At 42.2% G+C, this 288,358-nt stretch overlaps 1 protein-coding gene across 1 annotated transcript; it reads right to left on the bottom strand.

The window, feature by feature from the left end:
- Nucleotides 1-119,181: 119,181 nt before the first annotated feature.
- LOC126183564 (pancreatic lipase-related protein 2-like) lies at nt 119,182-263,495 on the bottom strand. Its single transcript, XM_049925642.1, has 9 exons — nt 263,341-263,495; nt 262,373-262,459; nt 232,994-233,253; nt 205,371-205,611; nt 201,298-201,531; nt 166,456-166,710; nt 146,109-146,223; nt 122,409-122,597; nt 119,182-121,901 (listed from the first exon to the last, which is right to left on the bottom strand). Exons 1-9 carry the CDS (start codon nt 263,426-263,428, stop codon nt 121,811-121,813), a joined length of 1,560 nt encoding a protein of 519 aa, XP_049781599.1. The 5' UTR covers nt 263,429-263,495; the 3' UTR covers nt 119,182-121,810.
- Between the last annotated feature and the right edge of the window lie 24,863 nt (nt 263,496-288,358).

Here is a 288,358-nt window from a genome sequence, read left to right as displayed (position 1 = left end):
CAATAATGAGCAAGAAGATAAAGCATTATGGAATTACAGTACCTCCAAAGTGCCAAAGAAGAGGCTGTACAGAAGTTTTGTGGAAAGCACCCTGTCATTTCAGGGAGGAGTGTGGATACTGACAAAGGAAATGAAAGAAAAACTCCACGTATGGAAATATTCTATCGGAAAGTTATTGCAAATACATCGTTGCTGTAGTGGATAGAAATGAAATAACTAGAACTGTTCGCCCATATAAGACCTATGGATGGTAGTAAATACCTCAGACTTGTAAAATATAGATTGCAGCAATCAGTCGACCTTGTTTAAATTTTATTATGCAGATCTAGATTTCAGCTAGGAGCTAGCCATTCTCAATGCTAAGAATACAAGAAGTACACAATCACATGATGTCATGAAAAGTCACACGTAATGGGCTTAACTCATACGGTTTGAATATTACATACCACTATTATTTTCGCTTAAAGCATGTAAGTCCCTGTTGATCGGGCTTCACCCACTGTTAATTGAATACTACTGTTTGCGGAAGGCCGGCTGTATGGAGAACACATCTACATGAATTACGTATATAAAACTAAAGGGAAATGAACCACTTCAAATTTGCATGAAAATTACATAAAATGAAGGGATAATGAGGTTAGTACCTTCTATATCTATAGCGGAATAGCCAAATGGCACCAATCATGCATCTGACTGACATTTGACGCCATCTGTGAACTACTCAGTAAATATGATGAACAATATACTTATTATGTTTTAATAAAGGGAGATATAATATAAAGATAAGATTATTTAAGCCATATCAACTAATAGGTGCATAGAGTACGTGTCTTGTTGTGTGTTATAAATTTTTTAAAATTTAAAAAGTTTTACCTCTCTGACGTAATTTAGATGTTTTAATAATAATAATAACGGACTCACAAGGAGTGAACATGGAAATTTTATTACTTGCCGGCAAATATGAAATAAGTCGGACTTCAATGTAAAGAATTTTGCTTACGTTTCATTTTATGTAATTCGCATGCAAATTGGGAGTGGTCTACTTCCCTTGAATTTTATATATGTATTTCATGTAGATGGCGCCATGTAACCAACCGATGTGTTCTCCATACAGCCTGCCTTCCGCAAATACTAGTATTCAATGAACTGTGTGTGAAGCCCGATCAACATGGACTTACATGCTTTCAGCGAAAACAATAGTGATATGTAATATACAATCCATATGAGTTAACCCCATTACTTGTAACTTTTTATGACATCATCTGACTATGTACTTCTTGTATTCTTAACATTGAGAATAGCTAGCTTCTAGCTGAAATCTAAATCTGCATAATAAAAATTAAACAAGGACAACTGATTGCTGCAGTTTATAATTTACAAGTCAATATAACATTCGCAGAGTGCAACCGCTTTCCAAATGCAATGTAACCCGATATCTCAGACAGTTTCGACATGGAGACATAGGAAGGAATGGAAACCGGGAATTGCAGATTCTGTTTACGAAAGACATTTGACAAAAGATACCTACACAAATACAGAGATATGTTTTTTTAAAGCTGCTTGTCCGCTACAGATCAGTGTGAGAGACAATGAGTAGCAATCTCAAGCAAATTACGTATTTTGCTGACAGAGACTTACTGTCCGCCCACACAACCGCGAGCATTAGCACTCATCTTCGGAGATTCAAAGAGATTTATTGGCCCCTAAGCGAATCAGCCCAGAGGTTTTAACGACGATAGGCTCGATGTGGTTCTTAGGCAATTCCTACATACGACTAAGTGAATACCGGCCTGGTACCACTTACCGCCGCAGTTACAAGATTCGCAAACATTTCTAACACGTTTTGACAATTTCACATGGGATAACACTAGGCACAGACAGACGGCAGAACTCAAATTCTGTCCCTTGCGCTGGAAGGGGGGGGGGGGGGGGGGCAACAGGAAGGGCATCCGGTCAACCTATACTATTAAATGTCAAATCTAGACTAAATTCTGTATCCTCTGAAGATACGGCGTAAGACCAGTAAAAATAAAGACTGACAGTGGTTTGCTCTGCTCTCTACTTGTGGATGGGCTTACGGACACTAATCTTCAGAGAGAGAGGGAGAGGGTCTGTGTGTGTGTGTGTGTGAGAGAGAGAGAGAGAGAGAGAGAGAGAGCTTCCGCCAAAATGGCTTAGCCTCAACCCAGTGAGTTACGACTGCGGTGTATATGTGCCTGCGTGCTTCTTTGCTGGCGCCTCGCCCCAGAAACGAGGGCCTGCCCCTCGCACGGGAAGTGCAAAAGCCAGTTTTGGGCCCACAAACAACGACGCGCGAAGGCGGCTCGACGAAAGTGAGGTGGTGTGGTCGTGCAGACCCCGGGGCAGCCGCCGCCAGCGCACGTGGCAGCTTGGTTTTCACAAAGCAAAATATACAGTTACATTCTCATGTGTGGGGTCACTAAATACTATAACATTACTCACAGATCAAATCCAACTTCAGGTATAAGTGTACAGCAACAATAGTTGCACTTGGTCCCGTAACTTTGATTTACACATTTTTAACGCTACTCGTTGTGTGCTACAAAGCATATGTTCACGCTACTTATCATCGTCTATGCTGTTTCCTAAATATATCGTTATTTATTTAGATGAAACCTTCGTTCCAACTATTCCTGGCAGATGTCATTCATACTTATAAAATAAACGTAAAAAATGTCTCTCTTCTGCAATACTCAACTGAGTTGCTATACATTATTGTGTGGAACTACATATGTCACACGAAAACTTAAGAGTGCTATGTTACTGTCTGTTGTAATTGTAAGATACGAAACCCATGTAATTCGAGTAAAGACGTAACAATCAGGATATACACTGATCATCCAGAACGGTAGGACTATCGATATAATCCTCTCCAGGCGATAGCAGGGCCACCTGGGGAGGAATGGCTGCTAGTCAGACACACGCACGGTGCATGCAGTGTCCGTGAGCGTGGTGTCCGGATGTAGAATGGGGAAGGCCGACGATCCGTCTGAGTTTGACTGAGGGCATATTGTGATTGCCTGGAGGCTCGACACGAACATTTCGGAAACTGCACGACTTGTTGCATGTTCGAAGTGTGCTGTGGTGAGTGTCTTCAACACGTGGCGAAACCAAGGTTAAACCTTGTACAGACGTCGTGGAGTTGGGTGGCCACTCCTCATTACAGATGTCGGACATCGTAAGCTGGTTAGACTGGTAAAACAAGACTGGCGGCGAACTGTGGCAGAAATAATATCAGACTTTAATGCTAGGTAGAGCACAAGTGTATCTGAACACACAGTGCACCAAACGATCCTAACGATTGGCCTCCGGACCGGCCGCTGTGGCCGAGCTGTTCTAGACGCTTCAGTCCGGGACCGCGCTGCTGCTACGGTCGCGGGTTCGAATCCTGCCTCGGGCATGGCTGTGTGTGATGTCCTTAGGTTAGTTAGGTTTAAGTAGTTCTAAGTCTAGGGGACTGATGACCTCAAATGGTAAGTCCCATAGTGCTTAGAGTCATTTGAACCATTTTTGATTGACCTTCGTATTCGACGACCCATGTATGTGCCAATGTTAACACCATGACATCGGCAACAGCTACTGAAATGGGCACTTGACCATTTATTTATTTATTTATTTACTCGTCAAGTTCCGTAGGACCAAATTGAGGAGCAAATCTCCAAGGTCATGGAACGTGTCAGTACATGAAATTACAACATAAACGTAATAACAGATAAAAATAAATGTTCATGAACCTTAAAAAAGTCAGTCCATAAGTTTAAGTAAACGCTATCAGCAATACAATAAAAATCAGCTTAATTTTTCAAGGAACTCTTCGACAGAATAGGAGGAGTGACCCATGAGGAAGCTCTTCAGATTCGATTTGAAAGCGCGTGGATTACTGCTAAGATTTTTGAATTCGAGTGGCAGCTTATTGAAAATGGATGCAGCAGTATACTGCACACCCTTTTGCACAAGAGTTAAGGAAGTCCGATCCAAATGCAGGTTTGATTTCTGCCGAGTATTAACCGAGTGAAAGCTGCTTATTCTTGGGAATAAACTAATATTGGTAACAAGAAACGACAATAAGGATTATACGTATTGAGAGGCCAATGTCAAAATACCCAGACTCGTGAACAGAGGTCGACAAGAGGTTCGTGAACTATCGCCACTTATTGCCCGAACCGCCCGTTTCTGAGCCAAATATATCCTTTTACAACGAGATGAGTTACCCCAAAAATATAATACCATACGACAATAGCGAATGAAAATAAACAAAGACATTGGTGTAGTGGCAGAGCGTTGCATTCTCTGGTGATTCCCGATACCTATTTCATCATGTCAATGGGAGGGCGCGAATCCGTCGTCGTCCAGGGGAACAGCCCTTTTGACACGTGTACCGCGGGACAGAGACAAGCTGGCGACTCCTCCATGACGGCCAAGGAGCATCGTACACTGGTTGCACGCCATGTACGCCGCTTCGTGACTATCATATTTCCTGACGGCAGTGGCACTTTTCAGCAAGATAATGCGCCATGCCGCAAGGCCAAGAGTGTGGTGCAGTGGTTCACATAACACAGTTGCGAGTTCCAATTGATGTGCTGCCCGCTCCCCCTCCCCCCCCCCCCCAACTCGGCAGATCTGAACCCGATCGAACACATCTGAGATGTGGTTGAACGTGGCGTCAGAGGTCTTCGCCGTCCTACACGGAATTTCCGGGAATTAGGTGACTTGTGTGTGCAGATGTGGTACTAACTCCCTCCAGCGACCTACCAAGGCCTCATTGCTTCCATGCCACGACGCGTCGCCGCCGTTATACGTACCAAAGGTGGAAAAAGGAGCTATTAGGTAGATGGTCATAATATCTTGGCTGATCAGTGTACGTGTGGATATTTTTTAGGAACGGCAGTTTTAATTTGACTTTAAGAACGGCACAGCACAGGACATGAAAACTTTGTCCTGGTAAGTAAAAAAGTAGAAGTAACTCTCCTCTCCTGAGCAAGGTACTATTAGGAACAGTTGGAAAATCATTTGGAGGATCTCGAATGAAAAACAGCGCACAGTTGCACTAAAATATGTTTATTTTAAACCTTCACCATGTTTTCTACTATAATAATACAGCCTTCTTCAGAAGTCATACACACTAATAAATGAAAAATGTCTGAGCCCAGCTGATGCATTAAGACCAATAAAATATCTTTAACAGACATAAGCCTGTTTCGAACATAAGTAAAATTACATATGGCACCGCATGTCCACCACCACTACCACTGTTATGTAGTGGCGGAGGACACACGGTGCCGTATGTAATTTTACTTATGTTCGAAACAGGCTTATGTCTGTTGGAAGTTATTTTATTGGTCTCGACGCAACCGGTTGGCTAAGACATTTTTCATTTAATAGTGTATATGGCTTCTGAAGAAGGCTATATTATTATAGCAGAAACCATGGTCATGGTTTAAAATAAACGTAATTATAGTGCAACTGTGGGCTCTTTTTCATTCGAGACAATTTGTAACGTTTGCTGTTGTCGCCGCCATGATGAAAATAATGAGATTTGGAGGATCATTAATTCAAAATTTTATTGAGAAGTACACAAGATGTATGCAAGAAACGGATACTTTATGTAATGAAAAAATTAAAATGTGCACCTTTTTCAAACATAATGAAGAAGCGTAGGTTATTGTTTCAATTTTCGATGATGTTGAATTCCGTGACGAACTGAAACTGTCGAAAATTTCTCATTTATCTACAATCATTTGTTTCAAAGCTTCAAATTTATTACTGTGATTCTTTACTTCCGTAAGTTGAATCGCTTGAAGGAAACAGCGATAATAGCCTTTGTGGGCAATGATGTTTTATTTTTAAGAATGTTAGAAGGGGTCTGTTCAATTGAATTCTCATTATGTCTTACTTAGGTTGCTCTTGATCTTAATATACCAAGGCAGACGAAAGCCCACAGTTGAGAGTCTCTTGCCTTAAGAGAATATTTTACAAACGCTATTTCTAAGAGTATTTGAACGAAAAATTTTGAGAAAAATATTTGGACCCATAAGAGATAGGATCAGTGATGAATGGAGATTGCTAAATAACAATGAAATTTACAAATTATATAAAGACTCCGATATAGTGGCCAAAATTAAAGCCAAAAGACTGAAATGGATAGGGCATGTCATCAGAGCACCACCAAACAGGACCATCAAGAAAGTGACTGAAGAGATTCCCACCGGAAGACGACCTCTTGGACGCCCACGCATGAGATACTTGGACAATATTCAAGACGATCTCAGAAAACTAGGACATGACAGACAGTGGCAAATTACTTGTAAAGACAGAGCAAAGTGGTTCAACATTGTCCATTCTGCAGCAAAAAGCCTTCATGGATTGTAATGCTTAATAATAATAATAATTTCTAACGATACAGGTAGAACGTAACTACAGTAGTGTACCTTGTGGAAATAATTTTCTTCCTATTCTCATTAATTATAAATTAAATTTAATCTCTTGTGCACATTTTTTGCTGTAATTTATTTATTTTGTCAGTTCAACTGTATGCTGTTTGCATGGTATCAGTTATGTTATTGTAATACTAAAAACTCCGAAAATTCATGGCGCTGTTGGTGCGTCTGAGGAGATGCAGTACCTTTGAAAGCAATATAATCGGATTAATAGCGCTGGATATGACTAAGCTAAATAGGACAGGAGAGCCATTTTCCGTGGTCTAAGGAAAACCGCAGACTGCAATATGGAAGTACACTGTAGAAGATACTAATCCCGGCGAAAAAAACCTGCTATTTCATGTTAACAGTATTTCCTTTGCGCGAGAAGTTCTCTGATGAACAGCCGAATTGTCGTGAGGGACATGCACAATATTTATACAATAGACTGAGCTTTCATCAGCAGACCCTGTTGTCAAGATGTGCTTATCGGACTCATCTTCTACAGTTCTTGAATAAATGTTTAGCCCGCTGGGCTGTTCCTTCAGAATTTCGGTGATCCAATTGTAGTGGATTTTGGTCTCGGCTGTCGATGTGAAACACACGAAATAAGTTACATTACCATGTTACAACGAGTATGTTATTCTGCCAGGTGATGTGGCGCTGTCGCACTGCACCCTGGTGTCCAGGTTGCAAAAATATCGGTTCCGTGGCTTCCTACATCTCTCATAAAAATTACCGGACAATTGCCTAACGCCTCCCAGAATTGCACTATTCTGGCTACCTGATGGAGTTTCGCCATCGAAAAATCCCGAGGTGCGTACAAAACGAGTCTGAGAACTCGATTTTGCAACGTCTCTAGTCGATCAGTACGTATCAGAAGTGTTTTCCCAGACAACAGGTGCATATTGCAAAACTGCATGCAGCAGTGTCTTGTACAGAAAGATTTCAGCGTCATGTGGGAGTGCTGACTGAAGGGTTATTAGCGGTGTACAAACACTTCCAAACAATCAAAAAGACACGGTCAGAGATCTGTGTAACTTTTTACACTTACTATCGGTGGGTATGTAGATGATCAGAGGTGCGACCCTCAGTGACATGTACACTACTGGCCATTAAAATTGCTACACCACGAATATGACGTGCTACAGACGCGAAATTTAACCGACAGGAAGAAGATGCTGCGATATGCAAATGATTAGCTTTCCAGACCATTCACACAAGGTTGGCGCCGGTGGCGACACCTACAACGTGCTGACATGAGGAAAGTTTCCAACCGATTTCTCATACACAAACAGCAGTTGACCGGCGTTGCCTGGCGAAACGTTGTTGTGGTGCCTCGTGTAAGGAGGAGAAATGAGTACTATCACGTTTCCGACTTTGATAAAGATCGGATTGTAGCCTATCGCGATTCCGGTTTATCGTATCGCGACATTGCTGCTCGCGTTGGTCCAGATCCAATGACTGTTAGCAGAATATGGAGTCGGTGGGTTCAGGAGGGTAATACGGAACGCCGTGCTCGATCCCAACGTCCTCGTATCACTAGCAGTCGAGATGACAGGCATTTCATCCGCATGGCTGTAACGGATCGTGCACCCACGTCTTGATCTTTGAGTCAGACGTTTGCAAGACAACAACCACCTGCGCGAACAGTTCGACGACGTTTGCAGCAGCATGGACTATCAGCTCGGAGACCATGGCTGCGGTTACCCTTGACGCTGCATCACAGACAGGAGCGCCTGCGATGGTGTACTCAGCGATGAACCTGGGTGCACGAATGTCAAAATGTCATTTCTTCGGATGAATCCCGGTTCTGTTTACAGCATCATGATGGTCGCATCTGAGTTTGGCGACATCGCGGTGAACGCACATTGGAAGCGTGTAATCGTCATCGCCATACTGGCGTATCATCCTGCGTGATGGTATGGGGTGCCATTGGTTACACGTCTCGGTCACCTCTTGTTCGCATTGACGGCACATTGAACAGTGGACGTTACATATGAGATGTGTTACGACCTGCGGCTCTACCCTTCATTCGATCCCTGCGAAACCCTACATTTCAGCAGGTAATGCACGACCGCATGTTGCAGGTCCTGTATAGGTCTTTCTGGATAAAGAAAATGTTCGACTCCTGCCCTGGCCAGCACATTCTCCAGATCTCTCACCAAATGAAAACGTCTGGTCCATGGTGGCCGAGCAACTGGCTCGCCACAGTACTCCAGTCACTACTCTTGATGATCTGTGGTATCGTGTTGAAGCTGTATGGGCAACTGTACCTGTACACGCCATCCAAGCTCTGTTTGACTCAATGCCCAGGCGTATCAAGACCGTTATCTTGGCCAGAAGTGGTTGTTCTAGGAACTGATTTCTCAGGATCTATGCACCCAAATTTCGTGAAAATGTAATCACACGTCAGTTCTAGTATAATATATTTGTCCAATGAACACCCATTTATCATCTGCATTTCTTCTTGGTGTAGCGATTTTAATGGCCAGTAGTGTATAACGACCATCAGACTGCATTAGTGTTGCTCGTGTTTAATCTTGTTATCAGGCCTGTTGGGCATATAAGAGGCGTGGACAGTGTCAGTTGCTGAATGATCACCTTGAAGGCTACGAAGATGCCACGTACTCGTGTGAGGCAGCGTTCTCAAGGCACGACAGAGATTGAAAGGGGCTTCACTGTGGGTCTCCATTTGGCCGGCTGGTCGGACTGGGCAATATCAAGATTTGCGGGGTATTCGGATATGACATAGGCCCGATGCTGGACTGCTTAGAAGAATTGAGGGCAGGCATACTCTTTGTTTAGCTTCCGGTCGACCATGCCTGACTAACACAAGGGAAGATCAATGTACTGTGCACCAAGCACACCGTAACAACTTGACATCTGCTCCAGCCATCCAAAACAAGGCATGGACTCCCTGCAACATTCAGTGTCATCACGCACCAGTGGTCGGAGATTCGCAGGAGCCAGATTAGGGAACTACTGTCCCATGCGTAGGCTGCCGTTAATACCACAATACAAACGGACCCGTTTGGAGTGGTGCCATTACCGAGAAACTAGGACTGTTGATGAATGTCGTCGAATTGTGATCAGTGATAAATCTCGTTTCTGAAATACCCTGGACGACCATCTTCGGTAAGTACCGCAGCGACCTGGGGAGAGGTCCTATTCTTACAATGGTTTGGAGAGGCACAGAAGCGTTACTCTTCGGTTCATGCACTGGGGAGCCTTCTGGTATGTATTCACGTCATGGTTGGAAGTGACTGAGGGATCTCTGATGGCACAATGGTACGTCACGGACCTCCTCCATTCTCATAAGTTATCTCTCATGCGGCTGTATGCTGGTGCCAATTCATCAACAGAACAGTGCTCTTCCACATATGATATCCTGTAACCAACTAGATCCCCAAATCTGTCCCCAATAGAACATAAGTGAGACCAACGTGGACTTCAGCTATGTTCCAGAACCAGTATCCAGTATATCAAGGACCAGTTATAGCTGTTGTGGGCCAGCTTGCCTCAGGAGGGGATACAATGGCTTCATGACACCATTCCCAACCGAATCGGTGTGAGGCAGCCAGCCAGATGGTGTGCAACATCATACCGATAATTGGGCTCATACCGTCAACTTCTTCGTAAATTTAACTCGATTTTATAATGACTGAAGTAACATTACATACCCTCTCAGCCCGTGAAATTTCAGTTTGTTTCTTATTCCTTTGTGGATATGTCACCTGTTTGTGGGGCAATATATTCTAACCAAGTATCTGTTCTAAGAGTCATCAGGCATATTTTCTCTGGTGTTACGACAGTTATTTGGAATTTCGTATACAAAGTGAGATACTTTTGTTGATTTACGGTTCATAATTTGCACATTCTGGAGTAATGTTCATGGTAAAAACAGGGGAAGCAGTAATTTTCTCGTTATATTGCTTGCAGTGTAAATGCCGCATTTTTAAAATTAAATGGTTGCTTTCAAGTTTCTGTGAACAAATATTTGGTTTACACATACAAAAGGTTAACAAATATTTGGTTTACATTTATAAAAGGTTCTCTGTCATGGCACAGTTTGGCAGAAAACGATGCGTAACCCGTCATTTCGCTAAATGTTGTCGAAAATAGCTGGTGATGTGCAGTGGAATGTATTTTGATGAAGTCTTCTCGAGATTTGACTTATTTTTCTCCGTCGACGAGATAAGTGCAGTTTTGAAGCTTTTTGATCAAATTCTTTAGCTGACAATAAAATTTGACGTCGCAGGGCTGTGCTAGCGGTGGGCATCTGAAGGGGTGAGGTCATGGGAGGATGCACATACGGTTTCACACATCAAATGCAATATACTGAATATCATCTAAGTTTATTTGCAGTGTAAGTACCGTAAAAATTGAAAATTAAAAAAAATTTCCGGGACTCGCTTCCACGACCTTCGAGTTACTGTTCTGTACCCTTTCCACTTGTCCGCAGCTCATGGTCGTGTGGTGGCGTTCTCGCTTCCCACGCCCGGGTTCCCGGGCTCGATTCCCGGCGGGGTCAGGGATTTTCTCTGCCTCGTGATGACTGGGTATTGTGTGATGTCCTTTGGTTACTTAGGTTTAAGTAGTTCTAAGTTCTAGGGGACTGATGACCATAGATGTTAAGTCCCATAGTGCTCAGGGCCATTTGAACCATTTGAACCTTTCCACTGCGCCAACTGCTGCCTGGGAGCTACGCTAACGTAAATGGCTCCCGTATCTGTTACTTTCATTCCTGGTAACCCTGTGTATACCATAAATTTGGACGCAATAGATGTTGACGAGCCAGTCCCCTTGTCAGTCGCTGCTAGAGTCGTATAAATTTGGTGATGGGTACTATTTGTTTGAGCCAATTCCGTCTGCACAAAGCAAAAACGAAATTGCTGATATGTACCGTAACACTAGGGAAAATGCACCTAATGGCTTAGGAGAGACTGCATGTATATAGACCAATATGATGAGAGGAAATGATATAGGTATTAGAAATTCTTAATCCCAAAAAGAATATCGGAAAACTGTCGCAGTATTCAAAACAGGAAAAACCATGGCTGACTAATCCCATGCCATAATTCATCTGAAAAATCAGCCATTGTAAGATGTCGTGGTCTCCTGACCTTCATTGCTTACATATTCCTCCCTCACAATCATATTCCGCACATCAAGACGCTTCATTCGAACCCAAACTCGATAAGATAAAGTCAATGTTGTATGAATTCATGTAAACGATATGCAAGTAACAAGTAAATCGCAAGTGCGCACCGAGGTTGAAATACTTGAGGCTGGTGTACACACACACATTCAAGACAGGACGGTCACAAAATGTTTTAGTTTGCGAGAGGCAAACCACACACCAGGAGGCCGGTCCCTTCAGAGGATGAGACAGCCTATCTACATCGGCCGGCGACTGCCCGTAGAGTAGACCGCGTTTGTCCGAGTGAAAGGGAGAACGACCCCGTGTTCGGCTTAAAAGCAAACTCCACTACACTGTGTGGGAGTGCCCAGCCTACAGAATTCTTTACAAACATAGCACGCAGTTTCAGAGGTTTTCACAGGGAGACAGCAAACGCCAAACGCCGATGCTACAGATTCCTGGATTGTTCGCCTTAAACGAAACGTCATTCTCCCGTCTTAGAAGAGCAATACTGATTGGCAGACGATATTCCTGACGCCTTGAGCTGAAGGAGGAATGGAAGAGACCGAAAGATATACCTCTTCATGTCTGGCGTGGAGAGGGGCCGTTCCGTTGTCGCTCTTGGAGCGAGAACACGTAACGAGAGCGTGTGAGCTCGTACGTGTACTCAAAGAGCTAGGAACAATTCTCTCCTCAGTACTTCACTGGGAGAGCACCTCTGTCGAGAGGAAATCGGAGTGCGACTCTACATTGAGTCCTTGCGATTAAACGTTGTTCACTGTGTTAGCCGCCACACTTATTGTGCGGTGTGAACGGACAGAGTTATAGTTAAACGCTGCGAAAGAATTTTGGAGTGGCATCGACGTGGACTGGTTATCTGACCGGTGTACCACGCCAATAGTTAGACTAGGGGCGAATAGGAGTCCTTGACTTCATCAAGGCGTAGGGAGAGTTTGATTGGCGAAGGTCAATCCAGATAGAACGAGAGTTATCTTATTTGTCAGCAGCGAGCAGGCGCAGACAGCAGTCATCGCAGCCTACGGTATTGTGCGCTGCATCTCTTGCGAGCCTCATATTTCCTCCACAACAGTACACCTTACTGCATTTCACATGCGACAGCCTCGACCATACCTAGCAACATTCTAACGGATAATTATTCAAGTTGAGTAAGTGTGGCTCTCAGCCATTCTGCCAAGTCAATAACAACCTTAAACTTTGTATAGAAATTTCATTAGCGAATCTTACTATCCTTGAGAGGTAACTTCACATTCCGAAAAGAACCCGGAAATAACTTGTTCAGTTCATAACTAAAAGTGCCATTGTGATTTCTCAGAATTTTTGCAAAAAAAAAATAGTTTTCTTTAGTTTCATGTTTTTCTTACACTAACTAGCACTACTCCAGTACCCAAGTATCCCACTAGATATGTAAGAAATTTTGTGAAGTTTTGTGTCATTTCCTTACAGTGGACGACTCCAGAAGATATTTATTGCTGAAAGTTTTTCAGGCATTTCTCTTTGGAACGTTAGGAGCGTCTGTCTGACTTGTGTAGTAGTTTGGGGGGGTGAAAATTGCATCTTGCAGGAGCCACAGGGTAAAGGGTACATCTCAGATTAATCCGTTGCGCAGAATGACAGAATAGCACCCACACGTCGCCCACACCATGTATATCAGTTGTGAACCTGGAAGAGAGTCCAGTGTCCAAAGGGTGCATTTATCGGACCGCGAAGACCATTATGCACTCGTGCATTTCGCACAGTGATTTCTGAATCAAAGTGGCCAAGGTGTGCATTTCCGAGCTCATTTGTTGATCACTGATGACGCCATTCTCTAGGAATGGCGTATTCAGTCACCGCAATGGGCATTTTGCGGGCATCAGATGGTCCTCACTGTGTGTAGTACCACACGGCATAACATCACTTCACAGTGAATGTGTGGGCGGATTTGGTAGACGATTCCTTAGTCGGGCCATATCTTTTATCATCTCGCCGCAAATTATCAGAAATTTCTGTAACATTTCCTTTGCGGCTTCCTTGAAGAAGTTTCAGCAAATGTGAGGCGCAGCATGTGGTTGCAACATGACGGGGTGCCTGCTAATTTTGTTCTGGCTATACGTAGGAATTTGAACATGTGAGTCCCGCATCCTTGGATTGGGCGTGATTGACCAGTTCCCTGACGCCACGCTCATCGGATTTATCAAATGGTTCAAATGGCTCTGAGCTCTATTGGACTTAACATCTGAGGTCATCAGTCCCCTAGAACTCAGAACTACTTACACCTAACTAACCTAAGGACATCACACACATCCATGCCCGAGGCAGGATTCGAACCTGCGACTGTAGCGGTCGCGCGGTTCCAGACTGTAGCGCCTAGAACCGCTCGACCACTCTCGACCTTGACAGTTAATGCAAGGTTCAAATGGCTCTGAGCACTATGGGACTTGACTTCTGATGTCATCAGTCCCCTAGAACTTAGAACTACTTAATCCTAACTAACCTAAGGACATCACACACATCCATGCCCGAGACAGGATTCGAACCGGCGACCGTAGCGGTCGCGCGGTTCCGGACTGTAGCGCCTACAACCGCTCGGCCATTCCGGCCGGCTCGGATTTATCGAACCTTGATTTCTTTGTGTGGAGAGCCATGAAATATCTCATGCATTATGATCCTGTGGAGTCTGAAATGGATCTCGTCAGAAGCATCGTCGGCACAGCTGATACAATCAAAGAAACTCCCAGTGTCTTCGAATGTGTCTGGCAGTCAGTGCTTCATAGGTGTCAGGCATGCGTGGCGTCTGAAGTGCAAACTCCGAGCATCTATTGTAGCATTAGAGCTGTAAGTGCAAATTCTGAAAGCTGATGATGTGCCCCACCTCCCCTGGATGTTTGTCGCAACATTTCTTGGACACCCTGTATATCGTCGACTGCAAAGATTAACGACGAAGGCAACTTTCGCATGATATACTACTGCTAAGCAAGGCAGCTTCTGGATGGTCGTTGGTGCTTTTGAACGTGCTGCAGTACGTCTACCCGATACATCCCACAGTTGCTCGATAGGATTTAAGTCGGTGAAACGCGCAGACTATTCCATTGACCGAATATCCTCTCGTGCCAAGAGCTCTTCCACCTGCACTATTGTATGTAGTCGCGCACTGTTATCCATAAATATGAAATCAGGGCTGAATGCACCCATGAGTAGACGCACATGGTGAAGGAGTCAATACAGTTGACTGGGGATTTGACCGTGCTTAAAGATATGCAGGGTAGTATGCCCATGCAATATTACGCCTCCCCACACCGTAACACCTGCACTATCAAAACGATAATGTTCGACAATGTTGGACATACCCTCTTATGACGAGTGGTGGGAACACATAACGCAGTCAAAAATATGGTCGAACACGATTGTTTTGGTGGTGTAGATGTTATGGTGTGGGGAGGTATAATTTTGCATGGGCGTACTGACCATTAGATCTTCGAACCCCACACCCGTGTTCCCGGATTCGATTCCCGGCGGGGTCAGGGATTTTCTCTGCCTCGTGATGGCTGGGTGTTGTGTGCTGTCCTTAGGTTAGTTAGGTTTAAGTGGTTCTAAGTTCTAGGGGACTGATGACCATAGATGTTAAGTCCCATAGTGCTCAGACCCATTTGAACCATTTTGAACCATCTTCGATCATGGTACAATCACCAGTCAGTGCTATTGTGACACTGTACTCCTTCCACATATGCGTCCTTTCTGGGGTGCATTCGGCGCTGACTTTTTTTATGAATGCAGTGGGCGACTGCATCGAATTGCGCAGGTAGAGGTGCTCCTGGAACGGGAGAATATTCGGTCAATGTACTGGCCTGTCCGTTACTCCGACTTTAATCCTATCGAGCAGCTTCGGGATATGTTGGGGAGACGTATTTCACCACGGCCAAATGCACCAACGACCATCCAGCAGTTTCCAGCAGCACTCCTGGAGGAATGGAAGACCCAACCACAATAACTCCTTACCAGACCTGTGGCCCGCATTGGAGCAAGTTGCAGAGCATTCACTGGCGTTCCTGGTGATCACTCACCCAATTAAGAACTATGTCCCGCCGTTTGTAACGTCCAGTGAACAATGATGAATAGCGCCGACTTCAGTTTAATCGTTATCCTTGAATAAAAGTGTCACTTCTCTACGGCTCACTGCCTATTTCTTTAAGTTGCCTTCTGTACTGTACTGTACTGTACTGTACTGGACTGTAACAGTTCTTTCTATATGTCGTCCAAATATCATCAAGCTAGGTTACTTGCCAATTACACGTCAAGCGGAAGTTACTTGCGCCCTTACGTTTTGGACAACAATGTATATAATTATGATAAACCGTAGCATCAAACGAACTAAGTGCAAAATCTCATATTTGTCAGGAGAATAAAAAACGTTGTATCTCTTTCTGAACATGTCTTTTTTCTATACAACGAATTGAGAAGGTATTCTATTACCACTTAATTATACTGCTCACGTCGTCACTCAAAAAGTAATGAGACAGATTAGACTTCTGTTTCTTGAACAACCCCATTCTTGGAATCAGATGCTGCAAAGTTCACTGTAGACATCTCAGTGCTGCTGAAGAAGTAATAGCAAATTCGTCAACAGGTCTTTCCCCGATTCACAACTGATACACATGGTGTGAGCGACGTGTGGGTGCTATTCTGTCATTCTGCGCAACGGATTAATCTGAGATGTACCCTTTACCCTGTGGCTCCTGCAAGATACAATTTCCACCCCCCCAAACTACTACACAAGTCAGACAGACGCTCCTAACGTTCTAAAGAGAAATGCCTGAAAAACTTTCAGCAATAAATATCTTCTGGAGTCGTCCACTGTAAGGAAATGACACAAAACTTCACAAAATTTCTTACATATCTAGTGGGATACTTGGGTACTGGAGTAGTGCTAGTTAGTGTAAGAAAAACATGAAACTAAAGAAAACTATTTTTTTTTTGCAAAAATTCTGAGAAATCACAATGGCACTTTTAGTTATGAACTGAACAAGTTATTTCCGGGTTCTTTTCGGAATGTGAAGTTACCTCTCAAGGATAGTAAGATTCGCTAATGAAATTTCTATACAAAGTTTAAGATTGTTATTGACTTGGCAGAATGGCTGAGAGCAACACTTACTCAACTTGAATAATTATCTGTTAGAATGTTGCTCGGTATGGTCGAGGCTGTCGCATGTGAAATGCAGTAAGGTGTACTGTTGTGGAGGAAATATGAGACTCGCAAGAGATGTAGCGCACAATACCGTAGGCTGCGATGACTGCTGTCTGCGCCTGCTCGCTGCTGACAAATAAGATAACTCTCGTTCTATCTGGATTGACCTTCGCCAATCAAACTCTCCCTACGCCTTGATGAAGTCAAGGACTCCTATTCGCCCCTAGTCTAACTATTGGCGTGGTACACCGGTCAGATAACCAGTCCACGGCGATGCCACTCAATAATTCTTTCGCAGGCGTTTAACTATAACTCTGTCCGTTCACACCGCACAATAAGTGTGGCGGCGAACACAGTGAACGACGTTTAATCGCAAGGACTCAATGTAGAGTCGCTCTCCGATTTGCTCTCGATAGACGTGCTCTCCCAGTGAAGTACTGAGGAGAGAATTGTTCCTAGCTCTTTGAGTACACGTACGAGCTCACACGCTCTCGTTACGTGTTCTCGCTCCACGAGCGACAACGGAACGGCCCCTCTCCACGCCAGACATGAAGGGGTATATCTTTCGGTCTCTTCCATTCCTCCTTCAGCTCAAGGCGCCAGGAATATCGTCTGCCAATCAGTATTGCTCTTCTAAAACTGGGGAGAATGACGTTTCGTTTAAGGCGAACAATCCAGGAATCTGTAGCATCGGCGTTTGGCGTTTGCTGTCTCCCTGTTAAAACCTCTGAAACTGCGTGCTATGTTTGTAAAGAATTCTGTAGGCTGGGCACTCCCACACAGTGTAGTGGAGTTTGCTTTTAAGCCGAACACGGGGTCGTTCTCCCTTTCACTCGGACAAACGCGGTCTACTCTACGGGCCGTCGCCGGCCGATGTAGATAGGCTGTCTCATCCTCTGAAGGGACCGGCCTCCTGGTGTGTGGTTTGCCTCTCGCAAACTAAAACCTTTTGTGACCGTTCTGTCTTGAATGTGTGTGTGTACACCAGCCTCAAGTATTTCAACCTCGGTGCGCACTTGCGATTTACTTGTTATTTGCATATCGTTTACATGAATTCATACAACATTGACTTTATCTTATCGAGTTTGGGTTAGAATGAAGCGTCTTGATGTGCGGAATATGATTGTGAGAGAGGAATATGTAAGCAATGAAGGTCAGGAGACCACGACATCTTACAATGGCTGATTTTTCAGATGAATTATGGCATGGGGTTAGTCAGCCATGGTTTTTCCTGTTTTGAATACGGCGACAGTTTTCCGATATTCTTTTTGGGCTTAAGAATTTCTAATACCTATATCATTTCCTCTCATCATATTGGTCTATATACATGCAGTCTCTCCTAAGCCATTAGGTGCATTTTCCCTAGTGTTACGGTACATATCAGCAATTTCGTTTTTGCGTTTTGCAGACGGAATTGGCTCAAACAAATAGTACCCATCATCAAAATCATGACCGAGTGAGGTGGCGCAGTGGTTAGCACACTGGACTCGCATTCGGGAGGACGACGGTTCAATCCAGCGTCCGGCCATCCTGATTTAGGTTATCCGTGATTTCCCTAAATCGCTCCAGGCAAATGCCGGGATGGTTCCTCTGAAAGGGCACGGCCGACTTCCTTCCCCCTCCTTCCCTAATCTGATGAGACCGATGACCTCGCAGTTTGGTCTCTTCCCCCAAACAACCAACCAACCAAATTCATACGACTCTAGCAGCGACTGACAAGGGGACCGCACCTGTTCGTCAACATCTATTGCGTCCAAATTTATGGTATACACAGGGTTACCAGGAATGAAAGTAACAGATACGGGAGCCATTTACGTTAGCGTAGCTCCCAGGCAGCAGTTGGCGCAGTGGAAAGGTTCAAATGGTTCAAATGGCTCTGAGCACTATGGGACTTAACATCTATGGTCATCAGTCCCCTAGAACTTAGAACTACTTAAACCTAACTAACCAAAGGACATCACACAACACCCAGTTATCACGAGGCAGAGAAAATCCCTGACCCCGCCGGGAATCTAACCCGGGAACCCGGGCGTGGGAAGCGATAACGCTACCACACGACCACGAGCTGCGGACACGTGGAAAGGGTACAGAACAGTAACCCGAAGGTCGTGGAAGCGAGTCCCGGAAATTTTCTTTAATTTTCATTTTTTACGCTACTTACACTGCAAATAAACTTAGATGATACTCAGTATATTGCATTTGACGTGTGGAACCGTATGTGCGTCCTTCCATCACCCCTCCCCTTCAGATGCCCACCGCTAGCACAGCCCTGCGACGTCAAATTTTATTGTCAGCTAAACTATTTGATCAAAAAGCTTCAAAACTGCACTTATCTCGTCGACGGAGAAAAATAAATCAAATCTCGAGAAGACTTCATCAAAATACATTCCACTGCACATCACCAGCTATTTTCGACAATATTTAGCGAAATGACGGGTTACGCATCGTTTTCTACCAAACTGTGCCATGACAGAGAACCTTTTATAAATGTAAACCAAATATTTGTTCACAGAAACTTGAAAGCAACCATTTAATTTTAAAAATGCGGCATTTTCACTGGAAGCAATATAACGAGATAATTACTGCTTCCCCTGTTTTTACCATGAACATTACTCCAGCATGTGCAAATTATGAACCGTAAATCAACAAAAGTATCTCACTTTGTATACGAAATTCCAAATAACTATCGTAACACCAGAGAAAATATGCCTGATGACTCTTAGAACAGATACTTGGTTAGATTATATTGCCCCACAAACAGGTGACACATCCACAAAGGAGTAAGAAACCAACTGAAACTTCACGGGCTGAGAAGGTATGTGATGTTATTTCAGTCATTATAAAATCGAGTTAAATTTACGAAGAACTTGACGGTATGAGCCCACTTACCGGTATGATGTTGCACACCATCTGGCTGGCTGGCTCACACCGATTCGGTTGGGAATGGTGTCATAAAGCCATTGTATCCCCTCCTGAGGTAAGCTGGCCCACAGCAGCTGTAACTGGTCCTTGATATACTGGATACTGGTTCTGGAACATAGTTGAAGTCCACGTTGGTCTCACTTATGTTCTATTGGGGACAGATTTGGGGATCTAGTTGGTTACAGGATATCATATGTGGAAGAGCACTGTTCTGTTGATGAATTGGCACCAGCATACAGCCGCATGAGAGATAACGTATGAGAATGGAGGACGTCCGTGACGTACCATTGTGCCATCAGAGATCCCTCAGTCACTTCCAACCATGACGTGAATTCATACCAGAAGGCTCCCCAGTGCATGAACCGAAGAGTAACGCTTCTGTGCCTCTCCAAACCATTGTAAGAATAGGACCCCTCCCCAGGTCACTGCGGAACTTATCGAAGATGGTCGTCCAGGGTATTTCAGAAACGAGATTTATCACTGATCACAATTCGACGACATTCATCAACAGTCCTAGTTTCTCGGTAATGGCACCACTCCAAACGGGACCTTTCGTATTGTGGTAATAACGGCAGCCTAAGCATGGGACAGTAGTTCCCTAATCTGGCTTCTGCGAATCTCCGACCAATGGTGTGTGATGACACTGATTGTTGCAGGCAGTCCATTCCTTGATTTGGATGGCTGGAGCAGATGTCAAAGTGTTACGGTGTGCTTGGTGCACAGTACATTGATCTTCCCTTGTGTTAGTCAGGCATGGTCGACCGGAAGCTAAACAAAGACTATGCCTGCCCTCAATTCTTCTAAGCAGTCCAGCATCGGGCCTATGTCATATCTGAATACCCCGCAAATCTTGATATTGCACAGTCCGACCAGCCGGCCAAATGGAGACCCACAGTGAAACCACTTTCAATCTCTGTCATACCTTGAGAAGGCTGCCTCACACGCGTACGTGGCATCTTCGTAGCCGTCAAGGTGATCATTCAGCACCTGACACTGTCCACGCCTCTTATATGCCCAACAGGCCTGATAACAAGATTAAACACGAGCAACACTAATGCAGTCTGATGGTCGTTATACACTACTGGCCATTATCATCGCTACACCACGAAGCAATGCAGATGATAAATGGGTATGCATTGGACAAATATATTATACTAGAACTGACATGTGATTACATTTTCACGAAATTTGGATGCATAGATCCTGAGAAATCAGTACCTAGAACAACCACCTCTGGCCAATATAACGGTCTTGATACGCCTGGGCATTGAGTCAAACAGAGCTTGGATGGCGTGTACAGGTACAGTTGCCCATACAGCTTCAACACGATACCACAGATCATCAAGAGTAGTGAATGGCGTATTGTGGCGAGCCAGTTGCTCGGCCACCATGGACCAGACTTTTTCAATTGGTGAGAGATCTGGAGAATGTGCTGGCCAGGGCAGCTGTCGAACATTTTCTTTATCCAGAGAGGCCTATACAGGACCTGCAACATGCGGTCGTGCATTACCTGCTGAAATGTAGGGTTTCGCAGGGATCGAATGAAGGGTAGAGCCGCAGGTCGTAACACATCTCAAATGTAACGTCCACTGTTCAATGTGCCGTCAATGCGAACAAGAGGTGACCGAGACGTGTAACCAATGGCACCCCATACCATCACGCAGGGTGATACGCCAGTATGGCGATGACGATTACACGCTTCCAATGTGCGTTCACCGCGATGTCGCCAAACACGGATGCGACCATCATTATGCTGTAAACAGAACCGGGATTCATCCGAAGAAATGACATTTTGCCATTCGTGCACCCAGGTTCATCGTTGAGTACACCATCGCAGGCGCTCCTGTCTGTGATGCAGCGTCAAGGGTAACCGCAGCCATGGTCTCCGAACTGATAGTCCATGCTGCTGCAAACGTCGTCGAACTGTTCGTGCAGAGGGTTGTTGTCTTGCAAACGTCCCCATCTGTTGACTCAGGGATCGATGCGTGGCTGCACGATCCGTTACAGCAATGCGGATAAGATGACTGTCATCTCGACTGCTAGTGATACGAGGCCGTTGGGATCGAGCACGGCGTTCCGTATTACCCTCCTGAACCCACCGACTCCATATTCTGCTAACAGTCATTGGATCTCGACCAACGCGAGCAGCAATGTCGCGATACGATAAACCGCAATCGCAATAGGCTACAATTCGATCTTTAAGTCGGAAACGTGATAGTACTCATTTCTCCTCCTTACACGAGGCACCACAACAACGTTTCACCAGGCAACGCCGGTCAACTGCCGTTTGTGTATGAGAAATCGGTTGGAAACTTTCCTCATGTCAGCACGTTGTAGGTGTCGCCACCGGCGCCAACCTTGTGTGAATGGTCTGAAAAGCTAATAATTTGCATATCGAAGCATCTTCTTCCCGTCGTTTAAATTTCGCGTCTGTCGCACGCCGTATTCGTGGTGTAGCAATTTTAATGGCCAGTAGTGTACGTGTCACTGAGGGTCGCACCTCTGATCATCTACATACCCACCGATAGTGTGTAAGTGTAAAAAGTTACACAGATCTCAGACCGTATCTTTTTGATTGTTTGGAAGTGTTTGTACACCGCTAATAACTCTTCAGTCAGCACTCACACATGACGCTGACATCTTTTTGTACAAGACACTGCTGCATGCAGTTTTGCAATATGCACCTGTTGTCTGGGAAAACACTTCTGACACGTACTGATCGGCTAGAGATGTTGCAAAATCGAGTTCTCAGACTCTTTTTGTACGCACCTCGGGATTTTTCGATGGCGGAACTCCATCAGGTAGCCAGAATACTACAATTCTGGGAGGCGTTAGGCAATTGTCCACGCACCAACAGCGCTATGAATTTTCGGAGTTTTTAGGATTACAATAACATAACTGATACCATGCAAACAGCATACAGTTGAACTGACAAGATAAATAAATTACTGCAAAAAATGTTTACAATAGATTAAAATTGATATATAATTAATAGGAAAAGGAAGAAAATTATTTCCACAAGGTACACTACTGTAGTTACGCTCTACCTGTATCGCCCGCATCTCGTGGTCGTGCGGTAGCGTTCTCGCTTCCCACGCCCGGGTTCCCGGGTTCGATTCCCGGCGGGGTCAGGGATTTTCTCTGCCTCGTGATGGCTGGGTGTTGTGTGCTGTCCTTAGGTTAGTTAGGTTTAAGTAGTTCTAAGTTCTAGGGGACTGATGACCATAGATGTTAAGTCCCATAGTGCCCAGAGCCATCTACCTGTATCGTTAGAAATAGCGTTTGTAAAATATTCTCTTAAGGCAAGTAACTCTCAACTGTGGGCTATCATCTGCCTTGGTATATTAAGATCAAGAGCATCCTAAGCAAGACATAATGAGAATTCAATTGAACAGACCCCTTCTAACATTCCTAAAAATAAAACATCATTGCCCACAAAGGCTATTATCGCTGTTTTCTTCAAGCGATTCAACTTACGGAAGTAAAGAATCGCAGAAATAAATTTGAAGCTTTGAAACAAATTATTGTAGATAAATGAGAAATTTTCGACAGTTTCAGTTCGTCACGGAATTCAACATCATCGAAAATTGAAACAATAACCTACGCTTCTTCATTATGTTTGAAAAAGGTGCACATTTTTTACTTTTTCATTACATAAAGTATCCGTTTCTTGCATACATCTTGTGTACTTCTCAATAAAATTTTAAATTAATGATCCTCCAAATCTCATTATTTTCATCATGGCGGCGACAACAGCAAACGTTACAAATTGTCTCGAATGAAAAAGAGCCCACAGTTGCACTATAATTACGTTTATTTTAAACCATGACCATGGTTTCTGCTATAATAATATAGCCTTCTTCAGAAGCCATATACACTATTAAATGAAAAATGTCTTAGCCAAGCGGTTGCGTCGAGACCAATAAAATAACTTCCAACAGACATAAGCCTGTTTCGAACATAAGTAAAATTACACATGGCACCGTATGTCCTCCGCCACTACATAACAGTGGTAGTTGTGGTGGACATGCGGTGCCATATGTAATTTTACTCATGTTCGAAACAGGCTTATGTCTGTTGAAAATATTTTATTGGTCTTAATGCATCAGCTGGGCTAAGACATCGCAGTACACGTGTCAAATGGGCTGTTCCCCTGGACGACGACGAATTCGCGCCCTCCCATCGACACGATGAAATAGGTGTCGGGAATCACCAGAGAATGCAAAGCTCTGCCACTACACAAATGTCTTTGTTTATTTTCATTCGCTTTTGTCGTATGGTATTATATTTTGGGGTAACTCATCTCGTTCTAAAAGGATATATTTGGCTCAGAAACGGGCGGTTCGGACAATAAGTGGTGATAGTTCACGAACCTCTTGTCGACCTCTGTTCACGAGTCTGGGTATTTTGACATTGGCCTCTCAATACGTATAATCCTTATTGTCGTTTCTTGTTACCAATATTAGTTTATTCCCAAGAATAAGCAGCTTTCACTCGGTTAATACTCGGCAGAAATCAAACCTGCATTTGGATCGGACTTCCTTAACTCTTGTGCAAAAAGGTGTGCAGTATACTGCTGCATCCATTTTCAATAAGCTGCCACTCGCATTAAAAAATCTTAGCAGTAATACACGCGCTTTCAAATCGAAACTGAAGAGTTTCCTCATGGGTCACTCCTCCTATTCTGTCGAGGAGTTCCTTGAAAAATTAAGCTGATTTTTATTGTATTGCTGATAGCGTTTACTTAAACTTATGGACTGACTTTTTTAAGGTTCATGAACATTTATTTTTATCTGTTATTACGTTTATGTTGTAATTTCATGTACTGACACGTTCCATGACCTTGGAGGTTTGCTCCTCAATTTGGTCCTACGGAACTTGACGAGTAAATAAATAAATAAATAAATGGTCAAGTGCCCATTTCAGTAGCTGTTGCCGATGTCATGGTGTTAACATTGGCACATACATGGGTCGTCGAATGCGAAGGTCAATCACAAATGGTTCAAATGACTCTAAGCACTATGGGACTTACCATCTGAGGTCATCAGTCCCCTAGACTTAGAACTACTTAAACCTAACTAACCTAAGGACATCACACACAGCCATGCCCGAGGTAGAATTCGAACCCGCGACCGTAGCAGCAGCGCAGTTCCGGATTGAAGCGTCTAGAACAGCTCGGCCACGGCGGCCGGCCCGGAGGCCAATAGTTAGGATCGTTCGGTGCATTGTGTGTTCAGATACACTTGTGCTCTACCTAGCATTAAAGTCTGATGTTATTTCCGCCACAGTTCGCCGCCAGTCTTGTTTTACCAGTCTAACCAGCTTACGATGTCCGACATCTGTAATGAGGAGTGGCCACCCAACTCCACGACGTCTGCACAAGGTTTGACCTCGGTTAAGCCACGTGTTGAAGACACTCACCACAGCACACTTCAAACATGCAACAAGTCGTGCAGTTTCCGATATGTTCGTGCCGAGCCTCCAGGCAATCACAATCTGCCCTCAGTCAAACTCAGATAGATCGCCCGCCTTCCCCATTCTACATCCGGACACCACGTTCACGGATACTACACGCACCGTGCGTGTGTCTGACTAGCAGCCATTCCTCCCCAGGTGGCCCTGCTATCGCCTGGAGGGGTTTATATCGATAGTCCTACCGTTCTGGATGATCAGTGTATATCCTGATTGTTACGTCTTTACTCGAATAACATGGTTTTCGTATCTTACAATTACAACAGACAATAACATAGCACTCTTAAGTTTTCGTGCGACATATGTAGTTCCACACAATAATGTATAGCAATCAGTTGAGTATTGCAGAAGAGAGGCACTCTTTACGTTTATTTTATAAGTCTGAATGACATCTGCCAGGAATAGTTGGAACGAAGGTTTCATCTAAATAAATAACGATATGTTTACGAAATAGCATAGACGATGATAAGTAGCGTGAACATATGCTTTGTAGCACACATCGAGTAGCGTTAAAAATGTGTAAATCAAAGTTACGGGACCAAGTGCAACTAATACTGCTATACACTTGTACCTGAAGTTGGATTTGATCTGTGAGTAATGTTATGGTAATTAGTGACCCCACACATGAGAATGTAACTGCATATTTTGCTTTGTGAAAACCAAGCTGCCACGTGCGCTGGCGGCGGCTGCCCCGGGGTCTGCACGGCCACACCACCTCACTTTCGTCGAGCCGCCTTCGCGCGTCGTTGTTTGTGAGCCCAAAACTGGCTTTTGCACTTCCCTTGCGAGGGGCAGGTCCTCGTTTCTGGGGGCGAGGCGCCAGCAAAGAAGCACGCAGGCACATATACACCGCAGTCGTAACTCACTGGGTTGAGGCTAAGCCATTTTGGCGCCAGCTCTCTCTCTCTCTCTCTCACTCTCTCTCTCTCTCTCTCTCTCTCACACACACACACACACACGCGCACACACACACACACACACACACACACACACACACACACACACAGACCCTCTCCCTCTCTCTCTGAAGATTTGTGTCCGCAAGCCCATCCACAAGTAGAGAGCAGAGCAAACCACTTTCAGTCTTTATTTTTACTGGTCTTACGCCGTATCTTCAGAGGATACAGAATTTAGTCTAGATTTGACATTTAATAGTATAGGTTGACCGGTTGCCCTTACTGTTGCCAGCCCCCCCCCCCTTTTCCTCCAGCGCAAGGGACAGAATTTGAGTTCTGCCGTCTGTATGTGCCTAGTGTTATCCCATGTGAAAGTGTGAAAACGTGTTTGCGAATCGTGTAACTGCGGCGGTAAGTGGTACCAGGCCGGTATTCACTTAGTCGTATGTAGGAATTGCCTAAGAACCACATCGAGATATCGTCGTTAAAACCTCTGGGCTGATTCGCTTAGGGGCCAATAAATCTCTCTGAATCTCCGAAGATGAGTGCTAATGCTCGCGGTTGTGTGGGCGGACAGTAAGTCTCTGTCAGCAAAATACGTAATTTGCCTGAGATTGCTACTCATTGTCTCTCACACTGATCTCTAGTGGACAAGCAACTTTAAAAAAACATATCTCTGTATTTGTGTAGGTATCTATTGTCAATTCTCCTTCGTAAACAGCATCTGCAATTCCCGGTTTCCATTCCCTCCTATGTCTCCATGCCCAAACTGTCTGAGGTATCGGGTTACATTCCATTTGGAAAGCGGTTGCACTCTGCGACTGTTATATAGACTTGTAAATTATAGACTGCAGCAATCAGTTGTCCTTGTTTAAATTTTATTATGCAGATTTAGATTTCAGCTAGAAGCTAGCCATTCTCAATGTTAAGAATACAAGAAGTACATAGTCAGATGATTTCATAAAAGGTTACAAGTAATGGGCTTAACTCATATGGTTTGTATATTTCATATCACTATTGTTTTCGCTGAAAGCATGTAAGTCCCTGTTGATCGGGCTACACACACAGTTCATTGACTACTACTATTTGCGGAAGGCAGGCTGTATGGAGAACCCATCGGTTGGTTACATGGCACCATCTACATGAAGTACATATATAAAATTCAAGGGAAGTGGACCACTTCCAATTTGCATGAGAATTACATAAAATGAAACATAAGTAAAATTCTGTACATTGAAGTCCGTTTTATTTCATATTTGCCGGCAAGTAATAAAATTTCCATATTCACTCCTTGTGAGTCCGTTATTATTATTATTAAAACATCTAAATTACGTCAGATACGTAAAACTTTTTAAATTTTTTACAAATTTATAAGACACAACAAGACACGTGCTCTATGCACCTATTAGTTGATATGGCTTAAATAATCTTATCTTTATATTATATCTCCCTTTATTAAAACATAATAAGTATATTGTTCATCATATTTACCAAGTAGTTCATAGATGGCGTCAAATGTCAGTCAGATGCATGATTGGTGCCATTTGCCTATTCCGCTATAGATATAGAAGGTACTAACCTCATTATCCCTTCATTTTATGTAATTCTCATGCAAATTTGAAGTGGTTCATTTCCCTTCAGTTTTATATACGTAGTTCATGTAGATGTCTTCTCCATACAGCCGGCCTTCCGCAAACAGTAGTATTCAATTAACAGTGGGTGAAGCCCGATCAACAGGGACTTACATGCTTTGGGCGAAAATAATAGTGGTATGTAATATACAAACCGTATGAGTTAAGCCCATTACTTGTAACTTTTTATGACATCATGTGATTGTGTACTTCTTGTATCCTTAGCATTGAGAATGGCTAGCTTCTAGCTGAAATCTAGATCTGCATAATGAAATTTAAACAAGGTCGACTGATTGCTGCAATCTATAATTTACATGTCTGAGGTATTTATTACCATCCATAGGTCTTATATGGGCGAACAGTTCTAGTTATTTCATTTCTATCCACTACAGCAACGATGTATTTGCAATAACTTTCCGATAGAACATTTCCATACGTGGAGTTTTTCTTTCATTTCCTTTGTCAGTATCCACACTCCTCCCTGAAATGGCAGGGTGCTTTCCACAAAACTTCTGTACAGGCTCTTCTTTGGCATTTTGGAGGTACTGTAATTCCATAATGCTTTATCTTCTTGCTCACTTATTGCCTTTGCTTTCCTTATTTTATTCTGCACGTCATTATGACCCCTTCCACCTGCTGTCAGAATGCTGCTCAGGTACTTACATGTGCTTATATTTCTAAAAATTCTATTCTCGGATTGTAGGCCGTGCGCTTCCGCTTCTATAACGCTATCCTAGACTTCTGAAACAATTACGACTGTACCCCACTCCTCATATTCCACCACTAACCTTCTAAACATGTAACTTCTCCATGCCCGCCTATAATCACTTGCTATTTCGAATTTAACAGACCATATCGACCCTTCTTTTGTAGTTCTAGACGCATTCGGGAGGAAGACGGTTGAAACCCGCGTCTGCTCATCCGGATTTAGGCTTTCCGTGGTTTCCATAAATCGCTTCATGCAGATGCCGGTATGGTTACTTTGAAAGGGCAAGCTAGATTTCCTTCCCCATTCTTCCCTAATCCTAGCTCGCCTAGCTCGTGCTAGTCCGTCTCTAATGACCTCGTTGTCGACGGAACGTTAAACGCTAATCTCCTCTTCCTTCTCGTAGATGCAGACTTCTGCATATTCACCTCCAGTTATAAAGCTGTTTTATTACATTAATATAAACTGTAGAAACTTTCTGGGTCTTCCATTGCTTCTCATAAATTTCTAATCGGCACACCGCCATAAGAATGGTTGCCTACTCTCTTTCAAGCTGGTACTAATAACACCAGATTTCATCGCCTGTAATGACGCTTTTCGTTTGAGTCGTTTTCTGCTCCCCTATTAATTTATATGGCACAGACTAGAAAAAAGACTTCCCTTTTACCCACATATAGTTGAATGATGTGGTGAACGCTGCTTCCAGCTAAATACCTAGGTATTACAATTACGAGCAGTTTAAATTGGAAGGAACACACAGAAAATGTTGTGGTGAAGGCTAACCAAAGACTGCATTTTATTGGCAGGACACTTAGAAAATGTAACAGACCTACTAAGGAGACTGCCTACACTACGCTTGTCCGTCCACTTTTAGAATACTGTTGCGCGGTGTGGGATCCTTACCAGATAGGACTGACTGAGTACATCAAAAAAGTTCAAAGAAAGACAGCACGTTTTGTATAAACGCGAAATATGGGAGAGAGTGTCACAGAAATGGGGTGGACATCATTAAAAGAAAGGCGTTTTTCGTTGCGACGGAATCTTCTTAGGAAATTCCAATCACCAACTTTATCCTCCGAATGCGAAAATATTTTGTTGACACCGACTTACATAAGGAGGAACCACAGTCTAATATAACAGTCGCGACACTTTCGCTGATATTTGTTATACACCGCGACAACAGTGCCCCAAGCGGTGGAGAAGCTACGCTGCTGAATACGGTATTCAGTAAATGTAACAGTATCGTTTATATTCATTTTTAACATGGTTTTTACGAAATGCAGCGTATGTAGCGCAATCAGTTGCAGTAATAATAGGAAGAAGACACCACATTTGTCATTCTTCAGGTTTCCTAAGGACCCTGAGAGGTATGAAACATCACATTAGAGCGCTCTTTATTTACGATTTTTTTCTAAACTGTCGCGAATTACTGCTTTGTTTTTCTTTTTTAGGAGCAAGAAGTGGTTAATAAAAGATGACATTTATTTGCACAATAACGTGAAGTTTTTTGCATTACATTTCCTGACACAGAAGAAACAGCTACGACAAGTGTTCCTACACGAGAGACACATATAAAATCACTACCAACGGAATCTGCAACACAGACGTCGTTTGAAGATGAAATGCTTAGATTACGTGAAATTATTCGCGTGTTGGAAAATCGTGTGAAATTTAAAAACGTGCAAATCATTAGACTTCGTACAAAATTACTACGTGACAAGGAAAGTGCCCATCGTAAGAATAAACTGCAACCACAACGTCACAGAACACAAGTACAAAAGGACAAGTTCATTTTAAAAGGTATTGGTTCCCAGTACTTGAAAAAAGATGCTCTCGATTTATTGATAAGCCAGATCAGTATATCATTGAATGGAAAACGTGGTGCGAGATGGAAAGATGAAACTAAATTATTTGCACTTAATTTATGGTATTATAGTACTCAGGCATACAGTTTTTTATCACACTGTTCTAGCCTTCCATCAGTACGTACCTTAAAATGTATGTGGAAGATATACAATTAAATTGTGGGATATATAATAACATAGTTCATCTTTTAATGCAGAAAGTGAAGCAGTTACCAGAAACTGATATAACTGTTAATTTGTCTATGGATGAGATGTCACTAATGGAAAATTTGATATATTACAGCTCTAGGGATCGTGTTCTGGATTTGAAGACATGAGTTTCATACGTACATCTGTAGTTGCCACTACTGTATTAGTTATAATGATTAACGGCATCTTCTCAAATTTTAAACAGCCATTAGTATATTGTTTCTCCAAAGCACCAGTAGGAGCCACCCATCTGACGCGCATATTTTTTGAAGTTGTCAAAAAACTCATAGAGGCTGGTTTAGTTGTAAAAACATGTGTGACTGACCAAGGCTTGAATTTTGTGGAGTGGAGGCACAGACTGGGTGTCACACCGGTTAATCCATGCTTAGTACACGAAGGGAGTGAGATCTACTTTTTCATGGCACCCCACACTTGATAAAAAGCATACGTAATAATTTATTCAGATATAACATTGTCCACACAACAGATGAAGGATGGATTGGCACTGCTTCATGGAAGGACATTTGTCAGTTGTACTCAAGTGATTGTGAAAGGAATTACAAGTTGGCCCCCAAGCTCACTAAAAGAGCTGTGCAGCTGCCAGCATTTTCAAAAATGAAGGTAAGCACTGCAGTTCGTGTGTTGAGTCATACAGTAGCAGCAGGAATTGAGACACTTGTTACTTGTGGCACCATATTATCATCTGCTTCTGCTACTGTAGATTTTTGATAAAAAGTAAACGATATTTTTCACGTATTTAATGAATATAGTGTTAAAGGGCCTGTATCCTTAAGGAACTGCATTACAAGTGGCTCAAGACATTTGGAAATATTAGAGACATTGAAGCCATGGATACAGTCATGAAAATTTGTAGATGTTGATGGGAAAGATTATTCATCTAGGATTAAGTGTCTTAAAGGACTTCTGGGTAACATAAGCGCTTTGAACATGTTTGTTGATGATGTTTTGGATGGAACCAAGTTATATTTATTAACACGCAAAATTAATCAAGATTCAATGGAAAACGTTTTCTCAGTGATAAGGCTTAACGTGGTTTTTGTAGCAACCCATCACCACGACCGTTTTGTGCTGCATTCAATAATTGTGCTTTAAGCAAATTAATGAACATACACAGTGTAGCTATCTCCAATTGTGAGGGGATCAACTGCGTTCAGACAATAGTTGATTTAAAAGCAGCGCCCAAATTACTTGTTTCACCACTATTGGACATCAGTGACACGAGTTCAGTGATCAGACTACCAAATGTGGAAGTCCAAACAGACTTCGGAGAGGCAAACAGCATGAGATAAGTGTCTGGTTATGTTTTAAAGAAATTGCATACAATTCATGACTGTTATAAATGTAGGACAGTACTTGTAGATGGCAGCCAAGACTCAGATGCAAATGACAAAGTTTATTGTCATTTTAAAAGTTATGAAGGCAATTTTGGAAGCCTATTTATTTGTACAAAAGACGTTAAAGAACTTTTAACAAGATGGAAATTGTAGTTTTGGAAACAGGCTTCCTGCAAAGCAGAACGTAATGGAAAGTGATGTGTCGCTTCATTTTTACACAAGGAAGAGCATCTATATGCTTCATATGTGGGATATACAGTGTATATTCTCTTACTTTCAGTGGAATAAGTGCGATTGTATGCTACTTCTTAATTATTTCTTCAAAAATATGTTGCAGTTTGTGTCACTTCATTCAGTAGTTCGCTCTGTTTACTTACATTTCACGATCATTTATGTCTCTCGCTGCTCACCTAACACCTGTGACGCAAAAAATATACTAACTATTTTGTAAATTACGTACAAAACGAATTAAAAACAAACATTATTTTTACGTCGCATCTCCCATCAGAGGAAGGCGAGCTTTCTGTTCGCTAGGGGCGATAGTGTCACTTGAACTGTCAAATGGTAACAACTTTCACAGCAGTGAGTGTCGCGACTGTATATATTAGACTGTGGAGGAACGATCACCAAGATAAAATATGGGAAATCAGAGCTCGTACGGAAAGATATAAGTGTTCGTTCTTCCCGCGCGCTATACGAGATAGGAATTATAGAGAATTGTGAAGGTGGTTCGATAAACCCTCTGCCGGGCACTTAAATGTGATTTGCAGAGTATCCACGTAGATGTAGATGTAGATATTACTACCACAAGTGAAATACTCCAGCTAGAATGGCTAAAACGGAATGAAAGTGCTATTAAAGTAATGTGACTTGTCTGTTCTACCACCCATCAGGGTAATTTATCTGTCAATATCTGCATTTGTATACAATATATGTACGAAGGAAGCTGAAGAAACAATACTCTGTAACAGTCTGCAGATTCACAACACTCATAAACCTAGTACTATTTGGCATAAGATGAAATGTCTGCTTGAAACAATATATGCAGCACTTGCAGTATATTTCCCAAAATATACACTTAAGTGACAAAAGTCGTGGGATGGTAATATGTACATATACAGACGGTGGTAGTATCGCGTACACAAGATATAAAAGGGCAGTACATCGGCGGAGCTGTCATTTGTACTCAGATGATTCGTGTGAAAAGGTGTCTGACGTCATTAAGTCCACACAACAGGAATTAACATACTTTGAAACCGGAATAGTAGGTGTAGCTACATGGGACATTCCACTTCGGAAATCGTTAGGGAATTCAATATTTCGAGATCCACAGTGTAAAGAGTTTACCGTAAATACCAAATTTCAGGGATTGCCTCTTACCATAGACAAACTCAGTGGCAGACTGCCTTCACTTAACGACCGACAGCAGCGGCGCTCGTGTAGAGTTGTCAGTGCTAACGGGCAAGCAACACTGCGTGAAACAAGCACAGAAATCAATGTGGGACGTACGACGAACGTATCCGTTAGGACAGTGTGGCGAAATTTGGCGTTAATGGGCTATGGCAGCAGACGACCGACGCGAGTGCCTTTACTAACAGCACGACACGACTGCAGCGCCTGTCTTGGAATCGACCATACCGGTTGAATCCTAGACGACTGGAAAACCGTGACCTGGTCAGATGAGTCCCGATTTCAGTTGGTAAGAGATGATGGTACGGTTCGAGTATGGGGTAGAACTCACGAAGCTATGGAACCAAGTGGCCAACAAAGCTCTGTGCAAGCTGGTGGTGTCTCCATAACGATGTGGACTGTGTTGATATGGAATGTACTGGTCCTCTGTTTCAAAGGAACCGATCGTTGACTATCAATAGTTATGTTCGGCTGCTTGGAGCCTATTTGCAGCGATTGATGGACTTCGTGTTCCCAAACATGTCACCGGGCCACAGTTACTTGCGATTGGTTTGAAGACCATTCCGCACAATTCGAGCGAATAATTTAGCCACCAACATCGCCTGAGATGAATCACATAGAACATGTGTGGGAACTCGTGCACAAAATCCTGCACTGCCAACACTTTTGCAATTGTGGACGGCTATAGACGGAGCATTGCTCAGTATTTCCACAGGGGACTTCCAACGAATTGCTGAGTCCATGTCACGTCGAGCTGCAGCATCATGCGGTTCAAAAGGTGGTCCGACACTAAATTAGGAGATATAGCATGACTTTTGTTCTAATCTGCTGTTTTCCTGTATCTAGTGCTCTTATTCGTCACCGAAGAGTAAGTGCAGAGGATCAATGAATCAATTAAAGCACAGTGGAATGGTACGGTATATTCACTTGAGAAGGGCCACTTCTTGAAATTCTATATCATTTCGTGTATCCACTCTGCAATATCAAAGACGAAGTAATCACATTATACAGTTTTTTATCATGACCTGTTCCATTTCGGCGTCTTTAAGTATTTCACTGAAATTTTACATTTGCACAGCGATGATGAATAATAGAAGAATGTACGACAGCACATAAATTTCTGTTTTGGAAAATATGATTTTCTAAGTACTGCATGTTTTAATACGCATCATTACAATCAAATGTTTTGCTATTTGACACACAACACGTCATTTAAGGTTATTGTGTATCTGCTTATGGTAACTGTCTGTTGCGAGGTTTCGTTTCTTTTATCAGTTTGCAAGAACCCCCCTCTGGTACTAAACTTCCAGAAATGTCTCAGTTTAGCCGGTGAGTCCATAGATGGTGGTATAAAGGGGTGAAGTATAGCTGGTCACGCTTTCCCACAAGAGTTTTGCGATAATTAAGCCAGTCCGACCTTGAACTGACTTAGCTGCCACATAGGTACTCTTGCTACCAGTTATGTGGAGATACTCTGGAAGTTCTATGTCCCCTTGTAGAGCCGTAGTAGCGCCGTCGGATTCTAAAGTTGCAATATTACTGTCTATGTTTTACGTAGTGAAGCGGGAAGAAGATTTTTGTGCAAATAATTTTCACACGGGATGCCATTATGATGCGTTTATTTAAGAAACACCGTTTATTCACATTGATTATAAGCTACTGTTAAACGGTATCCAGATCATGGTCTACCTGATGGCTAGATTGAAAATCATTCTGTCGACGACTGCCGACTATGGCGCCTAGTCTGTTACTTGAGCGTCCAATCAGTGCAGTTCGTATAGGATCGTTTATCTTCGGTTTTGCCAAAGTTATTCGTATTTTTATTTATATCAACGTTTCCTGGCCTTGTAAAATTACTGAAATGTAGTATTTATGGCCCGTGGACTACTCCTAACGCTTGAGTGGCAAAAGACAGTTTTTGTTAGCAAATATTTGTTAATAACAAATACTTTATTCGCACCAGAACAAATGTACTCTCCCTAGATATCCCTTTGCTGATGTCAAGAGCGATTTCCGTAGCCGCTCCTCATCTTACTGACTCTGAAAGCGCTAGTTGGCCAACCGCCTTTGCTAACCAGAGTGGGAACCTAGTGCTTGCTCCTTACTCCTTACGTACTGCAGCGCTGATATTTTCACGCCAAGTATGTGAAATAATGAAACTGGAAATAAAGTAAAATGCGCTTTTATCTGCAAACAAGGGGTACCGTAAATACCCCTCTTCGGTAATATCTTTCCCAAATTGTGATTTTCTCGTTCACACTAATTAGGAATTTTGGAAACACTAGAAATGTGGTTTCTCAGTTCTTAGGAGCACCCTTTACACCATAGATCATTTTATTTTATGCCAGTTACTTCCCATATTTTTTTCCTCTTCAAATACAATTTTATTAGTTTCACAGAAATCTTAAAATGAAAAATCTGATGGTTTATGAAATCTTATTACATTTTGCACCTAATGAAACAGTTTTCCTAGCTTATGATTATTAGTATTTGCATGATCTTTGTGTTTTGACTACCATGCTCTCCTGAATTTTAACTACCAGAATTCTTAGAAAATATCACATTAACATATATCAACATAACATATTATAGGAAACATTTCAAGTATATTCACGAAGACAAATAAACATTAGGGTTTGAAACATTTATCAAGCGTGTAAAATTTGTTCAGCAAATATCATAACAGGGCAAGTTGCTCAACTTTAACAGAAATCTAGAAAAATTATTTCAGAGTTTTCGCTCTCTTTTTCAAGCAGCTAGTTGTCTGTCCCACAGAAATCCCATGCAGCTTAATTTTCCAAAACTCTCCTAAATGCGCACGATATACGTAATACACAACACATTTCATAAAAACACACAGGATTTTTTTTTCTTTTAGACTTCTATGATGTTTCACTGTGTACCACTGAAATTTACAGAGCACTTGCGACTCAAGATCTTTCTCTGATAAATCATTGCACTGACACACTTATTTGGCGAGAAGCACCATTATTCGCCGATCGAAATTGTGTTTCCATTGCTTGATGATTGCAGCATATGCCAACAGCGTCTCTGGTTGCTGACGGGTCATCAAGCTTGGTTAATAGTGCACTTCATCTGGCTAGGTGTGTTCAAAATTACCCGTGTTCTCATCATCAAACCATCAAGTATGGATACATAAAACAAAGAGACGTATTTTAGAACCAACATAATAATATTAAATTACATTTCGTAAACACTGGATTGTTTCTTCTAACTACCTCTACTAGTTCTGCCCAAGTGGCCAAAATTCAAAACTTTTATCTACTACCTTCATGTCTTAGTGTATGCTTTTCAAGTAATTATTATGTACTAAACAATTCTAAAGTTAAGTAAGAGTCTATTAATTTCGTTATTTCTTGAAAAACTATCGTCTTTTATTTAGTTTATTCTTTACTTGATTCATTCTTTATTAACAACTGTCAACTCTTGGTACTAAATTATTTAGGTTAACAATGTTGGTTTCTCTACACTTCATAAAGGGTCACTATGTTTACTAATGTCGCAGTCGTGAAGTGTCTCTGCTAACGTCACGCTGGCCGCGTTATACAACCACCTGGCTCAGCTATTTCAACTGCCAGCTGCACTCTGCATATGTCATTAGCTTCTGACTGCCTGTGCAGTCCCTTTAATGGCGTTGCTAACATCACAATACTGCAGCACACCACGTCTTCTCGAGGTTCATTCAATCCCTGCCTTTTGTTTACAAATACAGAGACTGGACATAACGTAAGTTCAGAATACTTCCTCTCTCAGCAGTTTAATAGAACTGCTTTCTACAATGCATTTGATACTCATGTCTGTGTCTTTTACAACGTACATTCTTTATTATCTTACTAGAGAGATATTCTGGCTTGTAACTGATATTCAGGCACGTTAGAGATTGGAAGCTTTCCTTTAATTACTACAGATCTCTTAATATTGATTACATTGTATATACCCTTACTATGTGGGACTTTGGATGTGCTACAGCCACTATATTGGGGTATGGCACTCTGATAACAACATAAAATTTCGAAAAATATCTTTATGTCATCTAGTATCCCTGAACCAATCTTACATTGATTCTGATTTCCTTTTCTTTGTGGAATACCTTCCTCTTTATCTACTTCCCCCACCGCTCCTTATTTTTAGGTAGTACTTATCCTGCACTTCCCTCTTGGGACTATCCATGTTATCAAATTTAATTTATCTGTGAGTACCATTTACCATTAGGGTCATACTACCCTTTCCTAAATCCATAGTTGTTGTGTGGTCCACCAACAAATCTGTAACTGTTATCTATCCAATACAAAGATTTGGGACCACCATAGCACTAACCGCCAATAAAATTCCGTGGACGTTTACCTCTATAACAATTGATTCCCTATTTTCTGACTTTTTCCTCCTATTGCACCTATAACTGTCCCTCCTTGTAGTGGTAATACTGGTACCTCTCTTCTACCACTAATTTGGTCATAGAGCCTCTCTGGTACAGCACGTAACTCGCTACCTGTACGAATAACATCAGTTGCTTTAATTCCATTAATTTCCACATTTACAACTGGTTGATATTCCTCTTTACTATCTATTTCTTCTTCTTCAAAAAAGAACTTCTCTAATATCTCCAGGACTTTATCTTATCAGCCTCTTCATAGTCAATGGTCCTTCACTTACCTGAGTTTGTGTTCGGACCTCACACAAACTCCTTTCTAGTTTTCCCTTTCATGGTCTCCCATTTTGCTGGTATATTTCGATCCTGTCATCATTACGTCTCTCATTTTGTTCTTGATATCGCCTGTTAATGTGATTATTATTAACTCCTCAGTTCCAGCTTCCTCTTCCACACCTGTTGAACCCACTGCCATGCCTCTTGTCATCTCTCCCATTTCAATTTCTGTTATGTTCCCTCTTCTCATTATGGTTTCTCTTTTGTTCCCTCCAATTACTCCCCTCCAGCCATTACTGGGTGTTTCCTCCCCTGAAATTGCATCCAGCTGGTCTAAAGCTTGTAAAATATCTCTGCTGCCTTATTAGATATCCCCATTAAATTTCCCTGAACACAAAGTTAGTTTGACCAATACTACAGCCATAAGGTCTTTCTCAGTGAGTGTGTTATTTAAATACAAGTTCTTCTAGCAAAAACTTTGAAAATAATCTTTATAGCTATCATACCCACTGCCTAAGAAATTTCTCCCCTGGAAGATAGTGTTTCTAACATTGCATTGAATACTGTTAGACCAGTACATGTCTAAGAATTTTTTTAAAAATTCATCATACTTTGACATGGATCGCCACTGCTCATTCCCCATGAAAGAGTATCTCCTTCCATTCTGCTTGTAACACATCCTATTTTCCTCCTCTCGTCTCAGTTTTCTGGTAACAGACCTGGGAATTGTTTCACAAAAGATTTAGGATGTAGTTTCGCTTTTGCCGAAAAATTAGCTTAAGTACAAAGTTTCAAATGGTGGCTTCTATTTGTATTGATTTAAGTATTATTACAGCAAAATAATACCTTTTAATTTTGACCCTAATTTCTTTTCAACCCTTCCAGCACAGATATCAGTGCCTCTGTTAGTAAAATCACTGACCTCTTTCTGAATACTAGCTACATTTGTGAGAATCTCTTTTGTATATGTTTCTATTAAAGGTGTTCTATTAGATAAAGTAGTCTCTGTTTCACTTGCTTTTTTATTTATATTACAGCTCGACAAATTACATTTTTCAATCTCCTTACCAAAACTCTGATCTAAAATTTTAACATTCTGTTGTAATTCTTTAATAAATTTACTGTGATTTGCAATGGCTTCTTCCCCAGTAGCGACTCGTTTTTCTAAATTTTGAACCACTGTCCGCTGTTCCTCGATTATATCCACAATTTCTTCATCTACCACTTTGAAATTGTGGTTAGTATCCGTAATATACTTATCGAACCTATCAGCAGTTTTCCTGTCAATTCCTTTAATAATTTTTGTCAACTGTTATTTAATGTCTGTAGCACTTTCCTCTATTCTCTTATTAGCTGCACCAAGGTTTTAGTTATTTTCGTCCAGTGTCTTCTTAGTTTCCCTGGCAGTTTCTTCCGTTTTGTTCTTAGTCGTTTCCAGTTTTTGATTTCATTGTTTAGTTTCCCTAGCACTGTCCTCCAGTTAACTCATAATAGCTGAAAACATGGCTTGCGTATTAAAGAATTAATTTTGCTAGATTCAGTTTCTGTAGTCATACTTTCGTTAACCACTGTCTGAGTGTCTGACTCAGCAGCGTTTTCTGTGGTATCTAAAGCATTTAGTGGGACTTCCTGTCCCCCGTTACTTGCAACATAATTCCTGCTGACTACAGGAACTTCTTTTGGTTTTGCAAGTGGGAATACATTATGTGTCTCTGACAAGTCAAATGTCTCCTGAGCCATATCCTCGCTAATATTTGCTTCGCTCATTTTCCTTTTAGTTGTCGTGACGCTTCTAAGTATAATTAACTGTATACAGTACTACTCTATCACGTTAACTAACTCTTAAAATTCTCCCCTGCAAAGCCGAGCGTCGAACTCCGGACCTCAATTAGAGAACCTCTCTGCTTCCGTGCTGCGCTGAGTTGCTTTCCACGTGATGCCGCCGTGCCGTGTTGTGTCCTCCGGTTACGCGACTTGTCTAGCCATGATGGACGTCACTGTCTTCTTCTACGATTTCTTCTTGATTATCGTTCGCTTTTCTTCGCTCGCGAAATGTGCGCACTCCAGTGACGCGAATTGCATTTTTCGCTATGCGAAACTTATCACTTTATGTGATACACAATTTGCAATAAACAGTTATTCCCGTCGCAAGTTATTTCTCTGCAGTCGCATTTTACTCAGAAGGCACCAAGTACTAGATGCATCCACAGCAACGTATCCAAACTGCGACTGTATGCAAGAAGCATCCACTGTAATCTTATCCAAATTTGCAAGAAATTCATCTCACCACAAGGGATGCCAAATTCAAGAACCCCCCAAACGTACTAAACCTCCAAAAAAGTCTCAGTTTAGCTGGTGAGTCCATTGATGGTGGTATGAGGGGCATACACTATAACTGACCACGCTTTCCCAACAGAGTTTTGCAACAATTAAGCCACACGTCCTTGAACTGACTTAGTGAGTTCCTAATACCTATCTTTTTACGTAATGAAGCGGGAAGAAGTTTTTTGTGCAAATAATTTTTACCCAAGATATTATTATGGTGCGTTTATTTAAAAGAAAAACACCGTAAAATTAACTTGTTCACACTGGTTATAAGCTACCTGTTAACGGCATGAAAGTGTGGTCTACCGCATGACTAGGTCGTAAGGTATCCTATCGACGACTGCCGACAATGGCACACAGTTTGTAACTTGAGCGTCCAATCGGTATAGTTCGTATAAGATCGTACATCTTCGGTTATGCCAAAGTTATACATTTATTTATTAGTTTCAACGTTTCCTAGCATTGTAAAGTTACTGAAAGATAGTGTTTGTGACCCGTACGCTCTTATTAATGTCGGAGTGTCAAAAAGCAACTTTTGTTAGCAAATATTTATTAACAACAAATACTTAATCCGCGCCAGAATATATGTACTCTCCCTACTTATCTCTTTGCTGACGTCCGAGCGATTTCAGCATCGGCTCCGTAACACACCGGCTCTGAAAACGCCAGATGGCCATTCGCTTCTGCTGCCAGTTTTGGAACCTACCACACGCTCCTTACTCGGTACGTATTGCAGCGCTGATACATTCACTTCACGTATGTGAAGTAACAAAACTGGAAATAAGGCAAAATGTGCTGTTATCTGCAATTAAGGGGGACATTACAAACGGTGTTGCTGTAATCTTTATACTGTTTACCTTCAATCATCGATTGTACAGAATCTATGAACGCTTCAAATAATTCAATACCTTCTCTTGCTGACGGTACGGGTAATGTGATGGATGATAATAAACAGAAGGCCGAAATTCTAAACCTAGCTTTAAAAAATTCGTTTAGGGTAGAGGAATGCAGCACCATTCCTCCTTTCAATTATCGAACAAATGCTAGGATGGCTGACATAGTGTTTAGAGTATCTTGGATTGTAAAACAGTTAAGATCCTTAGACGTTAGGAAGGCATCTGGTCCAGACGGTATCCCTGTAAGATTTTATGCTGACTATGCTACAACTATAGAACCATTCTTATCCATCATCTATCAGAGCTCATTGGAACATCAGAAAGTTCCACGGGACTGGAAGATGGCCCAGGTTGTACACAATTACCGGCCAATTTCACTGACATCGATTTGTTGTAGAATCATGGAACATATTTTGTGTTCAGACATAATGACCTTACTTGACTCTGAGAAGCTCATCTGCAGAAACTAGCGCGGTTTTAGGAAACAGCGGTAATGCAAGATACAGCTGGCCCTCTTTGTGCATGATATACTACAGGCTGTAGATACCGGCTCCCAGGTTGATGCCATATTTCTCGTTTTTCGAAAGGCGTTCGACTCAGTTCCGCACTGTCGCTTGCTCCAAAAAGTGCTGATGAGGTATGCGGTTTGATAGAAAGTTTTCAAACAGACAGAGAGCAGTATGTCGTCCTCAATGGGGTGACTTCAACAGATACAAGAGAAACTTCAGGTGTACCCCAGGGCAAAATAATATGTCCGCTGGTTTTACGGTTTACATAAACGATCTGGTTGATGGTATTAACAGCGGTATTAGATTGTTTGCCGATGATGCTTTAGTCTGCAGGAAAGTAGTATCACACGAACGTTGTGAACAAATTAATGAGGATCTGCAGAAAATAAATGGGTGGTTTAATGACTGGCAGTTATCTCTCAATATTAGTAAGTGTAACCTACTACGTATAACAAGGCGAAAATCCCCATTCATATACGAGTACAAAATAAATGCCCAGTTTTTGGAAGCGGTAACATCCGTCAAGTATCTGGGTGTGACTATTCGAAATGATCTCAAATGGAATGATCAGATTACACAAGTAACGGGCAAGGCGAACTCTAGATTGCGGTTTATTGGTAGAATCCGGAAACGATGCAGTCCTTCAACAAAGAAAATTGCTTACAATACGTTAGTTCGTCCAGTCTTAGAATATTGTTCGTCTGTGTGGGACCCTTACCAGATGGGTCTCATCCAAGAGATTGAGATGGTCCAAAGAAGAGCAGAAAGATTCGTGACTGGTACATTTAGCCATCGCGAGAGTGTTACAAATCACATAGACAGTTTGAATTGGAATACACTTGCAGATAGACGCCGCGCTAAACGGAAGGGGCTGCTCACTAAATTCCGAAATCTCATCTTCACCGAGCATGTAGAGCATATATTATTACCAGCAACTTTCATATCGCGCAATGTTCACCATTCAAAGATAAGGGAAATTAGAGCTCGTACTGAAGCCTTCAGACAGTCGTTTTTCCCTCGCGTGATCCGCGAGAGGAACAGATGGGGGTAAATATAACTTTGGCGCATATTGTGCCCTCCGCCACACCGCTTGGTGGCTAGCAGAGTATATATGTAGATGTAGAATTTTGGCGATAAATGATCTTGGTAGGTGGTAGAACAGATATATTTCCGAATTTTAAAATCATTTTCATACAGTTTTAGCCGTTAAAGGAGGGTTATTTCCTTGTCAGAGACAGTGATCAGGACCAGCCACACTGGGCCGTTGTTGTTCGCAATTGTTCCTGCTGATCGTCGATCCGAACGTGTAGTATCATTTGTGGCTTTCTTTCCAACTCGTAATCGGTGTAGCCAGGCATAAACGCTGTTTGTGCTCACAGTTCCTGTCCCGTGCCCTTAGGTCTGAAGCCGAGAACGCATGCAGTCTTGTCTGTGATTCGTGTGATAATGTATTGAAACGTCCCCTTAGAAAAATTATACATGACTGTGCTTAAACTGACACACAATATTTTTTAGCGCAACGCAATCGGACTTTCAATAATCCCTACAAGAGAATGGCCCTGACTAAATTAACCTATACATTTCACAAATCACTTACCTCACAAAAATCTTCGTTACTCGAACTACTGCAATACAGCGAGCGCCACTACTGCCAGCTAAATAAAAGATTCAAACTACTGAAGGCACTAACTACGATTAGGCATAGTTAGCAAAAGAAAGATTTTGTTAGAGAACAAACAATGTATTTACCTTAATAGTGCTCAAAAGTCATAATATATATATCAGTCCATGATATCCAATATTATAAATTTACTCTTTCTGATGGACACACGTCCAGATCGTCCGCTCTCAAAATTCCACCAACTCTTTCCCCACATCCAGCACTGCTGGCGGCTCACCTCCAACTGCGCAACGCTACACGCTTACAAATTGTTTTGGGCAGTGGCCAATACAGATTTGAAAAAAAAGATTCATAATTACAATAACAAAGAAATCAAATGCACACACTTATTGATACACTGTTGGTCAAAAGTAAACATTTTTCTCATAAAGACAGTCCTGATCATTTATCATAATAGTAATTACAGTTTTTTTCACAAAGTCTCATTAGTAAAAGAAATTGCGCACGAAAGTAGTGGATTTCCATGCAGTCTTGAAGAAGTAGTGTTGTCCTTCCAACAGAAAGACAGTGCTGACTCTTCACATGCAGACAGGTAATGTGCCACAACATAGCAAAACCACAGCAGAGTTAGTCGAAGTTGAAGAATATTGGTAGGTAGGTCATCACAGAGCAGACCACTGTGGTCTTGTTAGAGATTACGGTATTGGTGGGCCACCAGGGGTGCAGACCCACTACAGTCCTTGTAGAGATGGTCAGCAGCCATCTGTTGCAACTGTTCAGGTGACCAATCACCATCGAAGGGTCTTGCGGACAATATAGCAAGTCCATAAGCACCACTTGTGTAGTCACAAAGTTTTTGGAATTGTCCTTAGAACCAGCAATGCAATTAACCACTCCCCTTTTTGAATTATTAACTCACGTGCAGGCACTAACAGTCCCTTTTTCACATATTGTGCATATACTACGACCAACAGAAACGTGTGCACTGAAATGATACTGAATTTGAAGAACTGGTGTCTATACAATTATAACTCTACAACATAAGAATACAATTACAAACGTACAAAATACATCATTAAAGAACATAACAGTACAGATAACATTTGTAGTAATAGAGGCTTTACAAAAGAATAGAAATAAACAGATACATCAGTGTTACAGGAATTATGACATAAGTAAATAAATAAAATAATGAGAATAGTTTTCGAAACATTAATTTCATATATGAGCATTGACACAGAACAGAATAAATAATGTCTAAACATCTTTACAAAATAAATAGCATATTATTAGAAAAATTCTACAACATAACTCTTATCAGATAGACATATAAAGACAGGAAGAACGCAAATACACAAGGGTACACAAACACATAGCGAAATAACACAAAGGAAAGGACAGGGTTTGTTTTCAGTGTAACATTTGGTACTGCAGTCCAACCCAAAACTTCATTTCACAGATGTTTCCTCTTATTTCACCCTTTTTTTTTTATACCTTGTCAATCCATTTCTTCCAATTCATCACAACTCATTCTCTTATATAGCCTACCCCATCTTAAGCTAACTTAAATCTACTGAGCTCAGATGCTAAACTAAGGGACGAGGCAATGCAGCAGCACAAAACAATTAACACAAACAGCAATGACAAGAAAATGGAAATTGGCAAAGCAAGCAGCAATATATCTAAATTAGCAAAGCAAATGCAACATTACAACTAATATAAGGCAATGTGGAGCAAATAAGAAAAATAAATCAGTAGTAAAACTGGTTTAACAGAGTAATACAGAGTGAAATTCAGTAGCACTATGCCTGGCAAACAGCAGCAGCAAATGCAATAACTTATGTCTGAACATGACAAAGCTCAAGCAAAAAAAAAAATTGTACACTGAAGACAACAATGCAGATAAGGGAAATGTATATTCACATCTTAATGTCTGTGTAATTAAAGTGGTGCACCACAACAAGTTATTCTATCAAAAAAATTACCAAGTAGTTGAAAAGAAAATTATGTATGCAGTTACTGTTATTAGTTCCTTCTTATTGTTCTTTCTTTTCCAAGTGCTCCTTTCTCGAAGAATGTGGATCATAAAATAGATCTGCTGACAGAAAGTGCTCACATTAGCAAATGCATTTAATTTTATTTTGTAAAACCAATGCTGTAACACAGCTGCAAACCAGATATCAAATGAAATAAGCAACTATGTAAAGCAAAGCATAAAAATATCATTCAATATTCATGTGCCATTTCATAAGTTAGTAGAAACTCTCTCAACTCTCGTAGAAAGACACTTGTCATAAACAGGTGTGCAGATGTAAGAATATTTCCCATCAGTTTATAAGCATTTCAGGAAGTAGCACAAAGTACGCACTCCACAATATAATCATATGTTTCCAAGTAATGAGCGTGTCGTATTTGTGATGCTTTCTGTAAAGGAATGTCAATAGCGATGTTAATGGTCTCTTTTTCTCCACCTGATGGCTTTTTCTCCAGGCAGGTGGCACAGCTGGGCGACCACGACGCATTACATGGAGGTCACTTAACTTTCTTACCGAAATATTTATGACAGCAATAACACTCTCATATAAAAAATTTCACAGGTCGAGAATTTGCTTTACAAATGTGTAGAAACAAAATCCAATAAATATAACAGTGTCCAAAAAATTTGCGCTGGCATTGTGATACAGTCATGCATTTACACACATTTCATAACTCTTAAAGTACGGTTCTTGGTTTCCAACATCCTTTTTCACAAGTCAGAGTCCCTAACCACTACTCATTATTCCTTACCTTATTACACATATACATATTCGTCGACACTTCTTCAATATTTCATCATAATAAATACGTAGCATAATCAAATTCCTCATATAGCATCAGCTTATTGATCATAAACATGCCTCAACAGCATAATAACATCATAACACCTCAGTCAAATTTCAAAAACGTCGTAGCTTTCTGCAATAACTACAAAACCTAAAAAAATTCTCTGCTCATTTAAATAGTTTCACCTACCTCAAACGTACTTTAAAAATCATGATCCCATACCAAATACATCATTCAAAGCTCTCATAGTATCACAATGGTCACGAAAAATTATAACAGTTCACAAAGTACAGACGAAATACAATTTCATAAGTATGAAGTTGTCCAACTGTGTAATTGCGTAAACATGTGTCACTGACGTAGTAAAAAAATGTTTGTTTCTATGTTGATAGCTGTGTAATTATGTGTTAGAGAAATATGGTACCGATGTTTAAAGTTGTATAAACAAGTACCATATTAGCAGGGCTCCTTGTGCTTGCCAAACACATGGTACACAAAGTAAGCGTGTACCCCCCTGAGGATTAATGTAATTATACCCTTAGGTGTTACAGATTACAGAAATGGAATGAAATGTATCACGGAAAACCTTAGTATCTTTGTAATTCAAAAATCTTAAAAATAAATGCTTTAAGTACAAAATTAATTACTCAGATATGTGTACTGTAGAGCTAAATTATGCGTTTTGTTGTAAGATAATCTCTGTCATTACTTGAGGGTAAAAAATGTGCCAAGTGTCGTAATTATCGTCGTCTGTAAGCAACGTTATGTAGAAGTCAATGCACTTAACTCGTAATAAACAAAAGTGAAATGCTTTGCCTATAGATATCATAGCTATTACGCTTACTGTTGTGATGAAGTAAGTACTGTACTGTAATGTATTGTTATGCTACGGAAAAGGCTGTCTCATTGTAGCTATACCACAAAGTTACTACTAACACATGTTTTACTTTCCAGAATAATACAGAAAAACTGTGCAGATATAAAACAGATACACCGCAAAAGCAACATTGTAAATTGTGTCACACATTAGTAACGTCGTTATACAATCGTGTAGCTGTTAAAGAAACCAAATGCTAAGTCATCTTTAATCTCACAGAATGTACTTCAAATAAAGAATATCTTTTCAAGTAAACCAAAATGTTGCATTAAAATCTCATTAGCAGTATATGTTCTAAGTATGTAAGCCTTATAGTCGTTACGTAATCGTGCAACAAACAAGCAAGAATGTACACACACAGTAACACTATGTCCTCTGTTCACTATAACAATGCATTTGTAATTACTTGTCTAAATAAGTTCCCTAGGCTCTTGACTGGATAGTCAACTTTGAAACATAGTTGCATGTTAACAGTTTCTAAGTCTGACAAAGAGCACTAGTAACATGAAGTGAAAAATTTTATAGCAAGACTAAGCTAAAAAGCAGATTATCTCTCAAGAAACATTTTTACATGTGAAATGTGGTGCAGTCCTTTACCCTTTCTAGTGCGCAGAGTTTCAACTTAAAAGTAATTATCATGTTGTATACGTCGGGAAGGATTGCTAAAATTTTTCGCAAGGGTAGCGTCTATGTTATTTTTCGCTGAGCCAGCCAGCGCACGTGGCTGTCTGTGGTGAGAGTCATTGTCTGTCTTTGTTGGCGCGCTTCGTTATTGGAATTAGGAGACCTAACTTCTACAAATTCACCTTGTCGAGAGGGCCCTGCCCTGTTTGAATCCCGCCAGTTCTGATGCAATTCAGGTCTGTCGTTACGGTTATATCGTCTGTCGTCATGTCATTAGATTCCATAATTTCTTTCTTGTCGGTCACGTGGTGGAGAATTTCTCCCCGAATCGTAACTGCGCGCTGAACTCTTGCGTCTGAAGTTGTTCTCTCTCCCTGTATAATAATTGTTTTGGTTCCCATATTGCTGTTTCTATGGTTATCTCTGTCTTATTCGTTACTATGGCAAAGCGATCTTTCTCTGTAACTACTCTTCTGCCAAAGGTTGGCATACGGGTGGTGTCTGTTTTGGTCACGATTTGCGTTGTAAGAATAGCCTTGTCGTGTCCAGGTATTATTTCTGTCGTCACGGAATTCTGACGGATATGACCTGTGACGAATGTGTTCCTGTTTTCGCGTCCCGTGATTGTCAGTGTCAATTTCCAGTTCTTGTAAGAGTCCCTGAAAAGCTTCAGTGTCGTCTTTGCAACGTCCTGCCAAAATAACGTGTCGTAAATGTTCAGGTAATTTGATTAAGCAAATGCGGATGAGTTCTGAGGGGCTGTATGGGTTTGACAGGTACTGATTCTTGTGCAACATGTCTTCAAAATATTTCACAAGACTGGAAAATTCAGATTGTTCGAAATGTTTCATCATCATGATGCTATGTTTTACTCGGTCTTGTGTAGCTTGAGACCAATATGCTGAGAGGAAGGCATGATAAAATTCTCCTTCACTGTGACAATTGTGAATGACCAATCGCATTCTTACGGCTATTTCATTCTCTAAGTAGCCACACATAAATTCTAATCTGTGTTCTAATGACCAGTTGGGAGGAAAACAATGAGAGAATTGATGAAGCCAGGCTTGTGGATGAATGTCGCTGCCAGAATTCTTAAATGTTTTGAATTTATGTGTAGTAATGAACAGCTTATAGTCAAAATCATCGTGTCGGCGAGTCGCATATCGGTCATTGTTACGTCGTGTCGGCGGTTCCATCTCAAAATTCGGTGCACCTTGCCAATTTCTTTCATAATTTCCGAAACGCCCTGTGTTGTTATTTTGTGCTTTTCTTTATCTCTAAGCCCCTCTTCCCGTGTTGGAGTGCGAGTCTCCTCTGAAATATGTAATTCTTGTATTACTTGTGCCAACTGATCTTGTACTTCCCGGATTTCTCTTTTGTGTTGCGTATTAATTTGATTCTGATTTTGTTTGAATGTCTTAATTTTTTCATACTCTTCTGTGTCAGTGAAGGCTACAGGTCTGGTGTCATTCAGATTCATTTGTAGATAAGTTAGTGAACTGATTCGAAAGTTCGGCTACTTTCTCCGATAGTGAACTTATTCATAGGACGTGGAGGACGCATAAATTGGCCAGCCCGTTCTCCTGATCTTACACCTTTGGACTTCTTTCTGTGGGGTACGTTAAAGGAGAATGTGTACCGTGATGTTCCTACAACCCCAGAGGATATGAAAGAAGGTATTGTGTCAGCCTGCAGCGACATTATAGCAGATGTACTGCGGCGTGTATGACATTCATTACGCCAGAGATTGCCATTGTGTGCAGCAAATGGTGGCCACCACATTGAACATCTATTGGCCTGACATGTCGGGACACACTCTATTCCACTCCGTAATTGAAAACGGAAACCACGTGTGTACGTGTACCTCACCCCTCATGGTATTGTACATGTGCATCAGTGAAAAAGACCAATAAAAAGGTGTTAGCATGTGGACGTGATGTGCTGTTCCAGTCTCTTCTGTACCTAAGGTCCATCACCGTTCCCTTTGGATCCCTACGTAATTCGGTGCTCTCCGATACACACGATCGAACAGCGGAGGAGTGGTACTCAAGCGTCAACTTCAGGTTACAATATCTCCGGATGTAATTAACATTTTACAATGCAACAAACGGCACTGATTACGTATTTGTTTATATGTTCAGATGTGCTAACAAAACTAACGGGGTTCCAGTTAATAAAACGTAGGTTTATGTTAAAAAACATACTTCCGTACAGTTTTTTATGGTTTGTATTAACCAATTATACTAGCCACTCTCCTCACGTTCGGTCTGTTGAATCGATTCGTCAGTATTTGATGTGGTTTACGAAATATATCCAGCGGTAATGTTAGGTGACTCACCCTGTATATATCAGTCCATGATATCCAATATCACAAATTTACTCTTTCTGACGGACACACGTCCGGATCGTCCTCTCTCAAAATTCCACCATCTCTCTCCCCACATCCACCACTGCTGGCGGCTCACCTCCAACTGCGCAACGCTACGCGCTGTTAACAGCCAACTGCCCAACATTACAATAGCGATTATTCCAACAATGCCACCCAGCCACAGACTGCACACAGCACAGTCAGTGATTTTCATACAGAGCGCTGCGTGGCGTTAAGAACATAAAAACCTAAACAGCCTACTTACAGTATTGTATCATGACTGTGCATGAGTGTTGTCTCCTGCAACACTGCTCGTGCTATCTCCCCTCCCCTTCGCCGGCCAGAGTGGCCGAGCGCTTCAGTCTGGAACCGTGCGACCGCTACGGTCGCAGGTTCGAATCCTGCCTCGGGCATCGATGTGTGATATGTCCCTAGCTTAGTTAGGTTTCAGTAGTTCTAAGTTCTAGAGGACTGATGACCTCAGATGTTAAGTCCCATAGTGCTCAGAGCTATTTGAACCATTTGGACCATCAACGCGGAAAGTAGCAATTAAATACAAATTATAAATAAAAATATTTGCATTAACATCACATTCAGTAACATTCAAAATCTGTAATAAAATTTTACGTTTATGTTTGGCTGCTTATACGAGTGTATTCGTGAGATCTGATACTAAAAACCATGAGAAGTTTCATAATTTATCTGGCTTATAATTGAAAAATAAAAGATTCGTGATGCAGCCTACAGTCCAAACTTAAATCTAAGTTACTGTGGGCACCACGGCCACACATTTGTTGAATGAAAACGACATTTTTCCCTTCTTCCATTTTTGCCTCTTCTTAGTTGTTAGTTACACAACTAATTTAACTAATTTCGTTTTCATATATATTTTCGAGTGATTACCCAGGGAAAGTTACCGCCGACAGAGAAATGTCAGTCAGCTCAAACGTTATGCTACAGTTCGTGATGGCTAATAAAGTGTAGTGATCCGACTGTTTGTAAACAATACGAACAGTAGCATTTCTACAAAAACTTGCAAAACCATCATGAACGGTAGTTACCATTTCCTTTTTTATGGTACCTTACTCTGTGTGTACATTCAAAATTGCTTCCTAAGCTGAAAATGAACTAAGAGAATGTCGTTGTAAATATTATAGCGTAAGTGGAAACAAGTCGCCTTCATCCACTTTTGCGGCAAAGGTCAACGTTCAGTCACGGTGATCCGATACCATAAATCAAGCTCTCATGCGGCGTATGCTCAAACCAACGCTGTCTCTGCTGTCAGAATGACGTGCTTTATCATGTCATTGTGATGTCACACCATACAGTACGCACATAAAACATGCGGCTGTCAAACACAGCTCTCAAAGTCTCTCCTGTGAGACATCTTCTACTGCACCAGCTAAACAATGATCCGCTTCAATCATACAACTCCACGAATCATAGTACTGATATTTTCAACCACATGACGAGTCATAGCATTGGTCTCAGCATCTATGTGCACACACGGCCACAAAATTTCATAGATGATAAATACTCGTTTATAGGTAATAACAAAAAGACTATTTCCACTGAACATCGAACCAGGGAATCTAAGGCGCTGCAGTCATGGACTGTGCGGCTGGTCCCGGCGGAGGTTCGAGTCCTCCCTCGGGCATGGGTGTGTGTGTGTGTTTGTCCTTTGGATAATTTAGGTTAAGTAGTGTGCAAGCTTAGGGACTGATGACCTTAGCAGTTAAGTCCCATAAGATTTCACACATATTTTTTTGAACCAGGGAATAGATGCACAAAAGCTTTATCTTTGTTTTTGTTAAATTCTTTCTGCTTGCCTTTTCCACCTCATTACTTCCAGGGTGATGAAAAGCGTTGGGTGCATCGACTGGTAATCATTTAACGAAGGAAAATAATTTTTTTATTCCCTTCTTTTTTCTCGTTCTTTCCACATTTAACCGTCCTTATAGCCTTTAAATTAACATGAGATGAATAACAGAGGCAATGAATTCCATGTTCAGCCGCCAAACAAAGATTCAGGAATCGATCTACCTTCACAGTCTATGCTGTCCTCTTACAGAGAACGAGACAAAACTTTTTCCCTTGTATCGACAAACCCGAATAAACTACAACTGATCAGCAGAGCCGATCTCACACTTACACATTAAACTACCGCTAAGTGTTTTGACCGAAGTCGAACAACACTGATTTTCCCAGCGAATCAAATAAAAAACAAACACTTTTATTTAAGTAACTGTACATACAGTCAATCACAATACTGCAGTTAGTGAATCATTTTTTGTTTTATCCACACAATGAATAGTTAATTAATCACTGACAGACTAAGTCAACTAGAAAGTTTAGCCGGCCGATGTGGGCGAGCGGTTCTAGGCGCTTCAGTCTGGAACCGCGTGACCGCTATGGTCGCAGGTTCGAATCCTGCCTCGGGCATGGATGTGTGTGATGTCCTCTGGTTAGTTTGGTTTAAGTAGCTCTAAGTTCTAGGGGACTGATGACAATAGATGTTAAGTCCCATAGTGCTCAGAGCAATTTGAACCATTTTTAGAAAGTTTATAACGTAAATTAAATCTAGAAAGTTCCTCATGGAGAGATCAAGTTCAGTTGTAAGTTTACTGTCCATTAGCAGCCGAGAGCAATTAGGCAATAATCGCTGGTGAAAGCGATGGCTTTACGCTTGTAGATGGTTTGTTTGCTTTCGGAACATACTGGAGCTGAGAGTATCTGGGACTGGCTGGTTAGGTACAGTGCAGCTGCTTAGATACTCGTTGATTGGAAGGTTACTTGTACCGTTCCCAGGTGAGCATGTGACAGATCTAGAGAAATAGCCCCGTGACTGTAGCACCACGGGCAGCAACGCGAGCCGGCGGCTGTGGCCGAGCGGTTCTAGGCGCTTCATCCCGGAACCGCGCTGCTGCTACGGTCGCAGGTTCGAATCCTGCCTCGGGCATGGATGTGTGTGATGTCCTTAGCTTAGTTAGGTTTAAGTAGTTCTAAGTCCAAGGGACTGATGACCTCAGATATTAAGTCCCATAGTGCACAGAGCTATTTGAACCATTTGAGCAGCAACACGAGCACCATGGGTGGCAAAACAGGTACCACACGTTCGTGCAGAGCTTTCTTCAGGCCAGGCGGTAGAAATGGTATTTACCGGCGGCCAACGCTGGTTCAAATGGCTCTGAGCACTATGGGACTTAACATCTGAGGTCATCAGTCCTCCAGACTTAGAACTACTTAAACCTTACTAACCTAAGGACATCACACACATCCATGCCCGAAGCAGGATGCGAACCTGCGACCGTAGCAGCAGTGCGGTTCCGGACTGAAGCGCCTAGAACCGCTCGGCCACAGCGGCCGGCGCCAGCGCTGGCTAGTGTTGTTATTTACTGGTGGTAGGTGCCGCCCCGTGTTGTTATTCAGTGGTGGCTGACTCCCGTTGGGGCGGCAATGCATCAGACTTGGCTGCGTTACAGAGTAGCTGAAGTTTTAGCACACTGTAGGAAGTATACAATGAGGTAATAAAAGTCATGGAATAGCGATATGCTCATATACAGATAACGGTAGTACCGTGTACACAAGGTATAAAGGGACAGTACGTTGGCGGAGCTGTCATTTTTCACCGCGACGAAGTCTGACTCAAGATTCCCAGTACAGGAAAGATATCGCGGAAAAGAGTCGTAATACTATCTGATGTTGTGAAGCATCGTGAAATATTCCAGATCGAGCGGCTCTATGACCTTGTAGTCACTGTTGAGAAACTACACTGCTGTAGAGGCCCCATTCAGTGTTACAAATGTCAGTGATTGTATCACACGGCACGTCTCTGCAAAATGCCACCTCGATGTTGAAGTGCGGTAAAGGACATGAAAGGGGAAAGTGCTTCTTACAGCGAGAGTCACAAGCAAGAGTCACCAGCGGTCTCCTGCCTCTGACATGGTAGCCATCCAGCCAGCTACAGGGGCTGCGTCCAGCACAAGAATGGTCCACGACTGCAATCTGGACTCCTGCCCCTCAACACCTAGGAAGCCGCCCAGAAGATTTCATCGACCTTCATCCACCACCCAAAGCTCGTTTCCGCCTCGCAGCGCCAATAAAATGAAGGAATACAGCCGCGAACCTCATTAATCTACTGACGATCTGCTAAAATCAGATAGATCCTGACAGTATGACAGTAGCAGAAGTAGTCAGTGGGATTTCTCCTGACCAGACCACACAGGAACCCTCGATTAGTCAGCATCCGCAGGAAGTATTCAGGCCTGCCGACGACACTACAGACCTTGCTGTGTTGATTCGTGCGCTAAGGCAGACTGTCACCGAACTTAAGTACATGCTGCTCGCTGTACTAGTACTCATTATCTCGGCTCTTCAAGAAGCCGTCAGAGGACTCTTCCATACTACCAGCGACACCATGTAGACTAGTCATGCCCAGGATATGCCGCATAGCGAATATCACCTTAGCAACTTGAGCGCTGCAAGCATCTTATATAAATTGAAATAGTCAGAACTTTCCCTGGGTGCCAAGGGTGTTGACATTTGTATTTTCAGTGAGCCTTCACCTGAAGCCGGGATTAACAGCCAATGTGGCTAACCATACGCGCTACCGTACAGAGAGGGCGGTGGGACGGCCGTCTCTGTACGGAATTCGCTCCGCAACTATGCAGCTCCCCACTTGCAGCTCCGCATTGTGGAATACACCTCTGTGGCGGTGGAAACCGGCCACGGCGTCGTGATATTTATGGCCGTCTACAGACAACTAAATGACCCTCTTCCAGAAGAAGACGCTGTCAATCTCATCCGGCAAGAAGAGAAGCATATTATTGCTGGCGACTTCAATGCTAAACACGTGACGTGGAATTTCTTTAAGATACATCGCAGTGGTCGTACCCCACGCCAAGTAGCTGACCGCTTCTGAGCCCCGGTCTGCAACCGCTTCCGAGCCCCGGTCTGCACTCCTAACGAGCGACCCAAAGAATAGTGGCCAGGCAGACGTTCTGGACCTCTGCATAACCAAGGGCATCCTGGGAGTCGTCACAACTGAAGCCGTGCGTGTGCTCTCCTCAGACCACATCCCGGCCGCTTTCTGTGCCGCGTGGCAGCTTATCCCCACCGCCAGCCCCTTTAGCACTGTCAAGGCGACAATCGTAACAGACTACAGAGTACTCTTACAACACATACGTTACCAGCCAACGCTAATGTTGACGAGACCGCTACCTACATCACAACGGCCGTCTCAGAAATCATCAGTATATCCACGCCTCAGCCACCCACGATGGATGCAGCCCGCCGTCCTGAAGAACTCACGCAAGGGATTCTTCTTCTTACACGAGGAGAAAACAGCTTGATCGAAGAGTGGCGTCTCACGAAACAACGTCACGTTAAGATGCGGGTCAGTCTTCTCCAGCGGCGCATTAAGGTAGCCCTCATCGAATATCGTAATAAACGGTGGGCAGACCAGCTGGTATCGATCTCACCGATCACTGGCCCCTGGGACCTAGTCCGAACTTACACGAAGAGACGTTCCAAGATACCTCCATGAGTGACTCCAAACGGGCACGCCTACACACCATATTACAAAGCTAATATGATCGCCGATATGTTCTAGCGCAACTTTACGCCTGTAGATACCATAAAATGGCTCTGAGCACTATGGGACTCAACTGCTGAGGTCATTAGTCCCCTAGAGCTTAGAACTAGTTAAACCTAACTAACCTAAGGACATCACAAACATCCATGCCTGAGGCAGGATTCGAACCTGCGACCGTAGCGGTCTTGCGGTTCCAGACTGCAGCGCCTTTAACCGCACGGCCACTTCGGCCGGCTTTAGATACCATAAATAAGACCAGTATTCAAATGGTTGAAGACAGGCTTCAGGTGTATCTCGCAGCAGGCCCTGAGGAGACATAATTCCAAGACCAGGGCGCTACCAGTGAAGAAGAGCTCCAGAGAACACTTCCATGTCTTCCCCGCTGGAAGGCGCCTGACTCGACCTCTTCGCTGCTCCTATGCTTCGAGAATTACCACCGACAGCCATTGTGCAAGCCGCCCGCTTGTTCAAAGCTGTCATGACACAGAAAATGTATTTGGAGATTTGGAAGAAAGCAGTCGTCGTTGCGGTGCCAAAAGTGGGAAAGAATCACGCGGAACCAACCACCTATCGGCCTATCAGCCTTCTCTCAACTCTCAGTGAAGCATCTGAGAGAGTTCTGCTGCCCCGACTACCTGCACACCTCACTACTGAAGCAGAATTGCCAGATGAACAATTTGGGTTTCGTAATGGCCATTCTACCTCTCTCCATCTCTTACGGGCGGTCGACGACGTCATCTCAGCTTACAACAATAGGAGGATCTGCAACATGATTCTCCTCGATGTCTCACGAGCTTTTGACAGCGTGTGGCACGGAGGATTTATTTACATGCTTTTCACGTATGGCTTGTCGAGCCACTTGGTACATCCGCTTGCTCATTATCTGGAGAGTAGGACCTTCGTTGTGCGAGTTGGAGATGCTACTTCCGCGAGTAGCCGTGTCCTTGCTCAAGTCCCTTAAGACTCGGTGTTGGGCCCTGTCCTGTACAGTGTTTATATTGCAGACTTACCTGCCTCACCTCGAGCTAAAACACATATCTACGCCGACGACACTGCTCTGATCTGTCCCCAGCAAAGTCCGGTAGCAGTTTATCGCCGCCTCAAGGTTGTCTGCCGTGATATCGAGGAATTAGCCTCTAACTGTAGAATTCAGTTTAATGCTGCTAAGAGCCAGGTACTACTACTTACGAGACGAAGGTGTGTGGTAGTGGTCAACATTACGTTAAGCGACACGCCCATTCCTTCGACACCGAAAGCCAAATACACTCCTGGAAATTGAAATAAGAACACCGTGAATTCATTGTCCCAGGAAGGGGAAACTTTATTGACACATTCCTGGGGTCAGATACATCACATGATCACACTGACAGAACCACAGGCACGTAGGACACAGGCAACAGAGCATGCACAATGTCGGCACTAGTACAGTGTATATCCACCTTTCGCAGCAATGCAGGCTGCTATTCTCCCATGGAGACGATCGTACAGATGCTGGATGTAGTCCTGTTGAACGGCTTGCCATGCCATTTCCACCTGGCGCCTCAGTTGGACCAGCGTTCGTGCTGGACGTGCAGACCGCGTGAGACGACGCTTCATCCAGTCCCAAACATGCTCAATGGGGGACAGATCCGGAGATCTTGCTGGCCAGGGTAGTTGACTTACACCTTCTAGAGCACGTTGGGTGGCACGGGATACATGCGGACGTGCATTGTCCTGTTGGAACAGCAAGTTCCCTTGCCGGTCTAGGAATGGTAGAACGATGGGATCGATGACGGTTTGGATGTACCGTGCACTATTCAGTGTCCCCTCGACGATCACCAGTGGTGTACGGCCAGTGTAGGAGATCGCTCCCCACACCATGATGCCGGGTGTTGGCCCTGTGTGCCTCGGTCGTATGCAGTCCTGATTGTGGCGCTCACCTGCACGGCGCCAAACACACATACGACTATCATTGGCACCAAGGCAGAAGCGACTCTCATCGCTGAAGACGACACGTCTCCATTCGTCCCTCCATTCACGCCTGTCGCGACACCACTGGAGGCGGGCTGCACGATGTTGGGGCGTGAGCGGAAGACGGCCTAACGGTGTGCGGGACCGTAGCCCAGCTTCATGGAGACGGTTGCGAATGGTCCTCGCCGATACCCCAGGAGCAACAGTGTCCCTAATTTGCTGGGAAGTGGCGGTGCGGTCCCCTACGGCACTGCGTAGGATCCTACGGTCTTGGCGTGCATCCGTGCGTCGCTGCGGTCCGGTCCCAGGTCGACGGGCACGTGCACCTTCCGCCGACCACTGGCGACAACATCGATGTACTGTGGAGACCTCACGCCCCACGTGTTGAGCAATTCGGCGGTACGTCCACCCGGCCTCCCGCATGCCCACTATACGCCCTCGCTCAAAGTCTGTCAACTGCACATACGGTTCACGTCCACGCTGTCGCGGCATGCTACCAGTGTTAAAGACTGCGATGGAGCTCCGTATGCCACGGCAAACTGGCTGACACTGACGGCGGCGGTGCACAAATGCTGCGCAGCTAGCGCCATTCGACGGCCAACACCGCGGTTCCTGGTGTGTCCGCTGTGCCGTGCATGTGATCATTGCTTGTACAGCCCTCTCGCAGTGTCCGGAGCAAGTATGGTGGGTCTGACACACCGGTGTCAATGTGTTCTTTTTTCCATTTCCAGGAGTGTATCTGGGAGTCACCCTTGACCGGCACCAGACCTGGGAGCATCATGTCGATAACAGTTATAAGACGGCTTCAACTGCGCTCGGAGTTCTTTATCCCCTGCTGAATCAACGGTCCACATTGTCGGTGCAGTGCGGCCTTCCAATATACATATGAGCATCCATCCAGACTATCATAGGCTATGGCTGCCCAGTGTGGGGGGAAAGCCGCCAACACAGAGTCGTCCATTGATAGTGACCGGGCCAAATACCTCACGAAATAAGCTTCAAACTAAAAAACTACAAAGAACGAAACTCGTCTAGCTTGAAGTGGGAAACCAGATGGCGCTATGGTTGGCCCGCTAGATGGCGCTGACATAGGTCAAACGGATATCAACTGCGTTTTTTTAAAATAGGAACCCCCATTTTTATTACATATTCGTGTAGTACGTAAAGAAATGTGAATGTCGTAGTTGGACCACTTTTTTCGTTTTGTGATAGATGGCGCTGTAATAGTCACAAATGGGTAAGTACGTGGCATAACGTAACATTCCGCCAGTGCGGACGGTATTTGCTTCGTGATACATTACCCGTGTTAAAATGGACCGTTTACCAACTGCGGAAAAGGTCGATATCGTGTTGATGTATGGCTACTGTGGTCAAAATGTCCAACGGGCGTGTGCTATGTATGCTGCTCGGTATCCTGGACGACATCATCCAAGTGTACGGACCGTTCGCCGGATAGTTACGTTATTTAAGGAAACACGAAGTGTTCAGCCACATGTGAAACGTCAACCACGACCTGCAACAAATAATGGTGTCCAAGTAGGTGTTTTAGCTGCTGTCTCGGCTAATCCGCACATCAGTAGCAGACAAATTGCAAGAGTATCGGGAATCTCAAAAACGTCTGTGTTGCAAATGCTACATCAACATCGATTGCGCCCGTACCATATTTCTATGCTCAAGAAATTGCATGCAGACGACTCTGAACGTCGTGTACAGTTCTGTCACTGGGCACAAGAGAAATTACGGAACGATGACAGTTTTTTTGCACGCGTTCTATTTAGCGACGAAGCGTCATTCACCAACAGCGGTAACATAAAGCGGCATAATATGCACTATTTGGCAATGGAAAATCCACGATGGCTGCGACAAGTGGAGCATCAGCGACCTTGGAGGGTTAATGTATGGTGCGGCATTATGGGAGGAAGGATGATTGGCCGCCATTTTATCGGTGGCAATCTAAATGGTGCAATGTATGCCGATTTCCTACGTAATGTTCTACCGATTTTACTACAAGATGTTTCGCTGCATGACAGAATGGCGATGTACTTCTAACATGATGGATGTCCGGCACATAGGTCGCGTGCTGTTGAAGCGGTATTGAATAGCATATTTCATGACATGTGGATTGGTCGTCGAAGCACCATACCATGGCCCGCACGTTCACCGGATCTGACGTCCCCGGATTTCTTTCTGTGAGGAAAGTTGAAGGATATTTGGTATCGTGATCCACCGACGACGCCTGACAACATGCGTCAGCGCATTGTCAATGCATGTGCGAACATTACGGAAGGCGAACTACTCGCTGTTGAGAGAAATGTCGTTACACGTATTGCCAAATGTATTGAGGTTGACGGACATCATTTTGAGCATTTATCGCATTAATGTGGTATTTACAGGTAATCACGCTGTAACAGCATGCGTTCTCAGAAATGATGAGTTCACAAAGGTACATGTATCACATTGGAAGAACCGAAATAAAATGTCCTGTATTTTAATTTAAAAAACCTACATGTTACCAACTGGTCGTCTAAAATTGTGAACCATGTGTTTGTGACTATTACAGAGCCAGCTGTCACAAAGCGAAAAAAGTGGTCCAACTAAAACATTCATATTTCTTTACGTACTACACGAATATGTAATAAAGAATGGGGGTTACTATTAAAAAAAAACGCAGTTGATATACGTTTGACCTATGGCAGCGCCATCTAGCGGGCCAACCATAGCGCCATCTGGTTTCCCCCTTGAAGCTAGACAAGTTTCGTTCTTTGTAGCTTTTTCGTTTGACGTTTATTTCGTGAGATATTTGGCCCGGTCACGATCAATGGAACACCCTGTATAATGGAATTGCAGTGCCTCCAGAATGAAGGGCTTCGGCGCATGTTTCACGTACCACATTGTGGTGTCACCGTCAGACACCACACTTGCTAGGTGGTAGCCTTTAAATCGGCCGCGGTCCGCTAGTATACGTCGGACCCGCGTGTCGCCACTGTCAGTGATTGCAGACCGAGCGCCGCCACACGGCAGGTCTAGAGAGACGTCCTAGCACTCGCCCCAGTTGTACAGCCGACTTTGCTAGCGATGCTACACTGACAAATAGCGCTCTCATTTGCCGAGACGATAGTTAGGATAGCCTTCAGCTACGTCAATTGCTACGATCTAGCAAGGCGCCAGTATCATTTAATATTTATCTATGGATGCCTGTACCGTCAGACCGATGTTCTCCAATTGTGGATTAAAGTTAAGTATTCCAAGAGCTTCGTACTTTATTTATTAGACTCAACTACTTTACATTGTTCCAGACCTCACGCCAGTCTGCGTGAGCTTAAACGCGTGCATTTCGGCCTCCTCTAGCAACACGGTGTTGGCTCTTCTGCCAACACATCACACATAATTTCCCAGTTTCTTATCTTCAAGAAGTAGCGAAGGAACCAAATGTACTCGGGCGATTTCAGGACACATGCAGCGAACACAAATATCACCAAACGCCCTCACACGAAGATCAGGGCGGCGTAATGAGGCAGGTGACCGTTTTAAGCAGCTTGTGGCCCTACGTAATAGACAGTAGGCCTAAGTGAGTTTATTATTACTATATTACTATCAATATCTCTTTAAGACAGCCGTGAAGGAAACCAATACGCCTAGAAGTCCTTACTACTTTCCATCACAGATCAGACACGGGAGACAATACCTTTGGATAACATCCTGCACTCAAACAGAGCACCGTGTTCAGAAGAAGCCTTCGAGCCAGAGCTGTCATTTGTAACTCAAATGACTGATGTGAAAAAGACTAGTGACACTATTATGGCCACACGACGACAATTAACAGTCTTTGTACGTGGAATTATAGTTGGAGCTAGACACATGGGACATTCCATTGCGAAAATCGTTAGGGAATTCAGTACTCCGAGATCCATAGTGTCAAGAGTGTGCCGAGGCTACCAAATTTCAGACATTACTTCTCACCAAGGACAAACGCAGTGGCTGACGGCCTTCACCTAACGACCGACAGCTGAGAAATTTGCTGCTGATAGGCTATAGCAGCAGGCGACCGACGCGAGAGCCTTTGCTAAAAGGACGACATCGCCTCCAGTGCCTCTCCTGGGCTCGTGACCATACCGGTTGGACCCTATACGACTGGAAAAACGTGACCTGGTCATATGAGTCCCGATTTCAGTTGATAAGAGCTGATGATAGGGTTGGAGTGTGGTGCAGAGCCCACGGAGCCATGAGCCCAAGTTGCCAACAACGCTCTGTGCAAGCTGGTTGTGGCTCCATAATGGTGTGAGCTGTGTTTACATGAAATGGACTGAGTCCCCTGGTCCAGCTGAACCGATCGTTGGCTGGAAATGGTTATATTTGGCTGCTTGGAGACCACTTACAGCCATTCATGGACTTCATGTTCTTAGACATGTCAGCGGGCCACAGTAGTTCGCGATTGGTTTGAAGAACATTCTGGATAGTTCGAGCGAATGATAAGACCACCCACATAGCTCGACATGAATCCTATCGTACATGTATGGGAGTTCGTGCTCGAACTCCTGCACCGGCAACACTTCCGAAATTATTGACGGCTATAGAGGGAGCTTGGTTCAATATATCTACAGGGGACTTCCAACGACTTGTTGAGTCCATGTCACTTCGAACTGCAGTGCAACGCCGGGCAAAAGGAGTCCGACACGATATTAGGAGCTATACAATGACTTCTGGCACCTCAGTGTACCTCAGACACAGCTGTTAGGTCGAAAGACGGACGACTGGCCAAGTTGTCATTCGGAATGTAGTCGGGAGGATAATGTAATTCACATGCGGTAAATGGTTGTGTTTTCTCAAATCTCAGTGCTCGTCTGAAAACTACCTCGGTGCTTCGCAGTGAAAAATTTTAGTATACAGAATGCAAAAACTCTACCGCTGTAGGAGATGGATACAATTTCTCACCAAGCTAAAAACGTAATACAAAATAGTGAATTTCCACCTTTTGGTGGCGCTTTTTTTTTTTGTCTGTGTCTGCTTCCTGGTATAGAATTATGGGAACATCGTTCTGTCCTGAGAAAACACAATTTTCCCTGTTTAACTTGCAAACATCTTTCAGTGAAGTCTCATGATCGTAAGTGGGTTCATTCATTGTCTGTCAAATAAGATGTGAGAAAGTTTTGTATGACAATGAATATAGTTTTGAGATTATCGTGTCTACACTTACAAAATTATTAACGGAAAAAGTATATTACGAAGTATACGTGGCTGTCAGATATTTGCAGTAAAGCTGCTATTTTGATTCAGTTTGTCATTTGATATTGTTAGATCTAAAATGAAACTATTCGTTTTTTGCATCACTAATCTTAGATTATTTAAGAAGATGGTACCCGTGTAAGATGAACAAAGAGAGGCCATCGAAAGTTTCAGATGGAGCATTAGGCAACGTTTCACAAGCACAAGAGAAAGGAATACAGCAGAAAAGATATTGATAATTTTGAGAGAGGAAATAGTGAAGGCAACAGAGTCAAATAGGTAAGAAGACAAGACTTAGTAGAAATCCCCGAATAACACGGGAGATACTGAATTTAATAGATGATACGAGAAAATACAAAAATGCAGCAAATCAAACAAGCGAAAGAGAATACATACGTCTAAAAAATGAGTTTGACAGGAAGTACAGAATGACTTAACAGGAACGGCTGGAGAACAAATTTAATAATTTAAAAGCATATATAACTAGGGAAAGATAGATGCCTACTACATGCAGGAAAATTAGAAGCCTTTGGGGAAAAGAGAGGCCGTTGTATGAATATCAAGATCTCAGATGGAAAACTTGTCCTAAGCAAAGAACCGAGAGCTGCAAGGTGGAAGCAGTATGTTGAGGGCTATAGAAGGGAGATGAATTTGAAGGCAGTATTGTAGAAATGAAAGACGACGTAGATGATGACGAGATAGGAGAAATGATACTGCCAGAATAATTTGATAGAAGACTGAAAAACGTAAGTCGAAACAAGGCCCCTGGAGTAGACGACATCAGAGCTACTGATAGCGTTGACAGAGCCTACCAGGACAAAACTCTTCCACCTGGTGTGCAAGATGTATGAGGCAAGCGAAATACGCATGGACTTAAAGAAAAATATACTAATTCCAATTCTAAAGAAAGCAGATGCTGACACGTGTGAATATTACCAAACTATCAGTTTAATAAGTCATGGTTGCAAAAACCTCACACAAATTCTTTAGAGCAGAATAGAAACATTGGTAGAAATCGACCTTGGAGAAGATCAGTTTGGATTCCAGAGAAATGTAGGAACACCCTAGGCAATACTGACCCCTACGATATCTCTTAGAAGATAGGTTAAGAAAAGGCAAACCTATGTTTACTGCATTTGCGTACCTAAAGAAAGCTTTTGACAATGTTGACTAGAATAGTCTCTTTCAAATTCTGAAGGTGGGAGGGGTAAAAGACACGCTGTTTATAACTTGTACAGAAACGAGACGGCAATTATAAGAGTCGTGGAGCATGAAAGGGAAGCAGTGCTTGAGAAGAGAGTCAGGTAGGGTTGTACCTCTGCCCGGTGTTATTTAATCTGTAGCAGTAAGGAAATCAGAAGAAAAATTTATTAAAGTCCAGGGAGATGATATAAAAACTATGAGGCTTTCCGATGACCTTGTAATTCTATCAGAGACAGCAAAGGAATTGGAAAAGCAAGTGAACGGAATGGGCACTGTCTTCAAAGGAGGCTACAGCATGAATATCAACAAAAGCAAAACAGAGATAGTGGAATGAAGTCGAATTAAATCAGGTAATGCTGACTGAATAATATTACGGAACGAGACACTTACAGTAGTAGATAAGTTTTGCTGCTTGTGCAGCAAAATAACTGATGCTGGCCGAAGAAGAGAGTATATAATATAGATTGGCAATGGCAAGGAAAGCGTTTCTTAACAAGACAAATTTGTTAACATGGAATATAGATTTAAGTCTTAGGAAGTCTTTTCCGAAATTACTTTTATGGAGTGTAACAATATATGCAAGTGAAACATGGACGATAAACAGTTTAGCCGGCCGAAGTGGCCGAGCGGTTAAAGGCGCTACAGTATGGAACCGCACGACCGCTACGGTCGCAGGTTCGAATCCTGCCTCGGGCATGGATGTCTGTGATGTCCTTAGGTTAGTTAGGTTTAAGTAGTTCCAAGTTCTAGGGGACTTATGACCACAGCAGTTGAGTCCCATAGTGCTCAGAGCCATTTGAACCATTTGAATTTTGATAAACAGTTTAGACAAGAAGCGAATCGAAGTTTTTGAAATGTCGTGCTATAGAGGAATGCTGAAGATTAGACAGGTAGAGCACTTGCCCTCGAAAGGCAAAGGTCCCGAGTTCGAGTCTCGGTCCGGCACAAAGTTTTAATATGTCAGGAAGTTGCATATCAGCGCACACTACGTTGCAGAGTGAAAATCTCATTCTGGACATGTTTTGACTTCTTTGTCTTCATTAATATTGCATGCATGTTAGTAGCACGGTCTGTAATAAGTCGAAGCGTTTCCATGCCACTACTCCGCCTGCTCATCAGTTACTTTTGTGGTGTCTTCGGACAGTGGAATTTATATTTAGGGAACTGGAGAGCACGTTCGGCTTGAGCCAGGTGTCAACGTTCGTTAGGAGGAAGACATGGATGTCGATACTCTGAAATATATGGCGGAGTTCGTCGAAATGAGTTGAAAGTGACGGCCAACTATGTTCTACGGTAATAACACAGACACACTGGTGGAATTAGTGGGTGCGTGAGTAGACAAGTTGGAAGCACCTAAACCACAGGCTTTAGAGTTCATTTGCACTGCTTTTGTCCAGCCTTTACCCGCACCATTATCCCGCCATCTCTTGTTCTTGCGCTGTGTAGCCCAAATTCGGATATCACATTATTCAAAATTTGTATATTTCTGCAGTGAAATCTTCACATATTATCAGGCTTGTCTTCTCGAGTTTCTTAATCACTATGACTATCTCAGACCTTTTCATATATGATACAAACTCCACGATTAAGGTCTAGAATCACAACGTTCTACATCCTACGCTACAACTTCTGATTACAGAACTTGCTACATGTATATTTGCTTTCAGCTTTCACAATTCAAAATGGCTGTGTTAATAGTAAATATTTTAATTTTACCAGTGTACTTTTCAGTGCTGCACAACAATGTGTCATCCACATTGCCTTTAACTAGAAGAATTACGAGCCATGTTCGGTACCATTTCACCTAAATGGAAGAAACAGGAAAATGCCGCTACTGTCAGCAGATAATTGCCACGGCTTCTGGCTCATCATTAAATCTCAAGAGATGTCTAAAATCGAAGCATTGTGCGGTACCTCTAGAACGAAGTGGGTCAGGAAACAGATCAAGATCACCATCAGTCGATGGAGAATTTCGAGAAATCATTTCTCATGAACAGTCCTCACTGAGGTCTGCTTCTGCCTTGAGTGAAGATATCCTCTCAGAAAGCCGAACTGAGTCTCAAACTGTATCCAGACCAACCACAAGTATCGTCAAGTTCTGGACCAAGTCCTGATGTATTTCCTTTTGTGGTGCCTTCATCCCTAACTGCTTTTTCATTTACAGCAACCAACAAATAATTTCTTTAATATTATTAATCCGCTCACATTAAATAAAAGTATGGCATTAGATGTACAGCTTTTAAAAGTGATTTACAGAGAATACCATCTTTTCTCTATAGTTGAAGAGACAGAATTATATATACTACCGCTCATTAATTTCAGTACACCCTGGTATTTCAGATTTAAAACACAAATCAAACATTATTTCTCAAAAAATATAATTATATTAACTTCCACATATATAATACAATTGCAGTCAAATTTTACTCTCATCGAAGTATCCTCCTTTGGATTTAGTGACTGCCTCGCAAACTAGAGGTATATGTCAATCAGTTTTTGTAGGTATCGTGAATCTGTATGATTCCACACATCCGTAACAGTATTCCAAAGATGTTCCTTGCTGGATATATTAACCTCTCTGATACGGCTGACCACTTCATCCCAGACCATTTCAATGGGATTACACTCGGGGCTTTGGGGCGGCCATACCATATCATTCAGTACTTTCTGTTTTTCCATTGACGCAGCGTAGTTCGTACAGTATGCCGACCTATGTTTTGGGTCATTATCCTGTTGCAAGGTGAACCCTTTCCCTATTAACCTCATAATACTGAAGTATGCAGTGGTACTGCTGATCCATCCTTCTATTTTCACAATGTCGCCAAATCTATCTCCAGCAAAACATCCCCAAACCATAATAGAACCTCCAACGTGTTTAACTGCAGGTAGAACACACTGCAGGATTACCCTTTCCCCTACAAATCAGCGAACAAATATTCTCCTTCTGGTTCCAAAAATCTCGAATTTAGAGTCATCGGTCAATAACACCTTCGTCCACTACTCCGATGTCCAATTACAATGTTTTCTGCCCCATTCAAGTTTCTTCTGTTTATTTATGGGCCTTAGAAGGGGTTTTCTTGCTGTGACACATCCTTTCAAGCTGGCTTCAGTCAGTCTCTTGCAACAGATATTGTTGCCGCGTTCATTTCTACCAACTCTGCACAATTTGGGGCGCTGTTTTGAATCTATTTCTCTTAGTGGTAATTCTGATACATTTATCATCACTTTTTGTTGTTTTACAAGGTCGTCCTGCTCGTGGTATGTCCTTATTGCTACCTTTTGTATTCTGGCGGTGACGGTCGTATGGCACTCTCCCTATAGGCACACTACACTGTTTCGCAATTTGGCGAATAGATAAACCTGCTTGGCTAAGTGCTGCAATTGCAGCACTTATATATATATATATATATATATATATATATATATATATATATATATATATATATATATATATATATATATCCTTTGCCCACATTTTAATTAAGCAAGTGGAAAAACGTGGTCAAACTCTCTAACGCACAGTCAGCATCATGAGTTATTTGATAAAATTAAAAATGATTTGACCACCACAAAAGCAGTCGGTCTTTTATCTGATGCGTAAATAACAATAGTTTCTATACACTGACGGCACATTTCATAGATTAGGAGAGTGAATTATGTCATACCTTTCAGAATGTCCCCATTTTAAGACAGACACATTGCAGAAAACATCTCAAACTGGGTAAATTCTCTTATCCCAAATACAATATCAATTTTAAAATGACTTCCATAACAACAAAAAATGCGTAAAATATAAAATTAACTGCCATGCTTCTGCATCTTCCACATATCCCGCGCTTTGCACATTCTTTAAACCTCACTGCGCAACACGCAATTCAGAAGTCCATACAGAAAAGCGCTGACGATGTCAAGGACAGATCTTTTGCTTCATGCAAACTTACTGAAATGCAAAACATTAAAAAAAAAAACGCCGACTGAAAGTGAAACAAGATGTCCCAGCCAGATGGAACTCTACTTACGAAATGCTGCAAACATTTACTTTAAGTAACGATCCTATAATTTCTTGCCGCAGTATTTTAGGTTTAAAATCAATCACCTTAAAGTTAAAAGGAACAGACTGGGGGATAATGCAACAGGCTTTACAGATTTTGAAAGTTTTCGACAAGGTAACCAAAGCAGTGACCTTAGAGGAAACAGTCTCACTTTCAAAAATGAAAATCTTGGCGAGGTTAATTGAATGGCGACTAAAATGATTTAAAGAAAAAAATAAAGAATGTCCTCAAGAAATAGAGTCATTGGTTGGCAATATGCTAAAAGTGTTATCAGAATGGTTTGGGATTATCTCCAGCAACGAACTGATTAGTCAGGCAACGTTACTGGATCCCCGATCCAAAGCCAATGATTTTCAGACGACAAAACATTTCAAAACATTTCAGGACTGCTATGCAGGCTATTGCAGAAATGAAAGCGTTGGTTGTTCAAAACAGAGCTCATTTCTCAACCAGTTACCACTGTGACACATGAGACGTCTTCAGTCTGGGAGGAGTTCAATGAAACTATTAGTCAACTTCAAGCAAGTTACGACCCAGAAAGTGCAGCAGTTGTCAAACTGGACAAATTTTTAGTGGAGGGAGATTTGCCTAGAAACAGCAATTCCTTAAATGGCAGGGAAACAAGAAAATTTCAGTGGGCAATTAGTTCTAAAAGTATTACGTATCACAGCAACATCAGTGACCCGTGAACGAATATTTACATCAACTGGACAAATGTGCTCTAAGAAGAGAAAGACACTTATATCAACTAAAATGGGTCAAATTTTATTTGTAAATGACAATACTGATTAATTTTTCCTTTATGGGAACATATATGGGTACACTAACTGTGAACGATGGCTACAGTTGTAATGATTTTTATACTTTTCTTCAATAAAAGTATCAAGATATAACACTCATCAGTTTTAATTCTTCAAATTTTTCTACTTGATAAAAAATATTTAAGATTTTGTTGTAATATTTATAATTTTTACAGCAGATGTAATTTAAAACTTTTGTATCTGAAAGTTACTACGGCCATAACACAAAATTATTACTCCTCTTTATATGTTCATTAAAAATAGGACCAAATTAGATAAAAAGACAAGTTTAAAGACCTTAATTAAGACGGCAATGTACCTTCCCCTTACTTATTTTTGTGAGTTAATGGTGAGTGCTAAGTCATGAACAAGAGTTGAGTTCATTCCAGTGAATGGCCAGGTCTGATCCGATCTCTGAAAAGAACAGTTTTTCCCATATCTACTTTACATACAGAGGGTCCCCCTCCCGTAAACCATTAGTAAAGTTCATTCATAATCAACATTTCGCCACAAAATTTTCGAAAAGTAAAGATTATAAAAAAATTAAAACAACAAATCTGTATTGACAGTGATTATCATATAATGACAGTACAATAATTTAGCATTAGCAACGACGAAAGAAGCAAAAATCTGTATTGACAGTGATTATCATATAATGACAGTACAATAATTCAGCATTAGCAACGACGAAAGAAGCAATTGTCGCATTTTATACCTAACAATTTGATAAATATATGTAATATAATACTGAAAAATCTTCATAAGTAGCAGATGAATAACTGACGCAAAATATCAGCTGCACTGCAAATGTCTGACAGCTACATGAACACTATGTGATACTAAGGTATATATTTTTACTGTTAATGACTTTATAAATGTAAATACTATAGTCTTAAAGGTATATACTCGTTATTCTCATGCAAAATTTCCTTACATGGTGTTTGACAGAGAATAAATGCGCCCACTGACGATAGTGAAACTTCACTGAAACAAGAAAAAATTATGTTTTCAAAAGGCAGAACCGTGTTTCCATAATCATACAGGGCAATTATAATTAAAGTTCGAGTTTCAAAGCACTGTAAAAAAAAGAACCGCTGTTCATAACAACGGAAAATTTGAACGGAATATTATCCACGAAGGGGGAAAATTTCATAGACACATGGTTGATACTTTAATAAATATATATCACGAAATATCTTCCCTTGGTACGTGAATTCGTGTTTAGGTGTGCAGAGTAACACTATGCATACAAAAAACATATGCATGTTGCTTGTCGTTGCTGGATTAACCCCCTTACTCTACCCTTGACCCTGGGATATCGGTGTCGCAGCACACACAAAATATTGTTACTGGGCTAGGAGTTTACTAATGGATTGCAAGTAGAATACAATTTAGAAGGTACGAGACGAAGACCAAGTGACCGGACGTGTTATCATCTTGGTTATTAACCAACAGTTTTTGCTACTGGTATGAATAATCGTCATCGTCAAAAATCGTTTTCTACTGTAGATATTCTGATCATATTACTATGCAAAATGCATTCCAGTGTTTACACTACACATACACAAATACTATAACAGGCTGATGTGGGATCGAAAACAGCATCTTCTTGAGAATTAAAGTAAATATAGGTTACTTGTGTGGAAGTACGCATGTTCCAGTTAGTGAGGACCGATAATGAGTTACAAACTGTGAACTGAATGTCTATAGTGTTAATTATTTAACTTGGAAATCGATTACACAAATTACAAAACAGGGGTACTGACCATAATATTAGGACTATCTGTTGGTGGAATTCAATGTTCCTCCACTCGATTGTTGCCTATTCATGGTAAGCAAACTAAATTTCTAAAGCATTATGGGATGTATATGTATTACAAGCATGAAGTTTTAGCAGATCCTTTGCTAATGGCAGAAGAAAGTGAAAAACTGGCTGTTCAGCTAATCAATTCGTCATCCGTATTACTGACGGATGAATAGTTCCCATAGGACCAAGACTGGGAAACATTTTTTATCATTTATGATTACGGTGCCTGGCAAACAACGCCTTCCAAGGGGTTTTTCTGATTCGTTACTTTTTATCGAGGCAGTGTCCGTATTCTCCACGTATTCTGTCTCAAGATTCACCAGGCAAAATTTCTCCCTGCATTGTCAAATAGTTCATCGACTACTTAGAACAATATGTAGTACTAATGTCAGTATCTAGTCGTAAAATACCCATGATTACCCATCGTATTCGGTCTAATCTATAATTTTTTTTTATCAAATGGTTCAAATGGCTCTGAGCACTATGGGACTTAACTGCTGAGGTCATCAGACCCCTAGAACTTAGAACTACTTAAACCTAACTAACCTAAGGACGTCACACACATCCATGCCCGATGCAGGATTCGAACCTGCGACCGTAGCGGCAGCGCGGTTCCAGACTGTAGCGTCTAGAACCGCTCGACCACTCCGGCCGGCTTTTTTTATCACTTGTGTAACGTGTTTGGGATTTTCGTGGTGTTTCACCCAATAAAAAAGGTACGGGATCTGCTTAAAAGCCCGAGACACTTACCAGGTTGGGTCAATAGATGCAGGTTATAGTTATTGGGAGAACTATGTTGTCATTCTTCGGTAGAACCCTATATTGTTGTGAAGATGAGAAGCCAGTCAAGTGTTTACATTTTTATATTTCCAAGCTAATGTCAGACGAACACTCGCACTTACATGTGCCTCCGATTCTTGTGTTATTTCATGTTGGTCCACACTCTAGCTCGCATTATGTTTATAAGTTGATCACGTGATCGTGATATCTTTCTTGTTTACGACTCCTAAATGTATACAACACACATATTCCGCAAACAACCATATAGTGCCTGCTCGAGGAAACGTTGTGCCACTCGCAAAAATAGTTTGATAGAAACCACTGTCTTTATACTTGCGTACGTGACGTAATTTTCTTATCATCACGGCCATTGCGTGAAATGTACGTTGGCAGTAGTAATGTTGTTCTGTTTTCAGTTAAAAATGCCTGTTTTCTCAATTTTCTAAGTAGCGTTTTCGCGAAATGAACGTCGCCTTCTCTCCACGGATTCTGGTTTAAGATCACACGCTGATCGAACCTACCGGTAGCAAACCTAGTATTGCGTGATTTATTTACAGAAAGCCTCCTACATTAATGCCTAAACTGTGTATTACTGGATTTTCACACTTGCATGTTGTGTCAGAAGTAGGTGGCGGCGCCGGCTGAAACTCCTGCAGCTCGTTGCACGCAATTGTTCAGTTCAGTATTTTACATGTGCGTCTCTGGAATGTTATTGAGAATTGACAAAATTGTTTTGAGATTCAGATTATCGACAGATGGTGTGTGAAACTTGCTGCTCTCTACTACCGCATTTATCGTGTAGCGGCAAGACTGGAGAACGCGTCTGTGGCCTCGGAGACTCGGTGACTTGATAAGTAGAAATATTTTATTTTGACTGCACTGTAGTCATTGCTCAGTCTCTTTTGAGTGGCGGGGACATGCATATACTTAGGATTTATATGTATTTATTTACGAGTCTAAGAGTGATGTCACACACTCATAACGCATGGTTTATTTGTTTAATATATTGTGTTGTGGTAGATTATTGTCTTCTTATTCTCTTTCATTCCGTCTGGAAGCGCTGGCTGACCAAGAGTAATGTTATCCATGCGGTTTCTCCACTATCAAAAGCAGTATTGTTGGGGAAGTTCGTTTCTTTTACACCTAGAAAGAAAAGGGGAGGGGATGGGAGTGCTTGGAGATTATCTGCAGAGCTCTCCACATATTTTCGCTTGTGCACCAGGACCTCTTCGTCAGCATCTATGTCGGTAGGATGGCCCTCCCTGAGTTCTACTTTCTTAGTTTTTTTACCAGTGTCTTTTCCCCCAGTAATTTGGTCAGTTGCGCCAGGGACTACTAGCATACATTGTTAAAAGATTACAAATTCCTGGGGGGGATGGGCTGGGGCAGTGTGTTCGCTGTCTGTTGTGGCCAAGACTATACATCAGTGGTTGAAATGTTGCATATCTTACAGGCAGCTCACTTTTATCGTTTGATCCGCATTCATACAGTAAGTTCCTAGTAACCTATGTGTGTATTTTCAGTAGTGCAGTATTAGTTATACATACTGTATTTACATGCGTCTTGGGAATCGGTAAATTTCGTAATTTTCACTATAATATCATGAATGAATGAATACAATATCATGAATTATTTACTGAGATTTTACCATGACCTCATTACTTTCACCAAGAGAAGCACGCATACACTATGACGTAACACACACACTAGTAACGTAGAGATGACAGAACGAGAGTTCATTTTGTTTATCTATCACACTGTGTTATTTGTTTGACATTTAAAGTCTCTGCAAGAGAGTCTTTGTTGTTACATATTATGTAATTAGTTTATAAATCGAAGTGTGGTGTTTGACGTTTAAAATCTTTCTAACAGTGTATTTGTTATTCCGTAATGTGCTACAATAAGAGCACATATTCTTCTACATTTACGTACCTATATAGACCATGGAAAATATAGAAAAATGAGGAAAAATATGTAAAAATGTTTAAATTGTGGAAAACATGAAAAGAGGTAAAATGATAAAATAGGGAAAAAACATGGAAAAATCTTAAAATTACGGAAAATATGTAAAATGTGGAAAAAAATAGAAAATGTCTGCCTGGGGATGGTGGTTGATCTCTGCTGACACCTCTAATAACGAAATTCGCGTAACTGTAATAATGTTAAATTTAATTTGTTATTAACAAATAATCACACACTGGTCCTTTTCCTAGACCTTGAAGGGTGTAACTTATTTAATTACAGCAATAACAAAGACAATTTATAACAAATGCCCACACCCTTACCCTCTCCCTAGACTTTAAATCACAGGACTTATGTAATTATGATAATAATAAAGATAATTTATAACAAATACCAACACCCTGATCCCAAATAAACTTGATAGTCCTCTCGCTATGGAGAATCCCACGAAAGTGCTTTAGTAACAAAAGGGGTAGGGAGGTGGAGCTTTAATGTCATTGGTTCAGTGGGAGGGTGTGCGGGAAGGATATGTGGACAGGATGTGAAATGTGATGCTCAGAGTCAAGGCTATTTAGGACCAGCACTGTCTGAGGTACGTGGGCTGGCCTGGGGTGGAGATGGGTGACCTTGAATATAAGTCATGCAGTTGCCACACATCCAACTTGATGGGCACTCTCTGTGTCAAGTGTAATCTGACACTGGAAATCCTTACCAAGTGGTTTGGCAGGCAGCAGCGGAAGGGGTGACCTTGATTATGTTGTTGTTGTTGTTGTGGTCTTCAGTCCTGAGACTGGTTTGATGCAGCTCTCCATGCTACTCTATCCTGTGCAAGCTTCTTCATCTCCCAGTACCTACTGCAACCTACATCCTTCTGAATCTGCTTAGTGTATTCATCTCTTGGTCTCCCCCTACGATTTTTACCCTCCACGCTGCCCTCCAAAACTAAATTGGTGATCCCTTGATGCCTCAGAACATGTCCTACCAACCGATCCCTTCTTCTGGTCAAGTTGTGCCACAAACTTCTCTTCTCACCAATCCTATTCAATACTTCCTCATTAGTTATGTGATCTACCCATCTAATCTTCAGCATTCTTCTGTAGCACCACATTTCGAAAGCTTCTATTCTCTTCTTGTCCAAACTATTTACCGTCCATGTTTCACTTCCATACATGGCTACACTCCATACAAATACTTTCAGAAATGACTTCCTGACACTTAAATCTATACTCGATGTTAACAAATTTCTCTTCTTCAGAAACGATTTCCTTGCCATTGCCAGTCTACATTTTATATCCTCTCTACTTCGACCATCATCAGTTATTTTGCTCCCCAAATAGCAAAACTCCTTTACTACTTTAACTGCCTCATTTCCTAATCTAATTCCCTCAGCATCACCCGACTTAATTCGACTACATTCCATTATCCTCGTTTTGCTTTTGTTGATGTTCATCTTATATCCTCCTTTTAAGATACTGTCCATTCGGTTCAACTGCTCTTCCAGGTCCTTTGCTGTCTCTGACAGAATTACAATGTCATCGGCAAACCTCAAGGTTTTTATTTCTTCTCCATGGATTTTAATACCTACTCCGAATTTTTCTTTTGTTTCCTTTACTGCTTGCTCAATATACAGATTGAATAACATCGGGGAGAGGCTACAACCCTGCCTTACTCCCTTCCCAACCACTGCTTCCCTTTCATGTCCCTCGACTCTTATAACTGCCATCTGGTTTCTGTACAAGTTGTAAATAGCCTTTCGCTCCCTGTATTTTACCCCTGCCACCTTTAGAATTTGAAAGAGAGTATTCCAGTCAACATTATCAAAAGCTTTCTCTAAGTCTACAAATGCTAGAAACGTAGGTTTGCCTTTCCTTAATCTTTCTTCTAAGATAAGTCGTAAGGTCAGTATTGCCTCACGTGTTCCAGTATTTCTACGGAATCCAAACTGATCTTCCCCGAGGTCGGCTTCTACCAGTTTTTCCATTCGTCTGTAAAGAATTCGTGTTAGTACTTTGCAGCTGTGGCTTATTAAACTGATTGTTCGGTAATTTTCACATCTGTCAACACCTGCTTTCTTTGGGATTGGAATTATTATATTCTTCTTGAAGTCTGAGGGTATTTCGCCTGTTTCATACATCTTGCTCACCAGGTGGTAGAGTTTTGTCAGGACTGGCTCTCCCGAGGCCGTCAGTAGTTCCAATGGAATGTTGTCTACTCCGGGGGCCTTGTTTCGACTCAGATCTTTCAGTGCTCTGTCAAACTCTTCACGCAGTATCATATCTCCCATTTCATCTTCATCTACATCCTCTTCCATTCCCATAATATTGTCCTCAAGTACCTCGCCTTTGTATAGACCCTCTATATACTCCTTCCACCTTTCTGCTTTCCCTTCTTTGCTTAGAACTAGGTTTCCATCTGAGCTCTTGATGTTCATACATGTGGTTCTCTTATCTCCAAAGGTCTCTTTAATTTTCCTGTAGGCAGTATCTATCTTACCCCTAGTGAGATAAGCCTCTACATCCTTACATTTGTCCTCTAGCCATCCCTGCTTAGCCATTTTGCACTTCCTGTCGATCTCATTTTTGAGACGTTTGTATTCCTTTTTGCCTGCTTCATTTACTGCATTTTTATATTTTCTCCTTTCATCAATTAAATTCAATATTTCTTCTGTTACCCAAGGATTTCTACTAACCCTCTTCTTTTTACCTACTTGATCCTCTGCTGCCTTCACTACTTCATCCCTCAGAGCTACCCATTCTTCTTCTACTGTATTTCTTTCCCCCATTCCTTTCAATTGTTCCCTTATGCTCTCCCTGAAACTCTGTACAACCTCTGGTTCTTTCAGTTTATCCAGGTCCCATCTCCTTAAATTCCCAGCTTTTTGCAGTTTCTTCAGTTTTACTCTACAGGTCATAACCAATAGATTGTGGTCAGAGTCCACATCTGCCCCTGGAAATGTCTTACAATTTAAAACCTGGTTCCTAAATCTCTGTCTTACCATTATATAATCTATCTGATACCTTTTAGTATCCCCAGGGTTCTTCCATGTATACAACCTTCTATCATGATTCTTAACTGATTATAACTGGTCAAATTGCGCAATGTGACATTGGAAGCTACACCATCAAACAGGTTATGAGCTATTGTAACTGGATTGTGGTTTGAACTCCCACTGAATAACTACATATGTGAACATCATTGCAGACCACCTGTATCCTTTGATGTTTGATACCTTCCTGGACGGCGATGAGATCTTCCAGCAGGATAACTTTGTCTGCCAGAAGACTGGAATCGTGCTAATCTGGTTTGAGTAGCATGACAGTGAACTCACGTTGATGTCTTGGCCACTAAATTCGTCTGCTCTGAGTCAGATGTAATACGTCTGTGAAGCTACCAAGCGCCAGCTCCTTGACCAAAACCCACTGGCCTGTAACTTATGACAATGTGTAACCTGGTGCCACATACTTCCAGAAACCTACCAAGCACTCGTCGAATCCATGTCACGCAGAATCGCTGCTGCATTGCGTTCGAGAGGTGGGCCAACAAGTTATTAAGCATGTGGTCATAATGTTTGGCTCATGAGTATAAGTTACATTGACTAGGCATTGCGAAATGTTTATGCGATTGTGGCGTAAGGAAATAAAGGAAGAACATATTTTTAGCTCCTGTTGATTTACGAACACTCTTTCCCTAATTTTTCTGAGTTAAACAACTACGCATACACAAATTTACACAATTAAATTTTAAAGTTGCAGGAAATTAATATTAGAATCATTAGTATTTGTACTACAGAAGTAAAGAGAATTTTGTATTCCACATAAACCTGATTGTTTTCATCATTAATGTATCTATGATATTGTGTTGAGGAAATAATAAACAAACATTTTTGTTAACGCTTGGTCGGGGTTCAGTCATCTACAGTTTTTTAAAGGACATCATTTTCGCCGTCGACTGTAGAAATTATTTATTTCGCTGTTGCAATTTCCGCCTTTGGGCCGTTTTCAAGTGGTACTGCAAAAGATTTTGCTACAGCGCAAGTCAGACTTTCAAATCCTCTGACAAGTATACACATGTCATCGTCAAAAATAGATCCTTTCACTATAGGAATACAGTAACACCAAACGAATGTGAAGCTTTATACGTCGTGAAACGAAGTAAATTACGTGAAATGTTACAATTAATAACACCATTTACGTAAATCATTACAAATCTATGTTCTCGCACACTTTTTACATGTAAACCAACGCCGCTGGCGCGATGCGAACATACCATAATTAACGAACCACAATCGGATGTGAACTTCGTAAACGGAGGCGCGATGCATCTCCGCAAACCTCTAGAGTGTATGTGTCAAAAAAAAAATCTATGTTTTCTTTGGTGTACAAGGTATTAGTTTTATCATCTTAAAGTTTGTTGCCGGCCGGAGTGGCCGAGCGGTTAAAGGCGCTACAGTCTGGAACCGCACGACCGCTACGGTCGCAGGTTCGAATCCTGCCTCGGGCATGGATGTGTGTGATGTCCTTAGGTTAGTTAGGTTTAAGTAGTTCTAAGTTCTAGGGGACTTATGACCACAGCAGTTGAGTCCCATAGTGCTCAGAGCCATTTGAACCATTTTTTTAAAGTTTGTCACCATACTGTGTGGTATTCTGTATGAGAGAAACTTGCGGGGTGAATGTATGTCAGGCTCTGGAAGCGTATTTCCTATACTGGAATATTAACAGCGTTGCATTCCACACGACTAAGATGTCAGAAACCATGCAGCTCTAACGTTATAGTGTGTTTGAGTGCAGAACCGTATAGCCTTAGCGATGAGTTTATGTTCTAAAATTCTGTTATCATTTCTCTCTTACATTTTCGTATGGGGTTGTTTTGAGCTATTAAGATCCTAGCAGCATGTCTCTGAATTCAATATCTGTTATCATAACTTCTTGGTATGGACTCCAAACACTGGAACAATACTCTAAAACTGATAGCTCAAGTATTCTGTATGTGATTTACATTAAAATGTTTCAGACTCCTTCCGTCTGGAGCTCCATCACTCATAAACAACATTTTTCTCCTTAACCGTCTGTTGTATTAGCGGGCGGCCGCTGTGGCCGAGCGGTTCTAGGTGCTTCAGTCCGGAATCGCGCTGCTGCTACGGTCGCAGGTTCGAATCCTGCCTCGGGCATGGATGTGTGTGATGTCCTTAGGTTAGTTAGGTTTAAGTAGTTCTAAGTTATAGGGGACTGATGACCTCAAATGTTAAGTCCCATAGTTCTTAGAGGCATCTGAACCATTTTTTTGTTGTATTACCACATCACTCTCAAATCTTACAATCTTATAGCTACTACACACCTGTAAGAAGTGCACTTCCTCGTAAGTAATAACAGCACAGTACTCACGCATCTGCATCTAGAGATATCGTGTATGTTCTCATCTCTTTGTGGTGTTTACTTGGATGGATGCCACGAGTAAGATTGGTATGAAATATTCTTCACTGCAGAGGTTGAGAAATGCTTCCGTAATGTGTTGATGGGCTTTGACATAGTGGTTGTCCTGTTACAAAATTAGGATGCTGAGGTCTGCCGCATTCCAACCTGATAACTTGGCACATGCCTGTTCCATATTCGTATCATAGAGTGTGCTTCTGATTAAGACGGCATAGGCGCTGGAGATAGTTGGACACCGTCTACTTCTATATCAAATTTCGATCATACTAAGGCAGACCTACGGCGAAAAATCAGTGTTAGTTAAAAAATAAAATCTCCATCCATCAAAAAGTGTGCAGACGGTGCGATATCGCTGGATGAGAATCTAAGGTTATGATCTGGGGACCTATTGGAATCTCTTACTGAATTCGCCCTGGGACATACTATTTGAATATATAGAATGAATCTATTTCTAGTACTCTATCCAAGGGACCACACCGACCACACGATTTTAAGCACTACTATAACGTATTTTCCTGCACAAACACCCTTGTAACAGACTTTCGTTTGTGTAGTGCTCGTGTTGATGTCTTAACCATCGAAATCATTTGATCTGAATGCATCTGGAACTCTGTTGGATGTCAGGTCTAGCCGTGTAATTTACGGGAGCTGTGTCTAAGCATACGACTTCAGATACCACAGGATAAGACCTCTGTAGAACTATCTCGTCTAGATGCCCCCATCACAACCGATATAAATCGCAACCTTGACATTCTTTTGTGATATTTCCGAATGGATTTACTACGCTACACTTGTCACCAAACTTGGCTCTTAGAAGCAGTGAGTAACGGGAAATCACGGACAGCATACCTGAATCTCAATGCATCCAATGTATTAAGCAGGACAACAGCGAGACTTTCCGATCCACTGTATAGCACTTCCTAGGACACTTGTTGTCTGTACTGGGAGCTACTTTTCGCAGAACGAAAGTTACGACACTGAAATGAGAATACAGTGCGCTTTACACCTATGTTCATCTTCCTTACGATGGCGATGAGCTCAATATAAAAGGTCTACCCATAAGTTATTAATCAGATCCTCGTTCTGATTCTAAGCCAGTGACATGAGGGTGAGAAGTCCTGCCTGATCTACGCATGCGTTTACTTGACAGTTGTTGCGTGTGTGTGTGTGTGTGTGTGTGTGTTTGTGTGTGTGTGAGAGAGAGAGAGAGAGAGAGAGAGAGAGAGGAGAGAGAGAGAGAGAGAGAGCGAGAGAGAGAGAGAGAGAGAAAGGGAGAGGGAGAGAGAGACAGAGAGAGAGAGAGAGAGAGAGAGAGAGAGAGAGATTGTGGTGACCTAATGTCACCACAACCATCATAGGATCACAACAGCTCCTCCACGATGCGATAGTCAAGACATCGCCGTAAAGTACTGTAGGGAAGCAGCCTACTCACGCCGTATAAAATTCACATCAGTCTTTACATTGTGTGCCAGCCTAGTCCGCTGTAACTAGCTCTGACGTCATAAATGGTGCGCAATACTTTAAAAATCACTTAAATAACCTGAAAGGTGTCTAGCATGTCAGGAGTAATACTGAATCAATATGTGCTGAATATCAGTTCAATAACTTTAACCATTTTCGAAATTTGGACGCTTTTCTGTAAAAATTATTTGCGCAACAGAAAAGAGCTAGAAACCTAAAAATTTATATTTAGATTCCTTTTGCATAATAATTTAGTAGAAACAGTATTCTGGATCTCACAAATTAAAATTTTAGTTGAAATTCATGATTTTCTGGTTTTTGTCTTAGAAATTAAGGAAGCAAGATAGATTAAGTAGGCGAATAAATAAGGCTAGGATGTTTAAATTTAAGTAGAAGGGAGATCCGCTATAATCATAAAGATGTGAGAAGTTTCAATTGAATGACTATAAAACCATAGCAATAGCGTATCTCCGAAGGGCAAGTTCAGAGCTCGTCTACTGCGTGTAGTGTAATTAAATTAATTCTCTCGCCCAAAATATTTGACTTAGCCACGTCAGACTTTTATTATGATTACTTACCTGTGTGCTGAATGCACATTTAAATTGAGAGCTTCATCGGCCATCCGCAAAGGAAGCAATGATTTATTCGATAACTTAAAGTGGTGCATTACTAGCCCAACGGCTAGTCGGGAGAGCAGAATTGATCAGGCGTTCCCTTAGCCGTCCGCACCGCGGCTTTATATATAAGAACGCGGCGCGAGAGAAAAAGGCCCCAGTTCTCTCCAGACGCTGAATAGCACACCACCTGTGCCGGGAGTCGCGTCGCGTCGGTATCATTGCTATAAACAGCCTCAGATGCCGTAATAAGTTACTCGGGATACGCGTAACCATGAAATCATTTTCGAGTGAAGTGTTAATTCTGGGATGACTTTAATGATTTATCTTCAGTTTGCGTACGTCGTATTTTCACGTGCCGTCGCGGGACAGACATTCTACCATTATATAGCGTGGCATTTGATGAACATTATCATCAAATTATGGCGAGCATTCACTTAAACATTTAATTTGAACAATTATAGTTGCATCTGCGCATTAGACTCTGAACTGCTCTGTTAGTTGGAATGTGTGGATTCTTTTTGGTCTGTGACTTCCAGAATATAGTGAGCATTTTTAGAGAATCATTTTTGATTATGAATCCCAGACAATCTCCTAATACCTCAGAGCTATAAGCGGTAGCTATTAATGTATTTCTCAGATGAAGTGGGCACTAGGAATTCTAATTACAGGCTTCACGTTTTGTTAATCACTTTCTGGTTGCCAATATTGTAGTTAGAGAGCCAGTTTGAGAACGGCAAACAACAGCATTAAATAAATAATAGGAACATTTATACAACAATTAATTCCACCCGCTGCCCCACATATGGTTAATAGGCCGGGAAATGCATCTGCCACCCGAAGTAGTCGAGCGGCTCTAGGCGCTACAGTCTGGAATCGCGCGACCGCGACGGTCACAGGTTCGAATCCTGCCTCGGGCATGGATGTGTGTGATGTCCTTAGGTTAGTTAGGTTTAAGTAGTTCTAAGTTCTAGGGGACTGATGACCTGAGAAGTTAAGTCCCATAGTGCTCAGAGCCATTTGAAATGCATCTTTTCTACTTTACATTCTACATTTATAAACCAATTTATTCCACCCGCCGCCCCACAGTACCATGTTCACCTTCCTTCTTCCTTATGATGAGCATGAGCTCAATGTAATAAAAAAAAAGAAGAGTCTACACAGAACGATAGACACGGCACTGGAACGTGAATTTGGTGCAATGTCGTTTGATGAACATTCGTACTGATGTGTTAACAATCGATTTCGACTGATCTGAATGCATGTGGGAGTTGTCTGTGAACATGCCGTGCCAGATATCATCGTAAACCTATAAGAATCCATTGTGGGTTGTTTGGTTCGCCGGTAATCATAAGGTTGCATATCGTAATACACTACATCTACATCGTGGCGGAGGGTACCCTGGACGACGACTAAACTTCCTTCCCTGTTCCACTCGCAAATAGAGCGAGTATCAGTATAAAGATGGCCGCCCCACTTGCGACTTGCACCAGGGAAGAACAGCGTTCTGTGATTCGGTTTTTGCGTAGTGGAAGTGTGAAACCTATTGAAATGCATCGACGAATGAAGGTTCAGTACGGTGATGCATGTTTGTCACAGCACCAAGTCTACGAATGGAGTTGAAAGTTTGCAAATGGTGTGACTACAGTGGAAGACGCTCCTCGTCCAGGTCAGGCACAACGGGTTGTGACTCCACAGAACATTGCAGCAGTTGAAGCCATAGTCAAGGAAAACCACCGAGTGACACTGAATGACGTTGCAGCATTGTTACAGATTGGTCATGGGTCAGCACACCACATAGTGCATGATGTGCTCCAGTTTCACAAAGTGTCTGCAAGATGGGTGCCAAGGCAGCTGACTCCTGAAATGAGAGAACGACATGTTGATGCTTGTGAAGAACTTCTTCGGCGCTTTAAACGATAAGGTGATGGCTTCCTTGCAGGAATCATTACTGGGGACGAAACCTGGGTTCACTTCCACTAACCGGAAACGAAGAGAGCGAGAAAGGAATGGTGCCATTCCTCATCACCAAAACCAAAGAAGTTTCGAACAGAACCATCAGCAGGGAAGGTTATACTGACTCCCTTTTGGGACGAACAAGGCGTCATTTTGGAGCATTACATGCCTAAACGGGCCACTGTCACCAGTACATCATACACAGATCTCCTAAAAATCATCTACGGCCTGCAATCAAATCAAAGCGACGTGGATTGCTGTTAGCAGGTGTCCTTTTGCAACATGACAATGGAAGGCCCCACGCTGCCCGTACAACAGTTGCAACAATCACAGACCTGCATTTTGAGTGTCTCCCTCATCCACGATACTCACCAGACCTTGCCCCAAGTGATTTCCATATGTTTGGACCACTCAAAGACGCAATGGGAGGAAAGAAGTTCCGTTCTGATGAAGAGGTACGCCACGCGGTGCACGAGTGGTTGCACGGACTAACAAAAGAAATTTTTTCTAAAGGAATTTACGCACTTTGTAAGCGCTGGAGGACTTTCATTGAGCGTTGGGGAGATTATGTTGAAAAGTGATTCAGCTTTGTACCACTTCTGCACAATAAATAATATTTTAAAAAATATTTAAGGTTTTCATTTGACTCACCCTCGTATGTTGGCGGCAGTAGAATCATGTGGCAGTTAGCTTCAAATGCCGGTTCTCTAAATTTTCTCAATAGTGTTTCTCGAAAAGAACGTCGCCTTCCCTCAAGTGACATTTGAGATCCCTAAGCATCTCCGTAACATTTATGTGTTGTGCGAACTTTCTGATAACAAATCTAGCAGCCCGCCTTTGAATTGTTTCAATGTCTTCCTTCAGTCCCCCCTGGTACGGATCCCAAACACTCGAGCTCTAGAATAGGTCGCACCAGCGTCCTATATGCGGTCTCCTATACGGGTGAACCACTCCTTCCTTAAATTCTCCCAATAATCCGAAGTCGACCATTCGCCTTCCCTATCACAGTTCTCACATGCTAGTTTCATTTCATATCGCTTTGCAACGTTACGTCCAGATATTTAAACGACTTGACTGTGTAATACCTTATCCCAACATTACAGGTTTGTTCTTCCTACACATCAGCATTAACTTATATTTTTCCATATTTAGAGCTAGCTGCCATTCATCACACCACCTAGAAAATTTGTCTCAATCGTCGTCACTCAACTTCGACATCACCACAGCATCATCAGTGAACAACAGCAGATTACTGCCCACCCTGTCCACCAAATCATTTATGTATATAGAGAGCAGCAGTGGTTTATCACACTTCCCTGGGGCACTCCTGACGATCCCTTGCCTCTGATGAATATTCGCCATCCGGGACAACATACTGAGTTCTGTTACTTAAGATGTCTTCGCTTCGAGCCACCCACATATATGTAAACTTATTCCATACGCACGTACCTTCGTTAACAGCCTGCAGTGGGGCACCATGTCAAATGTTTTCCGAAAATCTAGAAATATGAAATCTGTCTGTTCCCCTTCATCTACAGTTCGCAGTATATCACGAGAAAAATGGGCAAGCTGATTTTCGAATGAGCGATGCTTTCTAAAACCATAGATCTCTGTGTCATGAACATCCACTACACTGACTAGCAAAAGTCTTCGAATACTAGTGTGCTCTTGACGGACTCGCACCCACGTTCATCAGAAATGATTTAGAATTCTTGTGGAAGCGTTTGATATCTATGCCTGCCGTTTATGTAGATTATAATGTGGTACATTTGCAGTCCAGTATAAAGAATTGTGTTCTGTCTTCCATCAGGATGGATACCTGTGGTACATATACTTACAGTCAGTCCGGAGATAAACAGAATCGTTAAGTTTCATAACTACATCGATTATGAATCAGTGTCAGGAACAGGGGAGATTCTACTGCGGAGATTGCACACATTTCTCTAACCATGTCCTTGACAGTTATTGTGTGTGAAAGGGAGGGAGAGAAAGATATTAGGGTTACTCTTTCATGTGTACTGAGCATAGGATATTTGCAGTCCAGATCAAAGAGGCTACTCTGTCACGTCTACAACTATTTACAGCACTTTTAAGCACAAGACTCTCAAGCCACTTCTACTAAGCTGAAAAGCGACTGAAGACTGAGGGTTTGTGTGTGTGTGTGTGTGTGTGTGTGTGTGTGTGTGTGCTCAAGACCACTGCATTACTGCTCTGTGGATTTTTACTTTTACATAAGAACCTTAGCACTGTTGGATGGTGTTGAATCATCAGCAGCCCATTTGCACACGGAACGTACTACTATAATAAATCCTCTAGATATGTTGAGATTGTGTACCTACCATACTACGCACATGACGAAACATCTCAATGGAAGACTTAGATTTACAGCGAGGGGTGGTTTCTTAGAAAGTGACATGTTCTCTAAAGAGTTTCATCTTCCGACTTTATCCTCTGAATGTGAAAAAAGTTTTTTGATGGCCAGCTATATTTGGAGAAATGACCATCAAAAGAATATCAGAGCTTGTATGGAGAGATTTAAGTGTTCATTTCTTTCTTGCGCGCTATTCGAGTGGAGAATGGTCGTGAACTAGTGTGAAAATGTTTCGATGATCCCTCTGCCTTACACTTAATTGTGAATTGCAGAGTAGTCATGCAGATGTAAATTAACAGATCTTGGGAAATATCACGTTTTCCTTAATTTTGGGTGCTAAATTCAGTTATTTCAGTATTATATTCTCCGTTTATTAGATTAAATTCAATTTTGTGGGAAGAATATTCGATTTAAAAAAGCTTAAGGTCACATCTTGAGACTGACTTTTCACATCTTCAGATATAAATTGCTCTGTCTTCGAGTATATTCTGGCAGTTTCATAGGGCTACCGACATGCCCCCTTCTACATTTAAGTTCTCAGAGCGTCTCTGTTAACTTTCATATGGGCGTATTGGCCTGTTGTGATCACTTAAAATGCAATGCTAGCTTGGATATTAGATTGAGGTCATAAGAAATGGTAGATTACACATACAAAATCCTGTGACCGAGTGACCAATACTATAGCTTTCCGAGCTACGGTGTGTTGCTTTCTAGCAGAAATGTTGTCTGATGGTACTGTCTGTGCCTTTGAATCAAGTCTTTCAGGGCGGTTTGGTAGATGTGGTTAATTCAACCACACACATGCGTCATATCCTGTGGAGACATCTAATGCTATGTGTGTGCAAGCATGCCAATTGCAGAGGCGTGGCCGTATAGAAGGAAAGGCTGTGTATGTGAGGGCACGACAGCTCCGGCCAGCTTGCTACGGCACGGTGTGGTCCTGTCCACACGTGAATCCCAACTTTCTCTGTGAGAGCCTCAGATCCTGTTAGATGTTTTCAGGCAGCTAACTAGTATGTTCTATCTCTCCTAAATGGCGTTGTATGTTAGCAGTTCTGCTACAATATATTTTTGATGGTCAGTAAAAGCGCGGACACTGAGGTATTGTAACTAGAGCAAAATGAGGATGACTGTGCGAGGAAATTGGGTGTTTTATATGCTCGAGCTCCACCCACTAATTTGACAAGAACCAATAGCAATGCTTCTACAATATGGTATCTTGGGGAAAACCCAGGTCTGAAGCTCAGACACGTTTAGGATGGTCCCGTCTCCGGCCATCCTGATTTAGGTTTTCCGTGATTTCCCTAAATCGCTTCAGGCAAATGCCGGGATGGTTCCTTTGAAAGGGCACGGCCGATTTCCTTCCCCATCCTTCCCTCACCCGAGCTTGCGCTCCGTCTCTAATGACCTCGTTGTCGACGGGACGTTAAACACTAATATCCTCCTCCCCCCCACGTTTAGGATGGGGTGGTCTATAGACAGGTATTTTCCTATTGTTCACAGGACAAGAGCATCCTCCGACCTTTCCAGACATGTCTTGAAAACACATCGTAAGGACCTCACACAGAACGTTTTGTTCTGGGAAATACGTTTGATGATTTGCAGGTGGGAAGGCTGGAAGTATACTGTTTAGCCAGTGAAACGTTCTGCTATTTAGCCAGTTCTGGTGTTTGGTGCCATTTAAATGCTTGGCAATTCGCAACTCCTTCCGAGAAGACTGGACAAACTGAGGAATGCCTCTGAACCACCCTCAAAGCACTCTCTTGTGTGTGCAGACAGGAAGCGCAACAGCTACAAATCCACTGACAGACAGAATGTTTCATTCTGGGGAATACACTTAACGATTTGCAGGTGGTTTTTGTGTGAAGTCGGGAAACACTTCGTTCTTTGTCAGCGTTTCAGGCAGTCAGTGGCACCTGTCCTTCCAGGAATCACATCATTTGTTGTCAGTGAAACTTAGAGTTTCAGGCGGTTGGCGATTGACGTCACAAGAGCATTATAAGCTACCTGTGCAAGGCCCTTGAGAGTTACAAGCTGCAGTTACAAAGATCAACAACGCAGGCCGTTGGGGTGGCCCAGAGGACAGTGCAGCACAAAGCAAGCTGCTGAAAGCATGCATCTCCAGAGGATTGCAGCACTCAGCGTGGTCCACAGCGTGCTGTCGGAGTGGCACGGGGTGAGGCACAACCAGCTGCCACTAGATGGCTTGAGTGTGGAGTGTCACGTGACATCCAACACAATAGTTCACCTAACCACCACGTGGCACACACGCATCAGTTCCGAGGCAGCACCTGCACCATTAGGCTACTGGCACCAGCAGCAACTGGACCGGTGGGCTATATGCTCTGCTCCCTCGTCTCCCACACAAGTTACAAACGTTCTGCAATCTATTTGTATATGTATTTCAGTAGTGTAATTATTTTTTCCGAAACTTTGACTTGTTGTTGCGGGTCTATTAGTTTTTCGAAGTATAGAGAGATTTTTTCGGAATTTTGATACATTATTTACCGCAAAATTTTCCAACACCTGCATTATGGTGTTATTGGAGCTTTAAATGATTTGTAGGTGAAATTTAGAATTGCCTAGGTGAGGTTTCTTACGATGGATAGCTGTATTGGGGAACCATTTTTTGCAGTATTTCAAGATCTTTCCAATATGTTTAGCACTGTGTATTGGACCTTTATATGATATAGATGTTTATGATTCTTTTAGCTGATCTAGTTGGGTTACTATTGATGATCTACAGTAGGGCTTAGCAGTGTAATTACATAATTAGGACATGTAATTGTTGCCTGACAGGATGTCTTCTGACAGGGTAATATTTGCGCCTTCCAAAAATAAACCCTACATCCATCCACACCAACAGCTCAGTACAGACTGAGCTTATCCTGCCAGTTCCCAGGCTGGAGAGGGCAGGGGAGAGGGAAGTGGTGGTGGAATGGGAGGGGAGGGGAGGTGAGGGTAGATTTTCCAGAGGGGAGGGGATGAGAAATTAATTAATCAGTCTAATTAATTGCAGTCAATTTGATATCAGAAGTGTCCTCAATCTCTCTCTGCCCCACTACTTGCAGTATCTGTTCCTAACCACTGAGGCTCTTCATCTACAGATAGTGCATAGTCCCATGACACATGGCTCTCTCTTATGGCGAGCTGTTTCTGCAACATACGTTGCTCATAGTACAGAGATATTTGTGTGCTACATATTAAATTATTTCATTTTAGACTCACATAAGAGAGCTATGTATAGTTTACCAAATCTTAAATTTTACACATGACTGACCTGCTCTCTAAATTGTTAGGGGGATCTGCATTTAACCTAAACTCAGAGTGCTTACTGGGACTGTAACCACACATTTTTATGTAGATGGAGTTATCTATTCAGGTTGGTTAATGGAAGACTGGAAGCTTTACTAAAGTTTAATCTTGCGGATTTCTTTTTGTTGTAGTCATTTGAACGAGATTTGTGCTTAACATATTATGTAATAATGCCGGTAGGAGTCAGTCTTGGATCGTCCTCTTGCACATACCATTTTTATGCCTATGACCTTGAGCTTTACTTACCTGACGATATCAATTCTGCAGTAGTTGAAATTAATGACGACCAGTCCTAAGGGGCTCTGACCTTAAATGCAAACAAGTTCCAATTAATTTTATTCGACCAGTCCTAAGGGGGCCTGACCTTAAATGCAAACAAGTTACAATTAATTTTATTCGACCAGTCCTAAGGGGGCCTGATCTTAAATGCAAACAAGTTCCAATTAATTTTATTAACTCTTCAGAAGATAGTATACTTTCCTATCTTTCAATTACGCTTGTTTTTTTTCGGTATCAGTCACTCACGTCATCTCGTATTTTTTGTTTCTCCTTTCTTCATTACGTATATTCTATCATTACCTCACATCATTTTATCTCTCCCTCTAGTATCTGTTTCCTCACGTACATTGCTGCCACAGACCACAGTCCAAAATTACCTAGCTACGACTGCGTGCTAAAAAGTAATATCTCCCATTTACTTTTATGTGAAAACTCTTAGAGCTTGTTAAATAAAACGAAACATTATATATCTTTATTTTTCATGTGTACATATTTGTTTCTCAACATAGTAACCCTGGCGATGAACACATTTCTCCCCACGAGAGATCACTTTTTTATATCATTACTGTAGAAAGTTTGACTTTTTTGACTCGATCACAGCCTCACCTCTGCCTACACCGCTTCATCACTATGAAGGTGAAGAGTTGGCTGCGTGCATTTGCAGCTTCAGAACCGGTTAATACCGACAAAGAAGTAACTTTAACAGCTATCCACGGCAGTTCACAACTGAACCACAAAGCTGAGTTTTGGAGACAGATGAAAATCGGATGGGGCCAAGTACGGACTGCATGGAGGATGACACTGGACCCACGGCGTCGGATTGTTACATATTTCGCAGCGCTCGTGTGTGGTCTGGTATTGTCTTGTTGAAGGAGAGGGTGCTCCACATGTGAAAAAACTCTTCAGACTCGTGCTTACAGTTTTTCTGAGGGATTTCAGCTCGTTGTTTCTCATGCACCGACGTATTCACATTACAGGCCGCCGTGTTACATGCTACAGTTCGGAGCCCTTTAGCGATCCAGGGTTGCATCTTGCGTCACCTGAGTAGGAAAGTCGACCAAGTAATATGCGTGACATGTAACACCTCTATCGATAATGAGAACAGAATAAAAAATTCGCAATCTTTTCTTTTCACCACACCGTAGTATACATAAGTTATCGTTCAGTTATCTCCATTCTAGCTCTTCAGAACCAAATATAAAGTGAAGTTGTTGTATTCTATACCTATAGCTGTTTTTTTAATATTTATGTAGTTACCAAGTGTAAGTGTTGGATTCTATTCTAAATATAAGACCTGTTGTAACCAATGTGTCGCAATGCATGCAATGATCAAATATGGAAAATGCCTGGTTACACGTACTGTAAGAAAGGGCATAAGGCCGCTAGCTTACCAAGAACCAAACATGAAGGACATTGAAAATTTTTGGAAATTTGTGGTAAGTTTCTATGGGACCAAACTGCTAAGGTCATCGGTTCCTAGACTTACACACTACTTACGCTAAGGACAACACACATTCCCATTCCCGAGGGAGGACTCGAACCTCCGACGGTGAACAGCCTCGCGAACACTGGCAAGGTGGCCCGCGTGGCAAGGACTTTGAAACTTAAAAACGTGTGGATGCACGAAGTAAGACAGGAGTAAAGTGAAAGGATGAGCAAGTTTTGGCAAGATAAGAAGAACAAGAAAGCCCGTACTAAGTAATCGTTCCACGTACTCGTTAAAGGGCTGTTTTATGCTCTTGATTCCTGTCAGTACATAGATAACAGTTCATTCTTTTAGAAACTACAGTGTATTGTGGGAGAGAGCTCGAAAGCTGGACTCGACAACTGCAGGTGTCGACATCAAAGTCACATCAAAGGTCGCCTCTGTGATGTTATGGGTAAAGTCGAATTCATTTTGCTGGACTTCAGAGAATTGCGGCCGCCTTCGTTTTAGGATTAAGATTAAGTGGCTGGGTAGGCTGGTTGGGTGGAGTTTTGTGATCGTCTGTTGTTAACCAGGTAAGTTTAGCTGCTGAACTGGATCTGTCAGAAACAGTGAATTTCGAGATATTTCGTGTCATTCAACAGTGACTGTACTTAACTCATCTTTGGGACTTCCATTTGTTATTGAGAATCAAAGTTTTGTCATCAATTAAATGAGGTCATCACGTACGTGCTATGCTAACAGAGCCGATACTTAAGAAACTCTGAGCCACAAAAGAGAGATCAGACAGACAGTTTTAAACGCATAAGTCGTAGTTGCTTCATGTTTTTGAAATTATCCACATTTTTATTGTTGATAAACTTGTATTAAAACTGGAATGTTTAGTACCACAGACAATTTACTTAATGATGTATGACTAATTTGAATCAAGAACACTATATGGAGAATTTCCGTCTGTTTTGTAGTCACCGTCGACGACAAGAAAACCCAGTTATGTCATACTAGTGCGCCGTACTTGATCTGGGTAAACTACTGTTTATTTTTTATTAATCGGGTTCCTTGGTACCCTGAAAGACAGCTACCTGGTAAAAGAAGGAGTAAGTACACAGTCCACTCACATTAGTGTGACTACTGCCTATGTTCGACGTCAACGTGCAACAGCCACTCACAGTCGGGCGTGTAGGGGGGACGCGGAAAACAGTGCAGTCGTTGTAATGCGAAAGCTGAGCGATTTATCTGACGTCCAAAAGGGCGTGGACATTGCCTTTCGAGACAAGATTGGAAGCAGTTGCGAAATGGCTAAGTTTGTAAAATGTTCGAGTGCCGCCGTGGTTAAAGTATACTGTTCATCGCAAAATGGGGCTATCCAAAATTCGCACCGAGGCAACCGTGGTGCACAACGGGCCATAGGTGCCAGGGGTGAACGACGGCTGCGGATATGTGTACGGGCGAACAGACGTGCAGCTGCTGAGCAGCTGACCTCCCAGACGAAACAAGGGGCTACCAACCGTGTGTCGTCAACGACAGTTCAGCGAATGTTTCTGCTTATGGGTCTCCGCAGCAGGCGCCTGTTTGATGCACCCCCATGCTGACTGCTGTTCATCAGAAACGAAGGCTGGAATTTGCACGCGTATACAGCAACTGGACGTTTCTGATGACTCACGTTTTACGCTCTATCGGGCAGATGACCGTTGGCGTGTACGGTCCTACAATAACTGTCAGAAGGGTCCATATTGGAGGAGGGAGCATTATGGTCTGGGGAATGTTTTCATGGCATTGCCCGGGTGATCTCGTCATTCTCGAAGGCACAATGGGTCAACACAAGTACTCATCTATCCTTGGGGACGATGTCCATCCCTACATGCAGTCTGTTTTTCCTCAGAACGATGGTATCTACCAGTGGGGCAATGCAATGTGTTACGTAGCTCGCAGTGTACGTTCGTGGTTCTAAGAGTACCAGGGTGAGTTTACCGTACTCCCCCGGCAGCCAAATTTCCCGTATTTTAGCCCAATCGAGAATCTGTGGGACCACATCCATCAGGCTGCTCGCGCTAGGGAGCCTCTACCGAGAGACCTAGCGCAGATTGCCATGACACTGGAATCTGCGTGGCTCCATATCAGTGTCCATACCTTCCAGAAAATCAATTACTCTCTTCCTGCATGTAAGCTCTGCAGAAGGTGGTTATTAAAGCCGACAGGTGGTCACATTAATGTGATTTGGCCTTGTGCATAGTTTACAGGGCGCTGACTAGAAAATTTATAAACAAAGAATTAATAAACACGAAAAACAAAGTATACGAATAAATAACACCTCACAGAGAAAAGTTCTTATCTACCCTGAGGCTCTCCTGCCCAGAATAGAGGGAGTTTCCCACTAGGAGACCTTTCAACTTGGACTGAATACATGAGATTTATCAATCAGTTTTTATTTCAGCTGTGCCAGAAGCCTGTTGACAATGAATTTTATTGAATACAGCATCTCTTTCTATATAATTTTTAAGGAATTATTTTCTAAGCTTGGGTATAGAGAGAATTTCCGTCTAGTATTCACTGTATGGATTAAATATCCTCAGCAACAAACCCTATGATGGAATATCTGTACCTGCATGGCAGAGTTAGAATTTAGAAACACCTAAGCAATGGCCTACAAGACGTTCACGAACTGGCAACGCAGATCAGTCTGGACCTCCGTTTATGGACTAGGATTATTCCTGGTGAGTGTGCAGAGTTACTCCAAGATACGAAACCATAAGAGACAACGGAGTGAAAATAAGCAAAATAGAGACTTCTTCGTGTTTGATTGTCAGTGACAGTGGAGATTATTGTTATAGCAATGGCAGCAACGTTCAGTTTATGTACAGTATCTCGAACGTGATACTTCCATGAAAGCCTTACATATACCCGCACTCTTAGGAACTTATAACGGTCAGCTTCACACACTGTTACATCACCTTCGGACGACAAAATTTCACTTGTACAAGAAATCTGTGTCTGAAACTATATGGATTCCGTTTTGTTTCAGTTAAGCGTTAATCTGTTCTCTGAAGCCACACGCCAATAGCACCGACTACCCTGTTAGCTACATCATTTTATGGCGTTGAAAATATACAGGACACACTTCCCAGATACGAAGGAAGATCATTTACATACATCAAGAAAAGCTGTGGACCCAGAACAGAACCCCCCCCCCCCCCCCCACACACACACACACCACACATTTTAAGTGATCCATACAGATTAAAACCGCTTCCCTGCTTGTCCACATCCTTCTGCTTCCTATTTACCAGATATGAAATGAAACATTGTTGAGCTTTTTCCCTAATTCCATAACGTTCCGGCATATGCAGAAGTATTGTATGATGCGCATAACCCACCCCACAGCAGTGGACAGGTGTTGAGTCGCTTCTTTGGCAGTTTTAATCAGTCATCAGGTTGCAAGTGTACGCAGGGCACAGCACCAATAGGAATTATCCAGTAGAGTGGACTGCGTGCATTTGCAGCCTCAGGACTGATTAAAACAGCCAGAGAAGTGACATTTACCGCTGTTCACCGCAGTGGAAAATTGTACCACAAACAAAGAAAGGACTCACTATCCTTAACCTGTTGTTTAGCTCACACACAAAAGAATAAAGAGCATTTTCTGTGGATACTCCCTTCCTGAAGCAAAGTTGAGAGGCTGACAGGAAACTGCATTTTCTGAGGTGTACCACTATTCTCCTATATATTGCTTCCTCAAACACTTTTAGAAACGCTGGTAATAAAGATACAGACCCATATCTGTCTACGTTATCTCTTTGAGCTTATTTATAAAGTGCTGTCGGTAACGAGTATTTCAATCTGTCAGGAAACTGATCACGCCCGAAAGACACATTGCACAAGACAATGAGTAGAGAAAAAATGTATGGTGCACCGTATTTCATAACGCTACTTGAAATTTCATCATACACTTAAGAATACTTACTTTTAATGATGTAAAAGTTCATTCAATTTCATCTTAGGTTGCTTCTTGTAGCTACGCATGATGTAGTTTTCTCTCAACACCAGCTTTTACGAGTTCTACCTGTTTACCTGTATCAATAAAATTTTTATTTAACTTGTCGACTATTGAAAAGAAGTACTTATTAAATATTTTGCATAAAATGGCTCAGAAACAGTTTCATTGTCACACAAGAGAGGTGTAAGATGTCGAACAGCCACATTCTGCCGGGATACCTCTTACAAATTGACCACATAGTTTTAATTTTGTTCTGAGAGGTTTCTGCTTTCTTGGTATAGTGCATGTTTTAACCGGTCTGATCACATTCCTCAGTACTTTGCAACATTGTCTGCAGTAAAATTCTGTCACGGGTCTTTAATTGTCGTACTTTCAGCATTGCAGCCCAGTCAGCAATCGTGATAATCTAATATATAAGAAACTACCAGTCTCGATTGCGGTAATGAAACCAACCTTCAGTTTTATTTCTACACCATGCTTTCTTAGACAAATTATAGATTCAGGTATATCTTCTGAAGAAGGCTCAATTATTTGGGCGGAAACTTAGGTAAAGGTTGGTTTCATTACCGCAATCGAGGCTGATAGTTTCTTATTTATCTTTGATTGTCCTTCATATTATGATACAGTTCCCATTTCCTACTACGTGATATTCTAATGCCATTAGTAATCCAAACCGGTTGTTTACCAGTAATAGTAATGTAAATGTGCCTGTATATTAATAGAAAAGAGCTACTATATAAAGTGATAAAAACTTGAAGAAATTTGTTGCATTTGTCGTTCAAGTGGTCTTTATTGTAGCGCTCTAGCCAAGATAGCTCTTTGAGACCGGCTGTAAATGAAAGCACTGCAACTGGACTCGTATTTCTAAATTTTTTTTTTACTATTTTGGGATTGATTCTGCCTTCCTTTCAATATTAGCATCTGTGCGTCATGGTCTGACAGGCCGTGACTAATTTTTCCCACAATGCGTCCATCAAATATAGAACAATCTGTGAAGATTTTTCTATGATAGTGCTCCTGCTTCCCTGACTCTAGTTGGAAAGTATACTATCTCTAGCAGGTTATGAGATTCAGTTAATTCCATTAACTTTCTTTTCTCCAGAGAATCAGTGAGAAAGTTTATATTGAATCGCCACACAAAATCAACCTCACATCTTTTTTTAAGAACCGAGTCTAGCATACCGTCCCGTCTGAGGAAGAAAACCTTTTAGTCTGAACTGGGGGATGTGAAGAGGCATGTAATAATTGCATCTCCCTCAGATGTATGCCTGCAATAGCTAGTGGCAGCTTCATATGTAGATTTTTTTCCGGAGTATGTTTCTTCCTGATGGATTCAAACTGTGCGCCAGACCAGGACTCGAACCCGTGACTTTTGCCTTTCGCAGGCAAGTTCTCTACCGAGTGAGCTATCAAAGCACGACTCACGACCCGCATTCAGTTTTATTTCCGCCAGTAACTCCACGGACGTTCTCCTGTACGCAGCAGCTTGGAATGTTGGAGACGAGGTGACGAGGTGCTGGCAGGAGTAAAGCTGTAAGGACAGGTAGTGAGTCGTGCTTGGATAGCTCAGTCGGTAGATCACTTGCTCGTGAAAAGAAAACGTCCTAGTAGGAGTCCTGGTCGGGCACACAATGTTAATTTGGCAAGACGTTTTAAATCAACACACACACCGCTGCAGTGAGAAAATTCATTCTGACGGGCAAAGAATATATGAAAGCTGTTCTCTTGTATGTCTGCGATTATGTATAACTGTGAAGACTTACATTATAATGTAAAATCACATCGAAGTACTGTGTAAGCTATTTCAAGATATCTTCATAAACGGAATGCTAGGCTATCTGGAACATCAATTGTTATTAACACCTCTAATCGCCGCAACAAATGAAAAATCAAGGTAATGCTGAGAATTTCTTCTTTCGCTACTTACATTGTGTTCTAGAACTTCTTTTGTAACAGAGTACTGTTTGACGCTTGTGAAAAATGACAATATTTTAGTATGTGTAGTGCACATCCACTTACGACTATCACTGCAAGTTCGAATAAATCATAAAATATGGCGTCTGCAGTACATGACATCGTAATGATGTATGAAAATAAGACTTCGCTTTCAGCAAGAATATACCCAACAGAAGAACTGGAATCAAGAGTTTCCCTAAATATCAGAGCAGCTAAAAATTATTTGTTTTGAATTCCAAGCAAGGTGACACATACGCAGATACGCGCAAACGAAATAATATCTGACAAACCTGGAGACACAGTTCTCAAGTAAGTAAACAAGTTGAAAATATTAATTCGTATTAAAACTGATAGGGATGTGATACGGCACATTTACATAACTCAAATTCGCTCTAAAATAGTATTCCAAGTGCACTCCATGTAGAGAGACGGGTACTCGGACCGCTGACAGGAGTCAGAATGACCCCAGCCGAGCCCTGGTGGGGGCCGACCCGATCCACGGCGGCAGCTACTGTATACAAGAAGGGAGAGGTCGTCACATCGAAACCTGGACACCTTCTGCCGGGGCGTGCGCAATCTCGCTCGTTAGTCCACCAGGGAGAGATACTACACTCCTTCTTTCCAACGACCTGGCGGACAAGTCTTCCCATTGAGGAGGAGGTGGAACTAATGGCCAGAACACTTGCAACGTCCTTCATGCTGAATGCGAGCCCGCCAGACGCAGCGTTCACACTTGAATAGGACCGGGAGGTCACACTACTTACATACCAGCAAGCGCAAGATATTATGAGATGTGTCAGAATAATAATGAAAGTGGCAACGCTTTTCATGAGCCAACAACACTATAGTTTCCTCTTTACGTGTCAATTAAGTTAAACTGAACCCATGACTCAACATCAGTAACAAATTGCAGAAATTGTTACACAAGTATTGAGAGCGTCTGAAGTGAAGTTATTTCTGTCACGTAAGGTAAAAAAAATGTACTGGAAAAAGTATGAGCAACGCGACGCTACTAGAGTTTGTGTCAAGCTTGGCGAAACCGCTACTGCTACTTAAGAAAAGTTACACAAAGTTCATAGGGAACAATCCCTTTCTAGCGCACAAGTGTTTAAATGGCACAGGACCTTCTTAGCACACCAAGAAGATGTGGAACATGAAGGTTTGGAGGGAAGACCATCGAACTCAAGAACACATGAATAAGTTGTGGAAGACGAAGCTTTGGTGGAAAGACCATTAAACTCAAGAACCGATGGAACTGTGGAAAGAGTGAGTATCTTGTATGGTCAGAGATAACAAGAATGACCACTAGTGAGTAAAATTTGTACAATGTTAAGATAGGATTAGGCCAAACGAAAAGTGTGCACAATGATAGTTGAAAATACTTCACATCTCAGCAAAGGAACAATTGGAAGGAACCAGAATTGAGATTTTCACTCTGCAGCGGAGTGTGCGCTGATATGAAACTCCCTGGCAGATTAAACCTGTGTGCCGGTTCAAATGGTTCAAATGGCTCTGAGCACTATGGGACTTCTAAGGTCATCAGTCCTCTAGAACTTAGAACCACTTAAATCTAATTAACCTAAGGACATCATACACATCCATGCTCCAGGCAGGATTCGAACCTGCGACGGTAGCGGTCGCGCGGTTCCAGACTGTAGCGCCTAGAACCGCTCGGCTACCCCGGCCGGCCTGTGTGCCGGACCGTGACTCCAACTCAGGACCTTTGCACTTGCCCGCGAAGGCTAAAGTCCTGAATTCGAGTCTCGGTCCGGCACACAGTTTTAATCTGCCAGGAAGTTTCAATCGGAAGGATGTTTATCTTGATCTTCTGGGTCTGCTTCAGATGGAGCCAGGATACTTCAGTGGCACTGCCACAGGTGACGAGTCACGGGCTTTCCAGCAGGATCCCGAGACAAAACGCCAAAGTTGGGAGTTGCACACTTCAGAGTTTGCCCTTCGCAAGAAAGTAAGAACGAGCAATTTGATGCTCACTTTCTTTCTTTGCAGTTGGTGAATCGACCACAAACATCTTGTGTCTCCAGGACATTTGTCAATCAAACTTTTTATCGGGAATCCCTTTAAAAACTCAGGAAAATGGTGGTAGGCATGTAAGTAGGAACTGAACACACTTGGATCATGAATCTCGACAATGCTACCTGTCACCTGACAGTCTCCATTAATGAATTTTTGACATTAACCAGCATTCCTGCGACTCTCCATCGCCCTACTCGCCCAGTGTCAGTCCCTATGATAGTTCCCACTCCCCTGGTTTCCCTGCTTCAAAAATCACCTCAAATATCGTCCTTTGTTACTTTGCATAATATTTTGAAGAGCATAACTGACGATCTTAAAAGTTATTGCACGAAAAAGTTTCCATATTTGTAAATTTGCGGCAGAGAATGGAAACAACGTTTCCGTCGTTGCGTGACTGCCTAACGGAACTGCTCAAGGAAACAACCTTGATTTGTAAAGGTATTAAAGTTCATGAAAATAAGAATAAATATATCTCTGGCAAGTGAATTTCTATTTTGGTTTGAACCAGTCCTGTTTCACCTTTATATAGTTGCCATCGTCATTGGTTTTCATTTTGCTGTTCTTTGCACGTGCAAATTGGTACTTCTGTAGGCACTAAATGCACACAGTACACTTTTCCAACTGATAATACGTCACATTTATTCATATCACTACAAACAAATTTTCCTGATGTACACTTCACATCGCCTTGCTTACTTGCTATCAAATGAGCAAAGCTGTGTGCTATGCGCAACGGGAAAGGTTATGTGTAGTGTAACGCCGAATAGGTGGAACATGTTTGGCCAGAAGCAAAATAAACATTAACTTCCCAAAGACGGATTTATTCTTATCTACATAACAAACATAACTGAAGCAGCAACTGAGGAATAATGGCTGGAAATATTAACAATAACAAAATTTATGTTTGCGAAGAAGTCCGGTCTCATTGCTTTTCTAAATCAGCAAATAGCACACACCAGATACTCCTGACCAGAATAGGATTTCAAACCGTCTTCTCAAAAGTGCACATGAAGCAATAAAATACGTAGCACATACTATTTATTCCATCCTCCTCTGCCATCACTATTCTATATGTGGTGTAACCGGTAAAAGTGCAGATATTTCTATTGGTGACTGAGGACGGTGTATGGAACAACATTACACCAGTATTTACGTCATTTGCAGACTAATAACTATAGACATTACAAGTAGTATGTTTTTAGGTTGGTTAATGTCTCCAAGAACACGTGGCATCATAGCGACGATGGTTAATAAATCTGTCAAGAAGGCCAGGAGATAGTTTACGCTATAAAAGCAGATAATCAGTTGTTAGCGTCCTACTTACACAATGAATGGACATAATTTAGCTCCAGTATGGCGGACATAGTGGCATTATGGACAAAGTTGAACTGAATGCAAATCTCTGGAGACGTATGTGCCAGCTAAGTGGATTAAGGGTTGAAAGGACCCCGTGATTAAATAATCAAATTTGGGAGGTGCTGAGGAAACAGAGATGGTTGCACTCTCGGTTCACAAAAAAAAAGTAAAAAAAAGTGGGCGCAAATGTTGACAGGCAAAAGTTAGTAGTAATTCGTACGTCCATAAGAAGAGCATTGCGTGAAGCATAAAACAACTTCCGCCGTCATACCTTAGCGAGAGATCTTGCAGAGGAACCGAAAACATTCTGTCTATACGTAAAATTACCAAGCGGATCAAAGGCTGCTACCAGTCACTCGTCAACCCGTGTAGGATGGCAGTAGAAGACAGCAAAATAAAAGCTGAAGTTTTAAATTTCATGTTTAAGAAATCATTCACACAAGAGGAGAGTACAAACATGCCGTCGTTTGATTGTCGTACAGAGACTCCCGCTTAGAGGAATTATAAAGTGGCATCTGTGGCGCAGAGAAGCAAATGAAAGAGTTGAAAACAAATAAGTCTGGTCCAGATGGAACACACTTCGGTTTTACAGAGAGTACTCTGCGCCTTTGGCCCCTTAGTTAGACGGAAAACTTAAGCGAATGGAAAAAATCCGCATGCGCTCCTACATAAAAGAAAGATAGAAGAACTGGTCCGCAGAATTACAGAGCAATATCCTTAACACTGGTTTACTGCTGAATTCTTGAACATTTCGAGTTAGAATACAATAAATTTCCTTGAGGCGGGAAAGATTCCCCCACAAATCAGCACGGATTTAGAAAGCATCGCTCGCGAGAAACTCAGCTTCCCTTTTCTCACACGATATCCTACACACCATGGATGGAGGGAAAAAGGCATACTCCTAGATTTCAAGAAAACGTTTGACACGATGTCGCACTGCAGATTGTTGGCGAAGGTCCGAACATACGGTTTAGGTTCCAGATACGTGAATCGCACGAAGATTTCCAGTGCGTGGTCGTCGACGGCGATTGTTCGTCAGAGACGAGGGTATCGTCAGGAGTGGCCCAGGTAAGTCTGATAGGACCGCTTTCATTCTTTACAGGGTGTTTCTCCTAAGGGTAGTCAGGTGCAATTTCTCTGCTGCTTTGACATATATTTTCAATTTAGTTCAGCAACGTGTAGCTGGAGTCGGCCCGAACAGATCCAGATCATCATGTCTCACGAAGGATGTCCAGCGTCGACGGAAAACGTCGGTTTCTTTCCCAGTGCTAGCCAAATAATTATCAAAGTTGAATTTTATGTGACCATCGGATAGAGTGGTCCCAAATTAGTCTCTTGCGTTACTCGTTTTATTGATATGCATTAACAGGTAGAGTAAAACACGAAAAAGAATCATTACTGCTGTAGCGACTGAGCAGAGCTTCTGCATGGCGGTAGCTGCCAGGGCGATGCTGTCGGTGCTGGAGTACTGGATATTCTTCGTGTTTTACTGTCCTTGTTGGCATACAACGATGAAAATAATATCGCACTAGACTGTTTTGTGAACGCTCTGTCGAATAGGTATTTAAAATTCCACTTTAAAAATAATTTGGTTTGTAACTAAAAACAGTGCGGTGCTTTCCTTTGACGCTGGCTGTCGCATGAGAGACGTCATGAGCACTATTCGTGTGGGCTGTCTCTAGCTACAGGCTGCAAAAGCTAAATTGCAAATATCTGCCGAAAAAAAAATCGGATCTCTCTTAGCAGAGACACCCAGTATATTCATAAATGACCTGACGGACAAGGTGAGCAGCAATTTACGGCTATTTGGCGATGATCCTGTGATCTACGAGAACGTGTCGTCGTTGAATGACTATAGGAATGTATAAGATGACTTAGACGGCCGCGCGGGATTAGCCGAGCGGTCTTAGGCGCTGCAGTCATGGACTGTACGGCTGCTCCCGGCGGAAGTTCGAGTCCTCCCTCGGGCATGGGTGTGCGTGTTTGTCCTTAGGATAATTTAAGTTAATTAGTGTGTAAGCTTAGGGACTGATGACCTCAGCAGTTAAGTCCTGCCGGCCAGTGTGGCCGTGCGGTTCTAAGCGCTTCAGTTTGGAACAGCGTGACCGCTACGGTCGCAGGTTCGAATCCTGCCTCGGGCATGGATGTGTGTGATGTCCTTAGTTTAGTTAGGTTTAAGTAGTTCTAAGTTCTAGGGGACTGATGACCACAGCAGTTGAGTCCCATAGTGCTCAGAGCCATTTGAACCAGTTAAGTCCTATAAGATTTCACACACATTTGAATTTCACTTAGACAAAATTTCAGGATGATGTGATGAATGGTAGCCTGCACTAAATGTAGAAAAACGTAAGTTAATCAGGATGAGTAGGAATAGCAGTCCTGTAAAGTTCGAATACAGTATTGGTAGGGTGCAGCTTGATACAGTCACTTCTAGCACATCGTTGCAAGGTTGGTACTAGGGAAGGCGAATGCTCGACTTCGTTTTATAGGGAGAATTTTGGGAAAGTGTAGCTCATTCATAAATGAGACGGTGTATAGAACGCAAGTGAGACGATACATTCTTGAGTTTTATTCGAGTGTTTGGGAAACCTCCAGGTCGGATTAAAGCTAGACATTGAAGAAATTTCGGGACGATGATTCGTGAGAACAGACATTTGCGGCCGGCTGCAGAACGATTCTGTTGCTGCCAACGTACATTTCGCGTAAGTACCGTGAAGATAAGATGCGATAAATCAGAAGACTTTCAGACAACCGTTTGTCCCTGCTCCATTTGCGAGTGAAAGAGGAGAGGAAATGATAATTAGTGGCATAAGGTACCCTCCGCCAGGCACCGTACGATGGTTTGCCGAGTACGTATGTAGATGTAGAATAGCAATCCATTAATGATTATTTTCCCGTGGCCAGTAGGTAAGGTGTTAAAGTGTGAATTAGTGGATGCAAAACGGTTAGTCTATACAGACAGGCATAGCCCACTTACTAGTGCAGTATGTCCGTGCAGAAAACATCTTGTCGTAAACTTTGTGACGTGTTTGTGAGAAGATTGTTCGACGTAGAGAAAAAGCAACCACACTAATGTGTTTACATGTTATGGTACCACATACAAAAGTATCTTACACCCTGTATATTGTAGCAGGACAAGATCCTAATATCCAGCAAATCAGGAGAAGATCACACACTCCATAAGATTTCCAGCCCATCCGCTTTCTGAGATCAGTGAACAGAATTACTTGCGACAAAGATTCTAAGACATCTTATTACGCACTGCATCAACAATGAAACGATGGGGACAAAGCAATTCGGCTTCACTCTTCGACACAGGAACTTTTCCGCGTAGTGTAACAAGTCACAGTCGGTTGCGAAAGCGGCAAAGTAATATGAGCGTTGTTCCTTGACACTGGAACGAAGGAAGGAAGATTAGGGTCCAACTTCCTGTCGATAACGTGGATATCAGAATCGGAACACAGGCTTGGGTTGGGAGAAAAATAGGCATGGAAATCTAGCGTGTGTTTTACAAAGGGAACGCCCCCGTACTCACCTGAAGTGATTTAGTGAAACCAAATAAAAATTTTATGTGAATGATCAAACGGAGATCTGCACCGTTGTCCTCACGAATACAAATCATGTGTCTTACCACTGCGCGAGCCCCTGACATCGGAAAATCTTTCTGCAATGTCTGGCACAAAGACATCTTCTGCAAACTGGGCGACGTTGGTTTCTCTGAAGGATGTGTATGTCGCAGCCACTCGTATCTCACCGACAGAACTTTTAAAAGGTAAATCTAACTACCTGTGGCAGCCAATTTGAACATTCCAGGCAATGCGACATCAAAGAACATTAACAAATGTGACTGACTACGTCTACCATAAACTGCAACGGGGAAGCTGATAACTCTAAGACGTAAACATAGCTCTTACGCAGAATTAAAGTAGTGGCCGATTTTGCAATCAAATCGATTTCTCTGATGACGATTTCGGTGTGTTACAGAAACGAGCCCTATGTAGCTTGCTTAGGACGCATTATAAGTGCCCATCAACTGCGATATCAACCACTGTACTCACAGATCCCTACGTCCTTGCACTAAGCCGGCCGGTGTAGCCGAGCGGTTCTAGGCGCTGCAGTCTGGAACCGCGCGACCGCTACGGTCGCAGGTTCGAATCCTGCCTCGGGCATTGATGTCTGTGTGGTCCTTAGGTTAGTTAGGTTTAAGTAGTTCTACGTCCTAGGGGACTGATGACCTCAGAAGTCGTCCCATAGTGCTCAGAGCCATTTGAACCATTTGAACCTTGTATTAACTGTCAAGGTCGAGAGCCCACGGCTTCCTTCTGCCCTAAATGCTACTCATCAATAGCTTACTATAGACTATCTCCATGACGAAATTTTATCAGTTTGTCTTGTACCCACATATAAGGTCAAGATGACCGCATTCTGTCACTCGCTAATCAAGTTTTTCAGGAGTGAGGGTAGAATTTCTTGCTGGTCACCACTAAAATGTGGGCACGAAGAAAGTCAACTTTCCCTTAAAAAGGAAATAGCGATACTTAGCCAGAAGACGATACTGACACTCACAGAAACGTTGAACCTGTCTGACAACCTCACTCAGTCCCAAACTTGAAATCTTTACTTTACATTATCTAAATTCTCCACGAGCGCTTCAGAGAATCCATATATGTTATAAAAAGGGGTATATATCTATCTACGTATCGATAAGCATGAGACAACATACGTACCTAATATGTTGAAAAATCCCGCGTATAAAAACGGGATTTCTGTTGCTTATAGGCGGCCGAAGTGGCCGTGCGGTTCTAGGCGCTACTGTCTGGAGCCGAGCGACCGCTCTGGTCGCAGATTCGAATCCTGCCTCGTGCATGGATGTGTGTGATGTCCTTAGGTTAGTTAGGTTTAATTAGTTCTAAGTTCTAGGCGGCTGATGACCTCAGAAGTTAAGTCGCATAGTGCTCAGAGCCATTTGAACCATTTTTTCCGTTGCTTATACCTCGGGTTCTATTAGGGATAAAAAGATAGCGTCAAGTGTTTTGGAAAGGACTTGGGCTAGGACCCATTTGCCCACCCAGCAGAAGGATCGTCTTAATGTCAATATCCTATATTACACGGTCAAAGCCGGCCGTAGTGGCCGAGCAGTTCTAGGCGCTACAGTCTGGAACCGCCACAACCGCTACGGTCACAGGTTCGAATCCTGCCTCGGGCATGGATGTGTGTGATGTCCTTAGGTTAGGTTAGTTAGGTTTAAGTAGTTCTAAGTTATAGGGGACTGACGACCTCAGAGGTTAAGTCCCATAGTGCTCAGAGCCATTTGAACCATTTTGAAGAAGCTCACATTATGAATATCAGGCAGTTATTCCTGCTTAGGCAAATGCAGCAAATCTGCTGATTCTGTTTGCATTTGATGTGGCCAGCGGTGGGCTTGATGGGACTTACGCAGGCATCACTAGTTGATGGATGGTTCGTCGGAAAATCACACAAAAAAGGTTTTCTTACTATATTTTCGCCGACACCAGCGAACCAAACCTAGCCGTGGATTCCAAGATAGCTATGCATAACAAATGCCTGAAATTTTTGCGATAAATTCCTAAGATCCCGATCTCGAACCATCTTGAAAAGTTTCTTGATATCTTTAAATGTTTCCAAGACACAGAGATTCGAAGTTATCCTACTTCTACGAGTAAAATCTGATATGAGGCGAAATCTAAATAATAAATCAGCACAGGAAACTGCTCAAATTTTAACGGTATATTCTCTACGCATTTATTTAGTAAATCCATCTCCCGTTTTCAAAAATCTTTACCGTTATCGAGAAACACCCCAAAAACATGTTGAAAATCCAGCCGCAGATTTCGAGACGGCTATGCACAGCAAATGGCTGTAATTTTTACGATGTATTCCTAAGATCCCGATACGAGACAGCCATATTTTTGTCTGTTTCCGAGGTACAGAGGGTCCAAGTTACCCTACTTGTACACATAAAATACTCACGTGAAATCCGATGTGAGGCAAAAATGCACTTTGTACATTGACGTTTCACCGAGAAACATGCTGTAAAGTGTCTCCGTTATCGTCTGGGACCACCATGTTTTAGTACTGAAGCACATACAAAATTTCTTTGCACGTAACATCCGATCTGAGGTGTTAAATTAGTTTTGCGTTGTTTCAATTCCACATAAATAAACTAAATAAATTTAAGTGACCAATGCATTTCCTTTCATATGAGTTACATGTCCTGCCGCAGAAAGGAAAAGAAGAGAGCCAGCAGAAAAATGCTTATGTTAGAGCACAAAAAATGCGAATACATTCTTGTTTATTTAAAAGACTTTGACTAAAAAGTGCAGGATACCAGCTGCCTGATTCTATCTTCCTCAGTACTTTTAAAAATGTTTCCAAACATTTTGGCATACGAACATATTCGTGCTTTTTTATGCTGAGAGAAAAGGAGACAGTAGTGGTAGGAAAGAGAGGGGAAAGTAAATAAATACTAGAAGATTCACTGAAGAGCCGAAGAAACTGGCATAGGCATCCGTATTCAAATACAGATATATGTAAACAGGCAGAATACGGCGCTGCGGTCGTCAAGGTGTATATAAAATGACAAGGGTCTGGCACAGTAGTTAGATCGGTTACTGCTGCTACAATGGCAGGTTATCCAGATTTCAGTTTGAAGATGGTGTTATAGTCGGCGCACTAGCGATGGGCTACAGCATTTCCGAGGTAGCGACGAAGTGGGGATTTTCCCGTACGACCATTTCACGAGGTTACCGTCAATATCAGGAATCCGGTAAAACATCAAATCTCCAACACCGCTGCGTCCGGAAAAATATCCTGCAAGAAAGGGACCAACGACGACTGAAGAGAAACGTTCAACGTGACAGAAGTGCAACCCTTCCGCAAACTGCTGCAGATTTCAATGCTGGGCCATCAACAAGTATCAGCGTGCGAACCATTCAACAAAACTGTAAGTAGGCTGTTTATGTTTTCTTATTGGCAACGTTACGTAGCGCTCTGTATGAAAATCAGTGGCTGTGCTGTGTGCAGTCTGTGGCTAGTTTGCATTGTTATCTGCCATTGTAGTGCTGCTGGATGTTAACAGCGCGTAGCGTTGCGCAGTTGGAGGTGAGTCGCCAGCAGTGGTGGATGTGGGGAGAGAAATGGCGGAATTTAGAAATTTGTAAGACTGGATGTCATGAACTGCTATATATATTATGACTTTTGATGACTATTAAAGACCGGCCGAAGTGGCCGTGCGGTTAAAGGCGCTGCAGTCTGGAACCGCAAGACCGCTACGGTCGCAGGTTCGAGTCCTGCCTCGGGCATGGATGTTTGTGATGTCCTTCGGTTGGTTAGGTTTAACTAGTTCTAAGTTCTAGGGGACTAACGACCTCAGCAGTTGAGTCCCATAGTGCTCAGAGCCATTTTTGACTATTAAGGTAAATACATTGTTTGTTCTCTATTAAAATCTTTCATTTGCTAACTACGCCTATCAGTAGTTAGCGTCTTCCGTAGTTTGAATCTTTTATTTAGCTGGCAGTAGTGGCGCTCGCTGTATTGCAGTAGTTCCAGTAACCAAGATTTTTGTGAGGTAAGTGATTTGTGAAAGATATAGGTTAATGTTAGTCAGGGCGATTCTTTTGTAGGGATTTTTGAAAGTCAGATTGCGTTGCGCTAAAAATATTGTGTGTCAGTTTAAGCACAGTCTTGTACAATTTTTCAAAGGGGACGTTTCATATGTCGACCCTTAGCCCAGGATACCTCACTGGAATCTTACGATTTTTTCTTGTAGTTTGTGTAATTAGTGTAGCTATTGTTTATTGCTAGCGCGTAATTGTAGAGAGAATTTCCTTTGTAGTTGTAGTAGTAGTTCTTGTACAGTAAAACAGTTGTGGCATGAATGTAGATTTGCACCAAGTATTTCGCAGCTTCGCTTGCAATTAACTAGATATTATTTTCAGTGCTATGTTAATGTGTTCCCCTATTTTTTCTCTTCAAATTGTGTTTTTCTGTGTTGTCGTGTGAAATATTGTGACAATAATGGCGTGTGAAAAACGTAATACTAGGCTCCAAAGTAAACTGAGAAATGACAGTGAAGACGAAAGCAGTGTGTTAGCGCCACCGTATAATGAATTAACTAATGTTCAAACTAGTAATTTGGTAATTGTGCATAGGGAAATGGAGCGGGCGGCAAATAATGGTGTAGACAGTGAAACAGGTAGTGAACAGGGAAGCATTATCGATCGATCGGTCGGCAACAGCTCGCCTCAGGAATCCGAAATGACAGAACACAATATTGCAAATACTGTAGACTTAGGTTTTGGGTCCTCACCGTTTTCTCAAATAAGTCAAGACACATTTTCTGCTTGTCAAAATGTGAATGTTGCCGGTGAAAATGCACTGCCGAAAAGCGTAGAGGAACAGATTCCAGACACTAATGCATTGTTATTACAGCTAATGCAACAAATCGAACAAAATCAGAGACAAACACAGAAAAAGCTTCAAAAGTTAGACACAATGGAACAACACCAGAGACAAACACAGCAACAGTTAGACGCAATGGAACAAAATCTTCAAAAGTTAGACACCACACTTGAACAAACACGTGAAGATTTAACTACTGAGTTACATAAAATCGAATCGAAATGTCAAAAAGTCTGTAATGACGTAAAAACACAAATTTGTGAGCATTTCCAACCTATTTTTTCGCGTCATGAAAATGCATTACAGAATCACGAAGCAGCCATAAAAGAACTGCAAACTATTGTTCATGAAAATCATGAGACCTTGCAAGCTAAAATTGACTCAGTTGCATCTATCGATTCGGTTATCCAACTTGCAAAAACTCAGGAAAACTTAAAGGACACAGTATATACGATTTCAACACAAACGGACACTCTGAAACTTGGTTCAGAAAAACACACAGAGGAAATAATTTGACTAACGGATAAAGTAGCCGAACTTTCAGATCAGTTCACTAACTTATCTACAAAGGTAGATGATGATCTGAATGACACAAGACCTGTAGCCATCACTGACACAGAAGAGTATGAACAAATTAAGAAATTCAAACAAAATCAGAATCAAATTAATACGCAACACAAAAGAGAAATCCGGGAAGTACAAGATCAGTTGGCACAAGTAATACAAAAATTACATATTTCAGAGGACACTCGCGCTCCAACACGGGAAGAGGGACTTAGAAATACGGAACAACCACAAAATAATTACACAGGACACTTCGGAAATTATGAAAGAAATTGGCAAGGCACACCGAATTTTGAGATGGAACCGCCGAAACGACGTAACAATGACCGACATGCGACTCGCCGACATGATGATTTTGACTATAAGCTGTTCATTACTACACGTAAATTTAAAACGTTTAAGAATACTGACAACGACATGGCTCATCAATTCTTTCATTGTTTTCCTCCCAACTGGTCGTTAGCGCACAGATTAGAATTTATGTGTGGCTACTTAGAGAATGAACCAGCTGAAAGAATGCGATCGGTCATTCACGATTGTCACAGTGAAGGAGATTTTTATCATGCCTTCCTCTCAGCATATTGGTCTCAAGCTACACAAGACCGAGTAAAACATGGTATCATAATGATGAAACATTTCGAACAATCTGAATTTTCCAGTCTTGTGAAATATTTTGAAGACATGTTGCACAAGAATCAGTACCTGTCAAACCCATACAGCCCCTCAGAACTCATCAACATTTGCTTAATGAAATTGCCTGAACATTTAAGAAATATTATTTTGGCAGGGCGTTGCAAATACGACATTGAAGCTTTTCAGGGACTCTTACAAGAATTAGAAATTGACACAGACAGTCGCGGGATGCGAAAACAGGAAAACAATCACTACAGGTCACATCCGTCACAATTCCGTGACGACAGAAACAATAACTGGACACGACAAGTCTATTCATACAACGCAAATCGTGACTAAAACACACACTACCCATATGACAACCACTGGCAGAGTAATAATAGTTACAAAGAAAGATCGCATTTCCGTAGTAATGAATATGACAGAGATTCCCATAGAAACAGACAATATGGGAACAAAAACAATTATTATCAAGGGAGACAGAATAACTTCAGACGTAACAGTTCAGCGCGCAGTTACGATTCTGGGAGAAATTCTCCACCACATGACCGACAAACAAGAAACTATGTAAACTACCGACAAAACGACAGACCTGAAATCCATCAGAACACGAGCTTCAAACAGGGCAGGGCCTTCTTGTCAAGGTGAATTTGTAGAAGTTCGGTCTCCTAATCCCAATAACGGCGCGCGCCAACAAAGGAACAGATAGTGACTCGCATCGCAGGCAGCCGCGTGCACCGGCTGGCTCAGAGAAAAATGACATAGACGCTAACCTTGAGAAAAATTTTAGCATTCTTTACCAATGTACCATATACCACATGATAATTCCGCTGAAGCTGAAACTCTGCGTACTAGGAAGAGTAAAGGTTTACACCACATTTTACATGTAAAACTGTTAATTCAAAGATAATCTGCTTTTCAACTTTGTCTTTGCCACATAACTTTTCACTTCACATTTCTACTATGCTTTGTCAGACTTAGAATCTGTTAACATGCAACAATGTTTGAAGTTAAATATCCAGCCAAGAACCAAGAGAACGTATTTAAACAGAAATTACGAATGCATTGTTATTGTGAACAGACGACACAGTGTTATTGTGTGTGTACATTCTTGCTTGTTAGTTGCACAATTACGTAACGACTATAAGGCTCACATACTTAGAACATTTACCTGTCCTGCTAACGAGATTTTAATGCAACATTTTGGTTTACTTGAAAATACATTCTTTATTTAAAGTACTTTCTGAGAGATACCAGATGACACAGTGGTTAGTTTATTTGAAAGCTACACGATTATATCACGACGCTACTAATGTGTGACACAATTTACATTGTTGCTTTTGCGGTGTATCTGTTTTATATCTGCACAGTTTTTCTGAATTATTCTGGAAAGTAAAACATGTTTTAGTAGTAACTTTGTGGTATAGCTACAATGAGACAGCCTTTTCCGTAGCACAACAACACGTTACAGCACAATACTTTCTTCATCATGGCAATAAGAGTATTAACTAAGATATCTATACGCAAAGCATTTCACTTTTATCATGAGGTAAGTACATTGGCTTCTGCAGAACTTAGCTTTCGGAGGACGATACCTACGACACTTCCACAGAGATTATCTTACAACAAGACGCACAGTTTAGCGCTACAGTACACGTATTTGAGTGATTAATTTTGTACTTAAAGCATTTATTTTTAAAGATTTTTGAATTACAATGATACAAAGATTTTCCCTGATACATTTCATTCCATTGCTGTAATCTGTAACACCTGAGGGTATAAGTACATTAATCCTCAGGGGGGTACACGCCAACTTTGTGTACCATGTGTTTGGCAAGCACAAGGAGCCCTAGCTAATATGGTATTTGCTTATACAACTTCACACATCGGTACCATATTCCTCTAAAACATAAATTACACAGCTATCTGATCATTTAACTGAGAGATAAAGTTTTTTTTACTACATCAGTGACACATGTTTACACAATTACACAGTTGGATAACTTCACACTTATGAAACTGTATTTTGTCTGTACTGTGTGAACTGTTCATATTTTTTCGGAACCATTGTGATACTATGAGAGCTTTGAATGATGTATTTGGTATGGGATCACGATTTTTAAAGTACGTTTGAGGTAGATGACAGTACTGAAATGAGCAGAGAATTTTCTTTAGGTTTTGAAATTACTGCAGAAAGCTACGACGTTTTTGAGATTTGACTGAGGTGTTATGATGTTATTATTATGACGACGATGTGTATTATGCCGTTGAGATATGTTTATGATCAAAAAGATGATGCTACCATATATGAGGAATTTGATTATGCTACGTATTTCTTATGATGAAATATTGAAGAAGTGTCGACGAATATGTATATGTATAATAAGGTAAGGAATAATGAGTAGTGGCTAGGGACTCTGATTTGTGGAAAAGGATGTTGGAAATCAAGAATCGTACTTTAAGAGTTATGAAATGTGTGTAAATGCGTGAATGTACCACAATGCCGACGAAATTTTTTTGGATACTATTATATATACAGGATTTTTTTTTTCTACACATTTGTAACGCAAATTCTCGACCTGTGGAATTTCTATATGAGACTGTCACTGTAGCAGAAACTGATGTTGTACATATTTCGGTAAGGAAGGTAGGTCACTTTGACGTAATGCATTTTGGGCGCCCAGCTGAGAGATAGTCATCTGACAAAAGAAAGCCATTAGTTGGAGAAAAAAAAGAGAGGCCATTATCCTCGCTATTGACATTTCTTTGTTGAAAGCATCGCAAATACGACACGCTCAAACTTGAAAACAGATGATTACACTGTGGAGCTCTTAATTTATGATATTTACTAAAATGCCTAATGAAACGATGAGAAACATTTCACGGCTATTGTCTTGCTAGTTGAGAGAAATGCCATATGGCTTGCTTTATGTATTTATTTACTCATTTTGTTTAATATCAAGTTTCTAGCTGCAGCAGCATTGGTTAAAATAAAATTTAATAGATGTACTAATATAAATATTTTATGCCTACAGATCCTGTAAATAATTTTATGATCTATTCAAAAAAACGAAGGAGCATAAAAAGACATTTCCCTTCACAGGATTTGCATACATAATTTTCTTTTCAACTACTTGGTAATATTTCTCGTAGAATAAGTTGTGGTGTGCCACTTTAATTACATAGACATTAAGATGTGAATATACATTTCCCTTGTCTGCATTGCTGTCTTTAATGTAATATTTTTTCTGCTTGAGCTATGTCATGTTCAGATGTAAGTTATTGCATTTGCTGCTGCTGTTTGCCAGGCATAGTGCTACTAAATTTCACTTTGTATTACTCTGTTAAGCTAGTTTTACTACTGATTTATTTTTCTTGTTGCTGCACATTGGCTCATATTATTGTAATGTTGCATTGCTTGGTAATTTAGATTTACTGTAGCTTGCTTTGCAATTTTCCATTTTTTGTCATTGCTGTTTGTGTTAATTGTTTTGTGCTGCTGCATTGCCTCGTCCCTTAGTTTAGCATCTGAGCTCAGTAGATTTAAGTTAGCTTAAGAGGGGGTAGACTATATAAGAAACTAACTATGATGGATTGGAAGAAATGCATCGAGAAGCTATAAGAAAATGGTTTGGCCAAAAAAGTAATGTACAGTGGAGAAAAACTATTTTTCAAAGAGGATATGAACAGAACACAGAAAGCATGCTTGGATAGGATTTTTTTGGTGGAAACAAATGTTGAAATAAGAAAAAAAGATCTATGGAATGAAGTTTTGGGATGGACTGCAGTACCAAATGTTACACTGAAAACGAACCCTGTCCATTCCTTTTGTGTTATCCCGCAATGTGTTTGTGTACTCATGTGTATTTGTGCTTTTACTGTCTTTATGTGTTTAGCTAATAAGATTTATGTTGTAAAAATTTTCTAGTACTAAGCTACATTCACTATGATGAGGAATACTGTTATCCTCAAATATAATTGGCATTAATAAAATGTTATTTACCTTGTAAATATGCTTAGACATTATTTATCTGTTCTGTTTTGTTGCTCATGTGTGAAGTTGCTGTTTGAAAAGTTATTCTGATCTTTTATGTATGTACTTACGTCATAATTCCTGTAACACTGATGTATATGTTTATTTCTATTCTTTTGTAAAGCCTGTACTACAAATGTTATCTGTATTGTTATGTTCTTTAATTATGTATTTTGTACCTTTGTAATTGTATTCTTACGTTATAAAATTGTAATTGACACCGGTTCATCATATTATTAACTTGTAAGTTACATTTCACTACACACGTTTCTGTGGGTCATAGTATATGGACAATATGTGAGAAGTAGGGACTGATAGTGTTTGCACGTGTGTTAATAATTCAGCAAGGGACTGGATAACAGCATTGCTGGTTCGAAGGACAGTTCAAAAGAAATTTTGTGAGTGCACAAGTGGTGGTTCATGGACTTGCTATATTATCCGCAAGACTCTTCGATGGTGATTGTGCACCTGCACAGTCACAACAGATGGCTGCTGGCCATCTCTACAAGGACTTCAGTGGGTCTGCATCTTTGATGACCCACCAGTACCATTATTTCTACAAGGACTGCAGTGGGTCTGCACCTCTGGTGGCCCACCAATACCGTAATCTCTACCAGGACTACAGTGGGTCTACTGACCTACCTACCAATATTCTTCAAAACTTCGACTGACTCTGCGGTGGGTTTGCTCTTTTGTGGCCCATTACCTGTCTGCATGTCAAGAGTCAGCACTGTCTTTCCGTTGGAAGGACAACACTACTTCTTCAAGACTGCATGGAAATCCGGTACTTCTGTGTGCAATTTCTTTCACTAATGAGACTTCGTGAAAAAAAACTTGTAATTACTATTATGATGAATGATCAGGACTGTCTTTATAGACTGTGAGAAAATTTTAGCTTTCACCAACATTGTATCAATAAGTTTGTGCATTTGATATCTTTGTTATTGTAATTATGAAAAATTTTATCAAATCATTATTGGCTACTGCCCAAAACAATTTGTAAAATTTTTTGTGGGGAGCATGGGGGCTATGAAAGTAGGCTGTTTATGTTTTCTTATTGGCAACGTTACGTAGCGCTCTGTATGAAAATCACTGGCTGTGCTGTGTGCAGTCTGTGGCTAGTTTGCATTGTTGTCTGCCACTGTAGTGTTGGGCAGCTGGATGTTAACAGCGCGTAGCGTTGCGCAGTTGGAGGTGAGCCGCCAGCAGTGGTGGATGTGGGGAGAGAAATGGCGGAATTTAGAAATTTGTAAGACTGGATGTCATGAACTGCTATATATATTATGACTTTTGATGACTATTAAGGTAAATACATTGTTTGTTCTCTATTAAAATCTTTCATTTGCTAACTATGCCTATCAGTAGTTAGTGTCTTCCGTAGTTTGAATCTTTTATTTAGCTGGCAGTAGTGGCGCTCGCTGTATTGCAGTAGTTCGAGTAACCAAGATTTTTGTGAGGTAAGTGATTTGTGAAAGATATAGGTTAATGTTAGTCAGGGCCATTCTTTTGTAGGGATTTTTTAAAAGTCAGATTGCGTTGCGCTAAAAATATTGTGTGTCAGTTTAAGCACAGTCTTGTATACATTGTTCTAAGGGGACGTTTCATAAAACATCATCGATATGGGCTTTCGGAGCCGAAGGTGCAGTCGTGTACCCTTGATGACTGCATGACACAAAGCTTTACGCCTCGCCTGTGCCCGTCAACACCTACATTGGACTGTTGATGACTGGAAACATGTCGCCTGGTCGGACGAGTTCCGTTTCAAATGTTATCGAGCGGATGGATGTGTACAAGTATGGAGATATCCTCATGAATCCATGGACCCTGCAGCATGTCAGCAGGGGACTGATCAAGCTGGTGGAGGCTCTGTAACGGTGTGGGGCGTGTGCAGTTGGAGTGATATGGGGTCCCTGATAAGTCTAGACACGACTCTGACCGGTGACAAGTACGTAAGCATTCTGTCTGATCAGGTGCATCCATTTATGTCCACTGTGCATTCCGACTGACTTGGTATATTCCAGCATGGCTATGCGATACCCCACACGTCCAGAATTGCTACAGAGTAGCTCCAGGAACACACTTCTGAGTTTAAACACTTTCGCTGGCCACTAAACTCCCCAGACATGAACATTATTGAGCATGAAACTTCCTGGCAGATTACAACTGTGTGCCGGACCGAGAGTCGAACTCGGGACTTTTGCCTTTCGCGGGCAAGTGCTCTACCAACTGAGCTACCCAAGCACGACTCACGACCCACCCTCACAGCTTCAATTCTGCCATTACCTCGTCTCCTACCTTCCAAACTGCTGGATTATTGAGCATGTCTGGGATGCCTTGCTGTTCAGAAGAGATCCCCTCGTACTCGTACGAATTTAAGGACAGCCCTGCAGGATTCATGGTGTCAATTCCCTCCAGCACTACTTCAGGCATGCCACGTTGTTGCGGCACTTCTACGTGCTCGCGGGGGCCCTCTTCACTGTAGTAGACACTGGTTGTGGTATAGAGACAATAGCAGTGCGAGACAATGGAAGCAGAACATAGTTCAAAGTGACGCAGCTGCCGAGAAAGGTAGAATGAGGCAGTTGGTACCCCACTATTCAGTCAGAGTCTTTTAAATCAACAGGAACAGATTCGCATTTTTTGTGCTGCAAAGGGAATATTTTTCCGCTGATGTGTGTTCCACATCTTCTCCTAAACGACTGGACCGATTACAACAAAGCTTTTTAAGCGTATCACTTACTGTCTGGATAGAACTTCTGTGGTGGTAAGAAACACGTACCAATCAAATGGGTGTGTGTGTGGGGGGGGGGGGGGGGGCGAGCGAAGAAGTAGTGAAGCTGAGGGCGCACGAATTCGCAGATTTTATTCATCCAATAGTTGAGAACGACACTACTTAATGACTTGCAACTAACTTTTCACATAAATTCAAAGCTTTAAGAATTTTTTTCTAGCTGACAGCCCCTAAAAATGATGAAAGAAAAAAGTTTATAGCTTACTACATTTTCGTTGATTGTATTGTAAAACCGCCGCATCAGGCATGACGTATTAATTTATTATTTCTTTGCTTTTGACTGTCTTCATGATACATTTGGCAGGCCATGTTCACCTGTACCACTGAACGTACCCAGTATACGACAAGTAGTTCAGGAGATATGATGTCATAAACACTGAGATGCGTGAAAAGCTGCCACATCCTGCGTGATGTTTTAATATATTTCGTCTTTCTAATAATTAAATTCTCAGCTCATTTCTCAGACAACCACTGAATGTATCTGCAAAATTATATCATTGCATGACATACTTTTCTCAAGGATGACGTCATAAACATTTAGCTGTGTGAAAACGAAACCACAGAGGAAAATTCGCTAAAAATAGGTGTGAAATACAGTATGTTAAATATATATGTTTAATATACGTGACATGTGCGTTTGCGAGCAAAGCCGCGAGTAAAAAGCTCCTTCTAAACCCATGTATCGATTTAAGCCAAACTTGCTACATATACACTGAGGTAAAGAAAGTCATGCGATAGCGATACCCACATATACAGATTTCGGTAGTATCGCGTACACAAGATATGAAATGACACTGCATTGGTGGAGCTGTCATTTGCACTCAGGTGATTAATGTGAAAAGGTCTCCGACGTGATTACGGCCGCACAGCGGGAATTAACAGATTTTGAGCGCTAAATGATAGTTGGAGCTAGATGCATGGGACATACCACTTCTGTAATCGTTAGGGAATTCAATAATCCGAGATCCGCAGTGTGAAGACTATGCCGAGAATATCAGGTTTCAGGCATTACCTCTCACCACGGACAACACAGTGGCCGACGGCCTTCACTTAACGACCGGAAGCAGCGGCGTTTTCGTAGAGTTCACAGTGCTAAAATACAAGCAACACTGAGTGAAATAACCGCAGAAGTCAATGAAGAACGTACAACGAACGTATCCGTCAGGACAGTGCTGCGAAATTTGGCGTTAGCGGTCTATGGCCGCATACGACCGACGCTACTGCATTTGCTAACAGCGTGACGTCGCTAGCAGCAGCTCTCTTGGGCTCGTAACCGTATCGGTTGGACTCTAGACAACTGGAACATTGTGGTCTGGTCAGATGAGTTCCGATATCAGCTAATACGACCTAATGGCAGGGCTCGACTGTGGCGCAGACCCCTCGAAGCTAGGGATCCAAATTGTAAACAAGGCACTGTGCAAGCTGGTGGTGACTCCATAATAGTGCATGCTGAGCTCACATGGAATACTGAACTCGGCCCTGGTTACGTTCTGCTACTTGGAGACCATTTGCAGCTTTTCATGGACTTCATATTCCCAAACAACGTTCGAATCTCTATGGATGCCAATGCGCCACAGTTGTTCGCAACTGGTTTGAAGAACATTCTGGACAATTCGAGGAAATGATTAGGCCAACCAGACCGCCCAACATGAACCTCTTCGAACATTTATGGGACATAATAGAGCGGTCAGTTCGTGCACAAAATCATGCGCTAGCAACATCTTCGCAATTATGGACGGCTATGGAGGCAACATGGCTCAGCATTTCTGCAGGGAGCTTCCAACAACTTACTGAGCCCATGCCACGTCGAGTTGGTGCCCTATGCCACTCAAAAGAATGTCCAACATGATATTAGGAGGTATATCATGACTTGTGTCTCCTCAGTTATTAATTACTATCTGAAAAAAATACTGTGGGGGTAAGTACCAGTCAGTATTGAGTTGGGTGGGATAACGTGGAAAAAGGACGTCCTGATAAGAGAGACAGACAGATGGACAGAGAGAGAGAGAAAGGAGGAGATAGATAGAGAGAGGGGCGGAGGAAATGGACAGAGAAAGGGAAGAAGAGGAGATGCACAGAGAGAGGTGGAGGAAATAGGCCGAGAGAGGAATGAGGAGGAGCTGGATAGGGTGACAGGTAAGAGGAAATGGACAGAGAATGAGCAGGGGAGATGGACAGAGGAGGAGGAGATGTGACTGTGAGAGGAGGGAGGAGATGAACAGAGAGACATGGAGGAGGATATGGATAGTGAAATGGAGGAGAAGATGGACAGGGAGGTGGAGATGGAACTGAGAGAGGAGGGGAAAAGATAAAAGATGGATAGAGAGATGAGGGAGTAGCAATTGGACAGAGAGAGGGCAGGAGAAGACGGACAGAGACTGTGGGTTAGAGGAGGTGGACGCAGAGAGGGGGGAAAAGCAGATGGACAGAAAGAGGTCAGCGAAGACAGACAGGAAGAAGCGGAAAGAGGAGATGGACTAATAGAATTGGAATAAATAATACCTGGGCAACTCCAAGTACTCAGTATCAAAGTAATAACAAGATAGGAATCACTTATCTGATATTCTTCAACTATCGAGGAAGTGTTTCCTGATTTGTCATTACTTTTGTACCAGTTCAACTTGCGGGAAAGCCAACGTGATAAAAATGTACAGAGGGTATACAACGCATTTTTGTGTTTGATTGGCCCCACTACTGTTTATTTATCTTGTTTTAGCTACTTTCGAGTACACAACAGACCGTAGAAGCAAATACTGCAATTGAATAAGTGGAGTGATGGATGAGGATTGAGTGAAAGAGAGGAAATCTGATGGCATAAGAATAATGTACGTGTCTTTGACAGTGAACTGCAATGATATTGTAATATAATTGTAGTGGATTATAGCTGTAGCATGCTTAAATATTTGTTTATAACTTGATATGTCTAATACCAATCTCTAAAATTGTCCCATAAATAAATTCTTTTGCTACTCCTTCTAACACTATTATTTATTTTCCAAAAAATACTTTCGATGGAGTATACACATAATAGTAGGAAATTTTTCCTGATAAGAAATCCGAAGAGTTAATTTAGAGAAATGCTACGCAACATAAACGATTATACAAAGAACTGGTGACTTCGAAGGGAATTTAAGGAAAAGGATAAAGTTATTAAAAGTATGTAAAAGATAAACCACCAATAAAAAACAAAATCTCATGTAATTATTGAAATTACACTTCATCTACATCCACAAAAACGACATGGAAACATTGTACCTTGTACGTGTTTGCAGGATGGTCTGAAACAAAGACTTTTCATCTTCAAAACACATTTAACAAACGCAACGTGTAACAAGTGATGCAACATAAACAACACATATCACGAGCACAGAAAAACATAGATAGTGAAACTCAGGTGAAGTACTTACATTAGTTTCAACAGTAATAGCACTGGATACAGGAATAGCATTGGATATAGGTAACATCATGCCAGTGCTAGTTTGAACGAGATCAGGAGTTAATTTAACAGTAATAAAATAATGAGATCACGAAAGATCTTAATACGAGTGTAAGGCTGACAATGACATACTATGGCCAAAAAGTAACAAAATAGTACGGATGCACTGAAATAAACCAGAATGTAACTATTTTTTGCGAGTACTTGAAGAGCGGTACACAATAAAAAGAAATTATGAGTAACTGCGTTAAAGAATCACATAATATATTTTAATGAGATCACAATAAAAGTGAGGTGAGAAAGAACTCAGCTTTTTGAATTGTTAGTGGTATGTCTCTTACGTGAGTAGTCAGTTTATTATAATGCTGCTCTCTTCTCTCTACGTTCACTATGGACATAATTTTAGGGTCGTACCAGATTAGACTACAATAACGTCAAAGTACACTGCCGGAAAAATTAGTACACCTGGAAAGACGACGTCAGTTCTGGTCCGACGACGGAATATGCTAGATGGGGGATAGTTAATGTACTGATAATGGTTTCAACGTCGTCCGCCAGCAGATAGCGTAGTGGCATAGCTATCAGAGCGACATCTGTGTCTATCCTTTAACTGGGAATGCTCACAGCCAGAAGGCTCAGTATGACGCAAACGTGTGAAACAAACAGTAACCATGCCATGAAGACTCACCTGTGCTTCCTACAGCCAATTGAGCGAATTTGAAAGGGGTCAAACTGTGGCCTTCCGAGTGGCGGGATGGTCTTTTCGGAGAATTGCCGCCCAAGTTGGACGTGCTGTACCATTGTGCAATGACGCTGGTATCGGTGGTCATGTGACCATTCTCATATCCGTAGAGGAGGTTCTGGACGTCGACGCAGCTCAGACGCCGGCCGCTGTGGCCGGGCGGTTCTGGGCTCTTCAGTCCGGAACCGCGCTGCTGCTACGGTCGCAGGTTCGTATCCTGCCTCGGGCATGGATGCGTGTGATGTCCTTAGGTTGGTTAGGTTTAAGTAGTTCTAAGTCAAGGGGCTCATGCCCTCAGATGTTAAGTCCCATAGTGCTTAGAGCCATTTGAGCAACCAGAATCGTCGTATTGTAAGGGCAGAGGTGGCAGACAATACAGCCACCACAGCACAGGTAAGAGGGCTTGTGAGTCCAGACGTGATGATGATGAGTTGGTTTGAGGGGGCGCTCGACATCACGGTCATCAGCGCCCTGTTGAAAAATCTACAGGAAATCCCATGGGTGGGGACGAAGGCTGTCCCCACATGCAGAGCAGTTTATAACGTACTGAAGTCTGCCGCCCTTCCCCACCAGTTTAGGGATGAGGCCTGATAGTTCACAAAATTTCACCACTCGAGTCCAGACGTGTCAGCACGAACTGTTGCGAACGTGTTTTAGCAGCGAGACTACGGGCACACACATCAGTAGCCTGTCTTCCACTCACGCTACAGCATCGACGTGCACAGCTCGACTAATACCGTCAGAGGATCTCTTGGAAGATGGAATGGGGCACCGTGATCTTCACTGATGAATGCAGATTCCGCTAGCATGCTCGTTTGTGCGTTCGACGTAGACTTGATGACCGCTGTCTCGTAGAGTGCATTCGTCAAACACACTCTGCTCCCAGCCCAGACCTTATGGTGAGGGGTACATTAAGCTATAACCCTCGTTCATCTTTGGTCTTTCTGGAGCGCTAGGTATGTACAGAATGTTGTTAGACCTGTTCTTTTCGTGTTCTTGCAACAGGAAGGGGATGTGCTGTTCCAACAAGGTAATGCTCGCGAACACACTGTCCATGAAATTCAACGTGCTCTGCAAGACGTGTAATAGCGTCCCTGGTCAGCTCGATCTCCGGACTTGTGTGAGGGATATGACGGGACGAGAAGTGAATCGTGCGACTCGTCAACCAACAACTCTAACAGAACTACGTGAACAGGCCGAGCAGGCTTGGCATTATCCCAGGACAGTGTTCGCCATCTACACGATCGACTGGAGTCCAGAGTAAGTGCTTGCTTTGCCGCCCATGGAGGCTACACCCGTACTAACATGTGTGTTTCATCATGTGTCGATTCCAGGTACCTCAGAACCGCTTGTGCTATTGATATGTAAATGGAATAATTTCATGTACTCCGTGTACGCTGTTGCAACAATAAATCTTGAATGAATTGTTCAGCTCTGAAAGAAAAAGATGTACTATTTTTCCCCGGCAGTGTATATTTTGTATAAATGCTTGTGTACAACCATTTTTCCTCTTCTATGGTACCGCGCAGTACGGCATGTATGTTGAGGATGAGAAAAGATTTCGAGTTCAGTTCGATCTAATACTGGGCACAGAATATTAATATTCCATGGACTTAATTGCTTTCCAGCAGAGAATTTACATATTTAAAAATCAGCACGATGAAATTCATATATGAAACTTATGGGCTCACCATAATGTCAAACAAAATATGCTAACAGTTCTTGTTAACTAATGTGAAGTTAACTTCGGAAATTTGGTCATTTCTCTCTACAGTAATAGCTTCACCGCCGCAGTAATTCCAACTGAAACAGAAACACCCAATTAGAAATTAATATCTCAAACGCCATCCATGCATGTCGTAATTGCTTTAAGTAAGTACAATCGTTATGCATATAAGGACTACTCATGATTTGCAAAATGGCATTCCGATAATTGATGATTTAAATTTCTTCAGATAAAATTTCAGAAAACAAGAGTCAGTTCCACAAGTTCAAAGTCGTAAAACTTCGAAGACGTTCAGTTGCTGACAAAAATGGCTCATGACGCTCTTTTGCACACGCAGACCTAATTTTTTAAAAAACAATATACCCAATATAGTAGGTAAAACAATACGCCATTCTTAAACAAATATTTATCGAAAAGACGTTCGAAACGTTGTTTGTTCTGGTGTGTGAGCCACAGTACTGGTAGTAATCAGAAAGAAGAGTCTGTTAACTCATACAAAAATCACAGATAAACGAAAGAGACTGCGGGATTCAAGTTGATGGACTTAACAGCATAGTTACTGAGAAATGCGTAAAAATATTTACCTGTTTCCGTGAAGGTCTGCAACTGATACTGACTGCACCGATATTACAGGTACTGAGTCAACTAATCTGGCTGTATTTGAGCAACTGAGAGTTGCCACAAGTTTAGGAGTAGTTACAGGATCAATACTGGAATATTCTGCTGCAGCAAGTCCCCATATTGTTCTCCCTCCTTCCTCAATGTCTGCGAACCTGCAAAACATTTCAAATATTTCTACGGTTTTTGTAAAACAGCATATTGGACAGAATTTTTAAAAAGTATTATTGCTAACTTCGGCTCTAATTCCAGCTAATTGCTTCGTGGGTTATAAATATCGCACTACTTGACACTCACAAATGATTGTAGCAGTTTCATCAATCTTTCTACTCAATATTGTAGAATTTAGCGGTGATACCGAGTAATCGAAGAAATTTTCAGAGTTTTCCATTAGCGTAGCGTTTCACAGATTTTTATTAATGACAATAGACGCAGAGGAAGTTTACGCTGCGATTTACTTCCATTCGCATCAGTCACTTGACAACACGTAACAACACTTGAGAACATGATTTCACAATGGTGTGGCAAGTCATAACTTCATTTACAATTACACTTCTGTGAGAAGAAATCAACATCTACGTCTGCATCTATACTCTGCAAATCACTGTGAAGTGTATGACAGATGGTACGCCTGACTTTACCGGTTATTGGGGTTTTTTTCCCGTTCCAGTCACGTATGGAGTACGGGAAAAGTGACTGTTTAAATGCCTCTGTAAGGGTACGCCTGACTTTACCGGTTATTGGGGTTTTTTCCCGTTCCAGTCACGTATGGAGCACGGGAAAAGTGACTGTTTAAATGCCTCTGTAAGTGTTGCTGTTAATCTAATCTTATCCTCATGATCCCTATGGGAGCGATATGTAGGGGTTATAGCATATTCCTAACGTCATCATTTAAAGCCGGTTCTTGAAACTTTGTTAGTAGGCTCTCTCGGGATGGTTTCCGTCACCTTCAAGAGTCTGCCAATTCAGTTCTTTCAGTATCTCGGTGACACTCTCCCGCGGGTCAGACAAACTTGTGACCATTCCTTCTGCCCTTTTCTGTATACGTTCAGTACCCTCCGTCAGTCCTATTTGGTATGGGTTCTACACACTTGAGCAGTATTTCGGATGGGTCGCACGAGTGATCTGTAAGTAATCTCCTTTGTAGACTGATTCCATTTCCCTAGTATTCTACCAATAAATCAAAGTCTACTACAGGCTTTACCCACGGCTGAGCCTATGAGATCATTCCACGTCATGGCCCTACAAAGTGTTGCACCCAAATATTTCTATGAGTTCACAGAGTCGATCTGTGACTCACTATTATATTCATAGGATCTTATGTTTTTTTGTGTTGTGAAATGAACAATTTTACATTTTCGAACATTAAAAGCAAGCTGCCAGTCACTGGACCACTTCGAAATCACATCAAGGTCTAACTGAATATCTGTATAGCTTTGTTCAGACTGTATTTCATTATAGCTGCATCATCTGCGAAAAGTCTGAAATTACTATTAATGTTGTCGAGAAGTCTATTAATATACAACATGAACAGCAAGGGACCCAACACGCTTCCCTGGGGAACACCCTAAGTTACTTATACACCTGTCGATGACTCGCCATCCAAGATGTTATGCTGCATCCTCCCTACCAAGAAATCCTCAGTGCAGTCACATCTTTCGTCTGATACCCCGTATTATCGTGCTTTTGATAATAAGCGTAGGTGTGGTACTGAGTCCAACGTTTTTCGTAAATAGAGAAATACTGCATCTACTTGACAGCCTTGATCCATGGCATTCAGGATGTGAAAATTGGGTTTCACATGACCTACGTTTTTGAAATCCATGCTGTCTGGCGTGGAGGAGATCGTTCAGTTCGAGATACCTCACTATGCTTGAGATCAGAATATGTCCTACGATGCCACAACAAATGGATGTCGAGGGTGTAGTTTTGTGACTCATTCCCGCTGTGTGACTTGTGCTTTCTTCCAACTACTGGGCACAGTCTTCTGTTCGAGGGATCTACCACAGGTTACAGTTAAAAGAGAAGCTAACTTAGCTGCAAATTGAGTATAGAATCTGACAGGGATTCCATCGGGCCCTGGGGCTTTGTTCAATTTTAACGATTTCACCCGTTTCTCAGCACCACAATGACGCTAATATCTATTTCACTCATCTTTTCAGTGGTATAAGGATTAAGTTACGGTAATACTCCCCGGTTTTCCTTTGTAAAGGAATATATGAAAACATAGTTCAACATTTCTGTTTTTACTTTGCTATTCTCAACTTTAGTTCCCCCACTGGCCGAACATTGCTGAAGAAATGTTTGAGTGCGTAGAGATAAGTTTCCTAGGTAATCCACAGTCGATGGGTGACCCAAAACTGACCATATGAAAGAACTTGTGGAACCGTTGAAGCAGAAATCGTATCGCTTGTAACTGGGCTGAGGACTAAGTGAGTACAGGTATGAAGCTCATTTCATTATTGATGAATTGTGGGACTGTGTGCTGCACCAACATTAATCTGAAGAAAGAAGTCAAGTATGAAGCTCATTTCATTATTAGATCCAATCAGTTGCATGAACATTCAACATTACCAACAGCTGCGGAGGTATGGGAGAAACTGGAGCAAGCTTTCGATGACAGTGGTTTAAAAGGACTTTAGTACCACTATTTAATAGACGTCTAAAAGTGTCGAAGATTATGTGAATGGAATCATGTCAGCTGCACATACATTAAGAAAAATTATATTTGGTGTAAGTGATCAGTAGCCTGGAACACTCATGTGGCTGATTTGCCTGAATCATTCAAATTGATGGCAATGGGAATTGAATGTTCGGGCATAAGAATCAGTGCAGACTTTATGAGAAAGCTTTTGCAAGAAGCAAGAGACACTGAGACATCAGCACTCTTCACCGAAAAAAGACATGTTCAAGAAAATCTATGCAGAAACAAAACACAGCGAAGGGAATAAGGGGCCATGGTACTTAATTTCAGCACATGACAGATTGAAGTGACTGGATGTATGACGTAGACAACCCACCGATACCTGCCATAACTGTTTCAAGCGACACAACGCTTACTATAAAAAGTCTAGAAAATGTCAATTTGACAATGAATGGTGATGAAACAGTATGCTTCAGAAAGAGGTGTATTATTGGTACTAAAACTTGCTGCTGATCTCCTGTCAGTTAGTGCAATCGTCAGTAAGGGATGCCAAGTAAATTTTAGGTATGATACAACAGTGGGAGAATGTTTGTGCCTTCAGCAAATTTGATGAGTAACATATATGTACTAAAAACACACACAGAGACATGATTGCTAAATTAATGTCTTTTCATGAATTAAATGCTGTTATCCTGTGGAATCTGTGCATGGGACATTTGAATTTGAAATATGTTAAATAAGCTGTACCGCGGGTGAAAGCTTGTCTCGTGTAAGTAGTAAAGAATCTTTTACAAACACAATACACCTTGAAGCGAAGCAAACCAAACTGCCATTCAATAATGCTAGTTCAAGAGCTTCACTACATTTACAGCTGATTCTTGGCAACGTATGTGGTCCCATAAAAACTGTATCACTGGGAGGTAGGAATTATTTCATCATTTCCTTTGATGACTATTCCAGAAATGTGCATACGTATTTTCTAAAAGACGAACTCATTGTATTGGGAGCTTTCAAGGCTTACAAAAATCTAGTGCAAAATAAAATAAAAATAATTCGTTCACACAGTGGTAAGGAGTACAGTAACAAAGATTTTGAAAACTTCTTACAAAAATGGTATTAAGCATCAGATGACTATTCCTTTCTCTCCTTAGCAGAGCACATGGAGAGAAAGCAGGCAAAAAGAGTAAAGTGTATGCTGATTTGATACTGGTGTACATAAACAGTTCTGGGTAGATGCGACAGCAACAATAACAGCTGTCAAAGTGGTTGATGGAAAAACGCCTCTCGATGTATGGCCACGCAGGAAACGTGATTTATCATATATGAAGATTTTGGAGTGATTATTTTTTAAGGAAAAACGTCAAAAATTGAACTCCAACACCAGTAAGAGTAGAAATGTAGTATTTGTAGAAAATGCGGAAAACTGTGATAGCATTTACTTACGTTTTACATATGAGAGAAGTGTCGTATCATCTGGAGAAATTAAACACGAGAAATCAGAAGAGAGTACAGAAAAACGCAGACACTGTGTAGTTCAGCATATAAATCTACATAGCTACTACAGATCACACCCATTTGAACCTTCTTACTGTGTTCAAGCCTTGGTCTCCCTCTACAATTTTTACCCGCTCCCTCCACCCTATATTTTCATCCATTAATAAACTGACAATTCCTTGTTATCTCACGATTTGAGCCATCAACTGATACCTTCTTTTTTGTCAATTTGTGCCATAAATTGCTTATTTCCACAATTCGATTCAGTACCTCCTCATCAGGTGCTCAACCTACCCATCTAATTTTCATCATTCTTCTATCGCACCACATTTCAAAAGCTTCTATTCTCTTGGTATCTGGCCTGCTTATCCACCACATTTCGCTCTTGTACATGACTACATTCCATATATATAACTTAGGAAAGACCTTCTAACATTTTTTTTTCTTTTTAAGAAAAGCTTTCTTGCTATGGCCAGTCAGCCTCTCTACTTCGTCCACCGTCAGTTATTTTGGTGCCCAAACAGGAAAACCCATTGACTACTTTTAGTGTCTCATTTCACAATCAAATTCCATCAGTATCACATGATTTAATGCGACAGCACTGTAAAAGAGAAATTGGAAAAGTAAGATTAAGATGTCCTAGTACACTCCTGGAAATGGAAAAAAGAACACATTGACACCGGTGTGTCAGACCCACCATACTTGCTCCGGACACTGCGAGAGGGCTGTACAAGCAATGATCACACGCACGGCACAGCGGACACACCAGGAACCGCGGTGTTGGCCGTCGAATGGCGCTAGCTGCGCAGCATTTGTGCACCGCCGCCGTCAGTGTCAGCCAGTTTGCCGTGGCATACGGAGCTCCATCGCAGTCTTTAACACTGGTAGCATGCCGCGACAGCGTGGACGTGAACCGTATGTGCAGTTGACGGACTTTGAGCGAGGGCGTATAGTGGGCATGCGGGAGGCCGGGTGGACGTACCGCCGAATTGCTCAACACGTGGGGCGTGAGGTCTCCACAATACATCGATGTTGTCGCCAGTGGTCGGCGGAAGGTGCACGTGCCCGTCGACCTGGGACCGGACCGCAGCGACGCACGGATGCACGCCAAGACCGTATGATCCTACGCAGTGCCGTAGGGGACCGCACCGCCACTTCCCAGCAAATTAGGGACACTGTTGCTCCTGGGGTATCGGCGAGGACCATTCGCAACCGTCTCCATGAAGCTGGGCTACGGTCCCGCACACCGTTAGGCCGTCTTCCGCTCACGCCCCAACATCGTGCAGCCCGCCTCCAGTGGTGTCGCGACAGGCGTGAATGGAGGGACGAATGGAGACGTGTCGTCTTCAGCGATGAGAGTCGCTTCTGCCTTGGTGCCAATGATGGTCGTATGCGTGTTTGGCGCCGTGCAGGTGAGCGCCACAATCAGGACTGCATACGACCGAGGCACACAGGGCCAACACCCGGCATCATGGTGTGGGGAGCGATCTCCTACACTGGCCGTACACCACTGGTGATCGTCGAGGGGACACTGAATAGTGCACGGTACATCCAAACCGTCATCGAACCCATCGTTCTACCATTCCTAGACCGGCAAGGGAACTTGCTGTTCCAACAGGACAATGCACGTCCGCATGTATCCCGTGCCACCCAACGTGCTCTAGAAGGTGTAAGTCAACTACCCTGGCCAGCAAGATCTCCGGATCTGTCCCCCATTGAGCATGTTTGGGACTGGATGAAGCGTCGTCTCACGCGGTCTGCACGTCCAGCACGAACGCTGGTCCAACTGAGGCGCCAGGTGGAAATGGCATGGCAAGCCGTTCCACAGGACTACATCCAGCATCTCTACGATCGTCTCCATGGGAGAATAGCAGCCTGCATTGCTGCGAAAGGTGGATATACACTGTACTAGTGCCGACATTGTGCATGCTCTGTTGCCTGTGTCTATGTGCCTGTGGTTCTGTCAGTGTGATCATGTGATGTATCTGACCCCAGGAATGTGTCAATAAAGTTTCCCCTTCCTGGGACAATGAATTCACGGTGTTCTTATTTCAATTTCCAGGAGTGTAATTTGCGACGAAGCACGAGCTCATATGGGGAAGGAAATCGGTCATATCCACTTCACAGGAATCTTCCTTCAATTTCCGTTCCGTTGACCGATTTAGGGAAACCATGAGAAACTTAACTCTGGATGAGGCTTTGAACCACTGTCCTCCCAAATGCGAATCCAGTGTGTTACCACAGTGCCATAGATTAACCAGTAAACAGAAACATTCAAGCCATCTGTCTCCCTGTCATTATGCTCCCTTGGTATTTTTTGAGGTCCAGCTTAGTGGGTTCGTATGGATAAAGAATTTTTGTAGTCTTCTGGATATGAAGGAGAGAATTTAACTATATGTACACCAAAAATTGGAGGTGTTGTATCTTGTGCTAAATCAATTGTTGAAATGACAAAATTTGTTGTATAGAAGTGAATATAGTGTCTTCTTCTTCTATTTGCATGTCTTAGTCATCTGCTTGTTAAGTCGGTTGATATTATTGGTCTTTCCAAATTTTCCTCCCAACAGGGGACAGATTATTACTGGCAACCCGCAGAGAAAAGCCCAGATACAATGTATTTTCTCAAAATTAAGGGAAATTCCATTTTCAGAGACCCACTTTATAATTCTTTGAGAAGCATCAGTAACAACACCTTCTGTTGCTTCCTCTCTTGTCGGTTTTGTTTAAACATTAGTTTAATCTGCAAAAAATGCAATTCAGCTCGATAAATGTTAAGTGGAAAGTCATTCACGTGTATAAGGAATAGGAGTGGACCCAAAATTGAACCTTGTGGGACTCATTTCATGAGTTCTCCCAAGTCACTAAAGTGTTCTCTCCCTCCAGGATTGTCTGAATTATTGACCCCAACTTATTTCATTCTGTTTCTTAAGTGTGATGCATACCAGTTGTACCAGTTGGCTGTAAAGTCATCCATTCAATAAAACTTAAGTCTTTTCTTCTTTTTTTAAGAGAGTAACATGAGCTGCACAGTCAAACATCTTGTAAAGACCTCAAAAATGCCAAATGGCGACATTTTATTATTTCAGGTTTGTCATATTTGGTGAGAGACTGTGTATATAGCATTCTCATCCAAGTAACCATTTCAGAATCCAAATGTGAGACTACTCTTGAGTTCATTGCCTTTTCGAATATACTGGAAAATGGTGTAAGTAAGGAAACTGGACGATAATTATTTAAGTCTTTCTTTAAACAGATTTAAGAATTGTATATCTTGTTTGCAAAAATTCCCTGTGCCAATGATGCATTGCATGTATCACTGAGGAGACTAAGTTAGAGCAACTATTCAAAGTGTTATTTTAGCTTTTCTTTTTTAAAACTATTATTACTCTGTTAACTTCAGTGGTGGATGTTTGTGCTACTTCTAGCTGACTCAAGATTAATAGAACGACTTTATTGATATAAAAATTTAGAAAGTGATTGCTAAAAATGCTTGCACCACGTGAATTATCAGTCATAACGCTGTCATTTAGTTCAATTATTGTGGCATATCGTACACTGCCGACGTTCCTGTCTCCTCTTTCACTATATGAAATACAGTCTTTAATCTTACTACCTGCATTGATAGTTTCTGTCAGACTGTTCACGATTCTCTACATTTTAATAACTTTCCTTAAAATATTACAATATATTTTGCAGTATGCAAGTAATGTCGGATCATGACTTACTCTGGCCTTTATATAATTTCTCTTTTCCTCTTACATGAGATTTTAATCCCTCCTAAAACTTCCTTGATAAAGTTTTAGGAAAACTACTTTCAAATATCGACACAAATCTACTATGGAATATACAGGGTGTACGTAAAGTCTGCGAACATTTTCAATTACTTATTTCACAAGAACCAAACACTATACAGATATCATACGTACGTAATTTTGAAGAGAAACCCTGAAAGTTTTTTTTTTCATGTGTACAGCCACACCGTAGTTTGGTAATTTTCCGACAGTCTGCGCTAGTTGCAAACATGGCGAGTTCAGGTGCGAAGCGAGCTTTCTGTGTGTTGGAGTTCGACAAAAACAAGTATGCTTCAGCTGTTCAACGGATGTTTAGAATCAAGTACGGTAAGAAGCCACCAACAAGGAAGGCCTTTTACCACTGGCACACAAATTCGTTACAACGGGTTGCTTGTGCCCGGCAAAGAAAAGCGGACGTCCCAGAGTGAGTGAAGTGAATGTGGAGCGCGTACGAGAGACATGCATTAGGTGTCCAAAGATATCGGTGCGTCATGCATCCCGTGAACTCGAAATGGCTCCAATGACTGTGTGGAAAGTCCTGCGACAGAAGCTGCCTATGAAATCATTCAAATTGGAGCTAGTGCAGAAGCTGAATGACGACGACAAAGACAACCGTTTTGAGTATTGTTAGCAGTTGCAACAATTGAATGAGGATGGGAATGGCACTGTTGATCGGTTAATTTTTAGCGACGAAGCCACTTTTCACACTAATAGGAAAGTGAACAGCCATAATTGTCGAATCTGGGGTACAAAGCATCCACGCGAATGCATTGAATTTGAACATGATTCCCCGAAGGTAAATGCTTTTTGTGGGAAAGTGAACAGCCATAATTGTCGAATCTGGGGTACAAAGCATCCACGCGAATGCATTGAATTTGAACATGATTCCCCGAAGGTAAATGATTTTTGTGCCTTGTGACGTCGAGAACTATACGGGCCATTCTTCTTCGCCGAGAGCACTGTCACTGGATATTCCTACTTGGACATGATGCAGCAAAGGCTGATGACTCAAATGCAATCGGACTCACCGTTCATCGTTCAGCAGGCTCGGACTCCACAACATTTTCATCGTAAAGTTCGTAGGTACCTCAACACGGAGCTGCCGCATCGATAGTTCGGCCGTGATACAGAAGGGGACAGCTGTTTCATCAAATGGCCTCCCCGATCTCACTCCGTGCGACTTTTTTCTGTGGGAACACATTAAAGATCAGGTGTATGACCCGCCTCTACCACGTAATGTAGCAGAGTTCCGGAAGAAAATACGGGAAGCGACTGCCACAGTCGACGACGCCACGCTGAGACGGGTATGGCAAGAATTCGATTACCTTATTGACGTCTGCAGGGTCACTCATGGTTCGCAAATCGAATGTTTGTAAAAAAACTTTCACAGTTTCTCTTCAAAACGCAATATGTATCACACCTGTACAATGTTTAGTTCTTGTGCAATAAAAAATTGAAAGTGTTCCCCGTCTTTATGAATACCCTGTACTGAGATTCACATTAGCATCTCTTTCTAGATATACCTCATCCCATACTACCTCTTTTAACTTAATCTTAAAACATTGTACCCTGTTCTCATTAACAAGCCTCTGCTGTTGTTGTGTTCTTCAGTCCAGAGACTGGTTTGATGCAGCTCTCCATGCTACTCTATCCTGTGCAAGCTTCCTCATCTCCCAGTACCTACTGCAACCTACATCCCTCTGAATCTGCTTAGTGTATTCATCTCTTGGTCTCCCTCTACGATTTTTACCCTCCACGCTGCCCTCCAATGCTAAATTGGTGATCCCTTGATGGCTCAGAACATGTCCTACAAACCGATCCCTTCTTCTAGTCGAGTTGTGCCACAAATTTCTCTTCTCCCTAATTCGATTCAATACCTCCTCATTAGTTACGTGATCTATCCATCTAATCTTCAGCATTCTTTTGTAGCACCACATTTTGAAAGTTTCTATTCTCTTCTTGTCCTAACTATTTATCATCCATGTTTCACTTCCATACATGGCTACACTCCATACAAAAATAGTTACGGAAACGACTTCCTGACACTTAAATCTATACTCGATGTTAACAAATTTCTCTTCTTCAGAAACGTTTTCTTTACCATTGCCAGTCTACATTTTATACCCTCTCTACAGTTATTTTGCTCCCCAAATAGCAAAACTCATTTCCTACTTTAAATGTCTCATTTCCTAATCTAATTCCTTCAGCATCACCCGACTTAATTCGACTACATTCCATTATCCTCGTTTTGCCTTTGTCGATGTTCATCTTATATCCTCCTTTCAAGACACTGTCCATTCCGTTCAACTGATCTTCCAAGTTCTTTGCTGTCCCTGACAGAACTACAATTTCATCGGTGAACCTCTAAGTTTTTATTTCTTCTCCATGGATTTTAATACCTACTCCGAATTTTTCTTTTGTTTCCTTTAGTGCTCGCTTAATATACAGATAGAATAACACTGGGGATAGGCTACAACCCTCTCTCACTCCCTTCCCAGCCACTGCTTCCCTTCCATGCCCCTCGACACTTATAACTGCCATCTGCTTTCTGTACAAATTGTAAATAGCCTTTCGCTCCCTGTATTTTACCCCTGCCACCTTTAGAATTTGAAAGAGAGTATTCCAGTCAACATTGTCAAAAGCTTTCTCTAAGTCTACAAGTGCCAGAAATGTAGGTTTGCCTTTCCTTAATCTAGCTTCTAAGACAAGTCGTAGGATCAGTATTGCGTCACGTGTTCCTATTTCTACGGAATCCAAACTGATCTTCCCCGAGGTCGGCTTCCGCCAGTTTTTCCATTCGTCTCTACAGAATTCGCGTTAGTATTTTGCAGCCGTGACTTATTAAACTGATAATTCGGTAATATTCACATCTGTCAACACCTGCTTTCTTTGGGATTGGAATTCTTATATTCTTCTTGAAGACTGAGGGTATTTCGCCTGTCTCATACATCTTGCTCACCAGATGGTAGAGTTTTGTCGGGGCTGGCTCTCCCAAGGCTGTCAGTAGTTCTAATGGAATGGTGTCTACTCCCGGGGCCTTGTTTCGACTTAGGTCATTCAATGCTCTGTGAGACTCTTCACGCAGTATAATGTCTCCCATTCCATCTTCATCAACATCCTCTTCCATTTCCATAATAATGTCCTCAAGTACATCGCCTTTGTATAGACCCTCTATATACTCCTTCCACCTTTCTGCTTTCCCTTCTTTGCTTAGAACTGGGTTTCCATCTGAGCTCTTGAAATTCAAACACGTGGTTCTCTTTTCTCCAAAGGTCTCTTTAATTTTCCTGTATGCAGTATCTATCTTACCCCTAGTGAGATATGCCTCTCCATCCTCACATTTGTCTTCTAGCCATCCCTGCTTAGTCATTTTGCACTTCCTGTCGGTCTCATTTTTGTGACGATTATATTCCTTTTTGCCTGCTTCATTTACTGCGTTTTTATATTTTCTCCTTTCATCAATTAAATTCAATATTTCTTCTGTTACGCAAGGATTTCTACTAGCCCTCGTCTTTTTACCTACTTGATCCTCTGCTGCCTTCACTATTCCATCCCTCAATGCTACCCATTCTTCTTCTACTGTATTTCTTTCCCCATTCCTGTCAATCGTTCCCTTATGCTCTCCCTGAAACTCTCTACAGCCTCTGGTTCTGTCAGTTTATACAGGTCCCATCTCCTTAAATTCCCACCTTTCTGCAGTTTCTTCAGTTTTAATCTACAGTTCATAACCAATAGATTGTGGTCAGAGTCCACATCTGCGCCTGGAAATGTCTTACAATTTAAAACCTGGTTCCTAATCTCTGTTACCATTATGTAATCTATCTGAAACCTTCCAGTATCTCCAAGCCCCTTCCATGTATACAACTTCCTTTCATGATTCTTGAACAAAGTGTTAGCTATGACTAAGTTATGCTCTGAGCAAAATTCTACCAGGAGGCTTCCGCTTTCATTTCTTACCCCCATTCCATATTCACCTACTACGTTTCCATCTCTTCCTTTCCCGACAATCGAATTCCAGTCACCCATGACTCTTAAATTTTCGTCTCCCTTCACTATCTGAATAATTTCTTTTATCTCATCATACATTTATTCAATTTCTTCGTCATCTGCAGAGCTAATTGGCATATAAACTTGTACTACTGTGGTAGACGTGCGCTTCGTGTCTATCTTGGCCGCAATAATGTGTTCACTATGCTGTTTGTAGTAGCTTACCCGCACTCCTCTTTTTTTATTCATTACTAAACCTATTCCAGCGTTATCCCTATTTGATCTTGTATTTATATCCCTGTATTCACCTGACTAGAAGTCTTGTCCCTCCTGCCACCGAACTTCACTAATTCACACTATATCTAACTTTAACCTATCCATTTCCCTTTTTAAATTTTCTAATCTACCTGTCCGATTAAGGGATCTGACATTCCACGCTCCGATCCGTAGAACGCCAGTTTTCTTTCTCCTGATAACGACGACCTCCTGAGTAGTCCCTGCCCGGAGATCCGAACGGGGGACTATTTTACCTCCGGAATATTTTACCTACAGGGTGCACCCATCTGCAGGTGGTCGCTCATGTCGGCACCAATGATGTGTGTCGCTATGGATCGGAGGAAATCCTCTCTGGCTTCCGGCGGCTATCTGATTTGGTGAAGACTGCCAGTCTCGCTAGCGGGATGAAAGCAGAGCTCACCATCTGCAGCATCGTCGACAGGACTGACTGCGGACCTTTGGTACAGAGCAGAGTGGAGGGTCTGAATCAGAGGCTGAGACGGTTCTGCGACCGTGTGGGCTGCAGATTCCTCGACTTGCGCCATAGGGTGGTGGGGTTTCGGGTTCCGCTGGATAGGTCAGGAGTCCACTACACGCAACAAGCGGCTACACGGGTAGCAGGGGTTGTGTGGCGTGGGCTGGGCGGTTTTTTAGGTTAGATGGCCTTGGGCAAGTACAGAAAGGGCAACAGCCTCAACGGGTGCGGGGCAAAGTCAGGACATGCGGGGACCAAGCAGCAATCGGTATTGTAATTGTCAACTGTCGAAGCTGCGTTGGTAAAGTACCGGAACTTCAAGCGCTGATAGAAAGCACCGAAGCTGAAATCGTTATAGGTACAGAAAGCTGGCTTAAGCCAGAGATAAATTCTGCCGAAATTTTTACAAAGGTACAGACGGTGTTTAGAAAGGATAGATTGCATGCAACCGGTGGTGGAGTGTTCATCGCTGTTAGTAGTAGTTTATCCTGTAGTGAAGTAGAAGTGGATAGTTCCTGTGAATTATTATGGGTGGAGGTTACACTAAACAACCGAACTAGGTTAATAATTGGCTCCTTTTACCGACCTCCCGACTCAGCAGCATTAGTGGCAGAACAACTGAGAGGAAATTTGGAATACATTTCACATAAATTTTCTCAGCATGTTATAGTCTTAGGTGGAGATTTCAATTTACCAGATATAGACTGGGACACTCAGATGTTTAGGACGGGTGGTAGGGACAGAGCATCGAGTGACATTATACTGAGTGCACTATCCGAAAATTACCTCGAGCAATTAAACAGAGAACCGACTCGTGGAGATAACATATTGGACCTACTGATAACAAACAGACCCGAACTTTTCGAATCTGTATGTACAGAACAGGGAATCAGTGATCATAAGGCCGTTGCAGCATCCCTGAATATGGAAGTTAATAGGAATATAAAAAAAGGGAGGAAGGTTTATCTGTTTAGCAAGAGTAATAGAAGGCAGATTTCAGACTACCTAACAGATCAAAACGAAAATTTCTGTTCCGACACTGACAATGTTGAGTGTTTATGGAAAAAGTTCAAGGCAATTGTAAAATGCGTTTTAGACAGGTACGTGCCGAGTAAAACTGTGAGGGACGGGAAAAACCCACCGTGGTACAACAACAATGTTAGGAAACTACTGCGAAAGCAAAGAGAGCTCCACTCCAAGTTTAAACGCAGCCAAAACCTCTCAGACAAACAGAAGTTAAACGATGTCAAAGTTAGCGTAAGGAGGGCTATGCGTGAAGCGTTCAGTGAATTCGAAAGTAAAATTCTATGTACCGACTTGACAGAAAATCCTAGGAAGTTCTGGTCGTACGTTAAATCAGTAAGTGGCTCGAAACAGCATATCCAGACACTACGGGATGATGATGGCATTGAAACAGAGGATGACACGCGTAAAGCTGAAATACTAAACACCTTTTTCCAAAGCTGTTTCACAGAGGAAGACCGCACTGCAGTTCCTTCTCTAAATCCTCGCACAAACGAAAAAATGGCTGACATCGAAATAAGTGTCCAAGGAATAGAAAAGCAACTGGAATCACTCAATAGAGGAAAGTCCACTGGACCTGACGGGATACCAATTCGATTCTACACAGAGTACGCGAAAGAACTTGCCCCCCTTCTAACAGCCGTGTACCGCAAGTCTCTAGAGGAACGGAGGGTTCCAAATGATTGGAAAAGAGCACAGATAGTCCCAGTGTTCAAGAAGGGTCGTCGAGCAGATGCGCAAAACTATAGACCTATATCTCTTACGTCGATCTCTTGTAGAATTTTAGAACATGTTTTTTGCTCGCGTATCATGTCATTTCTGGAAACCCAGAATCTACTATGTAGGAATCAACATGGATTCCGGAAACAGCGATCGTGTGAGACCCAACTCGCCTTATTTGTTCATGAGACCCAGAAAATATTAGATACAGGCTCCCAGGTAGATGCTATTTTTCTTGACTTCCGGAAGGCGTTCGATACAGTTCCGCACTGTCGCCTGATAAACAAAGTAAGAGCCTACGGAATATCAGACCAGCTGTGTGGCTGGATTGAAGAGTTTTTAGCAAACAGAACACAGCATGTTGTTATCAATGGAGAGACGTCTACAGACGTTAAAGTAACCTCTGGCGTGCCACAGGGGAGTGTTATGGGACCATTGCTTTTCACAATATATATAAATGACTTAGTAGATAGTGTCGGAAGTTCCATGCGGCTTTTCGCGGATGATGCTGTAGTATACAGAGAAGTTGCTGCTTTAGAAAATTGTAGCGAAATACAGGAAGATCTGCAGCGGATAGGCACTTGGTGCAGGGAGTGGCAACTGACCCTTAACATAGACAAATGTAATGTATTGCGAATACATAGAAAGAAGGATCCTTTATTGTATGATTATATGATAGCGGAACAAACACTGGTAGCAGTTACTTCTGTAAAATATCTGGGAGTATGCGTACGGAACGATTTGAAGTGGAATGATCATATAAAACTAATTGTTGGTAAGGCGGGTACCAGGTTGAGATTCATTGGGAGAGTGCTTAGAAAATGTAGTCCATCAACAAAGGAGGTGGCTTACAAAACACTCGTTCGACCTATACTTGAGTATTGCTCATCAGTGTGGGATCCGTACCAGGTCGGGTTGACGGAGGAGATAGAGAAGATCCAAAGAAGAGCGGCGCGTTTCGTCACTGGGTTATTTGGTAACCGTGATAGCGTTACGGAGATGTTTAATAAGCTCAAGTGGCAGACTCTGCAAGAGAGGCGCTCTGCATCGCGGTGTAGCTTGCTCGCCAGGTTTCGAGAGGGTGCGTTTCTGGATGAGGTATCGAATATATTGCTTCCCCCTACTTATACTTCCCGAGGAGATCACGAATGTAAAATTAGAGAGATTAGAGCGCGCACGGAGGCTTTCAGACAGTCGTTCTTCCCGCGAACCATACGCGACTGGAACAGGAAAGGGAGGTAATGACAGTGGCACGTAAAGTGCCCTCCGCCACACACCGTTGGGTGGCTTGCGGAGTATCAATGTAGATGTAGATGTAGATACCATAATCATTTAGCTATACAGTAAAGCTGCATGCCCTCGGGAAAAATTGCGGCTGTAGTTTCCCCTTGCTTTCAGCCGTTCGCAGTACTAGCACAGCAAGGCCGTTTTGGTTAGTGTTATAAGGCCAGATCAGTCAATCATCCAGACTGTTGCCCCTGCAACTACTGAAAAGGCTGCTGCCCCTCTTCAGGAACCACATGTTTGTCTGGCCTCTCAACAGATACCCCTCCGTTGTGATTGCACCTACGGTACGGCTATGTTTATCGCTGAGGCACGCAAGCCTCCCCACCAACGGCAAGGTCCATGGATCATGGGAAGCCTCTGCTATGTATGAGCAATTCTTCAGAGTTGTAAGGCGCTACAGTGTTTATTTCCATTAACTGTGGATCATGATCAGATTGTTAATTAACAAATTTGGTATATGTTAATTGTTTCATCCTGAGCATTGTCTATAAAAAATGTTATCAATCAGGGTCTCACTGTCTCGCTACATGCGAGCTGGAAAATTTACCACTTAAATCAGACTGAAACAGCCAAGTAATGATGGCAATTCAGTTTCCATGTCAGATTATTTTAAGAAATCTGCTCTTAAATCTCCACAAACTACAAACTATTTCTTCTTGTTTGACAGGTAGCTCAGTAATGCATCTATATTTCTCATACATAGCTGAAAGTTTCCTTCAGGGAATCTGTAGACTGTTACAAATAAATGAGAAGTATTGTTCAGTAACATTGTGTCCAACTTTTACAAATGTTGCAAATCCTCCCTTTTCCATTTTGACTTTCCACAGAATGTTTCTGGTCTGTGATTCCTTATACACAACGTGTAATGACCGTACATTAAATTATTTATATTTGAATGCAGTGTTACTTGTAACTTTTGTTACAGTAGGCTCATATTAGGTTGGGCATCACTCTTGAGTCCATGTTTGTTTACAAATAAATTTGTTTTTGGGTAGATTCTATTTTGGACAAATACTTCTTTTTTTCTTTTCTACGTGTTTTGCTGAAACTCTAGCATCACCAGCGAGTATTTTTATTTTTATTTTATTAAATAAGACGAAAAACTGCTTCTGACTCCACGTATATAATTTCAATTTTTAAATAAAATGTTCACAAATTTTAAATCAGACAAAATTATTTTCTACACTGCCTGACCATAGAAGTAAATTACAGTGAACTGGAGGAAGAAAGAAAATTAACGTTTGTGGTTTGGTAGGGTATGTGATACTATGTCAGTGCTTGGAAAGTCGAGTCAGAATTGCAAAGACTTGGGCAGTATGAACCCACTTATCAGTACGACGTTGCACAGCATATGGACTGGATGCACTCACTATTTCAGTTTGGAAGGGTGTCATATAGCCGTTGTACCTTCTCCTGAGACAAACTAGCCCACAGTGGTTGTAGCTGATCCTTGATATCCTGTATACTGGCACTGGGACAGAGTTAACATGCAATCTGGTCCCACACATAATCTGCACTACTCGCCATTAAAATTGCTACACCAAGAAGAAATGCAGATGATAAACGGGTATTCATTGCACAAATATATTATACTAGAACTGACATGTGATTACATTTTCACGCAATTTGGGTGCATAGATCCTGAGAAATTAGTACCCAGAACAACCACCTGTGGCCGTAAAAACGGCCTTGATACGCCTGGGCATTGAGTCAAACAGAGCTTGGATGACGTGTACAGGTACAGCTGCCCATGCAGCTTCAAAACCATACCACATTTCATCAAGTGTAGTGACTGGCGTATTGTGACGAGCCAGTTGCTCGGACACCATTGACCAGACGTTTTCAGTTGGTGAGAGATCTGGAGAATGTGCTGGCCAGGGCAACAGTCGAACATTTTCTGTATCTAGAAAGGCCCGTACAGGACCTGCAACATGCGGTCGTGCATTATCCTCCTGAAAAGTAGGGTTTCGCAGGGATCGAATGAAGGGTAGAGCCACGGGTCATAACACATCTGAACTGTAACGTCCACTGTTCAAAGTGCCGTCAATACGAACTAGAGGTGACCGTGATGTGTAACCAATGGCACCCCATACCATCACGCCGGGTGATACCACAGTATGGCGATGAAGAATACACGCTTCCAGTGTGCGTTCACCGCGATGTCGCCAAATACGGATGCGACCATATGATGCTGTAAACAGAACCTGGATTCACCCGGTTTTTTTTTTTTTTTTTTTTTTTTTTTTTTTTTTTTTTTTTTTTTTTTTTTTTTTTTGCCATTCGTGCACGCAGGTTCGTCGTTGAGTACACCATCGCAGGCGCCCCTGTCTGTGATGCAGTGTCTAGGGTAACCGCAGCCATGGTCTCCAAGCTGATAGTCCATGCTGCTGCAAACGTCGTCGAACTGTTCTTGCAGATGGTTGCTGTCTTGCAAACGTCTCCATCTGTTGACTCAGGGACCGAGACGTGGTTGCACGATCCGTTACAGCCATGCAGATAAGATGCCTGTCATCTCGACTGCTAGTGATACGAGGCCGTTGGGATCCAGCACGGCGTTCCGCATTACCCTCCTAAACCCACCGATTCCATATTCTGTTAACAGTCATTGGATCTTGACCAACGCGAGAAACCGCAATCGCGATAGGCTACAATCCGACCTTTATCAAAGTCGGAAACGTGATGGTACGCATTTCTCCTCCTTACACGAGGCATCACAACAACGTTTCACCAGGCAATGCCGGTCAACTGCTGTTTGTGTATGAGAAATCGGTTGGAGACTTTTCTCATGTCAGCACGTTGTAGGTGTCGCCACCGGCGCCAACCCTGTGTGAATGCTCTGAAAAGCTAATCATTTGTATATCACAGCATCTTCTTCCTGTCGGTTAAATTTCACGTATGTAGCACGTCATCTTCGTGGTGTAGCAATTTTAATGGCCAGTAGTGGATTAGGGACAAATCGGGGAACCTTGTTTCTAGTGCCTTCCACCGCGAAAGTCGAACACGTGGCAGAACAAATGGACGTGGTCAGCCCATAGAGGGCTCCGCCTCCGCGGCGGCTATTCTGCGCAGCGGCTCTCGCGCAGCGAGGGCGCCACCGCTAAGCCACGTGCAGACAGCGGCCAACAGCCGCTCCCTCCGGTTTCGTATATAGGGACCTGCTCTGCCCTAGTCCAGGCCTATCGCATCCGTCTCCCCTCCCCCACGCGGATCCTGTATGATCTCATCCCCTTCCCCCACCTCCTCCTTTTCCTTGAAAGGATACAGATCCTGTACACCTCCCGCAAACTCGATCCTCCTCAACCGCTTGTCTCACCCATCCTCTCCCACCCCCGCCCGCTGCCGCGCCTGTATTCCCACGTCCCACCCGGTCTCCATCTCTCCACCCTCCATACCCTCTCCCAAGGTGGTTTCCGCCAGCTCCCCCTCCCTGATGATGTCCTCCTCCCCTCCATCTACCCCTCCTAACAACTTTGATCCTCCCCCCCCACTTCGTGTGTCCTTTCCTTTAGGCACCTTCCCTCCCTTCTCTCTCCTTTTCCCCCCATCCCCCTTCCTCCATCCCTCTTCCCCTGGGCTTCCCCTTCCCCTTCCTCCCTTCCCCCTATCTTCTCTACCCATAGCATCTCTGCTGTCCCCTCTCCATCTTCCACCCCCCCTCCTCCTCTCTTGGCAGGTCCCCGGACTCGCACACGCTACGTGGACTTTCGTGTGCCGGAGATCATCGCCATCAGTGTCTCGTGTGTGTCATCGTGTTTAGCGTTTAGTGTTCACCGTCGCACTCCATCGTTCACCTGTGCCATCGCCATCTTCAGTGTTTGTGCGTCGTATCAACAGTTTGCAGTGTGGATTACCGTTGAGTGTGAACGGCTCCGTGTTTGTCTTTATGTGTCTGCTGTTTTATTGCCCACTGTTCTGTAACTTATGTGTATTCTTACTGTTTTCTCTCATTGTGTATTCTATGGCTGAAGAGCAGCGTAGAGTGCTGCTGACAGCCTGCCTGTTGTACAGGTTTTAAACTAACAATAAAGTAAAAAAAAAAAAAACCCTAGTCCAGTCCCCTCCCGGATGACGAACTTCGCCGTGACATCTTCCCTTCCTTCCAACTATAACCTGGCCTTGTTCCCCCCCCCCCTCCCCAGGGCCCCCTTTTTCCTCTCCCCTCCTTCTCCCAGAGCGGATTTTCCTCCTCCCCCCCCCCCCCTCCCCTGAGACCCTGCACCCCATACTTGCCTATTTCCTTCCCACATCCCTCCCTACCTGGCCCTCTTCAGCGCGCCCCCCGCTCATCTCCCCCCTCTCTTCCCCTCCCTCCCTTCTTCCTGTCTCCCTCATCTCCTTGCACCTGGCAGATCCTCCGTTTTGATCATCGTCAGTGTGCCACATCGATGTTGTGTTTAGTGCTGTTTCTCCTGTGCATCAAGAGGTGTGATTTTAATTGTGTACTGCCTTGAGGTTCGCCGTCAGTGTTTGTTCTGTGCTACGTCATCCGTCGATACCTTTTATGCTCCAGTCATACTGTGCCTTGTGTTCTTTTAATTGTCGCAGTGTGTGGCTTCTTGTGTGTGCTACTTTTAAACAGTTTTTATCTCCATTTTACAGTCACCCCGTTTTTTATCTATTGCCTTCCATGATGTTCCCCCTTTTTTATATCTATGTTCACCACATTCTCTCCTATGTTATTTTTAAATATCTTCTATTGTTTGTTCTTTGTCTTTCGGCGGAAGAGCAGCGCATATGCTGCTGCCAGCCCGCCCCGATGGGGAATTGAAACACAATAAAAAAAAAAAAAACCTAGTCCAGTCAGTCTGGTACTCGCTCTGGATTTCGTTTTTATCTCGGCGGTACTGCGTTCTGGTCGTTGCTCGTTATTGACATTTGCCTGGCTCTGGTTCCGAGTGGATTTACGTTTGGTGTTTGGTGTTGTGGCTTCCACAAGCCTCCGTTGTTTATCTCTTCCTTGTTGTGTCGCTCATAGTCGGTCGTGGTCGGTTGTTGTCAGTTGTCGTTGGTCTGTCGTCCGACTCGTCCTGTGTTTACCCGGTGGTGCGTGCTCCACCGCCGGTGGCTTCCCCACCTGGCGGCTCCGATCCGCAGCCCAAGGCGTTCCCGCTGTTGGTTGTGGTTACAACATTGTTAGACACGGGGCTACCTCAACATCACCCACACATTTCATAGACAACTGTACTATGTGTGATGGGTATTGTCCTCTTGAAAAATAGTAACATTATAGTGTCGCATGAAAAGTGACACAGTTAGGCAGGATGCCTGTGACGTTCGATTGTGCTATCAGGGGTCGCTTAATCCCTACCAGCTATGACCTGTAGTCATACTGGATGCCTCCCCGGCTCCCCACATCACAATGCTAGGAGTAATGCCACTGTGCATCTCAAAAAAAAAAAATAACCCATGGCTGATCAGAACCTTGACGATGATTATGTCTGCCCTCGCATTACCCTGCTAGCACACTGGACTCGCATTCGGGAGGACGACGGTTCAATCCCGTCTCCAGCCATTCTGATTTAGGTTTTCCGTGATTTCCCTAAATCGCTTCAGGCAAATGCCGGGATGGTTCCTTTGAAAGGGCACGGCCGATTTCCTTCCCAATCCTTCCCTAACCCGAGCGTGAGCTCCGTCTCTAATGACCTCGTTGTCGATGGGACGTTAAACACTAACCACCACCACCACCATTACCCTGCAGTCCAATATCAACTATCACAATCAAATGCTCCACAGATTTGGATATTGTACGCCGCACGCAGATAGCCAAATGGAGACTCTGAATGAGACCATATTCAAACTCTGTAATGTGCTGATAACGCTGTTCCATACGAGTGTGTGGCAGATCCATGTATTTTACAGTGATCACACAACATCTGACCATGTTTATGTCCCTTCTATACCCTACCACGGCTGGTAACAACGCCAAACACGAAAAACACTAAAGCACTTTGTGACTGTTTTCCATGTCACAGGGGAATTGAAATTTTATCATTTATGTATCCACTAATGGTGTGCACGTATGTGAAGTTACATAGACATCCGATCACATCTTCTGGATTTTTCACTTCTTTTCTCACACAGTGTATAGACCTTGTTTAAACATGTTGTGGTTTCTGTGTCTTTCTGGATTTTGCGCACTATAGCTGATTTCGTTCACAGTTCGTCATTGGTAAGCGTGGATAACTTAATGTAGGAAAATTATTTACACCAAAAATTTATGACCGGCTATGTTAAACTTATGGTTCACATTAAATTATTATTCTATGTGAAAGACTGTGTGTGTGTGTGTGTGTGTGTGTGTGTGTGTGTGTGTGTGTGTGCGCGCGCGCGCGCGCGCGCCCGCTCGTTTTGGGTTTAGTGTGTCTGACAGCTCTTTGAGGACAGAGAACAGAGTTACATTGCAGGGAGATATGTATTCCTTTCCTTCTACTATGGCATTCTGTGTATAATAATTTTCTTCAATTATTAGGTTCTGTGTGGGGCTGTTCCTGCATTTGAGAGTTTTGGGTCAGTGTTGACGTTTGTTGGTCTGTGGACCTTATACGTAAGGTGTTTTACGAGTGCAGAATGACAGCTGCTACTTTTTGGTGCTCTCATGTGTTCTGTGTATCTGATATTGAAATTTCCGCTTGTCCGACCAAAACAAATTGAACTGCAGTCTTGACATGTCATCTGATAAATACCAGATGTGCTGTGTTTGTCTAAGTTTGTATTGGCTGTCGCCGGCCGGAGTGGCCGAGCGATTCTAGGCACTACAGTCTGGAACCGCGCGACTGCTACGGTCGCGGGTTCGAATCCTGCCTCGGGCATGGATGTGTGTGATGTCCTTAGGTTAGTTAGGTTTAAGTAGTTCTAAGTTCTAGGGGACTGATGACCACATATGTTAAGTCCCATAGTGCTCAGAGCCATTTGAACCATTTTTTCAGTCTTTGGTTTATGAATATGATTCCTATCCTGTGAGTTCTTTGTTGCTATAAGTGAGGACGTACCATTTGTTTGGTGTTGGAGATACTTGTTATTGTGTGGTTATGTGTGTGTCCTGTGTGTTTGTGTTCTGCGTGTTTATCTTTTGTGTGTCTGTGTTTGCACAGTGGTGACAGTCCTTTTTGTGATAAGTGCCTCTTTCAACTTTTTGTTAATTTTGTGATTCAGTTTGTCTATAACGCTTGTATCGTATCTCTTCTCAAGAGCTATTTGTTTGATTATCTGTAGTTTATTTTTGTAGTTGCCTTCAATGAGTAAAGTCAAGGAAACTCCCTTTGACCTCACAACATACAGACAGAACAGTCAACATCAATTTTCCATGTACAGGAAACTCACCACCGCAAGCACAGCCACACACAAAAACACAAATCACTCAATAATACACAGGCAAGCTGCTTTCCAATACATACTCCGCAGACTGAATGAAGCTACACTCAGTGATGACAACTACAAAAATTAGCTACAGATAATCAAATAAATAGCAATTGGAAATGGATATGGCACAAACATTACAGACAAAGTTAACCACAAGAGCCAATGGCCTTGCCTAATTGAATACATTGGTTCTCGTCACTGAATTTAAGCAACTTCGCTCATCGGTGGTGGCATAAAATCTTTGCGTCAACGTCCTGGATTAAATTCCAAACTTCTCTGCAGAATATTATGAAGTGGGGGGCACGTCACACTGTTGATGGTGATCTATCCATTTGATGGGGATGTTAAGCTCACTGGCCCCCTCCGTGCAATTCGAGAGGAGTATGCTATGTGCGGGTATTCTCCATTCGTCTCTGCTCCACTCATATACTTCCCCACGGCGTCACGTCACCAGGAGCATTCAGTCTCGCTATGGGTAGTGGTCATAGTAGTTTGGCTCATCAGTCTACATGCGCACATCACGTTCCAAAAACTATCACAGATGACATAAAATATTATTCTTATACAACGTTAGCTGATTGTTGTCGACTACAAACAATATTTTACTTACCCACTGTTAAGCTCAAATGTAGTCGCCGAAGATCCATGATGAACTATTAGGCTCAGCCCTGCATGAGATCGTAGTCTCCCATCTGCTAGATTTACTGACGCTCGAAGTTGTTTACCTGGAAAATAATCATAATATTGAGACTCCTAAGTTACTGCAGTTTAAATTTGCATGAACGTCATGTATGTTGTTACTCCAATAGCGCTGTAAAAAAACGATCATACGCAAGTCTGCAAAGACAAATAAACGGAATAAGTGAGTGGTATTTCTACTTTTTTTATTTGATTAGTTTATAGGTTTCACTCGGATTTCTCACAATCCATGTATTCACAGAGGGAACAAATGATACTTAACTTCTGCTCATTTTCGATACCTGAAGATGGTCCTCAAACATTCGCCTTAATGTTGCAGATATTAAATTTCAGGCAATGTGGCAGATTAAAATTTGAATATGTCAGCTTCATAACTATCATTACAAAAACTCTGATTTATAATATGTTCCATATGATGTCCAGAAATGCGACGTCGGCAACCTACATATAACAGCATGGAACCACAGACGTGACTCGTACGTGCCGCATCACCTCTCAGTTCCTACAACTTACTGATACTTATGTTGCTTGAACTGCTCTTATTTACTCGTAAGATTGTAAACATCATGAATTTAAGTTATGACTCTTTTTTAAGCTATATAAATTTTAATCGACGAAGAGTTTTAGATACAAATAAAATTTTTATTTTAATGAAGGGGGTCCCACTAGCAGATTATGGTTCTTTAGAAGTAGAATCTCCATCTATAGTAATTTAATTGAATTAGGTCTACTTCCTGAGAGCTTCGTGAAAATATTAAAAATAAATGAAGACCTCGGCTGTAAACAACGGAAGGGGATGGTCGATTAAAAACAGAGTTATTGTATACAAAACATGGTTAAGTGATGTATTTTATTCACAAAGTTGATAGTTCCACGATAAACTGAGACATGGCAGCTCTATATCCAGTTTCAGATTCTCGCTAATGGCAACTTCGTCAGGACGTGTGCATGTAAACAGTGGTAAGGGCCAGAACTGCTGGTAGTAGTAATGTGTGCAGTGTTCGTGCTAGTAAAATACTTTTCAGCGACAATTCTTACAATCTGAGGATGATGTGGCTACGACTCAGCCAAAGATCCGGAATATGTTCGGGACGCAAATATATTTCAGAAGTTATTGCCCATCAGTAAATGTGAAGGTTTATTTTAGCGAGTAACGATGTTAAGTTGTGCCCCTTACCGTAGTTTACATGAACCTGCTTGACACAGAGTTGATAGAAATGTTAAGGGCCGTACTTAATATTTGATCAATGTCAGTCGCAATCTTAACATAAAAAGCTGAAACAATTCGGATCTTTTAAATGTATATTTTGGATTGGTCTCGCAGCAATGTTTCGTTAATGCGCCCAGCAAGTAAACAGTTGTAAGCCAATGCCAACCCATGTTAACTGCACTCAGTTAGCAACTAAACATTTTTAAATACCCATTGATGGATATTTCAGAATAAAATTTTGGGTAGAATTCACCCTTTTAAAGATATGTCGTCACTGGAAATATACGTTGCATGTACTTGAAATAACGTATTTATGAGCTTTTATTGACAATTTACCGTGCAATTTCTCAAAACAACGAACTTGTCCCTTACCACTCTTACAGCCGAGTTCTTCAACTATAACTAAATTTTATGTGAAATACACTCGTGTTCAGAAGAAACAGAACATCTTGAACGACTAGAGATAGAATGTTCATATTCACAAGACACGTACATTAGTTTGTTCTGCAGAAAGGATAAGCATTTAAATCACTTCGGTTCAGCTTGTGTCCTGTTGCCTAGTAGGCACAGCGTCCACCATGGCCCCTGATAATTTGTTCCATGCGCGACGGCATCGATGCGTGTAAGGCGTGAATGACGTCCTGTGGTATAGCCATCCATGCTGCATTCATCTGGTTCCAAAATTCATCTGTGGTGGCTGGCATTGGGTCACATCACAGCACCCGTAGTTTTCCCATATCCCACACATTTACAACTGACGACAAGTTTGGTGATCTGGCAGCCCCGGGCAAAACGCTGACACCCTGTGACACCAATAAGGCACGTGTTCGTACAGCAACATATAGTCGTGCATTGTCTTGCAGAAAACTGGCGTCTGTCGTAAAACTACGGGTCGCAGTGAGTCGGTCACATACATCACTCTAGTCATAATGCAGTGGAAAGCATCAAATTCGGTTTGTGGCAGTACCCAATAGCTAAAATGGATCAAATACCTCTGAGCACTATGGGACTTAACATCTGAGGTCATCAGTCCCCTTGACTTAGAACTACTTAAACCTAACTAACCTAAGGACATCACACACATCCATGCCCGAGGCAGGATTCGAACCTGAGACCGTAGCAGCAGCGCAGTTCCGGACTGAACCGCCTATAACCGCTCGGCCACGTACCCAATAGCATCCCACACCACAAAGCCTTGAGTCGGCGTTGTATGGCTTGTGTGGATGCAGTCATTGTGATGCCGCTGCCTCTGTCTGCGGCGAACCAAAATGCGGCCATCATTTTCAAATAAACAGAACCTGGATTCGTCCGAAAACACTATCTGATGCCAGTCTTGTCCCCAGTGACGTCGTTCCACACACCACTACCGTCTAGCATTTTTCTGCACATTCGTCAAGGGTAGCAGAAGAAGTGGACGACGCGCACGTAATCCAAGCCGTAATAAACGGCGGAGGACTATCACACCTGACAGTGTACGATGTGTTCCACTGTTGCGCCACAGACGAGGAGGACGCAGATCTGTCCTGCAATGCCATTCGGATATGGTGTTGATCTTCTTGGGGGGTGGTCCGGGAGGTGCGACCTGACCCGTCTCGTCGTGTTCTACGGCCTTCCGCGAACCATTCGGTACACACCCGTTGCCCCGCCGAAACACTTCGTCCCACACAAGCAGCAATTTTCCGAATGGATGCACCACGTTCTCACGTGCCAATAATGCCTCTTTCAAACTCACTAATTTGACGGTACGATTCACGCAGACATCTGCGAGGCATCCTGCGTGTCTACTCAGATCAAGCTGATCCATTACCTTCGGTTTATAGCAACAACGAGAGCCGCAGGCACACTTTACCGATAGATGGTTGACGCCGCGATATCGATGTTGACCTTGAGCACGGGGGCCGACATGTTTCAAATGCTAATTCTTTCTGCAGAACATACTAATGTAAATTTCCTGTGAATATGAACGTCCTAGGTGTTCTATTTTTTCTGCACATGAGTATATAAATATGACAGATGTCTACATAAAACAGCAATTTTCTGCATTTTCTTGAACGATTATCTCCGGGGTTTCGACTGGATGTTTTAATTATCGCAACCTTAATTAACGTGTAACCATTTGATTACATCACACTGCATAAACTGAGGCAGTTTCACACCCTGCGTCGTCCGCAGTCTAATGTGTGGCATAATAAAAGTAATGTAAAGAATATTATCAAAACCACCACTTTTCAGGTGCGACGAGATACCTTTATGTGGCAATCCCCCCCCACAAAGCTCCCTATGTCACTGTGATTATTACATCAATCTGTCTTTCATTTGATAGTAGGAGAATTCCGTCTTAATGTAAAACAGAGATAAATTTCTTTAGAGTGTTTTGCACTAAAAGGCTCAAAATTCTGTGCACAATAATATACTGGTGTGCTAAGAATATGTTGTGTATAATTAAAACAAGCTTTAAATGACAAGTAAATATAAGTAAGAAACCAAAGAGATTCCAGTCTGCAGGAACCGGTTACTTATCTTTGCGTGTGCCTGTTCAGCAGCTTTTAAATTACATCAGGCCATATGTACAAGAGGGATGGCACTTCTTACGTGTTGCTAAGAGAGAGAGAGAACATTGTTGGATAAATGGGCTCGAGCGATCGTTCACTGAACGAAATGCAACGCAGGACTGTTAGCAGATTGGAGGTCGGTAATATCTAGAGGTTGACAGCTGATCAAATATTCGTACTTCTGTTGACCATAAGTGTGGCAGCATCTTCTAACCACGTATTTCTCACGTAAAATGTTCAGCTACAGACACCCAAGGCTTACGTCATTGATTGATATTATGTTTTTACACGCATGAGGGAAAACGACACATCTAAGATTTCCCTTCGATGGGTCCACTAAAACAGCAATATAAAATATTACACATTACAAGCTTGCCTGCGATACCATGTTTTAACAAATATAGATAGCGAAGGATTCGAACAGTTCAGATATTTTTCGCACTTGTGAACAAACAATGTTGCAGAGTGATGTTTCCTACACTCGACAACACATAAGATCACCTTGTTTAAAATCAATATTTATTGTCAAGTATGTTTATGAGTATTAGAGTAGAGCTCATTAGTTTACATTTGCGAAAACGGACAACATTTAATGTAGTGACCAACAGTACCGGCCGGTACCTCGTGGAGATATTTTTCATATTGAAGGAACCTTTTTTTTACTCCAGTTGAACTCAGGAAAGGTCGTACCTATTATAAATAGCGCTTTCTTACTGTTGATACTGTTACCAGTTGCTGTAGAGATTTCTGAATATCATCAGTCATTTTAATCGTATTAATGGATAGTAATTACAAGGTTCTCAATGTTTCCCTCTGAAGAAAAGTGCTGTAATTATATTTTATAGCTTTAGATCTTTCATTTTCAGTCATGAATGGTTTCTTCCTTACTCAAAATCGCTTATGCACCAAACATTTCGTTCAGTAATTATTTTGAACATCATTTTGTATTTTACAGACCAGACATATGTTTAAAAATTTTGTTGTTTGCCTAATCAAGGGGAACCTAACTCTCACATTAATCTAAAATACTGAGGAATTGTAATTAGCATACACAAGGAAAAAGCGTCCTGCGTCTAATTACAAAACATTAAGAACCGTCTTTCAGAGCAAAAACAACCAGTATTCTTATGCACCCTACATGTCTATCCCATAGAGATTGCCCAGATAAAATTAGGCAAATAACAACTCACACAGAAGCGTACGAGCAAGTCATTTGTCCTACACATCACGCCCGAATTGAACTGATTTGTGATTTTCTGTCGGAAAGGTCAAAGTTCGTAGTGAGAGACGGAAAGTCGTCGAGAGAAAGGGAAGTGAATTTGGGGTTTTCTAAGGAAGTATTATGGACTCACCACTGTTACTAATCTATATAAACGATTTAGGAAACAATCTGAGCAGCCCTCTTAGACTGTTTGCAGATGGTCATTTACTATCTACTTGAGTCATCAGAAGATCAGAACGAAATGTATAATGAAATTACGAGGTGCATTCAAGTTCTAAGGCCTCCGATTTTTTTTCTCCGGACTGGAAAGAGATAGAAACATGCGCATTGTTTTAAAATGAAGCCGCGTTCATTGTCAATACGTCCCAGAGATGGCAGCACCGTACGGCAGATGGAATTTTACCACCAGCGGCGAGAATGAGAACTGTTTTAAATACTTAAAATGGCGACGTTTTCCTTACTTGAACAGCGTGCAATCATTCGTTTTCTGAATTTGCGTGGTGTGAAACCAATTGAAATTCATCGACAGTTGAAGGAGACATGTGGTGATGGAGTTATGGATGTGTCGAAAGTGCGTTCGTGGTTGCGACAGTTTAATGAAGGCAGAACATCGTGTGACAACAAACCGAAACAACCTCAGGCTCGCACAAGCCGGTCTGATGACATGATCGAGAAAGTGGAGAGAATTGTTTTGAGGGATCGCCGAATGACTGTTGAACAGATCGCCTCCAGAGTTGGCATTTCTGTGGGTTCTGTGCCCACAATCCTGCATGACGACCTGAAAATGCGAAAAGTGTCATCCAGATGGGTGCCACGAATGCTGACGGACGACCACATGGCTGCCCGTGTGGCGTGTTGCCAAGCAATGTTGACACGCAATGACAGCATGAATGGGACTTTCTTTCGTCGGTTGTGACAATGGATGAGACGTGGATGGCATTTTTCAATCCAGAAACAAAGCGCCAGTCAGCTCAATGGAAGCACACAGATTCACCGCCACCAAAAAAATTTCGGATAACCGCTAGTGCTGAAAAAATGATGGTGTCCATGTTCTGGGACAGCGAGGGCGTAATCCTTACCCATTGCGTTCCAAAGGGCACTACGGTAACAGGTGCATCCTACGAAAATGTTTTGAAGAACTAATTCCTTCCTGCACTGCAACAAAAACGTCCGGGAAGGGCTGCGTGTGTGCTGTTTCACCAACACAACGCACCTGCACATAGAGCTAACGTTACGCAACAGTTTCTTCGTGATAACAACTTTGAAGTGATTCCTCATGCTCCCTACTCACCTGACCTGGCTCCTAGTGACTTTTGGCTTTTTCCAACAATGAAAGACACTCTCCGTGGCCGCACATTTACCAGCCGTGCTGCTATTGCCTCAGCGGTTTTCCAGTGGTCCAAACAGACTCCTAAAGAAGCCTTCGCCACTGCCATGGAATCATGGCGTCAGCGTTGTGAAAAATGTGTACGTCTGCAGGGCGATTACGTCGAGAAGTAACGCCAATTTCATCGATTTCGGGTGAGTAGTTAATCAGAAAAAAAATCGGAGACCTTAGAACTTGAATGCACCTCGTACAATTAAATCAATACCATTAGCTGCTGATATACATCAACAGGAACAGCTGAAAATGTGTGCCCCGACCGGGAGTCGAACCCGGGATCTCCCGCTTGCATGGCAGACGCTCTATCCATCTGAGCCACTGCGGGACTTATCGCCGGCACTCTCCCCGTGAGACCCACATTCTCAGCTTATACTCCACACACTACATTCGTAGTGCCCCTGCCATTATACTCATTATTCGCGGCAGACAATCCACCGAGTCCCATAAGAGTTCAGTCATTTCGTGTGCATCCACACTGAAGGAGGTCATAAGCCGGTTAGACTTAAAGATATGAATATGGCATCTGTTCTTTCGGACATGTCTGGGCTTATCAAATATGATACTCTGTGTGTATAGATAAGATATAATCACAATATACAAAACACAGTGTTCGTATTTAATGATAATAGGAAAGAATTTCCTGAAGTTCTGCAGCTATAACCTGTAGGAAGATAGCAACGCCAGAACATTGCAGGGAAATGGAATTGACCATGAGCGTAAATAAACGCAACGTATTGCTGATGTTATGCATAAGGAAAGAGAGTCACTGCTATTTTTTCGGATGTTGTGCTCCGTCTTATGGTATTACGGAGTATCCATGTCAATAAATTCTGATGTGGCAACATTACATTGCGATTTATCACGCTTTGAATTTTTTTTTTTTTTTACTTTCTGATACAATATTTTTAAACTCTGTTCATCGGCAATATATAATCATTCGCACATAATCATTTTCCATCATAGCTACTAGTAGCACAGTTTGCAGCATAACTGGTTTTAAGTAAGTACTATGGCTCGATGACCTGAGTAATCGAGACGAAACGACTCACATTGTGATATGTAAATATTATCTGTATTTGATAATGGCTCTAAATATGCATACATCTAACGCATTGATTCCCAGATTTATCTAGACAGCATTTGTCTTGCAAATATATCGCCACACAGGCACATAAGTTAGCCCTACATTATTAATCCTTTATCTTGATATTCGCAAACACATTAAGCACCTCTTGCTAATTAGATTTCAATAATTTGATGTTTGTGGGACTTAGATATGAAAAGTAAATTATTCTCCTTTGATATATTTCGATTTTAATCACTGCTGTTACCAATAAAGAAATACATGTAATTTTACAGTTTAGCACTCAGTACAAAATCTAAACAAAGCATTATACAAAAGTCAGGTAACAGTCCTTCCTATTTGCAGTAACTATGTTCAGCATTATTGGGTTAGTGGCAGTTATCCAGTCATCACATCGACTGACCATCGTTACTCCAATAGTACCCACCAACTGTTCAGGGTAATGGCGGTCACCAGATTCGAGGTAATGGCACTCATCATGTGAACTGACTATCATGACCAAATTGCATCTGCCATGCACTCAGAGTAATGATGATCACCATGATTGAGGTAACGTAAATCACCAGATCAACTAATCTTCATTACCCCCAATAGTATCCACCAAATGTTTGGGGTAAAGCTGGTCACCATTAAAGAGGCAATGGTGGTCACCAGGCCAACTGACTATCATGATCCCCACTGTATCCACCATGTTTTTGTAGTAGTGGTGGTCACCATGAGTGAATCATCATGTCAACTGACCATCGTTACACCAATAGTATCTGCCATTCACTGGGAGTAATAATGGTCACTATGATCAGGGTAATGGCAGTCACCATGTCAACTGGCAATCATTACCTCAACAGTATCCACCACGTGTTCGGGATTATGATGGTCATCATGCTTGGGGTAATGGCAGTCACCATGTCAATTGATCCTCATTACCTCAATAGTATCCAGCTTCTGTTTGGGGTAATGGTAGTCACCATGATCAAAAGAAAATGGTAGTCACCTTTTCAAGTAACCCCCCCCCCCCTCCAAATACTATCTAGGACGTAACGGTGGACACCATGTAAACTGACCATCATTGTCCCACCCAGCGATATGCAAGGTAGTAGTGGTCACCCTGTAAATCAGTAATTGCCAACCTTTAGGAGACCATTATCTCTGATAACGCAGCTGACAATAAAACATAGTGGCGTTGGTGATTTAAGGAGGTTTAGTGAGGATATGGAAGAATTGCGCCAGAACTGACCTTGGAGAGCGAGCTCGAAACTTTTCATACTGTCTGAGAGACCACACCTCGTGACTTAATGATTAAAGCAGAAGGTGGAGATACTGGAGGAAAAGCAAAAGGAGATTATTATAGTGAGGAAGATGATGATGATGATGATGATGATGATGATGATGATGACGATGATGAAGAAGATGATGACTACGATGAGGCAGATAACGTTCACAATTGGAAGACATTATCCAACAAATCACCTACAGATACTGTGGTGTCACCGCAAGACACCACACTTGCTAGGTGGTAGCTTTAAATCGGCCGCGGTCCATTAGTACATGTCGGACCCGCGTGTCGCCACTGTCAGTAATCGCAGACCGAGCGCCACCACACAGCAGGTCTAGAGAGACGTACTAGCACTCGCCCCAGTTGTACGACGACTTTGCTAGCGACTACACTGACGAAGCCTTTCTCTCATCTGCCGAGAGACAGTTAGAATAGCCTTCAGCTAAGTCCATGGCTACGACCTAGCAAGGCGCCATTAACCATATCTGGAAAGAGTCTCACTTGTATAACAAAGAGCGATGTACCACAATGATGGAATAAAGTTAAGTATTAACGCAGCTACGTACTTTTCTTTATAGCATTCATCACGTATCCTGTTTCAGACCTCACGCCAGCCGGCGTGAGTAACGCGTGCATTTCGGTTACCCTTCACTGTGGACTGGCTGTCTTGTCAGTCCACAACAGATACCATCAATATCCAAAGGAATAACCAAAATACATTGGTGTAGCGATTAGATTTCTTGCTAGCTTTGAAAGCAGTGGCTAATAATTACCATTATAATGAAATCAATCACACTGAAGACGAAATTCGAGATGCATCGATTATTGCTTCAAGTTTACGACAACTGGCAAAACTAAAGAGAATGCTGTGATTAAAAGCCTAGCATAAAATACGTATCCGATCCACAACAGTGATTGCTCACAGGTGATATATAGTGATATGGCTTTTTGGTACCTGAAAAGGCCGGCTCACGTCTCATTGTAAACATGCGAGATCGTGCACTTAGCTGTCATTAATTTCACTATCAAATAAAGTCAATGCATTTGATTTAGCAAAATATGACATGCTGTGAAAGGCATCGGCGAGTATGAACTCAATGACAAAGCGTTTTTGCTTGTTGAAACAAGCCCAATTTGTCCGGATTTGCTGAGTCGGTGAAATACGATGTGCTTGGAGATTGTGAAAGTATTGACTTGCTGACTTGGCAGAGAAAAATTGGAAATAAAAGCTAGGTACAGCTTTCCACGGCAAATTATTAGTATATTACTATTATCAGTCTAACATTTTTCACCTAGAAATTGCATGTTATAGCACAGGGACTTTTTTTTCAATCAGTGTCGCAGAATCTGCCAGCAGCCCCTCAAACACCTCAAACTCCTGATAATGACGAAATTTAGAGCAGCGGTCGTCGTCTATTTAAAGATCCGCAAAAGACCATTGACTGACTTGAGTGTTTGGGCAATGCATGGTAGGCTGAACAACGTGGCAACGTTGACCATTTCATAAACACTAATGTACAATGGCCATCAAGAAAATAGACTGCTCAGGGTCACACCCACTGCATGCAGTCTCCGGGCGCGGAGGGCTATGATTCGCTCGTTTCACAGCTTTATTCCCATAAGTTGTAGCAGTGAAGTGGATCCCCGCCAGCTGAATGTTCGGTGTGCCTGTGTGATATCCTCGTGTGGTTTTAGTCCCCTGTCGAAAGGCGCATTGACTCGCATTTTCTAGTGAACGAAATGGAGAGGCTAGGGGCTACGTGTAGTGCAGCAATGGTTGGTGCGTGTAAAGGGACGGCAAGATATTCCAAAAAAATCTAAAATTGCCATATCGAACGTGCTGAAGCTTTGCTGACCTGGCCAACAGTGAAGAAGCCAGAGACATCATAAATTCTGCGCAAATCCATAACAGAAAGCAAAAGCCTAAGGTATTTCTGAGTTGACTGTAGGCAGCATTAAAAGAGCTGTAATATGGGCAGACGTGAACACATATCTTGATTCTCAAAGAAATAGATATGAAGGAGAAGAAAAAGCCACAGAATTTGACGATTTTCACAATAAGCTCGTGCATAGAACTGCACTTGTTTACTATGACAAAGGAGTGTGTGCGACGGCTAGAAAAATGCGAGGTGATTTCAATGAAAAAATTAATGATTGGGACTCAAAGATGTCCGCTCTTTGTCTGCTCCGTTCACTTGCTTTTCGATTCAGAGAGTGTAATGATGGGCGGAAATTTTTAATGAAACGCAGAGAAACTGCTGCAGCAAGAGCGAAGTTTTTGAGTACTTTGCATTTATGACGTGCTGAGGACAACAGGCCGGTAGTAAAGTTTACGAAACTAGGGTTTTACGAAACCACGTCGATGAGTAAATATGGCACGACTTCAAACGAAACGATGGTTTGAAAGTGCCTACTGGTAGCGGTGGCCGACTAATCATCGCCCATGCTGGTTCATTGGACACAGGCTTCAGGCCAGAGGGCAAACTTATTTTTCGTGTTAGTAAAAAATCTTGCCAATCCGATTACCATTCAGACATGAATGGAGATGCATTTAAGAATTCGTTTATTCGACTCTTGTCTGTGCTGAAAGAAGCTTTGTTATTGCAATGAATAATGCCATTATCATTACATTTAAATAGAAAAGCTGCCTCGTTCAAACTGGCGCAAGGCAGACAAAATGGAGTGGATGAACAGAAAGAATGTTTCATTTTCAGTCGATGAAAGCAAGGCTGACCTTCTATCCTAGGAAGAAATAACTGGTACCAAAAAGACATAACGAATTGGATCGACTGGTAATGAAATGTGACACCTGTCACCTATCTTTTCCAGTAACATAGTGCTGATCTGGGCTAAGGTTAAACGAGGAATGGTGAAAAAACATTACTTCCAAACCTGCAGACGTCAAGCTGATAACATGACGCACCAGACAAAGTAACTCAGCAAGACCGTGTGAGGTGCGTAAAACACGCGGGAACATTGCAAGAACCTGATTTCTGGGGCCAGGGCCTAAGAGACAGCATAGTTGAATCTGCGACGGTACACACGGCCGAAAGAAGTGACAGCGAACTTGACACGGAATCAGAAGATGCTCCAATCCGGGTAAGTGAAGGTTTGTGAAGACCATACTCGATTTTTGTCTCTGTTTATTTTAGTTATACATTGGATGTACGATAAATCTGTCACAAGTGGTGGAAGTGGTGGAAATTAGATTACTCGCTAGAAATTTCCTTTTAAAATGAGAATGTCAGTTCTGCATTTATTAACAGCGGCAGTTTTTTCCTAAAAAAAAAGTATCAGGTTTGTTCAGATTCGTATTTCATCTTAACACATTGTCCTCCTTGCCTCATATTTTGAGTGGAAACGCATAAAGTACTTTACTAGACCTAACACAGCATATACCATCTCAAGTCAAGAGCACACGCGGGCAGAAACACTGGAAACAAAACGTTAATTACGGCTAGTAGACTAAATTAAAGACGCTCTTTGAGTTTCAAAAATAATTTCAATGCTTTTGGAGAAATTTTCTCGCTAGAAGTTTACTCTTGGTTAACACAAACATAAGTGAGTCAGCGACGACAATATAACCAACATATCAGAAAGCTGTCGGAATGAAATTCTTCATATTCTTTCATATTTTGTACGATATTTGATAGCCTCCGATACCGCGAGGCACTATAATGTTTTATCCTAGATGAAGTAAAAAGTAACGTTTTCATCACAGTTGTAATCCAGAGTGGTTTTAGTTTTTCATTGTAGTAATAAAGTAAGTTTCGCAGTTTATAAGTACATCACCTTGTGCATTTTGTCAAGTAGTATTCTCCACTACCTTTTTTCTAATTTTTAGACGTGAACTTGACATTTGTAGAAACTTGCAGAACTGTACAAAACTGGAATGATCTTCAGCCGTCTATGTTCATGCTGGCCACTATAGTAATATTATTTATTAATGAGTTAAATTTGTTATGGCCTAACAACCTGTTCAGTGTCACGTGCAATTTTTTCTTATATATTTTCCATGTGAAGGCAACAGAAGAGATTACAAAAAGAAGGCAATCAGAGGTACAACGCCAAAAGAAACATATAGCGAAGTGCTGGTTTTTCACTGAGAGAGGCCGCTGCCAAATATGGTATAAATTTCAAGACGCTCCTGAAGTTCTGCTGGTAATAATATTTTTAGTTAGACATAATTCTACATTTATTTAGTTAAAAACATTATTTTACATAAAGTAATTGAGTGAACATTTTAAGATGAATTAATTTTCACATTTATTGCTATTATCCACAACAAATATAGTGAATCACTATGTAAAAGATCGTTAAATACATATTTATATTATCTCTTATCATAACTATTCAGTGATGGACACAAAAAAATCTCGCTATGTTTTGTCAGAAAGTAAAACGAGCACAGTGTGTTCACAGCAAGAAAACATGAATTCTTCTACTTCCATGTTGTATCTAGGAAATGGTGGAAGCGCAATATGCATCGAAAGACGTTTGTCGTTGAGATAGGAGAGTTGGCACCCAATCGTGACAGCAAGAAGCATCAACAGTGGATTTGGAGTGACAGGTTGAGTTGTCTGAAGCACTGCAACATACACTCCTGGAAATTGAAATAAGAACACCGTTAATTCATTGTCCCAGGAAGGGGAAACTTTATTGACACATTCCTGGGGTCAGATACATCACATGATCACACTGACAGAACCACAGGCACATAGACACAGGCAACAGAGCATGCACAATGTCGGCACTAGTACAGTGTATATCCACCTTTCGCAGCAATGCAGGCTGCTATTCTCCCATGGAGACGATCGTAGAGATGCTGGATGTAGTCCTGTGGAACGGCTTGCCATGCCATTTCCACCTGGCGCCTCAGTTGGACCAGCGTTCGTGCTGGACGTGCAGACCGCGTGAGACGACGCTTCATCCAGTCCCAAACATGCTCAATGGGGGACAGATCCGGAGATCTTGCTGGCCATGGTAGTTGACTTACACCTTCTAGAGCACGTTGGGTGGCACGGGATACATGTGGACGTGCATTGTCCTGTTGGAACAGCAAGTTCCCTTGCCGGTCAAGGAATGGTAGAACAATGGGTTCGATGACGGTTTGGATGTACCGTGCACTATTCAGTGTCCCCTCGACGATCACCAGTGGTGTACGGCCAGTGTAGGAGATCGCTCCCCACACCATGATGCCGGGTGTTGGCCCTGTGTGCCTCGGTCGTATGCAGTCCTGATTGTGGCGCTCACCTGCACGGCGCCAAACACGCATACGACCATCATTGGCACCAAGGCAGAAGCGACTCTTATCGCTGAAGACGACACGTCTCCATTCGTCCCTCCATTCACGCCTGTCGCGACACCACTGGAGGCGGGCTGCACGAAGTTGGGGCGTGAGCGGAAGACGGCCTAACGGTGTGCGGGACCGTAGCCCAGCTTCATGGAGACGGTTGCGAATGGTCCTCGCCGATACCCCAGGAGCAACAGTGTCCCTAATTTGCTGGGAAGTGGCGGTGCCGTCCCCTATGGCACCGCGTAGGATCCTACGGTCTTGGAGTGCATCCGTGCGTCGCTGCGTTCCGGTCCCAGGTCGACGGGCACGTGCACCTTCCGCCGACCACTGGCGACAACATCGATGTACTGTGGAGACCTCACGCCCCACGTGTTGAGCAATTCGGCGGTACGTCCACCCGACCTCCCGCATGCCCACTATACGCCCTCGCTCAAAGTCCGTCAACTGCACATACGGTTCACGTCCACACTGTCGCGGCATGCTACCAGTGTTAAAGACGGCGATGGAGCTCCGTATGCCACGGCAAACTGGCTGACACTGACGGCGGCGGTGCGCAAATGCTGCGCAGCTAGCGCCATTCGACGGCCAACACCGCGGTTCCTGGTGTGTCCGCTGTGCCGTGCGTGTGATCATTGCTTGTACAGCCCTCTCGCAGTGTCCGGAGCAAGTGTGGTGGGTCTGACACACCGGTGTCAATGTGTTCTTTTTTCCATTTCCAGGAGTGTATATCTGCTGTCAACGGTCTCAGCTACCAGTTATGGTGAACTTGAGTTTCTCACAGCAGCATTGCGTGCAAGATTTATAGTTGCAGAGTGAACAATGTGGACACAGTGGATTTCGAGAATAGTGATATTGGCTAACGTAATTTTTTCACTTTAAATGTTATTTTATGGTGTATGTGTGAAAAAATTGTATAATGTGGTTTTGTAACTTGTTTCAGTGTATGTGTGAAAATGTAAAATCATTGTGTAAATGTCCACAGTCAAGCAGGTATGCATCTAACTGTCTTTGGAATGTAAACTTTATTATATCTAGGGCATTATTGTATTGTGTACATGTGAAAATACACTCCTGGAAATGGAAAAAAGAACACATTGACACCGGTGTGTCAGACCCACCATACTTGCTCCGGACACTGCGAGAGGGCTGTACAAGCAATGATCACACGCACGGCACAGCGGACACACCAGGAACCGCGGTGTTGGCCGTCGAATGGCGCTAGCTGCGCAGCATTTGTGCACCGCCGCCGTCAGTGTCAGCCAGTTTGCCGTGGCATACGGAGCTCCATCGCAGTCTTTAACACTGGTAGCATGCCGCGACAGCGTGGACGTGAACCGTATGTGCAGTTGACGGACTTTGAGCGAGGGCATATAGTGGGCATGCGGGAGGCCGGGTGGACGTACCGCCGAATTGCTCAACACGTGGGGCGTGAGGTCTCCACAGTAGATCGATGTTGTCGCCAGTGGTCGGCGGAAGGTGCACGTGCCCGTCGACCTGGGACCGGACCGCAGCGACGCACGGATGCACTCCAAGACCGTAGGATCCTACGCAGTGCCGTAGGGGACCGCACCGCCACTTCCCAGCAAAGTAGGGACACTGTTGCTCCTGGGGTATCGGCGAGGACCATTCGCAACCGTCTCCATGAAGCTGGGCTACGGTCCCGCACACCGTTAGGCCGTCTTCCGCTCACGCCCCAACATCGTGCAGCCCGCCTCCAGTGGTGTCACGACAGGCGTGAATGGAGGGACGAATGGAGACGTGTCGTCTTCAGCGATGAGAGTCGCTTCTGCCTTGGTGCCAATGATGGTCGTATGCGTGTTTGGCGCCGTGCAGGTGAGCGCCACAATCAGGACTGCATACGACCAAGGCACACAGGGCCAACACCCGGCATCATGGTGTGGGGAGCGATCTCCTACACTGGCCGTACACCACTGGTGATCGTCGAGGGGACACTGAATAGTGCACGGTACATCCAAACCGTCATCGAACCCATCGTTCTACCATTCCTAGACCGGCAAGGGAACTTGTTGTTCCAACAGGACAATGCACGTCCGCATGTATCCCGTGCCACCCAACGTGCTCTAGAAGGTGTAAGTCAACTACCCTGGCCAGCAAGATCTCCGGATCTGTCCCCCATTGAGCATGTTTGGGACTGGATGAAGCGTCGTCTCACGCGGTCTGCACGTCCAGCACGAACGCTGGTCCAACTGAGGCGCCAGGTGGAAATGGCATGGCAAGCCGTTCCACAGGACTACATCCAGCATCTCTACGATCGTCTCCATGGGAGAATAGCAGCCTGCATTGCTGCGAAAGGTGGATATACACTGTACTAGTGCCGACATTGTGCATGCTCTGTTGCCTGTGTCTATGTGCCTGTGGTTCTGTCAGTGTGATCATGTGATGTATCTGACCCCAGGAATGTGTCAATAAAGTTTCCCCTTCCTGGGACAATGAATTCACTGTGTTCTTATTTCAGTTTCCAGGAGTGTATTTTAAAATATTAAACGAGGAAAAATAGAAAAACATTGAATGTAAAACCACTGAACAATTTAAACTCTAAATATCCCTTTTCATAGCTAGAGTGTATGTAACTGGGTATGTCGAACAATGTGTGTCAACGTGCTTGGTCACGATTTTATTATTACGAGGGTTATTCGGAGAGTAAGGAAGGATCGGTCGCGAAATGGAAACCACAGTGAAAATTCGATGAAGTTTTGCACACGTGTGTTAGACAGTGTCTCTAGTATGCCCATCGATCACGTTACGTCGTTCTTTTTAGTTCTGACCACACAGGGAGCGCGTAAAGATACCTAGAACAATAGTGTCTCGCGGCAAGTACAAGGCCCTGGTGAGAAATTTCGCCTGAAGCTATGCAGCCAACATTACATAACTGTCATGCGCATTCTTCTTCAAGACAATTCTCAGCCGCATTCTGCAGGGGCAACGAAGATGCTCCTGCATAGTTTTCAGTTGTAAATGTTTGATTACGCACAATACAGCCCGTAATTATCTCCCTCTGAGTTTCACCTGTGCTCACATGAACCGCTGGCTATGAAGACAACATTTTAGCACAGACAACGAGCTGTAGGCCAGCGTAGAGAATTGGCGGAAAGCACTGGCGGCTGCCTTCTTTAATGTGGGTATTGGAAAGTTGGTACAACGCTACGACAAACGCCTAAGTCGGATCGGCGACTATGGAGATAAGTAGCTGGAAGTTGTAGCTAACTGTTGCAAACAAAACAGTTTTGATTTTCACTGTGGTTTCCATTTCGTGACCTATCGTTCCTTACTTTCCGAAGAGCCCTCGTATACTGCATGCAGTCAACCAAGTGTGCGGCTAGCTTTCTTTGAAATGCAAACTCTTGATATTCATTCAGCTGCTTCTCTTTACTTCAAAGGTTAGTTTAATATTCCTCTAGACAGCTTCTATCTTTACCGTGCTTCTTCAGCTTTGTATTTGTCCTTTAGCCATTCTTGCTTAGCCACATTGCACTGTCTGTCAGTCTTATTTTTTAGACGTCTGCATCACATTCGCCTGCTTCATTTGCCACATGTTTATAGTTTCTCCTTTCGTCAATTAACTTCGATACCTTCCGTGTATCCAGAGCTGCTATTAGGCCTAGAATTTCTACCAACGTAATCCTCTGCTGTCTTCACTATTTTACCCCTCGAAGCTATCCATTCGACTTCTAATGTATTCCTTTCCCCTTTTTCAGTCAAACGTTACCTAGTGCAGTTTTGAAACTCTCAACAAACTCTGGCTTCTTTAATTTATCTATACTCTATCACCTTAATTTCTTACCTTTTTGCTGTTTCTTCAAATTTAATCTGCAATTCCTGATCAATAAATTATGGTCAGAGTCCACGTCTGAAGCAGGACACGTCCAAAATTTCTTTTTAATCTGGTTCCTAAATCTCTGTTTTACCATTCTGCAATTAATCTGAAATATTCCAGCGTCCCTATGACTCTTCCAAATATTCACCCTTCTTTCGTGATTCTTAAACCAAGTGATAGCCATAATTATACTCGTATTACGCTATATCCAAAAGCCTACCCGACAGTTACCTCTTTCATCCCTTTCTTCCCAATGCATGTTCTCCTGCTATTTTTCATTCTCTGGCTTTTCCTACTACTGAGTTCCAGTCATCTATCACTGTTAAGTTTTCTTCGGTTTGATCTATCAGAATAAATTCTTTTATCTCAGCATTGATTTCTTCAGTCTCTTCAGCACTTGCACAGTTAGTTGGCAAATGAACTTATAGTACTGTGATTGGAGTTGACTTCTCATCTGTCTCTGTTGTGATAAGGCATTTACTGTGCTGTTCATAATGCCTCATCCACATTCGTATTTTCTTATCCATCATTACTCCTATTCCTGCATTAACCTCATTTGAAGTTTTCTTGATAAACCTGTACTGACCTGACCTGTTCCTCCTACCACCACACTTCTCTAATTCCCACTGTATCCAACTTAAAACTCTCCGTTTCCCTTTTTAAATTCTCTGACCTACCTACCTGATTAAGGGATCTAACATTCTACGCTTCGATCTTTAGAATGCCAGTTTTGTTTTTCCTCATGACAACAGCCTCTTGAGTTTTCCCTGCCCAGAGATCCCAATGGGGGATTATTTTACCTCTAGAATATTTTACCTAAGAGGACACCATCTTCATTAAGCCATACAGTAGAGCTACATGTGCGCAGGAAGAAAAATGACTGTAGTTTCCTATTGCTTTTTGCCATCATATATTAATGGGTAATACAATGCATCGAAAGGCTCTAGTCTACTAAGAAGAATGAAATGTTTTGTAACAAGAAAACCTTTCGGCTTAAATTTGAAAATCTGAGGGGTTTCATATTATTCATTTCTGTTGTAAAGCTGTTGAAAAAGGAACATGTAGGATAGTATGATACTTCCTGTAGACTGCTTGGAGAGGGACAGGGCGGGGAAAATAATACTGGCTTGGAAAATATGTCATGAACCTTAAGGCTTGCAGCCCAGTTTACATCACCCACATCTGGAGCGGATCATGTAAGTTTGCTTGCCTATTGCAAGATGCACGAAACATCTCCTGGCAAGTTTTATTTTGACCACTTCGTATAAGGGAAACGTAGATTTAGTGAACGCTGTACTTTCTTTTACATTGTTGTTGTTAACTAGGCTGCTAAACCTGTCAAACTAGTTCAAAGACAGATTTCTTATACAAGTAGCAAGTCATTGCGAATAGTACCTGCCACATAATATAAGACTTAAAAGGTTTGCCACAATAAGTAGAGTTCGTTGTAATAATTTCTAAAAGAGGTACTTACTTTTATTACAGTATTCGAAACAAATGTTTTAATCTTAATAAAAAAAATTATCATTATTTACGCAATACCTGCAACGTATCACTTATTTGCCTGCTTCTTTTGTGTATACAGTGGTAACTCGATTATCCGGGCCTCAATTCGCAATTATCCGGATTGTCAAGCGCGAGTAAGTGTTTTTGTATTGTCTAGTCCGTGCACTACGCGCCCGCACCCCGCGTGGCAAACGAATAGCAGGAAATGCAAAAAGGTGGAACAGAAGGAAATGTAGATGCAGAAAATTATGCAGGACCATCTCACGCGGAAGTATTTCAAGCCATGCAAACAGCTTTCAAATGGTTCGAAAAACGGGGTGTGATACCATGAGTTTACTACAATTAAAGCGAATTCGTGGTGTAACAGCAATGAAGAGAAAAAATTGTTTACGTCAAACGACTAATAGCAAATATTTAAACAAAATTAACCTATATTGACTGTCCTATGTGATTATCTTATGATTAAGGCTGCAGTATTTTAGTGATTCTAAGAAAATATGAACGTATCTATGAAAACGTGTCTATAATCTCATAACAAACATTGATTTTTGTTGACTTTAATAAGTTTAATTTGTTTTTCTTCTTTTTAATAAACACCTAACATTACGTATTAACCCTAGAAAACTAACCATATGACAACGTATCTTAAAGATAGCCATACGTAGGGGACGTAGGTTATCTTTCTAGACTTAATAGCACAAAAATCGCTTTTCTCTATAAATTCAGTTATCAGGACTTTCAGTTATCCGAATGACTTACGATAACAATTAGTCCTGTTAGTTCAGTCTCCAGTGTAAAGTCTTTGGTCCTTTGTTATCATGAGAATGCGTAAAATTTTTCTATAACATCAGAATATTTAAAAGTTTTCTAAAAATGAAACAAAAAGTCTTACTCACCACAGAATGGGTAGCGGTCTCTGGTAACCAAGTACAAAGCGCCTCTAGCTTGAGACTCCTGAGCCCTCCACCCCATGATGGCACATGAGGAAGGATCCTTGCAGGCCTCTTTGGGTGGAAAACAAGGCAGTCCCTCTCCTTCTGAGCAGGGATAGGCAATGAACTGACATTCTGAATTGGGCTCGTTTAGCGTTTCCAAGAACAGCGACCATGCTCTCACATGACTGCATACTGTGCTCGAATTTACTGTCCCTTCTGAAACAGTTCAATATAAGAGAAACGCACTTTTATTCATATTTTTATTATCATAAAAACAAGAGTTTTGTATTCAAACAACACAGACTTGCCCATGATTTATCGAAGAGTCACCTGTCATTTATGTTTTCATATTTACTTGTGGCATTGCACATACGTGTACACACAATAGCAACGTTGTAGGTGATGTCAACTATAAGAAACCTTACAATGCTTTCTTTAAAAAATATTGTTACAATAAACACAGTGACAGTATAGGCATCCACCAGCCTCTACCACTAACATTGACTAATCCAAATTAACATGCCGAGCCCTTGAAGGCACGGGATAAGACCAAGGAAAAGAAGAGGTAGCTTTTTAAGCCTTTCGACATCTTAATTTGAACTTCGCATCCTTCATTTAAAAGTTCCAATGGTGTCAATCATTTATTTTTCTGTGCTATGTGCAGTAATGAAGTTTTAATCGTCACCTGGAGATATATATTATTAGTTACGTAACTCATATTTTGTTTATTTGCAGCCACATGCCTGCAGTCCCGGAATACAATGAAATCCCCTTGCTGCGAACCTTAACACACCGCTAGAGGAGCCATACCAAAATGGCGCAGCTTATTGATAAAATGCCACCATATCGCAATTGCTAGAAGCACTGCTCACAAAAGTCAAGGTGCCAGTTTCAAATCCCAGTCCGGCATACAGTTTTAATCTAGCAAGAAAAGCACAAAAGTTATTATTTTCATATGTGACTTAAATTAATTCATATTGTAAGTAGGTTGTTTAGGTTTTTATGTTGGTAACGCCATGTAGCGCTCTATATGAAAATCACTGACTGTGCTGTGTGCCGTCTGTGGCTGCTCTGCATTGTTGGAATTTGCTATTGTAGTGTTGGGCAGTTGGCTGTTAACAGCGGGTAGCGTTGCGCAGTTGGAGGTGAGCCACCAGCAGTGGTGGATGTGGGGAGAGAGATGGCAGAGTGTTGAGAGCGGATGATCTGGACGTGTGTCCATCAGAAAGAGTAAATTTGTAAGACTGGATGTCATGAACAGATATATAATGACTTTTGAACACTATTAAGGTAAATACATTGTTTGTTCTCTATGAAAATCTTTCATTTGCTAACTATGCCTATCAGTAGTTAGTGTCTTCAGTAGTTAGAATCTTTTATTTAGCTGGCAGTATTGGCGCTCGCTGTATTGCAGTAGTTCGAGTAACGAAGATTTTTGTGAGGTAAGTGATTCATGAAAGATACAGGTTATTTATTGTCAGTCAGGGCCATTCTTTTGTGGAGATTATTCAAAGTCAGATTGCGTTGCGCTAAAAATGTTGTGTGTCAGTTTAGTGTTGATCAGAATAAGTAAAGAGAGAAATGTCTGAGTACGTTCAGTTCTGCTCAGCTGTTTGAAAATCAAATAATGTAAGAGGTTTATCAGCACACTCATTCATTAATTTTTCAAAGGGTACTTTTCATAATATATAGAACATAACAAGTACAATCTGATCCCAAAGACTCTAAACTAATCAAAAAATGCTAGAAGTAAGCTGTATTCAAAACACGAATAGTAAAGATTAATTGGTCATTAAACAAATCAAAAGAATACCAACGAACAGACGTGAACCACTTTTCTCGTTGCTTTTTCACACTTTCTGTAACTTACAGAGATCTTCTTCTTAGCTTAGCATTACGTAAGTAATATTATAAATTTTGGCGCTGCAATGCTGTCCACTCGAACAAACGAAATTTTAGGAAATGTTACCAATGGACGTCAATCTGGTTGCCTGCTTGATGACATCTCAGACCAGCTGCAACTTTACTTCAGTATGATGCAATTTCTAAATAACAACAGAATTAAACTGTCCAAATCAGTAAATTCTGAAATAGGCAATTACATCCGATTTGTTTGTAAATCAAAAATCTGTGTTGTCATTTATCTTTAGTTTGTCTGGTCATCTTATTTCTTTGGTAACTGCAGAGTAAAATTATCAGTAAGAGTTTTCTGACAAGTAATTAGAAATAATGAAGAAGGGATCGATTGAAACCTCTGTGCCTGGTAAGACACGCGAGTTTTGTGCGCTCATGAATATAAGTTTTTATGTTGTAATAATAGTTTTGTACACGTTACTTAGTAGATAAGCGACTTAGGGTGTTCTTTAAACATGATATTAAAGGTTTCACTTTTCTTTACGTTTTATTCCAGAAAACGCGAAAAGACTGTATAGTCGGGTTGTAGTCATATTTTTGTTTACATTTTGGCTCAGTAAACTTACAGAATCCACTTCAATTATTCTTTTTTTGTAGCTGTTGAATTAAAATTTATCTCTTCATTATTTAGTACATATGTCTGGTACGTGGTGTAAATTTCTAGTTTTATGATTCAAAATCTTCGCACAACTCATTCGTGTTTAGGCCAAAGTTTTGTAAATATGTTTTTTTGTTTATCGGCAATTTAATGTCATTAAATGATTATTTTTATCATGAGGGAAAAGTGATTAACTTTTCATAGAATTGTTGGTTCGTAGGTATGATGTGATGAATGCTGTAGTTCATTCCACTGAGGTGACTGTAGTAGCGTGGAAATTCGGGAAGTAAATTGGGTTCTCCAGTGGTTTTCTAGGAATGCAGCAGAGATAGGAAGATAGTGGAACAGGAGGGTAAAGTTACTGCCCTTCAGGCTGAATTAGACAAGACTAGGAACAATCTGGACAGGTTAAGGAGGGAGAAGGGTAAAGAGAGGTGGAGAATGGCAACAAGTAACAAGAGGAAAAGGCTTAGAACTTCGTGTGAAAGCTTTGTGGTGAATGTGAAAAATAAGTTTGAGCTGTTGCTTCAGTTATAAACCGATGAACTTCACGCAGATGTAGGTGTAGACAGGGCACAACAAACTTTCAGCAATAAATTGAAAAGTAAGAATGCAGGGAAGGGAAGTGATTAAAAAGAAAGAAAGTTTTGTTGTTTGGTAGCACTATTGCTAGAGGTGTAGGACAACTTTTGCAGGATGAACTAGTATCACAATACTAGGTAACCAGTTTTTTTAACCTGGTGCAGGTCTGGAGCAAGTGACAAAGGATTTAGGATCACTTTATAAAGGCTTCACCAGCGAAATTGTAGAGGGTGGGCTGCGCATTATTGTTGACAGAGATCCTGGTTACAATAAAGAGGGTGACCCAGTAAAGATTAAATCAGCATCGATACATGCCACTTTATGTGTTCTGAGATGCCATGACTGACCTCATTTGAAGTCTTCTTTCAGGATAGTTAATTTAGAGCTGGAACAGCTGCTTATGTTGTGTGCAGGGTCACATATTGTAGTGGTTCGTGTTGATTCTGTCAATATCTGGGATTATGCTAAGCATGGTTTTCACCTCAACAGGAAAGGAAGGGGTAAATTGGTTGGTATAATAGTAGAAAACTTAAGGGGTAAGTGAGGGGAGGCATTATCATATGAGTGGTAAAATACCAGTGGTAACAGGTGTCAAAGCAGTACCTTTTTAGTATAAGAAAGCACGAAAGAAATAAAGTTTTAGGAGAAGTTGGAATTGAAACAAATTTTAAGTTTGACAAAGAAACTAAAAAATATAATTTTGGCATATTACATCAGCTGTTGGTGAAAAATTTTCAGCAATCAACAGACATTCCATTTCCAGCTGATTTTATCTCAGACATTGAGATCAATGTATTATATTTATTGCATGAAGATGTTGGAAGAATAAGAAGAAAATTAATGACTGATGAATTAGAGCCATCAAACACAGTTGACATAATTTGCCTCTTTGAACAACAAATAAATATAAAGGGAGTGAACAGGAAAAACGTAAACACAAAACGGGAACAGCATGCCTACATAACAATTTATATTAATAAACAAAACCAATAAAATAAAGTTAGTACTTGACAACGATATTTCAGGAGGTATAAGACATGAAGAGTGATGCACAAAACGAATTAAAAGAAAGAATTATCACTGTACCTACAGGATATATTATGTGTTAAGTTTAGGTCAGCATCTCACTTTTATACAGCAAAAATGGAGAAGGAGGAGTTGTCCGATTGATCACGGGTTGCCCTAAACTTAAGAACATAGACATTTACAAATTTAGCCGCGAGCAGTATTTGGAGGCATGTGCGGCACACGTAGAATTTCACACTAAATTATTCATAACAGCAAGTACATGCTGAGCAGCTGCAGGTAATTTTATCTGTTCGTAAATTACATTGAAGCTCCAGTGGCCTATTTAACAGCAAAAACAAAGAAATAGTCGTTGCTGGTATTTTAACGTAGATTTTATTAAAAACATTTCCAGTAAGATTTTATTACGGTCAGTGACAGTAACATTAAACTTACGTAAATCATACTCCAAACTTCTGAACTAGTGCAACATTTGTTCAATACAGCCGTTGATAGTATTTTTATAGAAAGGTCTAATCAACAAAACTGTATTACATAACTTATTGTCAATGGCCTCTCAAACCATGACATGTTGTTCCTTTTGTTAAATGTTAGTACTGAACAGGATATAAAAAAATCTACTAAATCCTCAAAGACACAAACTGAAGTGATGTATACAGTGCTCATGGCGCGCATAAAAAATATAACACTTTTATTAATAATGTCCTTACCTTATTTGAAAACTGCTCTTTCTCAAAACTAATCCAGATTAGACCAAAGTCTACAAAGAAGCCAAGGATAACTCAAGGAATAAAGGTATTTTATGAGACAAAAAGGAAACTTTCTCAGTTGTTCAGAAACAGCTCCGATGTTGATGATATAGGTCATCACAAGAGATGCTGGAAACTATTAGAGATAGTAATGCGACATCAAAGCAAATGCATTACGAGAAAAAGATAATCACATCAGATAACAGAATAAAGACAATATCGGTTATTGTGAAAGAGAACCAGAGGTGAAGTGGGGCCAATAGCAGATAGAGTAAATGAAACATTGGTAAAAGACGTGTCTAATGTTGCAGAACTCTTTAACAAGCATTTCGTAAAATATACTGAAAAGATAAGGTTGCCAGTTTCAGTAGATGTTGTCATGGAATACCTGAGACCTATCATATGACTATGACCTCACTACAACAGTCCACCATGAAATCCTTAAAATAAAAAATTGTAATCCTTATGATAAAATATCAACAAAGTTAATTAAACGGTATGTTTGTGAGTTAAGTAGCATATAAAGTTATCTCCGTAACACGTCATTTATCACTGAAACATTTCGGGAATTTTTGAAATTTGCTGAAGTTAAGCCTTTGTTTAAGAAAGTAGGTAAATAAATACCGTCTAATTTCCATCAAATTTCAGTTTTGCCAGCATTTTCAGAAAAGACAATGTACAACTGGCTCCTTAACCATCTGACAATAAGTAATATATTGTGAAAGTCAGTGTTCCAATTTCTAAAGGGTTCTGATATTGAGGGGGTTATTTACACGTACTAAGAAACTGTACTTGATTCATTAGCGAACAAATTACAGGCTACTGGTACATTTTGCGATCTGTCGAACACATTTGTCTTTGTCAATTACAGTATCCTTTTAAATAAAATAAAATATTACGTAGTAACAAGAAATACTGCAAAATGATTCAAATCATCTCTGGTAGGAAACAAAGTAGGTCAACAAGAAAGAGATGTGTATTCCGTCATCAGGCATCATCCAACAGGGAACTACTTACAAGTTGCGTTCCATATGGTTCCACCTTAAAACATTTACATTTTCTTGTATATATCATTGATCTTTCAGCAGTAACGTTACCAGATGCCAAGTTCGTTTTATTTGCAGATGATACAAACATTACAATAAATGGGAAATCAAGTATAGTCTTAGAAACATCAGTTAATTAAATTTTCAAGGACATTAACAAATGGTTCCTAGTCAGTTCTTTGTTATTTAACTTTGAAAAAACACACTACATGCAGTTAAAAGCGTTTAAAAAGTTTCCCGCCGATACATACCTAAAATATGACGACGGAAGGAGCATACCAGAAAACTGCCGAAGCGCCTAAACGAATCTCTATTTGAAATGCGAATATTGTCGGACATAGATGATAGAAAAATAAAAAAAGTTTTCATACTTTTACTTAGTTCCATTCCATAATGTCATAAAGGATTATTTTTTGTGGTAACTCATCAAAAGCAATGTTATCCGAGTCTAAAAACATGTACATAAAAAACCCGTTTATCCGATATCCGACAGTCCGACACGTTCAAATAATTCTGCATCACTTCATACACACAGAAAATTTCGGATTCGTTCGGCGGAATTCGGTCACGCTCGGCAGTGGTCAACAATTTCGAGTCGTGCAGTGACAACAGCGTTTCAGTCACGTATCAGACAGCTACTGTCATGCACCAGTTGTCTATGAGGATTAAAAAGAGCTGTTTTAAAGTGTAATCGCGATTAGTGTTGTTCTATATAGCAATTAATGGAGCGCTACGTATTGTGGGAATGTTTTCTCATCCAACCACCTCTCACAAGAAATAGGAAGTGAAACGTAATCACGTTACACTTACGATACAACAAAAGCTTGACTACATTAATCGGACTGAGGAAGGTGAGAATAGAATAAAATTATGCAAAAATATTAAACTGGTTTTTGAAAAATCTATGACATGAAAAATTAAAGGTCAACATCAAATGTTTTCCTCACAGTTTGTTATGGTAAATTACAATGAATCACGAAAAACTTTTAGAAAGCCCAAACTAGGTCAGTAGGATGGAATTTTCTACAAGTGCTTCCGTACCAAGGAAAACCTGTAACTGGGTCTATGATTAATGGAAAAGGGTAAACTGCTGCAGGATGATTTGGGGTTATCAAAAACTGAATATGCATTTTCTTACAGTTGGCTATACCGATTCAAAACTCGTCATATCTAGGTGGGTAGTTTCGATCGGCAGATCAAAATGCAGCTGAAGAACACAAAGAACCTTTTTGCAGATTGGTTAAACACAATAACTTGACTGCAGGTCAGATCTACAAGGCAGACAAAATGGGCCTACTTTGGCGTTGCCTAGATCAGCTTCGGCAGGTAAAGATTAATGACAGCTGACAGCTTTATTGTGTTCAAATGACTACACGTTGACTCATGTTACTGGCAAGTACAAAAAGCCAAGGGCGTTTAAAGACGTTTTAAATTTCCTTTTTTCTTTTTTATCCCCTCATTCTAATGCATGAATGACTTCAGAATTGATTAAGGAATTGTTTTCCATAATTCTGATTCTTCTTTGAGAGACAATTTTTTTTTAAATAAACTTTGTTTGCCTGAACAGAGCAGTGTCGTACAGTTGCTAGATGACTGTACAACCCACCTTCCAGCATTTGAACTGATTTCAGGGAATATATTCGCCATTTATCTTCCCGTAAACGATACTTCCCTGATTCAAGCCTATGGATTCCCAAGCCCACGCGTCAACACAACAGTTCACTCTTAAATTGATAAACGCTCGGCTTCGTCTGATCTACCGACAACAGGTGGAATGTGTTTGATACGGTACTCTCATTGTCTTTCGACAGGGCTACGTCGCGATGCGTAGAGCAATAGCGTACGTACTGTACTTCCAAGGAGTTTCACTAGATGGCAGTAACATGAAACTACGCAATACGAACAAGAAACACGCAAAAACTTCAACCAACACACGCACGAATTGACGGCACTCGAACATTTGACAGGCGCCAGTGCACTGATTAGCAGTAGACTGCCGAAAAACACCAGCGAGTGCATGGCTCCAGGCGCAGACAAGTTGAAACTAGTCAAGTATCAGTCTAGCTAGCGGCTAGTCAAAGGCGTAGCTGCGCAATGTGTCAGACAACTGTAGGCTGAAGAGGGGCGTACTGTGCTGCTGCCAGCCCGCCCTCCTCTGGGGGGAATCGAAACTCAATAAAGGAAAAAAACAGTCAGACAGCGCCAATGTGAGCCGCGGAAATCGGAAGAAATTGTTCGGATAAAGCGGATTTCGGATAAACGCGATTCGGATAAACGGGAATTTACTGTAACAAATTTTACCGCGAGATGAAGTTTTGGACAGGATAGTCACTTACAATAAAGAATCTGTATCGGAGGTACTGATAGAAGAAAGTGTGATAAGACCACAACAAGAACTTCAACCATCAGATCTCGAATCCGATGAAGAAGAAGGAAATGACGCAACAAACTCAACACTTCCATGTATCTGGAATGAAGCAGGTGCCGCTACTGATACATTTATAAGATTTGTTGAAAGCACCAAATTGTACACCATACCTCCAGGTCTACCCCTCTCCCCCTCCTTTAGATACCGGATGGGAGCCCTTTATACACAATACTGTACGACAACATAAAAGCCGGCCGAGGTGGCCGGGCGGTTCTAAGCGCTACAATCTGGAACCGTGCGACCGCTACGGTCGCAGGTTCGAATCCTGCATCGGGCATGGATGTGTGTGACGTCCTTAGGTTAGCTAGGTTTAATTAGTTCTAAGTTATAGGGTACTGATGACCTCAGCAGTTAAGTCCCATAGTGCTCAGAGCCTTTTGAACCATTACAAATAAAACTGTTCTGTCCTGAACGTAACACAAAATTTTAAAGTATGCAATAAAGTTTTTTTCATGTTGTTTTACGCAGTGTTATACATTTTTAATATTTTTAGATGACGCTCGATAATCTGGCAGTTTGGGTAGTCCCGCATCGTCAAGATCCCGAAGACAGAATTTCTACCGTAATAAGAATTATTTCCGTATTTTTGGAGTGAGCTCGAGACCGTATTACAGAGGCATCTTTAGAAAACTAGGGATACTAACTACTTCTTTGCAGTATATTTATTCCTTAATTAAATTTTCAATTAAAAATTTATATATCTCTTTCTCAAACCAACAGCACACACCATTGAATCAATACTGGAAATAAGAATAATATTCACAAAGATTTAAAATCACTTACTTTAGTCAAGAAAGTTGTTCATTATCCAGGAAGACACGTTTTCAATAACTTGCCAATACCAGTAAAAAAGTTTAACTACTAATAAAGTTCATTTTAAGAGGAGCTAAAGGACCTATTGGTGGCCAATGCCTTCTGCTCCATTGATGGATTTCTTAGCACAACTGAGTGATGTGTATGCGGTACTAATACTATCAAGTAATACAAGTATTACGTACAATCTGACATGTGCAAATTCAGTGCAGTAATGTGATTATTGTAAATAAATATTGTAAAACGATTTTTGTATTTGATGATGATGGCTACAATAGTCTAAGATTTATCACATGCACCTCAATTTATTTAACATCAGCATATTTTGTGACAAGTTTCTTATTCCCCAATGAATGAAAATATGTTAAACATTTTTTATACTTATTCCATATCCATGGGGACTAGCTCACTTGGTACCTATGGAAGGTACATTAGCATATCTGCTACTCTTAATAAATATTTATTGTGTGTTCTTGTTTTTGATATGTTCTACATCCTGTAGGATCTCGCTTTGGATCCACTGGAACGAAAAGTACATCTAATCTTGTCTAATCTAATCTACTCCTTCCAGCCTGTGGAATGAACAAAGTAAGAGCATATGGACTATCAGACCAATTGTGTGATTGGATTGAGGAGTTCCTAGATAACAGGACGCAGCATGTTATTCTCAATGGAGAGAAGTCTTCCGAAGTAAGAGTAATTTCAGGTGTGCCGCAGGGGAGTGTCATAGGACCGTTGCTATTCACAATATACATAAATGACCTGCTGGATGACATCGGAAGTTCACTGAGGCTTTTTGCAGATGATGCTGTGGTGTATCGAGAGGTTGTAACAATGGAAAATTGTACTGAAATGCAGGAGGATTTGCAGCGAATTGACGCATGGTGCAGGGAATGGCAACTGAATCTCAATGTAGACAAGTGTAATGTGCTGCGAATACACAGAAAGATAGATCCTTTATCATTTAGCTACAAAATAGCAGGTCAGCAACTGGAAGCAGTTAATACCATAAATTATCTGGGAGTACGCATTAGGAGTGATTTAAAATGGAATGATCATATAATGTTGATTGTCGGTAAAGCAGATGCCAGACTGAGATTCATTGGAAGAATCCTAAGGAAATGCAATCCGAAAACAAAGGAAGTAGGTTACAGTACGCTTGTTCGCCCACTGCTTGAATACTGCTCAGCAGTGTGGGATCCGTACCAGATAGGGTTGACAGAAGAGATAGAGAAGATCCAACGGAGAGCAGCGCGCTTCGTTACAGGATCATTTAGTAATCGCGAAAGCGTTACGGAGATGATAGATAAACTCCAGTGGAAGACTCTGCAGGAGAGACGCTCAGTAGCTCGGTACGGGCTTTTGTCAAAGTTTCGAGAACATACCTTCACCGAAGAGTCAAGCAGTATATTGCTCCCTCCTACGTATATCTCGCGAAGAGACCATGAGGATAAAATCAGAGAGATTAGAGCCCACACAGAGGCATACCGACAATCCTTCTTTCCACGAACAATACGAGACTGGAATAGAAGGGAGAACCGATAGAGGTACTGAAGGTACCCTCCGCCACACACCGTCAGGTGGCTCGCGGAGTATGGATGTAGATGTAGATGTAGATGTAGAACTGTGCCACACAGGAAAGTTAGTGCTTGAGCAGACACTTAGCAACTAGTTTCGGTAGTACCTTTTTCTCCTCTACGTATGCAAACTATGTCATGTAGCAGACTTCTCGAATTAACCGCACTCCATTAAGTGCTCTGGAACTGGCACTCGTTGAGACATTCAAATTGTCTTCTATCTCTTTTTATACGTCGTCAGCATTAAAAAACTTTTACTGCTTTAATTAAAGGGACTCGTAACACTTTCTGTTGCTCAGTTCTCTTTATTACTGTAGTTGCAAAGAAAGAAGTTCCTGCATGTTCTGTGGAACAAGCTTCGTTCTACCTCGCAGCTATGGTCCTTTCTCCCTTCCCTGCTCCGTACCCAACTTTTTAAAATTAGAAATATGTGCAGTCTTCGACTCTATTCGTAAGTGAGAACAGTGATGCCCTTTTTTCTCTCTGTGTATAATTTCCTGTTTATCAGCTCTTCCTATTTCATATCAAGTTAAGGGTCTCATATAAATGTATTACTAAGCATTGATTTTGCTTATATTCGTCATGCAATTTTTTCTATTGTTCAATACTGGTGGTTCATAGAAAGTATTAATGGAAGAGACGATCGTGTTGTTACAGAGCCATGGATAAGCTTACGGTATTACAGAGTCTTGGTACCTGAATACATCTGAAAGTATAGGTCAGAAGTGTTTCTCTGATTTCCGTTTCATTTCACTCAGTTTGATGGCACATCTGCCAAATCGTGCAAGTACAGCATAAATGTGCTACGCACAGCAAGAAAACTTATAAAATAAACATAATGCACAGCTTTAAAGTACTCGTCCTTCACAAGCCTGCTCTGTAAATATGTCTAGAGCGTGTGATACCTATTAACAGTCGACACATTTTCGTCTCCACATATTAATATTTGATGTTGACTACTCAGGTAATCTGCAAACCATTTCGTGTAGCACATATTAAATAGAAATATTTATCTATAATGTTAACATTATTTTCAACAGGTGTTTTCAGTGATGCTGTAATAGCCTTAGGATTACTGATTCCCTCCACTGTATTAACTGAACCGAAAAGTTCAGGACTGTCAGTTATTGGGAGATCTAAGACGTTGCTCTCAAAAGTCGGTACATTAACTGCTCAAGGTAATTTTCAGAAAAACATTTTTAGGGCACCCTCAAACGAATTCGCGTCCCTGGCGCCTGTTTCAGTCACGTGATTCTCTCAGCATATAGCTGGAAAGTTTACATTTCCTCTTGCTACCATCGCATCAGCTGGGTGTCCATTGGCAATATCCACCAAATTTTCTATGAAGTGTTCTGCCGGTACAGCTACTGAGATAGGAGCTCTATAAAATTCTGTTGCTATATTTGAAAGCTGACTCCGCAACCAAGGTCGCTAATGCCGGTCTACGTGGTTGAACTCGACTTGGAAGTAGCAGGTTCGAAATCTAGTAATGGAAGAAATTTCCACCGCCATCATTTGTCGAGCAAAGGAAGGACAAGTGGTGGCATAACGTTCCTGATCACAAGACTGTGTGCCAATGTTCTGTATTAAATTCCAAATCTGGCCACAGCATCTCATGACTTAAGGCTATGTGACAATGTTGATGGCGATTCATCTAGTAAACGGGGACATCAAGCCTAGCTGTTCCCTTGTTCCTATCCGAGAAGAGTCGGATATGTGCCGGCACCGGGTTCCAACTTCTTCCTTCTGGAATGTTATGACAGACACTTGACATATTTTCCTAGGCTAACATGGAGACAGAACAGCAATCACTGATATGTATCTCGCCACCTACTAAACAAGAACAAAGCCCAGCAAACTCTGCAAGGTTGGAAAGTTACGACTGCCATATTTTCGAGACATTACGGAAACAGTATTTCTTGATTTTACGGAACTTGGAACGGCAATCAGTTCCGATCGGAATATAGTTAATGTATAAATGCTGAAAAGAGTTATAGATTTAAGACTTCAATGATACGTTTTCTTTACCTGTGCCCTTAGCCTAACAGTCTGCAACGGTTCAGTAAGTCCGGTTTCATAAAACAGTTGTCCATAAGGAATTTCCGATTGTTCTATGACACACAATTCACAACGTACATTATTCCTTTGTGTTAATAACAAGCTTCTAGAGGAAACATGCGTGATAATCTCGCACACTCTGAGAAAAAAAAGAAAAAAAAAAGAAACTACACACCACTAAGAAATTATTCGAACGTACATGTACATGTATAGACAAACAAATATATATATATATATATATATATATATATATATATATATATATATATATATATATATATGAAGATGGTATCTGTTCTTTCGGACATGTCAGTTATTGGGTGATCTAAGACGTTGGTCTCACAAGCCGGTACGTTAACTGCTAAAGGTAATTTTCAGAAAAAAAAACATTTTAGGGCACTCTCAAACGAATTCGTGCCCTTGCAGTTCGATAGAATGAAATTACAATGAAATGATAGAGCGTCTGCCATGTAAGCAGGAGATCCCGGGTTCGAGTCCCGGTCGGGGCACACATTTTCAACTGACCCTGTTGACTTTTATCAACGCCTGTATGCAACTAGGAGCATTCGTTTCATCGTAAAGACAAACAAATGATTAGAATTGCAGAAAAACTGTATGATTTGTTCAAGAGAAAGAGCTTCACAAATTGAGCAAGCATTATCACGTTGGTTCGATTCTGGCCCTTACGCAAGCAGTTATTCGGCTTGGCATTGACTGACAGAGTTGTGGGATACCCACCTGAGGGATATTGTCCCAAATTCTGTCCAAATGGCGCGTTAGATCGTTAAACTCCCGAGCTGACTGGAGGATCAAACGTACTCAACTGGGGAAAGATTTGGTGATCTTGCTGGTCAAGGCAGGATTTCGCAAGCACGAAGACTAGCAGTAGGAACTCTAGTGGTGCTTAGGCGGGCATTATCTTGCTGAAATGTAAGGCCAGGATCGCTTTCTATGAAGGACAACAAAACGGAGCGTAGAATATTGACGACGTACAACTGTGCTATAAGTGTGCCACGGGTGATAAACAAAGGGGGTCCTGCAATGAAAAGAAATGGCACCCCAGACCGTCACTCCTTGTTGTCTCCAGACACGACTTCGCTAGTCATCGCGGTTCAGTTCGAAGTGGGACTCATCACTGTTGACAATCCTACTCCAGTCAATGAGATTCTAGGCCGAAGACGTGTATGGAGAAACCTCGGATGGCAGTGGGGTACCAACCCAACTGTCGCTCCCCATACAGCCCACCAACCAGGAGTAATGGTCTGGGTTACCATTTCCTTTCTTACCACAACCTCTTTGGTGACTCCCGTGGCACCCTTACAGCACAGCGATACGCCGACAATATTCTACGCAAAGTTTTGTTGCCCTTCACAGCAAGCCACCCTCACCAAGATAATGCCCGCCCACACACAGCAAGGGTTTCTACTGTTTGTCTTCGTGCTTGCCAAAGCCTACCTTGGACAGCAAGGTCCTCGGATCTCTCCCCACTCTAGACTGTCTAGAGCATTAAGAGCAGGGTCCTCCGACCAGCTCGGGATTTAGACACTCTAACGCGCCAATTCGACATAATTTGGCACGATAACCCTCAGAACGACATCCAACCACACTGTCAATCAATGCCACACCGAATAACTACCTGCATAAGGGCCAGAGGTGGACCAGCGTGTTATTGACTTGCGCAATTTGTGAAGCTCTTTCTCTTGAATGAATCATTCAATTTTTCTGAAATTGTCTGTCTGTACATGTACATCACATCAACCGATTTCCGTGCCGTTCGGATACTTTCTTCGTTGTATGTCGTTCTTTTCCCCTAGAGTCTATCTTGGGCTTATGTACTCCATTTATTTCCATACTCTGTAGGTCTGAAAGCGTGAGTTTGTTACTTTGAAAGTTCCGTAGGAAACCAAAGTTAACAGCATTTGGTGTGAATTATGCAACCTTAATGATTTACCTTGTAGTCGAAGGTAGAAGAACATGAGGTCACTGCCAGAGATGTACCACTCCCACTGAACGCTTCTGGGCAGGCGTTGACAAACACTATAGTTAATGGGTCTTTCTTCACCATCCCTTCGCTTTTATGACGCTACGTGCAAAAACCGGCCAGCGACCGGGCACTTTGTCTCCTGGAGCATAAGTGTACAGGTCTGCTCTGTTGAGCTCTCTTGTTAGATTTTAGAGTCAGGTATTTGAATGAGCAGTCTTAATCCATAATGACGCTTTCTTCAACTCTTTCGGCAGTGTTGTATTGTATAAACTGATTCGCTGTCAGATTTTTAATTTCTCCACTTTATTTTCAATTAGAAAAAGTTACTTAGCATGTAGGCAGCAGCTCCCGTCTGGGCAGCAGCGCTGCAGAGCACAGCCATTCGCTTGTGAGTTCCGCGTTTTAATCACAGTTTATTACACAGTTCCTCCAACTTTACTGTAGACAGGGACTATGATTGCTTTGCTCAGATGCATCATGAGTTGGTGACCTTCACTCGCAGCTCCAAGTGGTGCTGGCTTCGATCACGGAGCTTGAGGCTGCTGTCAATGGGCGACGCTGTGGGGACTGAATGTTGGGATATAGAGTACGTCCAGCACGTCCCTCGTGTCCCCCGATTGGTCCATTACTGTGACGACGCCAGGTACTCCCCCATGGAGGATGAACCTTCACCCGTGGTGGTCGAGTGGAAGGCTGTTCCAAGGTCTGGCAGGCAGCGAAAGACTTTCCACGGAGCCGATCGAAGGGCCTCCTTGGTACGTCTGATAAACAGGTTTCAGACGCTATCTCTGGCTGATGAAGATACTGAGCCAGATGCAGTAGGTCGCCCAGAGGAAACCTCTCGGTCCACAAGACCTGGGCATTCACAGAGAGTAAGTTTACTAGTAGTTGAGAACTCTAATGTCAGGCACGCAATGGGACCCCTTAGGGATATAGCTCCCAAAGAGGGGAATAAATCCAGTGTTCACTCTGTCTGCATACCGGGAAAAGTCATTCCAGAAGTGGAACGAGTGCTTCTGGATAACATGAAGAGCACAAGGTGCAGCTAACTGCAGATTCTGGCTTACATCGGTACTAATGACGTGTGTCGCTTTGGATCAGAAGAAATTCTCTCTGATTTTGGGCCGCTAACTAAAGTGGTAAAGACTGCCAGTTTTGCTTGTGAGATGAAGGCAGAGCTCACCACCTGTAGTATCACCGACCGGACCGATTGCTGACCTTTGGTATGTAGCCGAATGCAGGGGGGGAGGGGTCTGAATCAGATGCTCAGACGGTTTTGCGACCATGCAGGTTGCAGATCTCCCGATTTGCGTCGTAGGGTGGTGAAGATTCAGGTTCCGCTGAGTAGGTCACGTGTCCACTAAGGAGGTGGCTACACGGGTAGTGGGGGTGGGGGGGGCGGGGGGGGGCGTGTGGAGTGTACTCGGCGATAATTCATTATTTAGGTTAGAGGGTCTCAGAGAAGTGCAGAAAGTGCTTTCGTTTCAAAGGGTGCAGGACAAACACAGGAATAGGATAGATATAGCAACAATCAAGGTTGTGGCTGCAAATTGTTGTATATGTGCTGGAAAAGAACCAGAGCTCCAAACGCTAATAGAAGTTACTGAATCTCAAATCGTTACAGGTACCTAACACCTAACGGTGTTCAGATAAAGTACATTTAATGCAGGTGATGGCGACGTATCTGTTGCTGTTAGAAGCACCTTATCTTGCAGCGAAATTGAAGTAGATAGATCCTATGAGTTAGTATGAGTAGCTGTCATACTTGAAAATCAGAATAAAGTAATAATTAGTTCCTTTTACCGACGCTTCCTCCCCATCCCCGCCCGACTCAGATCATTCAATGGCCGAATAGTTTCAAGAAAACTTGAGCCTCATCACAAACAGTTACTCCACAAATGCAGTTATCAGTGAAATGCATTCTGATTTGCAAATATGGACAACTATCAGCTTTATAATGGAATGACGACAGTGAAAATTTATAGCAGACTGCGACTCGAACCCGGATTTCCCCCTTATCGCGAGCGGTCGCCTTACAAGTACGTTATTCGAGCACGACTCACGACCATACACATGCTGTCAACCATGTGTCTACAACACGCACTCGAACATTCATTTTCTATATTCCCGTACAGGGGGACATTTTATTTGACAGTGGCTTGCCGGCTTCGGCGGATAAATCCAACATTATACAGCTGATGGTTGTCCATATTCGCCAGTGCGAATGTATTTCATAACGGCTAAAGTCTTCGCAGTGTCTGTTCCTTCGAACATTCATGCATGTCCGAAGGAACCCTCCATCGTACTTGTGAACAACACATATCATATAATTATAGCTGATGGAGTCTTCAATCTGCCTTCCATATGATGGGGAAAATAAATGTTCAAAGCCACTAGTAGGTATAAAACGTCGTCAGAAAATGTACTAAATGCTTTCTCCAAAGGTTATTTTGAGTAATTAGTTCAGGAGGCCACTCGACGTGTAAGTAGTTGGGAAAAAATGTTTGATCTCGTGGCAACAAATAATCCTGAGCAAGTAGGGGGCATCATGACGGATACCGGTATTAGTGACCACAACGTCGTTGTAGCGAGACTGACCACCGCAACATCCAACTCTAACAAAAATAAACGCTAAATACACCTATTTATAAATGCAGACAAAAACTCGTTTTACAGCTTCCTAAGAGACAGTCCCCGCTCCTGCCAAACTAACTATGTACACTACTGGTCATTAAAATTGCTACACCAATAAGAAATGCAGATCATAAATGGGTATTCATTGGACAAATATATTATACTAGAACTGACATGTGATTACATTTTCACGCAATTTGGTGCACAGATCTTGAGAAATCAGTGCCCAGAACAACCACCTCTGGCCGTAATAACGGCCTTGATACGCCTGGGCATTGAGTCAAGCAGAGCTTGGATGGCGTGTACAGGTACAGCTGCCCATGCAGCTTCAACACGATACCACAGTTCATCAAGAGTAGGGACTTGCATATTGTGACGAGCCAGTTGCTCTGCCACCATTGACCAGACGTTTTCAATTGGTGAGAGATCTGGAGAATGTGCTGGCCAGGGCAGCAGTCGAACATTTACCGTATCCAGAAAGGCCCGTACAGGACGTGCAACATGCGGTCGTGCATTATCCTGCTGAAATGTAGGGTTTCGCAGGGATCGAATGAAGGGTAGAGCCACGGGTGGTAACATCTGAAATGCAACGTCCACTGTTCAAAGTGCCGTCAATGCGAACAAGAGGTGACCGAGACGTGTAACCAAAGGCACCCCATACCATCACGCCGGGTGATACGCCAGTATGGCGATGACGAATACACGCGTCCAATGTGTGTTCACCGCGATGTCGCCAAACACGGATGCGACCATCATGTAAACAGAACCTGGATTCATCCGAAAAAAAGACGTTTTGCCATTCGTGCACCCAGGTTCGTCGTTGAGTACACCATCGCAGGCGCTCCTGTCTGTGATGCAGCATCAAGGGTAACCGCAGCCATGGTCTCCGAGCTGATAGTCCATGCTGCTGCAAACGTCGTCGAACTGTTCCTCCAGATGGTTGTTGTCTTGCAAACGTCCCCATCTGTTGACTCAGGGGTCGAGACGTGGCTGCACTATCCGTTACAGCCATGCGGATAAGATGCCTGTCATCTCGACTGCTAGTGATACGAGGCCGTTTGGGATCCAGCACGGCGTTCTGTATTACCTTCCTGAACCCACCGATTCCATATTCTGCTAACAGTCATTGGACCTCGACCAACGCGAGCAGCAATGTCAAGATACGGTAAACCGCAATCGCGATAGGCTACAGTCCGACCTTTATCAAAGTCGGAAACGTGATGGTACGCATTCCTCCTCCTTACACGAGGCATCGCAACAACGTTTCACCAGGCAACGCCGACAAATGCTGTTTGTATATGAGAAATCGGTTGGAAACTTTCCTTATGTCAGCATGTTGTAGGTGTCACCACCGGCACAAACTTTGTGTGAATGCTCTGAAAAGCTAATCATTTGCATATCACAGCATCTTCTTCCTGTCGGTAAATTTCGCGTCTGTAGCACGTCATCTTCGTGGTGTAGCAATTTTAATGGCCAGTAGTGTAAGTGTAGACTAAACGCGGTTTTAATTCAATGAAGTAGTATTGCCGGCAACTGACAGATTTATACTGGATAAGCTAATAAAATATGGCACTGATCACACACGGTACACATAACAGATCACAATACAGTTGCTGAAGCATCGAAAAAAGCATGCCAAATATAAAAGAACACAAAATCTCCATGAGTGGCGATGTTTAACAGAAGCTCGAAACTTAATATGGACTTCCATGCGAGATGCCTGTCATAGCTTCCCTAACGAAGCTCTGTCTCGAAATGTGACAGAAAATCCAGAAAGATTCTGGTCGTGTATAAAGTACATCAGCAGCAAAACACAATCAATACCTTCATTGCGTAATACCAAAGGGTTTATTACCGATGACAGAATCACTAAAGCGGAACTAGTGAACGCAGTTTTCCGAAATTCCTTCACCAAAGAAGAAGTAAAAATTTCAGAATTCGAATGGAAAACGACTGCCAACAGAAGTAACTTGAAAGTAGTTATCCTCGGTGTAGCGAAGCAGGTTAAAGCACTTAATAAAGGCAAGTCTTCAAAAAAATGGTTCAAATGGCTCTGAGCACTATGGGACTTAACATCTGAGGTCATCAGTCCCCTAGAACTTAGAACTACTTAAACCTAACTAACCTAAGGACATCACACACATCCATGCCCGAGGCAGGATTCGAACCTGCGACCGTAGCGGTCGCACGGTTCCACACTGAAGCGCCTAAAGCCGCTCGGCCATCGCGGCCGGCAAGTCTTCAGCTCCTGATAACATGCAAATAAGGTTCCCTTCAAAATATGCTTATACAATAGCTCCATACTTAGCAATCATACACAATCACTCGTTTTGTGAAAGATCTGTACGTGCCCATGAAAGGAAATAGGAGTAATGCATTGAATTACAGAACCATGTCACTAATCTCGATTTGCAGTATGATTTTGGAACATATACTGTGTTCGAACGTTATGAATTACCTCGAAGGAAATGATTTATTCATAAGCAGTCACCACGGATCAGAAAATGTTCTTCTGAAACACTACCATCTTTTTATTCTCAGTCCGGAACCACGCGACTGCTACGGTCGCAGGTTCGAATCCTGCCTCGGGCATGGATGTGTGTGATGTCCTTAGGTTAGTTAGGTTTAAGTAGTTCTAAGTTCTAGGGGACTGATGACCACAGATGTTAAGTCCCATAGTGCTCAGAGCCATTTGAACCATTTTTTTATTCTCACGAAGTGATGAGTGCTCTCGAAATGGGATGTCAAACTAATTCCATATTTTTAGATTTCCAGAAGGTTTTTGACACCATTCCTCACAAACAACTCCTAACCAAATTGCGTGCCTCTTAGGTATCGCTTCAGTTGTGCGACTGGATTAGTGACATCCTGTCAGAAAGATCACAGTACTTAGTATTCGACGGAAAATCGTTTTAGTAAAACAGATGTAATATCCAGTGTTCCCCAAGGATGTGTTACAATTTACACAAACGATTTAGGAGAGAATCTGAGCAACGCTCTTAGATTGTTGGAGGGATGAGAAGATTAGTGTTTATCGTCCCGTCGGCAACGAGGTCATTAGAGACGAAGCACGAGCTCACATCGTGGAAGGATGTGGAAGGAAAACGGCCGTGCTCCTTAAGATGAACCATACTGGCACTTGTTTCAAGCTAATTATGGAAATCACAGAAAACCTAAATCAGGATGGCCGGGCGTGGGTTTGAACCGTCGTCCTCCCCAATACGAGTCCAGTGTGCTAACCGCTTCTTAAACTGTTTGCTGATGATGTTGCCATTTACCACCTTCTAAAGTCGTCAGTAGATCCAAACGAATGGCAAAATGACTGAGAAACGACATCTGTATGGTGTGAAAAGTGGCAATTGTCTCTCAGTAAGGAAATCAGTGAGTTCATTCACACGAGTACTAATTAGTCTATTAAATTTCGGTTACACGATAAATGGCACAAACTTGAAGGTTGTGAATTCGACTAAGTATAGGAATTACAGTTACGACCAACTTCAGTTTGAGCGCTCACATAGATAATATTGTGGGAAAGGCAAACCAAAGACGGTTTTATTGGCAGAACACTTAGAAGATGAAACAGGTCTACAAATGAGACTGGATGCACACAGGGGGCGTATTTACGCCTAGTTAGACAAGGCGCCTGCCTAAAGGCCTGGCCAGACAGAATGCGGCCTGGCCGTCCGGCCTTGAACTGCAGCCGGCAGGCCGCACTGTTGAATCGCTCGTTATTGAATGGCGGCGGTCACACAGAGTGCGGCTTTGACGCCCCCGCAACCGACCTGCCGCACCGGCCGCCGCCGGGTTGTCACAGATTACATATTCGCCGCAAGCCGGAGCGCCTGCTTGCCTCTGTTGGCGCATTCAACTGCTCTGCTGTCGCACTGGAAGCAGCGGCGTGAGGCAGTTTTTGTCTTGCAGCTCGGAGTGCATGCATTATAGACATAGAAAAACTTGTAAGAGGAGGTGAGAGAATACAACTTTTTGCATGATACACGCGATCCTGATTTGGAGGTAGAATACTTTTGCCCTCGATATACTCTTGATAGAAAGCTGAATTCTCAAAATTAAAATATGGCTCTGCGCACTATGGGACTTAACTTCTGAGGTCATCAGTCCTCTAGAAAAAATGGTTCAAATGGCTCTAAGCACTATGGGACTTAACATCTGAGGTCATCAGTCCCCTAGACTTAGAACTACTTAAACCTAACTAACCTAAGGACATCACACACATCCATGCCCGAGGCAGGATTCGAACCTGCGACCGTGGCAGCAGCGCGGTTCCGGACTGCAGCGCCTAGAACCGCTCGACCACTCCGGCCGGCAGTCCCCTAGAACTTAGAACTACTTAAACCTAACTTACCTAAGGACATCACACACATCCATGCCCGAGGCAGGATTCGAACCTGCGACCGTAGCGGTCGCGCGGTTCCAGACTGTAGCGCCTAGAACCGCTCGGCCACTCAAGCCGGTAAGGTCTCAAAAATAGTGTTGTCACTGTGACGTCCATAACTTCCAATATCAACTACTGTAAACTTGTAGTATGGATCAACGATCGCCAGGAGAACTAGCGAAAAGAATTGTTTATAACAGAAGAACTGGGATCCACTATCCTTCGGGTAGTTTAACCTGATATGCTTTCCATCTATGCCTCCATAGGCGTTCGATACAGTTCCGCACTGTCGCCTGATAAACAAAGTAAGAGCCTACGGAATATCAGACCAGCTGTGTGGCTGGATTGAAGAGTTTTTAACAAACAGAACACAGCATGTTGTTCTCAATGGAGAGACGTCTACAGACGTTAAAGTAACCTCTGGCGTGCCACAGGGGAGTGTTATGGGACCATTGCTTTTCACAGTATATATAAATGACCTAGTGGATAGTGTCGTAACTTCCATGCGGCTTTTCGCGGATGATGCTGTAGTATACCGAGAAGTTGCAGCATTAGAAAATTGCAACGAAATGCAGGAAGATCTGCAGCGGATAGGCACTTGGTGCAGGGGGTGGCAACTGACCCTTAACATGTGTTGCGAATACATAGAAAGAAGGATCATTTATTGTATGATTATATGATATCGGAACAAACACTGGTAGCAGTTACTTCTGTAAAATATCTCGGAGTATGCGTACGGAACGATTTGAAGTGGAATGACCATACAAAATTAATTGTTGGTAAGGTGGGTGCCAGGTTGAGATTCATTGGGAGAGCCCTTAGAAAATGTAGTCCGTCAAGAAAGGAGGTGGCTTACATAACACTCGTTCGACCTATACTTGAGTATTGCTCATCAGTGTGGAATCCGTACCAGGTCGGGTTGACAGAGGAGATAGAGAAGATCCAAAGAAGAGCGGCGCCTTTCGTCACAGGGTTATTTGGTAACCGTGATAGCGTTACGGAGATGTTTAGCAAACTCAAGTGGCAGACTCTGCAAGAGAGGCGCTCAGCATCGCGGTGTAGCTTGCTGTCCAGGTTTCGAGAGGGTGCGTTTCTGGATGAGGTATCGAATATATTTCTTCTCCCTACTTATGCCTCCCGAGGGGATCACGAATGTAAAATTAGAGAGATTCGAGCGCGCACGGAGGCTTTCCGGCAGTCGTTCTTCCCGCGAACCGTACGCGACTGGAACAGGAAAGGGAGGTAATGACAGTGGCACGTAAAGTGCCCTCCGCCACACACCGTTGGGTGGCTCGCGGAGTATAAATGTAGATGTTGATGTAGATGCAAGGCAGTTTGGGAACCCCCAAAGTTATATAAATCCTTCTTCATATTTCTTCCACATCTCAGTTGTGGGAGTAGGTAAATGCTTGGGCTGTAGGACAGTCCATATCGCCTGGCACACTTCTTTCATAATTTCTGAGACTGTTGAACGTCCTAACCAAAAAGAAAAAGCTATGGTCTGGTGACTGGTGCCTGTAGCCAAGTATCTGGAAAAGATTAAAATAAATTATGCCTATAGAACGAATTGATAAGTTAACGACCAAAGATATGTTTGTTTAAATTCAATGACAATGTTATGAACGCAATGAAACAAAACAGTCTATTTACTAGAACGTTCTCTCTAACGGGACATACGGAACTAGATGTTACTATCGTTTGCTGTATTCGTAAACACTGCAGATAAGTTTACCACTCCACTCGTAACTACATTGTGGGATAGCACTTTCTTCTGCCGAACCTGTCATATGATACAGCAAAACTGAAATGGAATAATTTATATGACTTCCTTGTGAAGCACAAAGAGGCCACAAATGGTAAAACTTACCTTAAACAAATGGTTAGTCTGTGCCCTGTATCAATTGGCTTCCTCCAGTTCGTTGTGCACTTCTCGGTGCTACCTTTTTATCAGGCGATGCAGTTCCTCGAAAAATTCTCGCGACATACGAAAATATTTGAAGAACCTATCTTCGTCAGACTCTTGTTCAATACACATACGATGACATTCTCCTAAGGCCGGTATTACACTATCAAATTTCTTTGTCAAAGATTTGATCAAAGATGTGATCAAATATTCCGTCAAATATATTTGACAAAGATCTTTGACGTAGCGCTAGAAGGGGTATTACACTGTCATCATATTTTTCGTCAAAGTTCAAGATGGCTGACAACAGCAACTTGTTATTAACCGCAGCAGTTGCACGTACCACAATTGCACTGTGTGCACATGCGGAAGAGAAGCGGGAGAAAGAAAGGAATCATACCTGTGTGAAGCCGTGGGTTTTACGACACGATAAAAGCATTCAACAAAACTTGTTACGTGATCTTACAGTGGAGGACGTCAAGTCGTACATCAATTACTTAAGAGTGGATGAGCATACATTTCTTTATGTCCTCAATGAAGTGTATCCTCATATCACAAAGCACAATATTCACTTAAGAACTGCTACATCTGCAGAAGACAGGCTCACTGTAACACTCCGATTCCTTGCTACAAGAGAGGATTAGGATGGGTTAGGTTAGGTTAAGTTAGGTATCTAATCTTCTTAATCTATTTTTGTATTCAGCGTGCCTCACGTTGTAAAGCGCCTCATTAGTTTCATATATCTCTATTAATCTTGTAGTTGTCGGCACACACCAATTGTATCTACCGGCAATGTTTATTAAAAGTTTAAATCACCACAGACGACAGAATGCTGCAGCGATGCTAGCGCTCCATGTGGTAACATGTTATATTGCAGTGAACAGAAGACAAGCGACTTCTTTGATCAAATCTACAGCGCGGCCCTAGATTTGATCAAATATTGGACGACATTTGACAAAGTTCTCTATTACACCATCAAATATCTTTAACAAAGATATTGGACGAAGATATTTGTCAAAGAAATTTGATAGTGGAATACCGGCCTAAGCTTTCTGTCTTGCTATTAATGTCGTGCACCCAACATCTCCTCTTCTTGGTGCCATTTCGTATCGCTAGTGCGAGGAGGATTTCTTCCTCGTCCGAGCTACTCATTTCTGCACTAAAAAAAAAGAAAGATGTCGCACAAAAATAACGTGTCCCGCGTGAAGCTCCCAAATCGTATAACGCCAAGACAATCGCGCTACGCATGGAAGCTTAATAATAGGGTTCGGCCTCTTCCACAGTGTAACAGCTGACGCAGCAAGAGTCGCTGCGGCCGGCCGTTGCCTGTGTGGCGTCCCTGGCCGCTGGCGGGCCCGGCCACCCGCTGCGCCGTTCGTCGCAGCGGCAGGCCGGATTCTGTCTGGCTACGCCTTAAGGCGGCAGCTCTTAAAGGGAGTCGTACCACCCTATCTAGACAATGTTAAATTGCCTATATAAATGCCCCGTTTTCTCAGGAACTGTTGAATATATAAATGAAGTGTTTTTATCACATGTTCTCCCATGTTTTGCGACTGTATTGCTCTACAATCACTTTAAAATAACAACTGGGAAAAAAGTTAGGATTTTTTACCTAAACATATAATTTTTTGGTATAAATTTTCACAATTTTAATTTCTTGAATTTTAACTATTACAGTAAATACTACTAAAGTAGAGCTACAGCATCATTGTACTATCTATGCTATGTGGTAAATAATTCATTGATGTAGATTCAGAAGTTTCTGAGAGAAAGGGGCTTTTATACTGAAAAATGTCATGTTGAGAAAATTGCGTTTAAAGAAAAAATTTAATATACAGCCAACTGATACATAAAAAATATGTTAGAATCCTCCGGGAGGGGGGGCCCTCATCTCCTCCTTCATCTCCCTCACCCAGTGCTGCCCTCCTTCTCTTGGATCTGGCTTCTTTTGACATCTTCGTGATTCGCAGTTGGTCCAAGTCCATCAGACTTTTAGTGGTGTAGTAACATTTATAAATGCCAAGATATTCCAAAACCTGTAGTCTTCCAGAACAGCCATCATTAAAAGTAAGAACAGCATCCAAAACACGAAGTTCAAATACTGACCTTCCAACAAACACATTTTTTGGTATCCTTGACCATACAACATTGTTAAATGATTCATTTGCATTTTGTGTTCTGCCCTTGAGACATTTCTTCAACAGCTCTGGTTGGGCAAGATCCTGAAACACAGGTTTCATGGCAAGCATAACAGCATTTGGTATAGTAATTTTTTTCGAGAAAGTGTCTACTTTACCCTCCTCTTTTGCCTTCAAGTATTTACACCATTCAGTGGAACACAGGTTATGTATTGGTTCAGCATCTGTAGACAGCTTGTGAAAATAAATTGCCCAAACAGCTCTGTTCATACCATCTAAATTATCTATGTTACTTCTAATAGTCATACCATAATATTGTGTAATCTGATCAATTTGTTTATCAGTCAGTCGACGTCTTATACTTAGACCATCAGATAACTTGGTCTTCCCAACTGCTGTTTGAGTCTACATAGTCTCGTGCCCATCCTCTTTTGCACATGATTAATGCACTCTAGTTTTTTAATTGACAAATCACCATAGGGTTACTCTCCACCACTACCTTACACGATAGTGACTCTCCATCCCCAAGAAAACTCATGTAGCGAACAGCACGGTCATTTTGGGAACGTTGGGACATTTTCACTGCAGAAGCAGCCTCCATCCCTCCACTAGTTCCTTCATAGTTTCTCTGACAATTCATTTCATGCTTAGTTTGCTTTTCACTACTCTTGCCTGCTTGCCTGCAACCCTGACAGTACATGGTCAACACATCAACATCCAACACTTTCCCATTGTCGATGCTGATAATAGATGCACATGAATTCTTTGACTGGAAACTTCTTTTTTGCCAGGATCCGTCGAATGATATTGTTATATCAGAACTACCATTGTCTGCTACAATCTGCTCTGCTGCTGTAGTCATTGACTCCATAGCACACGCCTTGACACTACTTACTATGGAGTTGTATTTGATAGATTTTGTAGAGGGACTAGGGAAGTTCAGCAAGCCACAAAGAACCTTACTAGTGTAATGGCCTTTTCCTATGCAACTAAGTCCATAGAAGTATCTTAGATTAGTGTCGAAAAGTCCTTTCTTTACACTTACTTCTGAAGTCTTGAAAGTCTTTTCGCTTTTACAGCTCAGACACATTATTTGTAAAGTGTACACCAGACCACTGCGTTGAGATAGCTTTTCAGAAATTTCAATTTCCCCTCCACATATACGACAACGCACTGTTTCACACAAAGCTGAAATAAGTATATGGAGATTAATAATGATATTGCAGTTTGTTTCACTGTCTGAAGTTGCGTTGTATTTTACATCATTACCCAGCAGTTTTTTCTTGGAAGCACTCGGAGGAGTAGAATGACTGTCACTGTTTACAACCAAATTATAACGCCCTCCGGCGCTAACCACTCTTTTTATTGCTGCTATATTTGTTCTGTAGTATCTGTTTCCTTTGTTTCGTATTTTTTTAAACAATCCTTTTGGTTTAGCCATTAAACACAGAAACTAAAACGCGGCTCTGGATAACTGTTGTTGTCAAACACAAACAAACGTACAGTTCAAAGAGTTTACTGCGAAGTACCAAAAGTGTAGACAACTTATGAAACGGACAGTTCTCTATAAAACAAAAGAAACCACAGCCTTCTAGACTATATTGTTCCAGAGAAAAATGCCAATATGCGAAATGATGGTAAACAAAATTCTCGGAACTGTCATTGCATGATTATTTTCAAATATTTATTTAAAATAGTAAATAATCGAATATTTCAGTAAAAACAACACCAAATTAAGCATAAACATCCATATTTTCATAATTTGCATAAAAGTAAAAATGTCAAATTTTGTCATTTTTGGGGGTACGACTCCCCTTAAGGTGCGGCGGATTTAAGAGGCGGCTTGTAAAGCCGCATCCACATCCGATATACCGATAGTTAAGAAAATTATCACTATCGTCCACCAATAAATCGGGAGTAAGTACTGGTATATCGATATATCGACGGAAAAAATGTAGAGGCGCTGGCCCATAGAAATATCGGCTTCACATTCTAAATATACTGCCAGTTTTAGAGCTGCATATTTAAATATGGATTTATTATTAGATATTCTGTACATCAACGAACTAGCAATCCGACTATCCTCTTAGAGCGAGAATTGGAAAGAAAACGATGCACGTTCACGCTTGGCGATAACCACTTTCCTAAAAATGGTAACTGCTTGTAAGTGGCACAATAAAAGGAGTCCGATGGGTCTGAAGTTCGGTTGCCACGTTATATACCGGATTTGCCCGAAACACTTCATGCCGGCTTTCTTGTTTTTCCATTTCTGCCAACACCAACGACCTAGTAACTGTAGTGTCAAAATTGTGTGATGAAGCTAAACGCTGCAGTGTCTGTTGGTAGCACCGAGAGCCGATTACGTCAGAATTTCCCCTCACACATCTCCGCCCACCTTAAAAACGACGCCAGACCGAGCCGCTCTGTGCAACAACGAACAGCTTCCGCGTATTGTCGGTACATCAAAGGAAATACACTCCTGGAAATTGAAATAAGAACACCGTGAATTCATTGTCCCAGGAAGGGGAAACTTTATTGACACATTCCTGGGGTCAGATACATCACATGATCACACTGACAGAACCACAGGCACATAGACACAGGCAACAGAGCATGCACAATGTCGGCACTAGTACAGTGTATATCCACCTTTCGCAGCAATGCAGGTTGCCATTCTCCCATGGAGACGATCGTAGAGATGCTGGAGGTAGTCCTGTGGAACGGCTTGCCATGCCATTTCCACCTGGCGCCTCAGTTGGACCAGTGTTCGTGCTGGACGTGCAGACCGCGTGAGACGACGCTTCATCCATTCCCAAACATGCTCAATGGGGGACAGATCCGGAGATCTTGCTGGCCAGGGTAGTTGACTTACACCTTCTAGAGCACGTTGGGTGGCACGGGATACATGCGGACGTGCATTGTCCTGTTGGAACAGCAAGTTCCCTTGCCGGTCTAGGAATGGTAGAACGATGGGTTCGATGACGGTTTGGATGTACCGTGCACATTCAGTGTCCCCTCGACGATCACCAGTGGTGTACGGCTAGTGTAGGAGATCGCTCCCCACACCATGATGCCGGGTGTTGGCCCTATGTGCCTCGGTCGTATGCAGTCCTGATTGTGGCGCTCACCTGCACGGCGCCAAACACGCATACGACCATCATTGGCACCAAGGCAGAAGCGACTCTCATCGCTGAAGACGACACGTCTCCATTCGTCCCTCCATTCACGCCTGTCGCGACACCACTGGAGGCGGGCTGCACGATGTTGGGGCGTGAGCGGAAGACGGCCTAACGGTGTGCGGGACCGTAGCCCAGCTTCATGGAGACGGTTGCGAATGGTCCTCGCCGATACCCCAGGAGCAACAGTGTCCCTAATTTGCTGGGAAGTGGCGGTGCGGTCCCCTACGGCACTGCGTAGGATCCTACGGTCTTGGCGTGCATCCGTGCGTCGCTGCGGTCCGGTCCCAGGTCGACGGGCACGTGCACCTTCCGCCGACCACTGGCGACAACATCGATGTACTGTGGAGACCTCACGCCCCACGTGTTGAGCAATTCGACGATACGTCCACCCGGCCTCCCGCATGCCCACTATACGCCCTCGCTCAAAGTCCGTCAACTGCACATACGGTTCACGTCCACGCTGTCGCGGCATGCTACCAGTGTTAAAGACTGCGATGGAGCTCCGTATGCCACGGCAAACTGGCTGACACTGACGGCGGCGGTGCACAAATGCTGCGCAGCTAGCGCCATTCGACGGCCAACACCGCGGTTCCTGGTGTGTCCGCTGTGCCGTGCGTGTGATCATTGCTTGTACAGCCCTCTCGCAGTGTCCGGAGCAAGTATGGTGGGTCTGACACACCGGTGTCAATGTGTTCTTTTTTCCATTTCCAGGAGTGTAGTTCGTGCGCAGCTCTGTTTGGCCGGCGTTTCTCGTTTCCCATTTTTATTGACGGGCGCGCTCACACACTGGATCATTGTTGCGCACCTACGAACACTGTGCTCCACTCTGTTTAGTTCTGCACTCCTCTGCGCGGTTCTGCTCTGCTCTGCGCCGCGCGTTCAGTGGAGAGGCGAATTAAACTGTCACTTTTTTCTCAAACATTTTATTCACAACTCCTGAAAAGGGAATGCGAACATCACTCACAATGAAATGGATATGAATAACAGTGGTAACAATCAGCTCAAATCTTATGAAGAGTATGGTCAGTCAACGAGGAAACGACAGGTTTTGTTTTGGTAACGATGTTACGTCGTGACGTTGTTACCATTATTGACTTTATTCAGTGTCGTGCCTTCTCATGTGGTATATGTAAGGAAGGAAATTCTAGCTGCTCCTAATTGAGCTTTGTGATGAGAGACACCGCTAACAGTGTCATAGGAGAAGCCAGTCGACACTCAACAATGCTCCTTCAAATTCAAAGAAAATACTGCCAATCATACTAGCAGACAGCCGCGTGGCTGGCAGTTCAGTTTAGTATGGAACTGTAAAGAGTGCAGTTGTTTAACAATTAGACTGTGATTCATATTTCAGTATCAATCAAATGAGTGGCAGTCGGAGATTAAGTGGTTTTCAATACCGGAAACTCGCGAAAAGTAAGGCAATAAAGATAAAGGAAACTGTGAGAAAGAATGCAAAACTCAGTGTGCAATTTAAAAATCAAACACAGCCAGCTAATTCCAGCTCGAGATCGAGTCATGGAACATCAGAGCGTGACAATGTAGTGAACAATATCGAAAACAGTGCAGCGCGTGTTTTATCTGAGTCAAGCGTTTCTTAGATTAGAAAGAATACTAATCGCGCGGAAACAATCATTTCAGTGGACCCAAATGAGGCATATGAAGCGAATGATGATAGTGATTCAGTTTCTGACGACCTTGCGAACGCCATAATTAACGAATTCCTTCGCGATCATGACGCTAAACAAGATTATATGGCACAGAATATGGATTATGATTTCAGTAACTCATGCAGGCAACATGCTGACTTTCCGAGGTCCTTTAATAAATTTTTTTTTCAGAGCCATGAGGAATGGCGAGAAACAACAAAGACTATTTTTAGTATACTCTCAGACCAAGGGTAATGTATCTTGAGTCCCATGTTTGTTATTGGTGGAACATCACAGTCTGCAAATCGTAATGAGGCGTTTAAAACCTGTAAAAACTGTTAGTGCAGACTAACTGCCCATGAAAATTCAGCTGAACATAGAAAATGTGTGTTAACTTTAAAAGCTGGAAGACAAAGAGTAGGTAAGGAACCAACATTTCAGCTTGAGACAGAAGTAAAATATTGGAGTTACGTTTTAAAACGAGTTGTTTCTGTGGTCTAGAAGTTTTTAATACAAAGTCCATCTTTCAGGGGTCGCAACTATGGGTCTTGGTCAACACAAGGCGGAAATTTCAAGATGCTACCAAATCTAATAGCAAAATCCGATCCTTTTCTAGCTACACATATGTTAGCAAAGGCAAAGGAGCACATCATAGCTTTCTTTTCAAATGTGTGAAGAGTTTATACCAATTATGGCAGAAAGGGTGGTGAAGTATATGCAGATGAAGTGAAAGAAACTAGACATTTTTCCACCATATTAGACTTGTAGGAGATAATGAAAGGAATTTCTGAGTTATTTAAACTACGAACGAACAACTCTGTCATAGAGCCCAGCAAATAATTCATTAAGCATCAAAACACTTGCGAGAAGCACAGATACATATACACTCAACACACGTTGAAAAAGCCATAAAATATATCACGAAGTAGTTCGTTCATAGTCAATCCACTGGAGTTAATCGATTAGTCGATATTGTGGTTACCACAAGAGCTCCCCTCCCTTGAAAAGCTGTAGAGGCTTCAGCTTGGATCGATGGCGCGTTGTGCCTCATCTTATTTCTTTCCTTCCCGAGAACTTTGTGGGAGGTGAAAAACTCATGCGTGTAGCAAGCCGCCCGGGCGGAGGCACGGCTGGGCCATTTCTCGACAGAGATGGAAACAGCAGAAGTTGTAGTGAACACCTGCCTATAAGTTGCCACTGCTTCCCTTTGTAAAAATTTCGGCTGTAGTTATTTCCAGGTTTAGGCAGCTTTCCATACTTACAACGACTTGAGCTTCAATGCTTTCGATTAGCGTTTGAAGCACTGGTTCTTTCCCAACACAGATACGACAATTTATAACTACAACGCCAATTGTTGCTAGGTCTACCTTTCTGTGTTTGCCTTGCATCCTTTTACAATTACGTCTTTTCAGTATTTTCCTGGATCAGTCTAACCTAAAAAAAACGCCCAGTCCCCTGCACGCAGCCTCCATTACCCATGTAACCGCTTCCCATGTGTAGTGGACCCCTGACCTATTAAGCTAAATCTGGAAATTCGCCACCCGAAGGCGCAAGTCGAGGAATCTGCAGCCCACACGGTCGCAGAACCGTCTGAGCCTCTGATTCAGACGCTCCACTCGGCTCAGAAACGACCACTGTCGGTTCTATTAGCGATGCTACAGATGGCGAGTTATGCCTTCACACCGCAAGCAATACTGGCAGTCTTTACCACTTCAGCTAGTCACTCGAAACCAGAGAGAATCTTTTCTTATCGAAAGTGACACACATCGTTGGTACTGACTTCAGCCACCACCTGCTGTTGGCTGCACTCTGTGCTTTTCGTAGTATCTGGAAGCACCCTTTCCATATATGGAATGATTCCTCCCAGTAGGGCCACAAAGTGGACATTGGATTCCTTCCCCTCCTTGGCAGACATATACCTAAGGGGCCCCATTACGCGCCTAACGTTGGACCTCCAAACTACCAGTAATGCCACCCTCTGTGAATTCCCAGACTTAGCAGGCCGAGAGGCTTTCTCTGGTACAGGGCGAGCGACTGCATCTGGCTCACTGATTTTGTCAGCTGCAGACAGTGTCAAAAACCTGTTAATCAGACAAACCAGGGAGGCCCTCTGATCGGCCCCTCTGAAAGTCTTTCACTGTCTACCACACCTTGGAACGACCTCCCACTCGACCACGAGTGAGGGGTCTTCCTCGGTTCAGGCAACATCTGGGGCGGCCACAGTAGCAGACCGATCAGGAGACACATGAGATGTGCTGGATTTCCCTTCGTTCTGCACCTCCTGTTCCCAGCAGTGATGCCCACTGGCAGCAGCATCAAGTTGTGTGACCGAATCCAACGCCACCTGGAGCTGTGACCGGAGGGTCACCATCTCAGCTCGCATCTAGACATAACAAACACAGTTCCTGTCCATCCTAAAGACATTGAAAATATACTCTACATCAGGGGTTCCCAACAAAATTTTCTCGAGGACCCCCTCATCGAGCATGATTGTTACCTTGTCATATCACAGTATCAACTACCTAAAAAAGCCAAATTAAGAGTCTTTTTATACTTTTCTATTTTTGGTACTTAGAAAAAACATTTACATATTCATTATTGTCTTTGTCAACTACAAAGAGGCAGCGCGTGCAGTCTAATGGCATACAGCAGAACTATTCGCCTCTATCTAATTCTTGTTTTGCGCTAGAGTGTGCTAGTTTCAGTTGGCTCTAGGAAGACGCTAGACGCAGAAGTTAGCGTTCGCTAAAGCTCTGCTCATGCAGGGAGCGGCCAAAACAAAAAATCTGTTATCATACGAAATATATTTACTATATTTTTTATTCTAATAGCATCCTGCGGTCCCCTCTGGCATAGCCCGCGGATCCCTGGGAGTCCGCGGACCACCTACTGGGAACCACTGCTCTAGATAGTTAATAAACACGGAACTCTGCCCGATAAGTAAACAAACACGCACGAAATTAACGAGTTTTAAAGGGAGCAGATGCGTGAAACTCACAGACGAAAACGGTGTCCTCCGCTGTGCTGCTGCACTTCATCACTGAAGACGACAGAGTGCCATTCCATTCTCCACTCAAGTCTTTCGTGGCACCGGGGTAGCCATGCTTGGCAGTGTTGTGGTGTTAACAGTATCCTGGCCAGAGGCACACGTGATCTTAAGCGTGCTGCACGCATACTGTTCCAGATGGTCTTTTATGACACAGTGGATGCAACATGTGCCTGGATTTCGTCACTGTACGATGTCCAGTCGGCCACTGCTGCTCGCGCGTCCTCAGCTCGTGGTCGTGCGGTAGCGTTCTCGCTTCCCACGTCCGGGTTCCCGGGTTCGATTCCCGGCGGGGTCAGGGATTTTCTCTGCCTCGTGATGACTGGGTGTTGTGTGCTGTCCTTAGGTTAGTTAGGTTTAAGTAGTTCTAAGTTCTAGGGGACTGATGACCATAGATGTTAAGTCCCATAGTGCTCAGAGCCATTTGAACCACTGCTGCTTGCACAATACCTCAATCTTGACTTTCGTCTGTATCACGCGAACCTCCAGAATTTGGTCGACAGATATGGGCTTGTTCCACAGACAAAGTTTAAAATCTGTGACACAACACTTATTGTGCCCAACATGTGCAGCAATCCGTAGGTACGTCCATCTAGCTTCCGAAAGTACAACAGTGCGTCCCCATCCAAATGGCTGAAACTGTTCAACAGGAGTACTTACGCATCGGCAGGGAATAATTGTAGCCTAGAATGAATGTAGCAAACACTCTTCAGCTCTAAAATGAGCATAGTTACTGCCTGCAGGGTCAAAACAGAGGATGCACAGAGAGGCCTCATGAGCGCTATCTGATGACAATGACTAATGAATCACTAAAACTACAACCCCTCAGTTTGCTCACATTATACCCTGGTTCCACTGCCACAATCCGTGAAGTTGTCCCATTTTCTTTTTCCGTCAGAGAATGTCGCTGTCAATCGCAGGCGATGCGACATATGTCAATCTGAACATGTATTCGTACAGCTAATATTTTATTTCTAACCGAACGCTACAATTAATTTTTTCGAATAAGATACGGTAGCAGAATTAAAAGTCTGTTTCGAATTTGGAAATTTTGCACAATGTTCAAGTTAGACTTATGTAAATGCTTACCCAGGTGGCTGACAACGACAGCAGCGTACCCTTCCGTGCACCCAGGCTGAGTGCGACCTCCGTTGGGATAGAAGTCAGCGTGGCCCAGCGGTCGCAGCAAACCGAAACCTTCTGCCCAGGTACGACTACCATCGGTATGAATAATATCAACATATGCTGCGTCACTGGTATCTAGCTTGCGGTACGACTGTAGCAGCAGACTGCTTTTGTAAATCGGTGAAGCTGGATCGAGACCTAAAAGTATGAAAGAGGTATACATTAAAAAAATAACAATGTTTATGTTTCAGTTACTACTTACGGGTTCTGTAGAGGTGTAGTACAACGCAATGTTTCAAGATCTGTGAGCAAATACAGGGCTATTACAAATGATTGAAGCGATTTCATAAATTCACTGTAGCTCCATTCATTGACATATGGTCACGACACACGACAGATACGTAGAAAAACTCATAAAGTTTTGTTCGGCTGAAGCCGCACTTCAGGTTTCTGCCGTCAGAGCGCTCGAGAGCGCAGTGAGACAAAATGGCGACAGGAGCCGAGAAAGCATATGTCGTGCTTGAAATGCACTCACATCAGTCAGTCATAACAGTGCAACGACACTTCAGGACGAAGTTCAACAAAGATCCACCAACTGCTAACTCCATTCGGCGATGGTATGCGCAGTTTAAAGCTTCTGGATGCCTCTGTAAGGGGAAATCGACGGGTCGGCCTGCAGTGAGCGAAGAAACGGTTGAACGCGTGCGGGCAAGTTTCACGCGTAGCCCGCGGAAAATTGGCTCATGCCACAACTGGAGACCGACAGCGCCGACTTCATCTTTCAACAGGATGGTGCCCCACCGCACTTCCATCATGATGTTCGGCATTTCTTAAACGGGAGATTGGAAAACCGATGGATCGGTCGTGGTGGAGATCGTGATCAGCAATTCGTGTCATGGTCTCCACGCTCTCCCGACTTAACCCCGTGTGATTTCTTTCTGTGGGGTTATGTGAAAGATTCAGTGTTTAAACCTCCTCTACCAAGAAACGTGGCAGAACTGCGAGCTCGCATCAACGATGCTTTCGAACTCATTGATGGGGACATGCTGCGCCGAGTGTGGGAGGAACTTGATTATCGGCTTGATGTCTGCCGAATCACTAAAGGGGCACATATCGAACATTTGTGAATGCCTAAAAAAGCTTTTTGAGTTTTTGTATGTGTGTGCAAAGAATTGTGAAAATATCTCAATTAATAAAGTTATTGTAGAGTTGTGAAATCGCTTCAATCATTTGTAATAACCCTGTAGATGGTTTTCATGATAATGTCAGATAGATAAGTTGACAATATACAGGTTTGTTCAAAGTGGAGGCCATGCCAGAAAATAAAGTGAGGTAGAAGCTGTGTGCTCTAAAAACACACACATTTGTCACCGAGGTTATAAGACTGCCTTCCTAACATCGTGCTGATTCACATGTAACGCACAAAGCGGCTCCAATTCGTCACGCCTCGTAGGCAATGGTCGGAGGCCTCAGATGTCAACACGCAATTCACGCAGCTCCTGCTGCTTACCTGAATTTGGATGGTGGACCCTCGATATGGTGATATCCTGCAAATTTGGTGGCCAAGACACAGACTCCAATTCACAGGCACATTCTTCCTACCACTGTAGTCCGAGTCTGACGTTGGTGAACGTTCCCCTGGAAAATACGATGACTAGTGGTGAAGCTGACTACACGGAGGGACGCACGTGGTCATTAATAACGTCGGCGTTGCACGTAGTTTTCATTATACTCTCTGCAGTTCAACAACTTAAGGTGTTCGGCCACGCGGGGTAGCGGCGCGGTCTTTGGCGCCTTGTCACAGTTCGCGCGGCTGCCTCAGTAGGAGGTTCGAGTGCTCCCACGGGCGTGGATGTGTGTGTTGTCCTCAGCGTATGTTAGTTTAAGTTAAATTACGTAGTGTGTAAGCCTAGGGACCAATGACCTCAGCAGTTTGGTCCCATAGGAACTTACCACAAATTTCCAAAAAATTTTAAGGTATTCGGTGTGCTCCGAAGTATTTGTACTTCCCATAGCACAGCACTTTACTGTCGTTTATTCTGAAAAACAGAGTACACAAGCCTCTGTCACTCACGGTCATGAATTAAACATAGACCTCAGAATTTTTCCGTCTACTAGCATCTTTTCTTTCCTACCCGGGAGTAGATAGAAACAAGTTTCATGATCACTCGCCCACGCAGTGACTCGGAGACTAGTGAAACACACAAGCAGTTCCAGATGATGTTTCGTGACAGGTATCACGTAGTGAACGGCCGGCCAGATACTAATTCCAGAACTCATGGATGGTTGTCGTAAAGCGCGACAAATCCATGCAGAGAGTAATACAAAATCGAGAACAATAAACAACCACAATCGGCCTCTGAATAGGTATGACGCGATAACTGTATCTTCATAGGACGCAAGAGAGAGTCTGAGCCGCCTCCGACTGCAGTATTTAATAATACGTAGCATCACCCCTGAGACCATGATCAACACACGAGTCCGTTACTCCCTCCTCGGTCCCGCGACACAACCTACTCGACTGGACACCTCGAGTACCTCTGACTGCTTCTCGATATCGATATTTGAGCGGACCAGGCTATTTGAATCGCTATCAAATACCAAATTAATCCTCTTTCATTCACATTCGACAGGTACTAATGGCAGCATTATGTGAACACCAGACGATTTTCGCAGTTTCCATGACAGCCCGCCCTTTGAGAAAATCGATTCAGGTAGAAGAGTCCCTCAATCTCTGCACAACGAGTAAGTCGAAACATTTTCCTGTATCCTTATTTCCTTCTCTTCTATCCTTTTTTACCTTTTCTGTCTCCGTTCTATCTTTCTCCTCATTCCCTTCTTCTTCTATTCCTTTCTCATTCGTATTTTGATAGGGACCTTAGAGTCATAGTCGATGTACACATGGCTCTGAATGATGTACTAGATGTTAAATTGCTGTAATAGCCATGACTTCTGAATGCAGTATTCTTTCCATGGGTTTTCAGTAAACGCGCTGAATGCTAAAATGACTATGTCCATTCACAGGTGTCTTTGTGATTGTTGTAGAACTTTTTCAGTATAAAATATGTTGCGAGAGAGATTCTCTTTTAACTAAAAGCTCATACTGCACTTTTATGCGTTCACTCTTGAGAAAACAGATCAGGAGAAACTTAAAGCTATCGTTCGTGATCGATAAAAGCGTAGTAGCTTACGTTCCTTCATTGACTGTGCAAGATGTATGTACCTCAACTCTTTTCCTAGATGAGTTGACGAGCAAAGTGATATACAATAAATGTATACTGTGAACTAGTCATGTGATCAAGAAGGTAAAGTTGCGGAACAAGATTTGGTCTGAGCTCACGCTATCGCTCACGATATCGCTCACTACTGGTGCAGAACATGTCCATTTTTATGCCGTATTCAGATGTTATTTATTTTTAAATCTTCTCTTTTCTTGTTCACTGTAGACGTCTACCAGAATTGGATAATTCCCTCTGGACGATAAGTTTAACAGCACTGTCATACACTATAGACTTCGTGATGCATATTACGCTTTCGGAACATAGCAGAATGCGTGAAACTTCAAGTGTATCTTCGCTAGATATTGGTACTGTAAGCTTACGATTTATAGTTAAACACCTCACTGGGGAAATGAATCAATTTTTATTACACGAAAGGTTGCAGGGGAGAAACAAGACTATTTGAAGACAATAATGCCATTGCAGCTAATCTTTATGTTCGGAAGCGATAGGTGCCATATGGATGCACTTAACCTCAGCGCTACCTGCTTTTGTTTGTGTGATTATCTGGAATTCTACAACCTTTCGTCGAGAATACTAGGCTGTTGTCTGCACGGTTTTCCTCAGCTGCAGTACAGTTCCCCTTTAACGACTGATCTGTGTTTCAACAGCGTGAAATAAAATAATTTTTCCTCATCCTTTAAATGTGTGGCCATTTTCAGTCCAACCTGGATGTGAATATTAACTCGAATTCTCCCAAAGAACTGAATAATGGTCTTCACTTTAAATTAGATATATATAACCCACATATTTTCATACCTGTGATCCTCCCTAGAAGGACGTTGTGGCTCCTGAGAATGTTGCTGGCGCAAGCTGCAACATGTGCTCCCAGGCTGAATCCTATCACGTGTATCTGAGTGGGCTGAATCCCAGACTGTATCATGTGCAGCAGCAGCAGAGCAAGTTGTCTGCCTACCAACTCAGTGTTGGCCACTGCCGTGGCGTACGATGGCCCTGCAGCGCCCCGCTGCCAGTCCACAACCAATATGTTCGCGTCCACCTGTATGCAATATTATGCACAATGGTTAGTGTCCTGCTATATCCAGTCTATTCATTAATGTTGCCTGCAGCGCTATATAAATGATCGCCTATAGGTGTCTTTGTGAGTCTTAGTTTACCTTTCTTTATTGTAGCTCAGCGCCCCGTGGATGAAGAGTAACAAGCAGTGACGTGTTTGCTCTCCAAACGAACAAGTCTTTTCATGAAAAGTGAGTTTCAAAATTATCTTGATGTTATGATGATGACGACTTCTGTGTTACTCCTAGTCTAAAATGGTTATAGAAAATGGATCGTGAGAGAGAAAGTGGAAGTTGGGATGTGTGTAGAGAGCTGTTAATAAGGGTGTCGATTGGAAGAAAGGGAAAATGGATAGGGTTAAACTTACTGTTGACAACGGGCTCAATAGAGATGGAACACAAACTCGGATCGAAGACGGATAGAGAAAAAAATCTGCAGGGCTCTTCTTCAAAGGAACCACTCTAGTATTAGCCTTAAGCGATTTACAAAATGAAATGAAACAGAAAACACATAGAACATAAATCGGGGAAGCCGGACGGTGATTTGAAGCCTGCTGCTCTCTTTTGTGAGTACATTTCGCCATCACACTCGGTGGCGTGGAGTGCAGAAGGAAAGTGAACACGGAGAGGTCTGTTTGGGAATATACAGCGCTATTACAAATGATTGAAGCGATTTCATAAATTCACTGTAGCTCCATTCATTGACATATGGTCACGACACACTACAGATACGTAGAAAACTCATAAAGTTTTGTTCGGCTGAAGCCGTACTTCAGGTTTCTGCCGCCAGAGCGCTCGAGAGCGCAGTGAGACAAAATGGTGACAGGAGCCGAGAAAGCGTATGTCGTGCTTGAAATGCACTCACATCAGTCAGTCATAACAGTGCAACGACACTTCAGGACGAAGTTCAACAAAGATCCACCAATTGATAACTCCATTCGGCGATGGTATGCGCAGTTTAAAGCTTCTGGATGCCTCTGTAAGGGGAAATCAACGGGTCGGCCTGCAGTGAGCGAAGAAACGGTTGAACGCGTGCGGGCAAGTTTCACGCGTAGCCCGCGGAAGTCGACGAATAAAGCAAGCAGGGAGCTAAACGTACCACAGCCGACGGTTTGGAAAATCTTACGGAAAAGGTTAAAGCAGAAGCCTTACCGTTTACAATTGCTACAAGCCCTGACACCCGTTGACAAAGTCAAACGCTTTGAATTTTCGGCGCGGTTGCAACAGCTCATGGAAGAGGATGCGTTCAGTGCGAAACTTGGATTCAGTGACGAAGCAACATTATTACTTAATGGTGAAGTGAACAGACACAATGTGCGAATCTGGGCGGTAGAGAATCCTCACGCATTCGTGCAGCAAATTCGCAATTAACCGAAAGTTAACGTGTTTTGTGCAATCTCACGGTTTAAAGTTTACGGCCCCTTTTTCTTCTGCGAGAAAAACGTTACAGGACGCGTGTATCTGGACATGCTGGAAAATTGGCTCATGCCACAACTGGAGACCGACAGCGCCGACTTCATCTTTCAACAGGATGGTGCTCCACCGCACTTCAATCATGATGTTCGGCATTTCTTAAACAGGAGATTGGAAAATCGATGGATCGGTCGTGGTGGAGATCATGATCAGCAATTCATGTCATGGCCTCCACGCTCTCCCGACTTAACCACATGCGATTTCTTTCTGTGGGGTTATGTGAAAGATTCAGTGTTTAAACCTCATCTACCAAGAAACGTGCCAGAACTGCGAGCTCGCATCAACGATGCTTTCGAAGTCATTGATGGGAACATGCTGCGCCGAGTGTGGGAGGAACTTGATTATCGGCTTGATGTCTGCCGAATCACTAAAGGGGCACATATCGAACACTTGTGTGTGCCTAAAAAAACTTTTTGAGTTTTCGTATGTGTGTGCAAAGCATTGTGAAAATATCTCAAATAATAAAGTTATTGTAGAGCTGTGAAATCGCTTCAATCATTTGTAATAACCCTGTACATCCACATCCATGTTCTGAAAATCACTGTGAAGTGCATGACGCCATTGGACCACGTATTGGGGTTTCTTCCTGTTCCATTTAAATATGGAGCGCAGTTAAATTCTGCTGTAATTAGTCTAATCTTGTCGTCGCAGCTTTACGTATGTACTGCAGTAGATTCTTCACTTAACACTGGTTCTGGATCTTTCCTAATCAGGCTTTCGCGGGAGAGTTGGCTTCTATCTTCGGAAGTCTGCCAGTTCAGATAGTTCAACGTGCTCTCACGTCAGTCGAATAAACTGTAACAATTCATGCTGCCCTTCTTTGCGAACGTCTGCTACTTGGTTTACCTACTACTGAGCCTATGGGACCACTTCACTTCACATATTCACAGATTGCTACAACCAGGCATTTGCATGCTTTGAACGAATCAAGTTGTGACACATTGGCATTTTAGTAATTGGATACCATTTTTCTGAGTATTCTGAGGTGCTCCATTTCACGTTTCTGAACGTTTAAAGCAAGTTTTCAACATCTGAATCACTTTGAAATCTTATCAAGATCTGCCTGAATATTTGTGCATCTTTTTTCACATTTTACTTTATTGTATACAACTGCATCATCTGTCAATGTCTGTGTTCACTATTATTGTTGTTGGCCAAACCATTAATATACAACATTAACATCAAGGATCCTAATTCACTTTCCAGGAACACGCTTGACTTCACTTCTACTTCTGTCGTTGATACTCTGTTCATGCTGCGTTCTTTCTACGGAGAAATCATCAGTTCAGTAACTTCTTTCCCTTGATATCCCGTATGACTATACTTTCGTTAATAAACGTTGATGTGGTACTGAGCAAAATGGCTTTTGGAAGGTATAAATACATCATCCACCTGATTGCCTTCATCGATGGCTTTCTGAGTGTCATGTGAGAAAAGGGCGAGTTGGTGAGCGATGTTTTCGTAATTCATAATGGTTGACCTGGAGAAGGCGATTCTGTACGAGGTACTGAAATATTATTATTATTATTATTAATTTTGGCATCTGAGCAGGACTCATACAGCCATCATCGCACATGTATGTTTTAACACATCAAAGAGCAACGTACACATTGGATTTGATACAATCCACATCATCAAAAATATAGAATTATTGTAGAATCATGTTAGAATTTGACCTTCTCTTCCAGCAAAAGGCGATATATTCTCAAAGCTGCCAAGCAGAGCAGAATGGTGATAGTAATACATATCGACAAATAGCACCCGATGGTGACAAAGCGTTTAGAAGACGGCTTGTAGTGTTGTATCTGTTGATGTAGCCAAAAAAGATGTGATTGAAAAAATCCTCTCCTTCACCGCATCGCGGCAGACATGTGGCTAAGACTGTATCATATATGGATTACGCTTGTCTTTGTTTTGGATCAGCGCAGGGCACATGTCTAAGATGATTATACAAATGTCAGTACAAATCACTTAGAGTATGCCTGGGAGCAATGTAGCATACACCGACTTACGCTCTTTTAGTTGAAGCAAATGAGCCTCCCCTACATCTACGTCGCGACTACCTACGTGCCAAATTTTTACGCAAACGGTCGCAGCTCTCACAAGACCTCGCCACACAGCATTAAGTAGCAGCCATGACTGAATGTGAGACGCCTTGTAGCGTTCGTTAAGTCTTTTGGAGCATAGACTTTTCTCGTGTCCGAATTTAGGAATCAACTCCTGGTTCACTTTTCTAGATCTTTGTCTTTGTATTTAGAGGCCTCCTGCCACTCTGGTTTCCATTTCACTCTGTTGATTTAATAACGTTTATAATATCTGTAACTAGAAGTTCCGTGTGTCCCATCGCTCTGCCAAGAACGGCTGCTTTGGATAGCTTACTTACTGTTTCATTGTGAGGTATGCCACAGTTCGCTTTAACCCCGGACATGGGACATGGTAACTTCCTGATTCCTATTTGACATTTGACTCATGGTGTCCTATGCTATTGGAGTTTTGGATCTTCCGCTGTGCAGATGTATTAATAGTTCTACCGCTGATTTGGAATCGGAAACGATAATGAACACAGAACCCAAGCAAAACGATATCCATTTTCATTCCTCGAAGCGTCGGTATTGATGAATCTTGCGTTATTATGTTTGGAGATGTACTCTGTCAAAATGCAATTATTAGAATAATCACATTCAAAGTCTAGGTTAAATACAATTTGTAGTTCCGATACACTGGTACGGTAGTCTGCTTCAAAGCAGAGTAATCTTTGAGCAGGTAGGCTTCATTTTAGAAATGGACTGGTATCTACGTATCTACATCTACACCATACTCAGCAAGCCACTTAATGGTGTGTGACGGAGGGCACTTTCGGTACCACTATCTGATCCCTCCAACCCTGTTCCACTCGCGAATAGTGCGTAAGAAGAATGATTGCCGGAAAGCCTCTGTACTGGCTCTAATTTCTCGAATTTTCTCCTCGTGGTCAATATGCGAGATGTATGTGGTGAGGAGATGGGGGGGGGGGGGGGGGGGGGGGAAGTAATATGTTGTCTGACTCCTCCTGAAAAGTGTTGTCCCGAAATTTCAATAGTAAGTCTCTCCATGATGCACAACGTCTTTCTTGTAACGTCTGCCAATGGGGTTTGTTTAGTATCTCCGTAACGCTCTCTCGCCAGCTCAACGATCCCGTGACGAAACGTGCCGCTCTTCGTTCGATCTTCTCTATCACCTCTCTCAGTGCTACCTGATGGGGATGCCAGATAGATGAGCAATACTCAAGAATCGGTCGAACAAGCACTTTTTAAACCACTTCTTTTGTGGATGAATTACATTTCCTTAAGATTCTTCCGCTGAATGTGGGTCTTGTGTCTGCTTTTCCCACTACCTGTTTTATATGGTCATTTCACTTAAGGTCACTCTGGATAGTTACGCCTAGATATTTTACGGCAGACGCTGTCTCCAGCTGTTTGTCATCAATAGTGTAGCTGTACAGTAGTGGATTTCTTTTCCTATGTATGCGCAATACGCTACATTTATTTACGTTAAGGGTCAACTGCCAGAGTCTGCACCATTCATCAATTCTCTGCAGGTCGTTCTGCAAATTCTTACAGTCTTCTGCCGTTGCTACTTTGGTTTAAACAACTGCATCATCTGCAAATAGCCTTAAAGAGCATCCAACGCTTTCTACTATATAATTTTTATATATATATATATTGTGAGCAGCAACGGTCCTATCACACTTCCTTGTGGTACTCCGGATGTTACCTTTACCTCTGTCGATTTAGTTCTGTTATGAACGACGTGTTGAGTTCTATCTGCAAGAAAGTCTTGAATACAATCGCAGGTCTGCTCCGATACTCCGTAAGCTGGGTTTTGTTTTCATTAAATGGCAATGCGGGACCGTGTAAAACGCCTTACTGAAGTCAAGGAACACGGCACAGCCTGAGCGCCGTTGTCCACTGCGCTGTGCATCTCATGGAGGAACAGAGCGAGCTGAGTTTCGCAGGATCTCTGTTTGCGGGATCGATATTGATTTTTATAGAGGAGCTGTTCATTTTCCAAAATCGTAATAATTCTTGAGCATAGAAGATGTTCCATAATTCTACAACAGATTGACGTCAACGATATAGGCCCATAATTATGTGGATCTGTCTTACGGCCTTTCTTAAAAACGGGAATGACCTGCGCTTTTTTCCAGTCGTTAGGTACCTTTCGCTGCTCAAGCGATCTGCGATAAATTACTGCTAGAAAGGGAGCAAGTTCTTTCGCACAATCTTTGTAGAATCTTATAGGTATCTCATCTGGTCCTGAAGCCTTTCCACTACTAAGCGATTGTAGCTGCTTTTCAGTTCCGCGGTTGCTTACCTCAATATCTGCCATTTCGATGTTCGCAAGACGATTGAAAGGATGAACAGTGTTACGATCTTCCACGGTGAAACAACTTCGGAATACCGAATTCAGTATTTCGGCCTTCTCTCTGTTACCTTCCGTTTCGGTGCCGGTGTGGTTGGTGACTGAATGAATAGATGATTTTGACCCACTTACTGATTTTACATGTGACCAAAATTTCTTAGGGTTTTTACTCAGGTCGGTTGACAACGTCTTACTTTCAGAATCAGTGAACGCTTCTCTCATTGCTCTCCTTATGCTCATTTTCGCTTCTTTCAGCTTTTTTTGTCAGCTGGGTTTTTACTTCTCTTGAATCTAAGATGAAGCGCTCTTTGTTTACGTAGCGCTTTTCTGACACGGCTATTAAACCATGGTGGATCTTTCCCATCCCTTAAAACCCTACTCGGAACATACTTGTCTAGGGCATATTGAACGATGCCTTTGAATTTTTTCCATTTTTTCTCCACATCTTCGTCCTCATCACAGAATATTTGATGCTGACTGCTGAGATATTCTGAAATTGGTATCCTGTCACCTTTGCTGAGCAAATATATCTTCCTACCTTTCTTAACATTCCTTGTAGGACCCGTCGTCATACATGCTGTCACAGCCTTATGATGACCGATACCTTCCTCTAAGTTAACTGATTCGATAAGTTCAGGTCTGTTTGTTGCCAGGAGGTCTAAGACGTTACCCTCACGAGTTGGTTCTCTATCTGCTCAAAGTAATTTTCGGACAATGCATCCAGAACAAAGCATCACGATTCCCTGTCTCTGGCACAAGTTTTGATGGCATAACACTCCCAATCTATACCTGGCAAGTTGAAGTCACCCCCTATTACAACGACGTGATCAGGAAAATTACTAATGATATTCTGCAAGCTGTGTCTGAAGCGCTCTACAACTACAGATCCTGACCCAGGTGGTCTATAAAGCATCTGATCACCATTTTTGGCCGATCTTTGATACTCATTTTCACCCAGATTAATTCACATTCTGAATCCGTGATAACCTCGCTAGATTTTATCGAATTTTTTACTGCAATAAACACGCCGCTACCATTGGCGACTAACCTATCCTTACAATAAACATTCCAGTCTGAACTTAGGATTTCGTTGTCATTGACATCTGGCTTCAACCAGCTTTCTGTTCCCAATACTATCTGTGCATTATAACCTTCAATAAGCGATGCTAATTCTGGGACCTTTCCTTGGATGCTCCTGCAGTTTACTAAAATTGTATTAATCTTTTCTATCTCTGATCCGGAGGACCAAGATTCTCTTAGGTCGCTGTGGCTGATTTAACATGCAAATCGTGTTTGCTCTCAAGGGAGGGGTCCTTTAACCTGAAAAAGCCCCATGTGCAAGCCACACGTACACCGCTACCCTAGTAGCCGCTTCCTGCGTGTAGTGCACGCCTGACCTATTAAAATTAAAGGGAACCCTACAATTCTGCACCCGATAGCGGAGGTCGAGAAAGTCGCATCCGATACCGTCGCAGAGCCATCTGAGCCTCTGGTTTAGACCTTCTACATTCTAGTGACACCAGAGGTGTCATAGGTCTCGTCACTGGCGCTCCGACGTCACCGCAACCTCGAGCATTAGCTAGAAGCTTGTCTACGGTAGCCAACGCAGCTTCCAGCTGTCAACTCTCCTTGTGTCCGTTCACAACTAGCACAGTCCCTAGCCTTATCATACTGTGTATAAAATACAAATAAGATTTCAAATGGCGCTACTGAGGTTGAAAATATACCAAAGGAGAAGGAAGTAACACTAAAATTTGGTGTGCAGATTTCTCACTGAACTCTGAGACCGCAAGCTATTAAACAGAACTAAATTCCTCTACACGGAAAATTTACACTACGAAGCTGCCCTAAACAAAAGATATTCTCAAGACTTACGCAAAAACAAAAACCACGATTGATTTTCTAACCACTAGTCTACACAGCAAAATACACACGTACAGTTCACTTCTTTGCAGAAGCACGTGAGCAAAAAAACAAAGACTAAATTAATTTACAGTTTATCACACAAGTGCTGCTGCTGCTCTGCTGCGCGTCCTCTCGGCTTAGCGGCTGCCGCTACAACAAGACGAGGAAGACTTTTATTGAGCCAGTATCTGGACATATGGCACAACGCCATTGAGGTATAGACTATAGACATCTTGTAATACCTGTCCTTCCACATCAGGCTCCGAAAGTCACTTAACAATATGTGCCGAGGTCTTGGCGGACTGCAACCGTTTGAATAAAAATTTCGCACGCAGGTATTCGCGACGTAGATGTAGTGGAGACTGATTTGCTTCAACTAGCAGAGCGATGGTCGGTGTACACTACATTGTCCCCAGGCATAATCTAAGTGCTTTGTACTGATATTTGTCTAATCGTATTAGACATGTGCCCGGCGCTGTTCCAAAATAAAAACAAGCGTAATCCATCTATGGGTGTACCAAAAACACGATACGGTCTTAGCCCCGTGTCTGCATCCGCTCCACAGCTCACATCCATGATAATTCATAGTACATTAACGGACTTTTCGCAGTTTGCGACAAATTGTGTAATATATGTCTTCCACCGAAGATTGCGGTCGCTATGGAGTAAGAGATATTTGACTGCTGTCTTACGTTTGAGTTCAGAATATGTTCTAAGATTCTACAACAGATGGATACCAGTGACACTGGGGGGTAATTCTGTGAATCACTTCTGATACCATTTTTTAGACGGTTTTGACCTATGAATTCTTCCAACAACTGGGAACAATTTTTGTCCAAGGTATTAACAGTATGTTATTGTTAAAACGGGGGCGAATTTAGTTGCAAATTTTGCGTAGAATATGACAGGGATTTCATGGAGCCCTGAAGTGTTGTTCAGTTTTAGTGACTGCAGCTGTTTTTCAACGCCATTGACTCTAATTTCTATATCACTTGGCTTTGCAGTGGTACGAGATTTAAACTGGGACAGTACTACATTTTTATTTGCATAGCAGCATTTGAAAACAAATTTCAGCGTCTCTTATTTTGTTTTTCTACCCCTTGTTTCGATACCTGCCGAGGGCCTTGCCGCAGTGGCAACACCGGTTCCTGTCAGATCATCGAAGTTAAGCGCTGTCGGGCCTGGCTAGCTATTGGATGGATCACCGTCCAATCTGCCGAGCGCTGTTGCCAAGCAGGGTGCACTCAGCCCTCGCGCCCGGGTTCCCGGGTTCGATTCCCGGCGGGGTCAGGGATTTTCTCTGCCTCGTGATGACTGGGTGTTGTGTGATGTCCTTAGGTTAGTCAGGTTTAAGTAGTTCTAAGTTCTAGAGGACTGATGATGTTAAGTCCCATAGTGCTCAGAGCCATTTGAACCATTTTGAAGCCACTCAGCCCTTGTGAGACCAGTTGAGGAGCTACTTGATGAGGAAGTAACGGCTCCGGTCACGAAAACTGACAACGGCCGAGAAAGGGTGTACCGACCTCATGCCCCTCCATCTCCGCATCCAGTGACACCTGTGGGCTGAGTACGACACGGAGGCCGGTCGGTCCCGTTGGGCCAAGTTTAGTTTAGCTAGTTGCGATTCCTGTGTCGTCTATGAGTATCTAGACACTAACTCTGGGGCTACAATAAGCTTGTACATATCACCAAAATTTATTTGGGTTTTGTGAGAGGTTCATGGATAATATTCTGCTACGGTACGGTTAGTCATTGAAGGCTTCATTCATTGCCCTTTTAACAGCCAAACACATTAAATGTAGTATCTCTCTGTCCGTGCCCAATGTAATGTTTTACAGCAGTTGTGCTGTGGCCTCTGTTTCTTTAGAAGTTTCGTTACAGTAACTGCATGAATTCCACGGAAGGTCCCTCTCAGCATGAACTGTTCTAATAGGTATGTATCTAACAAGTGCTTGATCCACCGAGCTTCTAAGCTTGAGCCACAGTTCCCCTACATGCTTCTACCCAGAGCTAAAAGTTCCGTGTTCCTCCTTGAGATATGACAATGCTGCCTCTTTATCTACTTTACTTGAATATGTAAATCTTTCCACTGCTTTCAATTGCCCTACATACATTGGTAATCATTGTTTCTACGCCTGTTTCATGGTCACTGACACCAATGATTTAGCGGGATATCTTGTCATGCCCACCACTTATAAAACTGTAATTATGCTCCAATGATAGCAGTCTTACAGGGGAACGGACATATATCCGTATATATTAGGAAGGTGAGATTTCCTCAAACGTTCACGGTTACATCTGGGAATGCGTTTGGTCCGAATTACACATTTACGCTCAGTCTTGATGCTGAGCCTTACCAAAAGAATATCGGATGCAGCATCAATTTTTATCTCCGTTGATTTGAGTTGCTTGTCTGTTGCGAGGAGTACACCATCACCTCTATCCTTTCGATAAACTCTTACAATGAAGAGCCAAAGAAACTGGTACACCTGCCTAATATCGTGTAGGGCCAACACGAGGCGCAGAAGTGCCGCAATACGACGTGAAATGGACTCGACTAATAACTGAAGAGAGTCGTTCAACGTGACAGAATTGCAGCATATTTCAATGCTGGACCATCAACAAGTGTGAGCGTGCGAACCATTCAACGAAATATCATCGATATGGCCTTTCGGAGTCGAGGGCGTACGCATGTACTCTTGATGAGTGCACGACACAAAGCTTTACGCCTCGCCTGGGCCCGTCAACACCGACATGGAACTTACACCATGAATCCTGTATGGCCGTCCATAAATCCGTAAGAATACGAGGGGGTGGAGATCGCTTCTGAACAGCACATTGCAACGCATCCCATATATGCTCAATAATGTTAGTGTCTGGAGATTTTGGCGTCCAGTGGAAGTGTCTAAACTGAGAAGAGTGTTCCTGGAGCCACTCTTTAACAATCTGGATGCATGGGGTGTCGCATCGTCCTGCTGGAATTGCCCAAGTCCGTCGGAATGCACAATCAACATGAATGGATGCAGGTGATAAGATAGGATGTTTACATATGTGTCACCTGTCAGAGTCGTATCTAGACGTATCAGGGGTCCCATATCACTCCAGCTGCACATGAGCCACGCCATTACAGAGCCTCCACCAACTTGAACAGTCCCCTGCTGACATGCAGGGTCCATAGATTCATCAGGTTGTCCCCATACCCGTACATGTCCATCCACTCGATACAATTTTAGACGATACTCGTCCGACCAGGCAACATGTTTCCAGTCATCAACAGTCCATTGTCGGTGTTGACGGGCCCAGGCGAGGCGTAAAGCTTTGTGTCGTGCACTCATCAAGGGTACATGCGTACGCCCTCGACTCCGAAAGCCCATATCGATGATATTTCGTTGAATGGTTCGCACGCTGACACTTGTTGATGGTCCAACATTGAAATCTGTTGCAATGTGAGGAAGGGTTGCCCTTCTGTCACGTTGAACGACTCTCTTCAGTCGTCGTTGGCCCCTTTCTTGCAGGATTTTTTCCGACCGCACTGATGTCGGAGATTTGATGTTTTATCGGATTCCTGATATTCACGGTACACTCGTGAAAAATTCGTACAGGAAAATTCACACTTCATCACTACCTCGGAGATGCTGTGTCCCATCGCTCGTGCGCCGACTATAACATCACGTTCAGACTCACTAAAATTTTGATAACCTGCCATTGTAGCAGCAGTAACCGATCTAACAACTGCGCCAGACACTTGTCTTATATAGGCATCGCCGACCGCAGCGCTGTATTATTCCTGTTTACATATCTCTGAATTTGAATACGCATCCCTATACCAGTTTCTTCGGCGCTTCAGTGTAGGTATCACTACTGTCAGTTTCGGGTTTTAGCCAGTTTTCCGCTCCTAGTGTTGCTTCACTGCTTTTTAGGACTGCTAGAAACTCTCGGACATTGTTGCGAATGCTTCGATAGCTGACCAATAGAATTTTAATACTTTCCTGTATGGAGTACATTTCTCTGTTAGTGGGACAGAATCACGCTGTACTGGGGAGGAATCAGCTGCAGTAGAACATAACTTAGCTAACTCAGGACTCTCAATAAGTTCCAAAGCACGGTAAACAATTATTAATACTGATATCCACTTGATATAAAGGAGTTTTGATACTTGGGGAGCAAAGTAACTGATGACGGTTAAAGTAGAGAAGATATAAAATGCAGACTGGCAATGGCAAGGAAAGCATGTCTGAAGAAGAGAAATTTGTTAACATCGAGTATAGATTTAAGTGTCAGGAAGTCGTTTCTGAAAGTATTTGTATGGAGTGTAGCCGTGTATGGAAGTGAAACATGTACGAAAAATAGTTTGGACAAGAAGAGAATAGCAGCTTTCGAAATGTGGTGCTACAGAAGAATGCTGAAGATTAGATGGGAAGATCACATAACTAATGATGAAGTATTGAATAGAATTGGGGAGAAGAGGAGTTTGTGGCACAACTTGACTAGCAGAAGGGATCGGTTAGTACGACATGTTCTGAGGCATCAAGGGATCATAAATTTAGCATTGGAGGGCAGCGTGGAGGGCAAAAATCGTAGAGGGAGACCAAGAGATGAATACACTATGCAGATTCAGAAGGATGTAGGTTGCAGTAAGTACTGGGAGGTGAAGAAGCTTGCACAGGATAGGGTAGTATGGAGAGCCGCATCAAACCAGTCTCAGGACTGAAGACCACAACAACAACAACAATCCACTTGATATTTGTGCGAGCTGTCCACTGTATGTTGTCAAATTCTTTATACGAGATGACATTTGTTGTACAGCGTATTACATTATATTGTCACGTAGAAGAAGGTGTAATTAGATGAATGACGAACACTAACTTCACTTAACGAAGGTTTATTCAGCACCGCACACACAAGAGCGCGTTACAGAACATTCCAGTAGAATGATTCTTGATATTTGTGTATACTTCTAGAATATCCTCGAACCGAATAAAGAAATTAAAATTTTGTAGTTCAGGAGAGTTATGAACTCACGACCCTCGAGGCAACAGTCTAATATCATAACCCCTATTCCACAGTGACGGTGCTACGCAGTGTCTTTTGCGACATTGCTCACTCTTTAAGAGAACAGCGTCTCGGTGTTACGACCTCCTAGTCCGGGAACGAGTCATCCGTCCTGCATACTCCGACTCCCAATGTCTGATTTTCGCCCTGGCGGTGATCTTCTTAGAACTTCCTTTGCCTCTACGCTCTTTGTCACCTTTCCGGTTGTTGCCTGTTGCTGGAGCTTCGAATTTACCCTGGGTTGCGGGATCCTTATAGGGCTACATTCGAAGGACGTGGACCATATCTCTGATCTTTCATTGTCTTCTGTTGGAGTCGAAATCTGCAACTTCATAAGTAACATCAGACAACTGTCGTACAACCTTATAAGGTCCAAAGTAGCGACTGTGGAGCTTCTCAGACAGACCAACCTTCCGAATGGGAGTGAAGATCCAGCCAAGGACACCAGGCTGGTAGACAACAGGGCGGTGGCTCGCGTCGTACCTTCGGCGATCGTTTTCTTGAGCCTGCAGCGTGCGGAGTCGATCTAACTGCCTAACTTCCTCAGCTCTGGTTAACACCTAGCCGATTAAGTCGTCGTCCATGTCATCAGGATGTAACGGAAACACAGTGTCCATCGCCGTAGTCGCTTCACGTCCATGCACCAGGAAAAATGGCGTAAATCCTGTGGTGTCTTGTTTGGCGGTGTTGTAGGTAAACGTCACGAAAGGTAACACTTCATCCCAGTTGGTCTGCTCAACATTGACGAACATTGATAGTATGTCGGCCAAGGTCTTATTAAGGCGTTCAGTAAGCCCGTTAGTTTGCGGATGGTAGGCAGTCGCCATGTAATGAGTAATATTGCACCGATGGTTTATCTCTGTCACAAGATTAGATTGAAAAACTTTCCCTCGATCCGTGTTTTAATACAATGTCTTCCACGATGAATTTGGCTACCTCGAATGCTTCGGTTGTTTTCACGGCTTTTGCAATGGCATAGCATGTCAGTTAATCAGTGCAAACAATAATCCATCTCTTGCCACTAGCAGACGTTGGAAATCGTCCGAGGAGGTCAATTCCAATACGCTGGAAAGGCGTTTCGGCTGGTGGAATTGGTATGAGTCGGCCAGGTGGTTTGTGAAGAACTGCCTTTCTCCTCTGGCTCTCTCGACAGTGCGACACATAGGGACGGACACTCCTAAATAAACATGGCCAAAAAAATCTCTTGCGGATCCTATCGTATGTCGTAATAGACCCTAAATGTGCGGCCTCAAGTGTGTCATGGAATTTCTCTAGAACATCTAAGTGCATGTGTGTAGGAATTACTGATAGCCACCTCTTTCCAAACGGATCAAAGATTTTCTTGCAAAGGAATCCATTAACTACCTTAAATTGTCCTTTCGCATCCTCTGACCGATTTAAGGCAAGCATAATTTGAGATATCTTGGCGTCTTTCTTCTGCTCAGCAGAGAGATCCTGGAGTGCAGAGAGACAGTCACTATCTTTATCAAAGTCTTGATGGTCACGCACTGGATTTCTTGAGAGACAGTCGCCATCTTGGTGTTTTCTTCCACTTTTGTACACTATGGTAATGTCATACTCTTGAAGACGTAGTGCCCACCTGGCGAGTCGTCCTGTTGGATCCTTAAGATCTTTCAACCAACAAAGTGAATGATGGTCTGTAATAACTGTGAATGGCCTTCCATGGAGATACTGTCGAAATTTACACATGGCCCAGATCACAGCAAGACATTCTGTTTCTGTAGTTGAGTAGTTTCTCTCGGCTTTTGTAAGTTTCCTAGAAGCATAGGCTATAACCTTCTCTTTTCCATCCGAAATTTGCACCAGAACAGCACTGATTTCATACCCACTGGCTTCTGTGTATAGTTCCGTAGCTGCTCTCTCATCATACAGACCAAGTACAGGCTCAGTCATCAGAGCTTTTCGCAGCACATCGAAAGAATATTGTTGAGCACCACCCCAGATGAATTTAGCATCGGCTTTTAACAACCCTTGGAGTGGCCTGGCTTTGATACAAAAGTCTTTGATAAAACGACGGTAATAATAAAATAATCCGAGGAATCTTCTCACATCTCTAATACTTATAGGAATAGGAAATTCCGTTATAGACCTCACATTTCCTGGGTCTGGCCGCACACCTCCGTTTGACACAAGGTGTCCAAGTATTTTGATTTCTTTTGCTCCAGAGAAACACTTTCTTGGATTAAGTTTCAGTCCACCTTGTTGGAGACACTTAAGAACAGCCCTCAGTCTTTTTATGTGTTCATCAAATGTCTCTGAGAACACTATAATGTCATCTGAATAACAAAGACACATGGTCCACTTCAAGTGACTTAGAACATTATCCATCATCCGTTCAAAAGTTCCTGAAGCATTACACAAACCAAATGGCATTACCTTAAACTTATACAGGCCCTTATGGGTGGTGAATGCAGTTTTCTCACGATCAGCCTCATCTACTTCGATATGCCCGTAACCCGAGTACATGTCCATGGTTGAGAAAAACTTAGCTCCCTTCAGACAATCTAGTGTATCGTCAATTTGTGTAAGAGGGTAAACGTCCTTTTTAGTTATCTTATTAAGCTTCCTGTAATCAACATAAAAGCGTCAACTGTCATCCTTCTTCCTGACAAGAACCACTCGTGACGGCAATGGGCTCTGCGAAGGCTGAATGATGTCATTCTTCATCATTTTATCTACATTGTCGCGAATTATTCGACGTTCCGTTGCTGACACACAGTATGCTCTCTGGCTTATTAGTTGATGGTCTCCAGTGCTAATCCGGTGCTTCACCGTCGATTTGCCTAATTTGCTCTTCACCTGTGGATTGAAGCGTTCAGAGAACTCTTGAAGAATGGCAAGTAGCTTCTTCTGTTGTTCCTTAGTGAGAGCTGGTGATAGTCGAGCTAGAAGATATTGTCTCGTAGTTGTAGGGCCAGTTTCGCTCACAGATTCGGCATGAGAGGTTTCTGTGATGCTCAGCTGTTCTGCAATTAACGGCTTAGCGTTTGCTATGCACAAGCATCTTGGAAGGATCTGCAGTTCTCGGCGGCAGTTAACTATACACAATTCACCGAATCCATTCTTCAACAAGACGACAGAGGCTGGGATGACCAAGTTATTCTTCAGTGGTATGCTTCTCTTACATTCCACTACAAGATCCATGGGTTGATGCATGGCATGACAATGACATTTACCTTTCTAGCACTGACTGCAGGATTGATCACTTCATCCAGCACACATAATCTCCACACACTCAGATGCGTAGCTTCCTGTCCACAGTATCTCATCACGTCTAGCATGATCTTCGAGCGACCACAATCTGTAGTTGCCTGAGAAGCTTTCAAAAAGTCCCATCCGAGAATGACGTCATGACTACACTCTTGTAAGTCGATGAATTCTAAGGGCTGTGTATGGCCACTTATACCCACACGAATGACACGTCTTCCAGTAGCTTTTACATATTTCCCATTACCCACCTTCAGCAGAGATGTTTTGCTGTCGACGAATACGGTTTTCTGCAACTGGCGACGGTACTTCTCCAAAATGACTGAATATGATGCTCCAGAGTCCACGAGAACTTGGGCTGATCGCCCATCCATGAGGATATCGACGTAGTTTCCTACCATTTTTGCAATGATCGACGGCAGAGGATTTTTCTCTTCAGCGGCCTCGCCTCCAAGGAAGGTCGCACCCTTTAGTTTTGCAGGTTGCGGCAGCTAGATGATCGGCTGGAGCTTTTAAACGGCGATGGAGACCGTGATCGGTGCGTTGGGGAGCGTCCTCTCCAGCGGCTAGCTCGCGGCGATGGTGACCTACGTCGTCCTGCACCCACATCTTCTTGTTCATCTTCGTCGTCCCGGAGTTGGCGTCGGCTATCTTCTGGCGTGGGTGTCATCAAATATCGGCCGTCTTTCTCGACAATTGCGCACCACATGTTCCGGTCGTCCGCAGTGGAAACATACTGGTTGGTTATCCTGAGTCCTCCAGACATCAGTCGTCCTTGGTGCCCAAACAGGTTCCTCATGCGGCATTGTAGGACCATAACTTCACCTGAGACTCCACTTTTTCACCATTTAAAGGGAAATGAAGGACGAGAAATTGGGTTCAATGTCTGTTCCACTTACTCCCTGATGACCTCTTGAGGCGTCTCGGTATTTTGCTCGCCGTGCAATCCAAGTGCCTTTTGAACTTCCTCTCTCACTATCTGACGAAGAACACTTGCGAAATCAGTTGGTTCCTCCATCACAGACATCGATACGACGTTTTCAGACTTCTTGCGTGTAATTCTTTTTGATGCATTGTCTCGATATACTGGGACCATTTTATTAAGTCGTCTGCTGTCGAAACCTCCTTCAGGAGTAGGGCTTCATACATGTCCTCAGCAACACCCTTCATGAGATGTGCAACCTTATCTTCCTCCTTCACTCTAGGATCCACTACTTTACACAGCTCCAAGACGTCTTGAATGTAGGATGCTGTCGTTTCTCCTGGACGCTGTGCCCTGCACTTTAATTTATCTTCAGCCTTGCACTTCTGTCATTGTGTGTCGCCGAAATACTTGCACAGTTCCACCTGGAATACTTCCCAGCTTGTGGACTTCTCCTCGTTGTTCTTATACCATTGCTTGGCAGTGCCCTCCAAGTAGAAAAATACGTTAGGCAAACACAGGGTGTCATCCCATTTGTTAAATTTGCCTATACGCTCATATACCTTCAGCCACTTGTTTGGATCTCGGCCATCGACACCAGATACCCGGAAGGATGTCTCATGTGGTGGCACACAGTTGCTGTCATCGTAGCATCCTCTTCTTATTCTGTCTCCGATAGATTGCGATCTGTTGAATATGGCTTGAACTCGGGTTTCTCGCCACGTAAACGGCGGCTCTGTCGTGGCCTGATGGGAGCCACTGTGTCGTCGATAATGTGCGCTATCACAAGTTCCAATATCCAGCGTCTCCACCAGAATAATGTCACGTAGAAGAAGGTGTAATTAGATGAATGACGAATACTAACTTCACTTAGTGAAGGTTTATTCGGCACTTGCACATACAAGAGCGCAGAGCGAACTGCCTCTGGCCAGAACACATACGGTATATATACAGTTACAGAACATTCCAGTACAATAATTCTTTATATTTGTGGATTCTTCTAGAATGTCCTCGAACCGAATACAGAAATTAAAGTTTTACTATTGTGGTGACTTTTGAACTCACGACTCTCCATGCAACAGTCTAGTATCATAACCGGTACACCACAGTGGCGGTGGTACTGAGTGTCTTCTGCGACAATATCACTGTCCAGTTTCGGCCAGTGGTCATTTCCAAATATAGTCTCTGTCCCCACGTAGCACTAAATAGTTTTTGAATATCAACACATATCACCACAAAACTTCATTTGAAAAAGGCCTCAGACGATACTGGACAGAAATATAATGTATTACATGACTCAATAAAGTTAATCTTCTATTAAGAATCTGACAGCCTACAGTGGATATTTATAATGGATTTATCATTGAAAACTTACGTAGAGGATGTAGACCCACACATGAAGAAACAAATGTGTGTCCTGACCACAAACGTTATATTTTGAACCTGTGAGAAGAAAACGAATCAGTGACTAATGGCGCAAAGCAAATCACGATATGAATAATACTTTGATGAGGACTGTAGAGCACAGTAGAGGCGGCGGACTAAACTCAGTTTTTCCTGTACCTCTGTGAGTGATTTAGGTGAAGATTTCTCGAACAGCACAACATCCTCTATGCAAGGCTGGCAGGCTATTCGTATTCACAAGAAGCAGCGAATGTTAAACAAATATAGACAAAAATAAGCTGTAGATGTCATTAGCATACAAAAATACAGAAAGATGGTATTATGTATTGAGGCCACCCAAGGTGTGTGGTGCAAGTAGTATTTGTCCTCATTCGTGGATGACATGCCTTCCTCTGTTTCCTGATATTGTCACTGTATATCCGAATGAAGAATCTCACATTTTTCCTATGCACTACCCATACGAGGGTGGTTTGAAAAGTTCTCCGAATGGAATAGGAAAAAAGTACTTTACATCACTGAAACTTGTTTTTTATTTTTCAATGTAGTCTCCTTGTAGATTAATGCGCTTGGTCCAACGATGTTCCAATGTCTTAATCCCATCTTGGAAATGAGTCTCCTCCAGGCCTGCAAAATAGTTGTCAACTCTGTCTATCAGTTCTTCATCTGAAGTGAATCTTCATCCACCAAAAAAAATTTTCAATTTTGGAAGATGGAAGCCTGGCGGAGCCAAATCAGGTGAATAAATCGGGCGTGGCAACAATTCGTAGCCTAGTTCGTGTAATTTTGCTATGGCGACGCACATGTGTGCGGGCGCACGTCAATAGTCGCGGCACCCACCTGGCAGATAATTTTTTTTCATTTCTAATTCTACAGTTTAAATGTGATATACCCTTTCAGATGACATATAGCAAGCGTGAGCAATTTCACGCACTTTCAGTCGGTGATCCTCCATGATCATTTTGTGCATTTTTGCAATGATTTCTGCAGTAATGACACATCTTGGCCGACCTGTGTATTCTGGAAATCGGCATGAATGTCCTTTGCTTTCATATCTTTCTTTACGGAGTACTTCATCACTGCTCGAATCTCGATTTTTTCCATCTTCGCAAACCACTACACGGGAACAACAGAGCCATGTCACCGCCACAGCTCTCTTCCAAGAGCACTGACGTGGCACGTGTTTACTGGCAACAATCCAATGAATATCACGTGAACAACTCGTTGCGCTAGCACTGACCTCTCAAACCACACTCGTATAAAAAGTGTTAATAGTAGCCAGTAGGCTACACTCATACTACGAGGGAAGTTCAATAACTAATTCAACACATATTTTCTCGGCCAATTTCGGTTGAAAGAAGGCGGAATTCGTTGTGGAATGTCGCGGAATATTCCCATTTCCGGCCTTACAGCTTCATGAAGTTCCGATAGGTGGCAGCGCTGTACGTAGCCTTCGAAATTGCGCCTGTAACGGAGGTGTGTTCCAACTACAGAACAATCATAGAGTTCCTTTTGGCGAAAATCGGAGCATCACAGATATTAATAGATGTTTTCAGAATGTCTACGGAGACTTAACAGTGAACAAAAGCACTGTGAGTCCTTTAACGAGTCATCTGTCATCATCACAACAAGAGCATGCAAACCTGTTCGATCTCCTGCATGCTGGACGGCCGCACAAATGTGGGTTTCCTGCAATGTTAGAATGTGTGGACATCCTCTTTCGAGGTGATCGACGCGTCATAATCAAACAACTCGCTGCTCAACTGGATGTCTCTGTTGGTAATGCTGTTGGAGTACTCAAAGGTGCGTGCCCACTGGGTTCCTTGCTGCTTAGCAGAATACCATAAAGAGCAACGAAGGACTACCTGTGCGGAATTGCTTGCACACTACAATTTTTTGTCGAAATTCGTCATGGATGATGAAACATAGCTTCATAACTTCGAATCGGAAACAAATGGCAATCCATGGAAGGAAGGAAGGCTGGATTTAACGTCCTGTCGACATCAATGTCATTAGAGGAGGAGGACAAGCTCGGTTTGTGTCAAGAATGGGGAAGTAAATCGGTCGTGCCGTTTCAAAGGAACTTACCTGGAGCGACTTAGGGAAATCCCGAAAAACTTAAATCTCAATAGCTGGACGCAGGTTTGAACCATCATCCTCCTGAATGCGAGGAGCCACACCGCCTCTCCTCCGAAGATTAAGTTTAAGCCCGCATCCTCAGCTGGTTAAGTCATGGCGACAGTATTCTGCGATTCTGAAGGGGTTATTATATTTGATGTCATCCCTCACGGTGCAACGATCAACTCTGAAGTGTATTGTGCAACCCTCAGGAAATTAAGGAAACGACTTCAGCGTGTTACTTGCCACAAAAATGCAAACGAGCCTATCTTTCTCCGTGACAACTCAAGGCATCTCATAAGTTTGTGCACCCGAGAGGAGCTCATAAAACTTCATTGGACTGTTCTTACTTATCCACCCTACAACTCGGATCTCGTACCTTCTGACTTCCATCTTTTTGGCCCAATTATGGATGCACTCCACAGGCAGGGAAGATTATTGAAGCAGCAAGACGTTGGCTCCAGTGTCGACCAGTATAACGGTACCATGCAGGCATACAGGCATACAGGCCCCCCAGTAAGGTGACATAAGGCCATCACATTCAAGGGAGATTATTTTGAAAAGTAGCGTTTTGTGGCCAAAAGAGTGGGTAACAATCTGGTGTATTGGAATCCCGAGTAAAACCAACCTGCTTTTAGAACAAAATTTATTGCATTACTTACTGAGTGTGACTCGTATACTGAGCTACCAAAGCCTTTACTGTAAAGTCCTAGAATCCCTTGCCTTAGAGAAAAACAATTGTCTACTCATAGCACCATGCAACATGGGCTGTATTAACATTAATGAAGCATCAAGGAGTTATCTAAAATATGATTAGAAACAGGGAAATATGTGCATTAATTGTTGCAAAATTCTTAGATCTATACTGTTTTAACCACAGGAGTTTGAGGCAAACAACTCAGAAACTCTGCTCCAGGTAGTGATCATGGTTCTTCACAGCAAATGAACACTAAACCGTGTCGCCAGTTCCCATTTCCACTAGTGAATTGCAGTAACATTCCTCATGATTTGAATAACGAAACCCTGAATCAGCTGCTTATGTTTTTCATGCTTACAGCAATGCGTATCGAGAATTTATTTATTTTCAAGCTCATTTCTGTACTTTTTTTGTAATCTTTATATGTGTGCGTTTCTACCTCTGTTGCATAGTGCAATAGAGGCAGAAACATACACATGTGAACATCACAAAAAGTTATCCACTACATGCAGTTCCCTTCATGATGTTCGCTTGGAAACTGCTTAAGATGGACCTGTATTCATTGACAGCAGCAATTTCTGTCATGTTTGGAACTGATTGTCATTAATAATTCGTGACATGTGCCTCTGCTCCCTGTCAGTTATGATCTTTGTGTAATCACTGTTCTTAAATCATGTTACATGGCTGTAAGTAGTACACTGTTCCTTTTAGACATGTTGGACAGACAATGTTGGTACAGTAACAAATTCGGGAACTTCATCCATGGTGTGAACATGAGCACTTCCAAAACACGATAGCTCCTTTTATGTAAATTGCAGGAGGAGTGGGAGAAACGAAAGGAAAACGAAGGGATTATTGATGTCAGCTGCATCAGAACATTATGTGGAATCAGCAGCGATGAGTGAAATTATGTGCCAGGCTGGGATTCGAACCTGAGATCTCCTGCACGCTAGGCAGTTGCACTGACCACTGTGCCACCCAGAACACAGTCCATATCACAACTGCATAGACTATCTTGGCACACCTCTCAGCCAACTCACAATCCCATCTAGTACCACATATCTGCAGTCCTACCCATGTCTTCCGTGCTCACTACTCAAAGATTCCTGCAGGAGGTTGGATGTACTTCTAAATCTGTACTGAAGGAGGTGGATTTGTTGCCCATCTAAACAAATCAATTACTCGTATATGAATGCATGGTGTCTGTTCTTACAGACACGTTTGAAAGAGGAGACACCATGCATTCATAGAAATGATAGGTGCTTTTTGCCATTTTGCCACATCTCCACAGAGGCCCATCTTACTGAGCTGCTTTGTATAATCAATTGGCACATACACACCACTTCACTGATATAGATTACAACATTTGTGGTGGGCCAAATAATCATATGGTGCCAGTTGTACACCATCTGCAGTGCTTCTAATCAACAAGTGTGTACTTTTAAGGGGATAAATAATGTTTTATCTATTGAGCTTATGTTCAGCCCTGCTGAGTTAGTTGCTGCCAATAACTGTATAGCCAATACAACAATATGATTTATAAATTTATGGACCATTGATTAGATTCCAAAGATTACCATTTAGGTGCGTTCAGGATAACTTTGTATTACGTGGTATATGTGTCCATGAAGTGGTACATATGGGGATGTTCCAGCAGGAAATAGCGTGTTCTATTTTATGATGCATTCAGCTTCATCATAACACCTGAATCATACCATGATAAAATACCTCATACTGTACCAAAGACACCACTATATTCTACATCAGTCCATGATTTTAGGAGGTCTGCAACATATCCCAAATCTATCATCAGCTCGTATTATCTGTAGTCTCAGTTCATTGTATGAAGCTATTTTTCCCAGTCATCAAGGGACCAATCATTAAAATCACCTCACCTAAAGAGTAAGGACACAATGACAGCCCATGATTTCAAAGGATCTGCTAAATCTACCATTGGGTTGTAGTACATGAAATCTTGTTTCATTGTATGAACCCATTTGTTTTCAGCCTTCAAGGAACCAATGATTGGAGTCACTTCAATTAAAGAATACAGACATTATCCTTGGCTGTCTACTGCAATATTTTGTCAGTCTCAGACATAACTGCACTGATTTCATAAGTCCCCCATTTAATGTGTATATCATTTTATGCAATATTGCTTGTCTGTTGGAATGGACAATTATTCACAGATATTGCAGTCACATTCTGTAGGTACGGCTGGATACACAGTGTCTACAGTGGAAAGAGATACACACTTAATACTGTGAGTCAATGAATTCTGCATCTTGTTATAAACTTTAAATATGGAATGTCTCATCACTTCACTCCACATGATATTCCACATACAAATTGATAATATACATTGTGCAGCCATATTCTCAATACAAGGCATTTCATAACAGATGCAGGAGTTCAGTTGAAGGAACCACTAATACTCTGCTTATTTATAGCTGACATCTTTCATGTGATGATATTGATACTACACTGCAAGTATTTTTAAGCATTTGTCCATTATCATCTGGTATGTAAGTGTGATTCTGAATAATATAAGCCCATAATGAAATATCAATACCATTTCTAAAAATCAATATGACATTTATTTACATGGTGTTTTTTGAAACCCCTATCACCTATCAAGGGCTCTGTAATTCATTAGGAAGAGCTGACCAGTAGTATATAATTAAACCGATAAAACTATAAGTTACACTCTCCCACATTTGTTAACACATTGTGAGAAAGAATGATCATAATTTACTATGGATCTGGGAATTACTACATTTGTAACCAACTACCATAGCAAAATATTATTAAAGGATCCCTCCTAGACCTATAAGAAATTTTGGTTGTACAATAAGACTGCCAGTGGCACAGTACACTTGTTGAGAAGAATGCGATGGAAATGGATAATAGCAAAATAAAGACCCAAATATTAATTTCTTTCCTCAACTCCTTACACAATGGAAAATCAAGAGAGATTTTTCTGAGAGATACAGTGATTCATGACACTGTAATCACTAATAGTGATGCTAAAAAGTACCTGAAAGCATTACAACTAAATATGATCTGGAGCACAACAAAATACCTGTTGCAAAAATATGTACAAAATTTGCAAATTAATTAAATCATTTTCTGAGCATAATATATGGAATGTGACTTTCATTGGTGAGATGGTGTAGCATAAATGCTGAAAAATCTTAACTGGCAGGCAGTCTAAGGAGGATGAGCCTTGACAGTGTTGTGCTGTCTTTGAATCCTCTGATTGCCTGGTGTCCTGATAGGAGGCACGAGTGCTGAACTGATTCTCTCAGTTTATCGCTGTTTCCAAGTGAGGAGTAGGTGATACCACGCTCCAGTTCGCAAGTTGGTGTTGGTACGAGTCAGCAGCAGGTATGGACTGTGGGGCCAGTCAGTTCACATGGTGGCCATTGGAGCCTCTTGCTGTAATTGGAGTCATATGCATGATAGCAACAATTGTGTCTGATTTCTGGGTTTGGGCAAGAGACTGCATGAGCAATTTGCTTTCTGGAATTTTGTGGAATGTGCAGTTTGGATGTTGGTGGCTGGAATAGTGCTTTGAATGGTGGCATATGGAGTACTAAAGAAGTTAGGATGTGTATTGTGTTTATTCCCTCTGTGAACCTCACCAGTGGAGTTTGAAAGATGTGGCTTTCTTGCAGTTACTGTAACTTATTTGAAACTGTGAATGGAACTTCGCCGATTTTCTTTCTGATTTCCATTTATGTGTATATAAGAAGTCTTGTACTGGCAGCTGACTGTTAGAACCTCTGAGTTAATCTCAGGTTACATGAAGGTTTCCGTAGATGGGCCACTGACTGAAGTGGCAAATTTGCCTTTCAACAGTTCTGCCCTGATTCTGCAGGTAGTATTTAATGTGCATTAGTGTTTCCATTTGTTATTCCTTAGCTTTAAGTCATTCTTACCTGTTGTAAGTTTTGAACAGTGTTGGCATTTTAGACTAATGTTCTTTTAAATTTATTTTAGATGGGTTTAAATCTTGAGGGTCTGCAACCTCACTCTCACTTATAAGTGTTTAAGCCTAAAGTCCATGCCAGGCAGGTAAGCTTCTATTTATTATTCTGTAGTTTCAAAAGAACATTCGATGTCTGTTAGTAAATCTGCTATTGGTTATCACAAGTGTTTTATCCTTTTATATTAGCAGTTTTAGTACAATAACTGAAATTTATGCTTACAGTTACAAAGTTTAAGCCTTATTCACTTAATTTAGAATTAAGTATTCGCTTAGCCAATGTTAATTACTTTAAAGGCTTTATTAGGTTTTGAAAGACATGAACATCTTATTGCCGAAATTCTTGACTTAAGTGTCGTAATGTGTATGCTATTTGTTGACAGTTTCTGCTTCTGAAACATGGTATTGTAATTGGCATGGCACTTGCCCACATTCGATGTCTGTTGGTACTTCAGCCTGTGCCTGGGTTGTTAGCTCTTGCTGAAGTTTCGATTCCAGCTTCAGATTTTAAGTTTTCCATATATTATATTTGATGAGTGGTTTTAAGTAACTGCCTTTTTGAGCTTGCCATGTCCTGTAATGTAACATGTCCTAATGTAACAAAGCTAGAAATCTTTTTTCTGCACTTGAGTTTAGAAATATTTACTGTATTTAAGTTTTTGAACGTTTAAATTCCATCTGTAATTTACTGTTCTTGATAGTCAGCTTGGCCTAACTTGGTTCCACAGTTCTTACAACTCAATGCAAGAGTACCAGACTTAAAGCTGTAAATTTGCCCCCTTTCTTGGAGGACTGATTCTTGTTCTTGGTTTCTGTGTAATTTAATTTAGGAACCTTTGCTTAATTCCACCGTAATACTATTGTGGGTTTTATTTAAGGGTCTTAATACTTTTATACTTTTATGGGTTTTATTTAAGGGTCTTATGCCCCTTTAAAGTTTGCATGACTTTAACTTGTTGTCTACTGTGTTTTAAGAGTTGCACCTGTGGGGAAGGGGGGGGGGGTAGATGGCTTTGGCCTACTTATTCTGATAAACAGTAGTTATTTCAATGATTGTTTCTCTGTTTTAAATTTGTTTGTGCAAGTGAAGCTTGTTCTTTAAACTGATATTTCTATTGTCTTAAAGACTGCATGTGTAAGAGAAACTTGCTGTTCATTATTATATATCAAGTGCAAGAGAAGGTTGTGGTTTTAATTACCATCCTGTTTGCTGACATATTTTGAAATAAATTTGTAATTTCTTCAAAAAAAATGATGCACTCAGCCTAGGTTCACCCTTCCAAGTCTCCTGTCCTTTGTCATCCTATGTTTGAACACTTCAGGAGACACTCTATCTCGCAAAAACTGGCCTACGCAATTTCAGAAACCATAGTCAGGATGCAAAGTACAAATCTCCTTCAGTATTGTTGATATCCATCTTATAAAGACTATGAATATGAAAATAGACAGATAACAGGCCCATAAAAACTATTATCATGAAGGAAGTGAAATTTTAACATATAGGGTGCAATAAAATATAGCCTCTGTCTCACACTTTATAACAAATCAGACAGCAAATTTACATAATACTAATTTATGTGATACCAATGTCCAATATTAACTGTTTTGCTGTCGATAAACAAGATTTGGATCATCAATGGGAGGAAGAGACTGTGAGTAAGCAGTATGTCACACAAATACCATAACTTTTACTTGCACCGTAGTACTAGAATAGATATTGTTATCATATTAGTTAATTTGAGACAAATGTTATAATTACTGGAGTCATAGTATATGAACATCAGTTTTCTCCAGAAAACATATGACAATTGAATACACTGTTTTACTTGTCTGTTCCTGCAACAAGACACCTCTGGACAAAAGTCCCTATTCATACCATTATCTATCCAGCAATTTCTCCATGTCTCAGGAGTCTGTATAGAAAATTTGGAAATATACTGTATGTTATGATCCAAAATATTTCTGCTTTGGTGAATGGCTTGTTGTAACTACTTTTCTATTTCAAAATTTTATGCAGCCACAGATTTTCTGTTACTTAAAAGTTTATCTCTGGACAGGACAAATAATACATTATGAGACACATTATTTTTTCATACTGGTATTCCTCTTTGTTTCCAAATTCTTTAATTCTTTTATTTAAAAATAATTAAGTGTTTTGATGAAGAAAACAAAAGTGTTTACCTTTTTAATAAGGGCTGCTACACCTGTCAGTGCACCCTTGTCTCTTCCACTTCCCTTGTAGCCATGAATAAGCACTTTAAGTGGTTTACTGTGATTAAAGTTAGTACTCTTCAGTGAACCATTCCCATAGTCTATAACCTCCTGAGCAGTTGTGTTGGTACGAGTGAATAGCCAGAATTTTGTATCTACACTTTCAGGTGATTCTGGCACTTTCATGAATGCTGAATGCTTGTTTGGCATTGCAAAACAACCCACATCATCTAAAATACACAAAATATGGATATTAGACAAGAAAACGTACTTGATAAGAGAAAAAGTAGATTGTTTAACAATATGCACAATACATCACAAACATAAAAGTATTGTTAAATTATGAAACATCAGTGTATTCAGTTATATAAGTGGTACAATGTTTCCTGTCTTTCAAGCTCTTTTCTTTCATTACTCTTAGTGTTAAGTCATATTTAGTGAACACTACCTATGATATCATCATACATATCAAGTAACATCAATATCAAAACTACCTCCAATGGTAAAGTACCATATATATTCACTGAGAGGCATCGCTACTTAATATTTTTCATTCATTGCACTTATTTAGGAGGAAGTGTAGTGTTTTCTATCTGCTTCTAGTATTTTATTTGCAGATGCAACTGGAAATTACTGTGTTTACAAGAGCTACATGTGTAAAGTTCATACGGAGTATCTAACATAAAGGTAATAAATAGTAATAAAATTGCCGCTGTTGCCATGATTATCAGTGCATTGACAGACAACTTTCTGGAAAACCCCAAGCATGACAATTAACACTGACTGATAAGGTAACAAGTAATGCTAATGAAAAATAGCAATGTATCATAAAATCTACACAAAAAATGAATTAAAAACAAGAAATTCTTTCATGTGTCTTTTCAATGATCTAGAAGAGGAAAAAAATGTATAGTGGTGCACCTTTGACATCAAATGCTCAGAACCACACAAAACAGTGCTTATAATAACACTCGCTCATAAAACAACAGTGGTCTATGTCATTTCCATTCAAAATGTTGCATTCTACCACAAGTGACATTTTAATAGAGAGAAACAAAGTAACAAGATATTAACTACCATAAGAGGAAAATTATACATAATTCAGTAACATTATTGTATCATTACATCTTCAGCCAACAGTGCCAAGAACACAACACACAAATATCCTACACACCTGATAGTGCCTGTATCAGTGCTCATAATGCAGATGTGGGATTTTGATGAAGTGGTTAAAACGAAGTGGCAGAGAACAACACGCACACCTCACTAAAGACATGTTTTTACATTAAGAATCACTTTCACATTGAAGCAGTCAAGTATCAAGTGCCAAACTAAATACATATTCAGATGATGATAGGGATTTTCTCCACCCGAGGACTGGGTGTTTGTGTTGTCCTCATCATTTCATCATCATTCATGAAGGTGACACGATTGGACAGTGTAAAGATTGGGAATTTGTACAGATGCTGATAACCGCACTGTTGAGCACCCCACAAACCAAATATCATCATCATCACCATCATCAGATTACGATATGGGTCGTCAACATTGTAACCTTTCTTTCGTCCAGCATACTCCAGCATAGGCTTATAATTTAGTGAAGAAAACTAATTGTAAATTTCAGAGTGAAGTATATTTCTGAATTATTAAATTATATAGTATATTCATGAAATCTCTGCCCTTGACCCAAATTTAATTTCCAAATTCAGCATGTCACAAGTTTGTCCCTAATATTTGGACCACATTCACAGAACTAATTCTCTTAATGATATCACTATACACAGTTTACACAGCAGCCTGCATGCAAACCCTCCAAGAAACATTTGTACTGCAACTATACCATTCACATAACTTGAGCACTTGTTAGTGCAGCTACAAAATGACACCATCTTATGGTGCTAGCAGACAAGTGTGGAGTTTTGCATGGAAATGGCACAGATCACTGTTGTTTTTAAGATTTATTGTTAGTCTAAGCAGAATTTTTGTGGTTCTGAGTGTTTGAGGTCAAAGATGTCGCACGTAAGAACAAAAAAATTATATAAAATATTATATGTTTCAAGACCTTAGTAGTCAACACACACTCATATGGAACATACGTCCTCAATCATTATTATTGCTATGTTTTCCATAGAGTATTCCAAAGCCACCTGATGTGAGGTCTGTGTATGACTTCCAGAGAGGATCCTGTGAGCCCCAAGGGATAGGTTTTGAGGTTACATACCCTGTGCGCTGGCCACCTGGTCCAACATAAGGCTCACTGATATTTATTGTTTAAGTAGTACTGCACTTTACAGTAGTATCCTAGTGACATTTATTGTCCACTGTGTGGTTTTCAGGATTGTGACTTGTACACTCTGGACTTTGCCAATACCTGATGCCACAAGACTCAAGTTTAGACTTGGTATGTGGTAGGTTTTCCTCAGAGATTGATTGCTTCAGTTTGTGAAGAACTTGTGTGCATTGAGTTTTATGTAGTGTGCTGACTACAAAGTGGAAGTTGCTCAGAATTATTTTCTACAATGTTAGTTCTAAAATAATGAAGCAGTTGTGCTCATAAATAGCTTTGTCAATTGAATATTATATTCTGAATGTCACAAGGCTTCGCCATTTCAAAATATTTATTGTAAAAAATTGTGTTTTGTGCACTTGACTGAAACTGCATTGAAATGTGCACACTATTGAGTTTATCAAGAATATGTTTGTAACAGAAATTTGTGTGAAATTCTCATACTGGTAATCTGGAATTTAATAGCAGCATTACCCAGTGGAAGCCATATACATGTTCTTTGCATAAAATAGTTTAAGCAGGTTTCTTTATTTTTGTGAATTTTTGGAGTTCAGGTATTTGTCCTTTATATGAATATGAAATATTACTAACTGTACTAGATTTAATTCTAATTTTGGTATGCTGCAGCAGATTTTTGGGACTGAGTAGTCTAGCATCTGTGTGACTTCATGAATGAAGATTTTCATTATCTACCAATGTCTTTCTATTTTGTGCATGTGGATAGCACTTTATTGTTCTCTATCTGGTGCTCTCCTAGGTGAGCAGTTACAAAGTTGAGCGATACTAAAATCACAGAGAATTCTGAAAATAAAATAATAATATAGAATATCATTAAGCAGAGATAGAAAACAACTTGCCAAATCATATAATCATGTAAATAATGAATGAAGATGATTTAATTCATAATCTGTAGTACCTGGAAGCAATGTCACATATTATTATAGTATTAGGCTGAAAGCCACTAAATTACAATAAAATACATCTTATAACAGCACACAGCTGTGCACCCAACACAATTCTATTGATTCCTATCATTGAGTATGAAGTGAGTAGTGCAGTGTACTAATTAAGGACTAAAATTTCTTTTGGTTAAATGACATTACAATGTGTCTGGCAAAGGGTTACTTAAACAGAATAAAAGTATATGTATCAAGCACTGGTTAAGACAAGCACACCCCTCTTAATGTTCTGTATTAATTCATTTTGTCAACTACACACTTTAAAAGCCCCACAAACCATGAACATTATTGAGGATGGGTGACTCATGTGCCTCAATGATGCAGACAGCTGTACCATTGATGCAACCACAAGAAGGGGTATCTGTGGAGAGGATAGACAAATCCTGAATAGAAACAGAAGCCCATTCAGTAGCTGCAGGGGCAACAATCTGTATGACTGGCTGATATGACCTAGAAGCATTAGCCAACATGGCCTTGCTACGATAGTACAGAGAACAGCTGAACCCAAGGGGAAAGTACAGCTGTTATTTTTCCTTATGTCAGACAGCTCTATTTCTTCTTCATAATCTCCTCTTCTTCTCTGGCAAGTTCACCAGCCCTCATAATTGATCTGTGAGGTAGGTTGGTCCAGGGCAGGCTCACCTCCCCAACTCCTGGCTGTGGCACACTGATGCACTCAGCTATCTGGGTGGATCTTCAGTAAAGTATTCCAGAGGTAAAATAGTCTGTCATTCAGATCTCCAGGCAGGAACTTCACAGAAGGATGTCATCATCAGAAAAATCAAAACTGGCATTCTGCTGGTCACAAATTGGAATGCTACATCCCTTAATCAGGTATGTAGGCAAGAGAATTTAAAAAAGTAAATGTATAGTTTGAAGTCAGATATAGTGGGAATTAGTGAAGTGTTGTGGCAGGAAGACCAAGACTTCTGGTAAGGTGAGTGTTGTGTTATAAATACAAACTTAAATTATGGTAATGCAGGAGTTGGTCCAATAATGGATAAAATTATAGGCAAGCATGCAAGCTTCTATAAACACCATAGCAAACACATTATCATAGCTTACACATGAAGCCAACACAAACCACAATAGTACAAGTTTATATGACAACAAGCTCTGTAGATGATGAAGAGTTTGATAGAATATGTGATGAGATGAAAGAAATTGTTCAGGTAGTTCAGAGAGGTGAAAATTTTATTGTGATGGATGTTTAGAATCAGTAGTAAGAGAAGGAAGAGAAAGAAAAATTGTAGAAGAATAAAGACTGGAGGGAAATGAATTAAAGAGGAAGCTGCCCAGTAGGACTTTGCACACAACGTAATTTAACCATCACCAATACTTCATTTAAAAATCATGAAAGGAGGTTATATACATAGTAGAGACATTGAGACATAGGAAGATTTCAGACAGATGATAAGACAGAGATTTCTAAGCCAGGCTATAAAACTGCCAACTTCCAGAGGCAGATGTAGGCTATGACCATAATTTGGGTATGGACTGTAGACTAAAACTGAAGAAACTGCATTAATGTGGGATATTTAGAGATGAGATTTGGATTAGATGAAGAAACCAGAGGTTCACAGTTTCAAAGGGATCATTAGTGAGCAACTGACTGAAATAAGGGTAACGAACATGACAAGAGATGAATGGGCAGGTATGAGAGATGGAATAATGAAGGAAAGGAGAAAATATAAAAACACAGGAAATGAAGTTGATAAAAGGGAATGTAGACATAAACAAAATGAGACTGACAGGAAGTGCAAAATGGCAAAGCAGTAATGACTAGACAAGAAATGCAGGAGTCTAGAAGCATGCACATCTAGGGGAAAGATACAGCCTTACTCCACAAACCAACTTGTGGGTGGTGGAGGGTACTTAGTGTACCACAATCAGTTCCTGCCTTTCCTGTAACAGTCATGAAAAGTTCATGGCAAGAATGATTCTGGTAAGTTTCCATGAGGGCTCAGACCTCTCCAATTTTATCTTCATGGTATATACCTAGGGATAAGGAATTATTTGTTTACTCTTCTAGGAACCTATGCTTTCAGAACTTTTAACAATAAACCACAAAGTGATGCTTCTCTTGCAGCATCTGCCACTGGAGTTGGTTGATCATCACTATGCCACTTTTGTGCTTACTAAATGAACTTGTAATGAAAAATGTTGCTTTTCTTTGGGTCTTCTCTGTTTCCTCTATTAATCCTACTTGGCAAGGATTCCATACTGATGAGCAATATTTGGGCAATGGTTGAACGAGGGTTTTGTAAGCTGCCTCCTTTGTTGATGGACTACATTTCCTGAATATTCTTGTAAATCTCAGGCTGGCATCTTCATTTCATGTAATATGTTTTATGTGGTTGTTCACCTTTAATTCACTCTGTATGCTGACTCCTAAATATTTTTAGAAGTAACTACATCCAGTGATTGCTCTGCAATCATGTAATCATATGATAATTATTTATCTTTATTTATCATTATGCTCAATTGCAGCTCCCTGAACCAAATGTCAATCCTTTGCATGTCTTCCTGCATTTCACTAAAATTTTCTAGAGTTTTTACTTATCTGTATACAACAGCATGATCTGCAAAACCTCATGGAACTTCCAATGTTGTTTACTAGGACATTTATATATATTGTGAAAAGTAATGGACCTGTAACACTCCTTGGGGTACACCTGATGTTACTTTTTTGCCTGAAGACTTCTCTTCATTGAGAATGACACCCTGTTGTGCACATGTACCATTTCTGGAACACAGGGGACATTGTTCTTCTTGAGTAAACAAACCACCCAGATCCACTTGGCTGTTTAAAGACCCTTGTGTAAACAAAGTGTTCATTTGGGTGCATGTATTGTTTATTTATGACATAATTAATGGATAATAACCGTCAAAATAAGACCAGTTAATGAAAAATAACTACCATGATAATTACCATAATTCTTGGACAAGATGGCAGCTGAAAGAGGGGGTGGGGGGTGGGGGGAGACTTGGGTTTATGTTTACCCAGATGTTCAGATTCTTTGTGCTTGAAGTGGCAACTGTTATTTTAATGATGGTAATTTATGAATCAAAAAAAGTGAGGTCTCCCACACTGCCACACCCACTGCCCCCAACGTGCTCCTATTGGTGACATTCCCATCACTGTCCCAGCCCCTTCTTAGTGTCCTAGCATCCTGAGACTGTCATACTTAATGTGTACCTTGCTCGAGCTGCAACAGCAGCAGTAGCATCAGTTAATTCAGATGATATTGCAAATTTCCAGCATAGTATAGCACCCAGTGGCACTGGCCTAGTTTTTGCAAATGTTTGGCACCCAGTGCAATTTTCTACAACATACAATGCTATTGATGATTTCATGCTTAATTTTTACAGATTCCTTTAGCACAATGCACATTTCATTGTTATTTTACTGATTTTCCAACACTTTTTAAGAAGATAGACATAAATGTGGGCTTAGCTTCTCTTTTTCCCACTTTTTAAGTTGATACACATAAATATGGGCTTATGACTAGTTTTACCAAATTTTCTTAAGACAACACACATAATTATGGTTTTGCTGCTACTTGATTTTTAGGGAACATAAGTTCATATAACACTATTTACGGTTTTTCGGCAAGTTTTATCAATTTTTCCCTCAGTGTTCTACAAATATATACTTTTTCAACAAGACGCACTTCAATAAATACAGAGCTTTAAACATATAATAGTTAACACCACGGTGCATACCGTGAAAGCACACTAACATGTGACGCTGTTTACAGTTCTTAAAAGTTTTGTTGATTTTCTCTGCAAATAGCCAGCTTTTTCAGGACGATAAACCACAACAGGAAATACATATTTTGCTTAAAATGAACTTATTGCCCTGCACTTTTAGTTTGTGCCCCCTAACATTATATGATTATATCTGATGTGTAAAAAATATATCAGCATGAACATTTCTGCAGAGAAAAGGTATATAATTCATTTCATTCACTAATATGCTCCAAACTTGTGCTGCTACCACTGGGGTAACAACAGGGGAGCTATGCAATGTACTTAAAAACATAGTTTTCCATACTCCTCAGTGTTTTCTACCACACAGTACTGCATGCTTCAAAGTGATCAAAGTGGTTTTCTTGCTGTTGTTGTTGTTGTGGTCTTCAGTCCTGAGACTGGTTTGATGCAGCTCTCCATGCTACTCTATCCTGTGCAAGCTTCTTCATCTCCCAGTACCTACTGCAACCTACATCCTTCTGAATCTGCTTAGTGTATTGATCTCTTGGTCTCCCTCTACGATTTTTACCCTCCACGCTGCCCTCCAATGCTAAATTTGTGATCCCTCGATGCCTCAAAACATGTCCTACCAACCGATCCCTTCTTCTAGTCAAGTTGTGCCACAAACTTCTCTTCTCCCCAATCCTATTCAATACCTCCTCATTAGTTACGTGATCTACCCACCTTATCTTCAGCATTCTTCTGTAGCACCACATTTCGAAAGCTTCTATTCTCTTCTTGTCCAAACTAGTTATCGTCCATGTCTCACTTCCATACATGGCTACACTCCATACAAATACTTTCAGAAACGACTTCCTGACACCTAAATCTATATTCGATGTTAACAAATTTCTCTTCTTGAGAAACGCTTTCCTTGCCATTGCCAGTCTACATTTTATATCCTCTCTACTTCGACCATCATCAGTTATTTTACTCCCTAAATAGCAAAACTCCTTTACTACTTTAAGTGTCTCATTTCCTAATCTAATTCCCTCAGCATCACCTGACTTAATTCGACTACATTCCATTATCCTCGTTTTGCTTGTGTTGATGTTCATCTTATATCCTCCTTTCAAGACACTGTCCATTCCGTTCAACTGCTCTTCCAAGTCCTTTGCTGTCTCTGACAGAATTACAATGTCATCGGCGAACCTCAAAGTTTTTATTTCTTCTCCATGAATTTTAATACCTACTCCGAATTTTTCTTTTGTTTCCTTTACTGCTTGCTCAATATACAGATTGAATAACATCGGGGAGAGGCTACAACCCTGTCTCACTCCTTTCTCAACCACTGCTTCCCTTTCATGCCCCTCGACTCTTATAACTGCCATCTGGTTTCTGTACAAATTGTAAATAGCCTTTCGCTCCCTGTATTTTACCCCTGCCACCTTCAGAATTTGAAAGAGAGTATTCCAGTCAACATTGTCAAAAGCTTTCTCTAAGTCTACAAATGCTAGAAACGTAGGTTTGCCTTTTCTTAATCTTTCTTCCAAGATAAGTCGTAAGGTCAGTATTGCCTCACGTGTTCCTACATTTCTACGGAATCCAAACTGATCTTCCCCGAGGTCGGCTTCTACCAGTTTTTCCATTCGTCTGTAAAGAATTCGCGTTAGTATTTTGCAGCTGTGACTTATTAAACTGATAGTTTGGTAACTTTCACATCTGTCAACACCTGCTTTCTTTGGGATTGGAATTATTATATTCTTCTTAAAATCTGAGGGTATTTCACCTGTCTCATACATCGTGCTCACCAGATGGTAGAGTTTTGTCATGACTGGCTCTCCTGAGGCCATCAGTAGTTCTAATGGAATGTTGTCTACTCCCGGGGCCTTGTTTTGACTCAGGTCTTTCAGTGCTCTGTCAAACTCTTCATGCAGTATCTTATCTCCCATTTCATCTTCATCTACATCCTCTTCCATTTCCATAATATTGTCCTCAAGTATATTGCCCTTGTATAAACCCTCTATATACTCCTTCCACCTTTCTGCTTTCCCTTCTTTGCTTAGAACTGGGTTGCCATCTGAGCTCTTGATATTCATACAAGTGGTTCTCTTCTCTCCAAAGGTCTCTTTAATTTTCCTGTAGGCAGTATCTATCTTACCCCTAGTGAGACAAGCCTCTACATCCTTACATTTGTCCTCTAGCCATCCCTGCTTAGCCATTTTGCACTTCCTGTCGATTTCAGTTTTGAGACGTTTGTATTCCTTTTTGCCTGCTTCATTTACTGCATTTTTATATTTTCTCCTTTCATCAATTAAATTCAATATTTCTTCTGTTACCCAAGGATTTCTATTAGCCCGCGTCTTTTTACCTACTTGATCGTCTGCTGCCTTCACCACTTCATCCCTCAGAGCTACCCATTCTTCTTCTACTGTATTTCTTTCTCCCATTCCTGTCAATTGTTCCCTAATGCTCTCCCTGAAGCTCTGTACAACCTCTGGTTCTTTCAGTTTATCCAGGTCCCATCTCCTTAAATTCCCACCTTTTTGCAGTTTCTTCAGTTTCAATCTGCAGTTCATAACCAATAGATTGTGGTCAGAATCTACATCTGCCCCAGGAAATGTCTTACAATTTAAAACCTGGTTCCTAAATCTCTGTCTTACCATTATATAATCTATCTGAAACCTGTCAGTATCTCCAGGCTTCTTCCATGTATACAGCCTCCTTTCATGATTCTTGAACCAAGTGTTAGCTATGATTAAATTATGCTCTGTGCAAAATTCTACAAGGCGGCTTCCTCTTTCATTCCTTCCCCCCAATCCATATTCACCTACTATGTTTCCTTCTCTCCCTTTTCCTACTGACGAATTCCAGTCACCCATCACTATTAAATTTTCGTCTCCCTTCACTACCTGAATAATTTCTTTTATCTCGTCATACATTTCATCTATTTCTTCATCATCTTCAGAGCTAGTTGGCATATAAACTTGTACTACTGTAGTAGGCATGGGCTTTGTGTCTATCTTGGCCACAATAATGCGTTCACTATTATGTTTGTAGTAGCTAACCCGCACTCCTACTTTTTTATTCATTATTAAACCTACTCCTGCATTACCCCTGTTTGATTTTGTATTTATAACCCTGTAATCACCTGACCAAAAGTCTTGTTCCTCCTGCCACTGAACTTCACTAATTCCCACTATATCTAACTTTAACCTATCCATCTCCCTTTTTAAATTTTCTAACCTATCTGCCCGATTAAGTGATCTGACATTCCACGCTCCGATCCGTAGAATGCCAGTTTTCTTTCTCCTGATAACGACGTCCTCTTGAGTAGTCCCCGCCCGGAGATCCGAATGGGGGACTATTTTACCTCCAGAATATTTTACCCAAGAGGACGCCACCATCATTTAATCATACAGTAGAGCTGCATGTCCTCGGGAAAAATTACGGCTGTAGTTTCCCCTTGCTTTCAGCCGTTCGCAGTACCAGCACAGCAAGGCCATTTTGGTTAATGTTACAAGGCCAGATCAGTCAATCATCCAGACTGTTGCCCCTGCAACTACTGAAAAGGCTGCTGCCCCTCTTCAGGAACCACATGTTTGTCTGGCCTCTCAACAGATACCCCTCCGTTGTGGTTGCACCTACGGTACGGCCATCTGTATCGCTGAGGCACGCAAGCCTCCCCACCAACGGCAAGGTCCATGGTTCATGGGGGGGGGGGGGGGGTTTTCTTGCTATCACAGATGATATGGAAAGGGGGCAATAATTACTTCTTGAATTAAAACGAAAAAGAAAAAAAATAAGAGTGTGGCAGGACCTTCCTAGTCCATACTCACTCTACCACTTTATAGCCACCAACTGAACCTTCCACCACTGCTCCTTGAAGCTTGTCTGCCACACATATGTCAATAAAAATGACAGTAAGAGTTTAGAGCCCAAATTGTCTTGACCAGCAGCTGGGCTCTCCACACCACTCCTCCCCCATCACCCTCACCCTCCCAGCACCCAGGGGTCAGAGAAGCAAGGAGTCTGCCACTGCAGCCAGCCTCTATGAGTGATGAGCATATCTCACTTTAAAAACCAATAGTGCACCTCCTTTCCACTAGCCCTACATATTCAAGCAGATGGCATGTATATGAATATGCATCCCTTATAGTCACTTGAAGAGGGATAAAAAAAATTCTGGACACTTCTGCCATGCAACTGCAAGTTCAGCACTTGCATGTGTATTGTCTCTGCTTCCACAAATCACTACTGCATGTATGGTATGTCAACAGGCAGTCTTAAATTCACTCACACACATTAAGAATTTTTTAATCTAGCTTGTCTCTTAGTTTCTGTATTTAAATGCTGTTAATATCCCATCACCATGATACATTTTGCACCATAGCAAAACATGTACAGTAAGCTTAGTTACATCATTTGCAGTATGTTTTGTAGATGAGTGACGATGTCATTTCAGTAGTGTATGTTCCTGTTATGGCAGATGGCTCTCCCTTCATCTCAGTTCCACTATCATGTTACACACTACAATTTTTGCGTCTTATAACTTATAGTTGATATGCTACTAGTTCATATTACAAGCAGTATCTTAAAATCTAGTGTCAGATATAAACATTTTTTTATCAGAAAATATTTTAATTATGGATTAAAATCAATCACATTACATGTGCTTAGAGTTTTTGGTAGTTTGTTAAACCATTAAACAAAATCAAACGATTGACATATGGACTTTGAGCTGTAATTTTTAATTTTGTTCTTTTCCAAGGGAAGTTATATTTCATTCTAGTGTTGTGATCATGTACATCACTTCACTTAATAGCTTTAGTTTGTAGACTCATAAAAATGTAACTAAGCTAAATATTGGTTTTGTTGGTTGTGCTCCACAGCTTTGAGAAAGCATAGAAATGACACATTGTAACATGTGAAACTGCTAAACAATCTTTTTTTTTCCATCCAGTTTCTGTCTCAGACCATTTGTCGTACCTCTTGCATTATTAGGTCCAAGGTGTCATACTCCCTCTTGAAAACAAACTGTATGATTACTAGTGCAAAGTGAGGTAATTGTTCAAGGTAACTGTCAGGAATGCTCCTTCAAAAAGGACACAGCCAGTTGCCATACCCATCGTTCTCCAATCTCAGCTTGTTATCAGTCTCTAATGGCCACATCATCAACACACAGTTCAACACTTATCTTGCTATATATGAATCACTATCCCCCCTCATAGAGTGTAGACATTATCTTATAAATAAAACCTGTAATTAAATACTTCAGCCTATGAAATTTTGATCATTTTCAAAGCACACTGAATGTTTCAACATGTAGCCTGTTGAGGTAAGAAATTGTGTGCATGCTGTAAGATTATTTGATTTGTGCTATTTGATTCAATTTCAGATCTGTAGGTTGTGATTCATTTTTACTGAAGTATCATTTGATACATTCAGACCATTGCAGAAAAAACAAACAACATTACATTTAACCCAAGAATAATCTTTTCAATAATGATTTCTTCAAAAGGCATAGACATAATACTGTATTTCAGAAATAAAGTCTGTTGCCCTGTTCTTTCACTTTTGGAATAATGGGAAGAAGTAGGAAATGGCTGTGTTAATTAGCATTTTTTTCTTATACCTCCTATTAAGTACAGACTAAACTCTCCACCCCCTCTGTCGTATCATCTCCTCCTCATTCCCATCTCCCATCCTGTTTATTTGCCGCCCTCTGCTAATGCACTCACCCATCTTTCCCCATTCCGCTCCTTCTTTGCTGCTTTTTTCCTCATCTCCCTGCCCCACACCCTCCTGACACTGTGTTTTTTTGGCATTCTAGTCCCTGCACACTCCACTACACAGCGTTTGTCTCTCTCCCAACCCACATACTGCTATCCAGTCCCCTTCCCCGCCACCTCCAGATTGCTGCACGCATCCCACATTTTTATAATTAAGGACTGTATCAAGAGCCTACTTCCACCTTTAGTTGATATTATAAATCAATCTTTCAAGCAAGGCTACTTTCCAGACTATTTAAAATATGCGAAATTACTACCTCTCTTCAAAAAAGGTGATGCAGGAATAATTGAAAATTATAGGCCAATTTCTCTACTATCATGCTTTGCAAAAATATTAGAAACTATTATGAAAGATAGGCTAATGAATTATTTAAATAAATACAACTTACTGTCTGTTGACCAGTTTGGATTTCGATCAGGGAAAAGCACAGAATCAGCAACAGCACACCTCACAAAACACATTCTAGAAGCATTAGATAAAGGGAACTACACAACTGGTATATTTCTTGATCTAACTAAAGCGTTTGATACAGTAGATCACAACATATTGTTAAATAAGTTAGATGAACTTGGAATAAGGGGACTTGTGAACAAATGGTTCCAGTCATACCTAAAAAATACACTCCTGGAAATTGAAATAAGAACACCATGAATTCATTGTCCCAGGAAGGGGAAACTTTATTGACACATTCCTGGGGTCAGATACATCACATGATCACACTGACAGAACCACAGGCACATAGACACAGGCAACAGAGCATGCACAATGTCGGCACTAGTACAGTGTATATCCACCTTTCGCAGCAATGCAGGCTGCTATTCTCCCATGGAGACGATCGTAGAGATGCTGGATGTAGTCCTGTGGAACGGCTTGCCATGCCATTTGCACCTGGCGCCTCAGTTGGACCAGCGTTCGTGCTGGACGTGCAGACCGCGTGAGACGACGCTTCATCCAGTCCCAAACATGCTCAATGGGGGACAGATCCGGAGATCTTGCTGGCCAGGATAGTTGACTTACACCTTCTAGAGCACGTTGGGTGGCACGGGATACATGCGGAAGTGCATTGTCCTGTTGGAACAGCAAGTTCCCTTGCCGGTCTAGGAGTGGTAGAACGATGGGTTCGATGACGGTTTGGATGTACCGTGCACTATTCAGTGTCCCCTCGACGATCACCAGTGGTGTACGGCCAGTGTAGGAGATCGCTCCCCACACCATGATGCCGGGTGTTGGCCCTGTGTGCCTCGGTCGTATACAGTCCAGATTGTGGCGCTCACCTGCACGGCGCCAAACACGCATATGACCATCATTGGCACCAAGGCAGAAGCGACTCTCATCGTTGAAGACGACACGTCTCCATTCGTCCCTCCATTCACGCCTGTCGCGACACCACTGGAGGCGGGCTGCACGATGTAGGTCGTGAGCGGAAGACAGCCTAACGGTGTGCGGGACCATAGCCCAGCTTCATGGAGACGGTTGCGAATGGTCCTCACCGATACAGCAGGAGCAACAGTGTCCCTAATTTGCTGGGAAGTGGCGGTGCAGTCCCCTACGGCACTGCGTAGGATCCTACGGTCTTGGCGTGCATCCGTGCGTCGCTGCGGTCTGGTCCCAGGTCGACGGGCACGTGCAACTTCCGCCGACCACTGGCGACAACATCGATGTACTGTGGAGACCTCACGCCCCACGTGTTGAGCAATTCGGCGGTACGTCCACCCGGCCTCCCGCATGCCCACTATACGCCCTCGCTCAAAGTCCGTCAACTGCACATACAGTTCACGTCCACACTGTCGCGGCATGCTACCAGTGTTAAAGACTGCGATGGAGCTCCGTATGCCACGGCAAACTGGCTGACACTGACGGCGGCGGTGCACAAATGCTGCACAGCTAGCGCCATTCGACAGCCAACACCGCGATTCCTGGTGTGTCCGCTGTGCCGTGCGTGTGATCATTGCTTGTACAGCCCTCTCGCAGTGTCCGGAGCAAGTATGGTGGGTCTGACACACCGGTGTCAATGTGTTCTTTTTTTCATTTCCAGGAGTGTAGAAGACAGATAACTGAAATCTTACATATTTCAAGTTGCTCAAACTATATTGTAAAGTATACTTCAGACCCAAATTATGTAAATATAGGTGTCCCACAGGGTAGTGTCCTTGGCCCAGTACTATTCCTCATTTACATAAATGACTTTCCACAGAGCATCAAGCATGGACAAACAATATTGTTTGCAGATGACTCAAATGTTCTAATCAGTGACAAATCACCAGATGCACTAAAAGAAAAAGCCAAACCAACACTAAACAGTGTACGTGAGTGGGCATCCAATAATAAACTAACACTAAATCTTAAAAAAACAAATGCTGTTAACTTCTATGTCTGCAAAAAACCACACTATAACAACTTTAAGTTAAACAATGAAACTATAGAATGTGTAGACTACACAAAAGTTCTTGGTATGCATGTTGACAGTCAGTTAAAGTGGGAAGAACATATTAAAATACTTAGTAACAGAATCGCTACAGCATGCTATGCTCTGAGAATTCTGACTGCAGTTTGTGATACTACGTGTGTCAGATCTGTATATTTTTCTTATATCCACTCTGTTATTACCTATGGAATAATATTTTGGGGAGTCAACAGTAAAAATATTCAAATAGTTTTCAAATTACAGAAAAGAGCAATTCGTATAATAACCAAAAGTGGCAGTAGGGCTCACTGCCTTGAACATTTCCAAAAGCTGGAAATCCTTACTGTCCCCTGTGAATACATTTTTCAAAGTGTTATGTGTGTAAAAAAAAATATTGACTGCTATATGAAAAATTATTTAGTACACAGCTATGAAACTAGAAACCAATACAATCTGCATCTAGAGAGGAAAAATAAAGTTAAAACTCAGCAGAGCTTGTTGTACAATGCTGTCAAATTATATAATAAATTACCCCAAAAAATAAAAGATATTGACACAATCGGACAGTTCAAAACAAAACTAAAATTTTTTTTATTAAATAAAAGTTATTACGCAGTAATGGACTATCTCAATTAAAACATGTAGCGTAATTAAAGTAGCCTGCATTGTAATACATGAGGAAATAATTATAATATGAAATCAAAATTGTACAGTACTATAAGAAAATTACAAATTACACAAGGATATAAAACTAATTTAAGGTACCTCAAAAATGTGTAAATACAAATTTTATGTGTATAATTGTAGGTATATTGTATTGTATATGATTTTGCTGACGAAATCCACACAATGTAAATTGTTACATGGATTAATAAAGAAATCAATCAATCAATCAATAGCTGCATTCCGGCCTGAGATGCTGCAGTTGGTGGTCATGTTATGCTTGCTTGTGTGTATGAATCATGTGTGTTTATCTTCTGCTGATTAACATTGTGACCAAAAGCTTTATGTAGGTGTATTTGAGTGTTCCTGTCTGCAACTTAATGCACCTTCTTTATGGTAAGTACCAATCTGTCTTTTCCTACATTGTCAAGGTTTAAATATGATAGACAGAGACAGTATAATGCTATAGGAGCAAGGAACACTAATACAGAGATCCAAATGAAGTTCATTCTTTTTATTAACCACAAATGTCACTCGAGAGTTAATGAGTTGGCATATAAGTATTAGAGTCCCTAGGCCCCTGAAAAGACTTCTCAAGACATTTGGTGACAGCTTTACACAAGATTTTTACTGTACACTTCTGTAGAATAAATGCTCATTTTGAAATTAGCTGCATTGCCCCAGCAGATTATATCACATGACAGTATCGAGTAAAAGTATGTGAAGTAGTCTAGGAGTCTGGCTACAGGCCGACACAGTGATAGGGATTTCTAGGTACAAAGTTGACAAACTTCATTTTGTTATCCAGTTGAACGTCTAGGAACTTCACACATGGAGCCTCGTCTAGTGCATATTGCTCTCTATTACTGGTGACTGTACATCTCTTGCATTTGTTTGGAATTGCACAGTATGAGTCTTAGTATGAATAATGGTTAATTCGTTAGCTGTGGCACAGCTGTAGTCTGCTCTGTTATTTTTCTGGCTATGTGTGGCATGAATGATACATTTAGGCCCATTATTAGTATATTAGTATCGTCAGTAACCATCACAGTTTTAAAGCAGGCTTTATGACTGAATTCCTTGAATTCTGATACCCATTTCCTTTAAAATTAAAAAAAAAAAAAAACTACTGCTTCAAATGAAAATGTAGAGTTGAGTTAACCATTCACCAATTTTGGATGAATTTGCTGTGGACATAAGCTATTCAAAACAAAGAATTTTATGAAGCATGCTGTTCTCAATTACCCATTTGAATGAAACACACAAAATAGCAGGTTGTGAAATTGTGTAGATGGAACTATTCTGTTTATCAAGTTAATGACTTTGCATATCAGTACCATAATAGGTACATTGTATGGCAAGAAAAGTGAAGCACCCAGGAGACATGGTTGGATGTCAATGTAACTTTGTACACATACACTGCATTGGTTACCATGCAAATAATGAGAATTGCAATTTTCTGTAGCAGACAGAATGTCCAATAGGGTGCATTAGTGTTGATTGTATTTATCATTGTTACCAGGCCTGGTAGAGTAAATAAGGGAGGTGGACAGTACAAAATGTTGAGTGCTCACTGTAAAGGATATGGAGATGCCACTTACTTCTGTGAGGCAGTCTTATCAGCACATGACAGAGATTGGAAAGGGCTTTGTTGTGGTTCTCCATTTGTCAAAGTTCTGGTCAACCACGTCTGACCTTTACAAGGGAGGATTGCTGTATTATTCACATCACACTGCCACCCTTTACAACTGCACCAGCCATCTGAAAACAAGTAATGGACTCCTTGCAATATTCTGTGTCATCCTGTACAAGTGGTCAGATACTAGTAGCAGCCAATATAGGAAATAACCGTCCTATGAGTGGGCTGCCATTAACACCACAACGTGAATGGCTGTGTTAGGAGTAGTTCCATGACTGGGAAGCATGGACTGCTGATGACTGGTGTTGCATTGTGTTCAATGATGAATAACAGTTCATCACTACCCCAGATGACCATTATTGGTGAGAATGGTGGTAACCTCGGGAAAGGTCTCTTTCTTCCAGTGTTTTGGAGAGGCACAGCAGTGTTACTGTTGATGTCATGGTGTGGGGAGCAATTGCATATGACTTCAGATAACAGCTGGTAGTGACTGAGAAACTCTGATGGCACAATGATACGTCATGGGCACCCTACGTTCTTGTGTGTTAACTCTCATGTGACAGTATTGGGGTGCCATTTTTCAACAGGACAACATTAATTTGCAGAGGGCACATGTTTCTATGAATTGTCTACAGGATGATGATGTGCTCCTGAGGCCACAAAGATCCCCATATCTGTCCACGATAGAACATGTGTGGGACCAGGTCAGATGTCAACTCTGTCCCAGTGCCAGTATCCAGATATAAAAGAGCAGCTATAACAGTTGTGTACTAACTTGCCTCAGGAAAAGATACACCAGCTTTATGGCCCTTCACAACAGAATAAGTGCATGCAACAGGGGCAGAGGGGTTACAATGCCATACTGACAAGTGGAATCATGCTGCAAAGTTCTCTGTAAATGTGGCTCAGTTTTGTAGTCACTGAAATAAAGTCACACACACCTTCAATCAGTGAAGTCTTATTTTGTTTCCTCCTGTCCTTCACAGTGCTTTCTTTTTCAGCAGTGCATAAGAAGAATAGTGTAGAAGATAATACACTCATGTTCAGAAAAAAAAACAGAACACCTTGAATGACTAGAGATAGGACATTCATATTCAAAGAACATGTATATCAATATGTTCTGCAGAAATGATTAGCGTTTCAGTCCCCTTGGTTAGCATGTGTCCTGGTGATGGCATTGATGTGCATAAGGCATGAATGGCATCCTGTGGTCTGGCCATTCATACTGCATTCACCTGGTTCAAACGTTCATCTGTGGTGGTTGGCACTGGGTCACAGCACTGCACCTGTCATTTCACCATATCCCATACATTTTTGATTGGCAACAAGTCTGGTGATCTAGTGGGCCACGGCAAAAGGGTGACATCCTGTGACACCAAGAAGACATGTGTTCATGCAGCAACATGTGGTCATGCATTTCCTTGCTGAAAAATGGTATCTGGGGTGTTGCACAGAAAGGGTATTGCTACAGGTCGCAGGATGTCATTCACATAGGTCACAGTACTCTGGACACACAAAAACTGTGATTTGTGGTTGTACTCAATATCATGCAACACCATAAGGTCTTGACTGGCATTGCATGTCTTGTGTGAATGTAATCACTATGATGCCACTCCCCTTGTCTGCAGTGAACCAAAATGCGGCCATCATTTTCAAACAAAAAAAACCTGTATTCAGCCAAAACCACTATCTGATGTGATTCTTGTCCCCAGTGACATCATTCCATATATCATGGCCATCTAGCATATTTCTGCACTTTCATCAAAGGTAGGTGGAGAAGTGAATGACACACACACAACCTATGCCATAATAAACAGTGACAGACTGTCACCCCTGATAGTGAATGGTGTGTTACCCTGTTCCACTGTTGCACCAGAGCCACGGAGGATGCATCTCTGCCCTGCAGTGCTGTTCAGATGAGACAAGCAGCAGTTTCCCAGATGGACACAACACACTCTCTCATGCTAATAATGTGCTCTCTTTCAAACTCACTGATTTGATGGTGCAGTTCACACATGTGTCTGTGAGGCATTCTGCATGTCTGCTCAAGTTACACTGATCCATTACCTTCAGTTTATAGTGACAACGAGAGCCACAGGCACATTTTACTAAAAGGTGGTGTTGCACCACGATATCGATGTTGAGTTACAACCCATGGGTTGACAAGTTTCAAATGGTTATGATGTCTGCAGAACATACTGATGCACATGTCCTGTGAATATGAACATCCTATCTTTAGTCATTCAAGGTATTCTGTTTTTTCTGAACACGAGTGTATCAATGTGTGCATGGATTAGCTTATTTTTTTAAAAATTGTTTCCTTTTTCAATTAAGATGACCTGTCTGATACCATTTTGTAAATGATTTATGGATCAATAAACAACTAACTAAAATTTCCCTCAGATAAGTACAATATCTGGACCAAGCCAAGAACTTCTGCATGTCTGCTCAAGTCACACTGATCCATTACCTTCAGTTTTTAGTGACAACGAGAGCCACAGGCACATTTTACTAAAAGGTGGTGTTGCACCACAATAATACTGTATGATGTTTCCTCCATTAGTAGCTATGTACTAATTATGACCATCAAAAAACATGTCTACTAAAGCTAGTAGCCCAGTTATCATTACTCTGCAGCTACTACTCATTATCCAGAAAGCTTTAAAACCTGTTTCTTCATTGCAGTCATTTTCCTTCAGTATGACTGGAGACCGATCTTCTGAGCATTTATTTTAAAAGTATTTATTGACAACAAAACCTTACAGGAATAAAACATGTGCTGTGTAGATATCAGTGTGGAAGAGAATAAGTTGTAAGTGAAATATTACACCATGACTCTTAAATACCTATATATTTAAAGATATTTTAAAAGAATATATGAATGTAATCAAACAATGATGAGTGGGAAACAGTTTGTGCTCCTTTGTAACATTCAGTTATTCTGTCTGCAGGAGTCATACATCAGATAATTTCATTGGGTACATAATATAAATACAAGATATTCTGTGAACTCTAGAGTTACTGCGAAGTAAATTGTTCATCTACTCCACTTATTTCTCATTCCTGCAAGCAACATACAAAATGTACCCAGCAGACGGCAGCATGATAAATAATGTTCACAAGAGTCTTCATCATTTTCAGAACTGGAAGAAAGAAATTTCATTGTGTTTGGTACTAAATTATGTCCTTATGGATACAAGTGTTCTAAGAAACAAGTGTGCAGTTCAACTTTAATTTTATTATTTCACTCTCCAGAATGAAGCTCATATTTTAGTGGGAAAATCATATACAGAGAACAGAAAACTACAGCTGATAAAGTCAGTTGCCTAAACATGACAAATCTCTTTACATTCTACACTCCTGGAAATTGAAATAAGAACACCGTGAATTCATTGTCCCAGGAAGGGGAAACTTTATTGACACATTCCTGGGGTCAGATACATCACACGATCACACTGACAGAACCACAGGCACATAGACACAGGCAACAGAGCATGCACAATGTCGGCACTAGTACAGTGTATATCCACCTTTCGCAGCAATGCAGGCTGCTATTCTCCCATGGAGACGATCGTAGAGATGCTGGATGTAGTCCTGTGGAACGGCTTGCCATGCCATTTGCACCTGGCGCCTCAGTTGGACCAGCGTTCGTGCTGGACGTGCAGACCGCGTGAGACGATGCTTCATCCAGTCCCAAACATGCTCAATGGGGGACAGATCCGGAGATCTTGCTGGCCAGGGTAGTTGACTTACACCTTCTAGAGCACGTTGGGTGGCACGGGATACATGCGGACGTGCATTGTCCTGTTGGAACAGCAAGTTCCCTTGCCGGTCTAGGAATGGTAGAACGATGGGTTCGATGACGGTTTGGATGTACCGTGCACTATTCAGTGTCCCCTCGACGATCACCAGTGGTGTACGGCCAGTGTAGGAGATTGCTCCCCACACCATATTGGGGGTGTTGGCCCTGTGTGCCTCGGTCGTATGCAGTCCTGATTGTGGCGCTCACCTGCACGGCGCCAAACACGCATACGACCATCATTGGCACCAAGGCAGAAGCGACTCTCATCGCTGAAGACGACACGTCTCCATTCGTCCCTCCATTCACGCCTGTCGCGACACCACTGGAGGCGGGCTGCACGATGTTGGGGCGTGAGCGGAAGACGGCCTAACGGTGTGCGGGACCGTAGCCCAGCTTCATGGAGACAGTTGCGAATGGTCCTCGCCGATACCCCAGGAGCAACAGTGTCCCTAATTTGCTGGGAAGTGGCGGTGCGGTCCCCTACGGCACTGCGTAGGATCCTACGGTCTTGGCGTGCATCCGTGCGTCGCTGCGGTCCGGTCCTAGGTTGACGGGCACGTGCACTTTCCGCCGACCACTGGTGACAACATCGATGTACTGTGGAGACCTCACGCCCCACGTGTTGAGCAATTCGGCGGTACGTCCACCCGGCCTCCCGCATGCCCACTATACGCCCTCGCTCAAAGTCCGTCAACTGCACATACGGTTCACGTCCACGCTGTTGCGGCATGCTACCAGTGTTAAAGACTGCGATGGAGTTCCGTATGCCACGGCAAACTGGCTGACACCGGCGGCGGCGGTGCACAAATGCTGCGCAGCTAGCGCCATTCGATGGCCAACACTGCGGTTCCTGGTGTGTCCGCTGTGCCGTGCGTGTGATCATTGCTTGTACAGCCCTCTCGCAGTGTCCGGAGCAAGTATGGTGGGTCTGACACACTGGTGTCAATGTGTTCTTTTTTCCATTTCCAGGAGTGTATTTTCCACCAATTTTTGTTTCATTTGTGCAATTTTATTTCCTTTGTCCATATGTTCTATTCATAATACTAATGTCCCATCACCTTCCTGAACTCAATTTATACTCATCATAGAGAAATGCAGACCCTGTTTTTTTTTTCAAATAGACAGAAGGGAAAACATGGAGATGTAACACAGGTGTGGCAATATGGTCATGGTCCTAAAGTCATCTGCATTTGTATGGTGTGTGCAGTGGTATGTGTTGAGAGACATTATGAACAGTGTATAGCTATATTAGCTATAACCAAACAGTGGCAATTCCACATTGTAATATCAACAGTGTAAGGAAAAGATAGATTGCTACCCACCACATAGATGACATGTTGAGTTGCCGAGAGGCATATTTACATATTAGCTTTCGACTAAAGCCTTCATCAGAAAATGAAAAGCGTGCGCACACACACACACACACACACACACACACACACACACACACACACACACACACACACACACAGAAAAAAAATCATTCACATAAGGAAGCATGTACACATGACCACCATGTCCTATGGCTCAGATCAGAATCCTTATATTGTCGATATATCAGCTACAATTTAGGAGAAATAATTGTTAAGAAAAAAATTGATACATTACATCATTTCCAAATTAATTAGCATTGAAGTGAGCCAATCAGGCCACTGCACATGCAAATTCAAGTGGTCTGTCAGATACAATTAGTGCCAGTTGTTCTCATAGCATAGATGGCAGACTGGCCAGCTTTTGGCTTGGATTCAATCCTTATTACCACCCCATGTCCAATTTCTTTTCGGTTTTAGGAAATCAAATGAAGGACACACATTTGGTTATAATATCTGTGGTGGTCTGCTTGAATTTGCATGTGCAATGGCCAGATTGGCTAACTTGAATACTAATTAACTCAGAAACAGTGAAAGATATTGAACTTTTTTTCTTAACAATAAATTCTCAGCACAATGAACCCTGTAACACTCTTACAAGCTATTCACACTGGTTATGACCACCTTCCATATAAACAAAGGATCACTGCACACTAGGTGTAACCCAGATGAAGTAGTGCATTTGTTAAGGCACTCTCCTCAGATTCAGGGGAATGGGATTTCATGCTCTGTCTGGTCATTCTGATTTAGGTTTACCATGGTTTTCTTTAATCATTTCAGGGAAATACCAGGGTGCTTCCTTTAATAAGAACATGTTTGACTACCAATTCTATCCCTCTCTTAATATACATGCAAAAATTTATGTCTGTGCTGTTATCTGACTTTTTCAAATTGGAAGACAGATGATCTGTTATGTTAAAATATTTGGACAAAAATCCTAGGTCAAGATTGCTAGAAGTGCTTTGTTGATTACTGGTTTCAGCTTATAGATGAATCATCTTCAGATCTAAAACACAGAAAATTGCATAAAAGAGGCAAACAATAGCATAATACATTTCGTATTTAAACTTCCAGTCTATGAAATGCGACAATCAAAATTATTTCTTTATGCTGTGAGTATCAGCCACCAGGCATTACCAATCATCATAATCTTTTGAGCTGAATCACTCTGGTTGTCATGTATGCACTGAGTTTTTTAAAAGTTTTTTAATGTATTTATTTATTTATTATACATCATGACAAAAATAAAGTTGTAAAAAGTATGTTTCATAAGTGGTATAAAGTTATAACCTTACAGAAAGTAGGTTGTCATGATTACATACTGTGCAACATTGGTCGTATATGTCTCCAGCTCTCATATTGCCACTCTTGTGTTTAAATGAGAGGTGACTAACAGTGGTAACTATCATATAGTCCATATGTAAAAAAAAGTGTGTATTTGTATGTATTTTGCTGTTGTTAACCTCTTTCATGCAGTTCTTTCATGCAGTTTTCTGTAATCTGAAGGTGGCTCATCAATGAGCTGAAACTGGTACTGTATAAAGAAGTTTTAGTGATCTTGACCTAGGATTCTTATCCTCACAATTTATGTGTAGGTATACAAGTTATGTTTTTGCCTTGTATTAAGCTGAAAAATATCATATAATTATAAAAATGAACTGTATATGAATAAATTACTATAATATACTAAATCCCAAAGTTTGTTGTTCAATCCTCAATCAGTTTTGGAATTATTTCTGTCAGTTACAACTTCTTCCATCTTTGGAAATTAGTTGTAAATGGTGAAATTCCAAGTGCAGTGCATGCTAAATTTTATTTTCCACAGTTAATGGCTAAGAAGTCATGTTACTTGTTGTAGGAAGGCTAGGGCATACCAGTTCCAATAGAATGATGACAAGGAAAGAACTGTGGTGCTGAAACCAGATTCAAGGCAGCTCTATTACAGTTTCTTCACATACACTTTTACCATCACTGTAAGCTGTAACTGATGCCAACATATCACACTAGTTCATGTATTGCCACGTTAAAAATATACACATTTATATGAAATGTTTACGGTCATGTGTACAGTTGCTCTAGGCAAATGCTGGGGTGATTCCTTTGAAGTGACATGGCCAGTTTTCTTCTCCATCCTTGACACAATCCAAGTGTGTACTCCATCTCTAATGGCCTTGATATTAACAGGACGTTAAACAAAATCTTACTTCTTCTTTGTCTCCACTCTCTTTGTTCAGTTTGATTCAAAACTGTTACAAATGACAATGGAATAATGTTTACCACTACAGAAATTTTACTATTCCTACCACCAATTTCTTCAGATGTTTCAGGCCTGAAAATTTAGCACAAAGGGCTGTCTGATGTACAGAATAATGAATCCCATTTATATTTGCTCTTTCATTGCCAACTAAGTCTTTAAATTCTTTCTGCTTGGTATCATAATGTCATTCCTTAGCAAATATGCAGTACCTGTCTCTTATGCGAATTAAGAATTCTCATCCCTCTCTTCTGTCATATGCATTCATTTTAAAGGATTGTGACAATATATTGTAGACTGCCTCTTTTAGTGCAAACAGCCCCTGGACCTGTGAACATCCTTCATACCACAAACAAATAGCGAAGGTTAACAGTGCTGAGAGCATGATTTTGCTGAACTTGGAACATTATGCCAACAGAAAAATGTCATACTGCAATGTTAAATAAAATGTTGTACTGTACTGACTACTTCCAGGAAGGACTGAGCAATGCCTAGTGACAGGCTGGGCCTTGTCATGCCTGTGGCCTGCACATGCTGCATATTTGAAGTTTGGTACACCATGCCTGGCCTGGCTTTAGCTTATATTTATTTTTTACTGGTTACATATCAGTAGTTTCAGATGTCTCAGGCTACACCATAAAAATTAGTTTCCCTATAAATGTCACTAAAAACTTATAACAGACCTCGTCATTTTTCTTTCTATTTTGTAAAATCAGTTTAACATCATTCATGAGAAATGTCAACAATTTTTTACTAACTTATGTAGCAACTGGCCATCAAAATGAAGCAGACAGATGGACACAAACAAAAAAAAGCCACCCATACTGTCTCACTCCAGCACCTAGCATTATGCTAGAAATATTGATGTAACTTCCAGAAAACCATCTGAAGATGAACCTGAAAAGGTTCAAAACCCAGTTAATGGAATAATAGATAATTATTCAAAAAAGTAAAGTGTTGCAGTTTTATGTATTTGTATTCAGTTAACAGTCATTGGTTCTAAAATATCCATAATGGACAAGCATAATCACTTTCTACTAATAGTGCTGTAGTAGTGGTAGACACTAATAGGCAATAAATATAGGCTAATATACTTTGTCACCATGTTAAAAGGTAGTTTATACCAGCTGCACATGCAAATGGCAGATACAAACATACTGATATGTGTAATATCACCAATATCTGGAAAGAGCACCTACAGCAGAAATGTACTATTACAGATCAGTCACTTGAACTTCCGTAGCAAGCAAATGTAAGGCCAGGTGGTAGTGATGTCTTCCCCACTTGCCATTATTTGACTTTGTCTCTGACAGTGAACTATGACTTCCACTGCTGTTTACGTGGCCCTACCTAGACTTGCATTGTACAGTACACCAACTGATGAGCATGTGGTTTCTATTACCACTAGGCTCAATATTATAAAACCTAACATTATGTGAGTGCCTAGTGAATAGTAGTACTCTCAGTCAGTGATTTTTCTATCTATAACTAAAACTTAGTTTTATATTAGTTTCCATTGAGAACCATTATTGTTTGGTTTTGGGGACTCGCAGGCAATTTTAATCTGTAGTTTTTGTTGTTGTGGGTTCCAGTTCAAAGACTAGTTTGATGCACCTCTCCATGTCACTCTATCCTGTGCAAGCCTCTTCATCTCTGAATGACTCCTGAAACTTACATCCTTCTGGATCTGCTTACTGTATTTATAAATTTGGTGCAATAATATTGCGGTAGATTATTAGTGAGTGTGAAAATTACTGTTTTCACTACTGATTATGATGCACCCTGTGTACAAACTACGAACAGTGGATCCTCTGGTGCCCCTCTCAAATTGGTGCCCCAAGCAGTCTGTTGTTTCACTTGAGCCTTAAATTAGTCCTGGGTAATATAGTTGACAACTGGATTCCATTTCAGACCTTCCTACTCTGTTAATATCAGAAGAATTCAGCTGAAATCAAACCTGGACCTCCAGATCAATTTTCAGCAGTGCCAAAACAAAACCAGTGTGGTGGGTCACAACATATACTTAATAGCAATGACAAAGAAGCATGAGCCCCACTAATGAACACTGTCTCCTCTAAAGGTAAATTTGTTAGTAAATGCACTGAGGATACTGAATAGTAACTAAGGATACTTGATTTTGCAATTGACCTGTTTCGTTCAAGATTAACTTACTGGGTAATAGGATCTGAGCAGATGCTATTCCTTGGCAAAAACAGACTGTCACATTTATATTTTTGAATGAAAACAAATCTTTTTACAATGTAATAATCATTATTCATTATAAAAATATTTTACTGAACTGTAAAAAAACTGTAATACTTTTTCAGATCTGAAAAAGTCAGTTTAAATTGCTGAAATGAGTTACAGCAGTTGGAGATAGCAATTATGTGAGGGTGAGATTTGCTTGTTTGTGTGAATATGTGCGTATTTTCCTTTCTTTTCTGATGAAGGCTTTGACCATAACCTAAGTGTGTAACAGTCATTTTTTTGTGCCTGTCTACAACTCAGCGTGTCATCTTCATGGTGAGTAGCTATCCATCCTTTCCATAATTGTTGATATTCTAACCTGAACTTTCCATTGTTAAGTTTATAAATAAAGTTCTCTGGTAGGAAGATTAACTTATTCAAATTCAGAGGTCACTCTGTTGCTGACAATATCAGATAACCAAGATACTTGAAAGTTTTTCATAAGCTTACAAAAGTTTGAGTACAAATTGAGAAACAATCACATGCCACCAGTCCTACAAATTATCAAGTATGAGAGATGCACTTGTATTCGTAAGATTAAATGCAAGACCATAAACAAAAAAGGCAAATATAAATCTGCAGAAATATTAATTATAGTCATATATGTACTACAGTGCACATAATGCATAGATAACAAATAAAATAGTCATCAATCTGAAAAATGGTCTGAACACCTCAATAGTTTATTAAGTATGACCTTGCTGATTCAAGGATACTCTTAAATTGACATTTTTCACATACGCAAGTATTTCCAAAAGTAAGAGTCATAGAAAACGACAGAAGAAAACACAGAGTAAACTGAACATTGAAATCCAAACCTTCAGGTAAATAATGACAGTTAACAAGTTAGACAGCAAACCATGTGAAATAAACATCATGAGGCTGCAAGCATTTTTACACTGCTTACAGAGAGAAATGTTATAGCCTACATGAAATAATAGGGTGGGAGCTCAAGTGGTAAATTTAAAACAGTTTCAAAGTATGTCTTTCAGAGAAATAGCAGATATTTTAGTGCAGTACTGAATATATAGGGAACAGAAATATGGACAAGAAAATTGGGTTGTTTGGGGGAAGAGACCAAGCGAGGTCATCATTCTCATCAGATAAGGGAAGGATGGGGAAGGAAGTCGGCCGTGCCCTTTCAAAGGAACCATCCCAGCATTTGGACAAGAAAATTCTTTGCAGTAAAATGCTCATCACATAAATAGGAACTTGCTAGTATTTCTCAGATGCTTCAGAAACTATTTTATGTCTGCTTTCTGATGTAATACCATGAGGTGTTTGTGTATATTAGACTAATATAATGGCTGATTCATTCAAATCTGCACTTTCTATATCACTATGGTTGCTGAAGCATAATTTAAATCAAATTGCTAATAATGGGTGGCATGTCATTTTACTATGAGGAGGCAAATTCTAGGTGATTGCGAATGATCGTATAAGCAAATTTTAGTTTAGTTCACTGTCTTGATGTGAGCTATGTATTTAGGATAAATACACAATGATGACAAATTAAGCAATTACCAGCTCAACCACTGATTTGAATACAGTTGTGCTTTCTTAGCCATCTCTTGTTGAAACTGATTAACACCATCCTGCTTCAACCTGAGAACCAGCTCATCAGTAAAGTTAAAGGGGGAGCTACACTTAAACAGAAGTCCAAACTTTGGGACTGTTCTTGTCCAAAAAGCATTCCAGAAAACCAGGCATTCAGTGCATAAAATTTGGATTGTACATTATGACAATATCTATACAGTAAACTAGGTCTAAGCCAGAAAGAACATCCCAAGGTTTAGTAACTTACATACAAGTGGTGGCAGCTGCTCTCTTATCTTCTGAATAACTCCATAATTACTAAGACTATTTTTTACACAAAAAGTGAACCAAGTTACACTGTATGAATTCTGCAGGAAATGGATGCAAAGATACAGAGGCAAGTTTTGCAAATAGGCACGAGGATAAATGTTATAGAAAAGTGTGAGGCTAAATCTTATAGAAGAGTGTGAAAGAATTATTTGATGAGAGCTGTAACAGTTTAACAAATGAAACCATAATTTCGTTAGAGCTCAGTCTTTCTAAGAGGTTCACACACTTTCAAGCAATCACTGTAAACTATATATAATTATGACCTAAATACAACAGGAATTTTGAATTTATTTTCGAATTCAGCAAAACTTGCACAAACAATGAACATCCACGTTTATTCTACAGTAATGATCGTGAGGGAACAATTCGTACCATAGCATACTTCCTTCCGCATAAGCCTCGCTCTGCTCCTTCCCTGACGCCTGTCCGCAATTCTGCTACGAACCATCCTATAGCTCTCTGAAATAGTAAAGGAAAAATATAGAAATGGACCGTAAGGCGCAAAATCAGAACCGCGATTAGCAACAAAAAATGTTGATATATAATACACGGCCGATTTTAGCAAGTAAAACAAAGTTAGTCTTAAACATAAGAAGTGGAGAGTAGAGTAGTGCACCTGTGCTTAATAAAAACTTCACCGGTACCATACTTGAAATCAGACGATCACCGATCACCACATTAAAGACACATACAGGAGTTACAGGTCAAGTGTAAGGTGTAGTTTTGTAAGCAACCACTGTCTTATTAAACCGACTGGTCTGCAGCTCGTGGTCGTGCGGTAGCGTTCTCGCTTCCCGCGCCCGGGTTCCCGGGTTCGATTCCCGGCGTGGTCAGGGATTTTCTCTGCCTCGTGATGACTGGATGTTGTGTGATGTACTTAGGTTAGTTAGGTTTAAGTAGTTCTAAGTTCTAGGGGACTGATGACCATAGATGTTAAGTCCCATAGTGCTCAGAGCCATTTGAACCATTAAACCGACTGATTTTCGGTTGCTGGACAAAATAGGGCGTACTGAGTAGACCTATTCCTGATCGACGAAACCTATATTTCACCTCATTTACTACGGTTCTTTTGTCACAGACATATCGCCTTTTTAAAAACGCAGCCCTGTAATATTGGTATTATACTGCGTAAAGTAAATAAACGTTCGTGCAACGATTTGACTGTTTTCTGTACAATGTTGGGACTCAGACACTACATAAATGCAATTACTGACTATCTAAGCAACAACAGTAGCGTTGTTATCTTTATAGCTGAATCACTTCTTATAATAGCGACGAATAAGTTTGTGAAAGAAAGTGTAACGCATCGGCAGTGGTTGCGAAGCGCGCGTGTACATTACCACCAAGTTGACTCAGATTAGCACGCGACAGTCCATCTTCGCACGACAGGAGAAAAAGAAGAAGCGAAATACGTCCGAATAGCTTCATGCTGTCCTCTTCGTAACTGAGGTACAGCAGCCGGCTTGCACGACACAATCCAACACTGTGTGTCCATTACGTCCCTTGAAAGCAAGTGGGTCACTTTCACTCAACTTTCAATTTCACCGCCGCATCCTCCGCTTATCCAATAGAAACTCGGCACTGGTTATGTCATACAACCTGACTTAACGAACAGGCAGTAACTTTGACGAGTACGTCATAACATGTAATCTTTCGCATAGATGTGTAATGCTAATTTCGTTACGTGGAAGATGATCAGCTTGCTCTGGCTCCATGTTATGATGCTAACATTTTCAACGCTAAATGCATTAAAAGTGGCTGTCATTCCATTATGAAGCATCTGAAATCATACTTCGCTGATTCGAAGTAAGGTTAAAAAATATTCTGGATCATTAATACAAGACGCAGTAGAGTTCATATGAAACAGCAAAGTCGTAATGATGTTCTCTGCTAACAAATATAGCTTACTGTTCATTTGTGAAAAAGCGAAGCGCAATTCATTCGAACGCCACTATATTATAAGAGATACAGAAGCAGTGTGTTATTCCGTCACGTTAAAACGAGTTCTGCTTCCGCCTGGGCTTCGATATCAAATTTGTCTGCTTCCACTGATCAGCACAAAATGTGTATGATAAACATCAAGTCTAGTTCCCAAATTTCAACGTAGCACATAGGCAGCAGTAGGCCTACCCTTAGAATTAGCCATTGTACACTAGTTATTAACCGAGTGGAACGTTTGAACTATTAACTAGCGATTCAGTAACACCTCTAAAAGATCCGAAATTCTTCCCGTTTGCTCTGTATGTTTATTATGGAGAGTTCTTCTTCTAAGCTTTACATTACATGTAGGTGATGATGGTACGATATCAAAGATGATGTTCAGTTTAATAGTATTCATTGTCAGTTATAAAACTGCATAAATCTTACATGCAGAGCTCTCCAAGATGTATAGATATCTCCATATTTTCTTGAGTGACTTGAGTGATAATTAACAATTATAAACCGACCCATCTGACAAACAGAATGTAGTTTAACTGTAAGAGTTTGTTTTTTGCTGCCACGAGAAAAGCTGAATTGACCTGAGGAAAGCTGAATTGACCTGAACGTGTTAAGAGTAATTTTTATTAACAACAGCTCTGTATTTTCACGATGCATACACAGGCATACATTTTGGTCTTTGGTTACTGTGAACAAGATTCAGGTATGTCCTATCTTGACATCAGGTTTTTTCATTCTAAAAATTTTGTACATCTGTTTCACATTTAGGTTGAGAAATAATCTTTGTTTATGCATTCACCTCTGGAATGTCTTCACAAACTTGCATTTTTATTGGAGAGCATACTCATTCATCTGGTAAAATTTCTGGACTGATATTCGTATTTTAGCGCCAAAAACATCGACGCACCTTTCGCGTTCAAGATTGACAAAACCTACTCGGTTTTCTTTCGTAGAAGAGAGACCACCTATAGTAGGCTTCAGGACTTCTATTTGCTTTCTTGATGGTATTGGCATGTTCCTTTTCACCCTTGCCACTGCCTTACCCAGCAATGAAACTCTGTGATGTGTTTCATGTATTATTACAGTAGTTTTCTGCTACACCCTTTGTTTTCTCTTCCTTCTTGCAGATTTCTTCTTCTTAATTCCTGTGTCTTGTGTATGTATAGTTGCAATTAGAAACGTTCTTTCTTCCTTCTTTGAATTTTCTCTTTATTCAAGAATGCTGCTTTTAAAACTGGATTCTCTTCAGTCTTATTTCTTCATTTTTGTCATAGTTATTTTCCTGATATTGGAGGTGTTATATAGTAATATCTTATTTCCAAAATATTAAGCTTATGTGGAAACTTATAGACATTTGTTTACTTTTTATATCCAGTACAAAGTGCTGTTGTCAGTTGCATAACATAAATATCACGTCCCTCATTAACTTTCCATTATTTATGCGGAAGCTGCAGATCAATTCAGTTTGGAATATTTATTATACCCGTACTTACCATCCACTGAAGTCATAAGTAAAAACAGTCAACACACCATCTGGACAAATACAGTAAATAACTTAAATGAAACCTTCCAAACTTTTTGGAATGTGAAAATGGCCAGTCAACAATGTCTCAGGAAGTAGACATTGGAAGGCATTGCGCACTAGAAATCAAAGCTTACTCAGGGCAAGTGTCTTATAGCTTATGCTTGTAATTTTTAGCAGTGTTATTTTTCCCGTTGTCTGCTTACGTGGCCGAGTGGTCAGCGCTGCTAACTGCCAAGTGGAGGACCTGGGTTCAATTCCCTGTACTGCCTGGAATTTTTCTCTCGGTGGGCTAACTGGAATGAAATCTATTCAGCCTCGTGATGCTAATGAATCTGAAAAGCAGATAACGGCCGGGAGAACCGTGAGCCCACGTCTCTCCGCACAGCATTCAAATGGCGCCATTGTCTGAGGATGACACGGCGGACGGTCGGTCACGACTGGCCAGTCTGTGCCAGAACGCCTGAACTATTCTCTCTGTGACGTCACTAATGCATTTTATGACGAACTAACTTCAGATGAATGAAAATTGCCTTAATAATGGATGTTTGACCATAAAATCCTCAAAGGTATAAATTCATATGTGTTCATTTATTCCTGCACAAAGCCGGCCGCGGTGGCCGAGCGGTTCAGTCCAGAACCGCGCGACTGCTACGGTCGCAGTTTCGAATCCTGCCTCGGGCATGGATGTGTGTGATGTCCTTAGGTTAGTTAGGTTTAAGTAGTTCTAAGTTCTAGGTGACTGATGACCTCAGAAGTTAAGTCGCATAGTGCTCAGAGCCATTTGAACCATTCCTGCAGAAGAAAGACAACCCACGGAGAATATTCAGTATTGAGGTCGTAGGTTCACTTTTCGACGGAACCACCCAATTACGCCCTGTACAAGTCCGAGTATCTTTCCTTTATGTACCTCGGGTGTGTCGGCTCTTGTCTTTTTGCCTAGTTGTCACTCAGCTGCCTTCATTATTTCATACCTCAATACTTCCCATCCATCTTTTATTGTGTGACCTTTGCCTATAACAATCATCCCTAGCCTAATGCTTCATTCTAAACTCTGAAAATCCTCTGTTTTTTTTTTTTTCAACTTATGCAGGTCCCATATCCTCAAGTTCTTACCTCGGCGCAGTTTGTGTAACTTTGTTCTGCACTCCATGACAGGAAACATTATGGTCAGAGTCCTCATCTTCTCCTGGAAATGTTTCACAGTTAAATATTACGATTTATCAATCTGTATCTTGCCATTATATAATTTATCTGAAGTTGTACGATGTCTCTAGATCTTTTCTACGACAACCAACTTCTTTCATGATCCTTAAACCTAACGTGAGCTGTAGTGCAGTTGTGCTCTGCGCAAAAATCTACCACGCGATTTCTCCTTCCATTTCACTTCCTTACCCCACGTTCTATTACTTTTCGCTCTCTTCCTTTCCCTACTACCAAATTCCAGCCTCCCCTCCATCTCAATTAAAATTTGATCTGTTGTGGCGTAGCAAGACAGCCACACCACTCGGAGGTAGCCGAAAGGCACGCTAACTAATGCAGACGGGCGTGAAGTCTGAAACAGGATAACTATTGAATGGTAGCAAGAGAAGTACGTAGTTGCTTTATACTTAACTTTTATTCTCTGATGAATACAGCGTTCTTCTTGAGACATTTATACTATAACTCTCAAAGTAGGTAAGGCTAATGGCGCCTTGCTAGGTCGTAGTCATGTGCTTAGCTGAAGGCTATTCTAACTGTCTCTCGGCAAATGAGAGGAAGGCCTCGTACGTCTAGTCGCTAGCAATGTCGTCCGTACAACTGGGGCGAGTGCTAGTCCGTCTTTCTAGACCTGCCATGTGGTGGCGCTAGGTCTGCTAGTACTGACGGTGGCGACACGCGGGTCCAACATGTACTAAATGGACCGCGGCCGATTTAAACTACCACCTAGCAAGTGTGGTGTCTGGCGGTGACACCACATGATCATCCTTAAAGAACTGTATAATTTTCTTTCTCTCTTAACACTTTTCTTCCAACCTGACTCATACACTTGTACTGCTGTGCTGGGTCGTGGCTTTTTGTCTATTTTAGCTACGAAAATCCGCTCACACCGCTGCGCGTAGTAGTTCACCTGCACTTTATTTTTAAGCCTACACATTCATAACCTGTAATTGGTTTAAGTTGATATCCCTGTATTCTGCTCACCACAAATCCTACTTTTCCTGGGATCTCACTCCACTGATTCCCACTATATCAAACTTTACCCTATCCATTTCTCTCTCTTTTAAAGTTCTGTAATCTACCAACATGATTAAGGGAGCTGACATTCTACGCTCAGATCCATAGAACGCCAGTCTCTTTTTATTTTTAACAACACACTCCTGATTATAACCAACTCGTGGATTCAAATGAGGGGTTATTTTACCTCTGGAATATTTTACCCACGGGGATGTCGTCCCATACTGAACCATAGGGTAGAGCTGCATGCCCACAGGAAATAAATAACTTTCTTTCAGTCTCACCATAGTACCAACGTTGCAAGACCACACTGGCTAACATTGTGAGGACAGATCACTCAATCATCCTGTCTGTTACCCGTGCAACTAGAGAAAACGTTGCTGCCCCCTCTTCAGGAAATTTATATTTGTCTGACCTATCCACAGATACCCCTACAGTGTGGATATGGGTCCACAACGGGGAGTGGTGGAGGACAAGAGAGGGTACTTGCCTCGCCCCTCCCCCCCTTCATGCGATCTAAAGTACAGAGTTTTTATTCATTGCAAAATTCTCATTTAGTTCTAGAAGTGAGTGGATAACCAGCAGTTCTCTGAGACATAATAAGTTTTTTATGTTAGCTATAAAATTTAATGCTTGTGGCAGACACTTCTCGAAACTGACTTTATAAAAAAAATTGTAATTTTGGAAATTTGTCCCCCACCCCAGCCCCCCATCTGGATACATTTCTGTGGACGCCCATGGTCGCACCTACTGTACTGCTATCTTTATCTCTATGGCATGCAAGCCACTCCATTGCGACATGGTTCATGGCTTGCATGTGGTAGTGGTGGTGGGGAGGGGGGCGGCGGAATAATTATTCAGGATATGTAGCCTAATTCGGCACTAGACAGATGATTTATTGACAAAAAGAAAGCAGCAAATTACCACGAACACAAAGTCAACAACAGATTCAGGCTTCAGATGTGCACCAGGGAGTGTTAAAACTGTTATTCTTCTTTTTTATATTATTATCGTCAGTTTATTAAGCCTGGGCACATCACAGATATAAACGACAGTGCTGAACGCAACAAGAGAGAGAGATAGAGATAGAGAGAGAGAGAGAGAGAGAGAGAGAGAGAGAGAGTTGCAAGTGATCTACTGCAGAGGTAACACGCACAACTTGGAGACTAACTGACGTCAGCAGTTTATTATTTAACGAGGACCATCCTCCATAACATGCTTCATCTGCCTAGCCCTGTCCTGGTATCTAGTCCCCAGAATTAGCGCCAGCAGGTAACTTGGTATCTGATTATTATGGCGTCATCTGAAGGGACCAAGTTTCAATACTTTCTGTCAAGCTATGCATATCACTGTCAGATCACGACACGTGATTCCTCACTATGTGGCCAGCATGTACGAATGGAATAGGCTGAGCTGGTTCTGTGATTATCGAAGTTCAGGAGAGCAAGCTGCGATGTCCCAGCTATGAGGGACAATCCCAATGGACCAACGATAAAGATATAGGTGTTCGTTTTTTCCGCGCGCTGTTCGAGATTGGAGTACTAGACAGTTATTGTGAAGGTGGTTCGACGAATCCTTTACCAGGCACTGAAGTGTCATTTGCAGAGTATCCATATAGATGTAGATGTAGATGTAGATGTAGTTCTCACAGGAAAGGAACATCTCCACTTCTAAGAACATGGGTGATGGAAGTGGCGATGGCAGTATCAGAGGATTCCAGGATTACGTTAAGCTAGTAGTGCTGCCCTGTGTGAGTCCACTAACGATAGTGTACGAATTGATGGCTCTTCATGAGCCAGTTGAGACGTTGGGATGATGACTCACAGTCACCAGTCCTAAGAAGCCTACAAACGAGGCGTTAGAAGCAGTACTACAGAATGACTTTCTCAGGCTGAGGGAGACAAATATGATTAAACGTGGCATCGCCTATTGCTTCAAAAAATAATAGTCCCGTCTTTCAAGAGCAAAGTTGGTTTTGGTGCTTCATGTATTGTCCTCCGTCTATGATTGTGGTGAAGCGATGATGGATGATTGAGACGACCGTCATGGTGGGGGTTCCTTCAAGGCAGTCTCGGTGCTGCAAGTCCAAATTGAGTCAACCTGATGTTAGTGAATTTGGTTTTGTATGAGACGACCTACAGTGATGGCTGAAGCAGATGAAACAGAATCCAGATCTACTGCCTATGGAATGTTTTCCCCAGATTACCCCTGTTGACATTTTGGACCAACAAATGCTGAGAATGATTGTCCATGGTGTTTTGATAGGCGCGTTGGAAACTTTCTTTACTTGATTGGAAGTGTGGGTCATTCCATCAGCCTCCCAACAGTAAGCGCGATAGATGCCACGTTTGATTCCTGGCTCTAAAAGTGAAACACTGTATAGATATAAATTTGGTGCTCTTTATTAGTAACTATGTACTGATACTGTAAAAGACATACAATTGCTAATATTACATTGAGAGTACTGATTGTTGTTTCTGCCATTGTTGTCGAAATGTTAACAACATAGTGTTATGCGACAGATCGTGTACGGCGTTGCACGATCTTCTGACCAGCAATGAGTCAATAGAACTTCATTCCAACAGATGTCGTGGTGCAGACACAAACTGAAAGACTGGGGTGGGGCTGCCTGATTTTAAGCACAGTGTGTACATGCTACACAAGATGCTCAATTTTATGCTCAATACTGGGCAAATAGATAGACTTACTCATATTGTGTAATGTGAATTGCACTAGCTGGTTCACCAGCCAGTGTGATTGTGGCTTTCAGGTGGTTTTCCAGGCTGTTTAGAATACATATCACAAACAATTAAAACACGAGGATGTACAGACCAAAGTTTGCACATTTCACAGTCTGATGGCAGATGGCGCACGCAAATTCCCTCCCGCAGGTTACTTTGGCTAGCCACAAATTTAAACCATAAAATATAATGTACCAAATCCTGGGAGAACGGACGACATACTCAACGTAATCAACGGTTGGGGAAAGAAAGAAAGATTCGACCAATGGGTAGTAACCTCATTTGGGTCACCAACTAATGGCACCTGTGCAGAAGTACAATAACTTGGATCTGTGGGGCGAAGGGGACAACCATACAGTGCTTATTGCTTTCCGTATCCGAAAATATTACTGCTCAACATGGAAAGGTGAGGGCATGTTTTGAAAAATGTGTCGATATCTGTTCGACTGCACATTGTGCTCACTGTTGCATGCAACTATCGGAACGAAGGCGATAGTGACCTGGGTGACACGTTGAGAAGTTCTGCACTGTTTTCTTCATCTGTTTTGAATCAGCATAGATCTTAGATGTAGAATACAGGGTTGGACTCCATTGGAATAGAGATCAAATAAAGCACAGTGTGGCTTAAAGTGTGTGATAACTGAAATTTATCCTCGAACAGATAAACATGGAACTTGTGACAGTTCTAGCTATTGAAAGGATTTCTTTCTCAAGTTGGGAATCAAGGACTGCGTTGATAGCATATTTGGGACATCTGGTGCCTGAGTCAAAGGCTTTTCAGGATGTAGTGTCCAGCAAGTGGGAGACTGACGTTAACACTTCAGTTTGAGAAATATTTACTCCCACTCCTGTGACCAAATGGACTTCGATCAATTTATCCTGAATCCTTTCAAGAGGTGAATAATATTCCCCGCTAGTGCAGTGGATTTCATCTAATAGTTTATGTTTACTAGAAACATTTGGTAGGTTTAGGCAGTCATGCAATTATTTCATAGTATGATGTGGCTATAAATCCATCTTAAGGATGCGGACGAGTAGTTGGTCTTATCAGCCACTAAATACTGTATGTCACTTCTAGCCATTATTCTTCCAGCAACGCATCACCCTGTACCACAACAGTGACGATACAGCAGGCAGAGGGACATCGTATTAAGCCACCATATTTGGAAGACATGCTTCCTCGGATGATCCATCCCCTATTTCATTTTCCTGAATTCCCTAGTGCCACAATACATAGCAGAATGACACTTCCTTCCTCAGAATCGTAACCATACAAGGGCATTATGGATAGTCATTATATATTTGTCTACTGGATACATTCAGTGAATAGATTTAAGGTCACATAAGGAGTCTGAGCAGACGAAGCATTTCTCAGCACGGAATCATCTCTTCTACTCACATTCCCACATGCATGTAACTCCGAATAACATACAGTAAACTCGTTTCTGAAACGAATCTTGATGACACGCTAAAGTGAAACCAGTGACCAGCCAAAACGCTTAGATCCGTTCCTAAACATAGCTGTATAGCTGTAGTGCTAATTTAAAATTTCATTCAAAACGAATTAAAAACATGCGGAGGAGTGGAGTCACTCCTGTAACTTACTAAGTCTAAAATTAATCTGTGCCTTTTTTTGTAACGAAGGTGACAGCCTGTTCCAATCTGGTTGAGTGTTGATATCTGACCGTCATCAAGTGCCACTAGGTCATGTTTTGCATCATCATCATCATCATCATCATTTAGGACTGATTATGCCTTTCAGCGTTCAGTCTGGAGCATAGCCCCCTTATACAGTTCCTCCATGATCCCCTATTCAACGCTAACATTGGTGCCTCTTCTGATGTTAAACCTATTACCGTACTTCAAAATCATTCTTAACCGAATGCAGGTACCTTCTCCTCGGTCTGCCCCGACTCCTCCTACCCTCTACTGCTGAATCCATGAGTCTCTTGGGTAACCTTGCTTCTGTCATGTTTTGCACAGATCCCAAAAGGCCTCGTTGCTCGCGAACGATTTCTAAAAACTGCTTCCAACTTCTAACCAAATATGAGGCCCAGAAACCTCATAAAATATTTGTAATTTAAACCTGTGTCTCACATTTGCAGGTCTGGTACATTAAAAAAGCGACGAGACCCTTAGAATCAACAGTCTCACAGTTATCTGTAGAAAATGTAAAATCAGTATGAACTGCCTAATTTTCCAACATTCTAATTGTATTTCCAACATTCTAATTGTAAGTTGCAACTGGCGAGTTGCTGTCACAATGGTTCTAACAGGAACAAAAGATAGAAAAATCACCCAAATATGAGGGACACTGTGCTGTGCTTCTTTTTGTGGACTTTATACCACTAACAGCAATTTAAAGCAAAGTTAACATTTAAAATACTGCCTTGAGGGCACCATTCTCCAGCTCAGATCTTCCAAACCGAACTTTTCCAGCTCGGTATCTAAAAACACATTGGAATAGGAAGGATAGTATGCATACAGGCACATTTCCACATTAGCATAATTGATGGAGCTGTCTGAGAATAGCCGGCCGGAGTGGCCGAGCGGTTCTAGGCGCTACAGTCTGGAACCGCGCGACCGCTACGGTCGCAGGTTCGAATGCTACCTCGGGCATGGATGTGTGTGATGTCCTTAGGTTAGTTAGGTTTAAGTAGTTCTAAGTTCTAGGGGACGAATATTGTACCTTCAAGTAATATCGTATGCCATGTCTTTCTCAAAAATATGACTATTAGATGCTGTCTCCTTAGGAAAGCCTATTATATAGCCATCTCCAGCAAGGTTTTGTTGTCAGTCATGGATCAATACCGCCCAAACCCACAATGAGAACGGCTAAGAAGCTTCTTGGTCTCAAGGATTCAGACCAAAGGGCTGTGTACCACACGCTCTAGGGTCTTTCCTAGTTAAGACGACGCTTGAATAACTACTGGATCTTGTATGGTACTTTCCTGTTTTGAAGAGGGGATAAAATTTCCTCCTTCCACGAGCTGGGAAATTTTCCTGTCTCCAGTATTATATTAAAAAGCTCTAGAAGGATTTATTTTGATTTTTCCCCAAGTTGGCGCATCATTCTGTACTTAATTTGGTCACGATCGTGTGAAGTATCACGACACTTAGACAGTGCTGAATCCTGCTCTCACAAAGAGATGGGTCAGTTATAGGACTCAGTGGTATAGGACCAGATGTGCAACCCTCACCTGCTCACGTTCAGATGATGATCTTTTGCTATTCTGCCTAATAATACGGCGGCATCTGGCTCTTGCCACCCGAAAAGCTGCGATATTCTTTACAACTGATCTACCTTTCAATCTGCGCAATGCCGTCTGCCTCACGCTTGCTGCAAAGCGTCACTCATCACTCTAGCAGGGCACAGGTTACTTTGTAGATGCCCTGAAGACTTTGGGATCGCTGCAACAGTGGCTTGCTAGATTAACATCGTAACGTGATCCTCCCATTCCTTGACACTGTTTTGATAGACACATTCGGTTGAATGTACAGCATCCAGTTGGCTATTGTGAACAACCACTTTGGCGAATTAAATTCTGGCACTCTCTGCACTAGTAGATGTATCCAGTTGGAAAGTAATCAGTAGAGTACAAATCACTGACCACCTCCCACTGAGCAGCACTGGCGAATGTAGCAGAGCATATTGTGAAATCTATGGTAAGGAACAACTCTGTAGAATGACGAAGTGTGTACTCTGCCCTGTATACAGAAAGCATAATGCTTCTGAATTAATGACATTCTCAACCATTCGACTCGTGGAAGGTGGTCATAGATTTCCACAGCGCATTACATGCAGTAAAGTCCCCAGAAAGGAGGAACGGACGGAGGAGTTGTGCAGTAAGATCCCTGAGGGCCTCAGGAAATTTGTCATCATTTGTGACCAGGTATGGGGAGCACAGTATCGTCCTACATGACACATGCATTACTGCAGTAACTGCTTGCATGCTGGTGCAGTGGAAGAGAGGTGAGGACTGTTATTCGTCTTCGACGAACCTGGTAACACAACCTTTTCTCCCCACCGAGGTTGTCCTTTCTATGGAGGCTGTAACCCCTTAATATAGGATTGTTCAGCTCTTTAAAAAGCGACTCTTAAAGAGACAGGCGTAGAGATGTGCCCTGTGTCAATTCTCATAGTTCCTCTAGATAAACCCTAAACTCTTTCTGCTTCCATTGCAAAGTGGGAGACATTTTATCGATGTGCCTTTTTGCGTCTACCTTTTTTTTCTAGTTACCGAGACTGTAGAGATACAGCAGTTGATAGTACAGAGGGATTCCCTTCATCACATCTTGTACTACATTACCTGCATGGATCTACATCAACATGATTACTCTGCCGTTCACACATGAGTATCTGGCAGAGGGTTCTTCGAACCACCTTCAAAGTACACTGAAGAGCCAAAGGAACTGGTATAGGAATGCGTATTCAAATCAGAGACATGTAAACAGGCAGAATACGGCGCTGCGGTCGGCAACGCTTGCATAAGACAACAAGTGTTTGACGCAGTGGTTAGATCGGTTACTGCTACTACAATGGTAGGTTATCAGGATTTGAGTGAGTTTGAACGTGGTGTTATAGTCGGCGCACGAGCGATGGGACACAGTATCTCCGAGGTAGCGCCGGCCGCGGTGGCCGAGCGGTTCTAGGCGCTTCAGTCTGGAACCACTTGGCTGCTACGGCCGCAGGTTCGAATCCTGCCTCGGACATGGACGTGTGTGATGTCCTTAGGTTAGTTAGGTTAAAGTAGTTCTATGTCTAGGGGACTGATGACCTCAGATGTTAAGTCCCATAGTGCTTAGAGCCATTTGAACCATTTTTTCTCCGAGGTAGCGATGAAGTGGGGATTTTCCCGTACGACCATTTTACGAGTGTACCGTGAATATTAGAAATCCGGTAAAACATCAAATCTCCGACACCTCTGCGGCTGGAAAAAGATCCTGCAAGAACGCGGCCAACGAGGACTGAAGAGAATCGTTCAACGTTACAGATGTGCAACAATTCCGCAAAAATGCTGCGAATTTCAGTGCTGGGCCATCAGCAAGTGTCGGCGTGTAAACCATTCAACGACACATCATCGATATGCACGATGACTGCACGACACAAAGCTTTACACCACGCCTTGGCCTGTGAAAACTGACAGTGGACCGCTGATGACTGGAAACACGTTGCCTGGTCGGACGAGTCTCGTCTCAAATTGTATCGAGCGGATGGACGTCCACGGGTATGGAGCCACCCTCATGAATCCACGGACCCCACATGTCAGTAAAGGACTGTTCGCAATGATGGAGCCTCTGCAATGGTGTGAGGCGTGTGCAGTTGGAGTAATATGGGACCCCTGATAAGTCTAGATACGACTGTGACAGGTGACACGTATGCAAGCATCCTGTCTGATCACTTGCATCCATTCATGTCGATTGCCCATTCCGACGGACTTGGTCAATTCCAGCAGGACAATTTCACACTCCACACGTCTAGAATTGCTACAGAGTGGGTGCCGGAACACTCTTCTGAGTTTAAATACTTCCGATGGCCACCAAACTCCTCAGAAATGAACATTATCGAGCATATCTGAGATGCGTTGTAACGTACCCTTCGTACTCTTAAATATTTATGGACAGTCCCGCAGGATTCATGGTGTCAGTTTCCTACAGCACTACTTCAGACATTAGTCGAGTCCATGACACGTCGTGTTGCGGCACTTCTGCGCACTCGCGGGGGCGCTATACACGATATTAGGCAGGTGTACCAGTTTCTTTGCTCTTCAGTGTATATCTCTGCCGTTCCATTGTCTAACAGTTCGTGGGAAAAACGAGCACTTAAATCTCTGTGCACGAGCTCTGATTTCTCTTATTTTATTACGATGATCATTTCTACCTAAATAGGCTGGAAATATTAGAATATTTTCACATTTATAGGAAAAACTTGGTAATTGAAACTTCGTAAAAGGATTTCGCAGCAACGAAAAATGGTCTTTGTTTCAGTGATTGACACCCCCACTCGCTTATCAAATCCGTGACAATTTCTCCCCTATTTCTCGATAATACAAAACGAACTGGACTTTTTTGAACTTTTTATATATCCTCCGTCAGTACTATCTAATAAGGATCGCGTACCACACAAGCAGTATTCTGGCACAGTACGAACAAGTGTGCTGTAGGCAGTCTTTTTCGTAGACCTGTTGCATCTTCTTAGTGATCTGCCAATAAAACGCAGTCTTTGGTTTACCTTACCCACAACATTATCTACGCCATCGCTCCAATTTAAGTTGTACGTAATTATAATTCCTAGATATTTAGTCGAACTGACAGTCTCTAAATTTGTGTGATTCATTGTGCAACCGAAATTTAACGGATTCCTCTTCGTATTCATGTGGATGACTTTACACTTTTCCTTATTCAGAGACAATTACCTCTTTTCGCATCATTCAGATATATGGTCTAAGTCATTCTGCAATTTGTTTTGACCTTCTGATGACTTTGCTAGATGTTAAAAAGACAGCATCATCTATAACCACTTTGAGTGGGCTGCTCAGATTGTCTCCTAAATCGCTTATTTAGATTGGGAACGGTTTTGTTTATTTTACAAAAAGGGCCTATAACATTTCCTTGGGGAACGTCGGATATCACTTCCGTTTTACTCCATGGTTTCCTGTCGAGTACTACTTACTGCCAACCTTCTGACAGGAAATCACGAATCCAGTCGTACAGCCGAAGCAATACTCCATAGTCACGTAATTTGACTAGAACTCTCTTGTGAGGAACGGTGTCAAAGTCTTCTGGAAATATAGAAATTTTGAATCAGTTTGGAATTCCCTGTCGATAGCACTCATTACTTCGTACGAATAAAGAGCTAATTGTGTTTCACATCAACGATATTTTCTGAATCGGTGTTGACTGTGTGCCAATAGACCATTACCTTCGAGGTAATTCATAATGTTCGAATACAGTATATGTTCCAAAATCCTACTGCAAATCAACGACAGTGATATGGGCCTCTAATTCGAAGAATTACTACTATTTCCTTTCTTAAGTATTGGTGTGACCTATACAACTTTGCAAGCGACTGGTTGTTTCAGTGTGGGGCTATCTGCAGTCTCTAGAGGAACGTAATTGATATGCTAGCTGGACCATAAGACTTGCATTTATGACATCTTTTACACTGCTTCGCTTCACCAAGGATATCTACTATTAATTTACTCATTTTGACAGTTGTTCTTGATTAGAATTCTGGAATATATGCATTGTTTTCTTTGGTGAAGTAATTTCGGAAAATTATGCTTAATAACACCGCTTTAGTGGCGTTGTCGTAGGTAATGTTACCATTGGTATTAAGTGTGTCTTGCCGCTGGTGTACTTTGCATAATACTAGAATCTCTTTCCATTTTCTGTCAGACTTCGAGTCAGACTTTAATTGCGGAAGTTTTCAAAAACTTCTCGCATTGAAGTCCACACTTCAGCTTCAGTAAAACATCTCCAATGTTGGAGCTTTTGTGTTCTTTTAGATTTGGCACGCTATTTTTCTTTGTTTTTGTGTGTTCATCTTTTTGGCAGGAGGTCATTGGGACTACAACCGTTTACTATTGTGAGAAAATAAAACGCCTACAGGCAGCCTCATGATTTTATTTATTTGCAAATACACTCCTGGAAATTGAAATAAGAACACCGTGAATTCATTGTCCCAGGAAGGGGAAACTTTATTGACACATTCCTGGGGTCAGATACATCACACTGACAGAACCACAGGCACATAGACACAGGCAACAGAGCATGCACAATGTCGGCACTAGTACAGTGTATATCCACCTTTCGCAGCAATGCAGGCTGCTATTCTCCCATGGAGACGATCGTAGAGATGCTGGATGTAGTCCTGTGGAACGGCTTGCCATGCCATTTCCACCTGGCGCCTCAGTTGGACCAGCGTTCGTGCTGGACGTGCAGACCGCGTGAGACGACGCTTCATCCAGTCCCAAACATGCTCAATGGGGGACAGATCCGGAGATCTTGCTGGCCAGGGTAGTTGACTTACACCTTCTAGAGCACGTTGGGTGGCACGGGATACATGCGGACGTGCATTGTCCTGTTGGAACAGCAAATTCCCTTGCCGGTCTAGGAATGGTAGAACCATGGGTTCGATGACGGTTTGGATGTACTGTGCACTATTCAGTGTCCCCTCGACGATCACCAGTGGTGTACGGCCAGTGTAGGAGATCTCTCCCCACACCATGATGCCGGGTGTTGGCCCTGTGTGCCTCGGTCGTATGCAGTCCTGATTGTGGCGCTCACCTGCACGGCGCCAAACACGCATACGACCATCATTGGCACCAAGGCAGAAGCGACTCTCATCGCTGAAGACGACACGTCTCCATTCGTCCCTCCATTCACGCCTGTCGCGACACCACTGGATGCGGGCTGCACGATGTTGGGGCGTGAGCGGAAGACGGCCTAACGGTGTGCGGGACCGTAGCCCAGCTTCATGGAGACGGTTGCGAATGGTCCTCGCCGATACCCCAGGAGCAACAGTGTCCCTAATTTGCTGGGAAGTGGCGGTGCGGTCCCCTACGGCACTGCGTAGGATCCTACGGTCTTGCCGTGCATCCGTGCGTCGCTGCGGTCCGGTCCCAGGTCGACGGGCACGTGCCCCTTCCGCCGACCACTGGCGACAACATCGATGTACTGTGGAGACCTCACGCCCCACGTGTTGAGCAATTCGGCGGTACGTCCACCCGGCCTCCCGCATGCCCACTATACGCCCTCGCTCAAAGTCCGTCAACTGCACATACGGTTCACGTCCACGCTGTCGCGGCATGCTACCAGTGTTAAAGACTGCGATGGAGCTCCGTATGCCACGGCAAACTGGCTGACACTGACGGCGGCGGTGCACAAATGCTGCGCAGCTAGCGCCATTCGACGGCCAACACCGCGGTTCATGGTGTGTCCGCAGTGCCGTGCGTGCGATCATTGCTTGTACAGCCCTCTCGCAGTGTCCGGAGCAAGTATGGTGGGTCTGACACACCGGTGTCAATGTGTTCTTTTTTCCATTTCCAGGAGTGTAGTTTCAGCGCTTATGCATACAGGCCTTAAAATAGTCCATTGAAGCTCCGAAACTGGTTGCAAAAATATAAATATAAATCATAAGGACGGGTGTAGGTGCTTTATTGTCTCAAAATTTTTCTTTGTTTCTGCAACAGTGTTGTGGCCTGTTTTGTGTACTGTGGGGGATCAGTACAATCTTTCATTAATTTATTCGGTATAAACGTCTCAATCGCCTTATATACAGGGTTATTCTAAATTATGGATCCACTTTCAAGACTTTGTATTTATTCCAGTACAAATCCAAAATGAACAAGCTTCATACCAAATGAAAAGAGGAAAATTCAAAGTTTTTTTCATAAGGTTTGATATCAATTGAATAAATTTAATAATTAGTAATAATTCGTAATTAATTAGTTTTTAATAATTATTTAATAATTAGAAATTTGATAAATGTTATAAATGTTCAGTGTGGCCACCGTTGGCTGCACGGCAAACTTCAACGCAGTAACCAAACCCGTCCCACACACGTGAAAGTGTATCTGCTGTTCCTGAGTGCACGACACCAGTGACCCGGTTCCGCAGATCATTCAGAGTGGTTGATGGAGGTGGGATGTAAACAGCTTGTCCATAAGAAATAGTCGCTGGGTATGAGATCAGTAGACCTCGGTGGCCAGAAGTGCAGAGCCAGTTCCTCAAGGCCCCTGCGACCCATCCAGTGCTGAGGAAGGGAGTCATTCAAAAAGCCTCGTACATCACGGTGCCAATGGGACGGAGCTCTGTACTGCTGGAAAATTAGGTCCTGGGAATCTTTACATAACTTGAGGGAACATACAGTTGGTTGATGTATTCCAAGTTCTCAACTGGCTTTATTGGTAGACTTATTGGGACTACGCACAAAACTTTCTTTGAAGCAGTCGGACATCATCCTCTGACACACGCGGTCGGCCTGTGCTTTTCCGTTTGCACACATTTCCAGTCTGTTTACATTGCTTAACCCAGTGGCTAATGCTTTTGCGAGTTGGTGGTTGAATATCGAATTTGGTACGAAATGCCCGCTGCACTGCAATTTGCGACTCACTTTTCGCGAACTCAGGAACGCAGAAAACCTTGTGCTCCACAGTCGCCATCTCACTCATAACTGACTTTTTTTTTGTGATGGTGTGAAGTCTGATCAACTTCGTTGATTTTTACTTCTGTAGGGAGGGAATGGAAGGGGTAAAAATTATCTCTTTATTTATTTATTCTTCTTTCAGCTTTAGTTTGGGCACACAGAAGGGTCCTTTAACTCGCTGCTTTTGGTGTGTATTTGAAAACATGTGTGGAGAAGTGCTAAAGGACCATATGTCCTTAAATTATGGAGAACTACGTAGGGATATCATTTACGGAGGCTCAAATACTATCGCCTTCGGTGCTTTATATTTCTGGTTGCGTAAGGGTTCTACCGTACCTACTGTGGTGAGTTGTGGTGTACTGTCACGTATCATGTCCAACTTCCGAAATAAGTTTCGTGCCTTCTCCTTGACCTTGTCTGAGAGGTAAGATTGGCTTAAGGCTCGATGAATGTCATGATTTCGGATCCACCATTGGGCTCCTGTGATCCATCGTAGGCATCTGCTTTGTACAACCTGTAGCTTCTTGTAGTTAGTGGCACACGTAGTACCCCAAGAGGTCGATCCATACAAAATAGATGGTTCGACTGTGGCATGGTACAACTGGAGTTTCGTGCGTTGGCTGAGGTATGAGCTCTTCAGAAATGGGAGGAGAGCTCCCAGCATTTTGAGGCCAGACGTCTTCTTCTCCATAATGTGATGACTATACAACAGTTTGGCGTCCAGATGCACTCCCAGGTATTTTACAGTTGTTGCCCAGGGGAGTGGCTGGTCTGATATCCGTAGGCGTTCATTGACGATGGGTCTCCGACGTGTGAAGACAATAACTTTGGTTTTCTCTGCGTTGACCGTTATTTTGTTCATGTGGGTCCAGTGGTCCACTAAATCTAGTTGGCGCTGCATCCGTGTGACGAGGTGGTCCATTCTTGTGCCGGCAGTCAGGAGCGCTGTGTCGTCGGCATAGAAACTGGCAGTAACATGTGGCACCGTCGGGAGGTCGTTAATATATAAATTAAACAGCAGTGGAGAGATGACCGATCCTTGTGGAAGTCCTTCAAGGACAGGCCGTGTTGTTGAATTCTTGTCATCAATGCGAACATATAATCTGCGATCCTGAAGAAAATTGTCGATAAGTTTTAAATAGCAATCTGGTAGGGGAGTGGTACGTCGGAGCTTGACGATCAAGTTGCGTCGCCATACTTTATCGTAAGCCTTCTCTATATCGAGAAAGACTCCAATAGTATGTCGTTTCTGGTTGAAATTGTCTTGGATAGATTCCGTGATGCGCAGTAGTTGTAACTCAGCCGATAGCTTCGCCTGGAAGCCAAACTGCTCCGGCCGGATGATGTTGTGTGTCACAAGGATGTCCAGCATGCGTTTCAGTAGGACACGTTCCAGTACCTTTCCCAGCGTCGGCAGTAAACTTATGGGTCTGTAGCTGTCAGGGTGTGAGAGATCCTTGCCCGGTTTTGGTACTGGCACTACTCTGGCAATCTTCCATGCCTCTGGGAAGTATCCAGCCCTGAGGCAGCTGTTCACTATCCGGGTGAGAAGCACAACAGGCTTTCTCGGGAGTGTTTCAACTCCGTATTGCTGATTCTATCTGTTCCAGGTGAGGTGTGTTTGCTATACTTGATAATCCTCCGAATTTCCTCCGGCGTTGTCAGCCGGGGCATAGCGGTAGTCGGGGCGTCCCGAATAGCTTCCCATTCCGCCGCTGTGTCCTCCTCTGCACGGTGGAGTGCATCATCTCCATCCTCCGTGGGGGGCGTAGTCATCTGTTGTTGGTATGTATCCGCATACAGCTCCGCCTGCGCAAGTGAGTCGTACAAGAGGCCATGGGGTCCTCGAATTGCCCTTTTGAGGGGGGGGGGGGGGGGCTGTTGTTGTCTGAGACTTTTAACTATTCGCCATTCATCTTTGGTGCGTAATAGAAAGTTGTCCATTTTGAGTTCCCACGTGTGTTGCTTCCAGTCCTGAACCTTCCGCCGGAGTTCTCGGGTTAGTCTGTGAGTCTCCCGTCTATCGTCCGGGTGGCGGTAGCGGACCCATCGTTTCCGAAATCGATTGCGCCTTGCCTTAAGTTCCTGCAGTGGTGGTGGAAACTCGTCATAATTGACTTCTGGTTGCAGGTGCTCCGTGAGTGCTCGTTGTTTCGCATTGTTAATCTTCTTTGTGAGTACTGCGACTGCCACATCAATCGCTTCTCTGGTAGTAACAACCTGGGTTGGTCGCACATTGTTGTTGAGGTACGCTTGGAACTGCTGCCAGTCGTAATTTCTTGTCGTCGGCAGTGGGAGTTGCAAAGTAGCCCTCTCTATGAGTCCTAACAGCGGTCTGTAGTCCGACGAAAGATCATCCAGCGTCCGCAGATGGAGATTCGGGTTGATGTTCTTGATTATGGCGATGTCTAGAACATCAGGGTCTTGTGTCTGGACGTAAGGTATCCTCGTCGGTTCCCGTGGTCCATGGACGGAAATATGTAAATTCTCAGCCAGTGCAAACAACATATGTCCTTTGGGGGTTAGTCTTACGGGAATTCCAGGCAACATGTTTACTATTAAGATCCCCTCCAAGGAGGATCTTGTCGTAACCCTCTGTAACGGAGTAAAGATCTTCTGGGTGGAGAGGCTTCTTTGGGCTAAGGTAAGCCGCAATACAGGTAATGTTTCCGAGTGTCGTGTGGATTGTTACTGCCGTGGCCTCTAAAGTCTGGAGTGGGGGTAAACGTTCTTGGTGGTGACGAATACATTTTTTGATCAGAACTGCGGTCCCTCCACCCCGTTGGTCCCGTCTGTCCGTCCGGTAGATGTGCATGTTCCTCAAGCGGAGGTCGGTTGACTCGCGGAGATGTGTTTCGGACACAAATGCTACGTCTATCTTGTGGCGATGTAAGAAGTCCGTGAATTCTATTTTCTTCAGTTTCAGGCCGTTGGCATTCCAAATGCAGAAGTTAAGATGCCTCGTGTGATGCCGTCTATCCATTTAGGGTGTTTGAAAAGCTGTCAGTACGCTTTCTACAAGCGAGAGGATAGACGTCAGCTTCTGCTGGAGGGCAGTGAGTAGTTGAAGAATATCTGTTAACACTGGTGTAAAAGTGGTCGACCAGGCAGATGGTGTCTCCGCTGGTGTTGGCGTCGGTGGATGGGCACGTATTGCTTCGGAGTACGAGCGCTGTTGTCTTGTCTGTCGGAGAGTCACTCTGGGTGCCGGTTGTGGTGGAGAGGCGATTGTTTCCACAGGGAGAGGTGCCTCTTGTTGTTGGGTGGCCGGAATCGCTGCCATGGCCGAGTTCTTAGCAATTATAGACCGTTGTGGGGTCGACTTCTTTGGTGTCCTTCTAGTATATTTCCGTAGGAGTTCTTGAAATTTTGGGCAGCCACGGAAGGTCGCTGGATGTTCTTGTTCACAATTGGCGCACTTTGGGGGCGCCGTCCTAGGATGGGTACAATTCGATGATTTATGGGATCCACCGCAGCGGACGCAGCGTGCTGGCATGCTGCAGTAGTTCGCTGTATGCTCGAAACGTTGGCAATGTCGGCACTGGACTGGTCCTTCTTTAGTATTATAGGTTTCTATTATCACTCGTGTGTAGAGCAGGTATTTGACATCATATATCTTGTCACTGTCTTTTCCGGATGCGAGGGTGACTCGGTACACAGGTTGCGATATCAATTGTTTCGTCTTCTCGTCGCGTTCCTTAAATTGGTAGACTTGTAGCACGTTGAAGCCTTTTTCCTTGAGGGCATAGTAAAGTTGTTCTTCGGTAACTTCCGCCGGAAGGCGTTTGACAACTACTTTCAGTTCCCTGTCGTCTGGTGCTTGATGCGTAAAATAGGAGAAGCTGTGGTTCGTGAAGTATTTTATTGCACGCCTTTGGTCTTCGAAGGACTCAAAGTGGTATTTGATGCGGTCCTTTTGGTATATAGCTTTAAGGGTGCCTCTAGAAGTCCATTGAGCGTTTCATTGAGGTGAACGTAATCGTTTGTGTAATAAATTGTGACTGGGGGCACTTTGCGAAGCACATTCTTGTCTCTGTCCACGGCTTCTGCGGCATTAGAAGTTTATGCCTGCGGCTTGTTAGTGGTTGATGGAGGCGCAGCTTGAGGTGTCAGTGGGGCGAATCAGTTCGTTGTGGGGATGGTCTCCGTTCGTCTCTTAGCCGGGTTGGCTAAGTCCTTGGCTAATGCGTTGCTTCTGCGCCGTTTGTTGTGTACGAGCGTAAAGTCCCCCTCTGCGTGTGGGGAGTCGTTGTCGTTTTCTGCTGGAAAGGCCGCTGCCATCTCCGCGTCGTCGACCGTATGGTGGGAGTGCTGTGATTCGACATCTGAGTCCGACCAGCGGCCGACTCCGGCGCGTCCGAGGCGACTGCCCCGGCCGCGCGCGCATCGTCCTCGCTCGTCGGCATCACGAACTCGACTCTGACTTGAAACGGAATGACGGCCTTACTGCCGCGCGAACTCTACCGGTCGCTTCTAAAACCATCACCGCTCGCCCGCCGCCGCCCGCCAAAAACTTCGAAACTTCCTCTTTTCATTGTATAAAGCTTGCTCATTTTTTATTTGTACCTGAATACGTACGAATTTTTGAAAATGGGTCCATCATTTGGAATAACCCTGTATTATTTATTTGAATGTAAGCCACCACTGGTCTTAGGAAGGCGCCAAGCGAATTTTCATCATCTTTCTTAAATAGATATGTATATCTCGCGTTTACTTTTTCTGGATTTGGATGTTGGTTTTATCAGTCCTCTTTAAACTAACCAGTCAACAAAATATTAGATGGTGTGATGGCCTTGAACTTGCGCTTTTATAATTTTGTTTTTCCATGTGACGCTTACTTTCAACGGCAGTGCTGGCTGTGATGAACGTTTCGGTATGCTGCTTGTTGTACTTTGTGGCAGTCTTGGTTGTGGTATGGCTGTCGTTTTCGTGCCCTTGGTTCTCTGCGTAACTGGTCTACTTTTTTATCTTACGAGAAGAAGACCTCAGAGATGGCCAACCGATTCAGCTCACATTTGACAGGTCGCTTGATTACAACCTAGAATGAAACACTAAGATATTTTGGCTCGACCCCCTCCCCTCCTATTTTTTTGTTGAGAAAACAGCAACCGTAGTTCATGACACGCAGTCGACTCCAAATTGACGCGATCGATAGGGAATTGAAAACTGAGCATTTTTCATCATCATGTATGGGTGCCACAAATGCGTATTTTTTTCTAGAAATCGAGGAAAGAAGAGTTCACCCATAAAATACATAACGAAAACGCCGCTGGCGGAGCGACTACGGCATCTGGCTGCGTAACAGAGAACCTGTGTTCAATTCCAAAGACACACAATAATATTTTTATTGGTATTTTTTATTTCGAATTGTTAGGAATAGGAGGGTTAATAAAGTAAGTAAATCAATAAGGAATAAGGACAAGACAGACAAATAAATTTCTCAAACAACATGGATTAGTATAGAACTAAAACTTTAATGCTGGTCGCTTTGCAATGACTCTTTCACTGCTCTGTAATAGGTCCTCAGTTTTCTTCGAACAACTAGATGGATGGTAGTTGTTACATAAACATTCGAAGCAAATATACTCGCGGCATCAAGAACATCTAATTAATGCAATCTTCCTGCAGCTAGTATACATCGTTTCTCCTGAAGATTCGGCGAAGGACAGATTGGTTAATATTTAAATTTAATTTTTCTGGAATTTATTTTTATGCATACTACGGATCGTTAACAATGTCTGAAAAACCAGTGCTGAAAATTTATGAAGAATTATTCTGTGGTTTGTTATTGCATCCGCACGGTTGTGCAACTCCCGCTGCGTTTTGAGAACCAGATTGCAATTCTGAAACCTCGGAATAAAGTTGTTGACAATGCTTTAAAAATAAACACCACATGGCTGGCACACAGGTGCGCAGTTTGACGGTATTACTTCTACTGTGCACGCTGGTTGAGCGTCGTCAACTATAAATATGCTATCATACATTCTGTTCACTCCAGTAATGGAATATCAGACAACAGATTGGGTCTTGCAGCAAATACCTGTGAAGTCGTTGGTGGGAGGACTGATTTGATGGAAGTATCGGGTGGATGATGAATAGCTGGGAATATAACGGGCGTTCGTGTAGATTCTTGATGGCTGACACTCCTTCGTGAGGGTATCTCCGATAAAAGAATAGAAAAAGGGAGGAGAATGCACCACTGACTAAGCAATACTGCCAAAGTGTAGACATTTTAGTTTTGTAAGTCTTTACAAAATGTTCTGCCAGATCGTTTGAAGCTGGGTGGACTGGGGCTATATATAATAATGTGATTCCATTAACTTTACAAAATTTCTGGATCTCTGTGGATGTAAACTGGGGACCATTATCTGTTACTATAGTTTCTTGGAGACCCTGTAAGGAAAGTGTCCTGGCTATGATTTGGATGGTGGCAGTAGATGCGATGGAGGTATCCATGACATAAATGGGTATCCAGAGCCAGCGTCTACTACAAGAGCCAAGAGGTCCTCAGAAAAAGGCCAGTGAAATCCAGACGAATCCTTGACCAAGGGATTGAGGTAGATGGCCATGGGAAATATCTGCAGGCAGGGACTGCTTACTTGGACTGGTAAGTTCTGAAACTGTTTCCACTCCACACCAATACATGTTATATCAGGCCACCTGCTTTGTGAGAAGCATCTTCCAGTGCCCCTGGTGGAAAAGTTCCAGGGCCTTCTTTTTGAGTGAGCTGGGGATTACGACACATGTTCACCCATTTTCTTATCGGAGCAGTATTACAGCCAGGAGTGTAGAAAGGTCATGGTGGCGATCCCAGAAGGCCTGAGGTTCTGGGTTCTATAGTTGCTCTTTGTTGGCTGCCCACCAAAATTGCATGTATCTGAAAACCTTGCTGATGGCTGGGTCCTGTGTTGCGTGGTGCTTCACGGTGTTGGCATCCAGAGTAAGGTTGTTGATGGCTTCCTCCTTTGTAACATCCAGTTGAAGCAAGCTTCAGGGGCCTCATCATAGGCAGGATCTAACCCTACAGGTAAACGGGAGAGAAGATCCACATTACTCTGGTGCAGTGTCGAATGAAACTGGATGTTGTATGAGCAACTTGATGAGAGCGCCCAGCGTTGCAACATCGAGCAGTCATGGTGGGGAGAGCTACTGAAGAGCATAAAACTGGAGGGAGTGGCTTGTAGTCTGTGAGGAATGTGAACTGATGGCCATAGACATAGTAATAGAATTTCTTTACACCAAATATGATGGCTAGAACCCCTTTCTCAATCTGGCTGTAATTTTTCTGTGCATGATTCCGTATTTTGGAAACAAAGGTTATAGGGCGTTCCACCCCGTTCATAATAAGCGAGAGCACCACCACGACCCAATAATCATAAGCATCGGCCGTGAGGACCAATGTCTTTGTTGGATAGATTAGATTAGATTATAGATTAGATTAGTACTTGTTCCATAGATCATGAATACGACACTTCGTAATGATGTGGAACGTGTCAGGTTAATAAAAGGTGTCTATACAAGATATTATATTAGACAAAATATTACATGACACTCAATAATTTTCTTTTTTTTGTGGAGGTTGGGAAATTACCCTCTTACTGTATCCAAAATTTCATCTAATGAGTAAAAGGAGTTGCCATTAAGAAATTCTTTTAATTTCCTTTTAAATGCTATATGGCTATCTGTCAGACTTTTGATGATATTAGGTAAGTGACCAAAGACCTTTGTGGCAGCATAATTTACCCCCTTCTGAGCCAAAGTTAGATTTAACCTTGAGTAGTGAAGATCAT

The sequence above is a fragment of the Schistocerca cancellata genome, chromosome 4, assembly GCF_023864275.1.
Source record: "Schistocerca cancellata isolate TAMUIC-IGC-003103 chromosome 4, iqSchCanc2.1, whole genome shotgun sequence".
NCBI classification, from domain to species: Eukaryota; Metazoa; Arthropoda; class Insecta; order Orthoptera; family Acrididae; genus Schistocerca; species Schistocerca cancellata.
Note: the sequence above shows the minus strand (reverse complement) of the source record. Positions and strands in the feature narration are given on the sequence as shown.

Excerpts from the sequence above, each read along its gene's own strand:
- LOC126183564 (XM_049925642.1), bottom strand. The coding sequence starts at position 263,428 with ATGAAGCTATTCGGACGTATTTCGCTTCTTCTTTTTCTCCTGTCGTGC. Across the intron at positions 262,460-263,340 it reads TAATCTGAGTCAACTTGGTG|AGAGCTATAGGATGGTTCGT; the intron begins GTAATGTACACG and ends TTACTATTTCAG. Across the intron at positions 146,224-166,455 it reads AGACCGCTACCCATTCTGTG|GTAAACAACTTCGAGCGTCA; the intron begins GTGAGTAAGACT and ends ATTATTTTCCAG.